Source organism: Pinus tabuliformis, chromosome 6 (assembly GCF_031772625.1).
Source record: "Pinus tabuliformis cultivar Carrire ecotype Pingquan chromosome 6, CPIR1, whole genome shotgun sequence".
Classification (NCBI taxonomy): domain Eukaryota; kingdom Viridiplantae; phylum Streptophyta; class Pinopsida; order Pinales; family Pinaceae; genus Pinus; species Pinus tabuliformis.
In genome coordinates, this window is record NC_142292.1 from 1603103204 (window position 1) to 1603391561 (window position 288358).

The 288358-nt window shown below is 36.9% G+C and overlaps 1 protein-coding gene across 1 annotated transcript; it reads right to left on the reverse strand.

The window, feature by feature from the left end:
- Positions 1-15350: 15350 nt before the first annotated feature.
- LOC149265001 (vignain-like) lies at positions 15351-169865 on the reverse strand. The gene is made up of 3 exons (XM_089401475.1): positions 169515-169865; positions 15585-15725; positions 15351-15464 (listed from the first exon to the last, which is right to left on the reverse strand). Exons 1-3 carry the CDS (start codon positions 169863-169865, stop codon positions 15351-15353), a joined length of 606 nt encoding a protein of 201 aa, XP_089257601.1.
- Positions 169866-288358: the final 118493 nt, after the last annotated feature.

Genomic DNA, 288358 nt, shown 5'->3' on the forward strand with positions numbered 1-288358 from the left:
TTAAAACAGAACTTCTAATGGGTGTACAGTGACACCTAAAATTATAAATTACAGTGAACTGAAGTACAATGTTTGTTTCTAGTCTTTCCCTTTCTGTGGGTTTTATTTGTGTGGTTGTTTAGCATAATTAAATGAATATGTTTTATTTGTGTGGTTGTTTAGCATAATTAAATGCATATGTTGTTTATGTAGGTGAACAATTCTTCCAGCAAAAGCAGAAATAACAACATAGAAATAAAGAAAGAAACATAGTGAACAAGTATTCAAACAGAGATCACACTGACTTTTTAACTGGAGAAAAACCCTCTTAGGAATTGAAAAAATCCAATGTATATTCATAAAATACATGCATTTGCGCACTTGTCACTTGTGGCTTCCATTTTAAGTTGCTACAGCGATATATTGTTAATTCTTGGTTCGACTTGGTCTCATAGCTTTGGGTCTCTACAGGTAAATGTTATGAATGCTCTACTATTTCTCTTTTCTCCTTCTGGAAGATGACTTCTTTTCTTTTCTTCCTTTACTTCTCCCTTAGGCAAAAATCTTGTTGGCCAACTGCCCATTTATTTTTTGTTTGGTGGTTAGGCCCACAAACACTCAATTGGATCGGTTGCATTCCATGGTCTACCTTTGTTTTTTGAAGGAAAACAACAATTTGAAGACTCAGTGGGTCTTGATTACCTTTGCGGCTCCACAAGTGTCATTTCAACTTGCTTGTTTGCATTGAGTAATCCCTTGGCCTGATTAGCCTAAACAATATATATATTTTGGTTACCTTTATAAGTATGAACCACAAATAGCTATCCATCTTTATTCAACATATATTTATGCGGTGTAATGAAGTATGTGGCATCACGAACCCACAAATAACATAATAAGTGCTACCAAAGAACAGATTACAAAAATATAATGGGATTATGATCACATTCTACTTCATCTTCGAAAGGAGTTGAGATGGAAAATTTGACCATGGAAAAGTAGGACTTCCATCATGTGGGCTTACAACTCAATCTACTAGTGAATTTATTCTAAATTTGGTTGCACCAATCCATCTTTCCCCTGGTTGATTTCCATCACAAACAACAGAACTAGTGTTTGCATTGTCAAGTCTAGAGGAAACGTGTTGCTCAGCCCTAGCAATGTTTAGGTCTGTTTTGTCATTGCCTGTCACACGCATCTAATTTATGGAGTCTATCTTGTCAGATTCATCTCTTTTGCTGCCAGATTTAATCACATTAGTTGATTTGATCGATACTATAGATGAAACCACTCTTACAACATTGTTCATTTCTTTCTTAGCATCTGTTGTTGTTTCCGGTATTAATGAATTTATTCTAAGGACAATGACAAGCACTATATCAGGTCTACTTAAGGTTTGAAAATTTGTTATAGGCTGCACTCTTGATGTACTATTTTTCTTTGGAGTCGAGACATATGACAGTGGACCCAAACTTGTAGGAAGATTCTTTGAAGAAAAGGTTATTCCAGCTTTGTTTATGTCTGCTAGAAATACCTTCAAAGGCTACACAGTAGTAGCAAAAGCAAAAAACATAACTTAGTTTCTTCAAATAATACAACCAATAAAATGAAAGCCAAAAATAGAAAAAGGAACCCAATACTATAGTCCAATTATCTTAATTATGCTACAAAATGGAACCATGTAAACCAGGTCATGATATTTGTTCTTTCTACTTTTGATCCAGGTGGATGTTGGTGGCCACCCACCTATCCCATTTGGACCCCCACAATTGTCTCTTTCAGCTTTTTCAATTTCCTAAATTGTAGCACAGTTTACTATTTTTAGTAGTTTTTTGGGTCCTGAACTTCCGGAGCCGTTTTGAGGCCCTAAACGACATTTTTTGGGAAATTTGGGGCAACATGGGTCCATGGACCGATGTTGCCTTCCAAAGTGGTAGTACTCGGATAGATATTTCTAACGAGCTATTGTACGCGTCAAACAGAGATCGTATGCCAAAGTTACGACCTCGGGAAATTGATGTACCAATTTACCCAAACGAGGCCCACAATTTGGTGTTTCATCTTCTAGGGTTAGGTTTTGGAATGTGAAGGGTTTCCATTGTTTCTCAAAAATAAATAGGCCTTCGAGCCTCATTGTAATGCAGTTGAAAAACAGTTTAGAGGCATGTAGCCGACACATCTCTTCTCAGAGATAAGCTACCATCGCCCTAGCTGGTTTATTTCCATTTCTGGTTGTAAGCATATTTCAGTATTTTCCATTAATGAAATGAAGTATTATTTCCGCTGCATCTCTGTATTTATGGTTATCGCATCTCTGTATCTATGGTTATCTTTGTAATCTATTGCGTTCCTGTTTAAATCTGGATCAGTGGTATCAGAGCGGTCTGCTTTTTCTCTGTTTTTCTTTGCATGTCCCCAACGAGGTCGGGATATAAGGAGTTAGGGCTTGAACTGGTCGAACCTTTGCAAGACCAGCCTCACAAATCCCAACGGCCTCCCATGGCGGATGAGAAGAAAGACGAGGGGGCGGGAGATCCTATCAAAATCTTGCTCGAAGAAGCGCTCGAGCGGCAAAGGAACGCGATGATGGATAGCTTTGCGCAGATCCTTCAGCAGCTACCCAGAGGGGATGCATCGGCTTCCAACAACTACTCTGGAAACGCCACACCATTTAAGGTACAAGTTAATTTTGAAATCCCCATCTTTGAGGGTCAAATAGACGCAGATGCCGTAGATAAATGGTTAAATCTGCTAGATGGGTATGTTTTTGTTCACGAATTTTCAAGTCGGGAAAAGATTGTTTTCGCTCTTCTCAAAGCAGCCCCCCACGTCAAGGACTGGTGGGAAACCTACTGTGAGCGGAAGGATGAAAGTACAGGCTCACTATTTTCAGCCGCACCCACTTGGAATGACTTCCGGGATGCCATCTGTTAGTGTCAGTCTTTCTAGCCTTCCTCCAGTGATCAAATATGCTCTTACAAAGTGGTCTCAAAGTGTCCAGGTCAAATTTTGTCATTTCAAAGAGTTTTCAAGCAAAATTTGGTTACTAGGCATTAGGTCTAGGGTTTGCTTTCACTCCTTCTAAAGTTGTCCAAATGTCGATCCATGTCATCATTATGCTGATTCTATCATCATTCATAGGGTTGTCATTATCATTTCAGTGTCTAATGAGTCATTTTACACCTTGTTCATGCTTCAGTTGCGCCTAGGCAAGGTCATTTCCCTCTCCTAGGGTTTTGAAAGCTAATTTCTCTTGGATGGTCAAATCATTAGCAAAACTTGTATCCAGAGGTTCATACACCTTCCCCTATCTTTCATGTACCTTATCAAACACTTCCCATCACTGAGATCCCCCAAATTCCTCATTTTTGCACAAACCCTAGTTTCTTGCCACAACTTGGCAATTTTCTAGGCTAGGCTTGTGTTTTGCTCTTTTGGACCCCTTCCCCTCACTCCATCTCTAAGATTCCACTTTCCCCTACTTCCTAACATCCCTTCCTATTTCCCAAAATTTCCCCAAAAATTTAGAAGCCCCTTATCCCCTTCATTTCGCTTCATTTCCACAAAATTTCTTGTTTCACACATCGGGATAAGTTTCACTCAAAAGATGTTTCAGAGCCATAAAAGATGAATTTTGGAAAACTGAGAGAGGTTTTTGTCCACAACATGCCAAAGAAGAAAACCCTCCCTCACGTTTTACACAGGTGTCATGGTTTTAGAGAAATGTCAAAAATACAATCGCCTCGCGAGAATTGATGCACCTCTGAAGTGACCTTGGGAAAATCAAGTTTTCTCCTAGCTTGGTTGGCCAAATAAATTTCTTGGTGAGTCAAAGGATAACTAGACAAAAATATATTTCCAATGAGCTATCATGAGCTCAATTTGGAGTTGAGGAAGGCATTCAAATGTTGACTGCAACAACACTCTTCCTTGAGGCAACCTCATTTGGCACATTTTGACCAGTCTTGGGAGATTTGATTTTTGACAAGGCAAATGAACTCCAAATTGAAAAATTCTGGTTGTGTTGGAAATTAGACTCAAATACCTTTCCAACGCGCTATCCTGCGCCCAATTTCAACACCAGGAAGGCCTCCAAAAGCCTCCTGCAAAATGCACTATGTAGCTAGGTGCGCGACGCATTGGGTACAGCGTGCGGCGCATCAGGCACAAAAACACAGTGAAAGATTACACGCGTGCGGCGCATCAGAGGCGCGTGGCGTGTTGGGTGAGGCACGCGGCGCACTGGGTATTAAGCCCGAAATTTGCTTGGAAAGGCATCAAATCGCCTCCTCTCCGTACAAATTTGCAGGTAGGCTCACATCCACCACTTGTGCTTGGCTTTTGAAAGATAAATGTAATGGGTTCATGAAAAGTTTGTCGTGGATATCCAAGTTTGAAGCACTCCTTTTGTCAATATAAAAAGTGTTGTAGGGTTTGAAAACAATGTGTTACTAAGGTTGTATTCTTCCTCATTTCCCTTTGGCATATTTGGCACTTGAAGACAAAGACATCAAACCTTCATTCCTCATTTTCAACAAATCTAACATACACTTGGCATAGACTTTCAATACCATGGAGGCGGGCACCAATACATCATATGACCAAGACAACGACTCTACAACAGAATTGCATGCACCGGGAGGGCACTAAAATGTCGAAAAGGGAGGATAGACTCCGAATCTTGGCCGAAGCCTCTTTGGCTGAGCATGTCACTTGATGAGGCACCTTCAGCCCAAATTTCAACAAGTTTGGGGAAAAATTTGTCAATTTTGAAATTTTTGTGTAAAAAACAGGTTTTTTGGCTCAACGCGTAGCGCGCCGCGTGCGACCCATAAGATTGGGAGGTCCAAATCACAAATGGTTTTCATTTTTGGATTTGTCATGATGAAATATACATACTCAGCTATTGCCAAGGCATTTCATCAAGGTTTGGGTCCCCAAAAGGTCAAAAAACATGCAAAAAATGACCTCACTGCCCCTTTTTGGACACACAGGAAGCAGTCTTGGGATAATGCACTTTTGGAGGGGCAAATGGACATCAAATTGGGAAATTCCACTTGGGTTGGAAAGTAGACATCCAGGGTTTTCCAACAAGCCAACCTGAGCTCAATTTGGATGTCGGGAAGTGCCCCAAATGCAGGTGGAAAGGCGCGCGGCGCATCAGGGTTTTTGGCATAATTTTCATCTTCAGCTCAGGAAACGAAGCCAGTTTGACCAGTTTTGACTTGTGATGGGATTTTTCACCCTTCTTGATGTAATTAATGGAACTTTATGTTGACTTGACACTTATTTACTTACTCTAGATGATTCATTCATAAAATAGCAAAAATTTAATAAATGAATTGGTTTCCTAGCTTATAGAGGCAAGTTGTTTTGACTGCCTAGATTGTAGTGCTTTGTTTAGAATTGGTTGAAACAGCTCCTAGGATGATGAGCTCGACCCATAGAGGCAAGGGAAATGTGTTAGCTTGCCTATATTATGTATTTTCTTAGTCATTTTCAGAGTTTGACTCTTGGGAATAGCTTGATACACTATTGTACATATTTTATCTGCAATTTTGGCAAAGGATAGACCAGGGTTTTGCAGCACTATTTGGGATTCATGTGGCCTTATGTGTTGATGGTGTGTTTCTCTCAGTACTTGTAAGTTGTGTATGTGTACCACTTTCCTTATTTAATCTTCTGCAATTAAACAAATGAAGTGTTAAGGAAGAATCCATAAATTTGCTATGCTCTACCTTTAAGTCTGTTTAATTTTCTATGTTTTCTTCAGTTTAAGGAGAATCCTTGAGACTTCCTTGCTCTCCTTAGCTCCTCACCTGTTAGGTCTATTCATTCAATCACTTTAAAGGCATCAAAACAAATTGCCTATCTTGCCCCAAGTAGACCTTTGCAAAAGTTGTGCCTCATCCCTGCACCCAAAATTGCCTTTCCCTTGAATTCAACAAAACTTCAAAAAATAAATTCCATAGTCCTTGTACTTCATACCTAGCCTAAAATTAGTCATCAATTCAGTCATCTTGAGCCTCTTTGATTACCTTTTGCCGAGATTGACCGGAGAGAGCCCTCTCCTGTCCTCGTAGGGCTAGCTACGAGGTTGAGCTTGGTTTGATGTTGCCTCGAGTTTTGCCTTCCTCAGCCTGAGGCAAATTCGAACGCTAACATAGTGGTGACCATACTGGGGAAGAACAAATGGTTTGCTTGTTGATGTCATTTGTTTTATAAGCTACAGACGGAGCCTGAAGATTAGCCAGGTAGCCTTCGAAACGCTTTTGCTTTGCATTAGCGGAAGTAGATAAACGTTGCTTCAGTGAATATCCGGTTTAGCTTGTAATCGTGACATTTAACTTGTTAATTGCCCCAGTACATGTATCAAGTTTAGATCTGATTGTTGATGGTGTACAACGATCAGACACTGGCAAGGCTGAAATCATTCACCTGGCGACTCCTTTCATGAAGAATCCAGCAACCTGTGCTTCATGGTGACTTCACTGCAGAGAGATCAGTAGCTATGAGATTTTCAAGATGGACCGAATCACAAGAAGATATGCTCCCATGAGCCGAGATCACATTCCAGGTTTTCCGAATAAGATGCCCAAGATAGATTGGTCAAGGAATCTGCCTACATTTAATGATGATGGTAAGAAGGATGATGCTTTTCATCTAGTTAGATTTCATATGCATATTCGCAAGTTGAAGGTGGATTTTCCTGAAGATTGCTTGATGAAGATATTCCTGGCCACTCTGGAAGGTGAAGCCCAATCCTAGTATGAAAATTTGCCGCTGGCCTGTATTTACTGTTTAAAGGATTTTCATGCCTTGTTCATTGAAAGATATCAAGCATCTTATCCATCATTAAATTTAGTTCATGACTGTTGCAAACATGCTTCTACTTTTATTGAAAGCCTTGAGAAATATTATGAAGATGATAATTTTATGGATGATGAGATCATGGAGGCTCTGTATGAGAATCCATTTCAGCAGCATAAAGAAAACTTAGAGGATACTTGTCCAGATGATCAGGACATCTTGCAGCAGAATCAAGATCAGCAGGCTGAAGATGGTCATATGGTGGAAGATGATGAAAGAGAGGGTTCTATTTCAGATCTGCCCACAGAAGAAGACAGCGTGCAGGGTAGTCAAGATTCAATTTCAGAATGTGATGCAGTCAAGTCAGCTATTTCAGATCAACATTCAGATCATGATGACCAAGAATACCTTGTGCTGAATCCCATCAAAGAGAGCTCTGCTGTTGAGATCATAGATAGAGTTTTGGATTCAGATGTTCATAAAAAACAGAATGAGATCTTTGTGCAAGTAAGTGATAAATCTCCTTTCAATAACTCAGTAATAAATGATAGTTTGAATGCCCTGTCATATGAAGATAATTACTGTTTAAGCAGAAGAAAACAAAAAGCATTGTCTCCTTTGTCTGAAGATGAGATAGATCTACTTTTGAGAGGTCTTGTTACAGCCCAAGCTACAGCAGATTTGCAGTGCACACATAGTCAGGAAAGTGTTGGTGAAACTTCTTCCTCTTTTGAAAAAGATGACTGTCTTATAATCAGTTTTGTAGACCAGCAAAAAGATAATTTTTTCTTTCACAAAGATGATAAGGTTGACATGTTTGATAATCTCAAATATTGTTTTTTGTTTAAGAATGACCTACAGCACATTCACACCACAAAAGATCAAAACATTCAGGATTTCCATTCAGATTCCTCTTCATATGTTTCATGTGCTGAAATGTTTTTCCAAGAAGAGATCTGCTCATCCATTTGTTTAGAGTTTTTTGAAGCCTATGAGCATACTTTTACTGAAGCACATGATGAAGGCAGATCAGAATTTGAAACAAAGGACACCTTGTTCTTTCAGCAGGAGGTGGCAGTGGCAAATCTTCATGTTTTTCACGATCCTCTAGCAAGTTTGTTGCAGCCAACAGTGAAAATGTTTATTACAGTGTTTTGTTGCAGCCATGGTCAACTATGTTTTTGGATGCCCAGTGATAGGTTTGTACTGTTGACCAGAAGTTCTGATAGGAAGAATCAGTCAAGAAGCCATCTTCTTGATTGGTTGCATTGGCATTTTGATATAGTTTGAGGATATATTGTCTTGTAAGAAACACAGGTGGCCATGTACTGCCACCAAGCTTTTGTTTTAAGTTTCAGGTCTTAGTATTTATGAGTACAGTTTGTCGAGTCAGTTGATTAGTCCTTTCAGTTTTAAAATTGAGTCATCAGTTTTTAGTCACGCATTTTAGTTTGAGTTTTTCACTCCATTGCCCAATGGACGAAGGCACTGTCTGCTCTCCCAAAGATCTGTCGTTCTTGGCACCTCCAAGGAGCTACCATCCCCATTGGAGCCAATGTTAGTGTCAGTCTTTCCAGCCTTCCTCCAGTGATCAAATATGCTCTTACAAAGTGGTCTGAGAGTGTCCAGGTCAAATTTTGTCATTTCAAAGAGTTTTCAAGCAAAATTTGGTCACTAGGCATTAGGTCTAGGGTTTACTTTCACTCCTTCTAAAGTTGTCCAAATTTCGGTCCATGTCATCATTTTGCTGAGTCTATCATCATTCATAGGGTTTTCATTATCATGTCAGTGTCTAATGAGTCATTTTACACCTTGTTCATGCTTCAGTTGTGCCTAGGCAAGGTCATTTCCCTCTCCTAGGGTTTTGAAAGCTAATTTATCTTGGATGGTCAAATCATTAGAAAAACTTGTATCCAGAGGTTCATACACCTTCCCCTATCTTTCATGTACCTTATCAAACACTTCCCATCACTGAGATCCCCCAAATTCCTCATTTTTGCACAAACCCTAGTTTCTTGCCACAACTTGGAAATTTTCTAGGCTAGGCCTATGTTTTGCTCTTTTGGACCCCTTCCCCTCACTCCATCTCTAAGATTCCACTTTCCCCTACTTCCTAACATCCCTCCCTACTTCCCAAAATTTCCCCAAGAATTTAGAAGCCCCTTATCCCCTTCATTTCGCTTCATTTCCACAAAATTCCTTGTTTCACACATCGGGATAAGTTTCACTCAAAAGATGTTTCAGAGCAATAAAAGATGAATTTTGGAAAAATGAGAGAGGTTTTTGTCCAAAACATGCCAAATAAGAAACACCTCCCTCACTTTTTACACAGGTGTCATGGTTTTAGAGAAATGTCAAAAATACAATCTCCTCGGGAGAATTGATGCACCTCTGAAATGACCTTGGGAAAATCAGGTTTTCTCCTAGCTTGGTTGGCCAAATAAATTTCTTGGTGAGTCAAAGGATAACTAGACAAAATTATCTTTCCAATGAGCTATCATGAGCTCAATTTTGAGTTGAGGAAGGCATTCAAAAGTTGACTGCAACAGCACTCTGCCTTGAGGCAGCTTCATTTTGGCACATTTTGACCAATCTTGGGAGATTTGATTTTTTACAAGGAAAATAAACTCCAAATTAAAAAATTCTGGTTGTGTTGGAAAGTAGACTCAAATACCTTTCCAACGAGCTATCCTGCGCCCAATTTTGACACCGGGAAGGCCTCCAAAAGCCTTCTGCAAAATGAACTATGTAGCTGGGTGCGCGCTACGCATTGGGTAAGGCGCGCGGCGCATCAGGCACAAAAACACAGTAAAAGATTACATGCGCGCGACGCATCAGAGGTGCGTGGCGCACTGGGTACTAAGCCTAAAATTTGTTTGGAAAGGCATCAAATCGCCTCCTCTCTGTACAAATTTGCAGGTAGGCTCACATCCACCACTTGTGCTTGGCTTTTGAAAGATAAATGTAATGGGTTCATGAAAAGTTTGCCGTGGATATCCAAGTTTGAAGCACTCCTTTTGTCAATATAAAAAGTGTTGTAGGGTTTGAAAACAATGTGTTACCAAGGTTGTATTCTTCCTCATTTCCCTTTAGCATATTTGGAACTTGAAGACAAAGACATCAAACCTTCATTCCTCATTTTCAACAAATCTAACATACACTTGGCACAGACTTTCAATACCATGGAGGCGGGCACCAATACATCATATGACCAAGAAAACGACTCTACAACAGAATTGCATGCACCGGGAGGGCACTAAAATGTCGAAAAGGGAGGATAGACTCCGAATCTTGGCCGAAGCCTCTTTGGCTGAGCATGTCACTTGATGAGGCACCTTCAGCCCAAATTTCAACAAGTTTGGGGAAAATTTTGTCAATTTTGAAATTTTTGTGTAAAAAACAGGTTTTTTGGCTCAACGCGTAGCGCGCCGCGCGCGACCCATAAGATTGGGAGGTCAAAATCACAAATGGTTTGCATTTTTGGATTTGTCATGATGAAATATACATGCTCAGCTATTGCCAAGGCATTTCATCAAGGTTTGGGTCCCCAAAAGGTCAAAAAACATGCAAAAAATGACCTCACTACCCCTTTTTGGACACACAGGAAGCAGTCTTGGGAGAATGCACTTTTGGAGGGGAAAATGGACATCAAATTGGGAAATTCCACTTGGGTTGGAAAGTAGACATCCAGGGCTTTACAACAAGCCAACCTAAGCTCAATTTGGATGTCGGGAAGTGCCCCAAATGCAGGTGGAAAGGCGCGTGGCGCATAGGGCTCAGGCGCGCGGCGCATCAGGGTTTTTGGCATAATTTTCATCTTCAGCTCAGGAAACGAAGCCAGTTTGACCAATTTTTACTTGTGATGGGATTTTTCACCCTTCTTGATGTAATTAATGGAAATTTATGTTGACTTGACACTTATTTACCTACTCTAGATGATTCATTCATAAAATAGCAAAAATTTAATGAATGAATTGGTTTCCTAGCTTATAGAGGCAAGTTGTTTTGACTGCCTAGATTGTAGTGCTTTGTTTAGAATTGGTTGAAACAGCTCCTAGGATGATGAGCTCGACCCTAGAGGCAAGGGAAATGTGTTAGCTTGCCTATATTATGTATTTTCTTAGTCATTTTCAGAGTTGGACTCTTGGGAATAGCTTGATACACTATTGTACATATTTTATCTGCAATTTTGGCAAAGGATAGACCAGGGTTTTGTAGCACTATTTGGGATTCATGTGGCCTTATGTGTTGATGGTGTGTTTCTCTTAGTACTTGTAAGTTGTGTATGTGTACCACTTTCCTTATTTAATCTTCTGCAATTAAACAAATGAAGTGTTAAGGTAGAATCCATAAATTTGCTATGCTCTGCCTTCAAGTTTGTTTAATTTTCTATGTTTTCTTCAGTTTAAGGAGAATCCTTGAGACTTCCTTGCTCTCCTTAGCTCCTCACCTGTCAGGTCTATTCATTCAATCACTTTAAAGGCATCAAAACAAATCGCCTATCTTGCCCCAAGTAGACCTCTGCAAAAGCTGTGCCTCATCCCTGCACCCAAAATTGCCTTTCCCTTGAATTCAACAAAACTTCAAAAAATAAATTCCATAGTCCTTGTACTTCATACCTAGCCTAAAATTAGTCATCAGTTCAGTCATCTTGAGCATCTTTGATTACCTTTTTCCGAGATTGACCAGAGAGATCCCTCTCCTGTCCTCGTAGGGCTAGCTACGAGGCTGAGCTTGGTTTGATGTTGCCTCGAGTTTTGCCTTCTTCAGCCTGAGGAAAATTCGAACGCTAACACCATCAAGGAGCAGTACTACCCTGTCGGAAGCTATGAGGACAAATACATCAAATGGACCACACTGCGGCAGGGTAGCAAGATGTGCCGGAGTTCACAAACATTTTTCATACCCTTCGCACGTAGTTGGGTATCAAAGACTCTTAGCTGCATCTGGTACTCAAATACCGCTACTGCCTACACAGATACATCCAAGAAGAGATGGGGTTCTTGAACATCTCCTCACTCGGCACAGCATACCGATACGCTGTCAAAATCGAGCAAAAGTTCAAACAGCAGAAGCGAGACTTTGGATCTGCAAATCCGAAGCCCAAAGGACAAAGCCAAGTCGGGGTGACCCAAGACAACCCATCAAAGCCGCAAGAAAAGATCAACACCACGAAGCCGAAGAAGGACACAGGAAACTGGTGTGAGTTCCACAAGAGTCCCACTCATAACACAAGTGAGTGTCGAACCAAGCAGTCGCTGGTGGCTGAGTTGAAGGCTTCCGAATCAGATGCATGTTCTGAACCTGAGCCAGAACCTGACAAGGGGAATGACAAAGGGAAGCAGATCATTGATGCGGATCCCAGCGCCACTATTGCCACTGCCAAGATCCAGAAGAATGACCCTGCAGATCCAGAAGAGGGGGAGCGTCTTTTCCACTCACAGATGTGGGTGAAGGGTTCGCCACTGCAATTCATTATCGACAGTGGCAGCCAAAAGAACCTCATTTCAGCAGAGGTCGTGAAGCGGTTGGGCCTACCGACTACACCACACCCGCAGCCGTACAGTATCGGGTGGCTTCACGAAGGACGAGATCTGAAAGTTTGCCAGCAATTCCGCCTTCCCTATAGCATCAAACCCTTCACAGACGAGGTATTGTGTGATGTTACACCTCTGGATGTTTGTGATGTATTATTAGGCCAGCCATACTTGTGGAGGTGACATGCTGTGTATGAGTCCAGGCCTCGTGCTGTCATTATTTCTTTGAATAATTCATTATACAGGATACCAGAGGTAGCCCCACCTACTGCCACCTCTTTGATCACTACTAATAAAGGCAGCAAGCTCATCTCCCAGACCAGGAAATTCATCTATATGGGGAAGATCGTTGCTACATCCATGGCCCCCGCAAAGGGTTCCTCCACGCAGCAACAGTAGCAAAGGGATACGGTCATGACAGAACACAGGAACAACTTCTCCTCACCCACAGGGGTACCACACAAGCTTCAGGTGGGCAACAAAGTCTGGTTGCATCTGCAAAGAGAACGCCTTACCAGAACCCATCAGAAACTTAGACCACTCCGACATGGTCCTTACACCAGTACCAAGGCTACGAGCAACAATGCTTTGAAGCACATCATTCCTCCATTCCTTCGCTTGCACCGAGTGTTCAATGTGGACCGTCATCGACCATGCTTCCCACCATTTCTGAACACATCAAAGATTGCAGAACAGCTCACCAGGGACCAAGTTCAGTAGATGGAGGAACTCAACGCAATGGGAACCATTGCTTCCTAAGGGGGGAGGAATGATCCAGGTGGATGTTGGTGGCCACTGACCTATCCCATTTGGACCCCCACAACTGTCTCTTTCAGCTTTTTCAGTTTCCTAAATTGTAGCACAGTTTACTATTTTTAGTAGTTTTTCGGGTCCTGAACTTCCAGAGCCGTTTTGAGGCCCTAAACGATGTTTTTGCCTCACAAAGTGGTATTACTCGGATAGATCTTTCTAACGAGCTATTGTACACGTCAAACGAAGATCGTATGCCAAAGTTACGACCCCGGGAAATTGATGTACCAATTTACCCAAACGAGGCCCACAATTTGGGGTTTCATCTTCTAGGGTTAGGTTTTGGAATGTGAAGGGTTTTCCATTGTTTCTCAACAATAAATAGGCCTTCGAGCCTCATTGTAACGCAGTTGAAAAACAGTTCAGAGGCATGTAGCCGAGACATCTCTTCTCAGAGATAAGCTACCATCGCCCTAGCTGGTTTATTTCCATTTCTGGTTGTAAGCATATTTCAGTATTTTCCATTAATGAAATGAAGTATTATTTCCGCTGCATCTTTGTATTTATGGTTATCGCATCTCTATATCTATGGTTATCTCTGTAATCTATTGCGTTCCTGTTTAAATCCGGATCAACTTTAAAATAGGAAAGTGAAAAGAGTGGGGCAGTAGTAAGTACAAAGTAAATCAGATATTAATATTCCATTGCAAATCCATCCCCTGCTGTTTTTTTCTTTTCAAGGTATGCATGTGGTGGTTGCATCAATGACCTTTTTTAATTAAGGCCTTGTACACATTGTTAGTATTAGGAGCAAGGAAGTTTTAATTCAAAACAAGAAATTCTATAAATGAGAAAGTTAGTCTTGAACACATTGTTTTTGGGAAATTATGTTAGAATTTAAGTTCAACACTGCCAATTCATTGGGATACATGTTTTTATTTTTGGAAAATGATCTTTCAATGTAGGTATGTTTTAAAGTTTACATATATATTGCATGTTTACCATGAAAGGTTGTGTGTTTGTATTTCAGATAATTGGAGTTCATGCCATGATTTTCAATCCGGATGGAAGGACTCTGTTAACTGGATTGCATGAAAGTTTGAAGGTGGGGGCCTCTTTTGGTGCAATGCATTTTATCTATGCTAGTATTAAAATGTTTGGGGTGGCAATTCTTTTAATCCTCTTATAAGGGCCATTTGTAAAATATCTTGCATTGGATAGCAAGTGTTTTCCTGGGAACCTTTAATATGTTATGATGCAGTCGATGTTGGTTGGTCTAAATTGGCTGACCTCAACATACATGAAGGAAAGCTTCTTGGTTGTTCATACGATCAAATTTGTGTTGGTGTATGGGTTGTGGACATTTCTGTATGAATAAGTGGTATCCTTTTATCAATCCATGCACTGATTATATGTCTTCATGACTTTTATCTTCCGTTGATTGTATTCTGTGGTGCTAGTATAAACATAATCATGCAATCCGGATCACATAGAGAGGAAACTGTGATCTATTCAGCTTGTTTGGCAGCTATTCTTTCAACTTGAGTTGCAAAATGTGGGTTTGCATGAGTAAGCTTGAGCATATGAAATCAAAATGGATCATTCTTGCTCCGTAAGTACCAATAAATCTTGGATCGGTAACAAAGGTCAACAGATTAACACTCCAAACCTTAAGCCCCTGAAAGGCTTCCTGAAATATGAGTTGTGAGAATTAAAGTAAAACAAATGGAACTTCAACATGTTAATCACACTATAACACAAGTCTTTTACTTGCAAATCCATTCCAAACACCAAAATTTCAGCCTTTTACTTGCAAATCGATTCCTAACACCAAAATTTCAACCTTTTACTTGCAAATCGATTCCCAACACCAAAACTCCACAGGCCGGAGTTGGTGATTTGAAATGCAAAATGTGCACAAAGAAATGATGGATGAATAACCTTAAGACAAGTTCTTGCATTCAAATCACGGAATGGGTAATCGTGTGGGTAGCAGTGGTTGTTATCTCTCCAACAGGTAGCTAATTTATAATAACATCATCCACATTAAAGGCAGAAATTACTGATGCCATAGGCACAACAGTAAGTGCTACCAACAGGGTATGCATAATAGTCATCGCACTTTGTTGGAAGTGTGACTAGAGATGGAGGGGAAGGGCCAGGGTTTGGAGGATTACACCCATTCTTAATCGGATATGAATGGCTACATTGCGATTCGACATTTTCCAAATGAACTGTCATTGTTTCTTTGCAACCTGATGTACCCTTCTCACCCTAGCTTGGTCCCCATGATTTCTTTACAATCCAGTAGTCCACATCAGCTGACCCATAACCCACCAGCGTCACACCATGATCCAAACTAGTTCCACAATTTCCAGTAAATACACCCTGTCACCCCCAAAAAACCAACAAAACCATTGATCAGTTGACTTGCAATGCATGCATGTGCAAAAAATATGTATTGGAATACCATGTAGATAAAATCTATGCAAAGAATTGGACACTTACAGATTTGCAAAACTGAAAGTCCCTTCCACCACCTTCCATGGCCACACTGATTGGCTGATGTGCTACAACATTCTGTAATGACTTCTCATCATTGGTTGGCACATCTTCATAGCCATCAATTGTTACTACATGGGAAATTTTCTGCAAAACACATATTTATGCTTTATACATATATTGATAATATCCAAAATATTCCCTGTGAACCAATAAAGTTATTTCATTGATAGATATTGCAATCCCCTATAGATACCAGTGCAATGAAACTTTACCCATTTAACTCGAAAGGTTTTTCCGACACAAATTATCAGGGAAAAAAATGGTTATTCTGAGGGAAAAAATAAAAATAAAGCAAAGAAAAATTAGGCTAAGAGAGACGAATGAATTTCTGCACACAATGATGTAGTTGCATGTCAGGGTCTTGAGGTTGTATTCATAGAGGCTAGGTGTTATTGTCCTAAGGTTGTATTCATAGAGGCTAGGCCAAAAACCTTGAATATTGCAAGATTTTTTCCTGTTTCATAAGATTGTATTGTATTTATAGAATTTAGATTCATCATAAAACAGAGAAACCAAAACATGCACAAGATTCAGAAAGACAAGCAATGCCAGCACATTCAAACACCTAAAAAACAAAAAATCGGTGGAGGGATTCAACGATTGATGTATTACAAGGGCCTATGCACAGACCTAAAAGACTTGTTCATCATATACACCAGGAGAAGTTTGCAGTGCTGATGAGCCCCAATTTTTGGTACAATTTGGGCTCATTTGGCCTACTTACCTTGCTCAACCATTCATCTTTTATCACTTATGCATTCATTTCTTAGTATATTCGTGTTATTTGTAGGAAGAAGGGCAGGCATTATATCTATGTGGCTAATACATGATGATTTCAGGTTTTTGGCATTAAAGAGAGCAAAAGACCACGCAAATGGAGACAAGGAGACAACAAAGGTGACATTGCGGGTTCATAGGGAGGTTGTCCACAGTCTTGATGACCTTCCTCGTGATTTTCACCTTAACTCCGAGCTCCAACAGCTCTCCCCCACCGAGCTTAAAGCAGCCAACATGTTCTACAGGATCAGCAGTTTACAGCAGTTTGACTTTCAGTTGGACAGCCAAGCTCCACGAATGGAGGAAGCCAGCTTGATCTTCATTGTGTATAAATATGAAGGCCGTAGCCTTTGATAGAAGCTTTTTTGAACTTTTGAACTGATATTGTAATTTCTGAGCACGAGCTACAGCTCGGTGTTTGTTTTTTGTAAGCCAGTTTTGGCATGACATTAGACTCTTGATTATGAATAAAGGCAACCAGATTTGGATCTAATTCTGAGCTTTTAAGGGAGCTATATCTCTCAGGTTAGGGCCCAACCTAAGAGCAATAGACCTCCTCTTCTTGTAGTGTTATTTGCCTTTCTTTCCAGCACTTTGTTTCCTTGTTTGATATGCATTTCAAGAACACAGTCTGTTGATTTGATTTCTTTAATGAGATTGAGTAGGATTAGCTTATGGTTAAATCACTTTCAGTTGCTTAGATTAGAATAGGAGGATTGTAATTCACTGGAGCTCCAAGAAAAGGTTGTTAGTGCCTTCACTGCCATCTCTGTTTAGAGATTGGGGTGCAGTCTGTACCAACCACCAAAAAAACGCAGTCTTTTTCTACTTTTATGCAAGCTACAACACAGTCATTTTAGTTATAGATCCATCCATGCACTCTGATCTCGAGCCATAGTCATTCATTCCACCTCCATGCACGACTTCTCTTCACGATTTACATTGTTGTTCATTGGTTTAATAGCACAGGTAGCACAGGTTAATGGATTCTCGTTGTTGGTGCAAGACATAAGCAATTTGTTTTATTTACACTGCTCAGTATCATTCCACTTCCTTCTTCTTCTTCTTAACCACGCCTCAAGCCACCTACTCGACCTCTGATTCAGCTCGTTTACCTTTCAACCCTTCCATTGCCCACATAGCTCCATTTTCTTGACCTTTCGTTGCTCCCATCCTTCCATCCACCAACCAACACCGTGCACTCTTTCTCCATCTTATTTCTCTACCCCTGAGCCATCACAAGCTCCATCTCCATCTTACCTATCCACCCATACCGCTCCATCACTTCACCATCACCCAAAACTCCCACGGTAGAACATCCTGTAGAAGTTAGCAGACTTCCTGTAGAATTCCTTAGTTTCCTGTAGGATCCCCTGCAGACATCCTGTAGGAGCCTACAAACTCGGTTGTCGAGCACCTGAACGTTGTGGACTTCTGTGGACTGATGCTAGGGATCCCCTGGGACCTCTCCTAGCCCTCCTGACCTTTCCCAAGCTTTCTCTCCCTTCGCACCACCTCTGCACAGCCAAACCCTAATAAGTAACAAAATCATAATCACTCCATCCACTTAAGAAAAAATACAAAAACAATGTTCTTTTTAATGGAAGTAGTTTGAGTTCATGCATTTCACATCACTAGAAGTAATGGCATCATTTTTAGACATTGGCACTCTCACTATTGCATCATAGAGGTTAAACTAGTCAGATTAGGGTTTACTAGGGTTTCCATGTTTTGGTTGGCTTTCAGTTCATTTTTGCAAAGTAGATTACTTTCCGTTGAGATAGCCTTCGTCCATCATTTAGAAAGCTTCTTCTGAGAACATATAGAAGTTGGCTTGAGCCCTAGCAGACTTATGCCAGCTGACCAAGTGACAGCTGCGACAAGAGCTAGTACTTGTGCATACAGCACCGTCGCTTCCAAGTTTGTACGAACTACCAGGTTGATAAAATTAGAGATAGGAAGCCCCAGGAGTTGTAGCATTATTGCTACAATACTGGAGCCCACAAAGTGCCTTGTACTAGCCGTCATTCAAGACCCAAGTTTTGGCAACATTAAGCCCATGAGTTGCAACTTGTTCAAAATCAGAGGTAACCTTATGTGTAGCCGTTCCAAGGGAACAAGTGTGTAGATCCTTCGCTTCCTTGGAAAACATCAAGTGCAAAATTCGTCCCTCTAACCTGACTAACAAAAAAAATAGATAAATTATTACTCTGCATAAAAAAATGATAAAATAAATAAAAGAGATGTGTTACCAATTTGCTTGCAAAAATTTGGAAAGACCTTGTCGAAACAGAGGAGATTACCCTGGAAAGTAGACCCATCTAAACCCTGTTCAGCAGTTTCGAAATAGAGGAGATTACATTGGAAAGTGGACCCATCTAAACCCTGGTCAGCAATATCTAGATGCCAATGTTTCAGGAGAAACTGAGTGCATCGAAAGTAACAGAGATGACGAGGTCTGTTGTGTCGCATTCCTGAAATAAAACAAAGAAGAAAGGGAGTTGAATCCCCTTTCCCACAACAACAACTGCTTTAAGCCTGCATGTCCTCCACCATGCCCGCGGCATCCGACTTTAAGCGTTCGATGCAGAGAGAGTGAATGCAAATACTGCAAATGATCCCTGGAAGTAGCGTTGAGTGAGGGCAAGGGCGAGGTCTCCACTCTAAGAAGCACCTGGAAGTAAAGTCGAGCTAGGGCAAGGGCGAGATCTGCTGCGTCGCATTCTTATAATTTGTAATTAAATTTCTAACTAACTTAATACCTTACCATACCGGTCGAATCAATCGGATGGCTAAAATTATTTTAATCGTCTAACATTTAAATCAAAGGCTCAGAAATGTACATGTAACCTAAGAGGAAAGTTGATTTCAGAGAGGAATGCCTTACAACGTTATTATGTCAAATAACTATCTATATCTATATCTATATATATATATATATATTAGAAACTTTGTTATGTTACATGCTATATATATATATATATATATATATATACATATTAAATAATTTGATGTTATGTTAAATAACAAGTATGTTATATTAAATAGTTATAGAACTATGTTATGTTATAAACAATAGATATAGAACTATAATATATAGTTATATGATGTTATAACTTTATAATAGGTAAATATATATAATTGTATTTATAATTGTATAGTTATATAGTTATGTTATGAACTATAGTTATGGTTATATATATATATATAGCCATTTTTCTTTGCGGGGTTCGGGTGTGCAGGCACTATTCACCTTGACCAATGGTAGATCGTTATTTTAATCCTCCTTCAACAAATTACAATTTGACACGTGGAATGAGTTTTGGGAAGTTTCGCAGAGTTTTTGGCAAGTTTCACTTTACAAACAATCTCAAATTGAGTTTTCACCTGGTATTCGTGTCAGGAAAAGATTCAGCATGACTTGGGCAGTCTCAGTAATCCATCATGAATTATCGATTTGCAGGTTCGACTCTTCTATAACAAGGGGATCCAGCTTTAGGGTTCAAGGTTAAATGAAAATATCATGAATAATCCCCCTAGTAAAAGCATTATCATGTACAACCAAGTATTTGAGATTTCTCAAATCGAGAAGCTTAAAAGTTAGAGACCCAGAGAACAAATTACTGCCCACAGCCAGGGACTACAGGTTTTCACATTCCCCCAATTCGTTAGGAAAAAAATCTCATAACAAAATTTGTTTTAACGTTCACGTGATCCATACAAGGTTGTGTTGGACACCTAATCTACTAAGTGTTGAGGTGTGGAAGTTGGACAGTCAAAGGGAGTCCAAGGGATTTGGGAAGATGAATCCAACAGTCACAAGAATGTATTATAAATGTACATCAATGTTTATAGAAAATGTAGTTCATTGTTTTATCATTCATGTCTCTTCAGATTCCATGTATGTCTAACATGTTATCAGAGTAGGCATACTCCCGCCCTGCTCCACTTTGAGCCACCTATCTTGTGGCCAATTTTGTGGTAAGTCCTACCTCCTTAGGTTATGCGCCTAGGTACTCTTCCATTTTGAATACCTATTAGTCTAATTTTTCTCTTCCTCTGTAATTTGGGTGAGTTCTACCGATTTGTGTGTTGGTCTGGCTTGTCAGATCCCTAACTATAGCAGTCTGTATAACACCAGCTACATTGCAGGTCCGTCATTTTTTCCACCATACTCATTTGTGCTAGGCTCTTAAGGTTAATGAATAATAAAAAACCCTCGAACTTTTCAGCTTCTTTTGTGTTGGTATTATTGTTTGTTTAAGAGTGGAACAATTTCATGATTTCGGAATTGCATTGAGTGTTTTACTTATAGTCCTAAATGTTGTCCTTCTCTCTGTCGGGTAATGCAAACCAATGCCTCCGCATGAATATTATCTCTACTAGAAAACCCAATTCATGACAACTTTGTCTGCTCCATATGTGCCTATTTCATTCTTGCGCATTAGTTGTAGGCTCCTTCCACTCTGCTCTTTTTTAGGTTTTTTCTCATCTTCGTTGCTAAAAATAGTGGAAACCAAATACGCAGAATCTAGTTCTTCGACTGTTGTTTGCAAGGCCACTTCAAAATATTCACATGTCCTTAACGTTTCCCTCGGTAAATGAAAGGCCCAGTTCGAATTGTTTGCATGATCTTGTGGTGGGACGAAATTTAATGATATATAACTGTGTGGTTTCGACCAACCCTACCCTGTATGAGGTCTCTTCTTATCAAGACTGTTTTCAACAACATTGATGTACGAAAGCTCCATCATAACAATTTATTCTTTATGTTTTGTATGAGTCTTGTCTAAATCGTCTAAATTGAGATTTTTATGGGAGACAAACTTCACATGCCCAGAAAAGTGAAGGTGCTCGTGATTCCTCATAACTGGAAGTCAATAATTTCAGCTATCTTGTTAGTAATATATTTTCAGGTGTGCCAATCACACATATTCTACATTTCGAGTTGTTTAGTTTACTTCATTCAATAAGAAAAGGGTCGACCACCTAGACAACGCTACAGGGTTTCTCCTTGTTTTCTACCTTGTGTGACTGGAATTTTTTTTATGAAACCAACTCACAAAAAGATAGAAAAGATATATAAACACTTTCAAAATAAGCCACTTCGAGGGGGAAACCTCCTTTACATTACACAAATGAACAATTCTTGGATGATATAAATGACAAGACCTCCTTTCTATATATAGGATTCCAAGGGGTCATAATATAATCAGAGCCGACATAACAAAAATAATGTAAGGGAAAAACAATAAAAATAGTGGGCTTTTATGGGGCACAATAATAACAATATGAGGACTACATGGGCACAACAATATAATAAGGGGGTTGTACTAATAACAATAAGGGGTTACACTAGTAGTATAGGGACCTAACATGCCCCTCTCCTTCAAAAAATGTTTCCCTCAACACTTGGGTAGTTCTTGATGCTTTTGTATAAAATTCTTGTCCTCCCATGTGGAATCTTCAGCGGGTAAGTTCTTCCACTTGATGAGATACTCTGAAATTGATCAATTTCGTAGTTTTCGGGTTCTTGTTTTTGTGACTTCTCCATGCTCCAATATGATTTTTACTTCCTCGTCAAGCTTTGGCAATATTGTTTGAACTGGGATCTTCTGCAACTTTTGAATGAGGGGCCACACTTCTTCGTCCTTCTTTCATTCATCCCTTGCTTCATTTATCCAAACTAGCTGGATAATAGAAATAGCACAAAAAAATGCTTCCACATCCTTTCTTGAGAGTGCATCTGCATCAACTTTTTGCTTCCCTTTTTTGTAGATGATTTCAAAGTCATAACCCAACATATTTGTGACCCATTTTTTCTGTTCTTCTAAAGATAATCTTTGTTCTAAAAATTATTTAAGAATATCATGATCCATTTTTACCTTGAAGTGTCTTCCCATTAGGTAAGGTCACCATTTCTTAAGTGCATGTAGTATTGCCAACATTTCCTTCTCATAAATAGCTTAATTGAGATGTAGTCATAAAAATACCCAATCGCCTACATCAAAACTTCTTTAACTGCGATGTTGATTTGTCTGTTGTTTCATTCCATTCTGCACCAAAGTGGCGTTATCCTTTAAAAGTTGGAGAACTTTTTGTTGATGCTCGATGTGATCTTTCACTGATTGAATCTTTTTCTTCTTGATATGTCCTTCTATCTTGAGTTTGAGGAGTGGTAATTTCTTCAAATGCATTACAAGATATGGTCGGATTCATTTCTTGATGCTCGATGTGATATTTCACTTCTTGAACATTTTTATTCTTGATATGTCCTTCTATCTTGATAGTTTGAGGAGTGGTAATTACTAATTCCAGTCAATGCATTACAAGATATGGTCGGATTCATTTCTTCTTTCTCGATGTGATCTTTCACTTCTTGAACCTTTTTATTCTTGATATATCCTTCTATCTTGAGAGTTTGAGTGGTAATTCTTGCCAATGCTTTACAAGATATGGTCGGATTCATTTCTTCTTTATCTGTGGTTGGTTCCTAGTGTATATCCTCTTATTTTGACGTTTCTTGATCCTTTTCTTCCTCCTCTTCACAATCAATGTAAAATAATTTCTTCTTAGCACACTTATGACCTTTAATGTATTTGTTATCACAATTGTAGCAAAGCCCTTTTGCTCTTTTTTCTTCCAATTGTTGTGGTGTCAACCTTGTAGGTTCTGGAAGGCTAGGAGAAACAACAATTCCATCTTTATAGTTTTGAGGGGTAGACTTCCTTGTTGCCATAATTTTTCTTTCCACTTTTCTTGCCAACCTGAATGCATTCTCCAATGAATTGGGTTCCTAAAGACGAACCTCATGTTGAATTTTATCCTTTAAAGTCCCTATGGAGACATCAATCCTTTGCTTCTCTAGAATATCATTTTCCCTTATATTCAATTTTTGAAAGTCCTCAATGTGCTATTTCATTGAACCCTTTTGTTTGAGATTTATCAATTGGCTAAAGAAGGTGTTTCTCTTTGTATCCTCATAATGTGTTATCATTTCCTTCGTGAAAATTGACCACGTGACAAGTGGTTTACAAGAACAACACCCTTTATACCATAAAAATTGATTCGGTTCTAAATAATTAGATGCAATACGTACCTTTTGTAACAGTGGTACACCATGTAGATCAAAATATTTCTCCATCTATAGTATCCAATTTACTGGATCCTTGCCATCAAACTTCCTCATCTCGCTTTTTCTTGATTCTAGGAGCTCGGCCTTGAAACGACTGTAACTCTATAATTTCGAATCTTTAAGTATTGAAATTTTGTCCTGTAATATCCCTCTGAGTCCTCTTTCTAACTATGCAAGTCTGATCGCAATTGGATTCCCAAAGAAATATTTATTCTCAATCTCCTGTGATGACCTAATTATAGACTAGTTTAGTAGAGTGAACTTGTACGATGTTCCACGTGTCACTGTTTCAATCTTAGGTTCTGAAAATTATACCCAAACAAACTACATTCCGTTCTATTTCTGTAACTTCTTACTAAATTTCAATCTGATGCTCAGAGAGAAAGTTATGATGATTTTCCCAAGGTCACCTGTTTAGGATGTAATTCAGAAGTCTGCAAAAACTCTAACTTCCTCAGATCATATATCTGAAAATATAGCAAGACAAGATCTACAATTCGGACCGGATATTCATATCGATTTCTTCTCAAATGGTTTTTTTTTAGCTTCTGAAACTTCGTAGCGAAAATTCCACGATGACTTGTTTTAGATGAAATTTTGCATCTTGCAAAAACCCTAACTTCCTCCCATCATATCTCCGAAAATATAGCGCGAAAAGATCTGAAATTCGGACCCAAGGTTTACTGCGATTCCTTCTCAAATGGATTTTTTTCAGCTTCTGAAACTGCACAAAAGAAACATTATAGAAAAAATTCCATGATGACCTGTTTGGAGTAGCGAAACCCTAGAATCCAAAGCTCTAATACCAAATGTTATGAAACCAGCTCACAAAAAGATAGAAAAGATAGATAAATGCTTTCAAAATAAGCCACTTCGAGGGGGAAACCTCCTTTACATTACACAAATGAACAATTCTTGGATGATACAAATGAAAAGACCTCCTTTCTATATATAGGATTCTAAGGGGTCATAATATAATCAAAGACGACATAACAATAATAATGTAAGGGCACAATAATAACAATAGTGGGCTTCTATGGGGAAAAATAATAACAATATGGGGACTACATGGGCATAACAATATAATAAGGGGGTTGTACTAATAACAATAAGGGGTTACACTAGTAGTATAGGGACCTAACAATTTCTTTCGTGACCTTATGTTTCGGATCGAAGACTTCTGTAGTAGAGATACCTAGCAGCTGATAGCCATCAAGCAGGTTCATTTCGGGCCAGTTTCGTTCACAGGACCAAGGACAGTGTGGTTGGTTCCTTATTGAACATCCAGTTTATCAAAGGCGCTGGACAGTCGGAAAGTGGATGGAAAGGACTTTTTAGCATTGCAACTTACAGGCCTTATTTCAACATAGATACATAGATATACATATGTGCACATTATCCCCACCATGGAATTGTATTTCACTCGAGATTGACATAGGCATGGACATGAATAGGCCAAGTGAGGTTCAAGTATTTGAATCTCATGGTGAGGCCGAATAAAGAGACAAAATAGTTCATATGCATAACTTTAAGCAATAATTGAAGGGTTTTTTGATTTCAACAGCAACTACAACTAAAAGTTTGTGGGCCAAGAACTCTGAATGTGTGATGGGAAAGTAATCAATTTTCGATGACATTCTATGAGTGGGGAAAATAAATGTAATACACTAATGATCCTAGAATTTGAAATCACTATTGCAGAGAAGAGTTTGCAATCTAAAAGAAAAATGGTGTATTTTTTGGTAAAAGTTGATTTTCTGGTGACATTGATTTGAAGCCTTTGTTATTTTAGCTGCTCCCCTATTTTTATTCTTGACTTTTTAGTAAAATAGCTATACTTGATGGAATATTAGAGTTGTTGAATACTCTATTACATTCTAGTGTCGATAGGATGGTAAAAACAAAAAAGGATACTATGTCTGATATTAGAATTTGTCTACAAGATACACAAGAACATATTTATTTTTTGCAACTTGAATCTTAGCTACAAGAAGAGGAGTTATAGAAGTGTAGTCATCATTCTGAACTTGTCTTTGTTCAGGACAATTCTTTGTTTGAGACACACTCCCATCAACAACTAGAAATTAATCAAATCTTTGAGCTCCTCTTAGGAGCAGTTTTACATAAAGATGTAGAAGTTTAGATTCCACTTCCCAAGCTCGTCATCAGACCTTGGGAAGAGCTTGCCGATAAAAAAATAGAACCAGTCTTTGATTTGACAAGGATGTGTCCTTTAATATTCCATATTACTCAAAGCCCATCAAATTTTAGAGTGATGGGTTTCTTCATGGCGGTTCACCTTCACCTGTTCCAAAGTTTGCTCCAGCACATTCACAGCCAAAAGGTTTTAAATGCCAACACTATGATCGAGTTGGCCATATGAAAGATCATTGTTTTGATCTTCATCCATGTGAGCATTGTCATAAAACCACTCATAATTCAAACAGATGATTCAGAAACAAGCCTCCTGTAAGAATAAAGATTCATTTTGGATGGATCGCTTCATGGTAATGGGCTTCAACAGCCAAGAAGATATTTCACTCATACAACAGGATTTATTCTCAAATATTGAAAAGTCATGCAATTGATTTTTTTCCATCTTCTCACCTTGTATCTGATAGAGGGGGAAGTGATGGTCATCTACAAGTTTCAAAACCTCATCAAGTGTGCCTGAGCCACAACCTACCATACCAGATTCAAAGTTGTAACCAGAGACAAAGATGCCCCTGAGCATGCCTTTGGTTGGTGGCCAACCTTAAACCATCTATGCAGGTTGAGAGTTCCTTTTTTATGTTGAGGTTCTGCCTTTTTATGTATGGTGAGACCTCCCTTTCCAGGTTGAATGTCTCCCTCTTCAAAACACTAGGATCACTTCCTCTAATAGAAGACTTCAAATTCTTGCCAGTTTTGGAAGAGTTCCAAGAATTGCATTAAGCATTCTAGAGTTGGTGGTCATCCTTAAACCACCACAGGTTATAGACCTCCCTTTTCCAGGTTGAAGGTCTCTCTCTCCAAAGCATTAGGAAAACTTCCTCCAGTAGAAGATTTCAAATTCTTGCCAGACTTGGAAGAGTTCCAGGAACTGCACTAAGCATTCATGTGTTGGTGGTTATCCTTAAACCACCACCTTATACCAACATTTAATAGAGCACATTCAATCTAGTGCTACCATGCATTTTTTCACATTTTCTATTACAACCCTCTTCTTGGACTCACACATACCCCTTTGAATTAAGGGGGGGATGTTGGACACCTAATCCACTAAGGGTTAAAGTGTGGAAGTTGGACAGTCAAAGGGAGTCCAAGAGATGTTGGAATATGAATCCAATAGTCACAAGAATGTATTATAAATGTACATCAATGTTAATAGAAAATGTAGTTCATTGTTTTATCATTCATGTCTCTTTAGATTCCATGTGTGTCTAACAGTGGGAATGCACACTTCACTTGGAAAGTTTCCAATAAGGCTATTGAATGAGACATCGAACCCCACAAGCCTCCCACATTGTGACAATTCAAAGGGATTTGAATCATTGATGGCTTGTAGGCTCTCTCATGGCATTTGCAACCAAGACATTTTAAGGATTTTTTTTTAACTTCCTAGAAGGGCATTTGAGTGATATGGACCTTAGGGGAGGTCCCAAAGATCTAAAAATTTGAAATTCCAGAAGAAAAGAGGACAACACACAGTAAACAAAACCACCAAGAAACATTTTATTAAAATAGAGAATAATTGTAAAAGCTACATTGTGGTGGACAATCTGTCCTTTTACAAAATGTGACTTGTTACTTATATTCTTTTTTAGTTAGAATGCCATGGGTAAATACCATGGGTGAATGAATACCATGGGTGGATGCCACTTACAATACCATGGGTAGATTCAAAGGTGCATAAATACCATGGGTGGATAAATACCATGGGTGAATGAATATCATGGGTAGATGCCACTTTCCATTCAAATCATTCCTCCCTCCTTAAGAAGCAATGGTCCCCATTGCGTGAAGTTCCCTCCTAAGAAGCCTTTGTTGAATATGAAGTGCTACTGAAGAGAAGGGTTTTGTGTGGTTAACCCATAACTATGACGAACGAAGATCTAAGGATAGCGGTACCATGTAATATTTGTGACCAACTGTGATACTGATAGTGTGCAGCCTAGCAAATGAACTTCGATGAAGTGTGGGTTTTTGGATGACCCATAACCATGACAAACGAATATCTGAGGATAGAGATACCCTGTAATGCTTGTGACCAACTGTGATACTAGCAGTGTGTGGCCTGGAAAATGGACTTTGATGACAAGGATTTTGTGCAGTTGAATGATAACCGTGATGTTGAATGTTAATGAAGTAGCAGGTGCTTACATAGCCTAGGGTGGGATGGCATGTCTCCAAAGAACCCAAGTTGGATGCTGCTATGCTGAAACTAATGAATGTGAAGTAGGTGCCTACTAAAGTAGGGTGGGAGGGCACATCTCGAAAGGGAACCCGCTCTGAATGTTGCCCCATATATAAAGAACATGGATTCTAGTTGGGGTACAGAACCAGGCCACACCAGAAATGTACCTAAACTATAAATGTGTTGCAGGCTTGTAACAAAATTGGTCATGGTTGTTTTAGATTATCTTATCCAATTAGATGTTGTAAAGGCTTTTTTCACATTATAGAACTCTTGCTACAACTTTGCTAATAACTTTTGTTACAGGTGATGAAGTCAAATTCCATCAAAGACCCATTTGAGGTATTGAAGAGATATTTCCATTGATATAAGACACTTGAAATTTCATGACCTGTGGAGTTAGAAAATGATTCCAGAAACCCATGGTACGCGCAACCACGCAATGTTCCTTATATGTGTAACTCCAATTTCTCATATCTCTCAAATCGGGAAACGAAATCAAATTCCATAAAAAACCAATTTGAGCTAACAGAAAATGATTTCAAATGAGTTATTTTTAACCTTCTAAAATTATCTATGGAGGTCATATCACTTGCATGAAGTTTATTGAAGATTGCTGCAAAATTTTGGATCTGGAATATGCTTCAAACCCTCATTCCCATGTATTCATAACCGGAACCTAATTGTAGGTTTTAACCCCGTATAGAAATTTCCTGCATATGAATTCTAAAACACAGAAAATAATCAATGCGAGAGCATAACACATAAAACACATATACACAGAGATTTTCCCCTGGATCCCAAAACCAGGACTACTAGCTTGATTTTTCATTATGTTCCTTTCAATGTTATAATACATATTTATACATGCCGAAGCATCCAATACCATGGACTAAAAACCATCACATCCAAAACCATGGACCGAAAACCATCACATCCAAAAACATGTGCGAAAATCATGCACAAAACCATAGGTGGATCCGCCCAACCTAACATAGGTTCCAAAACCAAAATTTTCTGGGTTGTTGCCCCAGACCCCATAGAGTGGGGTTACCTGCACCCGTCAAACCCCTTGTGACCCCCCCACTACGCAATCTGCGCAATGAAGGGGGGGCTCTTCCCCCCCTCTAACCCCTGGTTAACTACGTGGGCTAGTCGTGGAAAGAATATAATGCAACCCAACATTATCCCACTTGTTGTTTTCTTTCCACATAAGGCCACAAGAGAGCTTAGTCATTTATCCAGCCCTGCAACGCCCATTGTTTCTCTACACCAAGAGAACTTCTCAGAGCTCATAGATTTTGTCAATGCATCTGCAGTATTCTTCAAAGTGTCCACCTTTACCAGCAACACCTTTTTGTCTTCTATCATATCCCTCACAAAGTGATACTGAACATCAATGTGATTTGTCTTTGAATGATATGCAGGGTTATTTGCCAAGAAAATTTCACTTTGGCTGTCACAGTCTATCCTTATAGCTCCATGTACTAACCCCATACTTGAACATAATCTCTGCAACCAAACTGCTTCCTTGCTTGCATGAGTGGCTGCCATGTATTCTGCCTCTGTAGTTGATAGTGCCACTACAGATTGTTTCTTAGTCATCCAACTGACTGCACATCCAAATAGGTTAAACACATACCCACTTGTAGATCTTCTCTGATCCATATCTCCAGCCTAGTCTGCATCAACAAAGCCAAATGAATATCCAACACTCTGTCCAAACATGGTCTTCCTTTGTAGCACAAACCATAATCACTAGTTCCACGCAAATACCTGAAAACCCACTTCACTGTTGTCCAATGCTCCTTTCCTGGTTTTGACATAAACCTGCTCAATACTCCCACTGCATGTGCAGTGTCTAGTCTAGTACAGGCCATTGCATACATCAGGCTACCGACTGCAATTGCATATGGAACAAGGGACATGTCCTCTTCCTCTTCTTGTGTCTTGGGACACTGTTCAGCAGATAACTTTACACCTACAGGAATAGGAACCTTCACCAGTTTACTATCCTGCATATTAAATCTCTGCAATATTGTCTCGACATACTTCCTTTGTTTTAACCAGAGCTTCCTCTTTCCTCGATCTCTTTTAATTTCCATGCCCAAAATATAGTTTGCAGCACCAAGATCTTTCATGTCGAATTTGGAGGACAATTTGGTCTCCAAATCCTGGATAATTTCTTTGTCATTTCCAACCAGCAACATATCATCCACATACAATACCAAATAAATAACATGGTCACCAATTAATTTAAAATACACAGTGATCTGCTTTGCTTCTGGTGAAGCCAAGTCCCCATATAAATGTATCAAATTTCTGATACCACATCCTTGGTGACTGTTTTAACCCATACAGAGACTTCTTTAACTTGCATACCAGTTCTTTCTTACCCTTCACCGAAAAGCCTTCAGGTTGCTTCATGTAGATTTCCTCTTCTAGATTCCCATGAAGAAATGTTGTCTTCACATCCGTCTATTTTACCTCAAAATCAAAAGCAATAGCAATAGATAAAAGTAATCTAATAGAAGTTACCTTGGCAATAGGAGAAAAAATATCACCAAAATCAATTCCCGGCACCTAGGAATAACCTTTTGCTACCAACCGAGCTTTTTGTTTCTCCACCTTTCCTTCTGCATTTGTCTTCTTCTTGAACACCCATTTGCTGCCAACGGGTTTCCTTCCAGCCGGCAACTCCACCAAATCCCAAGCCTCATTTTTGTGCAAAAATTCCATTTCATCAACCATGACCTCTTTCCAGAGTTTTCCATCCTCTAAATCTACTACTTCCTTCACAATTCTGGGACCATCATCAGTAATAGATAAAGCAAAATTTGAACAGAAAGCAGATGGACTATACCTTTCTAGCTGCCTTCTTTCTCGAACTAATCTTCTCACACCCGGAGTTTGTGGCTCTTCATTTTCTAATTCCTCCTCTGTTGTAGAGTCTGATTCTTCCTCCTTTAGCTCAAACTATATCTTCTCAAGTTTCGTTGGTTGGACTTCATGTTTAATAACATCTTTCACCTCTCTGAACACCACATCTCAGTTGTACACAACCTTCCTTGTTACTAGGTTCCAAAGCTTATAACCCTTTAAACCATCCTTATACCCAATAAAGATGCACTTTTCAAATTTACTATCCAACTTGGTTCGTTTCTCCTTTGGAACATGTACATATGCATCACATCCAAATACCCTCAGATGTGAAAGAGAGGGTTTCTTACCAGTCCATACCTCTTGTGGAGTTTTATCCTCCAACGCTGATGAAGGTGATCCGTTGACCAGGTAACATGTTGTCTCTACCGCCTCTGCCCGGAATTCCTATCCTAACCCAGGACCACTGAGCATGCTTCTTGCCCTTTTCATCAACGTCTTGTTCATTCTTTCTGCAACTCCATTTTGTTGAGGTGTATATGGAGTAGTCTTCTGCCGTGCCATACCACACTTCTTACAGAATTCTTCAAATTTCTTACTACAAAACTCTCCACTGTTATCTGTCCTCAGTACCTTTATCTTCTTCTCTGTCTGGTTTTCCACTAGAGCCTTAAATTCTTTAAACCTGTCAAAGACTTGAGATTTTTTCTTAAAGAAATATATCCATGTATTCCTTGAGAATTCATATATAAATGATACATAGTACATAGACTTACCCAGTGATGGAACCTTCACAGGTCCAAACACATCACTATGCACAATCTCTAATATATGTTTTGCCCCTTACCACCAGAGGGGAAACTCACCCGATTTTGCTTCCCATATACACAATTTTCACAAAAATCAAAATCCAGAGAGCTATTACTCATACCTTCTACCATACCTTTAACATGAAGTATTCGAAGGCCCTTCTCTCCAATATGTCCAAGCCTTTGATGCCACAGCATGGTCTTCTCTCCAGAGACCACTAGATTTTCTACTCCACTTTCAGGAACCATAGAACTGTTGCACCCATCAACAACCGTGCTACCTTGCAGCTTGTACAGAGTTCCAATCTGAACTCCCCGCATCAATACCAGTGCTCCCTAAACCATCTTGCAGGTATCCTTCTCGAACACTATTTTTACACCTGCATCATCCAACTTGCTTATAGAAATTAGATTTCTGGCTAATGCAGGAATATGCAGAACACCCGGAAGTGTTCTAACCCTTCCACCTTGCAACTTCAACTTTACTTTTCCGCAACCAATGATTCTAGCCTTCCTATCATCCCCTAAGAACACATCACCACCATCATATTTCTCATACTCGCAGAACCACTCTCTATGGGGAGTGAAGTGAAAGGATGCACATGAGTCAATCAACCATGCCTCATGATCTACATGTGTACTTGAAGAAGCCAAGTACATATCCCCACCTTCATCTGAGGTGGTTTTCGCCTCTACAGAAGGAGCATCATCATATCCCTTTCCTTTATCAGGAGCTTTAGATTTACAGTCCCTTTTGTAGTGCCCTTCCTTTCCGCATTTCCACCACACAAACTTTACAGGTTTTCCTAGAGATTTAGATCTCCCTCTAGAATTATATCTCCCACTCGATGACTTATTTTTGTTTTTGTTCTAAGACTGTCCTCGTACAAACAAGGCATCACCATTCTGGCTCTCCATATTTTTTCGTCTCATCTCCTCCGTCAGCAAGGATGAGACTTTCATCAAACTGCAAGGCAGTTGCATTGCTACCTATTGCAATAACTAGACTATCCCATGAATCTGGTAGAGAATACAACAAACTAATACACTTATCTTCATCTGAAATTTTAATATCAACAGATGCTAACTGACTTACCATAGTATTAAATGCGTTTATATGCTCTGTCACCAAGTCTCCATCTTTCATCCTCAGGTTATATAGCTTTTTCCATAGGAACAATTTATTCACCAAAGACTTAGATTGGTACAAAGTCCCTAACTTGTCCCATAAATCCTTCATCGTAGCTTCCGCTGATACATTTAGCAATACTGAATCTGAGACACACAATCATATTGTGCTCTTTGCCTTCCAATCCAACTTCTTCCATTCTTCATCGGACACTCCCATTGGTTTAGTACCCGTATGTACCATGATCCACTAATCTTTATCCACCAATATATCCTCCATATTGAGTTTCCACAGCTCAAAACTCTGACCATTAAACTTCTTGATCTCTATCTTTCCACTACTCGCCATCTTCTTTCACCACCAGAATCGATCTCGCAGATCTCCCACCGAACAGGGTCTACCACAGGCCCAAGCGAAACCCCTCAGCAACAAAGGCGTCCCCTTGAAGCCAAAACACCTCTAATACCAAATGTAGGTTTTAACCCCGTACAGAAATTACCTGCATACGAATTCTAAAACACAGAAAATAAACAATTCGAGAGCATAACACATAAAACACATATACGTAGAGATTTTCCCCTGGATCCCAAAATCTAGACTACCAGCTTGATTTTTCATTATGTTCATTTCAATGTTATAATACATATTTATACATCTTGAAGCATCCAATACCATGGACCAAAAACCATCGCGTCCAAAAACATGTGTGAAAATCATGCACAAAACCATAGTTGGGTCCGCCCAACCTAACATAGGTTCCAAAACCAAAATTTTCTAGGGCGCTGCCCCAGACCCCATAGAGTGGGGTTACCTGCACCCCTCAAACCCCCTGTGACCCCCCCTCTACACAATCGGCGCAACGAAGGGGGGCTCCGCCCCCCCTCTAACCCCCCAGTTAACTACGTGGGCTAGTTGTGGAAAGAATATAACACAACCCAACACTAATACCACTTATCCAGATCTTGGGGTAGATCCCCAAGATCTAAAAATTTGAAATGCCATAAGAAAAGAGGAGAACACAAAGTGAATAAAACCACTAAGAATTTTTTTATTAAAATAGAGAATAATTGTAAAAGCTACATTATGGTGGACAATCTGTCCTTTTACAAAATGTGACTTGTTACTTATAGTTTTTTTTAGTGCCAATACCATGGGTAAATTCCATGGGTGGGTAAATACCATGGATGAATTAATACCATGGGTAGATGAATACCATGGGTGGATGCCACTTACAATACCATGGGTAGATTCCATGGGTGGATGAATACCATGGGTGAATGAATACCATGGGTAGATACCACTTTCCATTCAGATCATTGAGTCAATAAATCATTCTATATGTCTTTCAAAGCTGAGGTTAGAATCTTTTCAGAGGATTTTGTTGTTTGTATCTAGATCTCTTACTCATGGCTTCACATGAATCACAAGGTATGTCAGTGAAACAAACGATGAAATTATTCATGGCCATAGACTGTATTTAAACGAAATACCAACAATCTTGCTTTAAACACTCGCAAATGGAACTCTGTTGTATCAAATATTTAAAATTTAGCAAATTTAGTGTTGATTTCCAACACTTGGTCTTCATGTAATATTTATGGAAATTATTGAATCAAATCCATGCATTGGGTGCATTTAATATGGATATTGGACCCAATGTGTAGCTTCAAAATTACAAATACATATTTCCAGTTTAGCTTCTGAAATCCCAAATGCATATTTCCAGTTTACTTTTAGAGATCCCAAATACATATTTCCAATTTATCCAAATCACATAGCCTAACTCTTATATGTTTTTTCATTTGATCAATTTTACTCGAAATCCAATGAGCTTTGCAGCCTCTAAGTACATATCAGACCCATGTTTACATGTTTCTAGTCCATTTTATAAAAGTGAATTACTGTGTAGATATAAGAGAGGAAGAGGAGAAATTTTCAAGTTGTTTATGGAAGAGGGAAGTAGACACAATACAATTAGAAATGTAAGAGATGACCTATTATTTCAATTCTTTGAGTAAGCATCGATGACTATGAACAAGAATTCATCTTTAGCCAAGGGTTGACCCTGGCTATGGAAAAAGAGTCTCCATCATAGGCATTGAAGCTCGATGGCTACCAGTTTGGGCAGAGACCTAAAGAACAAATTACTACCCACAACCAGGAATTGCAGGTTTTCGTAGTCCCCCAATTCGTCAAGAAAAAATCTCATAAGAAAATTCATTTTAACATTCACGTGAGCCATAGAAGTTGGAATGCATATTTCATTGGGAAAGTTTCCGACAAAGCTATTGAAGGACAAATCGAACCCCACAAGCCTCCCACATTGTGATGATTAAGAGGGATTTGAATCATTGATAGCTCGCAGGCTTTCTCATGGCATTTGCAATCAAGATATTTGAAGGCTTTGTTTGAACTTCCTGGAGAGGCATTTGAGTCTGGAAATGATTTTATATGTCTTTTAGTGCCGAGGTTAGAATATTTTCATAGGATTTTTTTGTCCGTAACTAGATCTCTTACTCATGGCTTCACACAACTCACAAGGTATGTCGGGGAAACAAACAGCGAAATTATTCATGACCATAGACTGTATTTAGACGAAATACAAATGATTCTACTTTAAAAACTCACAAATGGATCTCTGTTGCGTCAAATATTTAAACCTTAGTGAATTTAGTGTCGATTTCCGACACTTGGTCTTCGTATAAGATTGATGGAAGTTATTGAATAAAATCCATGCATTAAGTGCATTTAATATGGATATTGGACACAATGTGTAGCTTCAAAAATCCCAAATACATATTTCCAGTTTAGCTAGAGTCAGCCTACGAAGCACAGAGATAGATTATACTTGTGCAGGAATTGTTCAGGTTGAACAAGCATTGCATTTTCTTCACAAGTCTTATGGTTAATGCAATATAGATAATCAGGGTTTTTATTAGTTTCTTTCACCAGAGAAATATTGTATTATGTGCGATTGATATTCTTATTTTTCTGCTTATTGTTTTCATCGATCAATTTTGGTTTCCACTGAAGAGTAGAGTAGATTCTTATCTTGTGTTTTAGCATATCACATAAATTGTTGAATATATAGTAAAAAACTACATAGGTTTATGAAATTCCTTGATGTATATATGATGAGTGCATATGGAAGGATGAACTCTCTTCATTCCTTTACAATCCTATGCAAATGCATCAACATGTTTTTTCAAGACAGAGAGCGATTGGTCATCTTGATCAACTGAAATAAAGGGGTTGATTTTCAAGGTTTTGGAAGGGTTGATTTCTATGGTTTTCACATCATTTTTCTCAGAACCCGCTGCTTGTCAAATATTCCAAAGAGCTATCTTGAGAATATCTAGGATGTCCTATGGATTCATATTTCAAGCCATTAACATTCATAGCAACAGGGTATTTATTTTGTAGAAAATTTTCAATCAAATTATCTTCAACCATTTTTATGTTTCTAATGGTGGTTTCTAATGTACATATACGGTAGGGTGATGATAGAAAAAATTCTTCTTATTATTTTTCTTCTACCCAAACAAGGAAATCATGCTCAATGAGGGGTTCAATAAGTTGATATAATACATTTTATTTGTTTACTTTCCCATTATTCATGGTCATTATTCCATCCCTATAGCTAATGTAGGCATTGGCAGTGGCCAACTAAGGTCTTCCTAGGATAAGAGGTTATCCATTAAACTTATTCTTGGGCTAAAGGAAAATGAAATCTATGGGATACTCCCAAGAATCAATGGAGACCATAACATCTTTAATGATTTCGTTCGGTGTTACTATAAACTTACCAGCAAGTTGTAGTAGAGTAGTGGTCTTCCTTAGAGATCCTTAGAGATTTATTTTGAGCATAGTCCCCTTAGTCATGAAATTTGCTGCAGCTCTAAAGTAAATTAAAGTGTTAGGAACTACAATATCATTGATGTAGACATATACTACCAAGATCCCAGAATCCAAGTGTTTTGGATGATGAATCTCCCAAGCATAAGATCAACTAGTTTCCCCATGACGTTGATAGTAGGGGCATCTCTTTCTCTCCTCCCTGTCCTTTTGAGGCACTGATCTTTGATGAAATTATTGTATATAGGAACATCCTTGATGACTTGAAGTAGAGGGATATTGACACATAGGTTTTTCAATTCTCCCGGGAATTTTAGCTTCTTCTAGGGTGTGCGCTTTGTGAATGGTCAACCTTTCAAGATAGGGAGGCTTGGTTTGGGTGACTTAAGGTGTAGAATATTCCCTCTTCTTCTATATTTTGTGTTGGAGAAGTGGGTGAGCATTCAAAAGGACATTCCTAGGTCTAAATTTAATCTATGGAATCTTTATAGCATAAGTTGGATACGCAATTTCTCCAATGTAGACTAGTTGAGCCCACTTATTGTTAGGATTTGGGTTAAGTTCTGTAGGCATTTTAGGTTTTTTTTGGAGGATTATTTTGGGGTACTTATGGTTTATGAAGAGGAGGCATCAAGGCGGGTTGTTGGGTTTCCTTAGGTATTTATCCCGAAGATGAATTACCCTATTGAGGAGGATGGTGTGGATATGGATGAAAAGGAGGAATAACATTTTGGGGAGGATAAGGAAATGGAGTTGGCATAAACCAGGGTGAAGTGTTAGGATGACACCAAGGTTCAAAATTTGCACTGTAATTTGTATTGAAATGAAAGGGTTAGTTCATACCTTGTTGAAATTGCATGGGGGCTTATGGCCTCTTTTGATTAACAAAGAAGAGTTGCTCCATACTCCCTTCTCCTCCTTGGTATACAACTTTAAAACTTGGAAAATATGGACATTTGTTAGTGGAGTTAGTTTCTTCATATAGATAACATATTTCTATGACATCTAAAGGACACCCATTTCTAGGATGTCTTTTAGTGCACTTAGAGAAAAATATAGTTAATGCCCTTGTTGCCTCTTCTTTTTTTCTCTTGATTTGTAGTGTGTCCATATACATAAAAAAGGTGTGTAAGATCTTGGTTTCCAAGTCCTCTAGCATACCTCCTATTTAATACTTAGTAATTATGGAGGAGGAAGAGGGACTTACCAAACTTTTTTTTCTATACCTCTTTTCTAGCAGCTTTGGAATGGTTTTTTAATAACATTTTGATATCATCATGGTTGATTTGATATATGTCTCCATTATCTAGAAGGTTGTGTGTTTCCATTAGTTCTTCTTTGACTCCCCGTAGTAATACTAACTTCAAGGAATCTGGATCTACAGTGTAGTTGTGCGCTTTTTTGTAACTCATCTGAAATATTTCCTCAAAATATTCCAAAGACTCATCTACTCCCTGATTCATTCTAAACATATTGTCTCTAATGTCTCTTGCTCTGCAATAATCCTAGTACTTAGTGGTGAGATCTTGTTTCATCTAGTCCCATTAAGCGATTATATCCCCTTCTATTCTCATGAACCAATGAAGGGTTGAAACCTTAAGAGTAGAAGGAAACATTTTAAGCTTCTTCTCATCTGTTGTATAGTCATAAGTTCTACAAACTATAGCAAATTCAAACATGAAAGTGTCAAGATCTTTAGTAGTCAACCCATAGAACTGTGGAAGGACATATGGATTGATGATTTTCATCTTGGATTCCCCATTTGATTCTCTAATAGGAAATATGAATGCTTCAAGTTTCCTATTTTCAACCATGGTATTAGTGGGTTGTGAAGGTCTTGCAAGCTCCTCAAATTCCTTGCTTTCTCACCTAAAAAGGCCTCAATATTCCCTGTGGGTAGGGTAGTAGGATCAAGATCAACAAAGACAAGTTGAATACTAGTGCAAGAAGGGGTTTTAGATAAGAAATTTCATGATTTATCCCTGACTCTTCGAGGCATAAAAGAAAACAATGTGTCTTCTTATTTTTATAAAAAAATGGAATGAAAATGAAATGCAATTTTTCTTTTTTTGAAAATTATGAATGCCTGACGCAAATTTTGTTGTTTTTGTAGAAGGTGAAATGAAATAAAAAGTAGATAAACTAAGGAATAATATAGTACCTAGTTTTACACCTCCCTTGCAACATCGCCAAAAAGTGATGTCTCTCAGTGTTGCAACAATAATACTGCAACTCCCAAGGGTCTCAACATTAATTGTCAACTTGGCGTTCATACAAACTTAAGATGGGTTGGTACTATGTGTGAAATATGCATTTATTCTTTTCCTTTGCTAACTTTTATATGGGTGAGATTACAAATATGAAATTTAATTACTCATATACCATACTAATTGTTCTATGCTACAGGAAAAATTCAAAATTGCAAGAAATGATAAGCAATATGAAAACCTATGCTAACTGCAAGAAAATGAAGCAAACCATCTTAACCATGATGAAATAAAAGCATGCCTATTCTACTATGAACTGAAAGAATACTCACAACTGAAATAAAGTATGTAAATAGTAAACCCTAATTCTAGAGGAAAATGATAATTTCTACAACAAACTAGTTCAAGGAATATACCTGGTCTCTTTGCTTATAAATTCCATCTTTAGGGTTCTAGGGACATTGTAATCTATTAAGGAAAATGAAACATGAGTTGGATGCAATTTTGGATGAGTTTGGGAAGAAAAATGTAAACCGCTACAGGAGACAGTCTAGAGAGCAATGAAATGTGATAAGGACGATGTTTGAAAGTAAAGGGAAGCTAATGAATGCCAAGGAATGATAAAGTACTCATTTCCATATCATCATGACAAAGGTAGAAGGGTTTGTTCAGAAAATGGGTAGTTGTAGAGTATCTTGTAGCTCTACAAAAGTAAGGGATTATAGATTTGTAGAAAACAATAATGATAAACATCAAATAAATATCAACAACTAAAGTGACTTCAAACACAAGAAAGGAGATGTTATATGAACAATGTAATCATTGTTAAATGTATAGCCTAGTGCTAAAATATTATGCAAGAAATGACTATTCACAAAAAAAATTAATTAACCCTGCATAAAACAATACCCATAAATAAATTTTCATAAATGAATAACTGCATAAAGGACAATAATAAAAAAAGGGTCTTGAGCACCTAGGGTGGGCCTTAACCTAGAGAAGTTGAGATCACTGACAAAAAACAGTGTAAGAACCAAAAATGTTTTTCATTAACTTGAAAATTGTGTGTACATCAAAAGTTTCATAACTGAAACTCCCAAAAATTTCTACAACTAATGCTTCCACTAAATTTGACTACTTTCTCACTTCCTAATGGGATACTTGATCATTCTATTTATACAATATGAGTAAGGGTTGGTCACCTTGAAAGGAGGATTGCTTTCCAAAACTCCTAAAAACTAGGATCATGCTCCCTGAGTGACCTCATAGCTATAGGGATGAGTATTTAGTGCTCCAATCCAACCAAGTTTAATCATTTTGTAGCAGGGGACGAGTCCCATAAATCTCTCTAACTGGATATCCTCATGATTTATCCCAAATCTTCTCAATATCCTACATCATAACCACATTAGGCACATAAAGCATGATAAATCTCTTTAACCTTCTGAAGAACTCATTAAAGCTAAGAAAGTGTTATAAAGTTCAAAAGGGAAAGTATAATATAGCATTTATGTGCCTAGAAAATGTTAGATGGGCCTTATGTTTTACCTAATTGGTAGGCCTGTTAGTAGTTCATGTGGTTTCTAACCTTGATAGAATGTTGATATATATTTTTCTTTAGCATGTATAGCTAACATGGGTTTTGAATTTGTGAAAAAATTCATTGAAGCATTATTAGCACTGACAAACCAAAGTGATAAATTAATATATTTATGCAATATTTAACTAAAAACTATGTTCATGTGACAACACATAAGAAGACATAGATTCTAGCAAGAATAAAAGAATGAGTAGTAGAATGGTGTAGTAAACCATGCCCAGATATTAACATAATCAAGAAGAGGACTCAGTGAGGAAGAAGTCATAGCAAAATTCCCCTGAATGGATGGATATACTCAAGAGCTTGAGAGATTAATTAAGAAATTACAAGGGAGATAATGAAAAATATTTTGAGAGCACAATAAAAGAAAATAGAGGTGAATGTGTTAATTTTGCAAAACTTATCAAATATGCAAAGGCAAAATAAACATGATTTTGGTGCCAGTTATCTATGCAAGAAAGTCCCTTCTAAGACCAAGAAGTAGGGATTGGAAACCAATAGGTTAGAATGTAGCAAGTTAAGGAAAATGCATAGGAAAGCAAGTGAAGACATGGTGAGGGAAGTGTAACAGCCCTGGTGAAAATTCCATGTAATAAAAGTTAATAAAGGCAAAATAATAAACACGGTTGATGGGACACTTATTCCAAGTTGAATGTTGGGCAAGACATCCTAGTGTGGGTGTTCATTGGTTTATTATGGCTAAGGAAATTGGAAAAGGCAATGGCTAAGGCTTTGGAAAGGAAAAATGGCATTTTGGCACTTTTATTTATGAAAATAATGGAAATTAGGAGAAAAGGAAGGAGAAAGGTCGCGTGTTGCATGTGAGGAGGAAAATGAAGGAAAATAATGGAAAATGAAAAAAATAAAGGCCTAATTGATAAAATGGCTTCTGAGGATGAGTTGGTACCTTTTTTTAGTTCAGTTTTGGAGCTCTCTCATTATTCTCTCTCTCTCTCTAACTCTTGGAAACTTATAGTTTTCTTGGAGCATGTTGGCATTGGATCAAGAAAGGAAAAGGAGGAAAGAGGAAGGAAGGGGCAAGCAAGGAAGAGTGGGATCAAGTAGCTACAACAATATTCTTTGCAGTTATATATTTTCATGCGGGTTTTGGAATGCATGGTATTGCATGTGATTCTTTATTGTTATGGCATGGGTTTCGCCAAGTGTGACAGTGTTTTAGCCTAGCCTTGCCATTTCTGGATAGCCATGGTGTGATGGGGTTCTCATGTTTTAGTTGAGTTGGATTTCCGAATGGGTTCGAGGTTAACTCAGGTGGATTTCTGAATAATAGAACACATGGCCTAGTAACCCCTGAACCGACCTATGGGTTGTGGTAAAGCCAGATTTTGTGTTGTCCCAGTGGGAGTAGGAATCCTTGACCAGTGAACGGAGGGATATACAGTAAATCCTAGAGGTGGGGGCTCTCCATCAAGCCTACTAATCCCATGATGGGATATGCGGTAAATCCTGGAGAGTGGGTCTCGGTTTAGGGCCTAGTGATCTGGTGTGGATTGCAGTAAAGCCTAAGAGACTAGGAGATAGGAAAATTCCTCACGGTGTAGGTTGAGAAATCTGGTGGCATCCATGCTTGTTTAGACTAGTGATCTGGTGGAGGTCATGGTAAATCGTGTTATTGTATGTTTATTGTTTTGGCCTAGTGGTCCGGTGTGGATTATAGTAAGGCCTAGTTTCTATTGATGAGGGTGAGGTGGTTTAGCCTCAGGATGCCTTGGTTGGTTCTTTTGGTTTGAGTCCCACATCCATGATTGGAATATGGCATGGGGGTGAATGGATGAAGAGATAATTGGCTCAACCATTCTATGGTAGGGTTGAATGTGGTAGTCCCATCCCGGGTTGGCTTTTGCATTCATCAATAAGAGGTTTTATCCTTGGTATCTTATGCGTAAATGTATTGGACCTTATATGTGGATTCTATGGTTGGTTTATCCTTGATATTTATGTTGTTATTATGCTAGTTATAAGCATGTATTATGATAGTGATGATGTATGGCTCTCCTCATGTTTTGATTTGTAAATCAATGGATAATGTGTCTATGACCTAATAGATAATAATGCAGCTAATGATATAAGGGAATAATGCTTCTTAGAGATTCTAAAATAAGTATGAGACCCCTATGCTCAAATTTGTTGTTTAAACCAGTAGATTACATATTTGTGACATGTTTGACGAAATGATTGTCATGACTAGTAGGTGTCCAGTCTAGACCTTGTCATTGATTTTGTAATCAATCATTGTTATGTTGTGTAAAATCATTTCTGGAAGAGTCAATGAGTTCTAGGCAGTGACCTGGACTCTGGGCCTGAAAAAGTTGTACAAATCCCGGATTCGCTACCATAGGTATGAGGAGAAAAGTTCCCAGACGCATGCATACCCATGATGTGGGAGCGTCTGGAGCCTCCTGAATGCATGATTGTCCATTTAAATGGAGCATCTGGGGGTTACCTAAGTGGTTGGGTTTGCTCCTGGGAGTTTTGTTGTTGATGTGGAAGGCTTGTGTGATTGGTTTATTGTGATTTGGTTCAGCTGACATAGTATGCCTTGCTGGAAAGAGATCAAAATGACTAGCAGGATGGTAGACTACAAAGATTCTCCCTATGAATTGAATGAGAAATGTGGTGTTCGACACTCTTCTAATTTAGTAAACACATTGAGAAGCTTGAAGGAAGAAATAAGGAGTTGCAAGGTGGACAATGATAAAATCATGTAGACACAAGAGAAACAAGTAGAAGTTAATGCAATAATCCTTTAGAGTTTGTTAGAATTCCAGCCCAAGGGATCACTTCGAATTAGACATGGACAGGAGGATAGAACTAATGGGGAATATGGTAGTAGGTCTCATGGTGGTCACAGGTTGGATAGAGATGACATGATTAGATATGGCAGGTTGTTAGTGATCTAGGTCCGGGTGTGAAGAAGGACCCTTCCAAGACCTTTTACTTTCCTGATGTGTTAAAATTGCATTTTAAAAGAACATTAATGAATACATTTGCATGTTGTAAAGAAGAGGAACATATCAATCATCAACACATGAAAACATAAGCTGTTGATAACGGAGTTCGTCCAGAAGGGACTACGTCTTCGGACCCCGGTGTCAAGATGGTGTAAGCCACTGCATTATGTGTTGTCAATAAAGATGATGTACACGGAGGTGATGTCTCGATATATAAGGAAGAATGCCCTCACGCAGGAGTGGCTCTAAGAGATGCTCCACAACTAGAACTTTCAATCAAAAGACTCCTATCAGTATGACACAAAAACATGCATGGTGAGCATCCCACCAACATGGCACAAAAGGGATGTCAAAGAAAAAAACATGCATGACGACAACAAGAGTATCCCAGCAACAGACAATAAGGGATCTCAAAACATAACATGATGAGTTATGACAGCAAGTACATCACATAGAATATTCCACATCAAATCAAGTAAGGAATCATGACAACATGTGATAAATAAGATCCTACATCAACATCAATCAAGGATCTGTGCAACATAATGCAGAAAGAAGAAGTACATGAACACATCGTATACCTCACAACCAGGGGCCATCTGAAGATGTGGATGTCACACTGCTGAAGCTGCTTGGACCATCGCTCTCAAGGCATCGATCTCATGAAAATGGCTACTCGCACATGAATGTGGACATTTGCACTGGCACTTAGAAAAGTGACTAGAAGAAGAAAGCAGAGAATAAGAAATCTGAAGCCACCATCAGCTTTGTGATGTCGAGTAGTGCTAAATTGATTGTTCAAAATCCGAATTCTGAGAAGATGAGAATTCTGGGCTCAAGGAATCTTCTAGATTCCCCCGAGATTCCTCAAAGATTATGTTCCATGGATGGATTGTAAATCTGAAACTCAAATGGAGAATCTGGTCTCTCCATTGCAATACCTGTGGAAAACCATGAAAAACAAGTATAAACTTGACTATATTCTGAAATGTCAAAATTTTATCTCCTTGGGAAAATTTCATGGCTCATTGTTCCGCTCCATGTTTTTGTTGAAATCATGGTTCCACGTGCATTCTAGAAATGACTGGAAAATGTAGACCTCTAATCAAGAAATGAACAACACAATTGTGTTCGTGGCGATGAGAGGTGTAAAAACCATATAAAACTTGTTAAATTCTGACAAAGTGAAAATTCTCCCCTCCTGCAAAATTCATGGTCCCTACATTAAAATATTAATTAATTCATTGCCTTGAAATCCATGCCTTCATTCTGCCTCAAAATTCGTGCCTGCAGTCTCTCTCCTCCTCGAACTGTGTGTAGAGGAAAAATTATGGGTTTAAATAAAAACTCATCGACAGATTTCTAATGGAAGTGGTTGGCGCATTGGTAATAATAGGCGGATGGTTGAGGAGAGGTCGGGAGATCAAATCCCGCCTCTTCCATCTATGAACCTTTTATCACCATAAACCCCGAAATCCCTGTGTTGTTGTATTAATAATGGCAATCGGCAGTTGCAATGGGCGTTGGTGCATATATCGGCTCCCGATATAGGGTTTCGTCGATATCCATATCGGCGATTCGCATTCATCAGCGATCGGATCGGCATATATATCGACGCTTCATCGAGGTTTTCACCAATATTTTTATCGACGATATAATCGGCGACATATTTTTCGATTCGGGGCAATATCTGTTACGCGATATATATATGGTTTCGGGGTGTGGGCCGGGTCCATCGCCAATGGTCCGCGCCCGCCCCTTAATACAAAGTTTTGTTATAATATATCTATATATATATATAGATGTATATATAGATGTATATATATATATATGTATATATATATATATATATATATATATATATATATATATATATATATATATATATATATATATATATATATATGGGTGTGGAAGTTGTGGAGGGTTCGGCGGAGGTTGTGGCCGTCGGTCCCATATATATATATATATATATATATATATATATATATATATATATATATATATATATATATATATATATATATATATATATATATATTGTTGCGATTATTGCGAATGGTTGTTTTTAAAAGGGTACGGCGGGGATTGTTGCTGTCGATCCCAAAACCATGTGTTTAATTGTTTTTATATAGTTATTTTAATAACTATATTGAAACATATTTCGTTATATGGTTATTTATTAACCATTTCCCATGATTTTTGTCTCTTATGCCAAGTTTAGGAGACAAATTAAAAAACGCCAAGTGTCAATGGCTGATGGGCTGCCATGTGGGTCCCACCTACTTACTGGGATGCCATGTGGCATACTATGGACCCCACTTTCTCCTGTCATGTCAAACTTTGAAGAGCTCTATCTTTCGCATATGAGCTCGGTTTGACAAACCGCTTGCACCACCATGATCAGGACGACGAGGTCTTCGATCTGGTCCTAGTTCGATCACAATCCAAAAACTTTGATTTTTGAGCCATCTTTGTCCTGTGTCTCTCTTTGGAGCCTCCTGGATCAATCCTCCACACTGAAGAGCTTTTGGTCCTCCAAAAGAATGTTAAATAATCTGCATCTCTATCTGCACCTTTTCCGCATCACAAGCATCCTAAAAAGGTCTCACTCCCATCTCCTTCACCTTTGTTCTTCAAAGCCTTAAGCGATGAGCCGACACCTGCTACTTCTGCAACCTGTAGTACATTATTTTCACAAATTACATGCTTGAATGACAAGACCAACCAAATACCCAAAACATCCCATACTTGCCACGAGTTTATAACCCATACTCAGTGGTCAAGTTTACAACAAGATGGACGTAATACCCCAGCTATGACAATAGGGCCACCCTATCATGGTTGCTTCAAAAAGTGATGGAAAACACTTCATCACTGCAACACATGATTTACATTCATAAGGCCAAATATTATTGTTTTAACAAGCGATGGAAACATAACATCACTTTCAGAGTTTTAACATGCAACTCAAAATACGACTAAAACATGACCAGACATCATTGTTGCTGACCAAGTGATGGAAACACATCATCACTTTCACACTTTAAAATGCAACAAATGATTTACAAAAGAATGACCATGAAATGATATCATGTCAAAAAAACCAGTTTCGCTTATCAATGTGAATGGGTCACCTCCCTAAGGTGGTTTTACTTGTCAAACAACTGCTCTTCCTGCTTCATGCACTGACGCTTTGTCTTTAAGGCATTGTTCTGGATGGAGCCTCCAACAAGTGGCTTTCTGATGACCATGTCTGTCACAATGACTACAATAGGATTTCTTCCTCCATATCTGCTTAACCTGTTTCTTTTCATGATGTTGAGAGGGTCTTTTACGCCTCATGAGTGCTGCCATTCTTTCCCAACACTTAGAAAAGGTATGGTTAGGTAAACCACAAAAGGTGCATGTTTTCCGATGCCTTAATCTTCATTCATTATTAACAACATGATCACAATCAAAATGAACATTCGAAGATCGAAAGTGATTATACCTTCCTTTGTTATCTCTGATGTCAGTATGGCGATGAGAGCTTACCTCAGCTCTCTACCTGCAATGGTAACTGCCATGGGATGATGGGGATGTTTTCCCATCATTCTCTTTCCTCGACAATGTCTCGAACGAATCTGACACCTTTGAGCACTCTCCTTTAGTGTATCTCGATCCTGCAAATCGATGTTCATGCACAACCTCCAAAGGTTGAGTGATGCCTTGGTTATTAACACCAAGTTCTTTTTCCTCGTGGCTCGTCTTTGTAAGGAGCCTCATGTTTGTCCCTGTAATGGGGATCTCCAAATCTCCAATGGACATCATACTATGAGAAGATGAAATCAAAAGGAAATCAACATCTTTTACCTTCTCTTTCGATTTGGAAAGAATTGATGAGAGCTGCTCATCATTCATTGTTGGTGGTTCGCTTGTTGTCTCAGTGCATTCCCCAACTTCTTTCCTGACATACCCAAGTCCTGCCTGACGAGGTAATTCCTATACCTTGATGGGATTGACAATACCTTGGCCATTAACACCGAAGCCTTTTCCTTCATATCCCATTCTCTTCAACATTTTGGAGCCAATTCCTGTGGTATGATTTTCAAACACGGCGAAATCATCATCAGGAAACATACATGAAGATGGAGAACTACTTTTTACCTCACATGAGTCTCACTACAGCTTTTCCAAGGTCTCGTCCTTTACTTGCAGCTGTAGTAGCAAACTTTGTTTCTCCTCTTTCTCTTCATGTAGACACATCTTCAATTCATCATTCTTTGTTTGAAGATTATGTCTGTCTTGCTTCAGTTCCTCCATGGCATCTTCTGTGGCTTTTAATTGAAGCTGTAATCACTCCTTTTCCTCTATTTCTTTCTGTAGAGTTTTATACACAATTTCCACTTTCATGGAAATGTTAAGCATGGTATCGTACATTGCTCTTTCATCCTCTGTCATTGTTCACATTGCAATTCACATCAACGTAAAGACCGCTCTGATACCACTTGATCCAGGTCTGGGTGTGAAGAAGGACCCTTCCAAGACCTTTTACTTTCGTGATGTGTTAAAATTGCATTTTAAAAGAACATTAATGAATACATCTGCATGTTTTAAAGAAGAGGAACATATCAATCATCAACACATAAAAACATAAGTCGTTGATAAGTTACGGAGTTTGTCCAGAAGGGACTACGTCTCCGGGCCTCGGTGTCAAGATGGTGTAGGCCACTGCATTATGTGTTGTTAATAAAGATGATGTACACAGAGATGATGTCTCGATCATACAAGGAAGAATGCCCTCATGCAGGAGTGGCTCTAAGAGATGTTCCACAACTAGAACTCTCAATCAAAAGACTCCTATCAGTATGACACAAAAACATGCATGGTGAGCATCCTGCCAACATGGCACAAAAGGGATGTCAAAGCAAAACACATGCATGATGACAACAAGAGTATCCCAGCAACATACAACAAGGTATCTCAAAACATAACATGATGAGTTATGACAGCAAGTACATCACATAGAATATTCTGCATCAAATCAAGCAAGGAATCATGACAACATGTGATAAATAAGATCCTGCATCAACATCAATCAAGGATCTGTGCAACACAATGCAAAAAGAAGAAGTACATGAACACATCATATACCTCACAACCAAGGGCCATCTGAAGATCTGGATGTCACACTGTTGAAGCTGCTCGGAGCATCGCTCTCAAGGCATCAATCTCATGAAAATGGTTGCTCACACATGAATGTGGACATATGTACTGGCACTTAGAAAAGTGACTAGAAGAAGAAATCAGAGAAGAATAAATCTGAAGCCACCATCAGCTTTGTGACATCGAGTAGTGCTGAATTGACTGTTCAAAATCTGAATTTTGAGAAGTTGAGAATTCTGGGCTCAAGGAATCTTCTAGATTCCCCCAGGATTCCTCAAAGATTATGTTCCAAGGATGAACTGTAAATATGCAACTCAGATGGAAAATTTCATCTCTCCATTGCAATCCCCGCAGAAAAGCATGAAAAACAAGTATAATCTTGACTATATTCTGAAATGTCAAAAATTTACCTCCTTGGGAAAATTTCATGGCTCATGGTTCTGCGCCATGTTTTCGTTGAAATCATGGTTCCACGTGCATTTTGGAAATGAATGTAAAATAAGACCTATGATGAAGAAACGAACAACAACATTGTGTTCGTGGCGATGAGAGGTGTAAAAAACATATAAAACTTGTCAAATTTTGACAAAGTGAAAATTCTGCCCTCCTGCAAAATTCATGGTCCATGCATTAAAATATTAATTAATTCAGTGCCTTGAAATCCGTGCCTTCATTCTGCCTCAAAATCAGTGCCTGCAGTCTCTCTCCTCCTCGAACTATGTGCAAAGGCAAAATTTTGGGTTTAAATAAAAACTCATCAGCAGATTTCCCAATGGAAGTGGTTGGCGTATTGGTAATAATAAGCGGATGGTTGAGGAGAGGTCGGGAGATCAAATCCCGCCTCTTCTATCTATAAACCTTTTATAACCATAAACCCTGAAATCCCCACGATGTTGCATTAATATTGGCAATCGGCAGTTGCAGTGGGCACAGGCGCATATATCGGCGCCTGATATAGGGTTTCGTCGATATCCTTATCGGCGATTCACATTCATTGGCAGTTGGATCGGCATATATATCAGCGCTTCATTCGGATTTTCACCGATATTGTTATCGGCGATATAATCGGCGGCATACTTTTTGGGTTGGGGCGATATCTGTTATGTGATATATATATGGTTTCGGGGTGTGGGCCAGGTCCACCGCCGATGGTATAGATATATATATATATATATATATATATATATATATATATATATATATATAGATAATATGGTTGCGATTATTGTGAATTAAAAGGGTTTGGCGGGGTTTGTTGCTGTTGATCCCAAAACCATGTGCTTAATTGTTTTTATATAGTTATTTTAATAACTATATTGAAACATATTTCATTATATGGTTATTTATTAACCATTTCCCATGAATTTTGTCTCTTATGCCAGGTTTAAGAGACAAATGAAAAACGCCAAGTGTCAATGGCTGATGGACTACCATGTGGGTCCCACCTACTTACTGGGATGCCATGTGGCATATTGTGGGCCCCCACTTCTCATTTCATGTCAAACTTTAAAGAGCTCTATCTTTCGCATACGAGCTCGGTTTGATGAACCGTTCGCACCACCATGATTAAGACGACGAGGTTTTCAATCTGGTCCTAGTTCGAGCATAATCCAAACACTTTGATTTTTGAGCCATCTTTGTCCTATGTGTCTCTCTGGAGCCTCCTGGATTAGTTGGATACTCTGGATAGGAGAGGTGATGGACATAGGTACTACTCTGGTTTTGGTTCTGATAGGCATTACGATCGCCATCATTATCATCCTTATAGGAGTGATAGGGGATACTTTCTAGATGAATTTAAGAAAGAAAATCCACCTAATTTTGATGGACATTTGAAGAAGTCGGATGATGAAGAGGCTTGGATATTTGGGATGAAGAAGTTATTTGAGTTGCATGATTACACAAATAATATGAAGGCCGGAGTAGTTATCTTCAGCCTGAGAGGTAAAGCAAATATCTGGTGGGAAGATGTGACGCAAATCAGAGACATTAGGAGGAAGAAGTACTTGTGAGAAAGGTACTACAACAGTAATGTAAGGCCAAAGAATTCTATGAGCTAAAGATGGGATCAATGACAGATAAAGAGTAAACGACTAAGTTCCTGGAGCTATTGAAGTATGTATTGTATCTTAAATATGAGAAGGCTAAAGTTTAGCGATTTGTCAGTGGTTTTCCATTAGCATTTAGAGATCGGATTGAGTATGATGAGCCTCAATCACTTGAGGAAGTTATTGGGAAACTGAAGATTTTTTATGAGCAGTCGAAAACGTAAGAATGAATCTCAGCAAGGATGGAAAGGGAAAGATAAATTTAAAGGTAAATGATAGCCAAAAAGAACAAGGCCTCAGAATGCAGAAAAGAAAGAAAATGTAGCACCACAAAAGAAGTTCAACGCAGCTAGACAAGGACATGGGTCACAGAAGCATCATAGAAGTGATGGTACTGGATGGTTGGAGTGTTGGACATGCGATAAGGAGCAGCTTGAGAGATATTTTCCATAGAATCAGGGTGGTAGTGCACATGAGACGCAGACTGTTGGGGATGTTGGTCAAAGCTTTCCTCATATCTATGTAGCACTAGATAGCAGACATGTAGATTATCATTGAGATGGACGGTAAGCTTTGTGATCAAGTTGTTTCTATTTTGATTAACCCTAGATCTAATTATAGTTATGTTAGTCCTGACTTGGTGGATAATTGTGGTCTAAATAAAGAAGTGCATGCAAAATCTTGGTTAGTGCAATTGGCTATAGGTACAAAGAAAAGAGTTCATCATTGGGTAAGAGATTGTGCTTTTGAGTTGAATGATATGTCTACATCAGTGCACTTGAACGTATATCCATTGGGATCATATATTATATTATTGGGTGTGGATTGGTGTAACAACCCTGGTGAAAATTCCATGTAATAAAAGTTAATAAATGAAAATAATAACCACGGTTGATGGGACACTTATTCCAAGTTGAATGTTGGGCAAAAGCATAGTGATGGGGATCACTTGTGGTTGATTAATGGCTAAGGAAATTGCTAAGGCTTTGGAAAGGCAAAATAGAATTTTTGGCACATTTATTTATGAAAATAATGGAAATTAGGAGAAAAGGGAGGTGAAAGGTCATAGGTTGCATGTGAGGAAGAAATTAAAGGAAAATAATGGAAAATGAAGAAAATAGAGGCCTCATTAATCAAAAGGCTTCTGAGGATCAGTTCACAGACTTTTGTCAGTTCATTTTTGGAGCTCTCTCTCTATTCTCTCCCTCTCATACTCTTGGACACTGAGTTTTCTTGGAGAACTCTTGGAGGGTGTGGCATACTTGGAGTTTTGGAGAAAGAAGGAAAAGGAAGAGAAGGAAAGCGCCAGGGGACATTCAGATCAGGAGCTACAATGAGTTTTTCTTACAGGTACCAAGTTGCATGTATGTTTTCCTCATTGTTTTTGGCATGCACGGCATATGCATGTGGTTTATTGTTCATGATCTATCACTGGCATGGAGGATTGCCTGGATTGACTATGGATTTTCCTAGCCTTGCCATTTCCTAGATAGTCATGGCGTTGTGGGTTCATTTCTTTATTTTTCTGGTTGGTTCTCATGTTTCCTTTAGCTTGGGTTGAGTTGCTAGTTCCTGGAATCCCTGTAATAGCTTGGGTTGAGTTACTAGTCATGGAAGCCTTGGTTGGAAAAACGCTCTAGAAGCCCTTGGTGAGTTGAGTTACTGTTCTTGGAAGCCTTTGTTGGAACAAACACTATGGAGCCTTGGAAGGCTTGGGTAGAGACCAATCTGATGATGGTTTTATGATGTCTGGCCTTGAGGTGGTTGGCCTCTGGAAGCCCTAAATGGTTTTGGATTGATGTGTTCTATGAGATCCCACATTCATACTTGGAATATGGCATGGGGGTGAATGACTGAAGAGAGATTTGGCTCATCCATTCTACGGTTGGGTGGAACGTGGTAGTCCCATCCTGGGTTTGGAATTTTCATCATTAATATGAGGTTATTTCTCCTTGTATTTCTATGAGTATTATACTAGTTTATATGTGGATCATATGGCTATGATTTCCTTGGTATTTATGTTGCTATTATGTTGGTTATGTATATGTTTTATGACAGTAGCTATGTATGGATATCATTATGTTTTTACTTGTAAATGAATGAACAATGTATCTATGACCTAATGGATGAAACTACGACTAATGTGTTGAGGCATCAATGCTACTTACCGATTCTTAGATGAGTATGATACCCCTACGCTTAGATCTGTTGTTTACACCTCTAGATTACATATTTGTGATATGTTTGACGAAATGTTTGTCATGGCTAGTAGGGATTTAGTCAAGGGCTTGTTCAAGTATTTACATTTGCATCATTATTTCCTTGTTATCTTTATGTTCTAAAAGTGTCATTCAATTCTAGGCAGTGACCTAGTCTCTGGGCCTGAAAAAGTGGCTCAAATATCGGGGATGTTGGCACAACACTGAGAAAAATAGTCCCTAGACGCTAGAAGGCCTTGTCAAGAGAGCGTCCACAGCCTCCTGGAAGTTTCCAGGCCCATAGTATGGGAGCGTCCAGAGGTCAGGTGGTCTAAAACCTCAATGGCACCCAGGGGTTGGTTACCAGAAATGTTGGGATGGTTCTTAGGGGTCATGTAGTTGATGTGGAAGGTTTGCATGATGTGTTTCTGTCAATTCCATTTCCTTAAGGTCACCTAGAAGGTTGAATCCAATCATAGTAGCCTCTTGTCACATGTTTACCCCGGTTGACCAGTTACTTGGATAGATGTGGGAGGAGGGTGTTACACCTGGCTATACCTTTACAGGACCAAGGTGGATTGTTATGAAAAATCCATTGAGTGCTTGGATGATAATGGGGAACAAAGAGTCTTATAGGGAAAGAAGAAATCCTCATCAGTTAGGATGGTGACAACTATGCAGGCCAAGCGTAGTCGCATGAAAGGGTGTGTGTTATTTGTAGTACATATATCTAGTGAAAAAGGTAAAAAATTTGAGGATGCAAATGTTTTGAGTAGGTACCCAGTTCTACAGTAGTTTCAGGATGTGTTTCCCACAGATATTTTAGAGTTGCCACCTCATAGGGAAGTATACTTTTCTATTGAGTTGGTGCCAGGGGCAGCTCCAACATCAAAGGCACCTTACAGGATGAGCACACCTGAGTTGGTAGAGTTAAAGTTGTAGCTGAAAGAGATGCTTGACAAAGGATACATTAGGCCAAGTGTATCGCCATGGGGCACATTGGTATTGTTTGTGAAGAAGAAGGATTGTACTCTCAGAGTATGCATTGACTATAGGTCATTGAACAAAGTAAGAACAGGTATCCGATGTCGAGGATTGATGACATGTTTGATGAGTCGAAGGGAGCATAAATGTTCTTGGAGATTGATCTGAGATCCGGATATCATCGAGTAAAGAGGAGGACATTTATAAGACATCTTGCTTGACTAGGTATGGGCATTATGAGTTTTTTGTAGTTCCATTCGGTTTAACTAATGCTCCAGCTAATTTTATTTGTTTGATGAATAGTGTGTTGCATCCCTATTTGGAGAAGTTTGTTGTTGTGTTCATTCATGACATATTGGTATATTATAAAAATGAGGAAGAACACGTTGAGCATTTGGCAACAGTGTTGCGGTTGTTGACAGAGTATCAGTTGTATGCCAAGCTTATCAAGTGCAGCTTCTTTCAGACAAAGGTGCATTACTTTAAGCATGTTGTTTCCGAGGAGGCCATAGTAGTAGGTCTAGAAACTATAAGGGCCATCATGGAGTGGCTAGTTCCCAGGAATGTGGATGAGGAGAGATCTTTCATGGGATTACCAGGTTATTACAAGAGGTTCATCAAGAACTTTTTGCATATTCTTATCCTATTACATCATTGCAGAGGAAAGGTAAGAGGTTTGAATGGACAGAGGAGTGTGCGGCTAGTTTTGAACAGCTCAAGCAATTGTTGACACATGCACCAGTGTTAAAGATCGTAGATCCGAAAAAAGAATTTGTAGTATATATAGATGTTTGCAAGAGAGGACTTGGTGGAGTCCTTATGCAGGAAGGACAAGTAGTGTGCTATGAGTCATGTAAACTGGATGAGCACGAGAAGAACTATCTAACGCGTGATAAGGAGCTAGCGGCAATCATACATGCATTGAAGATGTGGAGGCACTATCTTCTTGGCAGGAGGTTTGCATTGATGAGTGATCACAATGGATTGAGGTATCTATTTGACCAATCGAATTTGAACACTACAAATCTAGATGGTTGGACAAGATTAGTGAGTTTGATTTTGAGATCAAATACATCAAAGGAAAGGAGAATAGGGTCATAGATGCCCTTAGCAAGCAGATACAGGTAAATCATATAGCAGCTATGAGTTCCTATGGGATATATCTACATGATAGGATCTTGCAGGCAGGTCAGCGGGATGTAAAGTATATGGAGATTGTGCACAAGTTGCAGCAGAGTACAGGTACAAGTATAGTTAGTGGTACAGGTAGAGATAGTAGTACAAGTACAATTACAAGTATAAGTGTAGGTATAGGTGCACAGGATGTGGACTATTGTCTCACGGTAGATGGATTGGTTAGATTTAAGAACAAGATATATATATCAGACAACAGTGAGCTCAAGAATTTTATCTTCAAGGAGTTTCATGTGAAACCATATTCAGGCCACCCAAGCTATCAGAAGAAATTGACTGTATTGAAGAAGTTTTATTATTGGCTGAATCTAAAGAAGGATATAGCAGAGTTTGTGGCTAGATGTTTAGATTGTCAGTAGGTAAAGGTAGAGCATAAGCATCCAAGTGGACTGCTACACCCGATTGCGATTCTGAAATGGAAATGGGAAGTCATTTCCATGGACTTTATCACAGGGTCGTCGAGGAAAGTGAGATAGCATGATTCCATCATGGTTGTTGTGGACAGGTTGAAAAAGTTTGTGCACTTCATTCCAGTGAATTTTACATTCTCGGATAGTGATGTAGCACAGGTGTTCATCAGAGATGTGGTCATATTGCATGGTGTTCCAAAGAATATTATGTCATACTGGGATGCAAAGTTCACATCCAAGTTTTGGAAGGAGTTGTTTGCAGGTTTGGGCATAGAGTTGGATTTCAGTACAACTTATCATCCATAGACAAATGGATAGACTGAGAGGGTCAACAGGATATTGGAGGACATGTTGAGGATGTACAAGACACATCAACAGCAAAAGTGGGAAGAGTATATTCCACTGGTAGAGTTCGCTTAAGACAATGGGTATCAAGAATATTTGAAGATGAGTTTGTTTGAGGCATTGTATGGGTAGAGTTTCAATACTCGCATCATTTGGAGTGATGTGGTTCACAGGGTGTTGATTGGACTAGGCATGTTGGCGGAAATGCAACAAGAAATGTAGGTAATCAAGAAGAATCTGAAAGCAACACAGGATAGGCAGAAGAGCTATGCATATCAGAATAAATTGTTTAAGGAGTTCCAAGTTGGGGAACAAGTGTACTTGCACATCAAACCAAAGAAGAGCTCCTTGCGGATTGGATCATGTGCCAAGATGAGACCCCAGTTTTGTGGAACTTTCTAGATTATTGAGAGGATAGGGCCAATAGCCTATCGAATTTCACTGCCTTTGAAAGTGAAATTCCATGATGTTTTCCATGTGTCATTGCTTAAGAAGTATTTTAAAGATGTTGATCATGTGATTGGCTAGTTTGTATTGCAGGTGGATCCAAATGGTGAATTCCAATCGGAACCTCTATGTATAATGTAGAGAAAGGTTCTCATGCTCCAGAACTGAGTAATCGAGTAGGTTAAAGTGCAGTTGAAGCACTTTGGGCCCGATGAAGCTACATGGGAGATGGAAGATCAGATGTGGGCTATGTATCCTTCATTGTTTGTCGATTGAGGAAAAGTAATTTGGTATAATGTTTGGTATATGTTTTGGCATATGTTTTGGTGATGTTTGGTATATGTACATATGTATGCAAATATAAATACCATCATGAGCTAAGTTATAAATCTCTAATAAGCGGCCTGAGTGTCATGTCATTATAGTTGTCATGTTGTTATGTTGTCATGTTGGTTTGCTTTTCATCAGGGCGATCATTGTAAATATTGCATCGAGCTATGTTATAAAGCTCCATGGGAAGTATGTTTTCTTTTCAATAGTTTTGTTGAGGTATAGGCGTGGTTGAACACCGAGGATGGTGTCCCCCAAGGGGGATGGTTTTGTAACAGCCCTGGTGAAAATTCCATGTAATAAAAGTTAATAGAGGCACAATAATAACCATAGTTGATGTGACACTTTTTCCAAGCTAAATGTTTGGAAAGACATCCTAGTGTGGGTGTTCATTGGTTTATTATGGGTAAGGAAATGGCTAAGGCTTTGGAAAGGAAAAATGGAATTCTTGGCACATTTATTTATGAAAATAATGGAAATTAGGAGAAAAGGAAGGTGAAAGGTCACAGGTTGCATGTGAGGAGGAAAATGAAGAAAATAGAGACCTATTTGATAAAAAGGCTTCTGAGGATAATTTGGTACCTTTTGTTGGTTCAGTTTTGGAGCTCTCTCATTATTCTCTCTCTCTCTCACTCTTGGACACTTAAGAGTTTTCTTGGAGCACATTGGCATTGGATCAAGAAAAGGAAAAGGAGGCAAGAGGAAGCAAGGGGCAAGCAAAGAAGAGCAAGATCAAGCAGCTACAACAAGATTCTTTGCAGGTATCGATTTTCATGTGTGCTTTCCTTTCTAGATTTGGAATGCATGGTATTTCATGTGGTTATTTGTTGTTATGGCATGGGTTTTTCCAGGTGTGACAGTGTTTTCAGCCTAGCCTTGTCATTTCCAAATAGTCATGGTGTGATGGGGTTCTCATGTTTTGGTTGAGTTGGATTTTCGGATGGATTTGAAGCTGAGTGAGGTGAATCTCTTAATAATGGAACACATGGCCTAGTAACTGCTGAACCAGACTATGGGTTGCGGTAAAGCCAGTTTTTTTGTTTCCTCGGTGGGCCTAGGAATCCTCGATTAGTGAATGGCGGGATATATGGTAAATCCTAGAGGTGGGTGTTCTCCATCAGGCCTAGTAATCTTGGGATGGGATATGAGGTAAAGCCTAGAGAGTGAGTCATAATTGAAGTCCTAGTGAGTTGGTGTGGATTACAATAAAGCCTGAGAGACTAAGAGACAGGAAAATTCCTCACAGTGTAGGTGGAGAAATCCGATGGCATCTATGCTTATTTGGCCTAGTGATCTGGTGGAGGTCATGGTAAAGCTTGTTATTACATGTTTATTGTTTTGGCCTAGTGATCCAGTGTGGATTATGGTAAATCTTGGTTTCTATTGATGAGGGTGACATGGTTTAGCCTTGGGATGCCTTGGTTGTTTCTTTAGGTTAGAGTCCCACATTCATGCTTGGAATATGGCATGGGGATGAATGACTAAAGAGAGAATTGACTCAACCATTCTATGGTCGGGTGGAACGCGGTAGTCCCATCCTGGGTTGGATTTTTCATTCATCAATAAGAGGTTCTATCCTTGGTATCTTATGTGTAAATGTACGGGTTTATATGTGGATTCTATGGTTGATGTATACTTGATATTTATGTTGTTATTATGTTGGTTATAAGCATGTATTATGACAGTGATGATGTATGGATCTCCTCATGTTTGATTTGTAAATGAATGGATAATATATCTATGACCTAATAGATGATAATGTAGTTAATGATATAAGGGAACAATGCTTCTTAGCGATTCTCAGATAAGCATGAGACCCCTATGCTTAGATTTCTTGTTTAATCTTGTAGATTACATATTTGTGACATGTTTTCGGACGCATGCTTGTCCATATCAAGGGATTTTTCGGGGGTTTAATAGTCTAAAACTTCAATTGGTCTCAAGGGTTGGTTACCTGAGTTTTGGGTTGGCTCTTGAGAGGTTTGTTGCTGATGTGGAATGTCTGTGTGATGTCTTTCAGTCGATTCCACTTCCTTAAGGTCACCTAGGAGGTTGAATCCCATTATAGTGGTCTCTCATCGCATATTCATCCCGGTTGGATGGTTACTTGGATAGATGTGGGATGAGGGTGTTACAAGGAGGAACCCCACTCAACACACTAGTAATAGATCCAAGAAGTCATGACTAGTTTTCTAGTGCTGCAACAAAAAGGCACCACCAACAAAGGATAAATAAGAAGAGCTCAATGTCGGAAGAGTTCAATAAAGCAAATCCCCCTACCTTTGATGGAGAAATTAAGAATGCTAAGGAGGCAGAAGCCTTATTGGGATTGAAGAAATACTTCAAATTCCATTATTACTTTGAAAACCTAAAAAACGGAGTAGCAATTTTTAGCTTGAAGGGAAAAATTGATATATGGTGGGAATATTTGAGAAATTTTACGGGAATTAGAGAAAAGGAACTATCATGGAGAAATTTGAAAAATTTATATGAGAAGTACCTGTCTCATAGGTACTATGACAACAATATTAAATAGTTCCACAAACATAACCTAGGTCATCTTACCCTATATGGTTATACCAACATATTTTTGAACTTTTTGAGGTACGTGCCATATATCAAGGATGAGAAGGTGAAGATCAATAGAAACCTTAGTGGGTTACCTTAGTCCTACCAAGATAACATCAATTTTGATGAACCAATGGAAATGGAGGACACCATCCCAAAGGCTAAGTATTGCTATGATCAGTCCAAGAAAGGGTCAAATTATGATTAGACTAGAAGAAGAAGGATAAAGGAAATTTTAAAGGAAAAGGGACAAAATCCTCAAGACACAAGCAAGAAGGGGAAATGATAAGTTCACCACTCATTTCAAGAGTGAATTCTAGTGGAATTTCGCTACTACTAGTAAATATCAGCTTTCTAACTCAACAAGAGACGAGGATGAGGAGCCAAAGAGAAAGATGTTATAGTGTTGGGGACGTGGAGAGAACCACAAGAAAATCTATTGTCCTATCCAACGGAAAAATAGCAAGAGGTTGTATAATGTCCAAGAGGCAAAGAGAATGAATGATGTAGGTCAAAGCATCCCTTGGATTTATGCAACTTGGACAATAGGCAAGTAGATAACCAAGCCTCGGTGATTGAAATGGAAGGTATGTTTGCTAACCATCATGTTTAATTTTTAATTGATTCAGGATCATTTTTTATTTATTTTATTCCAAAATTTGTAGAGATGTTCAATTTGAAAAGAAAACCCCATGTGAAGTTGTAGTTGTTCCAACTAGCCACAAGAGTCAAAAAGAAAGTGGTCAATTGGTTGGAATTGTGCCACCTAGTGCTGGGAAACATGCCCACAACAACAACCCTCAATTTGTTGCCATTAGGTTCATATGATGTGCTGGTAGGAATAGAATGGTTGGTAGCCCATCAAACTAAGGTGGATTTCTATAACAAGCCACTAGAATGCCTCAGTGATGAAGATAAATAAATAGTACTTTAAGGAGTGTGGAATCCTATCGTTATTAGGAAAATATCAGTACTACAGGTAAATAAGTGCAGTGGCATAAGATGCGCCATGAATGTGTTCCAAGTGACCAAGGAGGTAGAGAACAACGAGGCCCAGAATCGAGGATCACCCCATCTTGAAATAGTTCAACAATGTGTAGAACTAAAGTTGCATCTGAAATAAATATTGGATAATGGGTATATCTAACCCATTGTGTCACCTTGGAGAGCCTCAAAATCGTTCTTGAATAAGAAGGATAACACATTGTGGTTGTGCATCAACTACCAATGACTAAATAAGGCTATAGAAAGAAAAAGAAAAAATACTCGCTTCCCAAAATTGATGACATATTCAATTAGTTGAGAGGGGTTGCCTCTAAAATAGAGTTGAAATTTGGTTATCATCAAGTCTTAATTAAAGATGAACACATCCAAAAGATAGCATTCAAGACAAGACATGGGCACTACGAATTTGTGTTGGTGCCATTTGTGATCGTAAATTCCCCAACCACATTTATGTGCCTAAAGAGCAATGCCCTTGGCCCATATTTAGACAAGTTTGTATTGGTTTTGTGGATATATCCTAGTTTATCAAAAACCAAAGAAGAACATTAAGAGAATATGAAAGTAGTGTTGTATTTGTTTAGGGAGCACAAGTTGTATGCCAAGATCAACAAATGTGATTTCTTCTAATCACAAGTTCAATACTTGGGATGTGTCATTTAAAGGGAAAGCGTGGTAATGGATATTGAAAATATTAAGGCCATAATGGAGTGGGATACTCCTCAAAATGTCATGGAGGTTAAATGCTTTATGGGATTATCTAGATATTACTGATGGTTCACATGATATTTTTCAAAGGTTGGGAATCCAATCACATCCTTACAGTGGAAATGATTCAAATTTCAATGGACATTAGAATGTACAGCTAGTTTTGAACAACTAAAGAAATTTCTCTCATGTGCACCTATTTTGAGGATAGAATACCTAGAAAGGGACTTTCTAGTTTGCACATGTGCCTATAGGGAAGGACTAGGCAGATTCCTAATGCAAGAAGGACATATAGTCTATTACAAATCAAGGAAACTAAATTATCATGAGAAGAATTATGTCACTCATGACTTGGAGCTAGCAACAATTGTGCATGCACTAAAGATGTGGAGGCACTACTTTCTTGGGAGGAAGTTTGTATTGATGTCAGATCATGGAGGGATGAGATACATGTTAGATCAACCCACATTATATGCAAGAAATACAGATGGTTGGATTTGATCAATGAATTTGATTTTGAGATAAAGCATATTAAAGGTGAGGAAAACAAAGTGGAAAATGCACTGAGTAGGAGCATGCAAGTAGCTCAATTGTAAGCCATGAGAATTTGTGAGATTAAAATTAAAGCAAGGATAAAGGAATCATGGATACATGATGACAATTTCCAACATGTGAAGAATTACTTACAGTAAGAACCATAGGTAACAACAAGAAAGAATTACAAGCTTGATGATGATGGTATGTTGTTGTTCAAGGATAGATGGTATGTGCCTTGTGTAATTGACTTGAAGAAACTCATGATGGATGAGTTTCATAAAAGACCTTATTCAAGTCATATTGTTATTAGAAAATGGTAAAATCCATAAGGAAAATGAAATATTGTCCGAGATTGAAGAAGGAGATTATTGAATACATTGTTAGGTGTCTGTAGTGCCAACAAGTCAAAGTAGAATGAAGGAGCCTAGTGGGATTTTTTAAACCAATCCCAATCCTTGAGTGGAAATGGGAAATCATATCTATGGACTTCATTACAAGATTGTCAAAGAAATCCAAACATCACAATGCCATTTTGGTGGTAGTGGACAAGTTGAGAAAGGTAGCCCACTCTATAGTTGTCAAGTCCACTGACAAATCCATTGAAATAGCTCAGAGCTTCATGAAAGAAATATTTAGATTATATGGTATACCCAAGAAGATCATTTTTTATCAAGATTCTAGGTTCACATGGAATTTTTGGAAGGAATTGTTTGTTGTCTTTGGGGCTCAACTAGATTTTAGTACAACATATCATGCTCAAACAAATGGTCAAACAAAAAGGGTAAATCAAATTTTATAGGACATGTTGAGAATTTATGTCATGCATCAGCCAAAGAGGTGGGAAGAATTCCTACCATTATTCAAGTTTTCATGCAACAAGGGGTATGAAGAGTCATTGAAGATGAGTCCTTTTGAAGCATTGTATGGATGAAAATGTAACAATCCCATTATTTGGGATGACCTAGTGAGCAGGGTGTTTATTAGACCTGACATGATGAAAGAAATGGAGCAAGAAGTGCTCAATATCTAGTAGAAATCAAAGGTTTCCCAGGATAGGAAAAAGAGTTATGCAAATCAGCAGATAATACACAAAGAATTCAAAGTTGGAGAGTATGCATATCTTTGCATCAAACCAAAGAAGAGCTCACTAAAAGTGGGTCTTATGCTTTGGACAGTTTAAGATTTTTGAAAGAGTGGGACCAATGGCTTATATACTAGCCTTACCACCTACCGTGAAAGCACATGATGTATTTCACATTTCTTTGGTTAAAAGGTATGTACCTAACACTGATCATTTTGTTGAATAGTCTATAATATAGGTTGAATCTAAGGGAGAATTCCAACTAGAACCACTATGCATCTTGGACCATAGACCGATAATGAATCGAGCAATAGAGTAGGTCAAAGTGCAATGGAGTCACTTTGGACTAGATGAAGCAAACTAGGAGATGGAATATCAAATGAGGGTACTCTACCCATTTTTATTAATGTATGAAGTAAACATAAATCTAGTATTTATTTATTTTTGAGTTATGGAACACTGAGGATAGTGACCCCTTAAGAGGGTGGGTCCTATAATATCCCTTTTTCCTTCACCCTACATATTTAAATGTAATTATGTATCACTAATGTGAGAGTCGCAACTGGCTGGAATAGAACCTGCAAAAAATCAAGAATTAAATGTAAATTTAATTAACTGACTTGAATGGATTGGCACCACAAATACAAAGCTCTAGGGGGAATACATGTTATGTGTTGTGAACAAGCCCATAACTAGCTACATTGAATTCTTGAATCACTTTCTAATCAATCCACCCACTTGCACTGACATAAGTTATGAGATGGGATTGAGTAGTGTGGGAGGAGGATTACACCCATTCACATCCCCCTTGGAGATTGAGGCCAAGGAATAAGGGGAATCGAGAAGAAATATGAGAGTCAATGGGAAATTAAACAAGCAAAGGAGATTTAGTGAAGAGCGTTGGGAGGGAATAGCAACAATATAAAAAATATTAGTTCTCCTTAGATATGGAAAATTCTCTAGGAAGATAGGAGCAGATCGCAAGGAGTAGTACTGGAGTTTGTGATTAAGCCCTGTGCTCAAAATATTGGGAGGTTGTTCCTTGTATTATTGTGTTAAATCCATTGGACTATGTGTCCAATCCTAATTTGTATATGGGAGGCTTAGTGAATGAATAAATCACTATGGTGCTTACTGCTAGAGGGAAGTTGATAAACCACCAGAATAATGGAGTCCAACACCTGGACTGAGAAATGATCCATCTGATCCTTGGGTGTGATCCCTATGAACTATGTTTAAGACCACTAGATTGTGTGTCTATGCATGTATGGTCAGTGGGAGGCTTAATTGGATGACTGAATCAATGTGGTACTTGTTGTATAATTATTAAGCACCTAGACATGGAAATCTAAATCACAACGGTGCTTATTGGAGAGTTGTTAACCATGTGGATAGTGGAATACAAACCCATATGGTGCTTGCTATGAAAATATAGCTGATAAACCACCTGGATAGTGGATTAAGCCTCTTAGACTAAGAAATACCCCATCGGGGCATTAATTGAATCCTTGTGATTGAACTCAAAGTAAGTGACTCATTATTTTTCTTACTATCATAGGGCCATTGAGGAACCACCTGCATAGTGGAGTCCATCTCTTGAGTGTCTACCAAGCCTTGATGTGAATTTTCCCTAAGTAAGCATCCCCTTAGATTTTGGATTTGGCTTGAGGGTGGTTAGCTACAAGAAAGTTGTAGTGTAGTTGGCCTATGATTGGGTGGAGAGTGAAAGTCCTTCCTTTAGTTGCTAGTCATCTTAACATATTGAGATAATTTTAATGCAACCTTGTGTTGAGTTATGAATTGAATTATTTTATGGATGCACATGTTGCTATGGGCTCCTGAAGATATATGAATGTTATTGATTTCTTGACCGGTATAGGCCCTTATTGTGCTCATACACTTTAAGTTGCCTTATATGCTAAGAAATGGATAAAATGACTGGACAGTGTGACCCAAATTGTGATTATGATGAAAATGTTAGATTGTGTGTAATGTGTTCCTGCATCTTACCTAATAATATTTTTTATGAAGCTATGGATCTGTAACTGTAATTCTCCTTAAGTAATTTGAGTGTCCCTTATTAGCTATTAGGTAAATTAAATACCCTAACTATGTTAACCAGCTTGTAATATGGTCATTTAGCTAGATTAGAGAGCTTCAGATCTTGACATGGATGCCCAAATCTTGCCTATGGTATTTAGCTAATGTTAGAGCTTCAAAACTAGGTGGGGGGGTCTAGTTCCTATTGAGAGAATGGCATCAACTTGATCATATGATAGGGAATTATACTAGGAGACTACCATTGCCTTCCGTCAGAAATATAATCCTTCATACTTTCCACAAATGTTTCAACAAGAATCAGGTGGATCCAACCAAGGTTCCAGCTATGGAATCAAGTGTTCAAGCCACTACCCGCCGGAAAGGCTTTCAAAAAGTCGCGTTATAGACTATTTCTTACATAAATGCTTTGACTTTGAATTAATTAGATTTTGACCAAAAATTAAATAGCATTGTACAAAATTAACTTTACGAAATTAAATTTATTTATTTTTTGAAATATTTTAATTTTATTTATTTAAACTTTTATTGAATTTATTTATTTTTTTGAAATATTTTAATTTTATTTATTTACAATTTTATTGGTTCATTTTATTTTTTTCTTATTCTACAATGATGACAAAGTACAGCTCGTCAGTTCATCTCAACGTGTATATGATTACACTTTTTTTGCCCGATCATTTTTGCTTCCTCTTGAACATCTAGAAAATAAAAAATCATTCCCATTAAATCAGTTAAAGAATGTGATCAAACGAATTACAAAGATTCTCGTTGGTGTTAATCAACATCAATGTTACATATCATGCACTTCTTTTTGGGTCTACAAATTCCAACGAAACGTTTTGCTAAAAATAAACAACTCAGCTTGTAACATATATATTATAATTGTTGTAAGTGTTAGCCTCCTGCTGCAGCAGGTATTCATTTTTCATGATTAACATTTTTACATGCCAAATATGTCATACTTTGCTGGCTGCAATGTTCCATATTTCCATAACAGACCAAGGAAGATGCCATGAAAGTGTCATGGTCCGAATGCCACTGCTGTATTCCATTTTTGGTAAGATTTTCAGTTAAGGGAAGGCCAAACAGCTAAATCTTGGTCTCCCTAGATTTCAATTTCCTGTTGTAGAATATAGAGAATGTATCTGTCCAAACAACTAAATCTTGGCAGATTTGTAGATAAGTAGAGAATCAAAGGGACCCAACTGTTTAATCTGGGCCCTGGCAGTAATAAGTGTAGATTTAGATAGGAAAAATTTGAAAAAAGAAAAAATTGTAAAGCTGGGTCTGCAAGTCTAAATGCACCCACCCATAAAAGAAGAAAAAATGTTAAAAAAAAATAAAATATATATATATATATATATATATATATATATATATATATATATGCTGGGTAGGTAGCTGTGTGGTTGCAGAATGATAATTTGTGATCAGTTTTGTGGTACAAAGTATTTTATCTTTTCAGATCACAGTGCAGGCAGTTTTTATGCAAACGGGCTCAAAGGTGAACATTACTAACTCCCCTTTCTTCTAAATTCCCCAAAGCCACTTACTAACTTCCCAAAGAGGTCAAGATTTGCTTGCCTCTTAGTCTCATCATACTCCATATCAGTTGCCTTGGTGAAGATTTGCTTCACTTAAGGATCTCAGTTCTCTACAAGTTCTTTTTTCCAAATTTAGCCTAAGGTCCCTGACCTTAGCGCTTACTGGTCACCTTCATATTAACTACTAACAGTATTATATAAATCCCTATCAGTTTTCCCATTCCCCTATTAAACTATGCATATAAAACTCCCCTATGTAAATATTCCCTCCCTGGCAATATAGCCATATTTTTATAAGTCCGGGAAAAAATGGTCCATCTGGGGCTGTTTTTAGCCCAGCCGAGTCAAAACAGGGATTAATCTGACACTTGGTCAGACTAATAACCTCTTCCCTAGCCCTAGAACCCTCAAAAACCCTCTTTTTCTGCCCCCAACCCAAAGTTTTGGCATTAAATATTAACCCTGCCGCATATAACTCCCATAACCCACATAAACCATTGTTTTAACCCACCCGCGCGCTATATTTAAATAGGAATATTCCCGCGAATATCCCCGCCCACTAACCCGCTGCCACCTCGCATCTACAACCAACCATTGGATCCCCCGCCCCGCAGATCAATGGCTGGCGGGCCGTCCCATCTCCAAAGCGCCCGAGCTTTAGCATCCGGGAGATGGGTGGTATTGTCGCCGTACCTCCCGCCACGCGTCAAGCGTTGGGCTGTGGCGGAGACCTCTCCCCCGAAACCACCTTTGTCCATAACTGGTGCGCCCAAAACCAGAAACCGCCCCTGCCTGCGTCACCCGCCTGCTCAGTGACGTCACCCCCTACACAGTCACCGCTTACGTCACCCCCCCACCCAGTCACTATGTCAAGTCACCTGCCTGCGTGGCCTCCTGCCACGTCACTGCCATGTATCCCTGCCACCGTACCTGCCACATCACCATTCGTACGTGATGACATCATGCTGATGTCATCTCGCCACGTCGTCCTGCTGACGTCACCCACCGTACAATGTCACATCATGCTGACGTCATTAGCACTTTTTGGGCGCAAAGACGCGAAAATCGCACTTCGGAGCCCCGGAATCTGATTCTGAGGCAGTTTTTGATGAGCCGCAAATTGCTCATCGCTAGATTTTTTGGGCCTGAATGGGGAATCTTCAGGGAATCTTTTCATTCTGTGGCCCCCAGCAAGCCCGAAAGGCGCCAAATGACCCATTTTTCTTCGCGAAGCTTGCCGGAAGGAGCAGAAAACAGTTTTGAAAGAAATAGAGGCCGGACAACGGCCATTTATTTGTGAATAAGACCCACAGCACCTCAGAACAACATCAATTTATTGCCGAAGGGTATCAGAGGAAGAAGGAGAGCCAAAGAGTATCAGTCGAAGATTTTTTAAGGGCTTAAGGCACTTAAACATTGATGAGCCCCCCAGAAAGTCAAATCAAGAGGAGTAAGCCCATCTTAGCTCTCAAATCACATTCAGAGGCATTTAAAACCGCCGAACAGCAAGGGTGCAAAGACCAATGCACAGTTATGACAGATGAAAAGCACAGAGCCACCAGGACAGATATTAACTCATTTTGATACAGCTGCCCCCAGCAAAGCTCAAAGATATTTTCTGGCATTTATTTCTGGATAGAATTAGGTTAAAGTAATCAATTTTCTGTCAGACCTGTTAGGTCGGCTGTAATAGAAAATTTTGAATAAATCTTCCCTATGTATACCACCCTCTGTATTGTTTTAAAGGGTCGGTTGGTTGATAGTTTTTTCAGTGGAGACTCGCACTGTATACCTGATATGTTTTCTATAATCAAAGACTGTTGAAAAGCTTGGAGGGAAGACTGTCTGCTCTGTGTTTAATGGTTTGAAGAAGTGAATTTGGAATTCATGTGCTGCAACATGACTCAATAAGTTTTCCTAACTCTGTTTTTTCCATTAATGTACCGTCTAAATAGCAGAAAGAAAGAATAGTCTAGAATTGGTTTAAACTGCCCTCTATGCTCATTTTCTGCTGTTTCTTTATGTTTTTCCTCTGGATCAGTCATGAATATGAATTCCCTTCGGCTCATATTTACCCTAATCCATTCATCTTTGACAGTTGTCTAGGAATTCTTAACTGCTCCTAGATAGAGTTCATTCACCTTCCCCCTTTAAAGCATAGTGAGAGATTCTTTGTTGCCTCTCACTCTTTATCCCTCATTCCATCCTTTTAAGCTTTAAGTGTTGTTTCATGAGCAGCTACCTTGCTCCTTATTTCTCTTGTGACCAAGAAAACGCACCAGCAGTCCGACTCCTTGACTCCATGCCCAATGGTTTGAAACTTACCAAACTATGTTTTGCCTCTCTACCTGAAAACATCATCCTTCCCACCAAAAAACAAAACAAAACCCTTGGACTCGATAACTAGCCTAAAATCATTTTAAACAAAGCTAAATCATAAAGAGAGAGCCCTCTCTGATTGCAGGTTGGCTAGAACCTGCAGTCCAAATTTGGTATGTGGTTACCTTGGCCGTATCCTTTTCCGGAGCTTAAGGACAACCTGAGTGATAACAGTAAGAACCATGGGATTGTCCAATCAAATCATTCTCATTCTAATTCCACCTGTGTACACACGTGAGTGAGATCTACGCCTCTTTGAAATGAAACGACGCTCAAGATCGAGACTATTTGATTTAGTGCTAATACCTTGTGAGCGTCAGATAATACTATGATAACCTCTGCTAGATCATGGTAGAGGCATTTTTTGCCTATGTCATAACAACAAATTAATTAATAGATATATTCAAACCTACATCAAGAATTCAAGAATTAATAAATAGATATATATTAATTATACCCTACGTCAAGAATTCATAACATAGTATGCATATGAAATCTTTGCTAGACCTATAAATAGGCATTTAATTCGGGGACATAAATGATCAAATATACACAAAATAGCAGGTACTCATGAATCATACATGTAGTTTCTTTCCTTCATGAAAACTTCCTTTGCCCAACACACACACAACAGAAAAATTATCACCATCCTCACTAGCCTTGTTGAAGTTGAAGAGCAATTAAAATCACCAAAATATATTGCATTTGATTTGAAATTTAAATCCATGTCCCAACAACCAATCACTGACATATGTTCCTCTACCCTTGCTTTTTTAAAATAAAGCGTGCATCATGTTGATGGAGACGTCTATCAAACCCCTCACAATTACGTGTGGTTCATAATTAGTTTATTGTTTGGAAAAAAATTTATAGGATATATCAAATTACTTTTAATCATTATTTCTTGAAAAAAATAAAATATTTAAAACATATTCACTTTAAAAAAACTTTGTCCAGAAAAAATTATAAGATATATCAAATTACTTTTAAAACTATTTCTTGAAAAAATTAAAATAGTTAAAGCATATTCTGGTTTAAAAAACTTTGAAGAAGACTTTTTATTTATTATTATACACTGTATTGTATAATAAATATAAGAAAGTTAAACATCAAATTTGGGTATTAGTAAGATACTTATATATTAAAGACTATAAGGAAAAATTGTATTTATCATTATCCCATTTGTATTTTTTGTAATATTTTATTTTTATTTATTTAAAATTTAATTATATAATGATGATAACTTAGAACCATCGTCAGTTCATAAAATCTCTTGGCATGATACGATAAAGGAATGTTGTACAATGGATATCTTATTGATATCTAGTGTACTTTGAATATAACTAGGATCGTGGGAACGGTGTTGATAACCATGTTTGTCACGCCTTCTACTAGTATTTGTCATATGTACATAAGTAAAGAATCCAATGAACATTTAGCCTAAATGATCAAGGTTTTCCTTGTTCATAAAGTCAAATCTTACACTTCAAGTTGTGGGAAAAGTTTGCCTTGATATTCCTTGCTACATGACATTATCTATTACATAAAGCTTTTAGGATGGGTTTTATATGATTTCATTGGACATGAGTTTGAAAAGAGATTTACTAATAAAATTTGTTTAATCATTAAAAAATAACTTTTTTTTTAAGAATTTAGTTTTTGATATATAACATTAATTTGGTCCATTCAAACTCTAAATTAATTAGAAACTTAAATTTAACTTTCTCTATTTTTAATTTATGCATTTAAATTCTTCATGGTAAACACAAACATTAATGTACTTACACAGGGCTATAGTTTATTGACCATTATATTATTTTTTTCTATCCTATCATGTTAAAATTACAATTAATTGTATTAAAGTTCATAAAAAGAACCATCCACAAAAAAATTCTTATTATATTTTCCTAGCGAGAGATAATGCAATCGTGAACTATCTTGCTATAAAGCTTGCAAAAACACATGAACACCACCATACAAAAAGTTGTGAAAAGACAAAAGGCTTACATTGTTGGTACAATTTCCCAATGCCACCCATGAGAAGCACGAAAGTTTTTGACCCAATTGGATCAATAGATGACACATTAAACAAATCAGTGAAATGGTTATATAGCATCTTGGAAAAGAAACAATATGACATCAATAGAACTTTTGACCAATTTTTAGGTGAATTGCATTTAATTGAAACTAATTACATGATCGATTAGTATATAAATTAAACTAAGCAATAGGGAACACTAGCTATGTGGTCTTATTTAAATTGTGATTTTGATGGTTAATTAAAGTTATAAAATTGGTTGTTCACAATGATATTTTAATGATAAAATAAAATTATATAATTAGTTAGATAATTGTATAAGGAAAATAAAGAACTTATAAAATTTCAACCACTGGAAATTTCTAAGTTTAAGTTTCAATTATGTCATAAGGTGTTTCCTTCTTGGATAAACTCCCTTCCAGTTGTCTTTTCAGCCACTTTGCTCTATCAAATTATTTGACAGACAATTCAATTAACCTTCATCATCGGATCATGTGATTATTCTTTTAAGGTAATGTAGGAATCATGTTAGTGACTGATAAAGGAATCAATAATCTGATGTAGGTTCCATGAATAGAGGGGTCGTGGAAAGCATTGGAAAGCATATGAAGGCATGCACAACCATGATACATGTAGAATTTTGACCCTCACGATGTTAGTTTCTCACACGAATTTGATAAGAAAATTACACTCTTACTTAGGGTTGAGCATCTAGTTCCAGGTCGAATCATCCCTTTCTGAGTTTTTATAATAGCTTTGAAATTTTCTCATTAGCATTGATTTTATCAGAGTTAAATCACTATTTCATTCATAGTGGTTTCAAGTCTTCCAACGTGGTATGGGGACACTCTGCCATTTATCATTTCATTTAGGGTTTTCAGAGCCTCCTCGCAAGACAACTCTTTGATTCTTGCTAGTGTTCCACACAAGGTTTTCTTTTGGGTTCTTGCAAAAATAATAATCAACTTCAAGGTTCATTATTAGTAGGGAGATGACAGAATCAGATTTTCTATATCTCTCCCCTTAAAATTCACAGTAAGGGTTTTTCACTAAACTTTGTTCTAGTTTATTCTCTCTTAATTTTTCTTCCAAGTTATGGTTGTTAATTTATTAGGTCAATTGTTTGGGTTTATAGTTTTAATCCAAATTTTCCCCATTTTAGGTATTTAAGAGGATTTCATTAGTTTACTAGTATGGAAACCCTTACCAAATGAGATCCCTCGTCTGTGATGCCTTTCACAAGTAAACCTACAACGCCACTACTCCAAGTACACAACCGCCCAAAGCCATCAATTCAACTACAAATAGTTTCATGACAAGTGAAGTGACACCAGCACTAGAGCATACTTTTGGTCAAATGACAGGTCGCCATCTTGCAAAGAAAATTGATTCATAGATAAAATTTAAATGAAATATATTAAATCCTTTTAAGGGAAGTAAGAAGATTGGAAACTAATATTTTTTTCACTCCAAAAAATGTCATGAGGTTGTTTGTTGCAAATGATGTTGAATCATGTCGTATGCAAATTGTGTATACATTTGAAAAAGTGTTGATCTTTGCTTTATATTTCCCATCAAATTAAATCTCTTGGGAAACTAACTCAATTGCATGTGAATCCATTGTCTAATTGCCTCCATCTTAAATTGATTTAATTAGCCTCCAATATCTTCTTTGGTTCCAGGTTTATTCTCATTCATGACTCGGCATGCCCAGATATATTCAACCATTTCCTTGTTCTTAAAGAAGGATGATGGCGATTCAAGCAAAGAATTTAGAAAGGGATAAGAAATGCACTTTAGTTTCAAGGGGTGAGTGTGAAGGGTTGTTATGGAGAAGATTGGTATTTAAGGTTCTCCTTCACTAAAGATCCACAGAATATGTCCCTGAAAATTTTATTTCCATCGCTTGAAAAGTATTTTATAGCCAATTCTATTATTTTTTTACTTAGAATGTTTGTGTGTCTTGTTATGCTTTGCATTATGATGGAGAGACTAGTACAATGGAGTTATTGTATCTGTTTGGTATTCTTCCAGCCTTCCCATCCCCCTTTAGTTCTTTATGTAGAGAAAATTTACTCTCGCAGAGGAAACTTTAGATGAGATTCATTACATACGTATGGGATATATCTAACAATGTAGTAAAAATTGGATCATTGTTTGTGTTCTTACTTTGGCTTCCTTGCTCATTCTAGTTATAATATTTGGTCCATCACCTTTCTAGGAATTGTTGATTAATCAATTGTTAATACACAGTTCTAATTATTGCAATATTTCCAAATAAATCATTTGTGATGTAATTGAGTTGGTATCAAAGATTTTAAATGTGCAACAAGATATTTTTGTCTATTATTTAATGCATTTTTGGAATTGGTTTGCATATAGGAAGCTTGAGGTTTGGTTTATAATTCCATCAGGTCAATCTCCTATGTGTTCTATTAGCCAACTTCAAATTTCCAATAATCATCACATTAGAATGAATTTGAAACATTGGTTATGTTTGAACCCTTAATGATGAAGCTCTCCAAAGCAGCATGAAGAATATTATTATTAGTTTTTCTTGTTTGATAATGGTAGTGTTAGCAACCAATAATGCATGTGATCTTGGTGTTAACTTTAACATTAATAATCCATCTATATTGATGTTATTGAGATTTGCTTCCTTTAGACTTTATGGATCTCTAAAACTTCTTTGGTTTTGCAGTTCATAGTGTAGGCTTGTTGTTCAATCCCTATAATACTAGTGTAGCCCCCTTATTGTTATTGTTGTGCCCATGTAGCCCCCATATTGTTGTTGTTGTGCCCCATAGAAGCCCATTATTGTCATTGTTATGCCCTTGCATTATTATTGTTATGTAGGCTATGATTATATTGTGACCCCTTAGACTCCTATATATACAAAATGAGGTATTATCATTTGTATCATCCAAGAATTTTTCATTTATGTAATGTAAAGGAGGTTTCCCCCTCGAAGAGGATAATTTTTAAGTCATTGATCTATCTATTTGTGAGTTGGTTGCATAACATTTGGTATCAGAGCTTTAGATTCTAGGGTTTCGTTACTCCAAATAGATCATGATAGCCTTAAGTACTTTTTGGAACAAATATTATCTTCAGAAGAGCAGCAAAAATGGGTCACAAAGATGTTGGGTTATGAATTTGAAATCATATACAAAAAAGGGAAGCAAAATGTTGTTGCAGATGCACTCTCAAGAAAGGATGAGGTTGTGGAAGCATTACTTTGCGCCATTTCTATTATCCAACCTAAGTGGATAACATAAGAAAGGGATGAATGGAAGAATGATGAAAAGGTGTGGACACTATTTCAAAAGTTGCAGCAAGATCCCAGTACATATGATACATTTAGCTGGAAAAATGATTCATTATGGTACAAAGATCACTTATATCTTTGTAAGAATTCCCAACTCAAACAAAAGATTCTTTTGGAATTGCACACCTCTCCCTTAGGAGGGCACTCAAGATTTTTAAAAACTTACCACAGGGTCAAAAAGGAATTTTTTTGGGATGGTCTTAAATCTGATATTTAGAAGTTTGTGGCAGAATGTTTGGTTTTCCAACAAAATAAAGTTGATACAATTAAGACCTCGGGTCTATTACAACCTTTAGCCATTCCAAGTCAGCATTGGGAGGAGGTCTCAATGGATTTTATCACAGGTTTACCCAAGTCTAAAGGAAAGAGTGTCATCATGGTGGTAGTTGATAGACTTACCAAGTATGCACACTTTTGTGCATTATCTAATCCTTTTAAATCCAGTATAGTTGCTACTGCATTTATGGAAACAATTCGAAAGCCTCATGGAAACCCAAAGATTATTGTAAGTGACAGAGATCCCATTTTCACTGGAATTTTTTGGACGAAATTATTTTCTTGTCTTGGTACTTAATTAGCTCATAACTCATCTTATCATCCTCAATTTGATGGGAAAATTTAGATAGTGAACAAATGTTTGGAAGGATATCTTCATTGCTTTGTATTTGATAAACAAACACAATGGGTCCAATGATCGCCTCTAGTTGATTGGTGTTATAACACTTCCTTCCATACTGTAGCAAAAATGACCCCATTTATGGAAATTTATGGATATCATCCACCATCCATCACATCATCTTTAAGATAAAAGTCTAAGGTTCAAGGAGTGGAAGATCACATCGAGCATCAACAATAAGTTCTCCAACCCTTAAAGGATAACCTCACTCTGGTACAGAATCGAATGAACAATAGGCAGATCAGTATCACAGTGAAATAAGTTTTGAGGTAGGTAACTAGGTATTTTTATGGCTACAACCATACAAGCAAATGTCCCTCAAGCAAGATAAGAAGGATAATAAATTATCACCCAAGTACTAAAGTCCTTACAAGGTGTTGCAAAAAAATGGTACTATGGAATGCAAATTGGATTTGTCTACATCTTCCCGAGTACACTCAGTTTTCCATGTTTCATGCTTAAAGAAGGTTATCGGTGACAAGATTCTGGTTCAAACATTGTTTCCAGAACTTGACGAAGAAGGAAAAATCATATTTGAGCCTGAAGCAGGCATGGAAACAAGAACCCGACATCTATGGAATCGATCAATTTCAGAGTATCTCATTAAGTGGAAGAACTTACCCAGTGAAGATAACACATGGGAGGATGAAAATTTTATGCAGAAGCATCCATAACTACTCAAGCGTTGAGGACAACACGTTTTTAAAGGAGAGGGGCATGTTAGGTCTCTATAATACTAGTGTAGCCCCTTATTGTTATTTTTTTGTATCCCCCTTATTGTTATCAGTGTGCCCATGTAGCCCCCATATTGTTATTGTTGTGCCCCAAAGAAGCCCATTATTGTTATTTATGTGCCCTTACATTATTATTGTTATGTAGGCTCTGATTATATTGTGACCCCTTAGACTCCTATATATACAAAGGAGGTATTGTCATTTGTATCATCCAAGAATTGCTCATTTATGTAATGTAAAGGAGGTTTATCCCTCGAAGAGAATAATTTTTAAGTCATTGATCTATCTATTTGTGAGTTGGTTAGTTAAGTTGTTGATCTATCATTGGTTATGTTTGAACCCTTGATGATGAAGCTCTCCAAAGCATCATGAAGAATATTATTATTATTTTTGCTTGTTTGATAGTGGCAGTGTTAGCACCCAATAATGCATGTGATCTTGGTGTTAACTTTAGCATTAATAATCCATCTATATTGACATCATCCTTCAGGGATTTAGTTGACATTAATTGATGTTATTGTGATTGGCTTCCTTTAGACCTTATGGATCTCTAAAACTCCTTTGGTCTTGCAATTTAAAGAGTAGGCTTGTACTCAATTTCTTTCACGTTGAATGGTCTCTTAACCAAATGTAGATAGGTAACAACAAAAAGTTAATAATTCCTATTCTCAACCACTTTTTCAGTGTTGAGATTGATGTGTCCATTTTTATTGACATACATGGAACTACAACATGGCTGACATGTTGATGATTATCATTTGGAAAATTGAATTTTATTTCAACTTGGCCTAATTCTTTTATCACAAGGAGCATCCTAACCACTTTGTTGGGAAGTTCCTTATTATACAATAGGTGGTCGTTTTGGTGGAAGCAAGGCTCTTGTTGATATTCACATGCAGTTTTATAGGCATTTCATGCTCCTTGATGTCAAAACACATAGTTGTTCTCATGTCTCTTTTTTCATAGTAAACCAACAAGAAACATTAATTATACACTTACTTGTTTCTTTGTGATTTCGAGAATTGGTTAGCATGTACCATCATACTTGTTTGCCTTGAACTAAGCATATGTTTTCCTTTATTTTTTATCTTTTTTCTAAAATGGTTATAATAGTCACCTCAAGCATGATTATCCCTTAAACCTAGGGTAGCTTGGTTTTTTTTTGCATGTTTAGTGGAACTTGGACTTACTGACATCTTTTGTGCCTAACTATAACCTTATGTTCATTGGTCATTTTCAGAAGGCCTCTAAGTACAATCATAATCTTTTCCACTTTGCATACATTGTTATGCATATTGTTGTACTTAAGTGGAGGACTTACCCTTTAACCAACATGCCTACAACAGAACCATCCATGGATTTACAGCGGTTATGTTTAAACCCCTAATGATGAAACTCTCCAAAGTAGCGTGAATAATATTATTGTTGGTTTTGCTTGTTTGATAATGGAAATGTTAGCACCCAATAATGCATGTGATCTTGCTACAAATTTTGACATTAGTAATCCATCCATATTGACATTATCCTTTAGGGCTTTAGTTGGCATTAATTAATGTTATTGAGATTAGCTTCCTTTATATTGAATGGATCTCTGAAACTTCTTTGGTCTTGCAATTCAAAGAGTAGGTTTGTAGTCAATTTATTTCACATTGAATAGCCTTTTAACCAAATTTAGAGAGATAACAACAAAAAGATGATAATTCATGTTCTCAGCCACTTTTTTGGCATTGAGATTGACATTTCCATTTTGTATTAACATGCATGGACCTACAAAATGGTTGACATGTTCATGATTATCATTTGGAAAATTGAATTTCTATTTCAACTTGTCCTAATTCTTTTATCACAAGGAGCATCCTAACCGCTTTTCTAGGAAGTTCATTATTGCAAGATAGATGGTCATTTTTGTGGCAGCAAGACTTTTGTTGATATTCACATGCAGTTTTATATGCATTGCATGATTCTTGATGTCAAAAAACATAGTTGGTATCACGTTTCTTTTTCATAGTAAACCAACAGGAAATAGAAGTTATATACTTACTTGTGATTTCAAGAATTGGTCAGCGTGTACCATCATACTTATTTTCCTTGAACTAAGCATTTGTTTTCCTTTATTTTTTATCCTTTTTTCTAAAATGGTTATAATGGTCACCTGGAGCATGATTATCTCTTGAACCCAGGTTAGCTTAGCTTTTGTTTTTTACATGTATAGTGGCACTTAGACTTACTAACATATCTTTTGTCTAACTATGACCTTGCGTTCATTGGCCAATTTTAAAAGGCCTCTACGTACAATCACAATCTTTTCCAATTTGCATACATTGTTATGCATATTGTTGTACTTAAGTGGAGGACTTTCCATTTACTCAACATGCCTAAAACATAACCATCCAGGTATTTATAGGAGATTTTCCTTTCCAAGCTTGTTTTAGCTTTCAACTTCTTTCTCCTCTTGATGTTAATTTCTAACTAGTGTTGGCTTCTCTAGCACCTACACTTGCTCAGGAATAGGAGAAAGCTGAATAATTTGGCTTAGAAGATCCTTGTTAACAATTTTTTCAGTTATAATCTATTCAAGTATCTTAAGAGACCACATATATTAACTGTTATTTTTTGTATTTCGAGAGAGGAAGAGGAGAATTAGTGGAATGGGGTTCCTTGTCTCACTAGTTTGCTCTATTAGTTTTTGTATTTTGAGAGAGGAAGAGGAGAATTAGTGGAATGGATATTTTGATCTCTTTGGTTTGTTGTTATATTTCTTAATTACTTGATGAAAAAAATTTTATCGAGCACCTCTTCTCTCTCAGAAAAAAAAAAAATCGTGTGAAACACATCATACATGTTATGTATCTAACAACATAATAGAATTCAAAGGCCAATTACCATGTACCATACATGCATTAAAATCTATGCTTTATGTTTGTGAAAGAAGAGGGGAATCAAAATTCTCGTCCATGTTGTATTTCACAGGTAAACTCCTTAACAAAAATAACAAAGAAAAGGGGAACATGGTTCAATTCCTATCATTGTGATTGAATGTTTCATAGCAGAGTGACTGTTGAGAAGAGAGGAGAGATAGAAAATCATAGGGGAAATATCATTCTATAGGGAACCGTAGCAGACTTGTGTCTTGCAGCTCTGCATCAAGCTTAATGATCTCTATTTTTTCCTTATATCTGCTACTGATTAAGAAGTAACTTTTAATATACAATCCTTCATGTTGTTGTACATTTTACCAACATCTAGATTCTCTAAGGTAAATGTTGCTTGCATGTTGTTGCATTATGTGGTTTTTCTATTGTCATTCCATATTCATTTCATGGGATTTATGTTGTGTTTTATTATTCTGCTAACACTCGTTGAGTCGAGTATAGCTTCACTATATTAGTAGTAATTTTAATATTTATTCATATGAGCTAACCATTGGAATATACAAGGTTTTTTGTAGATAATCCAGCTCATCAACTCCATGTTGTCACATGTTCAGGTATCATAGCACTTACATTCAATAACAAATCTTTTTTGTTCAACATTGAATTTTGAAGACCTTATTGAATAGAGATATGAAGCAGCAAAAATTGAGTTCCCTCTAATGCCAAGTGGTTCAAGGCAAGGTTTGGAATGGAAACCCAACTGCAAGCACACAACTCCCTCCAGCACAGTGCTTTTCTCACCAACACACCATTCAACTAAATGGCTTAATTTAAATCAAACATAAATTAATGGATATTGGAAACCCAACATCAAGCACATATCTTCCTCCAACACTTGTTTTTGTATTGGTCACCAACACAACATTCAATTTGGTTCAGATTTAGTTCAATACCACATTTTTCACATTCGAGTTAGATGTTGTTGAGCCTAGCATGCTTAAAGGTGAGTCAAATGTTTACAACTAGATAGTATTGAATTTGGATTGAGCACTTGGGAAGAAAGTTGAAAATGCATCTGTTTTGAGTAGATTATTTGATTGTATTGCACTTAACACACTAGATAGCTTGCTTGTATCTTACTTTTATGCATCAACATGTAATGAAAAGTCATGGAAAAAAAAGTATCTTGGTGGCCAACAATGCACCCAAGTAATGTCGCTTGTGGAAATAGTTAGCTATAGCCTATATATACCCTTTTTGTTTAGGAGGTGATTAGGGTAAAGCCTTGTATCTATTTACTTATATCAAACTAATGGAATGATCTTTGGCATCTTTCTAACAACCAAACATATATGTGTTTTGTGCTATTTTTTTTGCCTGTTTTCTTAAAAATTCAGCAGTTAACGAATTAATGAATTGGGTCATTAATATGTCATTTTATTTTAACTCACAAATATAAATAAATGTTTGTTTGCTTAGTGTAAGTAAATTGAGCACACTATTTATGTGCATGTCATTAAACTAGTTTCTATTAATGTAAATTGGCGTGTTGTTATGGCCTGAGATGTTCAGGGCCAACTCTCGAAGATCTAACACACATTTTCAAATATATCAACAAAGGATGCTTTTTAACACACGTTTTCAAATATATTAACAAAGGATGCTTTTTGGATTGGTTGTATGAATTGATTGAGGGTTTCATCAGCCCTTCTTGGACTGATGTGAATAGATTGGTCCTTGGAGCTCCAACCTATTGGAAATAATACTGAGAGGGGGGTGAATCAGTATTATTAAATTAATAATTTTTCATTTCCATAATCAGATTCATATACACTACTTCAGTTAAGGGAACTCGCGTGTAAACACAACTGTGTTTAGTGAAACTAGCATATATCCAGCAAACTTATGATTCAGTTAATTCATCATATATTGATCTTTAATCAGTGCATCATAACCATATAAACAGTAACCAGGTGTAGTAAAATAGAACATATCATCACACATAAGAAACACACATGAACACCAAGATATAAGGTGGAAACCCAATGTGGGTGAAAACCACCTTCTGCAATTGTCTCTCTCTTCTTTTAATAATAAGAGAATTATGTTTACAATTTTGTAGTGGTTCAGTATTATACCAGTATGCAGGCTTCTACCAGCAGAAGGCTACAACCTTCTCTCGTTCTCCAGCTTCTACTAGAAGGGAGCTACAATCCCCTAGCTCTTGTACTAGCTTATATGTTTACGAGTACGTAGGTGCCGGCCTACAGAAGGCTACAACCTTCTCTTTTCTTCCAGGGACCACGTTTCATAAATTTTCAGACTAGATCCATCAACAACATCATCAAATATATTTGCATCAACCAATGTACTTTTGAACCAACCACAACCGAATCAATCAATCACTCCATCAATTTGATCATTTAGAATGTTGTCACTAGAATACAGTAACCAAAACCCAAGCAATAACCCAGAACACTGCAACAACAAATAGAAGTAACTAAAATATATTTTACAAGGTATACGCTACTTCCATGTGTCGAACCTGCATGCATACGTGCTTTCCTCAAGGCGAACCAGTGTACAGATATGCAAATCAAATTTATGATGTATACATTGTTTTGATATGCAGAACCAGCGTGTATACACTTCTTTTCTGAAGTGAACCTACGTACAGATCTGTAAAAGATGATTTAAACACAACTACTATTTAGGACTTAAATCATACCTAGATCATCATTTTTACAGTCTACAACATGCGCCAGTTATTCAGATATATGATCAAACCACATAAAGATATGTTAGATTTTAATCTTCTGTGGTAGTTTTTTGCAGTGGAATGATCCGGATTATCCACAGTTTGGTGTTCATTCTGTCGACGTTTCAAACCCCAAAGGGGGTCCATCATCAGGACAAATTAGATAGAATATGAATGAAAGCTTCTTAAGAGAAGAGTCTTCTGAGCTGGGAATAAATAAACCTAGATCCCTAATTTTTATAAAGAAGCCGACAATTATATATATGATTTCTTATTTATTTTATTTTTATTTATTATTTTATTTTCATATAATAGTTCTATAAAAATTTTTATTAATTAATATATTTATTCTTATTGTTTTACCTAGAACCTAAAAATGTTTTAATTGATAAGTTTAATTCATAAATAGGTTAAATTTAATTATATTTATTTTATTTTATAATTCCTTTTAATTATTTTTATTTTTATTTAATTAATTTGAAATTAATTGATTAATTAATTAATTTAATTTTAATTCTATCCAAATTTATTTATTATTAACTTTATTTATTGTTATTTACCAATTTTTTCTATCTAGCCCTAATTTTCAATTAATTAATTAATTAATTAATTAATTTATAATCTTTTATTTATTTATTAATCAAATGCTAATCATTGGTTATTATTAATTATTTGGTAACATGGACTCAATTAAACTTATCAATTAAAAATGTTTTAATTGATAAGTTTGATTCATAAATAGGTTTAATTTATTTATATTTTATAATTCCTTTTAATTCCTTTTATTTTTATTTTTATTTTATTAATTTGAAATTAATTGATTAATTAATTAATTTAATTTTAATTCTATCCAAATTTCTTTATTATTAGCTTTATTTATTGTTATTTACCAATTTTTCTATCTAGCCCTAATTTTCAATTAATTAATTTATAATCTTTTATTTATTTATTAATCAAATGTTAATCATTGGTTATTATTAATTGATTTAGTTTATAAATTGACTAATTTTATTAATTTTTATTTTAGAATTAATTAAAATCAATATAATTAAATAATTAAATTACTTTATTTAATTTTGATTTAATTAATGTAATTAAATTTAATTTTAAATTAATTAAGTAATAAATTTATAATTATTTTAATTGTTTTATTTTTATTAATTAATTTAAATTTAATTGATTAATTAATAAAATTTTTATTTTATTATTGTTATTTATCATATTTCATTGTTTAGCTTATAAAGCCCTAATTGTCTAATTAATCAATTAATTAATTAATTTATAATCTTCATTTTATTTCAGTTAATTTTCTAGGTTATTATTATTTATTTGAGTAATTTTATTTAATTTCTATTTTTATGTAGAATTAATTAAAATTACTTTAATTAATATAATTAATCAAGTTAAAATTAATTTAATTTTAATTTAATTTAATTTTGATTTAATTAATTTAATTTTAATTTAATTCAATTAATTTTGATTTAATTAATTAAATTAATTCATTAAATTTATTAATATGAAAATCCTTGCTACTCCATGGAGGGGTTTATCTGTTTGATGAGGGGAAGCCAATTTCCACTGATTTCACTCCCATTGTCCCTGTTGAGGTTCTGAGGAAATTTCATGATTTCGATGGCCTCTCTGATTTTTCTTTTATGATAATTATCCTCTCTTGCAATAATTTTAGCGTCTTCCAAACATATATGATGTTTGGTTTTGGACGAGTGTTCTGCAAGGGCTGATGTATGGGACCTCTCATTCTTTATATCAGCTGCGTGCTCTTTTAGTCTTATCTTCAGAGAACGACCTGTTTCCCCAATATAACTCTTGCCACAAGAGAAATCAATCTTGTACACACCCTTGAGTTGTTGACGATCAATGTTATCCTTAACCGACCTCATCATTTTCCTTATAGTTCCACATGTTGTAAATTGAGTGTTTATGTTATTCTTCCTTAAAAATTTTGCAATCTTATCTGTAATCCCTTGGATGAATGGAAGGTAAACTTTCCCATGATTTTCTTTCTTGTCTTCAAGAGGACGCTTGGAGAGGACCTTATCCTGAGCTCTTCTTATAGCTTTCCTGATACTCCACTCCTTGTATCCAAGGCTTTTGAAGACGGAGGTTAAGTGTTCAATCTCTTCTTTTAGGTGATCCGGGTCAGAAATTCTGAAAGCCCTAACAGCTAGAGTGTTTAAGACGCCAGATTTTTGGGAAGGATGATGGTAAGAGTCAGCATGAAGATAGCTATCAATATGAGTTTTCTTTCTATAGACCTGGTGTCCCAAAGTACCATCCTCTTTTCTACTGATCAGAACATCAAGAAAGGGGATCTTACCATTCTCTTCGAGCTCCATAGTAAATTTGATTTCAGAAGATATAGAGTTAAGATGATTGAAAAACCTCTCCAGTTCCGCCTTACCATGAGTCCAATTTAGGTTAGTGTCATCAACAAATCTTTTCCACCAAGCTGGCTTCAAAGGATATGAATCAAGGGCCTTTCTTTCGAAGTACTCCATGTATAAGTTGGCAACAATAGGTGAGAGTGGGGAACCCATGGCGACTCCAGATATTTGTTCATAATAGTGATCTTGAAAACTGAAAAAAGTGGACCGTAAACAAATTTCTGCAAGCTTTGCTATTTCAGGATCGGTGGCCATCTTTATAACATGAACAACTTCATCTAGAGGAATCTTTGTAAACAAAGAAACCACATCAAAACTTACTAGAATATCATCTTTATCCACCTTTTATTCTTAATAAGCTTTACAAAATCATTTGAGTCTTTTATAAAAGAGTCTGTGTTACCAACCAGAGGCTTTAGGATCTTAGCTACATACTTAGCCAATTCATAGGTAGGGGAACCAATGGTGTTAACAATTGGTCTAAGAGGGACCCCTTCCTTATGGATTTTTGGTAATCCATAGATTCTAGGAATAACCTCACAGGAGGGAATCAGCTTCTTTTTTATTTTATCTTCCAGGTTAGTTTCCATGATGGCTTTCTTGACTTGTTTTATCACCTTGGGAATAGGGTTGGAGTTGACTCTTCTATAACTCCCACAATTTAAATGCTCATTCATTTTATGAATGTAATCTTCCTTATTTAACACAACAGTGGCCCCTCCTTTATCAGCTTTAAGAACAACTATCTTATCATTGTTTCGGAGAGATCTAAGAGCCTCTCGCCCCTCTTTATTCAGGTTACTCTTTGGGCACTTAGACCTCAACATAGCTATAGAACATTCCTGTCTTAATATCTCTTTAATGTTTGATGAAAGGCCTTGAGTCCCATTCTCACCTATTGTTGCCAACTTATACATGGAGTACTTCGAAAGAAAGGCCCTTGACTCATATCCTTTGAAGCCAGCTTGGTGGAAAAGATTTGTTGACGACACTAACCTGAATTGGACTCATGGTAAGGCGGAACTGGAGAGGTTTTTCAATCATATTAACTCTATATCTTCTGAAATCAAATTTACTATGGAGCTCGAAGAGACTGGTAAGATCCCCTTTCTTGATGTTCTGATCAGTAGAAAAGAGGATGGTACTTTGGGACACCAGGTCTATAGAAAGAAAACTCATACTGATAGCTATCTTCATGCTGACTCTTACCATCATCCTTCCCAAAAATTTGGCGTCTTAAACACTCTAGCTGTTAGGGCTTTCAGAATTTCTGACCCGGATCACCTAAAAGAAGAGATTGAACACTTAACCTCTGTCTTCAAAAGCCTTGGATACAAGGAGTGGAGTATCAGGAAAGCTATAAGACGAGCTCAGGATAAGGTCCTCTCCAAGGGTCCTCCTGAAGACAAGAAAGAAAATCATGGGAAAGTTTACCTTCCATTCATCCAAGGGATTACAGATAAGATTGCAAAATTTTTAAGGAAGAATAACATAAACACTCAATTTACAACATGTGGAACTATAAGGCAAATGATGAGGTCGGTTAAGGATAACATTGATCGTCAACAACTCAAGGGTGTGTACAAGATTGATTGCTCTTGTGGCAAGAGTTATATTGGGGAAACAGGTCGTTCTCTGAAGATAAGACTAAAAGAGCACGCAGCTGATATAAAGAATGAGAGGTCTCGTACATCAGCCCTTGTAGAACACTCGTCCAAAACCAAACATCATATGTGTTTGGAAGACGCTAAAATTATTGCAAGAGAGGATAATTATCATAAAAGAAAAATCAGAGAGGCCATCGAAATCATGAAATTTCCCCAGAACCTCAACAGGGACAATGGGAGTGAAATCAGTGGAAATTGGCTTCCCCTCATCAAACAGATAAACCCCTCCATGGAGTAGCAAGGATTTTCATATTAATAAATTTAATGAATTAATTTAATTAATTAAATCAAAATTAATTGAATTAAATTAATTAAATCAAAATCAAATTAAATTAAAATTAAATTAATTTTAATTTGATTAATTATATTAATTAAAGTAACTTTAATTAATTCTAAATAAAAATAGAAATTAAATAAAATTACTCAAATAAAAAATAATAACCTAGAAAATTAACTGAAATAAAATGAAGATTATAAATTAATTAATTAATTAATTAATTAATTAATTGATTAATTAGACAATTAGGGCTTTATAAGCTAAACAATGAAATATGATAAATAACAATAATAAAATAAAAAATTTATTAATTAATCAATTAAATTTAAATTAATTAATAAAAATAAAACAATTAAAATAATTATAAATTTATTACTTAATTAATTTAAAATTAAATTTAATTAGATTAATTAAATCAAAATTAAATAAAGTAATTTAATTATTTAATTATATTGATTTTAATTAATTCTAAAATAAAAATTAATAAAATTAGTCAACTTATAAACTAAATCAATTAATAATAACCAATGATTAACATTTGATTAATAAATTAATAAAAGATTATAAATTAATTAATTGAAAATTAGGGCTAGATAGAAAAATTGGTAAATAACAATAAATAAAGTTAATAATAAAGAAATTTGGATAGAATTAAAATTAAATTAATTAATTAATCAATTAATTTCAAATTAATAAAATAAAAATAAAAATAAAAGGAATTAAAAGGAATTATAAAATATAAATAAATTAAACCTATTTATGAATCAAACTTATCAATTAAAACATTTTTAATTGATAAGTTTAATTGAGTCCATGTTACCAAACAATTAATAATAACCAATGATTAGCATTTGATTAATAAATAAATAAAAGATTATAAATTAATTAATTAATTAATTGAAAATTAGGGCTAGATAGAAAAAAATGGTAAATAACAATAAATAAAGTTAATAATAAAGAAATTTGGATAGAATTAAAATTAAATTAATTAATTAATCAATTAATTTCAAATTAATTAAATAAAAATAAAAAGAATTAAAAGGAATTATAAAATAAAATAAATATAAATAAATTTAACCTATTTATGAATTAAACTTATCAATTAAAACATTTTTAGGTTCTAGGTAAAACAATAAGAATAAATATATTAATTAATAAAAAAAAATTATAGAACTATTATATGAAAATAAAATAATAAATAAAAATAAAATAAATAAGAAATCATATATATAATTGTCGGCTTCTTTATAAAAATTAGGGATCTAGGTTTATTTATTCCCAGCTCAGAAGACTCTTCTCTCAATAAGGTTTCATTCATATTCTATTTAATTTGTCCTGATGATGGACCCCCTTTGGGGTTTGAAACGTCGACAGAATGAACACCAAACTGTGGATAATCCGGATCATGCCACTGCACATAAAGATAATTCACTTCAAGCCTTAAGATCTTGATACACCATTAGATCTTATCCTTCATCAAGCGCTAAGGTTCTTCCTCGGTTCAGATCTAGCACGACATCATAAGCCTATAACCTGCATATTAGATCTCACACTATATCAGATCTCACCTATTGTTGCCAACTTATACATGGAGTACTTCGAAAGAAAGGCCCTTGACTCATATCCTTTGAAGCCAACTTGGTGGAAAAGATTTGTTGACGACACTAACCTGAATTGGACTCATGGTAAGGAGGAACTGGAGAGGTTTTTCAATCATCTTAACTCTATATCTTCTGAAATCAAATTTACTATGGAGCTCGAAGAGAATGGTAAGATCCCCTTTCTTGATGTTCTGATCAGTAGAAAATAGGATGGTACTTTGGGACACCAGGTCTATAGAAAGAAAACTCATACTGATAGCTATCTTCATGCTGACTCTTACCATCATCCTTCCCAAAAATCTGGCGTCTTAAACACTCTAGCTGTTAGGGCTTTCAGAATTTCTGACCCGGATCACCTAAAAGAAGAGATTGAACACTTAACCTCTGTCTTCAAAAGCCTTGGATACAAGGAGTGGAGTATCAGGAAAGCTATAAGAAGAGCTCAGGATAAGGTCCTCTCCAAGCGTCCTCCTGAAGACAAGAAAGAAAATCATGGGAAAGTTTACCTTCCATTCATCCAAGGGATTACAGATAAGATAGAAAATTTTTTAAGGAAGAATAACATAAACACTCAATTTACAACATGTGGAACTATAAGGCAAATGATGAGGTCGGTTAAGGATAACATTGATCGTCAACAACTCAAGGGTGTGTACAAGATTGATTGCTCTTGTGGCAAGAGTTATATTGGGGAAACAGGTCGTTCTCTGAAGATAAGACTAAAAGAGCACGCAGCTGATATAAAGAATGAGAGGTCCCGTACATCAGCCCTTGCAAAACACTCGTCCAAAACCAAACATCATATGTGTTTGGAAGACGCTAAAATTATTGCAAGAGAGGATAATTATCATAAAAGAAAAATCAGAGAGGCCATCGAAATCATGAAATTTCCTCAGAACCTCAATAGGGACAATGGGAGTGAAATCAGTGGAAATTGGCTTCCCCTCATCAAACAGATAAACCCCTCCATGGAGTAGCAAGGATTTTCATATTAATAAATTTAATGAATTAATTTAATTAATTAAATCAAAATTAAATTAAATTAAAATTAAATTAATTTTAATTTGATTAATTATATTAATTAAAGTAATTTTAATTAATTCTAAATAAAAATAGAAATTAAATAAAATTACTCAAATAAATAATAATAACCTAGAAAATTAACTGAAATAAAATGAAGATTATAAATTAATTAATTAATTGATTGATTGATTAATTAGACAATTAGGGCTTTATAAGCTAAACAATGAAATATGATAAATAACAATAAAAAAATAAAAAAATTATTAATTAATCAATTAAATTTAAATTAATTAATAAATATAAAACAATTAAAATAATTATAAATTTATTACTTAATTAATTTGAAATTAATTTAATTAGATTAATTAAATCAAAATTAAATAAAGTAATTTAATTATTTAATTATATTGATTTTAATTAATTCTAAAATAAAAATTAATAAAATTAGTCAATTTATAAACTAAATCAATTAATAATAACCAATGATTAACATTTGATTAATAAATAAATAAAAGATTATTAATTAATTAATTTAATTAATTAATTGAAAATTAGGGCTAGATAGAAAAAATGGTAAATAACAATAAATAAAGCTAATAATAAAGAAATTTGGATAGAATTAAAATTAAATTAATTAATTAATCAATTAATTTCAAATTAATAAAATAAAAATAAAAATAAAAGGAATTAAACGGAATTATAAAATATAAATAAATTAAACCTATTTATGAATCAAACTTATCAATTAAAACATTTTTAATTGATAGGTTTAATTGAGTCCGTGTTACCAAACAAATAATAATAACCAATGATTAGCATTTGATTAATAAATAAATAAAAGATTATAAATTAATTAATTTAATTAATTAATTAATTGAAAATTAGGGCTAGATAGAAAAAATTGGTAAATAACAATAAATAATGTTAATAATAAAGAAATTTGGATAGAATTAAAATTAAATCAATTAATTTCAAATTAATTAAATAAAAATAAAAAGAATTAAAAGGAATTATAAAATAAAATAAATATAAATAAATTTAACCTATTTATGAATTAAACTTATCAATTAAAACATAATTAAAACATTTTTAGGTTCTAGGTAAAACAATAAGAATAAATATATTAATTAATAAAAAATTTATAGAACTATTATATGAAAATAAAATAATAAATAAAAATAAAATAAATAAGAAATCATATATATAATTGTCGGCTTCTTTATAAAAATTAGGGATCTAGGTTTATTTATTCCCAGCTCAGAAGACTCTTCTCTCAATAAGGTTTCATTCATATTATATTTAATTTGTCCTGATGATGGACCCCCTTTGGGGTTTGAAACGTCGACAGAATGAACACCAAACTGTGGATAATCCGGATCATGCCACTGCACATAAAGATAATTCACTTCAAGCCTTAAGATCTTGATACACCATTAGATCTTATCCTTCATCAAGCGCTAAGGTTCTTCCTCGGTTCAGATCTAGCACGACATCATAAGCCAATAACCTGCATATTAGATCTCACCTATTGTTGCCAACTTATACATGGAGTACATCGAAAGAAAGGCCCTTGACTCATATCCTTTGAAGCCAGCTTGGTGGAAAAGATTTGTTGACGACACTAACCTGAATTGGACTCATGGTAAGGCGGAACTGGAGAGGTTTTTCAATCATCTTAACTCTATATCTTCTGAAATCAAATTTACTGTGGAGCTCGAAGAGAATGGTAAGATCCCCTTTCTTGATGTTCTTATCAGTAGAAAAGAGGATGGTACTTTGGGACACCAGGTCTATAGAAAGAAAACTCATACTGATAGCTATCTTCATGCTGACTCTTACCATCATCCTTCCCAAAAATATGGCGTCTTAAACACTCTAGCTGTTAGGGCTTTCAGAATTTCTGACCCGGATCACCTGAAAGAAGAGATTGAACACTTAACCTCTGTCTTCAAAAGCCTTGGATACAAGGAGTGGAGTATCAGGAAAGCTATAAGAAGAGCTCAGGATAAGGTCCTCTCCAAGCGTCCTCCTGAAGACAAGAAAGAAAATCATGGGAAAGTTTACCTTCCATTCATCCAAGGGATTACAGATAAGATTGCAAAAATTTTAAGGAAGAATAACATAAACACTCAATTTACAACATGTGGAACTATAAGGCAAATGATGAGGTCGGTTAAGGATAACATTGATCGTCAACAACTAAAGGGTGTGTACAAGATTGATTGCTCTTGTGGCAAGAGTTATATTGGGGAAACAGGTCGTTCTCTGAAGATAAGACTAAAAGAGCACGCAGCTGATATAAAGAATGAGAGGTCCCGTACATCAGCCCTTGCAGAACACTCGTCCAAAACCAAACATCATATGTGTTTGGAAGACGCTAAAATTATTGCAAGAGAGGATGATTATCATAAAAGAAAAATCATAGAGGCCATCGAAATCATGAAATTCCCTCAGAACCTCAATAGGGACAATGGGAGTGAAATCAGTGGAAATTGGCTTCCCCTCATCAAACAGATAAACCCCTCCATGGAGTAGCAACGATTTTCATATTAATAAATTTAATGAGTTAATTTAATTAATTAAATCAAAATTAATTGAATTGAATTAAAATTAAATTAATTAAATTAAATTAATTTTAATTTGATTAATTATATTAATTAAAGTAATTTTAATTAATTCTAAATAAAAATAGAAATTAAATAAAATTACTCAAATAAATAATAATAACCTAGAAAATTAACTGAAATAAAATGAAGATTATAAATTAATTAATTAATTGATTAATTGATTAATTAGACAATTAGGGTTTTATAAGCTAAACAATGAAATATGATAAATAACAATAATAAAATAAAAAAATTATTAATTAATCAATTAAATTTAAATTAATTAATAAAAATAAAACAATTAAAATAATTATAAATTTATTACTTAATTAATTTAAAATTAAATTTAATTAGATTAATTAAATCAAAATTAAATAAAGTAATTTAATTATTTAATTATATTGATTTTAATTAATTCTAAAATAAAAATTAATAAAATTAGTCAATTTATAAACTAAATCAATTAATAATAACCAATGATTAACATTTGATTAATAAATAAATAAAAGATTATAAATTAATTAATTTAATTAATTAATTGAAAATTAGGGCTAGATAGAAAAATTGGTAAATAACAATAAATAAAGTTAATAATAAAGAAATTTGGATAGAATTAAAATTAAATTAATTAAATAATCAATTAATTTCAAATTAATAAAATAAAAATAAAAATAAAAGGAATTAAAAGGAATTATAAAATATAAATAAATTAAACGTATTTATGAATCAAACTTATCAATTAAAACATTTTTAATTGATAAGTTTAATTGAGTCCGTGTTACCAAACAATTAATAATAACCAATGATTAGCATTTGATTAATAAATAAATAAAAGATTATAAATTAGTTAATTAATTAATTGAAAATTAGGGCTAGATAGAAAAAATTGGTAAATAACAATAAATAAAGTTAATAATAAAGAAATTTGGATAGAATTAAAATTTAATTAATTAATTAAGCAATTAATTTCAAATTAATTAAATAAAAATAAAAAGAATTAAAAGGAATTATAAAATAAAATAAATATAAATAAATTTAACCTATTTATGAATTAAACTTATCAATTAAAACATTTTTAGGTTCTAGGTAAAACAATAAGAATAAATATATTAATTAATAAAAAAAAATTATAGAACTATTATATGAAAATAAAATAATAAATAAAAATAAAATAAATAAGAAATCATATATATAATTGTCGGCTTCTTTATAAAAATTAGGGATCTAGGTTTATTTATTCCCAGCTCAGAAGACTCTTCTCTCAATAAGCTTTCATTCATATTCTATTTAATTTGTCCTGATGATGGACCCCCTTTGGGGTTTGAAACGTCGACAGAATGAACACCAAACTGTGGATAATCTGGATCATGCCAATGCACATAAAGATAATTCAATTTAAGCCTTAAGATTGATACACCATTAGATCTTATCCTTCATCAAGCGCTAAGGTTCTTCCTCGGTTCAGATCTAGCACGACATCATAAGCCAATAACATGCATATTAGATCTCACACTATATTAGATCTCACCTATTGTTGCCAACTTATACATGGAGTACTTCGAAAGAAAGGCCCTTGACTCATATCCTTTGAAGCCAGCTTGGTGGAAAAGATTTGTTGACGACACTAACCTGAATTGGACTCATGGTAAGGCAGAACTGGAGAGGTTTTTCAATCATCTTAACTCTATATCTTCTGAAATCAAATTTACTATGGAGCTCGAAGAGAATGGTGAGATCCCCTTTCTTGATGTTCTGATCAGTAGAAGAGAGGATAGTACTTTGGGACACCAGGTCTATAGAAAGAAAACCCATACTGATAGCTATCTTCATGCTGACTCTTACCATCATCCTTCCCAAAAATCTGGCGTCTTAAACACTCTAGCTGTTAGGGCTTTCAGAATTTCTGATGCGGATCACCTAAAAGAAGAGATTGAACACTTAACCTTTGTCTTCAAAAGCCTTGGATACAAGGAGTGGAGTATCAGGAAAGCTATAAGAAGAGCTCAGGATAAGGTCCTCTCCAAGCGTCCTCCTGAAGACAAGAAAGAAAATCATGGGAAAGTTTACCTTCCATTCATCCAAGGGATTACAGATAAGATTGCAAAAATTTTAAGGAAGAATAACATAAACACTCAATTTACAACATGTGGAACTATAAGGCAAATGATGAGGTCGGTTAAGGATAACATTGATCGTCAACAACTCAAGGGTGTGTACAAGATTGATTGCTCTTGTGGCAAGAGTTATATTGGGGAAACAGGTCGTTCTCTGAAGATAAGACTAAAAGAGCACGCAGTTGATATAAAGAATGAGAGGTCCCGTACATCAGCCCTTGCAGAACACTCGTCCAAAACCAAACATCATATGTGTTTGGAAAACGCTAAAATTATTGCAAGAGAGGATAATTATCATAAAAGAAAAATCAGAGAGGCCATCGAAATCATGAAATTTCCTCAGAACCTCAACAGGGACAATGGGAGTGAAATCAATGGAAATTGGCTTCCCCTCATCAAACAGATAAACCCCTCCATGGAGTAGCAAGGATTTTCATATTAATAAATTTAATGAATTAATTTAATTAATTAAATCAAAATTAATTGAATTAAATTAAAATTAAATTAATTAAATCAAAATTAAATTAAATTAAAATTAAATTAATTTTAATTTGATTAATTATATTAATTAAAGTAATTTTAATTAATTCTAAATAAAAATAGAAATTAAATAAAATTACTCAAATAAATAATAATAACCTAGAAAATGAACTGAAATAAAATGAAGATTATAAATTAATTAATTAATTAATTAATTGATTAATTAGACAATTAGGACTTTATAAGCTAAACAATGAAATATGATAAATAATAATAATAAAATAAAAAATTTATTAATTAATCAATTAAATTTAAATTAATTAATAAAAATAAAACAATTAAAATAATTATAAATTTATTACTTAATTAATTTAAAATTAAATTTAATTAGATTAATTAAATCAAAATTAAATAAAGTAATTTAATTATGTAATTATATTGATTTTAATTAATTCTAAAATAAAAATTAATAAAATTAGTCAATTTATAAACTAAATCAATTAATAATAACCAATGATTAACATTTGATTAATAAATAAATAAAAGATTATAAATTAATTAATTTAATTAATTAATTGAAAATTAGGGCTAGATAGAAAAATTGGTAAATAACAATAAATAAAGTTAATAATAAAGAAATTTGGATAGAATTAAAATTAAATTAATTAATTAATCAATTAATTTCAAATTAATAAAATAAAAATAAAAATAAAAGGAATTAAAAGGAATTATAAAATATAAATAAATTAAACCTATTTATGAATCAAACTTATCAATTAAAACATTTTTAATTGATAAGTTTAATTGAGTCCGTGTTACCAAACAATTAATAATAACCAATGATTAGCATTTGATTAATAAATAAATAAAAGATTATAAATTAATTAATTTAATTAATTAATTAATTGAAAATTAGGGCTAGATAGAAAAAATTGGTAAATAACAATAAATAAAGTTAATAATAAATAAATTTGGATAGAATTAAAATTAAATTAATTAATTAATCAATTAATTTCAAATTAATTAAATAAATAAAAAAAAGAATTAAAAGGAAAATTTATAAAATAAAATAAATATAAATAAATTTAACCTATTTATGAATTAAACTTATCAATTAAAACATTTTTAGGTTCTAGGTAAAACAATAAGAATAAATATATTAATTAATAAAAAAATTTATAGAACTATTATATGAAAATAAAATAATAAATAAAAATAAAATAAATAAGAAATCATATATATAATTGTCGGCTTCTTTATAAAAATTAGGGATCTAGGTTTATTTATTCCCAGCTCAGAAGACTCTTCTGTCAATAAGCTTTCATTCATATTCTATCTAATTTGTCCTGATGATGGACCCCCTTTGGGGTTTGAAACGTTGACAGAATGAACACCAAACTGTGGATAATCCGGATCATGCCATTGCACATAAAGATAATTCACTTCAAGCCTTAAGATCTTGATACACCATTAGATCTTATCCTTCATCAAGCGCTAAGGTTCTTCCTCGGTTCAGATCTAGCACGACATCATAAGCCAATAACCTGCATATTAGATCTCACACTATATCAGATATTCGATACTTGCACACCCTGGCCTAATGATCTTCTCCTCCTTTTATAGTTTTAGGCCTTTCTCAGTACCATGGACCAAAACCACTTAGGACCAATACCTTGGATGAAATACCTGGGGTTAATACCTCGGACCTGATACCTTGGACCAATACAATGGACCAAATACTTTGTACCAAACATTTAGTTTTCCAAGGTATACGTGCTTTTCCTTTTGTGAAAGTGCGTGTGTACGTATACGTGACTTGTATATAGTGAAGCTGTTTGTATACACGGCTTGGTCAATGGTGAACCTGCGTATACCTCTCTTTCTTCATTCTGTGTAGTCTGATCTGTAACTCTGTGTTGTTAACCTGTAGTACTGTGATCTATCATCTAAGTGAGTTGCTTTTTGAACTGATTCCTTGAAGCTGCCCTGCATTTCATCATACTTGTAAACACTCTTGTCATGCATTCTGTCACATCTGATATCTCTTATGTAGATTCATCTAGTTACCATATACAAGAGAGTTTTTCTGCTACAAGTGGGATGCCATCAAGTACAACACATACATCATAATGCCAATAATCTCCCCCTTTGGACTTGATGGCAACAACGACACCAAGTCATTCTCCCCCTTTGACATCAAGGGCAAAGGGTCATGCTCCCCCTAAGTGCATGTTGAATTCTCTAATATGCTGAAGTGCTGATTGAGCTCCCATGATCGAGTCCATGCTCCCCCTGAGCATAAGCAAAGTCTGCAAAAAGATGTTCTAAAAGAAGAACATGACTCTATACATACATCACAATTGACCTTCCTATCACCAATGACTCATACATGCATCCATCTCCCAACCAAGTGGGGATATACCAAATTTGACTCATCCACCCAACCAAGTGGGGATATACCAATTGTTTATACATGACTAAAATATTACATCATCCTTCCCATGCATAGTGGGGGTACAAATTACATCATATGACCAAAAGGGACTCATCAAAAGACTACAACAGACAGAGACTAATTATTACATCATGAGTCTTGATATGACCTTTACATTGAATGATATACATGACATTTATAACAGAGACAAAATGTCTTAAACAAGACCATGATAGTCATCAACAACTATCATCAGCAGCATTTGTCAACAACATCCGGACCAGCAACCTGTATATGTCCATCATTAGTTCCCAAAATATCATCAACCATGTTCTCCCCCTGAACCTGTGCCACCTGTTCACTGTCAGATCTGATCATTGCATATGACAGTAAGAGATATCAAAGCATCATCATCAATCAAATATACATCAAGTGATCAACAACATTATGAGGACCAATATTTCAGCAGATTGAAATCATTGTCAAATAGAGCAGATAATTTACAGAACCATAGCAGACCCCCTTTTTCCTGAGTCTGGCCCACTGTTTTTCTTCAAACCAACATATATGCGACTGTGTCCACAGAAACTCGCGTATGTACGTGACTACACTTCATGAAACTTGTGTATAGCCACCTTTCTCTAAAAAATAGGATTTAACAGTAGGATGATGCAGAAACTACTCCCAGCTTTTGACTGAGATATGCAAATGTCTCTCTGGGCACTGATTTAGTGAATATATCAGCAACCTGTTCTTTGGAGGGAACATACTCCAATTTGACTTTTTGTTCAAGCACTTGTTCACGTAGGAAATGATATTTGATGGGTATGTGCTTGGTCTTGGAGTGCATGACTGGATTCTTTGAAATACTGATGACATGTGTATTATCACATAGAATGGAGATGCGTGGAGTACATGTGATCTGAATATCTTGCAAGGTTTGCATCATCCAAAGTAATTGTGTGCAGCAAGATGCAGCAGTCACGTATTCTGCTTCAGCTGTAGATAATGCAATTGAGCTTTATTTCTTGCTGAACCAAGACACTAACCTGGAACCCATAGAGAATGCACCACCACTAGTGCTTTTTCTGTCATCAACACTTCCTTCCCAATCTTCATCTGTATATGCATGAAGTGTAAGATCTGTATCTCTAGGATACCATAAGCCAAGGTTATGTGTTCCTTGAAGATATTTGAAAATTATTTTGACTGTCTGAAGATGTGGTTCCTTTAGATTTTCTTGGAATCTTCCAACTATTCCCACCGCATGCATGATGTCTGGTCGGGCACCTGTTAGATAAAGCAGACTGCCAATCATGGATCTGTAAGTTGGTTGATGTACTGCTGCTAATTCATCATTTGAGCTGAGACTACATCCTGTTACCATTGGAGTACATACTGGTTTAGAATCTTCCATGCTGTACTTTTTCAGGATCTGTTTGAGATATTTGGTTTGTGATAGAAAAATACCATCTTTATGTTGTTGCACTTGTAGACCAAGAAAGTAGGTAAGCTCACCAACCAAGGACATTTCAAATTCTTGTTGCATTACTGAAGCAAAATTCTAACTCATGGATTCTTCATTGCTACCAAAAATGATATCATCAACATACACAACAATTATTAGCAATTTATCAGTGTCCATCTTTGTATATAGATTGCTATCTGCTGACCCCTTTGAAAAACCCTATTGGTGGAGATATTTGTCAATACGGTAATACCATGCCCTTGGAGCCTCTTTTAGACCATAGAGAGATTTTTTGAGTTTGCATACAAGTTTGGCATCATTTCCAAGAATGAATCCTTCTGGTTGTTCAATATAGACTTCTTCTTCTAAGTCTCCATTAAGAAAGGCAGATTTTACATCCATTTGGTATACTTGAATTTTTGAAAACTAGAAAGAACAAGAAACATTCTCATGGCTTCAAGTCTAGCAACAGGTGCAAAAGTTTCTTCAAAATTTATACCTTCTTGTTGAGCATATCCTTTACAAACAAGTCTAGCCTTGTTTCTAATAACTTCTCCATTTTCGTTCGGCTTGTTTTTGAATATCCATTTAGTTCCTATGATATTCTTATCATGAGGTCTAGGAACTAATTCCCAAGTATTGTTCTTTTCAATTTGCTCAAGTTCTTCATTCATGGCCTTGACCCAACATTCATCTCTACATTCTTCATTTACATTTTGAGGTTCAGTGGAAGATAGTAATGCTAGATAGCTTGAAGCTTCGACAATGGTTCTTCTAGTCTGCACACCTGCTCCTTTTTCTCCTAAAATTTGAGCTTCTGGATGATTTTTCTGAACATACCTGGACGAAGTCTTTTCTTCTATCATTATCTCTTCTTCTGGTGCTTCATTGGTTTCCTCTTCAGAACCAGTGTGATTTGATGTGGGAAAATTATCCTCATCTTCTTCATTATCATAATCTTCGGTTTTTATCTGTTTTGGATTTTTGCATGCTTCATCAACCACAACATCAATACTTTCAATAATCTTCCCAAGTCTTTTATTGTAACATTTATATCCTTTACTTCGGGAAGAGTAGCCAAGTAGAATACCTTCATCTGCTCTGGGTTCAAACTTAACAAGTTTTTCATCAGTCCTTTTGATGTAACATTTGCTTCCAAAAACTTTGAAGTATTTTACAGTAGGAGTCTTACCATACCAAAGTTCATGTGGAGTTTGAGTGTTGTTTACCCGAACATTTTCTTGGTTGAGAATAGTGATGGCGGAGAATGCAGCTTCACCCCAGAAGGTTGCAAGAGTTCTAGTTTCATCTAGCATAGCACGAGCCATTTGTTGAATAGTTTTGTTTATCCTTTCTACCACTCCATTTTGTTGAGGAGTCCTTGCGGTGGAGAACTGCCTTTTTATCCCATGTTGTTCAAAAAAGTCAAATAATTCGTCTTATGTAAATTCCCCTCCTCGATCAGATCTGAGGAATTTGATTTTGCGATCTAATTCATTTTCAACCAAAGCTTTGAAGGCTTTGAACTTTTCAAATGCTTCATCTTTATGCTTTAGAAGACCTATCCAACACATTCTGGAAAAATCATTAATGAACAATATAAAGTATTCTTCTCCATGAGGTGACCTTTTCCTTGATGGACCACATAAATCAGTATGAACAAGAGGCTTACTAGCTGCCCCTTCCTTTTCGATGAATTGAGATTTGGTTTGCTTACCGAATTGAAATGATTTGCATATAGTATTTTCAGGAATGTTGATCTTTGGAACATCACAAACAGCCTGGAATCTGCATGTTTTTCTTATTTGAGAAAATCTTAGATGTCCCAATCTTCTGTGCCATAGCCAGTTTTCATCATTTTTGCTTAGATAGCACTGTTGCTTTCCTCCCTTGAGTATGTATAGGTTGTTTGGAGTTCTTGTCCCTTTGATCACGGTTTCTCCTGTATCAATCTCACGAACAACACATCCATTTGATTGAAACACTACTTCATTTCCTTGATCACACATTTGACTCACACTCAACAGATTATGCTTTAAGCCATCAACATACATAACATTCCCAGCTTTAACTTTTTCTTTCAAGAAAACAGAGGCCTTACCTTTTATGACAGTAGGAGTGTTGTTTCCAAATGAGACACTCTTTTCCTTTTCTAAGGCATTATATGAGTGTAGTTTTTCTCTGTCATCTGTCATGTGTTTTGAGCATCCATTGTCGATGTACCACTGGTTTTCTTGTCCTTCTGCATACAAAGATATACCACATCTTTCTGTTTGCAGTTCTCTCTTTCTCCATATTTTGGGATTTAATGGAGTTTTCTCTTTTTGAGCTATTTGCCGAAATTTACTCATGCATTCAGATTCTTCATGGCCAAAGTTGTTACAGATTGAGAATTCTATTTCATTTTCAAGAAGAGAAAGGTTATTATAGGAACTTTTCTTGATCCCTGTCACATTCCTTTGATTTCGTGCTTCTCTAGTCATGATAGTTTTGTAAGCAACACATTGAGCATCTTTGTGTCCAAAATTATGACATGAGAAACATTGACCATTAAAGAAGTTCCTGCGATTATCAAATCTACTGACCTGTTGATTTTAGTTTCTATTGATATTATTTGAAGCATATTGAGTATGATTTACCTAAGTTTGATTGTGACTTATGTTCATCCTTGAAGTAAATTGAGCCTGATTCACCTCGTGATCTGCTTTATGCCTTTGTTGACGATTGTCGAACTGTTCACTACTCTTTGCTGCATCAAAATAGCTTTTAGTGGAGGTTGACGACTTCTGTGATTGAGATGTTTCTTCAGTATATCCAAGACCTGTCTTTATCAGAGGAGAGCGCTGCACTTTGATAATTTCATTTAAGGTTTCTGATCCTTTAGCAAATCTAAGATTGAGAGCTTTTGTTTTCTCAAGATCCTTTCTTAGACCCACAATTTCACATTCTAGCTTTTCATTGTGTTTTTCTCTTTCAGCAAGTTGGTATGTCAAGGTATCTATAATCATATTCTTTTCTTCTAAACAGATTTTGAGTTTAGATATTTCTTCATAAAGGTCATCTTCATCTAAAGCATCCAAAAAATCATCATCTTCATAAGCCATCAAAAGTCTATAGTCATTACTATTTTCATCTTCATCACTATTTGATAAGCTATCTTCATAAGTATAGTAGCTCTTTTTACTTACACTTTGTTTTCTATTCCATTTTGTAGTTTCCTTCCCTTTATCATATTTATCTTTATGAGGACATTTGGCAGCATAATGACTGACTCTACCACAGACAAAACATTTGAAAGGTAGTTTACCTCTGAATCTACCGGAACCCCGTTGAAGATTCTTCACAAAGTTCGTTTCCTCTTCTTCTTCTGAAATATGTCTTGATTCATTAAGTTCTTCTTTTCCTTTTGCTAAAGCTTTAAATGTGGCTTTTGTCATATCTGATGGACCTCATTTTCTCATCTCAAAGGCAATTAAGATTCCGTGAAGTTGTGTCATAGTAATAGTTGGTAGATCCTGCTTTTCTTCTATGGCAGATACTTTTGATTCAAATTTAGCAAATAAGGATCTTAAAACTTTTTCAACTAAGGTAACTTCCTTTATCTCTTCACCTAGATTCTTCATGCAATTAACGATCTCATATATACGTAAGAAGTAACTAGCTACACTTTCATCATTGTGCATCTTGAGAGTTTCATATTGAATTCTGAGAGTTTGTAGTTTAGCACATTTTACCTAAGAGTCTCCTTCGTAGCTTAGAACAATTTTGTCCCATATTTCTTTGGCTGATTTGAGCTGCATAACTTTGACAAAATCTGATTGTGACAGACTTCCCAATAATGTATTGACAGCCTTGGCATTGGTTTCATATTGCTTTTTACCTACTGTATCTGTAGGAATTGCTGATGGAAATGTATATCCTCCTTCCACGATTTCCCAGACATCTATTCCAAGAGATTGAAGATAGGTTGTGGTTCTTACTTTCCAATAAACAAAGTTTCTCCCATCAAAGATTGGTGGTCTGATGGATCCCCCGCTTTCTTGATTACTCATGATGATGGATCTTCCTTCAAGTGATCAAGCTTCTTCTGAAGTACCTACTCTAAAACCAATTGTTGGAAATAATACTGAGAAGGGGGGTGAATCGGTATTATCAAATTAGTAATTTTTCATTTCCATAATCAGATTCATATACGCTACTTCAATTAAGGGAACTCGCGTGTACATGCCACTGTGTTTAGTGCAACTAGCGTATATCCAACAAACTTGTGATTCAGTTAATTCATCATATATTGATCTTTAATCAGTGCATCAGAACCATATAAACAGTAACAAGGTGCAGTAAAGATAGAACAGATCATCACACATACAAAACACACATGAACACCAAGATATAAGGTGGAAACCCAATGTGGATGTAAACCACCTGCTGCAATCGTCTCTCTCTTCTTTTAATCATAAAAGAATTATGTTTACAATTTTGTACTAGTGCATTCTTATACCAGTACGCAGGCTTCTACCTGCAGAACACTGCAACCTTCTCTTGTTCTCCAACTTCTACTGGAAGAGAGCTACAACCCCTAGCTCTTATACTAGTTGATATGTTTACTAGTACGTAGGTGCCGGCCTACAGAAGGCTACAACCTTCTCTTTTCTTCCAGGGACCACGTTTCATAAATTTTCAGACTGGATCCATCAACAACATCATCAAATATATCTACATCAACCAATCTCCTTTTGAACCAACCACAACCGAATCAATCAATCACTCCATCAATCTGATCATTTAGAATGCTGTCACCAGAATACAATAACCAGAACCCAAGCAATAACCTAGAACACTGCAACAGTAAACAGAAGCAACTAAAATATATTTTACAAGGTATACGCTACTTCCATGTGTCGAACCTGCGTGCATACGCGCTTTCCTCAAGGTGAACTAGCGTACAGATCTGCAAATCAAATTTATGATGTATACATTGTTTTGATATGCAGAACCAGCGTGTATACGCTTCTTTTCTGAAGTGAACCTGTGTACAGATCTGTAAAAGATGATTTAAACATAACTACTATTCAGGACTTAAATCATACTCAGATCATCATTTTTACAGACTACAACATGCGCCAGTTATTCAAATATATGATCAAACCACATAAAGATAATTCACTTCAAGCCTTAAGATCCTGATACACCATTAGATCTTATCCTTCATCAAACAATAAGGTTCTTCCTCGGTTCAGATCTAGCACGACATCATAAGCCAATAACCTACATATTAGATCTCACACTATATCAGATATTCGATACTTGCACACCCTGGCCTAATGATCTTCTCCTCCTTTTATATTTTTAGGCCTTTCTCAATACCATGGACCAAAACCACTTAGGACAATACCTTGGACCAAATACCTCGGGTTAATACCTCGGACCCGATACCTTGGACCAATACCGTGGATCAAAATACCATGGACCAAATACTTCATACCAAACATTTAGTTTTCCAAGGTATACATGTTTTTCCTTTTGTGAAAGTGCGTGTGTACGTATACGCGACTTGTATATAGTGAATCCGCGTGTATATGCGGCTTGGTCAATGGTGAACCTGCGTATAGCTCTCTTTCTTCATTCTGTGTAGTCTGATCTATAACTCTGTGTTGTTAACCTGTAGTACTGTGATCTGTCATCTAAGTGAGTTGCTTTCTAAACTGATTCCTTGAAGCTGCCCTGCATTTCATCATACTTGTAAACATTGTTGTCATGCATTCTGTCACAGTTGATATCTCTTCTGTAGATTCATATAGTTACCATATACAAGAGAGTTGTTCTGCTACAAGTGGGTTGCCATCAAGTAAAACATATACATCATAATGCCAACACAACCGGACATAGAATGCTTATGGGAAGATAGCTCACCCTTTCACAATTACTTTATGAATCTCTATGTTTGCTTGAGGTGATGTATCCACCTATATATCCTCAAATTGTCAGTGGGCTCTATAGAGAGGCACACAACACTTGCCAATCACAACATTGGCCAATATGTGGAGTGTTATCATTGAAGCCCTTAGAGGACCATTATGACCATTTTTAGAAAAATTCACTGGCACTAACACATGTTGGAGAGAACTTCCTCTGGAGTAATGGTAAGTCTATTTTGCAACGAGGGGCTCTAAAAGCGATTTTTTTCAGTTGAAAAAAATATATATATTATACAACGTATATATAAAAAATAAATTACCCGCCCTTGACACAAGCTTTGAATGCCATTCCTATCTCCCGAAGTTTTGAATGTCATTCCTAGCTTCCGTCAACTTTATCTTCACCACCAATTCTTTATTTCGACATTTTGTCATCCCCACTCTTGTGACTTGATACCCCATGCAAAATAAACCATTTCTTTATTTCCACACTCCTAAATAAAGTATTAAGCTTTTACCAATTATTAAAAATTTAATTTAAAATTATTTTATCTTTTAAATGAAATTCTTTTATTTCCATTTTTATTTTAAAAAAATAAAAATAATTAATTATAACTATGAAAAAATTATATTTAATATTAATAAAAATAAAATTAATTAATATTATAAAAAAATGTTTAATGGTTTGCATTGACATTAATTATCATCTTCTTTGATATTTGTATTCAAATTTATCTTTAAATTCAAGTTAAGTTGTTTGCTTCACCTCATGGATCCGCAGTTTCCAATGTTCAAACATAGAAATAACTCAGAAATATTGAATTTATTTGACCTTTTGAAATCGATTATTTTCACCATTGATCGGCAAACATCTGCCTTGCGATGTACATTGACTGCATGTTTATTATTTATTGTAACATGTGGAATTCCACTGTATACAAGTTCTAGACAACCGGATAATCCATTTATCAGGGTAGGCGTCCACGATGACCGTAGTCTAACGAGCTGGAAGAATTGCCTAGAAAGTTATCGAAATTCTGGTTATATTTAGAGAATTTGGCAAGGATTTTTCTAAATTCAAGTTATAGTTGTTAAACTTCAAAATTTTAGGTGTCCTAGACATTTTTTATGGTGCTGAATTTATTTCCACCATCAAAAACACGATTCAAACACTGTCTCTACAACATTATTTGAAATATTTTTGCCCAGATTCCAACCACTTTTGGCCATCGGGACAATTCCTCCGACTCAATAGAGGACTCCTCCATGATGTCCCCTTTTTTACCTTATTGTACAAGAAAAAGAAGTACGAAAATGTAGATAGAAAACAGATAACGAAAAATCGAATTTTGCTTCATTTTATGCGTGTAAGAGTTTTTTATTTTATTTTAAATTTTTTAAGTAGCAGATTAGTTTTAGTGGATAGAAATTTCAGAAAGATAAATTAGCTCAGTTTCCTTCGATTTTCGGAATCAAGTCATTTTGATGGAATCTTTTATAGAGGTGGAAGAATTGTCTCAAAAGTGGCTGGGATTTGGGCAAAAAAAATTCAAAAAATCTTGTAAAGACAATGTTTGAATCATGTCTTTGATAGTGGAAATGGATTCAGCACCATCAAAAACTTCTAGACACCTAAAATTATGAAATTTGATAGCTTTTAATTGGATTTAAAAAAAATCTCTACTAGATTTTTTTTAAATATGATCGGAATTTCCATACCTTCTGGGAAAAAAGCAGTCTCGTTAGACAACTGCCATTCAGATCTGTGATTCAAATTATATTTAGATGTGTAATTCGCACACTTATTTTGCAAAACATTTTAATAAAAAAATTTATTTAAGATTCAAATTTAATATTAATAATTTAGATGGTAGAGCAAGTTGAATTCAAGCTTTAAATTTAATATTAATAAATTCAAATTTAATATTAATAAATTAGATTGTAGAAAAAGTTGAATTTAAAATTACTACAATATCTATATAACTTTTTTTTTGTTGGTTAAAAGTGGCATTTAATATCATTAAGATTAACATTTAATAGTATTACATTAATATTTAAAATATTGGAATAAAAGAAAAGGATTAAAACAAATAATATATATAAGTTATATATTTAAAGAAATGTCAGTGAGAAGGTGAGGATTATGTTTGCTTTTTTTTATATATAAAATATAAATAGAAAGAAATATAAACTCACTATTTAATAGCCATTAATATTATAGTTTTTATGGATATTATAGGTTTTTTTTTTTATGTTGCTTTAGTATTGGATTTGTTTGCTTTGTTCAATTGGGGAACAATAAATCAATATAATAAGAATGTAACATTTTCTTTTTCTAGTGATTTAGTATCTACTATTTTGAGTAGGTATCTAAGGTTAAGATGGTTTTTCCATTCAATCACTTTTTAGCATGGTTGGGGTTTTCAATACCTCGAATGTGTTAAGCTCCATTAATTTTTGCACAATTGCTGCCTACAATTATGGAATTTAAACTGCAGTCTTTCCTTAACTTATGGAAACCAACTGCAGTAGTTTCCTTAAGTTAAGGAAATCAACTGCAGTTAATAAATTTATTGTTGGGAGCTACTGAAGTGGTCCATTACTCCATCTGGAATTCTCTGCCTTGATCTGTGGGACATCTGACACATCGCTATCAGAAGCTTGATGGAAGCTTGGCTATAAATTCATCTGTTTGGTCCCCAAGCTTGCATCTCAATCCCCTTCAGTTTTTCACACCATCTAGCTGAGATAGCATAGCTTGGAAGTGCCTTCAGAATTTCTGCATTCTTTTCTTTTTGCTTGGATAGCTGGAGCGTGGTTTTCAGAAAGAAGTTGCATCAAGAGTTTAACCAATGGCTGGAGGTAATTTGTATCCCTGGGCATTAAGTTTCAACGATTCATTGAATTTTTTCCGCATGCAGAATCGTTGTTATAATTATCTAACATTTGGTATCAGAGCATGGGATTGTTGCCCAATACACCATGCCTGGTTCACCCAACCAGAATGGTGTAGCAGAAAGAAGAAATCGAACATTATTGGACATGGTGCGGAGTATGCTTAGCAGCTCCAATCTTCCTAAATCCTTGTGGACTAAAGCACTTAAGACAGCAGTGTATATATTAAACCGAGTTCCAACCAAGGTGATTCCTAAAACGCCATTTGAATTATGGAAAGGTTGGAAACCGAGTTTGCGACATATGCGCGTTTGGGGATGCCCATCTGAAGTGAGAATTTATAATCCACAAGAGAAGAAGCTGGACCCAAGGACCATTAGTCGGTATTTCATTGGATATGCTGAAAGGTCTAAAGGTTACATATTTTATTGTCCATCTCACAACACTAGGATTGTGGAATCAAGAAATGCAAAGTTTCTTGAAAATGACTTGATCAGTGGGAGCGATCAAACCAGAAACATAGTTTCTGAGAAGGATCATTCAGAATCTCAACCTTCCACTTCAAGTGATAGATTGGTTATTGTTTATATCACCCCTCAAGTACAAACTGGTGTTGAACAACCAATTGTTGAAGTTGCACAAGCTGCTGACGATATTCCAGTAGATCAAGGAGTTCAAGAGTTGCCAAGAACTTTTGAACAACAAGTTGAACCACATACTTCTCAGGAAGATGATAGTACAACATTAAGAAGATCTACTAGACCTAAGAGATCAGCAATTCCTAATGATTATATTGTGTATCTACAAGAATCTGACTACAACATTGGAGCCGAAAATGATCCCGAGTCATTTTCACAAGCCATGAGTTGCAAAGAATCAGAACTATGGTACAATGCCATGAAGGAAGAGATGAACTCCATAAAGAGTAACGAAGTCTGAGATCTTGTTGAGTTGCCTAATGGTGCAAAAGCCATTGGATGTAAATGGGTCTTTAAGACAAAGAAAGACTCATTGAGCAACATTGAGAGATACAAGGCAAGACTTGTTGCTAAGGGATTCACTCAGAAAGAAGGAATCGACTACACGGAGACCTTTTCTCCTATATCTAAGAGAGATTCCTTTCGCATTATTATGGCATTAGTAGCCCATTTTGACTTGGAGTTGCAACAAATGGATGTGAAAACGGCCTTTCTTAATGGAGATCTAGAGGAGGAGGTTTACATGAAACAACCTGAAGGATTCCCCTCTAGTGATGGTGAGCAATTGGTTTGCAAGCTCAAGAAGTCATTATATGGTTTAAAACAAGCATCCCGCCCATGGTATTTGAAATTCCATAATGTAATTTCTTCTTTTGGTTTTGTAGAAAACATTATGGATCAATGTATATACCTGAAAGTTAGTGGGAGTAAAATTTGTTTTCTTGTTTTATATGTGGATGACATTTTGCTAGCAACCAATGATAAGGGTTTGCTACATGAGGTGAAACAATTCCTCTCTAAAAATTTTGATATGAAGGATATGGGTGAGGCATCTTATGTCATTGGCATTAAGATCCATAGAGACAGATTTCAAGGCATCTTGGGTCTGTCATAGGAAACCTATATTAATAAAATTTTAGAGAGATTTCGGATGAAGGATTGTTCACCAAGTGTAGCTCCCATTGTGAAGGGTGATAGGTTCAATTTGAACCAATGCCCGAAGAACGACTTTGAAAGGGAACAAATGAAGAACATTCCGTATGCTTCCGTTGTCGGAAGCCTAATGTATACTAAAGTCTGCACAAGACCTGACATTGCATTTGTTGTGGGAATGTTGGGACGATATCAGAGTGATCCAGGTTTAGACCACTGGAGAGCTGCAAAGAAAGTAATGAGGTACCTTCAAGGAACCAAAGACTACATGCTTATGTATAAATGGACGGACAATTTGGAAGTAATTGGCTACTCAGATTCTGACTTTGTTGGATGTGTTGATTCACGTAAATCAACATCAGGTTACATTTTTATGATGGCCAGTGGAGCTGTATCATGGAGGAGTGACAAGCAGACCTTGATTGCCATTTCCACTATGGAAGTCGAGTTCGTCTCCTGTTTTGAGGCTACTTTACATGGTGTATGGCTTAGGAGTTTCATTTCTGGGCTTAGAATTATGGATTCTATCTCTAAGCCATTGAGAATATATTGTGATAATTCAGTTGTTGTTTTTATGGCTAAAAAAAACAAAAGTGGGAGTCGAAATAAACACATCGACATTAAGTATTTAGCTATAAGGGAACATGTTAAAGAAAATAAAGTGGTCATTGAGCAAGTCAGCACTGAGTTGATGATCGCTGATCCTTTGACTAAGGGCATGCCACTGTTTAAATTCAAGGATCATGTATTGAATATGGGACTTGGTCCCATTATGTAGTTTCTCATTGTATGGACAATGTTATTTTAATGAAATTCTTAATTATTGTGATGTTTTTTCTCATATTTATGTGCACTTTAAGTTGATTTGAGAAAATTCATTTAAGAAGAACCAAGAATAAACATAAGGTTTATTCATTAAGAAATTGTTGCCGCATAAATTATAATAAGAATAAATGCATAGTAATACATGGAAGATAATACTCGTCATTAGAGGACTTATCACCATGATTCATGTATCTATTACTTAATACAAATTATCAATGGTTTTTAAGTTGAGACATTAAGTTTGGAAGTATGGACCAAGTGGGAGAATGTTAAGCTCCATTAATTTTTGCACAATTGCTGCCTACAATTATGGAATTTAAACTACAGTCTTTCCTTAACTTATGGAAACCAACTGCAGTAGTTTCCTTAAGTTAAGGAAATCAACTGCAGTTAATAAATTTATTGTTGGGAGCTACTGAAGTGGTCCATTACTCCATCTGGAGTTCTCTGCCTTGATCTGTGGGACATCTGACACATAGCTATCAGAAGCTTGATGGAAGCTTGGCTATAAATTCATCTGTTTGGTCCCCAAGCTTGCATCTCAATCCCCTTCAGTTTTTCACACCATCTAGCTGAGATAGCAGAGCTTGGAAGTGCCTTCAGAATTTCTGCATTCTTTTCTTTTTGCTTGGATAGCTGGAGCGTGGTTTTCAGAAAGAAGTTGCATCAAGAGTTTCACCAATGGCTGGAGGTAATTTGTATCCCTGGGCATTAAGTTTCAATGATTCATTGAATTTTTTCCGCATGCAGAATCGTTGTTATAATTATCTAACAGAATGTCCACATGTGGCTAATTCAACATATGTTATTAATGATAGTTGAGTTGGCATCTGTGTGATACCTTTTTGGTCCACAACATAGCTCAACTAGTGAGAGGCATAATGGAAGGTTTTTTCCTATAGATGGTAGTACACACACCACCTAAGTGAACGTGAAGGATTGCCACAAAAGGTTGCAATGCCAAACATTGCCTCTTGATCAATGAATAGAGTTGTGAAATAATCCATGATAGCTTTGTATGAGGGGGGATGTGTTGACCACATTAGCCAAATGGGTAGACCTAAGGGACTAAAAAATCCTTGGTTGTTGATGTTACCTTCAAGTGCACTTGGGTGTGCTAGGTATGCTTGGGTGCACATGTTTGGTGCACTTGTTAGATGTAGAGAATGGGATGATAAGGCATCAAAGGAATCAAATTTGATGAATGGCACTCAGATCCACCTTAGAGTGAAGGGGATTACAATTACAAGGAAAGTCTCATGTATAACAGAGGACACCTAAGTGTTCTAAGATCTAGAAGAGGAAGCATTAAGCAATCAATATAGTCTAAAAGAGATATACAATTTAGGTTAGGATCATGGTTAGGTAAAGTACAACAAATTGAATTGGTTGAGTGAGAAGAAGAAGAATAAGACAAGACTTCCAATAGGCAAGCTTGTGGTTGCTTTAGGGGTTTAATTGCTACTTTTTTTAGGAATTATGTTTTCTCTAACTATAATTTATAAATGTAATGGGAAATTAGACATGCTCCATTATTATACATTGTAACATTCTTCATAAAAATAATGTCAAGGCATTTTCCTAGGGTGGTTCCTAGCGTATTGCGATTCTTTTACTTCTCCCTTGACTTGCTTAGTGTTGGATAAGTATTGACATATTAGTGAAGTTAAAGTATTGTAGGGATGCTTTAAGTTATAATTGGATATGTGACTATTGTTAGGTGAATATGCATATTATAATTAGACATGCATCTAATGCAATGTGCCTTAAGGAGAAGTTATGTGTAGAGCTTATATAAATATGCATAATATAATTTTACTAAGCATGGGTTGGTCAAGCCACTATGGTTAAGGCAAGGTAGTGCTACATGTCAAAGGTGGAAAGGGGAGAGGACATATAGTTGCTTACTTCGTCCTAGGAGAGGGTAATAAATAAGTTTTTTTCCCTTTGAGGCTAAGGGCCTTTCAAGACCTAACATTTAATCTCTTTAAGGGGACAAATATATCTAGATAAATAAAGGAAGAAATTAATTATGAGAATAATTAGAGAATTTACTCTAATCTTTCAAGGGTATCAAGTATATAAAGTTAGAGGGAGGTTCCCTAAATGGGTGTAATGGGCACAAGCACATCAAAGAGAGTAATATTCTCTCTCAACGCATGCTCTTTTAAGATGATATGCCTTCCTAAGCTTACTAGAATAAATTAATTGCTAAAATATTAAGTCCTTATAATTATAATTAGTGGTTAATGAGGAGGAATTATAAGCTAAGAGTGGGATGTATGAGGAAGGGAACAATAGCTATTAAAGAATACAGGGTTAAAAACATGATTAAAAGGAAGAAAATATAGTGAAAACCAGGTTTGGAATAGGGATTTTCAATAGATATATGACAGCCACGGTTCACTAATTAGAAAAATGTTTTTTTTAGCTACTTTATCATCTAAATTTTATTCATACGTATTCATATTTAAACAATAACCAAAGTCTAGTCAATGAAAATATTTAAAAATATTATTGCTATACAACTTAAATAATAATTATAAATTATGTTAATTAGCTAATTATTATAATAATAATAAAACTTGGTAAAGGTTCGCTAAAAAAATTAGAAGAATAATATTTAAATATTTTTTTAAATATATTTTAAATTTATTATAATATAAAACTTAAATTTTATGATGAAAATCAGAAGACAAAAAAAAAAGAGAGAATGAACAGGGTACACTATTTTGCATAAAATAAAATAATTTATAACACCACCAAACAACAACTTTATTTTATTAAGCCCTAAGGGTTAGCTCAACTAGTCGAGCCCCCGTTGTTAAGTACCTCGCTGATCGGGAGGTCACAGGGTCAATTCTCCGCAACGCCCTTAGGGTTAGGCCCTGCTAGTCTGGCCGACGGGCTTTAAAAGATTCCCAAGATTCCCTTTGGAGTTGATCTGCCCAGATTTTCCTATCAGAAAAAAACAATTTTATTTTATTATGAAGAAAAATAAGAATGCTAACATATGCCCAAATATCTCCTACGCATGCCATGGTTATTTTAGATCTCTCCCAAAACTTACATGGGAAACTATTGTTTATGAGATTTCAAAAAAAAAGTTACTTTTATATAAGTTAAATTATGCCTCCTAGGTTGTTGTACATCCAGAAATATTATTCCAAAATCCATTTAATATTTTGTTCAGATCCATATTTATTAGAGAACTTGTTATTAAGAATGTATCAACGTATATTTGGAACAAATGACAGCTTAGCCTTTCATGTTGTGAATTGATCAATAAATAAGATATTGTTTATAATGTTCAACATGTTGTGGAATTAGTAATATATAATCAAATTAAGTGTTATTAAGGATATATCAATTCTATGTGGAAAAAATGACATATTAGCATTTCATGATGTGAATTGAACAATAAAATAGGATATTGCTTATAATCTTCAATATGTCGTGGAATTAGTAATATATAATCCAATTAAGTGGATTACATGAGAGTGAAAATTGAATTAAAAAGTTTTCATTCTCAATTTAATCCATGATTTCATGACCTGTATGTTTCCATGATTTCATGACCTGTATGTTTTCGGTTTGGTGTCTAGAATTTCATAATTTCCCTTTCTTCCTTTTCATAATTTTAATATTTTATAATTTTTTATTTTTTTATTATTCTTAAATATATTCTTTTAAATATTTATTAATAATATATTAAAGTTTTTGAATATTTTTAATTTTTTTTCAAATTATTAGACTTTATTAAAACGTAATTATAGTAATAATTTATTTGCAATTTGAAATTATTTAATTTCGAAAAGAGAAATATATATTTGTTGATATAATAAAAAAATTGTGGGGAAAGACTCATTATAGATATGTAATTTCTTTCATACTAAATATGGAGTTAACAAGCCCTAAGGGTTAGTTCAATTGGTCAAGGTCACATTACTAAATCTTTTCATAATTGGGAGGTCATGGGATCAGTTCTCTTTGACGCTCTCAGGGTTAGGCTTTGATTAGTTCTGATTCTAATCAACCAACTAGTTAAATTATTTTCTTACTTGCTTCCTACCCAGCTCTAAGAGAGCATGTGTTTTTATACATGATGATCTCTATCTAAATTAATCAAAGAAGGTGAGAGCATGTGTTTTTATACATGATGATCTCTATCTAAATTAATCAAAGAAGGTGATAGACAACCATGAGAATCATGTTATTCCATCACATTACATCAACTTTCCAAAATATAGGAAAATTTGGATACATGCTTACTTAATCATTTGTATGAAAAGTGGTAGTTGAGTCATTGATTCTTTTCTAATCACCTATTCTCCTTTGTCATTTTCCTGCGTGAGGAGATTGGTTGTTTGACTTCCTAGTAAATCCATAGATGATAGTTGTTTGGTTGAGTAATGCATTGTTACAGTTGGAGCAGAGTCACAACACCCTTCCTCAAAGTTGTAATAATGGTCTTGAATGAGTTGCAACAACAACCATGTGGTGCAAGTTGTAGTGGTGGTGAGAGTAACAACAAGCAAGAGTTGTAACATCGAAGAGTTAAGAGTCACAACAATGAGGACTTGAGAATTGCAGCAATGAGCTATTGAGAGTTAAAGCAATGGGGAGTTGCAGAAATGCTAATTGCAACATGAGTGGCAACAACTCAGAGTTGCAATAGCTATACTTAAATAGAGAGTTGCAACAACTCATAGTTGGGAGTTGCAACATATGTGTCTTGCAAAGAGTTGCAGTAACTATTGAGAAAAATGTAGCACCTATGCTAGAAAGGTATCTATGCAGCCTTGTTCCTGTATACTATTGTTAGCACAAAAAGGTAGTAATCTCCTGAAAATGCATAAGAATAAGTATTGAAATGGAATATTAAGGGGATAATCATATCTTGACCAAAAATGCATCATTATGGATGAAAAAAAAATATTAGAATGAGATACAAATAGAAAAAATGTATGCAGACCGAGAAGGGTTTCGATGAGGGATCCTTTACTGGTTTCAATGTTGGGTCTTGAAATCCAAAGAAGGAAGTTTAACAGTTTGGGGTTTGACTGCTCTCAGATGGTGGCAACGCTTTGTTTTCCCTTGTAACCCTCTGCGGGCGGTTCCTCCTTCAAGCTCATTGTGGTGAGGAGTTATTGTTTTGGACAAAGCACGCTAGCTTATAACCTTTTGTTCTAGTATTCCACGTCGTTCAAGTCTGACTCCAGTTTTACATTGATATTCGAAAGGTGTAGCCATCTGCAGTCACAATAATCTTGTCGAGCGGATATGGGTCTGTGGGTCAGGTCTAGTAGCCTCATTAAAATATAACCCTTTATCTTCGTCCAGCCTGCATCTGTTTCAAGGGTTAGTAGTAGTTTTCAAGGAGGGAACGACAAAATTTCTCGGGGGTCTCGGGCGTTAGCTACATTCACATGAAGCCTCTTACCGCAACAAAAGTTTGGGTTACGGAACGAAGTCTCCTTCATTATTTTCTTTCCCAGTTTTTATCCATCATTTGTCAACAGGGGTCCTCCTTCCTCGGTTCCTTGGAACGGTGCACTGTTCTCCCGAGCAGCTGGCTTTTGGATGGACGAGTAGCTCCTAGACTATTCTACTAACTCCCTAACCGCGGAAGACATCTGGGTCAATTTCTCCTGACCAGTTCCTGCTTTTTCTAAGCCGGTGGCAGCCAGTTTATCGGTCACAAGGGTTTAGGCAGTTATTGTGCAAATGGAGGACATGGATATTACAACTCAAACCCTAGACTCACAACCGTTTCTGGTAGTTTCGAAGGGTATATTTACCACAAAAGTGAGCTCGGAGGCACCCTTCCTACCCATCCCGTCTCCTTCGGAACTGAACAAATGGTCTCAAGCCCTTCTGGTAGACACAAATGCACAAGGAGGCGTGGGCTCTTCAGGAGAAGGAATGAGTGGTCTTTGACCTTCTACACAAGGGTTGTTGCTTGAATAGCTTGGCATCCTAGGGTCTGCCCCTTTCTATACATCCTTCCAACCGGTTGGCTTTGCCCCTCCTTCAGGCTGCTTCATAGGCATACCTGGACAAGAGCAAGATACAGAGGATAATTTCTCTCTAGACTCTGAATACATTGGCCTTGCAGAAGGTGAAGATCTCACTAAGACGCCGCCAAAGCGACCAAAAAAATCAAGAAATTCGAAAATCAGAGAAAGGTATAGGCGTTTAATTTTTGGCGAAGGCATCACTATGGCACAAGCTGCCCTAACTAAGAACACTGCATTAGTTGGAAGGGTAAGAGGCAGGAGCTACACCCTGATGCACCTACAGAAGTGGACGAGGGAGATTTGGGGAAACCTTCTGATTTAGCTTCCAGGTATTCTCTCGCTTTCTCGGAGCTGGTTTACTCTGATATTTACCCACCCGGATCAAGTTGACTAGGTTATTACTCAGTATTTTCACATTGAGATGACCCCAGTGTTGTTGAAAATATGGTAACCGATGTTCGACCCGGAAAAGGAAAACCATGGAGCTGGACCAATTTGGGTTCGTCTGCCTGCTCTCCCGTTATAGTTTTGGGGGGAGGAGATCTTTAAGGTTATAGGGGATGACTTAGGTGTCTACTTGGATCACGATAGAACTTATCAAGACATATCCTGTCTGGCGATGGCTCATATCCTAGTGCACCTAGACACCAGAGAAGGATTGGTCGAGAGCTACTTGCTCTAGATGGGTGACATTACTTGTCGCCAAATATTGGATTACGAAGGCATTCCCATTCATTGTCGAAAATGTCATGAAGTGGGGCATCTCTATAAAGACTTCCCTAGAATTTCAGGGTAGATTCAAATTCCGGTTAAATTGTTGGTTTCATCCTCCACTCAAACACTGGAATCAGAATTTCCTTCTCCAATGGACATCCAAGAGAATACTCCGCCCTCTACTCAGGAGTTGCATCAGGCAGCATCTCATCAGTCTGCTAGAGCAACAGATCCTTCTCCAGTCAAATCTCGATCCCGGGATTCGGCATTTGTGGGTATTCACTTCTCCTCTCTTCCTCATTTATATCAAGCTATAATGGGTTCTGTTAATTTAACTACTTCTATGAGTTTTGTTGGTTCTCTAGCAGAGGTTAATATGTTGTGCTCTCTAGTTTTCTTGGTTCCCTCTGCACCTCCTTCCTTACCATACCCCATCCCTTATCCCTCTATGGACCAGACCTCTTGCTCGCATGATGACTGCCCACTCTCAAGTGGGCTACACCGATACTTCCTTCGGTCCCTACCCAATGCACCCCCATCGACCCTCGGCCTAGATATTGACCCCCCCTACCATTACCCCGAAACCTTCGACCGCTAATCAAAAATCTCCAAGGCAATCAAAAGGGCTAGTGTCGAAGTGGCTTCCGGGGTCCAATCCCCAATTGACTGGGTTCTTATTGCAAAGAGCAACCCCCTAATCGGCCCCCCATGATTTGTCTCTCCTTCATTTGTAGGGGACTAGCCAACCCAGACAAAAAACTGGCTCTAAAGAGACTCTGCCTGTCTGAAAAACTAGATGCATTACTCCTACAAGAAACTCTGGGAGAAGGTCTTCAGGTCAATAAGCTCCTATTAAGTTTTCTTCCATAATGGGATTTCCACTTCCTGGATGTGAAGGGCCACTCTGGCAGTTGTGCTTTGGGATTTTATAAACGTTTCACAAAAATCCTCAATGTCTGGGGAGGTGAAGGTTTTCTTGGGGCTGACATTATATCTATGGAGTTCAACAAACCTTTTAATATTATCAATATTTATGGGCCTTGCCAGAATATATAAGTTTATTGGAATCGGATTATGGAGGCTGACTTCATGAATCAATAGAATATAATCATTGGCGGAGATCTTAATTTCTCTCTTGGTTTAGCTAAATCCTGGGGCTCCTGGGGTCAAAGCGATCATCTCACGGCCTTTTTTGAAAATTTACTGGACTCCCATGACTTTCTAAATATTGACCTTGCAAAGCTTAAACCAACTTGGAGGAATCGCAAAATGGGGGCTGAAGCTCTTGTTAGAAGGCTGGATCGTTTTTTGATCAAATCCCCTCTCTTGGCAAGTTTAAATCTATTTCGTCTATGGGTGGGGAGCGGTGGGATTTCTGATCACTCTCCCATCTTTTTGGAGCTCAAGGGTAACTCCTCAAAACCCCCATTACCTTTCAAATTCAACTCCTCTTTGTTGTTGGAGCCGAGTTTTCGGAATTTGGTCTCGGCTTCTTGGATCCATTGCTCTCAGGAAGAGCTCTCCTCTCATGGGGAGATTTTTGCAAAGAATTTAGTAGCCTTAAAAGCCAAAACAATAATCAGGGCTAGAGAAAAACATAGGAAAGATGATGAAGACCTCCAAAGGATTGAATTGGCTCTCTTAGCATTTGAAGAATCAGCCTCCAATGGCATGTCCTTGGCTAAACATAAGGCCCAGTTGGTTCAGCTTGAAACTGAAAGAATTAAACTACTTCGCTCCAAAGAAGAAAGCTGGAGACTTAATAGCAGAGAAATCTGGCTTCAAGCTGGCGATGAAAACTAAAAAAAAAATCAACAATATGCTAGGGGTCGGAAAGCCATCAACACAACCTAGGAATTACAAGATATGAATGGAAGGAAAGTGGGCTCTTTCGAGCAGTTGGCTGACATGCGGATTAGACATTTCTTTGAAATTTACAAAGCCCCCATTGGCATAACTCTTCCAAGCATCATCCACACAGCTGAAGCTCTGCCCGAATTTATCGAACTGAATGAAATTGAAGATTTGAACTCCCAGATTTCCAGAGAAGAGCTAGAAGCGGTGTTGAAGTTCTTTAAAAAGGATAATAGCCCGGGACCTGATGGGTGGCTGGCTGAATTCTACAGCTCTTTTTTTGAGCTAATCGGAGAAGAACTCCTCAAGACCATAGAAGAATGTCGAAGAACTGGCAGAATTTTGGAGGCATTCAATTTGACTTTCCTCGCCCTTATCCCCAAAACTAACAACCCTTCCTCATTTGATGACTACAAGCCCATTTCCCTCTGCAATAGCATTTACAAAAGCATCTCCAAAAAAATTTCTCTTCGTATTAAGCCCTTTCTCTCCCGAATGATATCTAAGGAACAATTCACCTTTCTCAACCATTGCCAGATTCATGAAGCCATTGGTACCACTCAGAAAGCCCTACACTCGATCAAAAAGCTCCATAAAAAGGTAGTCATCCTAAAAATTGATCTTTCCAAAGCCTTTGATCGTTTCTATTGGTCCTACCTCCAGATTACACTCACCCACATTGCCTTTGTTATGAAACCAGCTCACATAAAGATAGAAAAGATAGATCAACACCTTAGAATTTAGCCTCTTCGAGGGGGCAACCTCCTTTACATTACACAAATGAACGATTCTTTGATGATTCAAATGACAAAACCTCCTTTCTATAAATAGGAGTCTAAGGAGCCACAATATAACCCATCTAACCTAACAATAATAATATAAAGGCACAAAAATAACAATAGAGGGATTCTATGGGGCACAGTAATAACAATATGGGGACAATAGGGGCACAACAATATTAATAAGGGATACAACTACAATAGTAATGGGGTAATCACTAGTATTATAGGGACCTAACATGCCCCTCTCCTTAAAAAAAGTGTTGTCCTCAATGCTTGAGTAGTTCTGGATGCTTCTGTATAAAATTATCATCCTCCCATGTGGAATCTTCAGTGGATAAGTTCTTCCACTTGATGAGATACTCCGCAATTGATCGATTCCGTAGCTATCGGGTTCTTGTTCCTATGACTGCTTCCGGTTCCAATATAATTTTTCCTTCCTCGTCAAGTTCTAGCAATATTGTTTGAATTGGGAGCTTGTCGCCTATAACCTTCTTTAAACATGAAACATGGAAAATTGGGTGCACTCGAGAAGCTGCACGAAGCTCCAATTTGTATGCCATAGTACCAATCTTTTGCAACACCTTGTATGGACCATAATACTTTGGTGATAATTTATTATCCTTCTTAGCTTGCTTGAGGGACATTTGTTTATATGGTTGTAGTCATAGGAATGCCCAATCACCTACCTCAAAACTTCTTTCGCTGCGATGTTGATCTGCCTGTTGTTTCATTCTATTCTATGCCAACACGAGGTTATCCTTTAAGAGTTGGAGGACTTGTTGTTGATGCTCGATGTGATGTTCCACTGCTTGAACCTTAGAATTTTCTCTTAAATATGATGTGATGGATGGTGGCTGATATCCATAAAGTGCCATAAATGGGGTCATTTTTGTTGTTGTATGGAAGGAAGTGTTATACCACCATTCAGCCAGAGGCAACCATTGGATCCACTGTGTCTATTTATTAGATACAAAGCAACGAAGATATCCTTCCAAACATTTGTTTACTATCTCAGTTTGCCCATCATATTGAGGATGATAAGATGAGCTATGAGCTAACTAAGTACCAAGACAAGAAAATAACTATGTCCAAAAATTTCCAGTGAAAATGGAATCTCTATCATTTACAATAATCTTTGGGTTTCCATGTAGCTTTTGAATTGTTTCCATAAATGCAGTAAAAACTGCACTGGCTTTAAATGGATGTGATAATGCACAAAAGTGTGCATACTTGGTAAGTCTATCAAGTACCACCATGATGACACTCTTTCCCTCAGACTTCGGTAAACCTAAGCTAAAATCCATTGAAACCTCCTCCCAACGTTGGCTTGGAATGGATAAAGGTTGTAATAGACCCAGGGTCTTAATTGTTTCAACTTTATTTTGTTGGCAAACCAAACATTCCACCACAAACTTTTGAATATCCGATTTAAGGCCATCCCAAAAAAATTCCTTCTTAACCCTGTGGTAAGTTTTTAAAAATCCTGAGTGCCCTCCTAAGGGAGAAGTGTGCAATTCCATAAGAATCTTTTGTTTGAGTTGGGAATTCTTACAGAGGTATAAGCGATCTTTGTACCATAACGAATCATTTTGCCAGTTAAATGTATCAGATGTACTGGAATCTTGTTGTAACTTTCGAATAAGTTCCCACACTTCTTTATCATTCTTGCATTCCTCCCTTGCTTCATTTATCCAATCTGGTTGGATAATAGAAATGGCACACAACAATGCTTCCACATCCTCATCCTTTCTTGAGAGTGCATCTGCCACCACATTTTGCTTCCCTTTGTTGTATATGATTTCAAAGTCATAATCTAACATCTTTGTGACCCACTTTTGTTGCTCTTCAGAGGATAATATTTGTTCTAAAGAGTATTTAAGGCTATCATGATCTGTTTTTACCTTGAAGTGTCTTCCCATTAGGTAGGGTCGTCATTTCTTAAGTGCATGTAGTATTGCCAACATTTCGTTCTCATAAATAGCTTTGTGTAAAAACTTTCCCTTGATTGGATGACTTTCAAAAGCAATGGGTCTTTCATCTTGCATTAAAACAACACCAATTCCATTTCCTGAAGTATCAAATTCCACAATAAAGGTTTTTGTGAAATCTGGTGTAGCTGAGACCGGTGCTTGGCACATTAACTCTTTAACATGTTCGAAGGCCTTTGTTGCTTCTGGAGTCCATGAAAATGCATCTTTCTTCAATAATGTTGTTAGAGGTGCTGCTATTCTCCCATAATTCTTAACAAACTTGCGATAATACCCTGTCGGCCTGAGAAATCCTCACAGATGCTTTATGGATGTTGGGATTTTCCATTCCTTAATGGCTTTAATTTTTCTAGGGTCTACCTTAACTCCTTAATGAGATACAATATGACCCAGATATTCCACCTCTTGTACTCCAAAGAAACATTTGGATCTTTTTGCATATAATTGTTTCTCTTCCAATAGTTGTAGCACCCTGTCAACATGTTCAACATGATCCTTCCAAGACTTGCTGTAGATTAGTATATCATCAAAAAATACTAACACAAATTTTCTAAGGAAGGGTTTGAAAATGGAATTCATCAAACCTTGAAATGTAGAAGGTGCATTGGTAAGGCCAAAGGGCATGACCAAAAATTCATAATGACCCTCATGAGTTCTAAATGTTGTTTTTAGAATGTCTTCCGTCTTCATTCTAATTTGATGATATCCTGAATGAAGATCCAACTTGGTGAAGTAAATTGATCCATGCAATTCATCCAGTAATTCATCAATGGCTGGAATGGGAAACTTATCTTTAATAGTGAGCTTGTTGAGCTCCCTATAATATGGAAACATGTGCCATGATCCATCATTCTTGTGCACCAATACTGTCATGCGGAAAGAGTCGATTTTGCAGACAAAACCAACCTCCCTAGAAGCTTAAGGCTTTCTAGTGACAAACAAGACAATTAAGAGCAATCCTTCTCTAAATATGCATTTATCATACAAGAAATCAAGTGTTTAGATCCTACCTGTAACCCAACGCTGTTGTAGTAGTCCAGCCTCGTCGATCCGGATGAGCTCCTCCTTCTCTTCGAAACCTGCATTCACTAACAATCAAACGATTAAATAGCACCTGAATATCTCATAAAACAAAACATATTTAACATACAGACCAAGGAGTATGAAACAACTCATAAATAACAAATTGTTGAGAAGAATGGACTTATTTGTATTAACAGGAAACAAAAGAAACCATTACAACCTGAGCCTTGGTGTTGTGCAGGTCCTTCCCAGGGTCCAGTAAGAGTTTTCCTTTACTTTGATAAGCTCACCCACTTCCAAATGAAACAAGAAAGGATGGGAATCTCTCCTCACAAGCTTCTACAAGGAAGTCCTAATTCCAGCAGCATCTACCCTTAGGAATGTTCAGCTTTCAACCTCCCCTCCCTCTGGCCCGATGCCTGTATTTATAGTGCTCTAGAGGAAGTTATTCAGGTCCACCATCAATGGGATAAACCCCTCTTTGGATGGGTTAGCTCCCCTCTTGATGGGATAAGTTCCTCTTTCATAGGGATACATGAACCATCTGGAGGCGCTCAATACACGTCAAACAAGCTTCTAGAATGCTCTAGAAATGACCACAAGTAACTTTTTTAAGATGAAACTCGCGCCTTTTGACCTTTACAGGGGTACGCACCCACCCCTTTACATACAGAGCGTACAAGTACGCAGGTATTGTGAACTTGGGTTGCGTACACGCAGGTAAGGCTGAGAGAAACTGCGTACCCAGAGATAAATGACTTTAAATGACTTTTCTCTCTTTCTTGGAGTTTGACATGAGAAGCAGAGGCATGAGACTTGCCAAGGAGGATAGTATGACAGTTGATGGAGCCATACTAACTGCAAATAGTCATGGTGACAAATTTTTAGTGTAACAGATTGCCCCCTAAAGTGCGAAGCCTGTAGTAGATTAGGGTTTTATATCATCTAGGAAGGGTGAAGTACTTTATCATTTCAAGGATTATCTTGTGGAGAGCCCGGTCAGAACCTGCAAATATTCAACACAAAATACATATATAAGATCATATCATCGCTGAGGTAGGCATTCCCATACTCAGATTGAAAACTTTAACTAACAATCTAACTACTGTTCTGATACAGGAATGATTTTGCAGTACATCACAATCATAGACTCATGTAGACACAGTATGGACGCAGCCATCTGTTTATGATCAGTCTACTATATAATGAATACAAAACTCCTCGCAGCCTGGATGGTGGAAACTAGATCCAGGGTCTTCATTTCTACTTCCCGAATTGGTACGATTCTATCCATGCGAATAAATGAGTTGATGTCGAACATGGTAGAAACCACTTGATTACCAGTCGATGATGTAAACTGTTAACAAGCGTGAGAGAGACCACCAGTAATGTCAATGGTTCTCAAAGTACCCAGTACAATCCATGAGATGCGAATGAATGGGCTGATGTCGAACACGTCACGGAATCCTTTGATCGAAAGTCAATGATGTAAATTGTCGTCAAAGGCGAGAAACCTGCCATTGATGCATGCAGACTTCAAGGTACTGACGATTTCTAAGTCATCTTTCTAGATAATGTGCTGATGTCGATAGAAAGCGACCCGTTGCAGGCAAGCCCACAACACAAAATCATAGTTCAAGTTGAAGAAATGTTGTTGTAAGGACTGACTCAAGGATGGTCAAAATGGATGACAAGTATTTTGCATATGAATGGTTTATTTGCATAGACCTCTTGAACACATAACGACACGACAGATGGCTTGGCGACGATTGACCCAAAGTTAATACCCAGAAATGGTTGAAGACTTTCAAAGCGGTTTAATCAACTTTAAGGCAAAGGATTTCCCAACCCAGGTGAATGAAAAGTGTCGTGTTCAAGAGTGGTAATAAGGTTTTTTCTGTGACAAAGGATAACAAATAGGCTCATTCTTCTCTCTTTTCCCCCACCATTTCTGGCAAGTACCTCTTTATTTTTTACAAGCTTGAGGAGGATAACATCTGCTTGATTGTAAGCTCATCCTTCGGATGAGTCCAACTTAGTTTAGATTCGGACCCTAAGAAGGAGTGGTCTGTTCCTATTTGTAATCGAACAGGTCCTTTACTATGAAATTTTAACGAGTCCAGTATAGGAGAAACTCAGCGTTTTTCAATTTTAGAGAGCCTGAAAAAACTAAAGAAGACTCCAAGTTGAACTTTTTCGTAAATTTGTGTCTCCCAAGCCCAAAAAAGTATAAAATAATACCTGAGAGAACTGCTTGATCTTGCGACCAAGGAGTACTTTCATGATTAGTGCCTCTGACCTGAAAAGTAAAAAGCGATCAAGGACACGTCGTTTTATTTCCAGTATCGAGTTTGAAACGACAAAAACCCGGCAATCTTTTCCTGTTTTTACGGTCAGAAAAGGGCTATAAGGGGACCGTCTTTTAATTCCGTTTTAACGAGTGTAAAAGAAACGCTCAGCAATCTTTTCATGTTTTAGGAGTCAGAAAAGGGCTTAAAAGATGACTCTGATGTTTTGGTTCGTGAAAAATGATAATTTTCCCTGAAAGTCCTTTGGTCCTGCACAAAAACAACACATTACTCATACCTATTTAAGATAGGCAAAAATACATTGAAAAATCTCCTTCCATGGTGAAAAATAAACAAACTTAGCATTCATTTATCCAAAAAACCTATAAAAAAGACCTTTTACCATGTCTTTTTTACCATTTTACTGTTGAAGGAGAGAAAAGGGCTTTGGGCAAGAAACTTCCCGTGGACTTTGCGGAGAATCCGACCGTCGGAATCGAGCGCCGTCTCTTTCAGGTATTTCACAACATCCTCCTCTTTGTTTTCATCCGTTTAGAATTTCATTTTAAGCCCTAGTTTGATTTTTTGGGGGCTTTGGGGTTTCAAGATCCGCTTTTCGGGGTACGCAGGTGCCCCATGGGTGACCTGCGTACCCCGACATTTTCGTTAATGGGAAAATGGCAGGAGTACACAGCCTACCTTCAGAACAACTGCGTACCCACACTCTATTTTCTGAAAGCGGGGTGCGTACTCCGCGCAAAGTAAATTTAAAACCCCAAATCTCAAAACTAAACCATTAATTTTTTATTTAATGAATTCTAATGAATGTTTTCTGGTGTGTAGATTGCCCACCATGCTTGATTGGCGCAAAAGAGAACACGAAGATGTCGATTTGGCCGCAATAGGTCATCAACCTTCCATTGATGCTTTGAAGGCATGCGGTCTCTACAAATACTGGGCCATACCTGGCATGAGGGCCCAGGTGCCATTCTTAGAGTGGCTGGTTGAAAGGTGGAACGTTCAGGATCAATGCTTTTACATCGGAGGGCACCAGCTTGAGATAGAACCCTCAGACATATATTTTCTCACTAGTTTGCCGAATAGGGGTGAGCAACTATCTCTGTTCGGGACTAGGCCGGGTGGCCAATCCCTTGCTAGTCTCCGGCTAGAGTGGTGCAATAATCAAAACCAGGAGAAGGGGATAGAAATCGAATACATATCCCGACCTGAACTTATGGTAATTGCCTTTACAGTTACCAGACTCTGCGGCGCAGCCGCTTTGCACATAGCCACTGGATCCCAAATGCGGATGGCTATTGATTGCTTCTGAGGCACCATTTTCAACTGGTGCGATGCTGTGTCGGCCAATATGAAGGGCCAACTGACTAGGGCAAAGAACAGGCAATTAAAGACCTTTGGGTATGGGCCTTTAGTTGTGAGCTTTGCCCTAGAGAGGGTTCTAATTCTGATCCCGCAGCATCTCACTCTTGCAGTTGGGCCTCCTCGGGAGCCTAAGTTAATGTGCTGGGTTGCGGTGATGGCCCGGCATCCTGATGAGGGAGCGGGAGTTGTCCAATTTCCTGAGGGTTACTTTCACTGGTTGGAGAACTAGGTCTTTGCGATCCAGGATTTTCCTTATGCCGGAGTGGATTTTCGCGGTGATCCGGACATGGTTCTTCCACAGGGAGAACAATGGGACGATAGAGGTACTTCATTTTTCACAAGTTTTTAAATTATCTATTTTTTTTGTTTTTATATCGTCTCAAAACTGACAGTGACAATTTTCAAAATGCAAATGTAGGCCCACAGCGTCCGGCCAATCTCCGGCCTTTCGAGAGGAGATTACCAGTTGCACCAGCACCAGCCCCACAGGATGTGGCCGCAGAGACCTTAGTTGAGTTGGAACCGGACCTAGAGCGTCTTACGGCAGACATACCAGAGACGACTATAGACGATATTCCTATCAGACTTCAGCGCTATGTGGTTGCAGTCCCAGGACCTTTCAGGAGGTTCTTGTGTAGGGTAGCGCGTGCAGTGGTGTCGTATAGGGAGCACCACCAGTGATTGGATGGTCACTTTGTAGACACATGTGACATTTTGGTTTTTTGTACTTATCATTTTTGCCAATCATAAGGTGTTTTTCAACCTATGATCGAAGACGATGTATATTTTTTGACACACTCCTATCTATATATATCATTATTACCGGCTTATCTTGTTAAACATGTGTGATGAAATGTTTTTAAATTTACATGTATGATTATCGCAAATGTCTGGCTAACATTCGAGAAGCAATTGCATCTGCTAATGTATTTAATGACCTTGGAATATGCTGATATTCAATGTAATCAAATTCACGTTCCAAGAGACGCACCCTCAAAAACAATCTTAATAACACTGGATTTCTAATGGCATAGACTCTATTAAGCTATAACACAACAAGTTCAGAATCTAACCTCACTATCAAACTCCGAATCCCAAATGAAATAGATTCAGATAATAACTCAATCACTGCACTGTATTCTGCAATGTTGTTTGTTGTTTGACCGAGGCTCACCCCATGCATAGAAACTAACTCGTCAGAGGGCGAATAGATAACCCAGGCTGCGGAAGAGATATTCTGTGTACTACGACAAGCACCATCAGCGAATCCAATGTACGTTTGGAGAGGCGTCGACATCTGCAATATCAAGAGTAAAACCAAGATAAGCCAGAATAACGATGAAAACACACTTTCTAAGCTAAGCACACTGTCTAAACTAACAAACACACCAGCTAGAAAGAAAAATTAACCTAACTAACCTAACTAAAATCTCCACACCCATCATTTAAGCATAATACCTCTTTAGGTAAAGTCCATTTCTGGGTTTACCCAAAGAGTCCCCATCAAAGTCAACCAGCTCATAGGCCCCTTTTGCTAGCTTTCGCTTAACAATGTAGGGTCCATGCCACATAGGAACGAATTTTCCAGCACCTAATTTATCGTTAGCTTGATCATACAATAGCACTAGATCTCCTTCCGAAAAATTTCGAGGGGTCACATTTCGATCATACTGAGCTTTCATTCGTTTTGCATGAGTCTCGATTGCCAGTGCAGCATCGCGTCGAGTCTCATCTAATTGAGCTAAGTATAATAAACGCTTCTCCTCTTCGGAAGTAGCTGGAAGTAATTCGACAGCCATTTGAAGTGATGGGATTTCGCATTCAATAGGCAGCACAGCTTCCAAACCATAAACTAGTTGGAAAGGAGTGAACCCTGTTGATGTTGTCACTGAGGTTCGGTACGCCCAAAGCGATGAAAATAACATGTTGTGCCAATTCGACCGATGAATACCAATGATTCGTCGGATCATGATAACTAGAACTTTGTTGATGGCCTCAACCAGACCGTTTGCTTGGGGATAATAAGGAGTAGAACTATCATGACGTAAACCAAGCTGGCCTGTAAGTTCTGCCATCATAATGTTTCGAAAATGGCGCCCATGGTCAGTGATTATCGCTTGCGGGACACCAAACCTAGCAATAATGTAATTGAATACGAAAATTGCAGTTGTCTTGCCGTCAGCCTCGAATGTAGGCATCGCCTCGGCCCACTTAGTAAAATAATCAACAGCAAGGATGATATACGCATGCCCCACGGCCGAGTGAGGGTTACATGTAATAAAGTCAATGCCCCATTTGGCAAAAGGACCAACGGCAATTATAGGGTGGAGAGGAGCAGGTGGTGCGCGCATCTTACGATCAAACACTTGACAGTTGTGGCATTTTCGGACCGCAATGATACAATCTTTAAACATGGACGGCCAGAAGTAGCCAGCACGCAACACCTTCTGAGCTGTGGCATACCCAGACATATGACCGCCACACGCCCTAGAGTGACAGTCATTCAAAACCCTTTCTGCCTCTTCGTGAGTTAAGCAACGTCGGAAAACCAAGTCTACCCCACGGCGATAAAGAGTATCTCAAATAATTTTGTACTGTTGGGACTGGAATCGAATTTTCCGACGTTCCGACTTTGAAGCTTCGGGCCGAAAGGATTGGGTTTGGAGATAGACGATTATATCCCCATACCACGAATCTAAAGTGCTGATGAGAAACAAAGATTCGTCCGCAATGGGTTCCTCTGCCACAGTTTCCGTGTCAGCACGCGGGAAGTCACACATCAACTCTGCAAAAACTAAAGATTTCTTAGACTTAGATTTTTCAAACTCCAAGTCAAACTCTTGCAAGATAACAATCCATTTAGAGTACTTGCCCCCTAGCAATTGTTTAGTCAAAATGTAGATCATAGGGTTGCAATCCGAAATGACTGTAGTTTTACGGAGAAGAATGTAACGACGAAAACGTTGGATAGCCTGAACGGCTGCCAGGGCCAATTTCTCCACATGCGAATATTTTAGCTCAGTGGGATTTAACGTCCTACTAAGATAATATATCACATGTTCCGTTCCAACTTCGTCTTCCTGAACTAACACCATTCCAATAGTGGAATGAGAGGCGGCGAGGTACAAAAAGTAATCTTGGTTGTAGTTGGGAGGATGCAACAACGGTGCATGGGTCAACGCGTGTTTAAGTGCATCGAAAGATTGCTGAGCTATCTCATCCCAAGAAAATTGAGCGTTCTGTTTCAACAACCGCGTAAAACCTTTTGTCACCTCGGCGTAGTTAGGAATGAACCGGCGTAAAAAGTTTTCTTTCCCCTGCAAACTCTGGAGTTGGCGAAGACTCGAAGGAGGAGGCAATTTGATGATAGCTTCTACCTTCGAGGGATCGACGCGAATGCCGGCTTTTGAAACTACAAACCCCAGCAATCGTCCCACTTCTATACAGAAGACACATTTGTGTGGGTTCAAACGTATACGATAATGCCTACACCTCATGAAGATTGCTCGTAAATGGACAAGGTGATCAGCTCGATGTAAACAATGAGCAGGCAAATCATCGAGATACGGTTGTACAATGTGTTTGATGTCATGAAACGCATAAGACATTGCCCTTTGAAAAGTGGCTCCGGCATTCTTAAGCCCAAAAGGTAATTTGCAATAAGCAAATGTCCCCCAAGGACAAATGAAAGTCGTTTTTGGTTGATCGGCAGGTAGAATATTGATTTGATTGTAACCGGAGAAACTGTCCATGAAGGAAAATATTTCACTGCCGGCACAATCATCAATTATTTGATCGATATAGGGCATGGGATAGTTGTCTTTTGGACAAGCACGATTAATATCCCTATAGTCGATGCATATTCTTATTGTTCCCTGTTTCTTGTTAACCAGAACAATATTCGATACCCAATCCGTTAACAGGATCGGATAAATGAAACCTGCTTTCAACAGCTTCTCAACTTCTGCTTTAATTGCAGCCGCTTTCCGAGGGTGTATCTGACGCAGACGTTGCCGAACGGGTTTAGCGTCCGGGTAATTCTTGATTTCATGAACAACAATGGAGGGATCAATTCCTAGCATTTCCTCATAGGACCAGGCAAACACGTCGCGAAATTCTTGAAATAAGGCCTTGTATGTTTGAATTTCGTCATCTGTACACGAGGTGCCTATATGAATGTTCTCAACAATTCCAGTTTTGACTGAAATGTCAATGGCAATAGTTTGGGAAATGTTTCCCAAATTCAACTCTGAATCAGGATGTTTCATGGGATTCTAAGCGTCCTTAACATATTCAGCCGTAAAGATTGATGAAAAATCATTTTCAAAGCCATCACCCTCAGGTAAAAACGAAGATCTATGATGGAGATCTTCCCATGGTAGATCGTCTACACTTAGGATTTCGCGAAGTTTCTCGTCAGATGACACGACTTCGGGAAACGCTATCCATTCTGAGGTTGATGTGAAAAGTGATTCTTCACCGACCACATTCATTTGGTCGATTTAGGTTGAACGCGGGTCGGTAAAAGACTGCACGGCTTCATAAGCAATTTCATATGGACTCAAAGGCATAGCATCACTGAATGAGTCTATCTCAGATTCAGATGGGACAATCCAAGGATCATCGTAAATAATAGTATCTGACGTAATCATATGAATGAATGTGAATGAAGGGTCTGCGTTGATTGGAGGAAAAGGAAAAGTTCCCAGTAAACCAGAATCTTTAACTAATCCTACGCCAACATCCTTATAAGGGATAGTCATTTTACCGACATGCTGGATACTCTCTGAAGAGGCTGGGTCGGATGAAAAGAAAGCCAGCTGGTCTATTGTCACGATCTTGCCATTATGTGGAAACTTTATAACTCTGAAGACCGATGAGACGACCGATGTCATAGCGTAAGACCAACTTCGACCCAAGAGAAGGTTGTAGTCTAGAAGGGCATCAACCACCTCCACATCCAGACTAACGGTTTTTCCTTCAACCCCTATAGGCAAATCCTGTAAAATGCCAAACGGATGGAACCCACGGCCATCAAAGGCCTTAAGAATTGTCGGGGATTGGTTCAGCGAAGGAGAACCAAGCGATCTCCAACACTGAATCGACATAATACACGTGGAAGCTCCCTCATCAATTACAGTCCGATGAATAGGCCTGTTTTTTACTATCACTGGAATCTGGAAAGCCATCTGATGAGGGAGACGCGGTGTACTATTTTCTAGATCAAAGATTATCAGGTTCGGGTCATGAACATCAATAGCTCCTATAGCTGACAAAAGTAATTTTCGTTGTGCTGGGCATGATTGCAGCACTTCTAAAGCCGACATTGCTGAGGGTGAAACAGCTAAATCCTCAACAATGTTGTAATTCTGGGCCGCTCTCGCATGTGGATTGAAAGCAGACCTTCGAAGTACACCCTTGGCGAGCGGTTTGATTACTAAGTCAGGGTTAGGTTTCTCGATCTGTAATGGATCAGAACCGGGAGCTGAGGTTGATGGATTTGAATGAGAAGATTCTGCTTCTTTCGATCCATCAACAGGACTTTTACTACCATAATCGTGTGATCGAGTCGCAATCCGTACATGAGACATCATCAATATGGGTTCTTCACTGGCACTCGAGGAAGAACCTATTATCTTACTCTCCTGCTTTGGAAATGGATCTTTCAAAACAGCAGGAGTTGGGGAACCCTTGACGATTTTCACAACCTCGGCCCGATGAGGGCAATCTCTTGTAAAATGATCCTCTTCACAAATAAGACAAGGATATCGAGGTTTGCGCTTTTCGTCATTGGTTTCTGACTTTTCTTTTTTCTCCTTTGGAGCCTTGTCTGCTTTATCCTTCTTCTTGCCTTTCTTTTTCCCATCGTTTTTTTGATTTAGCCGTAGATGACTCTACAGCGTGAATATCAGCGGAAATTTCAGGAGAAGATTCTCCTGTCGGGGAGTCTAGTAAGGTTATAATGGGCGAAGAATTCTTTGAAGACTTCTTCTTGCTTTTAGTATTTACCGTACCAATCATGCCATCAGCAGCATGAGACCCCGAAGGAGTAGCAGCAATTTGATTTGACTTTGGAAGATCTGGGATCTTTTCGTGTAACGTACCCGACTGAGTATAAACTAAGTCAAGGTACTGCGCTTGAGCAATCACTTGCTCTTCAGTAACTACTCCGGCTTTAGCTACGTCTTCAGTAATCTTCGGTAATAATGATTTAACAAACCATTCAGCTAAGATTTGGTCCGGGATAAAAACTTTCACTAATCGCCTTCGACGTCTCCATTCATGAATATGATCGGAAATATAAGTGGACGTCGACTGTTTTAATGAAGTTAATAACTCGGTGCCATTATCATACCTGACCGACAACTGAAAATGTGTTAAGAACGAGGTAGCTAACTGACTAAAATTATAAAAAGAGGCCCGTGGTAACTCAATGTACCACTTGGCCGCGAGACCAATGAGCGTATGCTGAAAAAGACGTAAACGGATCGAATCATCCGAGATAGAATTTGAAGCACACTAGAGGTGGTAAGTCATCACGTGATTTGATGGATCCTCTCCAGACTTACCTTCGAACTTGGGTATGTCACTGGGTAACTTATTTGGCATTGGTGGCCAGAACGGAAGATAATTTATTGGATCGTTCGTTAGGCGCGTCAAGTCTGGTAAATCCAAAGTTGCGATAAACGGCAATTGCCGATTAGGATCCCTAAAACTTTGGGTCACAAGACCAGTCCCAGGAGGAGGATATCCAGGATAACTTGGAACATGAATCACATTCGGGATATTGTATCCTCCTGGAAAACCAGGATTAACAGGACCGTACTGGGGTTGTTGTGGTTGTTGATAAGTGTACCCAGGATACGATTGATACTAGTAAACCGGTTGTTGGACAGCAGGCCCGTATTGGTACTGTCCCTGGTACGGTTGATAAACAAATTGTGGTTGACTAGTGACAACCATACTTAAACCAGGCTGCCCCACAGGCATCTGAACCGTAGTTTGAATCGTGGATCTAGACAATGGTAAAGATGTCTGCGGAGTAGTGGCAGAGACAGTAGAAACCGGAGCTGTTGATACTCCAGAAGTAAGTGCGGTGGAAGAAACAGATGTTGCGGTAGTTGCAGCAGTCGTTTGAGATGGAGTACTAGGTGCAATTGGCGACTGAGTAACTACCGAAGGTACAGAAGTTTGAACATTAGACTGGACTGGTTGCTAGGGTGGACCAGAAACCACAGGTTGTCCAGTTTGAGATGACAACTGTATGCTTGGCTGCAACACTTGTTGAACTTGCGATGGATCCCACACTATGTTCATTCCGGGGTATTGACCCATGACAGGTTGAGGATATTGAGATCCATAACCGGATTGAGGGTAGGATTGATAATTGAAAGGTACATTTCCCGTACCTTGAACATAAGATTGACCTTGGGGTGGTTGATAACCTTGACTCGAGTACTGACCTTGGGGTAGATACCCTTGAGGTAAGTACTGATACTGGGGTTGACCTTGAGGCATAAATTGATACTGAGGTTGACCCTGGGGTACATATTGAGGCTGGGGTTGACCTTGAGGAATATACTGTACCATAGGTACATATTGTCCTTGAGGCTGCCCCCCAGACGCAAGTTGTGTACCTTGAGGTTGCCCCCCAGGCGGTAATTGGCCACCTTGAGGTTGAGAACCGGGAATTGAACCTGACATCATATAAATGTCTCCTACGCCCAACGGTTTATTACCATTGTTTCCAGTTAATGACCCATGTCCAACGGGTTGAGGAGATGCTCCTGCAAAGGTACCAGAAAGTGATTGATACCCAGCAGGAACAGAAGGACCACCATACAAGAAAGATTCAGGAGATTGAGTGAACACGGACGACTGACTAGACATATTTACAGGATTATAAATACCTCCGGATGGATAAGGAGTACGAGGTGGAGAAAAACTTATCCCTGAGTTGTCTAAATAATTAGTTAACGAAAGGTACCAAGTAGTACTTCTAGGTGGACTGTAAAAAATGGATTCACGCTCCCTTAGATCAATAGTAGGTTGATCTTCAAGAATAGGGCCGCCTACGTCTTCTTCTGGAGCAAGTTCTTCAATAGCTATCAAACCAGAAGGAATATTTTCGGTGATGACTCTTTCTACCCTAGGTGAATCAGGAACACTAGAAGTTGGAGTAACAGGTTCAGATATTTCAGGTTCTTCGCCTATATCACTAGTAGATGAAAAACTACTAGCAAGCTCAGAAACTGCAACAGCTTCAGGATTATAACCTGTTTCTAGACTTTGGTAATCTGGATGGACTACCAACGAAGACTCTCCTTCTTCAGGTGAACCTACTTTACTACCACTAGGAGGAGTTACAAGGACTTTCAAACCTTTTTAATGACCCGGGACGTCTTCAGGAGGTTCGCCCCGAAGTCTACGGGACTTCCTCAACAAATCGGCCACGGTAACAATCTCAAGAGACTTGCCCCGAAGTCTACGGGACTATCTCGGTAATTTCGCCACAGTTAAAACTTTTAACTACTGCACACGCAAACAAAGTAAAATCTCAAAGCAAACCACCTAAAGTCTCTAAAGAACCAAACAAATTTGAATCATACGCCTAAAGAATCTAGGGCGTCAAACCATACACAAACAGTAGCCTTCCGGACCGAAAACACTAGTTGGTGATGAAGCCCAACATCGCCGAATTCAGTACAGAAGTGGTGGGTGGAACAGTTACCCCGGCAACCTGCTTAATGAATAGACCGGCACAAGTTCCTCCACTTTAACCGTCTCGAGTGAAGTGAACCCCCCGGAAAATCCAAGTGAGTCTAGCCGACGTCTGCTCCAGGTACAGTGGGATCTTCCCTCCACCGTCACCTCAGGTAGAATCCTAAAGATAATGGTCACTAAGGTTACCAACAGCAACAATTATACCTGGGGGAACAGTCTACGACCCGATAGCACGCAAGGGCAGAGTAACAAGCTCAATCCCCTTGCCGGCTCCTTGACAATAATCCAAGGTTTACCGACAAGTGACCCCAGGCTCCTCAACAATAATCCGAGGTTTACCGTTTGTAATACGTGCGTATCTGGCGTCTTTCCCAATGAAGGAGGATTGATCCCCTCACTGGTTCGGACACGGTCTCGTGCTTCTCCTTTAAGAGGAGCTTTCCCAGAGTACAAATGAAACAGTTGGATTTATCCTACCACAAGATAAGCTACTTGTTTGGTTTTGCTGTCTTGGAGAGTTAATTACTCTCCTACTCCAAGACACTAGCCTGATCTATATTGGTGTTTCAGAGCCCTAGTAAATAAAAGTTACTAAGTTGATTTTACTTTAAGCGTTAATTTTATGGCTTTTCTTTAAGACAAAAGGTAGCGGAGATGAAACTGATGGTGAGTAGACTCAACTCAAATCCACTAAAAAGATGCACTTAGGATGACTTATACTAATTTTCTTTTTCAATGAATTCCCCAGCTAAGAGAGTTGGAGAATGCAAAATTTATAAAAGACAACTTTCTTGGCAAAGACAATCAAAGAAACAATCTCTTTATCTTTTCCAAAACATGCAACACATGACCACTAATTATTCTACGAAAATTCCTTTTCCTTTCAAAGACTCAAATGCTACCAAGCAAACTTTTCTTTCAAAAGAGATTTTTGGATTTTTTTCCTACTTAACAAAGCATTTAAAAATCAAGAATCAAACCTTTAAAAATCTATGACAATCAAATCAAAGCTACTCAAAAGCAAATCAAAATGAAATTTACCTAATAAGCAAATCTAATGAGGCCAAAACCTACAAAGTATGATCCCAGGATGTTTTACTCAGTCGTGATCTAACTAAGGACTAGTCAATGCAGAATCAAAAACTAGCCAAAAACAAACATCAAAATCTTTTGTTCTTTTTCGTAAAATGAAATTCACAGTTCAATCAACAAACTTTTTCGAGATTTGGCAAAGAGACAAAACAAAGGTAGGTGTCTCACAAGGGTGGATTCTATGAAAGGTCCGACTCTTAAGAAGACTGCAAAGACCAGGGAGATCCAAGGTTTTACGACTTCTTAAGCCAAAGTCACTACAGGACCAATGTAAAAATCAAACCCTAAGGCTAGAACCTCTACGAATTCCACTAAAACTCTTGACACTGGTGAAACAAGTTCAGATGAAGATCTCTGGCAGGTAACTAGTGGATCTGGGTGGTAAAAACAAATTAAAAACAAAAACTAAGAGGCAAAAAGGAGAAAATTGAAATTTTCTCAATTTTGACAGGGTACGTAGGCGACCCGTTTGCACAGGTGCGTATACGCTCTGTGCACAAAGTTGCAGTGCATACAAGTACGCACTGTGCTTAACGCAGAGGCTGCGTACTTCTAGCAAAACCAAGAAAAACTAAAATCTAATTTAACCCTAAGCTAAGCCACCCAAACACACAGTCAGACAACCAAAAACCAGAAAGAAAATGACTTATCTCAAATCAAAGTTTCACACAAAGGAAAAATCATTCACATCAATGGAGTTCCCCAGCGAAGTCGCCATTTTTTCATGCGGAAAGAGTCGATTTTGCGGACAAAACCAACCTCCCTAGAAGCTTAAGGCTTTCTAGTGACAAACAAGACAATTAAGAGCAATCCTTCTCTAAATATGCATTTATCATACAAGAAATCAAGTGTTTAGATCCTACCTGTAACCCAACGCTGTTGTAGTAGTCCAGCCTCGTCGATCCGGATGAGCTCCTCCTTCTCTTCGAAACCTGCATTCACTAACAATCAAACGATTAAATAGCACCTGAATATCTCATAAAACAAAACATATTTAACATACAGACCGAGGAGTATATGAAACAACTCATAAATAACAAATTGTTGAGAAGAATGGACTTATTTGTATTAACAGGAAACAAAAGAAACCATTACAACCTGAGCCTTGGTGTTGTGCAGGTCCCTCCCAGGGTCTAGTAAGAGTTTTCCTTTACTTTGATAAGCTCACCCACTTCCAAATGAAACAAGAAAGGATGGGAATCTCTCCTCACAAGCTTCTACAAGGAAGTCCTAATTCCAGCAGCATCTACCCTTAGGAATGTTCAGCTTTCAACCTCCCCTCCCTCTGGCCCAATGCCTGTATTTATAGTGCTCTAGAGGAAGTTATTCAGGTCCACCATCAATGGGATAAACCCCTCTTTGGATGGGTTAGCTCCCCTCTTGATGGGATAAGTTCCTCTTTCATAGGGATACATGAACCATCTGGAGGCGCTAAATACACGTCAAACAAGCTTCTAGAATGCTCTAGAAATGACCACAAGTAACTTTTTTAAGATGAAACTCGCGCCTTTTGACCTTTACAGGGGTATGCACCCACCCCTTTACATACAGAGCGTACAAGTACGCAGGTATTGTGAACTTGGGTTGCGTACACACAGGTAAGGCTGAGAGAAACTGCGTACCCAGAGATAAATGACTTTAAATGACTTTTCTCTCTTTCTTGGAGTTTGAGATGAGAAGCAGAGGCATGAGACTTGCCAAGGAGGATAGTATGACAGTTGATGGAGCCATACTAACTGCAAATAGTCATGGTGACAAATTTTTAGTGTAACAAATACTACTGGAGTAGAGAAAGAACTTTGACTAGGTTGAATTATACCCGCCTCTAGCATTTCTGCAACCATATGTTCAATTTCACTCTTTTGGGCATAGGGATATCTATACAGCCTGATGTTTGGAGGAACACTTCTTGGAATCAGATGAATAGCATGATCATGATCACAAATAGGTGGGAGACCTTTGGGAGTCTCAAATACCTTGGAATGGTTGTCCAAGACTTTTTGGAGATCTTGAGAAATAGATTATTTCGATGTGGAAACATATAGCGAACATAATTGTGAAATTACACCTCTTTGTTCCTTTTTTAGAAGCTTTGTCATACCGTTAGAGCTGATTATCTTTCCCGGTTTCCTTGCAATACCCCTTAATTCAACTTCCTTTCCTTCTGTAGAAAATTTCATGAAAAGTTCTTGAAAATTAAAAGCTATTGTACCCAAGGATTGTAGCCATTGGACTCCTAGTACAACATCAACACCTCCCATTGGAATGGAAATTATTGGGCTAGTCAATACATATTATCCCATGGATAGCTTGATATTATGGCACTTTATAGAGCAATTTATCGTTCCTCCATTTGCAACCATCACTTGACACTCTGGTGCTGGATATAGGAAGCAATTCAATTCTTTTTCTATCTTACAATGAATAAAGTTGTGGGTACTTCCTGAATCAATCAACACTATTACCTTTTTCTTCTTGATTTGTCCTTCTATCTTGATGGTTTGAGGAGTGGTAATTCCAGCCAATGCATTACAAGATATGGTCGGATTCATTTCTTCTTTATCTAGGCTTTGTTCCTGGAGTATATCCTCTTCTTTTGACCTTTCTTGCTCCTTTTCTTCTTCCTCTTCACAATCTATGTAGAATCATTTCTTCTCAGCACACTTATGACCTTTAGTGTATTTGCTATCACAACTGTAACAAAGCCCTTTTGCTCTTTTTTCTTCCAATTGTTGTGGTGTCAACCTTATAGGTTGTGGAAGGCTAGGGGCAACAACACTTCCATCTTTATAGTTGTGAGTGGTATGCTTTCTAGTTGCCATAATTTTTCTTTCCATTTTTCTTGCTAACCTGAATGCCTTCTCTAATGAATCAAGTTCCCAAAGGTGAACATCATGTTGGATATTATCCTTTAAAGTCCCCATGAACACATCAATCCTATGCTCCTCTGGATATTTTTTACCCTTATGTTCAATTTTTGGAACTCCTCAATGTGCTCCATTATTGAACCCTTTTGTTTGAGACTTATCAATTATCATAGTCACCTGCCAGCCGAATGAAGCAAGACTTGCCTGCTAACTCTTCGCTTATGCGAGACAAGACCTGGAGGCTGGCCTAAAATACTTGGGTTTCATATTGAAACCAAATGATTATCGAATAGCAAACTAGGCTTGGCTTATTGCTAAGATTGAAAGCAGAATCAACATCTGGAAACAACGTTGGCTCTCTAGAGCAGGCAAGCTCACTCTGCTCAAATCAGTTCTAGAAGTTATTCCTGTTTATTGGATGTTGCTGGCTTGGATCCCTAAATGCAAATAAAAAATAATTCAACAACTATGTTGTCGTTTCCTTTGGCAAGGTCAAAGCTCTGGTAGATTATTTGCCTGGGTTCATTGGGATTGCATTGACAAGTCAAAAAAACTGGGAGGCTGGGGCATAAAAAAACTTGCAGTTCTTTGTAGAAGCCTTGGTAGAAAAATTGGGTTAGTAGCTTATAAACTCCAGAAGTCTTTGGCAGGAAATTACATTTTATAAATATATCTATCCGCTCACAGTATTGGATTGGATCCCCAGCCACTCAGTTCATTCAACTAGCTCCTCCATAATTTGGAAAGCAATAACACAGTCTCTTCCCCTCCTCAAGCGAGGTATGGCTTGGAAAATTGGTAATGGAGAGAAAGTGCGAATCAGACTGGATGCTTGGAGCGGCTGCGAGAATGCCCATATTCTCCGCCGACCTCTTTGCAACTTCCTACAGGCCTCTGGCATCACTCACTTAGAGCACATAACAATTGCTAATCAAGACATTTGGCAAAGCCAGACCTGGATGGATCACAGAATGCTCATCATTCCTGATGTTTGGGTTTAAGATTGGCAGAGTTTCATCAGTTCCCTAGAGGAGGCCAATGTGCGGATCGTTGATGAACATGATGTTCTTATTTGGGTGATTGACCCCCATGGCAGTTATTCCCCCAAAGCAAGTTATGTGTCCTCAATGGCTGCTCAACACTCTAGTGATTTTTCTCGGTGGTGGCACCATCTTTGGAAATTAAAAGCCCCCCCTAAATCCAAGCTTTTCATGTGATGCATTCTAATGGATAAAGTACCTACCGAACTCATGATTATGTGTGGTGCTATCTCCTGTCCCTCCAGATGTTGCCTGTGTATGCAACAAGAGGAAGATACTACTCACTTATTCCTTACTTGTCCTGTCTCGAAATAATTTTGGTTAAGGATCCTCACTTCACTGAATTATCATATTTCCTGGTTAAGGCAAGACATTGAATAGGCTTGGCATAGTTGGTGGCTAAAAGCCAACTCACAGAAAGCTAGAAACCTTTCTTTGATTATTTATTCGGGAATCTGGCTAAACAGGAACAGATCCATCTTTATGTATGCCAATGTCGATTGGGAATCCTCCAGTACTACGTTGCTGGCCATCTACAACTTGCTCCTAAAGGACCTGGATTATAATCCCCTTCAGGTCATTACCCCAGAAATCATTGATACAAATTCCCCCTGGGGTTATTTTGACGGTCCGACAAAAGCCAATGGTTGTGGGGGTGGGGCGATTTTGCATATTGATAACATTGTGAACTATAGAATCAAAGTTTGTCTAGGTAGAGGCACCAACAATTTTGCTAAATTGAGAAGCCTAAAATACCTCCTCCTTTTTGCAAGAGAACTAAACTGCCAAAAGATTCAAATCTTTGGAGACTCACAGCTCACTATAAACTGGAAAAATGAAGTTAACCATTGTCACTTGCACACACTTAGAGATATTCTAACTGATATCATTTCTCTAAAGTCTTAATTTGATTCCTTTGCACGCCTACATATATATAGGGAAAGTAATGAGATCGTTGATCATCTTTCCAGAGAGGCAACTCAGCTGAACAGAGGTCAATGGTAGATACAGGAATTTAGGGAAGGCACTTTCTACAGCTATTATCATCAACCATTCATGCACATGAATGGTCACCCACTGAATGATCTCTAGATCATCCAGTAGTTTTTTCTCTCCTCTCTTTTTTCTATGTACATATTTTTCTTTCTACAGTTTTTTGGAACAGATCTCTGGTTTTATACTTTTCCTGATGCTTACTGGACTTCTCAAAAGTCTATTATCAGTTTACATCATGATGGTTTTTTTAAAAGCTTATAATATCTTTGAACTGATCCTTTCTTGTGACAACATCTCATACATGCAGTGTTATACAACATGTAATTTTCTTATCTTATTAATCAAAATTACGCTTTTTCCAAGAAAAAAAGAAAAAATGTATGCAAAAAGTATTAGATGCGTGTTGAAAATATGTTAATTAGAACACTCGTCACTACTTTATAGTGATTCACATTTATAACCCAAGTGAACTACACATTAAAGTTATGAGACAACTCAAGGTGGCATGAACTTTTTCAAAAGGTAACTTACAAAAAGAAAGGCTTGAATTCAATACCTTTAAATAAACAAACTAACTTTAACCAAGTGAGTTAAGAAAAAATATATATGCCTTTTGATTAAGGAGGAAGGCCCTTTTTTTTTCTTAAGCATGTTTAACACAAAAAGCGTTATTTTTGCTTTTAAAAAATCAACACTATTATATGCAAAAAACAAAGAATATTCCAAAACCATTTTTTTTGAATCTCAACAATAATGGGGTTATATCTTGGTTAGCTTACCTAGAAAATGCAAGTTATCTTTCTATTTTTGTTTAGTTAAGATTGCATGAAGCATGTGACAAATATTTTATCCGATAAAGAAAAATCTTTCTGCTCTATTTCTATTTTTCCAAAATTGCACAAAACGCATGGCAAAGAGAATACATAAACAAAAAGAGTAGCAAACTAGAAATAGAAAATAGAAAACTAAAATATGAACTCTATAAAATAAATAAGTAAATAATCCCTCAAGGAGGGTGCCTAGGAGCGGGCATCCCCCCCCCCCCTAAACTGCTTCGTTATGATGTCAGCTCACACGAAAGGGGGTTGCATTTCCCATTATACTTGCACATTCATGCAATCCCATCACTTCATCGATCATGGCATTAAGCCAATGCAAGATTAAACGTCATTTAAATATTGTAGGCTGCATAGGGAGGTATAGGACGACTCAGTGGGAGAATTCTATCATATTGGCAGAACTGGAGGAAAAAATTGACAGTATAGGCTGCTTTCTGACCATTCTATCCAAGAGATCAGCCAACATCTCCCTCTCCTTGGATGAGGGTAGTTACCATCTAACATGGATGCATGGAGATTTTGCCCAATAGTTTTTATGACTCATTGGTTTTTTGCTTGAAGCACTAGTATTATTTTTTGTCTTCTCATGTCCATGTATGTGAAGATCTGGCATAGCCCACCCATTTTTATAAGTTTATATTTACAATATGCTATAGTTGGACAATGTCTTAACAATCTGAAGACTTTGAACTTATGTTATTGGTATAGTTTCTCTTTAGGTAGACCAGAAGCAGAAAATTTTAGGTCTATGTAATCCTCATTTGACATAATGAAAAGTGCCTAACTTCCAAATGTGTGTGTGTGTGTGTGTGTGTGTGAGAGAGAGAGAGAGAGAGATAATGTTGTATTCAAATTGTATACCTCTAAATCTAACAAAAAAAGTCACATCTTAGGCAAACGAAAATATTTTCGAGTGGCAAAAAAAATCATTTCTAACTAAAATCAGTGGTTTAGACATAATGGAACACTCACCTTAGAAATGCATGATAATAATAGATCTAAAAAATGTGGCAACGTGCGCTAAAGATCTTGATCAATAACATGAGTAGCTCTTCAAATGGGCTATGATACCATGTGCAGGAAAACAAGGTATTCCATGCAAGATGGATACCTTAAGTAACTACTCACACAACTAGATCAAATATCATAACACTAGTTTTTTATGTGGTTAAAACCCACTAAGAGGGAAACAATACACAACCCAACCAATGTGGCTACTTGAGACAATTTTATTAATGCAAAGGAAGATTTATACATAAGAGAGTTTTTCGCAATTGATCAATCAGCAAATGACCCTTCATGCTCTTTAAATAGCGATCATGGACCAATCAAGTGTTCAACCATGTATCAATAGCCATTAGTATCGAGGAGAATATAAGTTATCATATCACTCTATCTCTAGAACATATTGTGACCATCATATTACAATGGGACTATGATATACTAAAGAAACACAATTTTACCTAAAGACACATTACACCAAGTTTATCTTAACTAACTACTCAATGTCTAAATACCCTAACATGAGGAGCTCAATGTAGAGTGTGATTTGTTGTTTGATCATTATTACACCAAGTTTATCTTAACTAACTACTCAATGTCTAAATACCCTAACATGAGGAGCTCATTGTAGAGTGTGATTTGTTGTTTGATCATTATGGAAAAACCCAGTCACAGCAACCACTCAATTGTAAGATATCTCTCTAAGTGGTTTCCAATTGATTCAATCTGAGATCGTTTATCCCATTTACGAAAGGCCCACTCTCAAAACTTTTCATGATAGTGTGGTACCAACAATAGATTCGTCCTCTTTACAAGTGGATGAACTTCATGAGGAAAAAGCTGACAAATCTAGGAAAATATTTCGAGGAATGGGAGATTTTCCAAGGTGGTCAACCATGGAATATCAAACACCCTCATTGAACACCTATAGGCTATCGAAAAGTGGTTCTTTGATCTCCTATAAGAGGCAAAGGAGGGTAAACCATCTAAATTAAATACTAATGTGTGGAAATATTGATAGGAATAGTAACTCACCCACATTTGCATTTCACGTGACAAATTATAATAAGTGTTTCTTCTTTTTGTGATAAGTTTCAAGAGAAGAACACCAAAGTTATTGGTATTAACTTTTATAAATAATTTCCCTACATTGCATACTTTGGTGCCATATACCTATCACATATTCAAATAACAATTCCAAACATTAGCTAATGAGGGAAAATTAAGAATTGAGGTGAAAGTGACCATTCTTGACATGTGGATCATGGATAAACTCACAGATAAAATGAAAAATAGAGTGGTACTTCTTCTACAAATATGGATGGTGGATATACCACATAGAGTCATCTAACAAGATCAATGTTGATGTTGTAGAAACATTCCCATGAGAGCTCGTAGATTCCACAATATAACATTACATGTAATTATAAGGCAAAACTACTAGTATATAAAGTTCAATGTAGAACATATATGCAAGGGTCATCATTTTATTGTAATTATTGTTTTCATTTTCTCCTCGTTATCAATTATGTCTATTTCATGAGATAACCATAAAAAATCAATTTGGAATGAATAAACTTAACACTGGGTTATGTTGTCTCTAGAATTTCATTAATAGATTTAATTAGGAATAATTCTTAAAGATATTTTATATTCCTAGTAGTTAATCTAAGGTGGTGTAATATGTGTGTATGATTTTTATTACACAATGTGTCCCATAAAATAGAAGGGGGAGGCCAAGCAAGCAAGTATACTCACCCTACAATGAATTGATCATTATATTAATATGAGACACCATTCCCTTACAATTATCTCCATTGGACATGAGCTTTTCTCAACGTGTGAAAATTCATGGATATGATTATACCATTTAATTTATTACTTTGGATTCTGATGGGGTAGTTTAGAAATAAAATGGTTGCTAATTAGTTAATGGTTTTAATAATGACCAAAGGAAAGATCATAAATAGATCCATAGTAGAGACCATTCTAATGATTGAATTTCAATGTTTAGTATATTTTTCAAACTACAAAATGTTGACAATTATGCCACAATGAATGTCTACAGAAACATCCTAAGTAGCATAAGATAATATCCACATTAATGTCATCATATAGTCATAATTCTTAGTGACTAAGGTAGCCAAAAAATGTCCTTAAGTGTGTCCTGCTTAATACCTAAAATAATGTCTAAGAAAATATCACAATGCATCCAATTTTTGTAGAAATTTCTCTATAGATCAGCTAGCTCTTATACCATGCAGAAATTCCACTGTAGATCACCTGATAATGTAATGTACTAAAGCAATATACTAGATCTACTTCTACAAACAAACTTGCGGAAGCTTAATCAATTTGAGCACGATTAATTTAGAACACATATAATTGAGAATGAGAAATCAATCACACATTAACATAGAAGAATAATATGGGGAAAGCCTTAGCTAAAAACCCCGCTATCTGTATTATCAAACAAGTGGAAATATATCAGAGATTACACAAAGCTTTAGCTCAAAAGCTATCCAGCTCTCAGTACAATCCCTCAACACTGCTCATAGACTGAATAGACACAACATATGCCTTCCTTCAATCCTCCAAGCCTCCTATTTCCTTGCGCAGTTTCTCTTGGGGTCCAAAAGCTGCCACCTATGTGAAATTACCTCACACACACTCTCTAACCTCTGATCTAACTGCGCAATCCTCAAGGAATGAATTCCTTCTGCATGCAAGAGATATCCTCATGGGAATATTCCTGCAACTGATAGTACACTGTCCCATCATCTGATCTCAACTGGGTCTCTGACTGAACTGACATGCATGAGTTATTTATGAGAGAATATTCAGTTATCTAGAGAACACTAGTTGCATGCATGCATGCATGCATTAACTGACTGAACTCACAATTAGTTCCTCCAATTGTTGGAACTAAACTAACTGGACTTAACTCAGTTAACTGAGCTAACTAATTACAACTCAACCTTATCTCCTTAATTTAGGGATAACTTCCTAAATCAAAGGGATAATTGTTTCATGTCTTCACATAGACTTCATGTTTGATTTTCTCCAACTAATTAACTCAAGATGAATTAATTAATTATTTTTCAAACAGCTGCTAAGATCAAATTCGAATTTTAATTCTCAATTTTAGTTCAGGGACTAACTAAAATTGGAATGTATCCCGAAATTCTATTTATAGCAATGCTAATTTTAGCACTTCTATATTTATCATTTCTTGTTGCTATTTTCAACAATTTTATGTCAATTTGGGTATCTATTTGTGACTTAATTACCTATATGTTTGCTTCTTAGAAGTGATTTAGCTTTATTTAAGGGGCACAAGGAGTGGGGTGAATCATTTATGATCTCAAGGGACAAAATAAGGCACAATTTACATGGGGATTGAGAATCACTAGCCACAATGAAGCTAAAGAAATTTGAGTCTAATAAGGTCTTAGAATGTTGAAATCCAAAAACATTGAGAATGTGACAGTCATAGGAGACTCCTTGATAATCATATCAACTCTTGCCATATATATTATGACAAAATACATTAAGCTAGAAAGATTGATTTAAAGTTCATTGAATTTGGCCTCAAAACAAATAAATATTACCTGCTTCCAATTGCTAAGAAATCAAAACGAAAATGTAGACATTTAGGCCAATCAAGATGTCTTCTTGAATGAGGGCACCATAGACTTTGGTGATGCATCTATTTGAACTATTAGTATGCCATGAATAATTATATTCAAAGGGAAATGTCATGTGTGGTTTACAAATGGCATAGCATGCAAAGCATGGGTATAATGGGATTTAATCCCACACAAAATATGTATTTAGTATTGGTAATGATCTCTCCTTTAAACATGGAATTTGTATTTCTGATGACCAAATGTTATAACATGATTTTTTTAATCCCCAAATTTTGTAATATGTAATTAAGATTGGTAATGCTAAGATGAACAACATGGATATTTTTCCATACTTCAATTGATGTAAATTTTCATTATACTAAATTTGAAGAAGAAAGAACCCAAAACATCTCAATGTGGAAGAGGGAAGCCTACTTGAGAGAAGTTGTAACAAGGATTTGGGGAAGCTTCATGTCTTACCTTGAATTAATTGTCCAAATTTATAATTTGGTAGTTGAACTACCTAACTGCCAACATTTATGAGAAGAATGGGGGGGTAGTGGTACTAACGTGATCTAGAGGTATGGATTCAATATCTATTATAGAGACTTTTGGTTAACCATGTATCCCAAGAGAGGGACCCTAAGTTCTCATGTTGGATGGTGCACATGAGGGAGAACAAACAAAGAGAGAAGCAAGAACAAAGGAGAGAAATAAGCACTCATGGGAGTGCAAGAGTAGAGATACAGATGGACGAAATGATAAGAATTTGTAGAATCTATGGGGGTGAACAAAGAGATCAGAGAGCAACAAAGGATGATTGCAAACAGTGAAATGTGATCGTGCATGAACCTAGGTACCGTGGAGTAAACCAAAATTGCATAAGGATTCTAATTCTATGGCTCTACATAGAAGGTGAGGGGAAAATTCTTTTGAGATGCGGCAACCCATGTAGAGTTCTAGATTAGCAAATTGGATAGGGAAGTCAATGTTGAATCCTTTATCTTGAGCTAAATTTCCACCTAGAATTATTGAAAAGGATTGAGGAATATATGCAAGATACTATTGGCTTGGATAAGGGCTCCCTTTGTGCTATGCAGGCCCAGTGTGGCCATACTTTGAAAAAATAACAAGCCTTGACTCAATGGCTAAAATGTAGCATACTAAATCTTTGTGTATGAAGGAGGGTAGCCTTCATGTTATCTACCTTGATATGAATCTTGTTGAACCTTGATCCAAGGGATCAGTAAAGTTATCAAAATTAAAAGTGTTCAAAAATGCTCAAAATTTGTGCCAACGCATAGAGCTCACCAACCTGAATCCAACGCAACTTGAATCGCTCAAAACCGATATAGTATGCTCTGGTTATTGCGTTCTGATCGTTTTCCCAAACAAGTAATTTTTTTGCAGGTTGGGTGCAAGACTACTAATAGGGTAGTCTGTATGATGACTCAACAGGCTAACTGGGTAGGATGACTGACAAGCTGACTGTACCTCGGGCCAATGGCAAGCTACCAAGTTGCCTCACATTATTGGTTGAATTATGGGCACATTTTATTGGTTGTGGCATATTTTATGTGGACCAATGATGGGTCGCCAAATGGCCTAGTCATGGGTCTACATGTGGCACCCCGAGGGTCCACAAAATTTTTGTATGGGTCGGCCGAAGGCCCGATCGGATTCAAACGCAGGACCTCAAGATTTGTAGCATAATGCATTACCAATAAACTGGAGGATGTTACTTAATACTAATAACAACAAACATCTATTTAATTTTTTTGCAGTTTGAAGTTTGGGGAAGGGGTCGGGGCTAAGACCCTGGCCCCTGGTCACTACACTCCCAACGAGACCACGGGAAAAGCGACGAAGGGCTTGGGACTTAGCCCCAGCCCACTGTCTAAACCTTATGTCATGTAACCAGAGGAGGATCACAACAAGGAGCTATGCGGACAGGTGCAAAGTTATGGGAACAGCCCCGGGTTGTATGGTGCGCGGAACCGTATGCCGAAATATTGGGGGTTATGCGGATGGGGGAGGGCGGTTAGCCCCAACCCCCGGGCGCATGGCCCCATATGGCTCAAATTTGTCGTCGAAAGGTGTCATTAGGAATTTAAATGACCCAACAAAATGCACCCGAACCAACGGGAATCTCACTAGCATTGGGAGAAAATGGTGCTTAGTGGTCCCTAGAATGGCAGAATTCATAGAACAATTAGCAGAGCAGTCTAGTTTGTAGAGAAAATAGTATAAAAACTTCTCTAGAGCATAACTTCTTTAGTTTTTGGCCAAATTGAGCCCAACAAGAGCCCCAGCTTGGGGTTTACGACTGTTCTAGAGACATTGGAGACATAATTTTCACATTCTAAGAATTGTAAATCCATGTAAAAAAACCAATTTGAGAACTTAATGAAAGGGGCCCAACATTCGAAGTTGGACCAAGAGATGTAACCCAGGAGAGAGGTGAACTCCTTTATCATTTTGTTGTCTTGTGTTTTTGTATATGGTATATTTGTCTATGTTTTTATGTCGTTAAATAAGTTTTAAAACCATTATTTTATGTGTTTATGCAAAGTGATACAATGCCTAAAAGACATAAAAATTTACTTGCAAATTTTTCCATCACCGTCAAGTTTGCATTTCAGATTAGTTTGGTCTCAGAGCTCTAGGTTATTTTGAAGGTTTGATTTTGGTTTGCAAGTTTTTTCTGATGCTTACAAGGTTGAAGCTCAAAAGAGGAGAAGGGGGTCATGAAGGGATGTCTGAAGATGAGAGAACTTTTAGAAATATTTCTTTGAAATGTTTGAAATGGTGAGAGTTCTTTATGAGGAGAGGATCTCAAGGTTGCAAGGAGAGAGCTCAAAACCTCTAAACGGAAATGAAGGAAATGGAGACAAACCTCCAAAAGGGAATGGAGGGGATGGTGACAAGACACCACCTTCACCTCCATCCTCATCCTCACCTTCATCTTCTTCTACTTCTACCCCTTCACAAACACCTCCAAATTTTCCAAAGGGACATGGTAAAACTCCTTTGATAAATCATGAAATAAAGTTTGAAATGCCTAAGTATGCTAGAGAGGTAAATGCTGAGAAAATAGATAATTGGGTTCGTCAGATTGAAGTGTATTGCAGGATAAAAAGAATCAAGGATGATTCAACCAAAATTCAGCTTGCTTCTCTTAGGTTGGAAAGTGCGGCACTCATTTGGTGGGAGGAAGAAACTCAAGAGCACATGAAGAAAAGTGGTAAGGTTTTATCCTCTTGGAATGATTTTGTTGTTGCAATAAGAATAAAATTGTATCCATTAGCATAAATACAAAGGCTATAATGGATTGGAAAGACTTTAGACAAGCTAAGGGTCAAAGAGTGCAAATATATACTCAAGAATTTAGGAAAAGAGCTTTGATTTTGGGTATAGACTTATCCTCTCAAGATACTTTACTGAAATACATTGGATGTTTACGTAGTTATTTGAGACACACAATTCGCATGTTTAACCCTAAAAAACTAGATGAAGTTTGTGTACAGGAAAATCATTTAGAAGCAAGAGGGAAGAATTTTTTTGAAGAAACTAATGAGAAGTCATTTAAGTATCAAGACAAAGGAAAGGGGAAGTTCAAAGGCAAGGATAAAAAGAATGCTTCAGTCAAGAAGGAGGGAGAAAAAATTGCATGTAAACATTGTTCAAAAGAAGGCCATGATGAAGACCACAGTTGGAAACTTCATCATGAAATGAGACCCAAAAACAATTAAAACAAGGAGAAAGAAAAGACTGTTGCAACAACTCAACAAGATCTAGGATCTGATTCCAGAGATGAAACAAAAATCATAGCCATGGGATTGAAAGGTAAGGATTCTATTGCAAGTACTAGTTCTTCTAGAAAGCCCATTGAAACTCAAAATGAAAGAGAAAGAATAGATATTTTCCATATTAGAGTCATCACAAAACATAACAAAGTAGATACTTTGTTTGATAGTGGATCACAAGCAAACCTTATTTCAGAAGACATTGTCAAGAAACTAAATTTGGAAACCATTCCTCATCCTAAACCTTATCCTTTGGGTTGGGTATGTGACAATGCCAAATTGCAAGTGACAAGAAAATGCATACTTAAATTTTCCATCACTACAAATTTTATTGATGAGGTAGAACTTGATGTAGTACCACTTGACATATGCAGGATTGTTTTGGGAAGCCCATACTTATATGATAGGAAAGCCATATTTCATCTCCATGAGAACAAGTATCATTTGTTTAAAAATGGGATTGAGTATATTGTTAGAGCACATCACAAGAAGTTGAATTTGTCTCTTGTGAATGCTGGACAAATGAAGAGGTTTGTAAATGCTAGTCAAAATTTTGCATTGTTAATGATTAAACACAAATATGTTGAGGAATCTAAATCTTTCTGAGGATGTAATGTAAAACTCAAAAATAATTTAGTTAAGGTTATTAACACATGTGATATATGTTTCAAGAGTTTGACATGTTGCCTTCTAAAAGAGGAAACAACATGAAGTTCAATTGCAATAGGATGCATCACTTGTGAGCATTGGTATGATCAAGATGCCAGTGTTAGAGAATGCAGGGATCAAGAAGCAGATGCAAGAGCTACTTAACAAAGGGAACATTATTTCTAGTACATCTTCTTGTGGATCTCCTAATGTTTTGGCTTTGAATAAGGATGGTGCATGGTGATGGCAATCACATTTGGTGAAGATTCAAGCCAAGTACAAGGCTAAAGATGATAAGCATCGTGTTGACCATGCTTTTCATATTAGAGATGAAGTAAGGCTTTGCATCAACAAATAAGAGCTTCAAGATGAAGAGAAATTGAAATTGGGTGAGCCTCCTTTGATTGAAGATCAAGGAGAGAATGTTCAGATTCTTTCAACAGAAGTTTTCCCTCCTGGATATCTTGAGGAATTGTAGCAAGATCCTATCCTTGATAGAAAAATAATAACTTCAAGAAGAAGGAATGGGAAGTACCTTCGTGTAGGGATCAAAGGTACAAATACAAGAAAATCCAAATGGATTGAGATTGGAAGGGTCAAGGAACTATACCCTCATATGTTTGTTGATTGAAAATAGTCTTTTGGAGGTCCAAAAGTTTCCGATTAGGAGTGATCTAGGGGATCAATAAAGTGCTCAAAAGTTAAACTATTCAAAAATGTCCAAAACTAGTTCCAAAGTGTAGAGCTCGTTGTCCTGAATCCAACGCAACTTGAATCGCTCAAAACCAATATCGTATGCTCTCGATATCATATTCTGATCATTTTCCCAAACATGTAACTTTTTTTCAAATTGGGTGTAGGATTGTTGACTGGAAATCCATACGATGACTTAGCAAGTTGAATGGACAAGATGAATGTACCTCGGTCCAATGGCAGGATTCCAAGTACCCTCATGTGATTGGTTGAAATATGGGTGCATTTGATTGGTTGTGCCATATTTTATGTGGACCAATGATGGGTCGCCACATATCCCAGTCATGGGCTACCATGTGGTACTCCAGGGGTCAACAAAATTTTGGTATGGGTCGGTCGGAGTCCCGACCAGATTCAAATGCAGGACCTCAAGCTTTGCAGCATAGCGCATTACCAATAGACTGCAGGGTGTTACTTAATACTCATAGCAGCAAACATCTATTTAAATTTTCAGTGGTTTGAAGTTTGGAGAAGGGTCTAGGGCTAAACCCCTGGCCCGTGGTCACTACACTACCCACGAGACCATGGGCGGAGTGACCAGGGGATCGGGGCTTAGCCCCATCCCACAGTCTAAACCTTATGGCATGTAACCAAAGTCGGATCGTAGTAGGGAGCTATGCAGATGAGTGTGGAGTTTTGGGAATAGCCCCAAGTTGTATGGTGTGCAGAACTATATGCCGATGGGGGTGGGTGGTTAGCCCCAAACCCCGAGCACATGGCCTCATGCGGCCTAAAATTTCGCTGAAAGGTGTCAATGGTCATTTAAACGACCCAACAAAATTGACTCGAACCGGCGGGAATCTTACTGGGGCCGGGTGAAACTGGTGCTCGGCAGTCCCTAGAATATCGGAATTCATAGAAAAATTAGCAAAGTAGTCCAATTTGTAGAGCAGTTATCAGAAAAAATTCTCTAGAGCATAACTTCTTCAAGTTTTAGCCAAATTGAGCCCAACAAGAGCCCAGTTTGGGGTTTTTGACTATTCTAGAGCCATTGGAGACATAATTTTTACATTCTGAGCACTATAAATCCATGTAAAAACAATTTGAGCACTTAATGAAAGGGGCCCAACGTTGGAAGCTAGACCAGGAGATGTAGCCCAGGAGTGGGGTGAACTCCTTTATCATTTTGTTATCTTGTTTTTTTGTATATGGTATATTTGTCTATGTTTTTATGTTGTTAGCTGAATTTTAAAACCATTATTTTATATGCTTTTGCAAAGTGATCCATTTCCTAAAAGACATAAAATTTTACTTGCAAATTTTCTCATCTCCTTCAAGTTTGGATTTCAAATTAGTTTGGTATCAGAGCTCTAGGTTATTTTCAAGGTTTGATTTTGGTTTGCAAGTGTTTTCTAATGCTTACAAGGTTGAAGCTCAAAAGAGGAGAAGGAGAGCTTGTGGAGACAAGGTCTCAACTTATTTCAAGGAGAACACACATATCTCAAGCTTCACCAGTCATAGCACATTAGGAAGGTCATGAAGGGATGTCTGAAGATGAGAGAAATTTCACAAAATCTTTCTTTGAAATGTCTGAAATGGTGAAACTTCTTTATGAGGAGTGGAACTCAAGGTTACAAGGAGAGAGAGCTCAAAACCTCCAAAAGGAAATGGAGGAAATGGAGACAAACCACCAAAAGGAAATGGAGGGGATGGTGACAAGCCACCACCTTCACCCCCATCCTCATACTCACCCTCATCTTCTTCCACTTCTACCCCTTCAGAAACACCTCCAAATTCTCCAAATGGACATGGTAAAACTCCTTTGTTAAAACTTGACATAAATTTTGAATTTCCTATGTATGATGGAGAGGTAAATTCAAGGAAATTAGATAATTGGGTTCGTCAGATTGAAGTGTATTGCAAGATACAAATAATCAAGCATGATGCAACCAAAATTCAGCTTACTTCTCTTAGGTTGGAAAGTGCGGAACTCATTTGGTGGGAGGCCAAAACTCAAGAGGAAATGAAGAAAAGTAGTAAGGTTTTATCCTCTTGGAATGATTTTATTGTTTCAATAAGAATAAAATTTTATCCATCAGCATGCATGCAAAAGGCTATAATGGATTGGAAAAACTTTAGACAAGCTAAGGGTCAAAGTGTGCAAAGCTATGCTCAAGAATTTAGGAAAAGAGCTTTTATTTTGGGTATAGACTTATCCTCTCAAGAAACTCTACTGAAATACAATGGAGGTTTACATAGTTATTTGAGACACACAATTCTCATGTTTAACCCTACAAAACTAGATGAAGTTTGTGTACAATCAACTCATTTATAAGCAAGAGGGAAGAATGTTTCTAAAGAAACTAGTAAGAAGCCATTTAAGTCTGGACACAAAGGAAAGGGGAAGTTCAAAGGAAAGGATATAAAGAATGCTTTAGTCAAGAAGGAGGGAGAAAAACTCACATGTAAACATTATTCAAAAGAAGGCCTTGTTGAAGACCAATGTTGGAAAATTCATCCTAAGATGAGACCCAAAAAATTTAACAACAAGGAGAAAGAAAAGAATGTTGCAACAACTCAACAATATCTAAGATCTGATTCCGGAGATGAAAAAAAAATCATAGCCATGAGATTAAAAGGTAAGGATTCTATTGCAAGTACTAGTTCTTCTATCAAACCCATTGAAACTCAAAATGAAAGAGAAAGAATAGAGATTTTCCATATTAGAGTCATCACAAAACATAACAAAGTAGATACTTTGTTTGATAGTGGATCACAAGCAAACCTTATTTCAGAAGACATTGTTAAGAAACTAAATTTGGAAACCATTCCTCATCCTAAACCTTATCCTTTGGGTTGGGTATGTGACAATGCCAAATTGCAAGTGACAAGAAAATGCATACTTAAATTTGCCATCACTGCAAATTTTATTGATGAGGTAGAACTTGATGTAGTACCACTTGACATATGCGGGATTGTTTTGGGAAGCCCATACTTATATGATAGGAAAGCCATCTTTCATCGCCATGAGAACACGTATAATTTGTTTAAAAATGGGATTGAGTATATTGTTAGAGAACATCGCAAGAAATTGAATTTGTCTCTTGTGAATGTTGGACAAATGAAGAGGTTTGTAAATGCTAGTAAAAATTTTGCATTGTTAATGATTAAACACAAAGATGTTGAGGAATTTGAAGGTTTCCAAGGATGTAATGTAAAACTCAAACATGATTTAGTTGAGGTTGTTAACACATGTGATAAGATGTTTTAGGACTCTTACATGTTGCCTTCTAAAAGAGGAAAACAACATGAAGTTTAATTACAGCAGGATGCATCACTTTTGAACATTGGTATGATCAAAATGCCAGTGTTAGAGAATGTAGAGATCAAGAAGCAAATGCAAGAGCTACTTGACAAAGGGAACATTAGTTATAGTACATCTTCTTGTTGGTCTCCTAATTTTTTGGCTTTGAAGAAGGATGGTGCATGGTGATGGCGATCACATTTGGTGAAGAGTGAAGCCAAGTACAAAGCTGAACATGATAAGCATCGTGTTGACCATATTTTTTAGATTGGAGATGAAGTAAAGCTTTGCATAAGAAAATAAAAGCTTTAAGATGAAGAGAAATTGAAAATGTGTGAGCCACCTTTTATTGAATATCAAGGAAAGAATGTTCAGATTCTTTCAATAGAATTTTCCCCTCCTGAATATCTTGAAGAATTGCAGGAATATCATATCCTTGATAGAAAAACAAGAACTTCAAGAAGGAATGGGAAGTACCTTTGTGTGAGACTCAAAGGTACAAATCCAAGCAAAGCCAAATGGATTGAGATTGGAAGGGTAAGGAAACTATACCCTCATATGTTTGTTGACTTAAAATAGGCTTTTGGAGGTCCAAAAGCTTCCAATTAGGAGGAGTGATCTAGGGGATCAGTAAAGTGATCAAAATTCAAAGTGTTAAAATATGCTCGAAATTGGTTCCAAAGCATAGAGCTTGTCGACCTAAATCCAACAAAACTTTAATTACTCAAAATCGATATCATATGCTCCCAATATCATGTTTTGATCATTTTCCCAAACAAGTAAACTTTTTGCAGGTTGGGTGTAGGACCACTGATTGGGTATTCTGTACGATGACTCAGCGGGCTGATTGGGTAGGCTAACTAGACAAGATGACTATACCTCAGGCCAATGGCATGATGCCAAGTGGCCTCACATGATTGGTTGAAATATGGGTGCATTTGATTGGTTATGGCATATTTTATGTGGACTAATGATGGGTCGCCACATGGCCCAGTCATGGGTTGCCACGTGGCACCTCGGGGGTCAACAAAATTTGGTATGGGTCGGCTAGAGGTCCGCCCAGATTCGAACATAGGACCTCAAGCTTTGTAGCACAATGCATTACCAATAGACCATAGGGTACTACTTAATACTCATAGCAGCAAACATCTATTTAAATTTTTGGATGCTTTTAAGTTTGGGGAAGGGGTCACGGTTAAGCCCCTAGCCCCTGGTCACTACACTACCCACAAGACCATAGGCGAAGTGACCAAGGGCTTGGGGCTCAGCCCCAGCCCATGGTCTAAACATTATACCATGTAACTAGAGGCAGATCGCAGTGGGGATCTATGCAAACAGGTGCAGATTTTTGGAAATAGCCCTAGGTTATATGGTGCACAGAACCGTATTCCAAAATATTGGGGACTATGCCGACGGGGGTGGGTGGTTAGCCCTAGCCCCAGGGCGCATGGCCCCATGTGACCCTAATTTTCCTGCCGAAAGGTGTCATTGGGCATTTAAACAACCCAACAAAATGCACCCAAACCGGTGGGAATCTCGTCGACGCCGGCAAAAATGCCGCTCGATGGTCCCTAGAATGGAAAAATTCATAGAACAATTAGCATAGCAGCCCAGTTTGTAGTGCAGTTAGCAGAAAAACTTCTCTAGAGCATAACTTCTTCAGTTTTTGGCCAAATTGAGCCCAACAAGATACCAACTTGGGGTTTTTTACTATTCTGGATCCATTGGAGACATAATTTTTACATTTTGATCACTTTAAATCCATTAAACATAATTTGAGCACTTAATGAAAGGGGTCCAACATTGGAAGCTAGACCAGGAGATGTAGCCCAAGAGAGGGGTGAACTCCTTTATCATTTTTCTGTCTTATTTTTCTATAGATGGTATATTTGTCTCTATTTTTATGTTGTTAACTAATTTTTAAAACCATTATTTTATGTGATTTTGCAAAGTGATCCATTGCCTAAAAGACATAAAATTTTACTTGCAAATTTTCCCATCACCTTCAAGTTTGCATTTTAGATCAATTTGGTATCAAAGCTCTAGGTTATTTTGAAGGCTTGATTTTGGTTTACAAGTGTTTTCTGATTCTTACAAGGTTGAAGCTCAGAAGAGGATAAGAAGATCTTGTGGACCCAAGGTCTCAAATTTTTTCAAGGAGAACACACATATCTCAAGCTTCACCAATCATGGCACATGAAGAAGATCATGAAAGGATGTCTAAAGATGAGAGAACTTTCATAAAACCTTTCTTTGAAATGTCTGAAATTGTGAAAGTTCTTTATGAGGAGAGGAACTCAAGGGTTCGGAGAGAGAGCTCAAAACCTCCAAACGGAAATGGAAGAAATGGAGACAAACATCCAAAAGGGAATGGAGGGGATGGTGACAAGCCACTACCTTCACCTCCATCCTCATCCTCACCCTCATCTTCTTCTACTTCTACCCTTTCACAAACACCTCCATACACTGCAAAGGGACATGGTAAAACTCCTTTGTTAAAGCTTGACATAAAGTTCGAATTGCCTATGAATGATGGAGAGGTAAATGTTGAGAAATTATATAATTGGGTTCTTTATGTTGAAGTGTATTGCATGATACAAAGACTCAAGGATGATGCAATCAAAATTCAACTTGCTTGTCTTAGGTTGGAAAGTGCAGCACTCATTTGGTAGGAGGCCAAAACTCAAGAGGAAATGAAGAAAAGTGGTAAGTTTTTATCCTCTTTGAATGATTTTGTTGTTGCAATAAGAAGACAATTTTTTCATTAGCATACATGCAAAAGGCTATAATGGATTGGAAAAACTTTAGAAAATCTAAGGGTCAACGCGTGCAAAGCCATACTCAAGAATTTAGGAAAAGAGCTTTGATTTTGGGTATAGACTTATCCTCTCAATACACTCTAATGAAATACATTGGAGGTTTACATAGTTATTTGAGACACACAATTCTCATGTTTAACCCTACAAAATTAGATGAAGTTTTTGTATAGGCAACTCATTTATAAGAAAGAGGGAAGAATGTTTCTGAAGAAACTAATGAGAATCCATTTAAGTCTAGAGACAAAGGAAAGGGGAATTTCAAAGGAAAGGATAAAAATAATGCTTCAATCAAGAAGAAAGGATAAAAACTCACATTTAAACATTGTTTAAAAGAAGGCCATGGTGAATACCACTGTTGGAAACTTCATCTTGAGATGATAACCAAAAAGTTTAATAACAAGGAGAAAGAAAAGACTGTTGCAACAACTCAACAAGATCTAGGATCTGATTTCAGAGATGAAACAAAAATCATAGCCATGGGATTGAAAGGTAAGGATTCTATTGCAAGTACTAGTTCTTCTATAAATCCCATTGAAACTCAAAATGAAATAGAAAGAATAGATTTTCCATATTAGAGTGCTCACAAAACATAAAAAAGTAGATACTTTGTTTGATAGTGGATCACAAGCAAACGTTATTTCATAAGACATTGTCAAGAAACTAAATTTGGAAACCATTCCTCATCCTAAACCTTGTCCTTTGGGTTGGGTATGTGACAATGCCAAATTGTAGTGACAAGAAAATGCATACTTGAATTTTCCATCACTGCAAATTTTATTGATGAGGTAGAACTTGATGTAGTACCATTTGACATATGCGGGATTGTTTTGGGAAGCCCATACTTATATGATAGGAAAGCCATCTTTCAACATCATGAGAACAAGTATAATTTGTTTAAAAATGGGATTGAGTATATTGTTAGAGCACATTGCAAGAAGATGAATTTGTCTCTTGTGAATGTTGGACAAATGAAGAGGTTTGTAAAAGCTAGTCAAAATTTTGCATTGTTAATGATTAAACACAAAGATGTTAGGTTGTTAGCACATGTGATAAGATGTTTCAGGAGTCTGACATGTTTCTTTCTAAAAGAGGAAAACAACAAGAAGTTCAATTACAACAGGATGCGTCACTTTTGAACATTGGTATGATCAAGATGCCAGTGTTAGAGCATGCAGGGATCAAGAAGAAGATGCAAGAGCTACTTGACAAAGGGAACATTAGTTATAGTACATATTCTTGTCGGTCTCCTAATGTTTTGGCTTTAAATAAGAATGGTGCATGGCGATGGAGATCACATTCAGTGAAGAGTCAAGCCAGGTATAAGGCTAAACATGATAAGCATCGTGTTAACCATACTTTTGATATTGGAGATAAGGTAAGGCTTTGCATCAATAAAGAAAAGCCTCAATATGAAGAGAACTTGAACTTGGGTGAGCCTCCTTTGATTGAAGATCAAGGAGAGAATGTTTAGATTCTTTCAATAGAAGTTTTCCCTCCCAAATATCTTGAAGAATTGTTGCAAGATCCTATCCTTGACAGAAAAACAAGAACTCCAAGAAGAAGGAATGGGAAGTACCTTCATGTTGTCTCAAAGGTACAAATCCAAGAAAAGCCAAATGGATTGAGATTGGAAGGGTGAGGGAACTGTACCCTCAACTGTTTGTTGACTTAAAATAGTCTTTTGGAAGTCCAAAAGCTTCTAGTTGGGATGAGTAATCTAGGGGATCAATAAAGTGCTCAAAAATTATCTAAACTAGTTCCAAAGCGTAGAACTCACTAACCTGAATCCAACACAACTTGAATCACTCAAAACCAATATCGTATGCTCCCAATATCGCATTCTGGTTGTTTTCCTAAATAGGTAATTTTTTTGCAGGTTGGGTGCAGGACTGCTTATTGGGCAGTCCATACGATGACTCAGTTGGATGATTAGACAAGCTAACTGCAACTCGGGCCAATGGAAGGCTTCCAAGTGGCCGCACATGATTGGTTGAATTATGGGAGCATTTGATTGGTTGTGGCATATTTTGTGTGGACCAATGATGGGTTGCCACATGGCCCAGTCATGGGCTGCCACATGGCCCAGTCATGGGCTGTCACATGGAACCCCGAGGGTCAACAAAATTTTGGTATGTGTTAGATGAAGGCCCAACCGGATTCGAATGCAGGACCTCAGCTTTGCAGCATAGTGCATTACCAATAGACCACAAGGTGTTACTTAATACTCATAGCATCAAACATCTATTTAAATTTTCGGCGATTTAGAGTTTGGGGAAGGGGTTAGGGCTAAGCCCCTAGTCACTACACTATAAATGAGACTGCAGGAGGAGTGACCAAGGTCTCAAGGCTTAGCACCAACCCATAGTTTAAACCTTATGCCATGTAACCGAAGGCGGATCGTAGCAGGGAGTTATGCAGACGGGTGCAGAGTTTTTGGAACATCCTCGATTTTTATGGTGCGCGGAACTGTATACCGAAATATTGGGGGCTATGCCGACAGGGGTGGGCAGTTAGCCGTAGCCCTCGAGCGCATGGTCCCATGTGGCCCAAATTTTCCACTGAAAGGTGTCATTGGGCATTTAAATGACCCAAAAAATGCACTCGATCCGACGATAATCTCCCTAGCGTCAGGTGAAAATGGTGCTTGACAGTCCCTGGAATGGCAGAATTCGTAGAACAGTTAGCAGAGCAGTCCAGTTTGTAGGGCAATTAGTATAAAAAATTATCTAGAGCATAACTTCTTCATTTTTTGGCCAAATTGAGCCGAATGAGAGTTCAGCTTGGGGTATTTTACTTCTAGATCCATTGGAGACATAGTTTTTACATTCTAAGCACTGTAAATCCATGTAAACACAAATTTGAGCACTTAATGAAAGGATGGTAAAAATGGTGCCTTGGGGAAGGATGGTATTAGGATTCTACCTCTTATGGATAACGCTGATTTGGAAGTTATTAAGTATGATTAAAGAGGAATAGTGAAGTAGATGCATTTCCATGTATGTGGATGTGTATATTTTGGACACATGTCCTGGATGGCAAGGCCTTAAGACTTAAAGTGAACAAATGTGGTTAATGAAAAGAGAGGAATGTTGTAATGACTTGTCAATTTTAGAACTTAGGCTATCTTATATTTATTACTAATGAGAATACTAACACAATTGTGAGAGTGAATTGCAGTTATAGTAGAAATTGATTTATTGGCCAATGCATATGTGGTCAAAGCAATTAAATATGTTGAAAAATATCTTTCATTTTCTTAAACTAACATTTGTGTGTCGTTTCAACACATAAGAAGATTTACAAAGTAGAGAAGGAGGGAATGTTCAAAAGGATGGTGTAGTAAAGTGTGGGAAAGGTTTCACTCATTAGAGAAGATGATTATGGTGAGGGAGGGAGGGTCCAAAACCATCCTAATTTGGTAGAAGTATTGAGAAACCCAAAGGTTGAACTTGATTGTTGCAAGAACAGTCATGAAAATCTCATCAAAGAACAAGAAGAGTAAAATAAGGTCAATGCAATGCTACTAAAAAGTATATGAGATATACAAATATCATTGTAGCATGGACAAACTGCTAGCAGTGTGAAGAAGCATTAAGTCAAGAAAGGTTTCTAACCCATTTGAAATCCAAACACATGGACCAACAACTAGAAATATAGAAAGAAGTGGATCAAAGAAAATGTCATTGAAATGTTGGGGGTTAGAGAGGATCACTTGCTTTATGATTTCCCTCACAAATGAGATAATGATAGGAAAATTTTAAATGTTCAGGAGGCCACTACAATGGATGGAATAGTCAAAAGGGTGTCAAATATTTATGTAGAAATGGAGAATCACCAAACATGCCACCAAGCCACAGTGGTGGAAATGGAAGGAAAAGAAGCATGCAAGGGCTTAGCTAGTGCAACTAGCTACAAGGAGACAATTAGGGAATTTTAAAAGGAAATGTCACCCACCATTGGTGGTGTGGTTAATAAGAATGAGGAATTTATGGAAAAACCTTCTAAGATTATTAGTAATTTAAAAGAAAGCTCATGACTAGGCAATGAAACTTGATGTTAATATATAGGAGAACAGGGGCATGTTAGAGTTGTTTTGCATTGTATATTTGGACAACTTTTATGCACAAGAGTGCAAGGGGGATGGTTCCCCTATACTATTCAAAAAAATTTGGGTTTATCAGCTTGATGAATACTTTAAGAAAACTTATTAATTTTGAGCATATGCTTGATGTGAAAACTTCTCAGGAGGAACTTTCCAAATGCCCTTGTTTTGAGTAAACAAAGAGGGCATATTTTGAATATTTAAAGATCAATCAAAGAAGACTTGGCTGGGCTATAAACCAAATTATGAAATAGATTGAACCTAAGAATGTTGGTTGACTAATGAAAGATATTGAAAATAAATGAATGAGTAAAACGAATTGGTTGTTGAATTAGAAAACGTTGGGGTATGTGTTTTGATTGATTTGATTAATAGCTAATGTGTGAAGGAAATTGTGGAGCAAGAAAAAGCGTAAGATGTTCTTGGGAATTTGATATTAAGATGATCCCTTATGAAGTGAAAATTAAAATACAAGGAAGAAAAGTGCCTTCAATCATTGGAAAAACCCTGAGGACAATGACAAGAGAATGTGCATCAAAGAAGGGCAAAGAAGAAGCTAGATGAACTTCTTGAAAAATCATAAACTAAGAATAAAGTATAATGGTAACCATGTAGGTATGAAATCAACCTGGATTTAATAATTGGTAAGTTGGAATTGGGTATGAAATCCCTTTTGAAAAAATTTCAACAAAATGTATTTGTTGAATAACTCAAAGGAGTATGGCTAAGGAAAAAAACTACCAGTACATCAAATTTGGTAGAATCTTAGAATATCTATGCATGTGTGAGTTGTCATGATGAACACAAATTAGAGAAGTGAGCGATACACTCAAGGGTAAAGAAAAATTGTGTTTGGTAATGCATGAGGGAATGAATGGAATATGAAATCGGTATTTTTACATATGACATGATCCTAATTTCTGAAAATTTAGTAATCTATATGTTTGATGCGTTGAATGCATGAATGCTTGTGTAAGACAAGAATTAATGTGAATATGTCGTGAAAAGAATGATTGTTAATATTTTTATAGAATTGTTGATTACTGAAGTGAGTGGTGTGAATCCCTCACTCCCATAGAAAGTAAAGTAGGAAAAAATATTTGTTAATGAATTTAGATAGACATCTTAGAAAAAAGTGGAAATTAAATTCTTCGTCCTAAGCTAATTTGTTTTGATGGCATGAAAAGTTTGTTTTCCATATGATTTTTTCTCGAATAACTGAGATTATATCGAACAAATATGTAGTGCAATGATGTTCTCCTTTTGATTGGTATAGATTGTAGTTTAAATAATTCAATGATTGACTATGTGAATGGTCTTGAGGACCTATTTAGTGTTTGTTGTGATGTTATGTTGAAAGGATTATATGCATGAGAAGCTAAAATTGTTTGGTTGAGTAGAAATGTATATTATAGGAAGAAACCTTGGGTATGGCGTGGAATGTAATCCCATGATTATGGATAGAAATATTAACACCTGCAAGGATCCAAACATTATGAGAAGGGCGTCATGATTATGAGACCTAAATTTTGTTTGAAGGAAGTTTGGAAATTAAATTTTCTAATTGAAAATTTTATGATTAATCTCACAAGAACTATATGCATGTGATACTGGTGAGATTATGAATCTATCCAAGAAGGAATAGATAAGGGTTTTGAAGTAGAAATCCCAGGAACAAGGTCGCTATAGTAACATTCAAGCTACATGACATCCCTTCATTACCATAAGTAATGACAAGTAAACTCTATCATACCAAGCCAAATGGATGCCTTGGCTATAAGACTCCATGAGTAATCACATGTAAACTATGGTAGAGAAAGCCAAAGGGATAGATAACCCAAAAGGAATCAGAGTAATCTGAACTTACTTGGGTGAAGTTGAGAAGAGTTGGCTATTTTCCATTTCAAGTCTTTCTATCATGGATATATCTTACTGAATATAGTGTTTGGGATGCCTTCATAAGCTGGGTGAAGTTGAGAAGAGTTGGCTATTTTCCATTTCAAGTCTTTCTATCATGGAGATATCTTACTGAATATAGTGTTTGGGATGCCTTCATAAGCTGGCAAAGACATTTGAGCCTTCATAAGTTGGAGAAGACTTTTGAGCCTTCAAAAGTATTTGGGAAAGTTTTCTACCCTTTTAGAGTCAGTTTTAGTCCTCCAAAACCAGCATTTGAGCTTAGCGAGAGTTTCATAATTTTAGGGATGATCCTTGGAATTTTGAGGATTCCTTAGAGGAATATTTGTAAATTTGGTGATCATAGGCTTTAGCCCAATCCCCTATTCATATGGTTCAATAGGAAAATATGACCAAGAACATAGTTATAAAGGAGCTTGATTTCAACGGGTGGGGTATCAAGCTATCGAAGTATTGGGAGTCATATCTCAGGATTAAACATCAAATAACATCCATGGAAATATTTGATACTAACTAAGCCTAAACAATTTTTTGCTAACGGGGATTACTCCTAGTAGTTGTAAATCCATTATCAAAGGTGAGATTATCAAGATATTTGAGTATCAGGTGTCAAGAGTTGGCGATACAATGAATAACCTCTATCATGTACCCACAACACTGACAGATCCTAATACACGCGTCGTTTAACAAATTTTAATCCCTGTAGTTGATAGTTCATTATCAAATCAAGTGAGAGTCATGAGTGGGGTTTTGTTGTTCCTTAGTGGAAAAAATGTTAGTTGATGGAGAAGTGGACTTGCAGCAGTTGATGGTTAGGTTGGCAGGGTATTCGGTATCAGGCGTCAACAATACAATGAATAACCTTCCTTGTGAAACCCCTATATTGACAAATATTGATATGCTTGTCATTTAACGAGGATTTTTTTTGTCATATGATCATGTATTGAGTATTTGGATATTAGCTATCAACTTATTCGAACTTTGTAGGGGATTTCAGAGAGATTGACACTTAATCTATTCTTACCTAGAAATCCTATGTTATTTTGAACATGTGTGGAAATAAGGTATGAAAACACTAGCAAAACATACAGGAAACACAATTTATGTCAAGAAATAGAGCTAGAATACTCCAATTACGATTTATATAATAAAATATTTACAAAGTGAGAGGGTTTTGGCATCAAAATCCAACCATTTTACATTACAAATGAAATGATATATAGAATAAATCTCTCCTAAACTGTTACAATATTTCTGGAATAAAATCCTAAAGAATAACTAAACATAAAATAATATCTCTAATTTATCTATTGGAAACTTTGAATTTTTTGCAAGTCTTCTACCTTGAACTCTTGAATTGCTTAACTGTTTGCTGGAAAACTACACTTTGATCCCAGCTTGTTGATCTTTTGCTGCTAGGTGTCCTTTGAATGCTGATATCTCTACCTCTAAATCTAAATAAGAATGACTGTTGATCTTCCTCCTTCTTCAAATGCTAAAATCATATCTATAATCTGGTTGACTGATATGTTTTTCTAGGTGCCCTTTGAATTTCCAATGCTTCAATTAACCAATGATTTTATGTCACTTTTTAAAAATGCTTCACCATTGTCATAAAATATTTTGGAAGAAAATATTTTGATAAATGTTTTTTCAAATATTCTGTAAATGAATTTCATATTTCTCTATTTTCATGAATTTCATAAATGAAATTCTCAAAATATCTCCTCAAATAATTGTATTCTATAAATCCATCCATTGTTTGAAATCCATGTCTTATTTTGAAATCTATGGCTTGTTTTTCCGTGAATTTACATATTTATGAATAAATAAAATTCATAAACATATTTCATAAAACCATCAATTAATTCCCTTCCCATGGTTTTGAAAACCATGTGTTGTTTTGCCTAAATTAATATATTGATGAATAAATGGATTCATAAACATATTTATAAAAACCATTGACTGATTTCCTCCCCGTGGACTTTTTTGAAAACGGTGTCTTGTTTTGCCATGGTTGGTAAAGTATTTTTTTTTTTTTACTTTCCCCTTTCACACCTGTAAAATATTTGGATAGCTATTTATCCAAATCTCATTTTCCATGCATTTATCCTCTTTATACCATAGCAAAAAATATGTCTTTATTCTCTGTAAAAAAATGTTTTTATTGGCCTCCTTTTGCTTTCACCTGTAACCTCATTTCATAAGTATATCACTTGTAACTTTCACCAATAAATTCATTTACTCATTTCATAAATATATCACTTGTAACTTTCACCTGTAAATTCATTTACTTAAATGTATGACCTGTAAAAATCTCCTTTCACCTCAGTCGCATTTTACTCAGCCTCCCATCCGTATAAAATTTATTTCATAAACATATGAAATTTCCCTCCCACCACATTTTATAAAATTTGAATCAATATGGATAATGGTTTTTGGGGGTAGGTAGTAAGTGGTTTAGGAGGGGGGTTTGAAATTCATGAGAGCCTGATCCGAGTTGACTCAACTCCCGGATTTAACAAAGATCTGTTACTTTCGTGATGTGATTTGAATTGCATTTAAAATAGCATAAAGGAACATATATGCATGTTGTAAAGAAGAAGGAACATGACACGAATTAGCAACATAAAACACAAGACGTTGAGAACGAAGTTTGTCCCGGAGAGACTACGTCTCTGGCCCCGGTGTCAAGATGGTGTACGCCAATGCATTAAGTGTTGGAAAGAGTGATGATGTACATGCATGTGTTTTCTCTCTCATACAAGGAATATGCCCTCACACAGGAGTGGCTCCAAGATATGTTCCACTGCAGGAACTCTCATTCAAAAAAAAAGACTCCTATCAGCATGACATAATTTCACGTATGTTAATAATGAGCATCCTGCCAACATGGCATCAAAGGGATCTCAACTCAAACAACATGCGACACATGAGTATCCCGTCAACATGGAAACAAAGGGATCTCAATAAAATCATGACAATAAGTATATCTCACATCAAGAACAAAACAAGATCCCACCAAACATCAAACAAGGATCTATACAACAAAATGCATCTCAAGTAAAGAGACAAAGAAATACATGATCACACTGCATATACCTCACATCAAGAAGTTATCTAAAGAAGAGGATGATAAAATACTAGATCTGGCTGCACCATCAATCTCGTGGTGTCGAATCTCATGGAAATGACTGCTCACACATTGAATGTTGACACCTGCACTCCACTTTGAAAAGTGGCCAAAAAATGGAATGATCAAATGGAAAATCTGATTGCACCATCAGATTTTTGGCATCAAATAGTGTAAAATCGACTGTCAAATTTCTGAATTATGAGAAAGTGAAAATATGGGGCTACAGGAATCTTTTAGATTCCTCAAAGATTCCCTCCTTCGAGTCATCTGAAGATCTACTGCTCAGATCAAAATTTTGTCTATGCCATCAGGTTCGTGTCACTGAGAGGTGTAGGATCGACATAAAGTTTATCCAATTTGGACACTGGAAAAAATTTTCCCTCCTGAAAATTTGGCTCAATCATGGTTCTGCCACTCTTTTCCAAGATCATAGTTCCACCTGCAAAAATAATTAAAAAATACATCTTCCTCGGACTATGTACCGCATTCTGCCTCCCTCTCTACGCACTGAGAAAATGAGGTTTTATATAAACTTCGTGGGTGGATATATCAATGAAGTGCCCACGGCGCGTTAGTTAGGGTGGAGGTAATAAGGCGGACAGGTCGAGGGATCAAATCCCGCCTGCACTATATATATACATAACAAAAAAATTTAATTACAAAATGGACGCGGACTTTTTGGTGACCATTGAAATTTGGAGCGCGGTTTGGGTTGTTGTAACCGCCATGTTATATGGCACTGTTTGTTGTATTACATAGGTGGAGGTTGTTTGGTTTTGGCATAGTGCCACATGGGGCCATCAGGTGGGGACTGGCCCATGTGGGCCGAGCGGGTTCAATCCCCGTTGGCTCCATATGGTATAACATATATGGCATGTTTGTTATATAGAGGGTGGGGGCGTGGGCCGGGCCCACTGGAGGTGGCCCGCCCACAACCCATATATAAATGGTTTGTTATATATGTGGTACATGGAGTTTGGGCCGGTGACGTTCATGGCCTGTCGGCCACTTTTGAATTAAAATTTTGTTATATGTTGGTCGTTGGGGGGGTGGAGGGGTTGGTGGCCCACCACCCCATAAAATACATTTTTTTTTTTTTGTAACAATAAAGTTCATTTTTTGATTTTGTCTAATATAAGGTTATTAGAAAAATTAAAGAGGCAACTATTTCACCCACTCTCGGGAGCTAGGTTTCATGTCCTGGGGTCGGTCAAATTGTGCGACACTTAAACCTGGCCCACAACCCAACTTTGACCAAACTTTGACTAGCTCTTTCTCCCTCATACGAGCTCGGATTTGAGTGTCGTTCACACCATTGGAATCAGGGCGACGAGCACTTCGATCTAGTTCTAGTTCGAGAGCAATCTGACCACTTGAAATTTTGACCCTTTCTGAGTCCTCTTGGACTTCTGCCTATGCCTGGAGCCACCTAGATTAATCCTCCCCACTGAGGAGCTTTTGGTCCTCCAAAAGCATGAAAAAATAATCTGCAACTTCTTTGTACCTTGTCTGCACTTACAAGTATCTGATATGTCACCCTTCCTTCTCCTTCACCTTTGTCCTTCGGAGCCATAAGCAATGAGCCGACACCTGCAACCTCTGCAAACCTATAGTACATTGTTTTGAAAATTACATGCTTGATTTACAAGACCAACTAATGACCCAAGCATCCCATACTTGCCATGAGTTTATAACACATACTCGGTGGTCAAGTTTACATCAAAATGGAAACAATACCCCAGCTATGAAAACAAGGCCAACATATCATTATTGTGTCAACAAGTGATGGAAAACTCATCATCACTGCAACACATGATTTACAAAAATAAGGCCAAACACTATTTTTGCTTTGACAAGTGATGGAAACACAACATCACTTTCAGAGTGTAAAATGCAACACAAAATAAGACCAAACATCATTGTTGCTTAACAAGTGATGGAAAACACGTCATCACTTTTACATTTTAAAATGCAACACATGGTTGGAAAAAAAATAATACCATGACATTCTATCACACCTAGAAGAACCATTTCTCACTTATCAATGTGAATGGGTTGTTTCCTCACGACGCATTCGTTGGTTGAACAACTGTTTCATCTGGTTCATGCACCGACACTTTGTCTTTAAGGTGCTGCTTTGGATGGAGCCTCCAACAAGTGCCTCTTTGATGGCCACCTCTGTTGCAATGACTGTAGTACATCTTCTTCCTCTGGATCTGCTTAACATGTTTCTTTACCTGTTGTTGAGAGGGTCTTTCATGCCTCCTCCTTTTGTGTGTTGTTATTCTTTTCCAACACTCAACACATGTATGGTTATGTAATCCACAAAAAGTACATGTTTTTCGATGCCTTGATTTATGCCCATCATTAACAACATGATTGTAATCAAAATGAACATTCAAATGTTGCGATTCATTATACCTTTCCTTGTTGTCTCTGGTGTAAGTATGGCGATGAGAGCTTGCCTCCACTCTTTCCCCGCAATGGACACTGCCATGGAATAATGGTGATGTGTTCCCATCATTCTCTTTCTTCAACGATTTCGACAATGTCTCAGCAGAATCAGACACCTTCGAGCATTCTTTCGGTGTATCCCAAGCCTGCAAATCGAGGTCTCTGCACAACCTCCAACGGTTGAGTTATGCCTTGGTTATTAACACCAAGTTCTTTTTCCTCCTTGTACCTCATCCTAGTAAGGAGCCTCATGTTTGTCCCTATGATTGGGATCTCCACATTTCCAATAGAAATCATACTATGTGAAGATGAAACTGAAGGTAAATCATCATCTTTTACCTCCACTGTCAAGTTGGAAAGAACTGATGAGGGCTTCTCATCATCTATTGTTGGTGGTTCGCTGGCTGTCTTGGCGCATTCCCAACTTCCTTTCCGACATACCCAAGTCCTGCCTGACGAGGTAATTCCTCTACTTTGATGGGGTTGATAATGTCTTGGACATTAATGCCCAAGCCTTTTCCTTGATACCCCATTTTCTTCAATAGTTTGGAGCCAATTCCTGTGGTATGATTTTCAAAAACAGCGAAATCATCATCAGGAAACATACATGAATTCAGAGCAGTACCTTTTACCTCACATGGGTCACATTGTAGCTTTTCCAAGGCCTTGTCCTTAGCTTGCAATTGTTGTAACAAACTCTGTTTCTCCTCTTTCTCTTCATGTAGAAGCATCTTCATTTCAGTTTTTTTTGTTTGAAGACTTTGGTTATTGTGCTTCAATTCTTCCAGGGCCTCTTCCGTGGCTTTCAACTGAAGCTTCACTTGTTGCTTTTCCTCTGTCTCTTTTGGTAGAGCTTCATACATTATTTCCACCTCTTGGGAAATTCTGAGCATGGTCTCGTACATCTCTTTGTCATCCTCCATCGTTGCACGTTCCATTGTTCACGCTCGTAATTCACATCCACGCAAAGACCGCTCTGATACCATACTTGATCCGAGTTGGTTGAACTCTCGGATTTAACCAAGATCTTTTACTTTCATGATGTGGTTTGAATTGCATTTAAAATAGCATAAAGGAACATATATGCATGATATATAAATGAGATCTTAGACAACTATTAAGGTATTACAAACTCATGTGCATGGATTTTCCTATGTTACTTTGTGCAATGGATCGATAAGATTGCGAAATACATAGACAATGAAGTAGTTAAAGAACATAATAGCAAAACACATATAAACACAACAATTTTAATATGGATTTCACCCAAAAATCCTGGGTTGCATCTCCTAGTCCAGCCTTCAGTGGTGGCCTCTCTATTATGTCATCAGAAGAAGAGTTTTACAACAGTATGAGCTCAATTTGAGTCTCAACACACAACAGATACAATAGCAAGAGTTTTTCTTGAACCTCTCAAGCCTCTCTAAGTACACAGACTCACTCTATCACTCTCTGTCTCTATCTTTACTCTGTCTCAGCACTGCCTATCTTTGTTTCTGTTAGTCTGTGGCTTTAAAGCCAATCTACGTAGTCTGCTCATTTCACCTTCTCGGGCTTGCTAGCTTCCCGACCTCTGTCCGCTCAGATCCCCCTTTGAACGTTAGAAATCATTGCTAAACGCTTCCAAGGATGGTGGCCACCTGTTCTGTAACGGAATGGATCATCGGGCCTTTGAAATCCTTGAAATAACCATTCTCTTTTTACACATAGAAATACAGTCAAAACTGTGAAACTCTGCCAAATTTCCATTTATCAGACTTGAAATATTATGAATCCGCCTTATAACTTCTATCGAATCTGCCTATATTTCTACATCGCATCTCCATTGTTGATCTGGGAGATCCAGATCCAACGGCTATGGTTCATTTCAGGTGGCTCTTTCGTACGGGAGTTAACTGCCCGATGAGGGTGGTTTTCTCTCTCCTCAGCTTGGACATGTGGCAGCCAGTGTATGGACTCGGGCGAAACCCGACCCAAACCACTTACCGCCTTCGGTCCTCCCGAAATCCCGCCTGTTTTGTGATTTCCCTTTATATTGGAAAATACATTAAAATATGGAAATCCCACTTATATCGGACTTGAAATAGTGTTCAAAAGCATTAATAAACCCTTTCGGGTCCATGACATCGCATCGGCGCTTTATCCCTTGTATTTCGTTTAATAAACGAAATACACGAAAATACATTAAAAATGTCATATGACGAATTTGAATTTATATAGAATATCATTTATAGTTCCATCGGGTCCGGCTATCGCACACGCATATATATATGCCCGCTCCTTTGTATGGCTCTGATGCGACTTGTCGCAGTCGCATGTCGCATGAGCCCCAATTCATGGGTAAGTTCTCCCACTATAGTCTGCTGATGCGATATGGCGATGCAACGTGGGTCGTCGATATGCACGCTTGATCGACAATCCTCGTTGACCCCGCTGATTGCTATCGCAACGTTTATGTGACCGCCTCTGATAGCCTCCAATCGCCTCCGCCGATTTGCGATTTGCTGATCAGATCTGGACCGTTGATTGGCCAGATCCAACGGCCCCATATGTTGCTCCTTTGACTGCCGAAAAGCCTGTTTTCCATTGTTTTCTGAAGGTTTTCTCATGCGATTGTTTTGATCTTTTAAGCAATTTTGAAGACTTAGAGAGTTCTTGGATCCATTTTGGATCATGCCTTCCCACTGAAAAAGCTTTTGGACCACCAAAAGTTGGTTTTCAAGCATCGATCAAGTGAGGATACAGCTTCCTCACTTGTCCAATTTCCATCCATCGTGCACTGCTTGGTTTTGAACCTTTGAGTCCAATTCTAAGGTACTCAACATCCCCTCTGCGCGTAGTTCTCACCTTCCTGTCCAAAACTGTATCTTCCTGCAACTCATTGAGATATTCAGGCAACAGATCATCAATAGAAGGAAACTGACTTTGCTCTTTAGGATCTTCAATTAATGAAAGTTCAAACAGTCTCAAATTTTCTACATTAACCACTGAATAAATGTGCATATAAGCTAGCAAATCAAGGCAAAAAGCATTCTCACCAATTTTCTCAATTATCCTGAAAGGCCCATACCTTATTGGCTTTAGCTTCTTCCCTTCACCTTGCATTTTGTCTTTGTTGATATACAGCCAGACTTGATCACCAACTTTGAAGCTATGCTCAATTCGATGCTTATCATGCCTTGCCTTATACTTGGCCTGGCTGTGTTCCAGCTATTCCTACACTGCCTGGTGAATTTCCTAATCTATTCAATGAACTTGGTTGCTTTGTCCACATCACTGTGTCCATCAACTGCTATGTCTTTACTAAAGACAAAATCCAATGGAGACTTTGGTGTAAAACCAAAACAAGTCTCAAAAGGAGATCTTTGTGTAGAAGAATGCTTGGCACGGTTGTAAGCATGTTGCACATAACATAAATGTTCATCCCAAAGCTTGGGATGTTTGTTACAATAACCCCTGAGCAACTGGATCACTATCCTGTTGACCACCTATGTTTGGCCATCTATTTGTGGATGAAAGGTTGTGCTCTTCTTCAGTCTGGTGTCCATCAATTCCCACAAACTTGACCAAAACTTCCCAACAAATTAGGAATCTCGATCAGATACAATGGAAGTGGATAACCCAAAATGCACCCAGACATGCTGAAAGAACAATTTCGTTGTTTGTTCAGCTGTAATCTGCTTGTTACAAGGTATTAAAATATACATTTTGTTGAACCTGTCCACAATAACATATAAATAGTCATGACCTTTTCTAGATTTTGGCAATCCCCCAACAAAGTCCATGGAAACACTTTCCCAAGGACGAGAAGGAACTAGAAGTGGAGTGTAAAAGCCTAATTTTCTATTGTTGGGCTTGCTTTTAGCACACATGGTACACCCTTTAATATATCTAGAAATTGTTTCATTTATTCTTGGCCAATAGCAAAATCTTTGCAGTTGTGCAACTGTTTTACTTACACCAAAATGACCCGATATTAGAGAAGTATGTGCTTCTCAGATTATGTTAACTCTTTCAGTTTGAGGAATGCATAACTTTCCCAAATGATATAAGAGTTGTTCTTTAACATGATAATCCAATTCTTCTACTTGTTTGCCATGACTTAAAGTTGCATATACATATTTAAAATCTACATCTTGAGCATATTGTTCAATGTAGATTTCATGCAATACTGAATTATGCTTAAGTATAGTAGATGCATTTATGATTGGTCTAGATAACATATCTACAACCTTATTATGTATGCCTTTCTTATATCTGATGACAAGATGAAACTGTTGTAGAAAACCCATCCACCTATAGTGTCTTGATTGTTGCAATTTAGTTTGAGTGCAAATATTGAATTGGTTGATGATCACTATGTATAACTGTTTCTTTGCCCATTAAGTAATGTTTCCACTTTTTCACACTCTGTACTAATGCATACAATTCTTTATCATATGTGGGATAATTAACTACTACAAAATTAAATGTCTCAGAATGATAGCATATGGGTTTACCATGTTGCATCAACACTGCTCCCATGGCATAGTCACTGGCATCTGCTTCAATCTTGAATGGTCTTTGAAGATCTAGCAATGTTAGTACTGGTGCTGTACTAATTTTTTATTTCAAAGTGTCAAAGGCTTTCTGTTATTTGCCTCCCCATTGAAACACTTTGTTCAATCTTGTCAAAGCATTTAAGGGAGCTACAATCAAGGAAAAGTTAGCAATAAACTTTCTCCAATATTGTGCTACTCCTAGGAAGCTTCTAACTTTTGTAGCAGATTTTGGTTTAGGCCAGTTTACAATGATTTTGACCTTAGAGGGATCTATCTTCAGTTCACCACCCCCTACAATATGACCCAAATAATTTAAATATGTTTTGCCAAATTCACATTTTGATAGCTTAACATAGAGATTGTCTCTTTTCAAAACATCTAGAGTCTGCTTTACATGCTTTAAATGTTCTTCCCACGTTTTACTGAAAACAAGAATGTCATCTAAATATACAATTACAAAATCATCAATAAAAGGCCTGAGTACATCATTCATAACTCTCATGAAAGGGGTAGGAGCATTAGTTAAGCCAAAAGGCATAACTAGCCATTCATACAGCCCTTGCTTCGTTTTGAAAGCAGTCTTCCATGCATCTTGTTCTGCTACTCTGACCTGATGGTAGCCACTACACAAGTCCAACTTGGAAAATTAAACAGCTTCTTTCAACTGATCCAATAGATCATCAATGCGAGGAAGGGGATAACTATTCTTGATCGTTATTTTATTCAGCGCTCTGTAATCAATGCACAGCCTCCACGAACCATCTTTCTTTCTCACCAACACGATCGGAGATCCGCATGGTGATGTGCTTGGTCTTATGAACCCTTTCTTGAGCAGCTCTTGTACCTTATTCTTGATCTCTGCATTCTCTAAAGCAAATAACCTGTACATTCTGATGCTAGGCAATGGAGCATCTTGCTGCAAATGAATGTCATGTACAATTTCCCTTTTGGGTGGTAGACCTTTAGGTTCTTAAAAGAGAATATCATATTCTGAAACAACTTTTTCTAAATAAGCTTTCTGTTTAGCATCATAGCCTTCAAATATATTGGTTTTATCAGGGTTCTTTTCCTTTACAACCATTAGTAAAAATTGCTTGCATGAATTTACAATTCTTTTCATCTGCCCTGATTTTATGAGAGTGTAATTATTTTTGAGTTTATGAGCTCTTACAATATATTCTATTCCATCTTTGGTGAGTTGATACTTATTTTCAGCTCTATAGAAAATGGCTTTTCTATCATACAAGTAAGGACTTCCTAAAACAATTCCACATATATCCAAGGGAACAATATCTAACTCAACCTCATCCACAAATGTTGACCCAAAAGAAAACCTAAGTTTACATTGTCTAGTCACTTTAGCTTTGCTTTATCACATACCCAACCTAATGGATATGGCTTCTTATGAGGTGTGGTTAGTAATCCCAACTTCTTTACAATTGCTTTAGAAATCAAATTTACTTGTGAGCCACTATCAAATAAAGTATCAATCTTTTGATGCTTGGAAATAACTCTAATATGAAAAATCTCATGTCTTTTCCTCTCATTTTCTTCATTATCAATAGTTTGTGCAGAGTTACTAGTATATGCTTCAGAATTTTTACCTTTTATACTTGTAGTTGTGATTGTTGTTCCATCACTTGAGTCTGACCCCAAATATTTTTGTATAGCAGCAGCAGTCTTCTTCTTCTTGCCATCGAACTTCTTGGGTTTCAACTCCGAATGTAAAGACTAGCAATGTTCATCATTGTAGAATTTTGTAGAATTTTTCTACAAATCAGTCAACTCTGATACCATGTAGAAATTTCCCACCTGTAGATCAACCTGGTAATGCAATGTACTAAAGCAAAACACTTGATCTACTTCTACAAACAATTTAGCGGAAGCTTAATCAACCATGAGCAACATCAATAAGAACACATATAACTGATAAGAAGGAATCAATCACACATAACACAGAAGAATTTATTGGGGAAAGCACCTGCCTAAAACCCCATCTCTGTATTATCATACAAGTGGAAATATAGTCCGGATTACAAAAAGCCTTAGCTCGGAAGCTATCCAGCTCTCAATACAATCCCTTTGCTGCTCATAGACAGTCAAAGGCTTCTCACAAACCTTCTCCTCTGCCCTCCAAGCCTCCTATTTCTTTGTGTAGCTTTCCTTGGGGTCCAGTGCTGCCACCTGTGTGAATTGGCCTCTTCACACACTCACTAACCTTTGATCTAACTGCACAAACCTGAAGGAGATAAATCCTCATCATGGATGAGCTTCCTTTATAGGAAAAATATTCATCCAACTAATAGTACACTGTCCCTTCTCTAATCTCAACTGGGTCTCTAACAGAACTGACATGCATCAGTTATCCATGAGTGAATACATAGTTATCTGAAAATAATAGTTGTCACATGCATGCAGGCATCAACAAACTATATCTCATTAATTTAACAACTTGTTAAATTAATCTAACTGAACTTGACTAAGTTAAACTAAGTCAACTGATCCTCTCAATATAGAACTCATCCTTAATTCCTCAATCAATGGAGTAAATCAAGGACACATTCCCCAATTAGTGGGACAACTAATTGCATGTTCTCACAAAGACTTCAAGTTTAATTTTCTATAACTAATTAACTCATGGAGATTAATTAATTAATATTTTAAACTGCTGGTAAGACCAAATTCGTTTTTACTTCCTATAGTTAGACCAGGGATTGCTAAAAATAGGAAGGGACCCAGAAATGTTATTTTTAGAAGATTCTATTTTTAGCAGTTTCACCTCTCACCCAAGGTGGCCAAAATGCTTATTGGCCAAACTACTATTTTTAGAAGTTCTATTTTTAGCACTTTCTAAATTTAGCATTTCTTGTTGCAAACTTTTCAACAATCATTGTGTCCATCCTTCTTGCAGTGAGTGCATGAAGGTTTGTCTTTCTGTACAATGTTTACCTTCCTCTCTTTCCATTTTTGCTTCCTCTTTTCCTTGTTCTTGTTTGTAGTGGGTTTTGATGATCCCCCAATCTCTGGGTTCACATTCTTGCCTCTAGCCTCTAGATGTGTAGCCTGAAAAGATACCTCATTTATGCTAGTGGGGTTAAACATGAGAATGGTGTGCCTCAAATAGCTATGTAGACCACCTATATACTTCAGCAAAGTTTCAGGTGAGTCTAGAGAAATGTGTAGAATCAAAGCTCTTTTCCTAAATTCTTGAGTATAGCTTTGTACACTTTGCCCCTTTAACTGGCAAAGAGTTTGCCAACTCATCATGGCTTGCTGCATATAAGCTAGTGGATAGAATTGTTTTTTAATGGAAAAAACAAATTCACTCCAGGTAGAAAGAATTTTACCATGCTTCTTCAAATCAGCTTGTGTCCTACCTTCCCACCACACTAGGGTAGTTCCTCCAAGGCGAAGGCTGGCCAGCTGAATCTTTCTCCTTTCTGAATCGATGTTCTACACCCTGCAATATACATCAATCTGTCTAATCCAGTTATCTAGCTTTTCTACATTTAATTCTCCATCATATATTGGCAAATCAAATTTTACATCTAATTTAACCACAAAAGTCTTCTTCTTTTTATTTTCAAGGGCAGAAAGAGGTATTGATGGAGAAGGTTCTTTTCCTTTCCCCTTGCCTTCAGAATGGCCATCTAGAAGAGGTTCTTCTATTCCTTTGTCTTGTTTGGAGGTTGCAATATCTTCACCTCGACCTTTCTTAAATTCTCGATACATCTCTTCTACCATGGCTCTCATGGTCATGAAACTGTCCATGAACTAAGAGTCTGATTCCAAGGGAATTTCTTCTGTCATTTTCCTCCTAGGATAGACTCTACCAATTTTTGGTTAGCCTCAATCAGTTCTCCTTCTCCTAATTTGAGCTTTGACCTAGTTAGCATTCAACAATCCAGCACAAGCTTGTCTAACCTTAGCAACCTAGCGCTCTGATACCACTTGATCCGTAAATGAGATCTTAGATAATTATTAAGGTATTACAGACTCATGTGCATGGATTTGCCTATGTTACTTTGTGCAATGGATCGATAAGATTGCGAAATACATAGACAATGAAGCAGTTAAAGAACATAATAGACAAACACATATTAGCACAAGTTTAATATGGAGTTCACCCAAAACTCCTGGGCTACATCTCCTGGTCCAACCTTCAGTGGTGGCCTCTCTATTATGTCTTCAGAAGTAGAGTTTTACAACAGTATGAGCTCAATTTGAGTCTCAACACACAACAAATACAACAACAAGAGTTTTGCTTGAACCCCTCAAGCCTCTCTAAGTACACAAACTCACTCTATCACTCTTTGTCTATGTCTTTGCTCTGTCTCAGCACTGCCTCCAATACTGCTTGTCTTTGTTTCTGTCAGTCTGTGGCTTTAAAGCCAATCTGCGTTGTCTGCTCGTTTCACCTTCTTGGGCTCTCTAGATTCTCGGCCTCTGTCCACTCAGATCCCCCTCTGAGCGTTAGCAATCATTTCTAAACACTTCCAGGGATGGTGGCCACCTGTTCTGTAACGGAATGGGTCATCGGACCTTTGAAATCCTTGAAATAACCATTCTCTGTTTACACAAAGAAATACATTCAAAAATGTGAAACTCCGCCAAATTTCCATTTATCGAACTTGAAACATTATGAATTTCCTTATAACTTCTATCAAATCCGCCTGTATTTCTACATTGCATCTCCACCATTGATCTGGGAGATCCAGATCCAACGGTTGTGGTTCATTTCGGGCAGCTCTTTCGTATGGGAGTTAACTACCTGATGAGGGTAGTTTTCTCTCTCCTCAGCTTGGACACGTGGCAGCCAGTGTATGGACTCGGGCGGAGCTCGACTCAAACCACTTACCGCCTTCGGTCCTCCCGAAATCCCGCTTGTTTTGTGATTTCCCTTTATATTGGAAAATACATTAAAATATGGAAATCCCGCTTATATCGGACTTGAAATAGTGTTCAACAATGTTAATAAACCCTTTCAGGTCCGTGACATCGCATCGGCACTTTATCCCTTGTATTTTGTTTAATAAAAGAAATACACGAAAATACATTAAAAATGCCATTTGTCGAATTTCAATTTATATAGAATATTGTTTATAGTTCCATTGGGTCCGGCTATCGCACGCGCATATATATATGCCCACTCCTCTGTGTGGCTCCGATACGACTTTGCGATGCGACTTTTCGTAGTCACATGTCACATGAGCCACGGTTCGTGGGTAAGTGCTCCTGCTATAGTCTGTCGATGCGATATGGTGGTGCAACGTGGGCCATCGATCTCCACGCTTGATCGATGGTCCTCGTTGACCCCACCAATCGCTATCGCAATCTTTATGCGATTGCCTCTGATAGCCTCCAATCGCCTCCATCGATTTGCAATTTGCCAATTGTATCTGGACCGTTGATCGGCCAGATCCAACGGCCCCTGTACGTTGCTCCTTTGACCGCCAATAAGCCTATTTTCCATTGTTTTCTGAAGGTTTTCTCATGTGATTGTTTTGATCTTTTAATCGATTTTGAACACTTAGAGAGTTCTTGGATCCATTTTGGATCAATGCATGTTGTAAAGAAGAAGGAACATGACAAGAATCAACAACATAAAACACAAGACATTGATAACAGATTTCATCCAAGAGGGACTACGTCTCCAGGCCCTAGTGTCAAGATGGTGTAGGTTGTTACATTAAGTGTTGGAAAGAGTGATGATGTACATTCATGTGTTTTCTATATCATACAAGCAATATGCCCTCACGCAAGAGTGGCTCCAAGATATGTTCTGCTGCAGGAACTTTCATTAAAAAAAAGGACTCCTATCAGCATGACATAATTTCGCGTATGTTAATAATGAGCATCCCACCAACATGGCATCAAAGGGATCTCAACTCAAACATACATTGTGACACATGGGTATCTCGTTAACATGGCAACAAAGGGATTTCAATAAAAACATGAAAATAAGTACATCTCACATCAAGAACAAAACAAGATCCCATCAAACATCAAACAGGTATCTATACAGCACAATGCATCTCAAGCAAAGAGACAAAGAAGTACATGATCACACTGCATATACCTCACATCAAGAAGTAATCTAAAGAAGAGGATGATAAAATGTTGGATCTAGCTGCACCATCAATCTCGTGGCGTCGAATCTCATGGAAATGACTGCTCACACATTGAATGTTGACACCTGCAATCCACTTTGAAAAGTGGCCGAAAATGGAATGATCAAATGGAAAATCTGATTGCACCATCATATTTGTGGCTTTGAATGGTGTAAAATCGACTGTCAAATTTATGAATTCTGAGAAAGTGAAAATATGGGGCTACAAGAATCTTTGAGATTCCCCTTAGATTCTTGAAAGATTCCCTCCTTCGGTTCATCTGAAGATCTGCTGCTCAGATCAAAATTATGCCTATGCCATCAGGTTCGTGTCACTAAGAGGTGTAGGATCGACATAAATTTTGTCCAATTTGGACACTGGCAAAATTTTGCCCCCCTGAAAATTTGGCTCAATCATGGTTTTGTCTGCTCTTTTCCAGGATCAGGGTTCCACCTGCAAAAATTAATTAAAAAGTGCATCTGCCTTGGACTCTGTACTGCGTTTTTCCTCCCTCTCCACTCACTGAGAAAATGAGGGTTTAGATAAACTTCATGGGCGGATAAATCAATAAAGCGCCCACGGCGCGTTGGTTAGGGCGGAGGTAATAAGGTGGATAGGTAGAGGGATCAAATCTCGCCTGCGCCATATATATACATAAAAAAGGAAATTTAATTACAAAACGGGCGAGGACTTTTTTGTGACTGTTGAAATTTGGAGAGCGGTTTGGGTTGTTGTAACCGTCATGTTATATGGCACTGTTTGTTGTATTAAATAGGCGGAGGTTGTTTGGTTTTGGCACGGTGCCGCATGGGGCCGACCCACGTGGATCGAGATGGTTCAGTCCTCACCGGCTCTGTATGTTATAACATATATGGCATGTTTGTTATATAGAGAATGGGGGCATGGGTCGGGTCCACCAGAGGTGGCCCGCCCACAACCCATATATAAATGGTTTGTTATATATGTGGTACGTGGAGTTGGGGCCGGTGGGGTTCATGGCTCGTCATCCACTTTTGAATTAAAAATTTGTTATATGTTGGTTGTTGGGGGGGTGGCGTGGTTGGTGGCCCGCCACCCCTATATATATATATATATATATATATATATATATATATATATATATATATATATATATATATATATATATATATATATATATATATATATTGTAACAATAAAGGTCATTTTTTTATTTTGTCTAATATAAGGGTTATTAGACAAATTAAAGAGGAAAAAATTTCACCTGCTATGGGGAGCTAGGTTTCGTGTCTCGGGGTCGGTCAAATTGTAGGACACTTAAACCTGGCCCACAGCCCAACTTTGACCAAACTTTGACTAGCTCTTTCTCCCTCATACGAGCTCGGATTTGAGCGTCATTAGTACCGTTGGAATCAGGGTGACAAGCACTTCGATTTGGTGCTAGTTCGGGAGAAATCTGACCACTTGGAATTTTGACCCTTTCTAAGTCCTCTTAGACTTCTGCCTGTGTCTGGAGCCCCCTGGATCTCAGCCTGACAACTATAAAAAGTAATAAATTTAAAAAAAACTTTTTAGAGGGGGCCCCAAAATTCATCGATAACCATTCATTAATTATTCACACATATTGAGGCATGAAATATTAGGGTGATTTAGTATTTAAGTGCGGGGTGGGGGCATACATTTAATTTTGACTTTTTATTATGTTTGTTATTTTTTAAAACTAAGTTTTAATATTTTAAATAAATAATTTTATAAATATATACGTTTTATCAAATTGAATTTTATTTAAAATAAAAACCTTTAAGAATAACTCGCAGACATTTATAAAAAAAATCATAAACTTCATGGTTTAGCAATGGAAAGGGTTAGATGAAATGATATTAAAATGAAGGAATTTATGAAGGTAAGGATAAAATTATTGGAAGGGGACAAATTCTTTTTAAATAATTTTGTAACTTACAAGGTGTCAAAGTAAGTTACAACATAGGCTCCAACTGGGGACTGCTTCCCCTTGTGGGACGCAAAGAACCTGGTAGACCAGCTGCCTTGAACTCATTGGGCACGGAGTCATGTCATAAGAAAATTAATCATCTGCACACTTAAAGCCGCAATCTATGGCCTGAAACCTGTTCTGCTCAAACTGAAACAATCGATGCTACAATCTACAACTCCAATCTAAAACATGTAACCAACAATTTGTACCACTCCTATGCTAAAATACCTCCATCAATGAAACAACTACATAGTAAGGACCAATATATTTGAGAAATCAACAGTATGCCAAATCCATTGGGCTAGTGGAGTTAATAGTCAACAATTGTCCTTCTTCCCATCTCCTGCAACTTATTGCACTCAACCAAACGAAACTTCATACGGAAAACTTGAAACACAAGCTGAAAAAATTGTTGATATACTACATTAATCAATAAACTGCAAACTCACTGATCTACTGCACACACTCCTACTTTATTGAACTGAAACTTTACAGTGTTAGGTAAATCTATTTTCCAATGTAACCAAGTGAGGAGTGGATTTACTGACAAACCACTTTTCCAGCAGCTGAAAACTTGAAACATATTTATAATATAAAACTCACACTCCACAGGCAACAGATACTTACATGTGAACTTGGAAAATTGCATCCTCTGTAAGCTTCTGAATTTTATGATCACAGTAGAGAAGAATATAAATACAATATTGAATGCTACCATTGCTATGAAAAAGAAAAACATGCAAATGCATGCTGGATATGCACTTATCATTTTGAACCAGCTGAATCTGGAAACCAGTGGAATCACCATATGACAAAGTGGAGTTGCTAGGTCAAAGCAATCCAACCAATATCAATTGTCTAGTCTTTGTTCACTAGCAAAGAGTAGATCTAATTGTGATCGTGGTCCACGGAAAAATTTATTCATCACTTTGTTCCTCGATAATGGCGCCAAATGTTGTACTTGTTTCTCGTAGGTATTTCTTGGCTGCAAAAACTATGTCGAGAAACCAACTCGACCAGTCTTTAGGTTCAAATTGGCCCTTGAACCAGAGGGGGCTCCCTCAATTGTTACGAGGCTTTGTTTAACATTGTTCATTGTCACTGGACAACAACCTATGAAGCACAATGACCAGATTTATGATTTATTTTGGGTGGTTGCTAATGATTGTCCAATCTCTATTTATGAATAAATCCCTCTCTTGCAGAGTCCTTGGTCAAAGTGCCAGCATCCAATTTGACATAATAACATGATTTTTAAAGGATTTGACAGAAGAATATAAGGGAATTCATGATAATTAAGCAGTCATACTGAATACTTAATCAACCAGATAGAATGGATATGTGTAGAAGATTTCTACAGCTAAACAAAACACATTTTAGTGATGACAGAAGACAATAGTTAACAAATGTAGAGGAATTAACCAAGACAAACAGTCTAGTTAATTAATCTATTTAAGTGGTTATAACTTTGTAGGAGATTTCAAAGAGATTGACACACGATATATTATTACCCAAATCTCTTATGTTACTTTGAACATGTGCAGAAATAAGGTACGAAAACACTAGAAAAACATACAAGAAACACAATTTATGTCAAGAACTAGAGCTAGAATACTTCAATTAGGATTTCTGTAATAAAATCTTTACAAAGTGACAGGGTTTTGGCATCAAAATCCAACCCTTTTACATTACAAATGAAACAATATATATAATAAATCTCTCCTAAACTGTTACAATATTTCTGGAATAAAATCCTGAACAATAACTAAAAATAAAATAATATCTCTAATTTATCTGCTAGAAACTTTGAACTGTTTGCAAGTCTTCTGCCTTGAACTCTTAAGTTGCTTAAACAGTTTGCTGGAAAACTGCACTTTGATCCCAGTTTGTTGATCTTTTGTTGCTACGTTTCTTTTGAATGCTAATATCTCTGCTTCTAAATATGAATAAGAATGATCATTGATCTTCCTCCTTCTTCAAATGCTAAAATTATGTCTATAGTCTAGTTCATTGGTTTGTTTTGCTAGGTGCCCTTTGAATTTCCAATGCTTGAATTAACCAATGATTTTATGTCTTTTTAAAAATGCTTCACCATTGTCGTAAAATATTTTGGAAGAAAATATTTTGATAAATGTTTTTTCAAATATTTTGTAAATGAATTTCATATTTCTCTATTTTCATGAATTTCATAAATGAAATTCTTAAAATATCTCCTCAAATAATTGTGTTTTGTAAATCCATCCATTGTTTGAAATCCATGTCTTATTTTGAAATCTATGTCTTGTTTTCCATGAACTTATGTATTTATGAATAAATAAAATTCATAAACATATTTCATAAGACCATCAACCGATTCCCTTCCCATGGTTTTGAAAAACATGTGTTGTTTTTCCTGGATTAATATATTGATGAATAAATGGATTCATAAACGTATTTATAAAAACCATTGACTAATTTCCTCCCCATGGATTTTTTTTAAAAACCATGTCTTGTTTTGCCATGGTTGGTAAAGTGTTTATTTTTTACTTTCCTCTTTTACTCCTGTAAAATATTTGGATAAGTATTTATCCAAATCTCATTTTCCGTGCATTTCTCCTCTTTATACCATAGCAAAAAATATGTCTTTATTCTTTGTTTTTACTAGCCTCCTTTTTCTTTCACGTGTAACCTCATCAACCAATTCCCTTCCCATGGTTTTGAAAAACATGTGTTGTTTTTCCTGGATTAATATATTGATGAATAAATGGATTCATAAACGTATTTATAAAAACCATTGACTAATTTCCTCCCCATGGATTTTTTTAAAAAACCATGTCTTGTTTTGCTATGGTTGGTAAAGTGTTTATTTTTTACTTTCCCCTTTTTACTCCTGTAAAATATTTGGATAAGTATTTATCCAAATCTCATTTTCCGTGCATTTCTCCTCTTTATACCATAGCAAAAAATATGTCTTTATTCTTTGTTTTTACTAGCCTCCTTTTTCTTTCATGTGTAACCTCATTTCATATATCACTTGTAAATTTAAAAAAAAAAACTTTTCAAAGGGGGGTAGGTTAAAAGTCGAATAGGCACCCCTACGCCCCCCAAATTGAATTTTATTTAAAATAAAAACCTTTAAAAATAACTCGGAGACATTTATAAATACTTCATAAAGTTCTTGGTTTAGCAATGGAAAGGGTTAGATGAAATGATATTTAAAGGAAGGAATTTATTAAGGTAAGGATAAAATTGGAGGAAGGTGACATTCTTTTTAAATAATTTGTAACTTACAGGGTGTCAAAGTAAGTTACAATACCCATCTCTATAAAGTACCCTTAGAGTTCAGGTCTAGATACCCTACATCTCGAACTAGGAATTAAGGGGCTATGCATGTTAGAAATGTGGGTATGTAGTTAAGCTTGACGATGGTAACAATGAGAGGGGAGGCAATCAACCCTCCTACTACACGTGTCATCGATTCTCTAAGATGTATGAGTTTGAGAATTGAAACATCTTGTTTTTCTATATATTGAGAAATTTGTAGGTTAGAAGCATAGTGATTTGGATTTCTTGGAAAGGTTACTCTTGGAGGAGAGTGCAAATGGATTCAATAGCTCATAAAGGTGTCACTTTTATTCATGAATCTTTTAGCCAAATGGCGCATCCTTAATGATTTTGCATTCTTCATGAATTAGCCCACTTTTAGGAAGGTGTCAAGTAGTGTGACAGAAAGATAAAGGAGGCACAAGGGGAAATTTAGTTTTTGTCAATTAAAAAGTATCAAATAGAAGAGGATTGGAATGAGATATGGACAACAAAGAACATGGAAAAAGATAAGGATATGGTGGAAATTAGGATCTTCATGCATTCAATTCAACAAAAACATTATGAGCTAGAGTAATCCCTTCAATCATTGGGCTCCAAAGTTGACAAAATTATGGAATATCTAAATTTTCTTGTAGATAATGATGGATTTGGGTATTAGAAGGTGGAAAAAGGCACAACAATGAGAATACAAAAAGAAACCAATATCCCTCCTTGAAAAAAACTAAAGTGGAAGTTGGCAATAAAGAGTTGATCTCCATTGAGAAGAAACCAATAAAAGCTACCCTTCAAGGTTTGAATTTTTAAATTCTCATTTAAAGGTAGCATGGATCTTGTCATTTTTCTATACTTTTGCAATAGTTTGTTAGGAAATATCCATGCCAATTTAGAAATGGTAAGCATAATATAGGATGGGACTCAAGGAAAAATGGAAATTGGCTGTCATTTTTGCAGTGGCTTCAACCAAAGTTTCCTAAGTTTTATATTACATCGTTGCATGTTATGTTTCAATGATTTTTTTAATACAAGTGTAACCATTTCTATTTAAAATAGAAAGTGATTTAACTTTATTCCATTAATTAAAACATGATATAATGTTTTCTAGTGACTACATTGGTTGATATGGTTAATGCCATTATGATTATTAACATTTAAAATAATCATGTATTGTGTAACACCCCTATTTGGCCCATGGATTGTAAATAAAATGTACATGTGAAACTTATGCTAGTGAGTCGGAACATTTTAACTAGGTTGGTGGGCTGGGATATTCTTTTTGGGTTGGTGTGCTCATGTGCACGTGTATGCTTATGTTTTGGGGCCAGTATGTCTATCTATATTTCTTTTATATATTTTGATACTAGAAAGCTTGGTATTGTGATATGTTATCTTATGCATGTTAATAAACACATTACAATGACAGACTGGGCAGATGAAAAGAGTATGGGGACTAAAAATCCATGGGAATATAAAAAGAGTCTCATGTGATTTAATACTCATTAAAAAGAGAACATGCATATAACCAAAATACATTAAGTGACTTTATAGAGTTCCAAGTTTCAGAAAAAGATCATGCACATAAAAGAAAAGAGGATGGTACTATGAGACAGTTTGTTAGAGTGGATACCCATGACGGCAACAAGAACTCCTATATCCCCAGTCTTAAGAACATCCCTTTCTAGTTAAGTTGGACACCTTAGAGGTAGTGGCATGGCCCAAGGGACTGCAGGTGCAAAATAGGGTGTGCATCACTTGGGTGTGTGTTGATGGGGGATGTAAGCCTAGACATTGGAGGCTGCTAGGTTTGATATGAGGGCTTGGGGGGTACCCGGAGACCTGGGAATGGTATTATAAACTCCTAGTCCACGAGAATTTGACAATATCTTTTTTTGGCTGAACAAGATTCCCTCGAGGGGGTGACACAATCATAGGGACTACAAGTACATCGAAGGCTCTACATTGCTTGAGTGCAAGTTGATGGGGGATGCGAGCTTGTAGGTTGGAGGTTGTTGGGGTTTGGTAGCTTGGTCGATTGATGGCATTAGACATGTACCAAGAATTTGGAAAGTTGTTGCCCCATGGAGTCGAAGCCCCAACTCTGGGTTGACCCGCTATTGAGAGGAAATGAACAATGTGCTCTATGGCTAGGAGGAACGTCAAGCTCTGCAGCCAGTTGGTAGAAACAAACAGATAAGTGTTATATCTTCTATGTTTATTTATTCTTTGGCTAAAATAATTCATATACTTTTGTAAATGTATATGAATCATAATTTAAGAATGATATACGTGCTCAAATACATTTGTGCATAAGTATTGCATTTAGCATGCATCTAGACATACATTTCACCACACCATAATTTCTCAGAAAAAGGGAACTTTACAAAATATAGTTTACTAGTGATAAGAGACACATAATTAGGCCTTAGTTGGTGGCTAGAATTAAGGTGAATGGGAAAAATATTATAAAAACCTAGATTTTGGAGTCCACATGTCTACAGGTGTTCCCTAGAGTCAGTTGGAATGCACCAATAAATGGCTTGAATATGTCAGTAGTGGGCTAGGGACGTTATAGATGGTATCAGAACCATGATTGCAACATCGAGTTTGTGTGCACCAAGCACATAATACATAGGTGAAAATGTTTGTTTATTCTAAATTGGGGAAACTAAAGTTTTCTTATGAAGTGCTTGACAAAATGTTAGTATGAGGATGTCTACCAAGTATTTGTCAAAATTTCCCAAGTGGTATTAGGGAAATTTCTTAGAAATTTGAGGAAATTGATTCCCAAGTGTTTAAAATTTATAATTTTAACCTTTTTCTAAATGACTTCAGGCTTGGAATTGGGTGAATTTAGGAAATGTAGAGCATCCATGGAAGGAACTAAGTGAGACCCCAATATTCAGAGTCAATTAGGGTTGAATTCATGCCCAAATTGTTGAGGGAAAAATTAATTGGAGTTAACTTGGTGAATTTGGAAGAAATTCAGCATGGGAAATTGTAATTCATCAAATTCATGGAGTTACAAAGATGGCCATGGAGAAATTGGGGAAAATTTTGGAAAATCCCCAAATTAATAAGAATTTCATATCAAAGTTTGCTCAAAATCAATTGTGAGGTCAAGTAATGGCAGCAATTAGGAAATTGTGGATTCAAAATAAAACCAAGAAAGCATAATAAAATACTTCATGGCAACCACACTACAAAATTTTGAAAATAAGCTTTTTTGGAAATTTTATCTAATTTTGGTAAAGGGTTCAAAAGCACCAGACGAAGCGGCATATAGTTGTCGATCCATAATAGTGTTAGATCTGCTATGTATTTAAATTGCAAGGCCCCTTTGTGGTTGATGTTTAGCGGGTGGGGGGGGCATGGTTGGGATTAGCGCCAACCTACCCGTCTCTAATCAATGATCAAGATCAATTGTGAGGACCCCTTCCCCAAATTTGAAACCACTGCTTGGGGGGGGCTCCATGCTACCAGTGGTTTTGTCAAGGTCGTTTCATATGATAGTGTAGACGCACAACAAGGCACGCAACTTGGTGGATAGGTAAGTAGCCAAGTAGGCATGGGTGAATGGGGGACACTGACATGGAAGCTTATGTGGACAACTGATGTGCATTCCATGTTAGCATGATTTTTTTATGAAATCATTAGTGACATCATCAAGGAAAAGAATTGAAGGGGATTTTTTAAATTTGTGCCGAAAAAGAAACAACGGACCTTAGTAAAGGAAAAGTGGGAAGGTTACACGCATGTCAGGTAATTAGTAAAGTTATGCAAGCTAGTTTGAGCCCAAGGGGAACTAAAATCCCCAAATATGTACAGGAAATTATTTTTCCAATGAAAGAAGGGGTGCACATAGGGGGTTTGTATGTCTGAATACAGTTACAAAATACAGTTACAAGTGAATTTTACAAGTCCAGGGGAGAAAATCAACGAAAATTTTAGCAAATTTATCTGAATTTTTGCTATTTTTCAGGTCATCCACTTGCAGGGCATTTTTTAGTGTCCAAATGATGTTTTCAAGTAGGGAAAATCTATGACATGCTATAATCGCGAAACATAGTTAATATGAAGGAGTTGAAACAAGATGAAGGAAAAATAAGGCATACAATAACTTCAAAGGTTGTAACTCGACAACTAAAGCTCATATTAGGGTTCCGAAGTAGTCAATGGAAAGGTGAGGGGCCTTAGAATCCATCCATGGAGTTATATTTGAAAATTTGAATGCATTATTGTTTAAGAAATTGGAAATAGTGTATTGTGACAAAAAATGGTAAATTAGGGTAAATAGGCCAAAAGTTTCAGAGGTCATAATTCTAGATCAGGACTTGGATTTGGGAAAATAGATAGCTAATAGTAAGTTATAGAGAAGAAGAAAAATGCCTACCAACCCAAATTTTTGAATCAAGGTAGTAAATTTCCTAAAAAATTCAAAAGAAGGTTAGGTGGCTTATAAGGCATGACTAGAATGAGGACCAAGAGAATGGGGGATGCTCAGGGATCCTACAGTCATGAAGAAGAGATCAGAGCCATGAAAACTAACATGGGTGATGATGAAACATAGTCAAATGAACATGGGATGGATAGGCCAAAGGATAGAGACCTAGAGTAAAGTTTGAGGAGCCTAAAAAAGGAGGTGTTCATATACGAAGATGAGAATGAGAGACTGATAAGAGAACAACAACAAATCAATACTTAGATTTTATAGAGCCTAAATAAATTATAGATGAGAATGGACCAGGGATCTAATTCTCTGCAAGCAGGTGAACACAACTCTCAAGTTAGGGGGGAAGATGTTGGGGGTTCAAGGAAATCTAGGAATGCAGTGGGGCAGCATCATCATGCATCAAGGAGGTCAACTAAGAGAGTGTATATTTCCTCAAAATAAGGAAGTAGTCCAAGCATAACACTAGTAAGACAACCAAGAAGAAGATCTGAATTGGATATTCTGCAAAGGGATTTTAGGAAAATCAAGCCTCCCACATTTAATGGTAAGCACAAGAATGTTGGAAATAGTGTTGTCATTGATGTCAAAGGGTAAGTCAAAATAAGAATATTGTTGAGTATGATAGTTTGGTGACTTGAAAGTTTGCATTAACTGATGACAAAAAGACTCGAAGTTCATTGAGTTTTTATTGAATATATGATGCTTAAATGAATCCATAAATGGTATAGTTGGATATTCCTCTTCAATACCTTTCCAACGATATATCACACTTGGCCAAACTCTTCCTAGATGAGAAGATATGTTAGTTTGAAAGATCACATTAGAGGAAAGGGTGAAAAGGGGTCAAACCCTAAATTCGTTAAAGGTTTCGTAAGTTTTGAAGTGAATCTATGTTTCCTTGGGAAACCAATGGTGGTTAGTGTATAAATTGCGTGATTTTAATAGGTTAGAGTTCGTGAAACTTGGGAAGATCCAGCGGTCATAGATGATCATTAGTTTGACATGCAGTAGATCATATGCATATGTGCACGATTTTTAACAGAGTTCAAAACACCCCTCACCATGTGGACATGTCATGTAGTAATTTAGGTGGACCAACAACACAGTGACACATGGTAGCATACGAGACTGGATCTCGATAATGACATGGACATGTTGAGATGGCAGAATGACATAGTGACATTGGCATGCTTATTTGGTAGATCTGGTTGGCCAATAGGGTGGAATTTGGACGACACTTGGGTAGTGACATGTGGCCATGGTGAGATCATGTTGACATCAACATCAATATGACTATTGACCCCTGGGTCTAAGTCATATGGTATGGTCACATGGGGATTTAAGCGCCAAAATTAAATCTGTGTTTTCTTGAATTTTCAAATTAGTGTTAGCCCATGGAGGCACACACACTCACACACATTTGTGTGTGTGTGTGTATGTGGTGCAAAATGGAGTGTATGATCTTTGATACATCTACAGGAAGTAGAGAAGCCCAAAGGTAGCTTTAGTTGGTGGAAACAGAAAGGTTGCTTGAAAGCTCTATTTGGAATACTTATTTGAAGGTTCGAAGGTTCTATGGCATTATGTGATCTTTGTGTTGCATGTTGTGTTGTGTTATATTCTTTCCACGAATACCCCACGTGTAGGGGGGGTCACAGGGGGGATGGTAGCCCCCCCTATATTCTATGCGGGGTGTTTGTAGGGGGTCATGGGGGGGTGGTAGCACCCCCTGTACATTATGCGGGGTGCTACTGGGGGTCACAAGGGGTATGCAGGGGGGGGCGGTAGCCCCCCTGCACAGGGTTTGGGGAAGCACCCCGGGGAAATTGTTTGGACCCTATATTAGGTGGGCGGACCTACCTATGGTTTTGTGCATGGATTTTTCACATGGTTTTAGGCATGATGGTTTTCTGCCCATGGTATTTTGTAGATCTGGTCAAGAGAACTACGGTTATGTTTTAATCTAGGGTTAATGGATTAGGGTTTATGGATGCTTCGGCATGTATATATATGTATTATAACATTGAAAGGAATATAATGAAAAATCAATCTAGTAGTCCTGATTTTGGGATCCGGGGGAAAATATCTGTGTATATATGTTTTATGTTTTCTGCTCTCGCCATTGTTTATTTTCTGTTTTTTAGAATTCGTATGCAGGTAATTTATGTACAGGATTGAAAGCTACATTTGGTATCAGAGTTGTTTTGGCTTCAAGGGGACGCCTTTGCTGCTGAGGGGTTTTTTGCTCGAGCCTATGGTAGACCGTGTTCCATGGGAGATTTGCGGGATCAATTCTTGTGGTGAAAGAAGATGGCAAGCAGTGGAAAGATAGAGATCGAGAAATTTAATGGTCTGAGTTTTTGGTTGTGGAAACTCAAGATGGAGGATCTGCTAGTGAATAAATTTCAGTGGATCGCAGTAGATCCAGGTACTAAACCAATAGCAATGTTAGTTGAAGACTAGGTGAAGTTGGATCGGAAGGCAAAAAGCACAATATGAGTGTGTGTCTCAAATTCAGTATTGTTGAATGTATCAAGGGAAGCTTTGGTGAAGGCTTTGTGGGACAAGTTAGGGACTTTGTACCAATCTAAGTCTTTGGTGAATAAATTGTTCCTACTGAAAAGGTTGTATAACCTGAGGATGAAACATGGAGACTCGGTGACAGAGCATCTGAATGCATTTAATATTGTGGTAATCCAGTTATTATCTATTGATATTAAAATTTCATGTGAAGATAAGTGCATCAATTTGTTGTGTTTTCTACTAGATTCGTGGGATAGTCTGGTTATTTCAATATGTAGCAATGCAACTGCCTTGCAGTTCAATGAAATAGTCTCATCCTTGTTGTCGGAGGATATGAGACGAAAAAATATGGAGGGCTAGAATGGTGATGCCTTGTTTGTACAAGGACGGTCCCAGAACATAAACAAAAATAAGTCCTCGAGTGGGAAATCTAAATCTCCAGGAAAACCTGTAAAGGTGTGCTAGAAATGGAAAAAGGAAGGGCACTTCCAAAGGGACTGTAAATCTAAATCTCCTGAGAAAATAAATGGATCTTATGATGTTCCTTCTGTAAAGGTGAAAACCACCACAGGTGAAGGTGGGGATGTGTACTTGGCTTCTTCTTCAAGTACACATGTAGATCATGAGGCATGGTTGATTGAATCAGGTGCATCCTTTCACTTCACTCCCCATAGAGAGTGGTTCTGTAAGTATGAGAAATATGATGGTGGTGATGTCTTCTTAGGGGATGACAGAAAGGCTAGAATCGTTGGTCACAGAAAAGTCAAGTTGAAGTTGTAAGGTGGAAGGATTAGAACACTTTTGGGTGTTCTGCATATTCTTACATTGGCCAGAAATCTGATTTCTATAAGCAAGCTGGATGATGCAGGTGTAAAAACAGTGTTCCATAAAGATACCTACGAGATGGTTCGGGGAGCACTATTATTGATGTGGGGAGTTCGGATTAGAACTCTATACAAGCTTCAAGGTAGCATTGTTATTGATGGGTGCAACAGTTCTGCGGTTCCTGAAAGTGGAGCAGAAAATCTAGTGGTCTCTGGAGGAAAGACCATGCTATGGCATCAAATGCTTGGATATATTGGAGAAAATGGACTTCAAATACTTCACAGTAATGGTATGGTAGAAGGTATGTATAAAAGCTCTTTAGATTTTGATTTCTGTGAAAATTGTGTATATGGGAAGCAAAATCGGGTGAGTTTCCCCTCTGGTGGGAAGAGGGCGAAACATATATTAAAGCTTGTGCATAGTGATGTGTTTGGGCCTCTGTCGGTTCCATCATTGGGAAAGTTTGTGTGCTATGTATCATTTATAGATGACTTCTCAAGGAATACATGGATATATTTCCTCAGGAAGAAATTTGAAGTCTTTGACAGGTTTAAAGAATCTAAGGTTGTGGTGGAAAACCAGACAGAGAAGAAGATAAAGGTGTTGAGGATAGATAATGGTGGAGAGTTTTGCAAGAAGGAATTTGAAGAGTTATGTAAGAAGTTTGGTATAGCACGGCAAAAGACTACTCCATACACACCTTAGCAAAATGGAGTTATAAAAAGAATGAAAAAGATGTTGATGGAAAGGGCAAGAAGCATGCTCAGTGGTGTCGGGTTAGGATAGGAATTTTGGGTAGAGGCGATGGAGATTGCATGTTACCTGGTCAACAGATCACTTTCATCAGCATTGGAGGATAAGACTCCACAAGTGGTATGGACTGGTAATAAACCTTCTCTTTCACATCTAAGGTTATTTGGATGTGATGCATATGTACATGTTCCAAAGAAGAAAAGAACAAAGTTGGATAGTAAATCTGAAAAGTGCATCTTTATTGGGTCTAATAATGGTTTAAAATATTATAACATTTGGAACCCAAAAACAAGGAAGGTTGTGTACAACTGAGATGTGTTTAGAGAGGTGAAAGATGTTATTAAACATGAAGTCCTACCAAAGGAACCTGAGAAGATAGAGTTTTAACTAAAGGAGGAAGAATCAGACTCTACAGCAGAAGAGAAATCAAAAGATGAAGAGCCACAAACTTCGGCTATGAGAAGATCAGTTCGAGAAAGAACGTAGCCACAAAGGTATAGTCCATCTGCTTTTTGTTCAAATTTTGCTATTTATTACTAATGATTATCCCAACACTGTGAGAGAAGCAATAGATTCAGAGGATGGAAAACTCAAAAAAGAGGACATGGTTGATGAAATGGCATCTTTGCACTAAAATGTGGCTTGGGATATGGTGGAGTTTCCGGCTAGGAGGAAACCCATTGGAAGCAAATGGGTGTTTAAGAAGAAGATGAATGCAGAAGGAAAGGTGGAGAAATACAAAGCTCGGTTGGTAGAAAAGCGTTATTTCTAGGTGCCAAGAATTGATTTTGGTGATATTTTTCTCATGTTGCCAAGGTAGCTTCTATTAGATTGCTTTTATATGTTGATGTTTCTTTTGATTTTGAGGTAGAACAAATGGATGTGAAGACATCATTTATTCACGGGGATCTAGAAGAAGAGATCTACATGAAGCAACCTGAAGGCTTTGCGGTGAAGGGTAAGAAAGAATTGGTATGCAAGTTAAAAAAGTCTTTGTATGCGTTAAAAAAGTCACCAAGGATGTGGTATCAAAAATTTTATAAATTTAGACTAGGACTTGGCTTCACCAGAAGCAAAGAAGATCACTGTGTGTATTTAAAATTATATGGTGACCGTTTTATTTATCTAGTCTTGTACGTGGATGATATGTTGTTGGTTGGAAATGACAAAGAAATTATCCAGGATTTGAAGACCCAATTATCCTCCAAATTCGACATGAAAGATATTGGTGCTACAAAATATATTTTGGGCATGGAAATTAAACGAGATCGGGAAAAGAGGAAGATCTGGTTAAACCAGAGGAAGTATTTCAAGACAATACTGCAGAGGTTCAATATGCAGGATAGTAAACCAATGAAGGTTCCTATTTCTGTAGGTGTAAAGTTATCTATTGAACAGTGTCCCAAGGCACAAGAAGAGGAAGAGGACATGTCTCGTGTTCCATATGCAAGTGTAGTCGGTAGCCTGATGTATGCAATGGTTTGTATTATACCAAACATTGCACATGCAGTGGGATTATTGAGTAGGTTTATGTCAAATCCAGGGAAGGAGCATTGAAGTGGGTTTTCAAGTATTTGTGTGGCACTAGTGATTATGGTTTGTGCTACCAAGGAAGACTAGGATTGGACAAAGTTTTGGACATCCGTGGATTTGTTGATGCAAACTGGGCTGGAGATCTGGATCAGAGAAGATCTACAAGTGGGTATGTGTTTAACCTATTTTGTGGTGCAGTCAGTTGGATGAGTAAGAGACAGTCTGTAGTGGCACTTTCAACAAGAGAGGTAGAATACATTGCAGACACTCATGCAAGCAAGGAAGCAGTTTGGTTGCAGAGATTGTGTTAAAGTATGGGGTTAGTACAGAGAGATATAAGGATAGACTGTGACAGCCAAAGTGCAATTTTCCTGGCAAAGAACCCTTCTTGTCATTCAAAGACAAAGCACATTGATATTCAGTATTACTTTGTGAGGGATATGGTTGAGGATAAAAAGGTGTTGCTAGAAAAGGTAGACACTTTCAAGAATACTACAGATGCATTGACAAGGTATGTCAGCACTGAGAGGTTCTCTTGGTGTAGAGAAACAATGGGCTTTGCAGGGTTGGATCAATGATTGAGCCCTCCTATGGCCCCCTATGGAAAGAAAAAAACAAGTGGGAGAATGTTGGCTTTCCACAACTACCCCATGTGTGGGGGGATCATAGGGTGGATGGTAGTTCCCCCTTTACATTACGCTAGGCGTCACAAGCGGGGTGGTTTCCCCCCCCCCCTACGTCGAGGCGTCAACCCCCTGCACGGGGTTTGGGGTAGCGCCCCAGGAAAAAAAATGGACCATATATTAGGTTGTCGGACCTACCTATCATTTTGTGCATGGATTTCACACATAGTTTTGGGCATGATGGTTTTCTGTCCATGGTATTTTGTAGATCCAGTCAAGGGAACTACAGTTATTTTTTAATCCAAGGTTAATGGATTGGGGTTTATGGATGCTTTGGCATGTATATATATGTATTGTAACATTGGAAGGAATATAATGAAAAATCAATCTGGTAGTCCCGGTTTTGGGATCCATGGGAAAATCTCTATGTATATCTATTTTATGTTTTATGCTCTCACCATTGTTTATTTTCTGTTTTTTAGAATTTGTATGCAAGTAATTTATATACAAGGTTAAAACTTGCATTTCCCAAAGGAACTGTTGGCTCACATGGATCGATTTCACTATTGGTTCGTGAAGGCCAGAGGCATTATTGGTTCACATAGTTCAATTGCATGGTTGGTTCATGAAGTATGAAGTCACTTAGGCCTGGAAGGGCCTATTGGAATATTCGTTCCATGGCTTGATTGAAGGCTGAAGGTACTGAGGCATTGTTTCGAATATCCATTACATTCCCCCCATTTTATCCATTACAGTGTTGGTTCATGAAGTCCAAAGGAAATGAGACCTATAAGGTGTTATTAGTATATTTGTTTTGTGGCTCGATTGAAGGTTGAAGGCACTAAGGCTTGGAAGGCGTTAGTGGCATATTTGTTTCATGGCATGATTGAAGGCCAAAGGCATTTAAGGTATCATTTGGCATATCCATTATACTATTGGTTTATGAAGATCAAAAGCACATTCGTTACGTTGGCTCGAAGGCACTATCGTTATATTAGTTACGTCGAAGGCTCAATGGCACAATAGTTATATTGGTTACATAGAAGGCCCAAAGGCACGATCATTATATTGATTATGTTGGAAGCCTGAAGGAACAGTCATTACATTAGAGGCTCGAAGGAATATTCATTACGTTGGCCTGAAGGAATTGTCATTATATTGGTTAATTTGTTTACATCGAAGGCCCGAAGGTACACTTTTTATATTGTTTACGTTGGTTATGTCGAAGACCCAAAGGTATGGTTGTTATATTGGTTATGTTGAAGGCCCAAAGGCATTATTGAAATATTGGTTGTGAGGTTGAGTTTGTCCCAAGGCAATCCTAATTAAGTCTGAAGGCTTATTCTTTTTAACATTATCGGCATGGCATAGTTGATAAAACAACATTGAGTTTGTTGATTGTCATGACAGATCATATTGGCAGATTGGTGGTTTAATTCTATTAGCACTACAAAGGTCACAAGGTCAAACCCTGTTGGATTGACCAAAATTTGTTTCTTTTTGGGGTCAAAGGTGTGTCGGATTGTGAAATTTGTAGAATGTGCCCTGAAAAGTGCATTTTGTCACATGATTAATTTTTATTATTCTTTGGAGTGTTTTTAATGTCCAAATTTAATTGTGGAAAAAGGGAAATGGATAGAGTGATTTTATAATCTAACAAGATTATCATAATGAGAATTAAATAAATTATTGTTGTTCTATATTTGTGAACAAAAAATGATGGTACTCATATGAACAAATTTATGACAAAATATTTTTGTTGATGCTTATGGATCCAGTTTGAAATATTGTGAAAAGTGGTCCACTATAGATTGAAGAAGGAGGTGAGTGCCTCCATAGAGGTTGGAGCCTACTTCAAGTCGATGCTTGCATACTTTTCGAGGTTGGTGCCTCAATTAGGTTGCAACCTATAACAAGTCAATGCTTGCTCATTTGGGGGGTTGGTGCCTCCAACAAGTTGGTGACTGCAAACTCATTTTGGGGGCCATTTCCTCCAACAAGTTGGTGCCTACAATCTCATTTTGGAGGTTTGTACCTCCAACAGGTTGGTGCCTACAAATTTATTTTTGGGGTTGGTGCCTATAAGGAAACCTTTTGGTGGGAATATTGCAAGGGCGGGATGGCTAGGGCTCTGAAGCTCCGCAGCATTGTGAGGGCTAGCGACATTCTAGAGCTTGGTTAGGGTCTGCAGAATCTCATTCTTGCGAACAACGCTGCACGTGAAGGGGAAAGAAAAAAACCTTTCGAGGAAGGTGAAGGACGAGGCATCATTTCAAGGCAGTGAGGCTGATGGTAGGCGACAACTACACACTCAATAGAACTCTACTATGACCATTTTCGGCAAATCCGTTGATATGGAAAAGGAACTCGTTGACTACTCCACATACTCAATGGATAATGCGTTGATCTAGACTAAGGATCCACCTCAACATCTCTCTTTGCATTCACTGGCGATCTCTCGGGTACCAGCTAACCAAGGCGAACCCTATATTATTGATATGGAAGATGGTGTGACCTCTCTCAATGCCCTAGGAATATCCCAACATACTTCTGCAATCTATGTAGGTATCGACCTCATTTTATCAGATTATCAACCCTAGTCGGCACTTACAATCCTGTCTCCATCAGAGCTACAAATATGGGAGCTTGAGCAGCTCTCCAAGTTGCCATCTGGACCAGGTGAGACATCTATGGCAATAGTAGGGTTTCCTAGATCCGAAGCGAGAACCATACGTTTTGAGCGGTTGGGGCTTAATATTTCAGGGGATGCAAATCCTGAAACTTGGATCCCTCGATCGTCGCATACTATAAAAACCTCGGGTTACTTTGAAAGCATCCCCCAACAGATCTCAGATCATTAAGAAGTTAGGGTTGCTGACTCTAATGAAACTCACCCATAAGAGATAGGGATAACATGAGAAGAACAATCCAAAAAATTGGGGGGGTGGGGAATCTAAGTGCACAAAGGTCAGGGAACGTGGACGATTACTAGTTTTTCGCAAAGGCATTAGTATGGCAGAGGTTGCAGAAACAGAGAGTTCGGTGTTGTTTGGGATGATCAAAGGACATAACTACTCCATGGCAAGACTCAAGAGATGGTGATGGAAATATGGGGCCATACCGTTAACCAATTATTGGCGGTCCTCATTATGACAAGAGGGTGGTTTTCCCTCATCTTCGCTCACCCTGACCAGGCGAATTAGGTCCTCTCCAAATTCTTGCATATTGAGATGACTTCAGTTCTTATAAATCTTTGGATGCCTCTTTTTGACCCAGACAAAGAAAAATTAGGGGCCGGTCCTATATGGATCAGAATTCTAGGCTTACCACACCAATTTTGGTCTGAGAATGTGTTTAGATACATTGGGGACGATCTGGGAGTCTACTTAGACCATGAAAAGTCTTTCATTGAAACGGGGAATGTAGTTATAACTAGAATTATGGTTCACTTGGACACTAGAGAAGGTCCTGTGGAGAATATTCGTCTCCAGTACCATGGTCACATCAGATGGCAAATTTTGGACTATGAAGGGGTCCCTTGTCACTGCATAAGGTGCCATGAAGTTGGACATCTCTATAAGGATTTCTCGTTGATCAATTTTGTGAACAAGGAGTCATCAAAAAGGCAAGAATCGACTGGAATACAAATGCAAGTTGATGAAGAAGCGGCTACTCAAACAAAAGCGACCACCAATCCACTGAGGCGACAGAAGGACACTGGAAATACCCCACAACATCTGGCAACTTGGCCACCTTCAGCAAGGGTTACTCGATCACACTCTTTTGGATCTGGTCCGCTTTTGGGTATTGTACTCTCTTCTTCTCCCCCTATTACATCTCATTAATTTATTTCAGAATGTGCCAATATATCATTATCTTTATCCAGTTCTATTTTGTCTACATGAAATTTGAACCTGATCCCCTATCTTGTGGCCATGACTCCCCCTTTTCACTCTACCCCTAACTCAACTACCCTGGAAGGGGTCTCCATGATGCATCCTCTTGTAGGCGCGGATTCATTAGACAATAGCTCTAGCCATAGGTACAATCTCAGAGCCCATGCTCAACAAAGCATTTCCCACCCTATGGCATTGGTGAACACTCTCCCCTGAAATCTATGAGAACATCCAAAGGAAGGAACTCCAACATATCAAAAGCTATCCATCAGGCTAGAATTAAGGTGGCATCTGGGAAACAAATCTCCATTGACCGGGTTCTTAGAGCAAAAGGATAAATTGACATGGTTACCTCATGAAGTGTCTATCTTTCAATTGTAGGGGTCTGGCCAACCCTAATAAAAAATTGGCCCTCGGGCAGCTATTTGAAGTGGAGAGGTTAGATGTTATGTATCTTTAAGAGACCCTGGGATATGGAGAAAATATCAGCAATTTGTTGAACTCTATCCTACCAGGTTGGACCTCTCATTCCCTAGATATGAGAGGGTGGTCTGGTGGCTGTGCTATTTGATTCAACAACAGATCTATGAAGCTCAAAAATTTCTGGGGCAGGGAAGGAGTCCTAGGAGCAGATGTCATATTTGTAGATCTAGGAATCCCTCTTCATTTGATCAATATATACAGGCCTTTCCATAACTGCGAAGAATTTTGGGATGACCTAATGTCAACTTCCATTATGAATAATGATAATATTATTATTGGTGGAGACCTGAATTTCTCCCTGGGTCATGCAGAATCTTGGGGAAATCATGCTCAGACTGACCCTCTCACAGAATACTTTGAGAATCTATTGGATCATCACAACTTCTTCAATATTGACATGTCCAAAATACAACCTTCTTGGCATAATCGGAGGATTGGGGAAGATTCACTAGCTACAAGACTGGATCTCTTTGTCATAAAGGCACAGCTGGTGGATCGCTTGGAAAAAATTAGACAATGGGTAGGTTCTGTAGGTATATCAAACCACTCCCCCATATTTTTAGAAATTCATAACTCCTCATGTAAGCCAAAATCCCCATTTAAATTCAACTCTGCCTCGCTTAAGGAGGATGACTTCCACAAAATTGTTAAAGAGTCATGGATACACTATTGTCAGGAAAGCAACTCCCCACCTGCCATTGCCATTGAAAATAATTTGTCTCGCCTTAAAAACAGAACGATGGAGTGGGCCAAGGAAAAGAAGAAAAGGGATGAAGCCACATTGTTGAATATTGAAGCTGAACTCGTTGTGTTGATGAACTCGTTGTATCACATTTTCTTCCTGTAGCATTCTCATCAATGGGGATGCTTCTAATTTCTTTCATGCTGAGAGGGGTCTAAGACAAGGTTGCCCATTATCTCCCCTACTCTTTCTTCTGATCATGGAAGGATTAAGTAGGCTCATTCCACTGCTATATCGTCTGGGGATTTACATGGGTTTAAAATCACTGATGTTATTTATCTTACGCATATATTATTTGATGACGATGTCCTCATATTCCTAGATGGATCCATTAGAGATTCCACAAATTTCATGCAAATACTATCCCTTTTCTGTAAAGCTTCTGGAATGACTCTGAATCACAGCAAGTCTACCATTATGACAGTAAAATGATCTCTCAATGAACGAAGATATGCTCTGCATCATTTTCAATATAAACATATGGACCTTGAGGAGGGAATCAAGTATCTGTGTTATAGACTAAATCCAAATAATTATCGTATTGTGGATTGGACTTGGATGATAGAAAAAATTGAGTGTCGTATCAACATATGGCAGTAGTGATGGCTATCACGAGCAGGTAGATTAGTGCTCATTAAATCATTGTTAGAAGCCATACCAGTATACTAGATGGAACTAGCTTGGATCCCTAAAGGTATCACCTGCAAAATACAACAAATATGTCGCAGATTCTTATGGAGAGGAAATCATGATGGCAGGACTTTCGCTTGGGTCAAATGGGAGCATATAGAAAAACCCAAAAAATGGGGCGGTTGGGGATTTAAGGATCTAAACTGTTTTGCAAAATCACTTGAAGAAAAAATGGGCTGGAAAATACTCTCATCCACCAGTTTATGGAAAGACGTAGTATATCACAAATACATTTATCCCCAATCGATATTTGAATGGATTAGTAGCCCAATCAGGAACATACCTTGAGTCTCCACCATATGGAGAGAAATCACACACTCCATACTAGTTATCAAAAACTGTTTGGCTTGGCGAATCGGATCAGGTGAACAAGTATGTATTGGCAAAGATGCTTGGTTGAGTTGTGGGAATGCCCACCTCCTTCTGCTTGACCTCAGGAAGTTCCTCAAATCAGCTGGCATAAAATATCTATCCTAGATTACAGATGAAGGAAATACAACTTGGCTTTCATGGGCTTGGAAATCAGCACACAACCTCATGATCCCTGACAACTGGAGAAATGATTGGAACAGATATATTGGTGCTCTTGAAGAATCCCATGTCAGAATTACAGAACATGAGGATGAATTAATATGTGTTGTTTCTCCCCGTGGACAATACACCCCTAAGGAAGGATACTCTTTCATAGTATCTTAGTGTGAACATGAGGTAGTCGAGTGGTGGTGGTGACCCCTCTAGAAATTAGAGGCGCCTCCCAAATCAAGATTGTTCATGTGGTGCTTATTAACCAACAAAGCACCTACTGATGACAACCTACACAACAGATCTATCCATGGCCCTTCTCGTTGTTATCTCTGTAAGGAACAATCTGAATTCACAAACCAACTATTCTTGTTGTGTCTAGTGACCCAGCAGGTATGGCAACAGCTTTACAGATCCCTTGACATTACTAGCAGATGTTAGGGGGGATTTCCTATCTGCATGGAAATATTTGTGGCGCTTTGCATAGTCACAGAAAATTGGCAACCTCCCTCTCTTAGTCTGCTAGGGCATATGGCTAGCAAGGAATATAATTATTTTTCAAGATTCCCTCATCCTTTGGAACAGCATATGCACCAATATAAAGGCCCTTTTCCATCTCATCCCTAAAGAGGAACCCAAGAACCGGACCCGGAACATTGCACTTGAAGTCATAGACAAATCCTTCCCATGGGCATATTTTGACGGATCAAATTATGAAATTGGTTGTGGGGGAGGAGAAATATTATATCTCACTGACAATCATTATTACAAACTAAAGATGGGGTTTGGCCGTGGCACAAACAATTATGCAGAACTAAACAACCTCAAATTACTCCTCATTTTTGCACTTGAGAAGAATTGTAACTAGATTCAGATCTTTGGAGACTCAAAAATTGTCATCGATTGGTTCAACTCACTTACTCATTGTCACGTGCACACACTCAGAGGTTTATTGGAAGAAATTACAGCATTAAAGTCACAATTTGATTTTATTGTTTGCACCCACATTTACAGGGAAAGGAACCAGATTTCTGACAGTCTTTCCAAGGAAGCCGTGCAGCAGCCCAGCGGCCAATGGTTAATACTGGAACAAATGGAATAGGAAAGCTACCAGTATTACCACAGGCCTTTCATCGAGCATACATGGGAAGCAAAGCTGACTGATCAATCTCCATGATCCTCGACAAATCTTACTAGACACTTTTTGTTGTTATTTTTGCATCAGACAGTTACTTTACATTGCTCATACTACATGTATATACTTTTGTCATTTTTGCTAAATATTTATGAACTATGAACTGATATACTGGGATAGATGGCTTGGTCCATCTCTGCTACATGCATAATACTTTATGCAGCTGATACAACATGTAATTTTCAATATTAATATAATGGAAATTACGATTTTTTCCTTAGGGAAAATAGATATATATATATATATATATAGATAGGTGCCTACAAATCTATGTAATCAAAACTGAAGAAGATAAAAATAATTTGTGGTTTTCTCCTGCGAGGATTTCCACGTACTTCGAATGTTCTCTTGTGATGATGTATCATGTGATGATGTTCTTTAATGATGCATGATTATATTTCCAATTTTGATTGATTACTAAATTGTTTAAATTGATGAAAATTGGCCATTACACTGATTCACCCCCACCCCTATCAGTGTAATCCTTAGTCTTATAAAGAAAGGAGAAGAGGTTGAAGCATGGCTATAGAAGTAAGAAAGTACCTTCAACTACATGATCACTCATCCAATTTAGAAGCATGAATTTCCATATATCACTTGAACGGGAAGACAAATTTGTGGTGAGAACAACTCAAAGAAGTGAAACATTTGCACGAAAAGAAGATTTCACATAGGAAATTTAAAAAGTACTTCTAAAGGAAGTAATTATCTGAGTATTAGTATGAGGCAATGTGATTCCATCATGGTTGTGGTGGATAAGCTCACCAAGGCTTCCCACTTTGTTCCAATGAAGTGAACACACAAGGAAACCAATGTTGTTGAGATTTACATAAAGGAAACTTCCCAACTATATGGTGTGCCCAAGGCAATTATTTCAAACATGGATTCCAAATTTACATCCAAATTTTGGACAAGCTTATTCAAGGGATTTGGAACTGATTTAAATTTTAGCACAACGTACCATCCAAATTCAGATGGTCAAACATAAATAAACAACCAAGTCATTGAAGACATGTCAAGGATGTATGTGATGGACAAACCATCGAAATGAGAGAAATATTTACAGTTGGTGGTGTTTTCTTATAATAATGGGTACCGAGCATATATGAATATGAGCCCATTTGAAACCTTATATATCAGAAAATGAAACACACCTGTGAGTTGAGACAATCTATTTAATAAGCCCATTCTTGGTCTAGACTTGCTCAGGGGAATGGAAGACCAAGTAATAAAAATTAAATAGAATTTTAAGGTTATCAGTGATAAACAAAAAACATATGTTGATAAGAACAGGTTAAACATGGAATTTAAAATTGGTGATTGTGTCTTCTCGAAGGTGAAGGCAAGGAAAAGTTCCCTAAAATTGGCCATTTGAAATCCTGGAAAGGATTAGAATGGTTTCATATAGGATTGCATTGTCAACATTCATGCATATTCATAATGTCTTTCATATTTCATTGCTTTAAAAGTGTGTTCCTAATGATATCCATGTAATCAATTGGAATATGGTTTAAGTGTAGCTTGATGAAAACTTTCAGGTCTAACCAGTGTGAATTTTGGGCAAGAAGGTCAAGGTACTTTGGAATCGAGTCATTGCCTTGGTAAAGGTGTAGTGGACCCATTTCAATCCTGAAGATGCTACATGGGAACATGAGATGTAATGAGGGAAGGGTGCCCTCATATTTTTGGATAAGCTCTTATACACACACACACACAATGCATTGAGGATAGTGCATAAATAATAGGGAGGATAATGTAACACCCTACTTGACCCCTAGATTGTAAATAACATGTACATGCAAAACTTAGGATGGTGAGTTGAAATATATTAACTAGGTTGGTGAGCTGAGATCTTCTTTTGGGGCCAATGTGCTTGTGTGCATGTGAATTCTTATGTTTTGGGGAAAGTATGCATGTATATATGTCTTTTATATATTTTGAGGCTAGAAAGCATGGTATTGTAAATATGTTATATTATGCATGTTAATAAACACATAATGGGAATATACTGAGTCAAACAAAAAGAGTATTGGGGGTTAATACTCCATGGTAATATAAAAAGGGGATCATGTGATTTAATAATCATTAAAAAGATAACATGCATATAACCAAAGTCCATTAAGTGACTTTATAAAGTGCCAAGTGTCAGAAAAAAGTTCATGCACATAAAAGAAAAAAAGTATGGTAATGTGAGGCAGTCTGTTAGAGTGGATACCCAGGATGTCAACATGAACTCCTAGAGCTTTGGTGCTAAGAACATTGTTGTCTGGAAAAGTTGGGCATCTTGGAGGTGGTGGTGCAGCAAAAGATACTGCAGGTGCAAATAAGGGTGTGCATTACTTGGGTGCAGGCTAATGGGTGATGTGAGCTTAGATGTTGGAGGATGTTGGTGTTTCATATGAGGGTCTAGAGGGTACCTGGAGACCCCAGGAAGTGCAACAAGAACTGCTAGAGCCACAAGACTCTAAGAACATATTTGTTTGGTTGAGTAAGATTCCTTGGAGGTCGTGGCATGACCCTAGAGATTGCAAGTGTAGTGAAGGGTGTGCACTGCTTGGGTGCAGGTCGATGGGGGATGTGAGCCTGTAGGTTGGAGGTTGTTAGGGTTTGGTATTGCGGTCAGTTGATGGTACTAGTGATTGTACCAGGAATTGGGGGTTGTCGCCCCATGGAGTGGAAGCCCAAGCTCAGGAGTGACCTATTGTTGAGAGGATTTTAGGTTTTAACCCCGTACAGAAATTACCTGCATACGAATTCTAAAATACATAAAATAATGCGAGAGCATCACACACAAAACACATATACACAGAGATTTTCCCCTAGATCCCAAAACTGGGACTACCAGCTTGATTTTTCATTATGTTCCTTTCAATCTTACAATACATATTTATACATGCCAAAGCATCTAATAACATGGACCGAAAGCGATCTCGTCCAAAACCATGGACCGAAAATCATCATGTCCGAAACCATGTGCGAAAAATCATGCACAAAACCATAGGTAGGTCTGCCCAACCTAATATAGGATCCAAAAACAAAAAAATTCGGGGCACTGCCCTGGACCCCATAGAGTGGGGTTACCTGCACCCCTCAAACCCCCTATGACTCCCCCCCGCTAGATAATCGACGCAACGAAGGGGGAGCTCTTCCCCCCTTCTAACCCCCTGGCTAACTACGTGGGCTAGTCGTGGAAAGAATATAACACAACCCAACAAGGATATGAATAGTGTAGTCTACGGCTGAGAGGAACGTTGAAGGTCTATAAACATTTAGCAGAAAACAAAAAGATAAGTGTTATATATTCTATATGCATTTATTCTTCCTTGACAATAATTCATATACTTTTTTGAATGTATATGAATCATAATTTAAGAATGATATTCATGCTAAAATGAATTTGTGCATAAGTATAGCATTTAGCATGCATCTAGACATGCATTTCACTATGCCATAATTTCCTTAAAAAAGGGAATTTTCTGAAATACAAGTAATTGGTGGTAAAAGACATAGAATTAGGCCTCGGTTGGTGGCTAGAATTAAAGTGAATGGGAAAATTGTTAGAAAAACCCAGATTGCAGAGTGCCACGGGTCTACAAGTATACCCTAGATTCAAGTGGAATGCACCAACAGATGATTAGAATAAGCTAATAGTGAGTTGTGGATGTTGCATATTTAATATATATATACATGTAATAAATCATCATTAATAATTAATTAATCAATAAATATTATTATTATGACAAAAAACATAACAATAAAAATGTTGACTTAAAGATAACATAAGCCACAAGACATGATGACATAGGATAGGGGATTACAAGTTTCCAACTTGAGACACAAAAACTTATTGAACAAGAAACATGGGACATGGTTTATATATATATATATATATATATATATATAGAGAGAGAGAGAGAGAGAGAGAGAGAGAGAGAGAAATTACGCATAAAAAACACATTCAATCATATTTACATGATATAATCAATCATACAACTAGTTACTAATTAGTACTTACCAATATGATGATCAAATGACAAACAAACAAGAAATTAGAACCATAAATTGTAGTTTTCTCATTAAGTCATCAAAATCAAAATATATTACATAGATATTGAGTCACTACTAGTATAGGTGGGAATGACAATGGTAAATTCAAAATATGGTACATATTATAACCGTAAATGGAAGATTATCATATTTCATGCTTATCATAGTCGTCCTCTGTGTTAGAATCATTAAAATCAACATGTCCAAAGAACATTCCCTCCCCACTTTAACTTGGCCCCAATTATTTGATGTCTTGTGACATACTTCCACAATGGATTTTTTGCTCTTGAGCCTACTTTCTTGCTACAAAAATGTTTTTTAGCATTTGAAGTTGCACTTGTAGCTCCACTTCGAACAAATGGAACACTAGTAGAGTCAGATGAAATTGAAGGGGGGGTTCAACATCAATAGGGGCATTTTCCCATTTCCGTTGGCCTTTTCTAATCGTCCTTGTTGATTGAGCCATGATTTATTTGAAATAAGGAAGAAAACATATTGATGTATAAAATACTTGAAGTTTGGTGGAAGAATGCACCTGCCCAACACTTGCAAGCCCTTGAAAGCCGCAACAGAGCCCTCAATTTCAAACCAAGACACCTTAGAGCTCTAACCTTTTTTTGAATATAAAATTGAGAGTAGCTAATACCTTACAACTCCAACATACTAAATAAAATAAGAAAAAAAACATGACAAGTCTCCTTTTTAGAGCTCATGGGTCACTTTTTTAGAGGATATGTGTCCTAATCTCAAGACATGTTTAGGGCATGTGTCATACATGATATTGCCACATGTCCTATGGATATTACATGTGCCAAACTTGTTTCCAACACGTCCCGTCAAACCCATGTCTGACACATGGGACACGAAATAGGTAACCCCCTAGGGGCATGTCCTATAACTTACTAATAAGTATATATTAACAAAACTAATCACATTAGCAAAATCTTAAAATGAAATATAGTAAAATGTGTGATTTTTTATGTAATAAATCTATATATACTCTTATTATTCCTTGCAAGTGAGAACTCTAGCCATCATTTTATCGTTGACTTTGCATTAGTTATGATTTGACTCTGTGTGTGTGTGTGTGACTCTGCCCATCATTTCATCGTTGACTTTGCATTAGTTATGTGTGTGTGTGTGTGTGTGTGTGTGTGTGTGTGTCTGAAAATCATGGAAATTCCAGCAAGATTTTGATAAAATCCGACAAGGATTTTTGTAAATCCAGGTTATAGTTGTCAAACTTCGAGATTTTGGGTGTCCTATAGGTTTTTGATGGCGTTGAATCCATTTCCACCATCAAAAACATGATTCAAACATGCTACTGCGATATTTTTTGAAATATTTTTGGCCCGATTCCGACCACTTTTGACTGTTCGTGCAATTCCTCTGCCTTAATAGATGACACCTATATATATATATATATATATATATATATATATATATATATATATAGTGGCTAATGTAAAACATTAAGCGAATATTTTTATATTTTTGATATATTAAAAGTTTTTTTTGTATCGTTCTATTAGTCGAGATAATTTAAGTCATAAAAAAAAAAAGGAAAAATCCAAAAAAAAATATAAAGGTCCAAATTAAAAGGTAGGAAACTAAAATAGAAAAAATCACAATAAAAAACCTATAACCAATGGAAAATGTTTTTCAATTGTTTTTTTTTTCTGGATTTAAGACCTCTATGGTTTATTACTTTCGACTTAGTTACCAGAGAATCCACAGTAAGAACCATTTTCTGCCAACGTTTCAAATCCCAACCGAGATCCATCATCAGGACAACTTGAATGCTTGATAGAAAAAGAGCTTAATTGAGAGATTAAATAGTAATGAGAGTAAAATGAGATGAATGTCGGCTCTCAATTTTTGAATAATAATTTTTTATGAGATGTCAGATGTCTCTGATTAATTAATTATTATTATTATTATTATTTTAATTTTTTTTAATGGAAGAGTTAATTAATTTATTTAAATTAATATAAATTAATATTATGTTTGATCATTATCATAATTAAAAATTAATATTAATTTTAATTTTAATTAATTAATTATAATCTTTTAATAATTAGTTACTTTTAATTTAATATTATTATTATTATTATTATTATTATTATTATTATTATTAATATAATAATTAATAATAATTAGTATTATAATAACTAATAATAATTAGTATTAATGATATTATATTGATCATAATTAATGTTAAAAATATTAATCCTAGTATATTGTATTAATATTTAATATTTATTATAAAATATGTTAGTACAATTTTTATTAATATATATATATTTTTTTAAAGAATAGGTTACTATTTAGTTTAATAAAGAAATTATTATTAATTGTAAATATTATTGTTATTAATAATTATTATTTATTAATATAATAATTAATAATAATAATTAGTATTAATAATATTAATATTGATCATAATTAGTATTGATAATATTAATCCTAGAATATTGTATTAATATTTAATATTAATAATATTAATCCTAGAATATTGTATTTAATATTTAATATTTAATATTAATTATATATAAAATATGTTAGTACAATGTTATTTTTAAATAGAATTATTATCAATATATTTTGATATTTTGTAGAAGAATTATTAGTGTAATGGGTTAATATTAGAATCAGTTAAAATTATTTAAAATGTATAGATATTAATAATTATTATTATTATATTAAAATTGATATTTTAATAGTAAGAATCAATATAATTAATATTGATAATTAAAATAGTAAATTTTTCAATTTTATAAATAGTTTTAAAAATAGTTTAATTAATTAATGATAATGGTCATTATCATAATTAATATTGTAAATGTTTAATTGTGTACTAATTATTATTATTATTATTATTATTATACTTAAATTATTAAAGCGAGGTTACTAACTTCCTAAGATTAGAAAGAAAAAAAAGGTGGGGGGCGGGGGGGGGACGAGCGGAAGGGGCGGGAGGAAGAGGAAATTCCACCACAGAATGCTAAACTTGAAAAGTATTGGTGACCTTAATTTCTCTTATTAGGGGAAGCCAGCTTCCACTAATCTCCATACCATTGTCTCTCTTGAGATTATGCGGGTGTTTGATAATTTCAAGAGCTTCTCTGATCTTTCGCCTATGGTGTTGCTCTTCCCTAGCGATAATTGAGGCGCTTTCCAAGTAGACATGGTGCTTAGTTTTTGAGGAGTGTTCTGCCGGGGCGGAAGTACGAGACCTTTCATTCTTAATATCAGCTCCATGTTCCTTGAGTCTGGTCTGCAGGGAGCGACTTGTTTCACCAATGTAGCTTTTTCCACATGAGCAATCAATTTTATAGACCCCTTTAAGTTGATGTCTATCAATATTATCCTTGACAGATCTCATACCTTGCCTATTAATTCCAGGTGCTGAGAATTGCGTGCTTATGTTTTTCCTTCTTAGGATTTTCACAATCTTATCTGTAACTCCATGAATGTAAGGTAGAAAAACCCTACCACCCTCAGGTTGAGAGCCGGCATTCATCTCATTTTACTCTCCTCATTACTATTTAATCTCTCAATTAAGCTCTTCTTCAATCAAGCATTCAAGTTGTCCTAATGATGGATCCCGATTGGGATTTGAAACGTTGGCAGAAAATGGTTCTTACTGTGGATTCTCCGGTAACTAAGTCGAATGTTTTTTTTTCTACTTGAAATTCATGATCTTGTAAAGAGTATTTTTGAAATTAATGTATATAATATAAGTACAATATTATTTAATAATATTAGTAATAATAATGATCCAATATTGAGGTCATAACTAAGCTAGACAACAAATTTGTGTATGAGAAGCCCTTGTTTGTGGAACAAGGACCCACCTCTGCACAATGATGTTACTATGAAACTTTACGAGTTGCACAATATCAATATATAATACATATATGATGGTATGAATATATTCTGTTAAGATGATGTCAATACCTAATTTACAATTGATAACTACTTGTATGAACTTGTTCTTCAGAATTTTTAAATCTCCTTTTGCTTTTAGGATAAATTATTCAATCCTCCTTTACAGGTTTTACGACTACATAATGTTTTTCTTATTTTAGTTATCTTTTGAAAAGAACATTGCTTACTTGTGTACATGTTCATATTAAGTTTGACTAATTATTATGTGTTTTTTAACTTCTATGACAAAGGCTAATATGTCATGTGTCACTTGTTTAAATAAATAATATTTCTCATTATTATTAGAAATTGATTAATAGAAAAATAATCATACAACCCATCTTATAGTTTTATCTAATTTCAATTTAAATGATTCTCTCTCTCTCTCTCTCTCTCTCTCTCTCTCTCTCTCTCTCTCTCTATATATATATATATATATATATATATATATATATATTCAATGTGATGGTTGAGTTTGTTTTTTTCTAGATGTGAGCTAACCTCGGAAGTATATTACTTTCACGAAAAAATGACAATGTTGTAGCTATTGGATTTCCACTGGGGAAACTAGACCAGTAGCACAGGGATAATGCTTTTGTCAATATGACCAAATTGACATAGGTAGAAATATTATATAAATAAAGTTTGTAATTGTCATTGAACCTACAAATACTCCTATTACTAGTGCTAATAGGGAGGCTAGACAACCTACTATGACGTATAAAAACAAAATAAATAATCTAAACATTAGGTTGGGGGAGAATTTACCCATTGGATCGAAGGTTCATCCTCTTCTTCCTCGATGGCTAAGAATTCCAAATTTTCTACCTTTTAAGCGAGGGTATTCATCTTGCGGTCCAACTTTGTCATTTGTAGTTTCAGTGCATCTATACAAAGCAATATCTTCTATTGTGCTTCACTTATTTCAACTAAAACCTTGCCCAATATGGTCTTTATCTTCCAACATTGGTAAATTTTCTGCAAGTATGTTTCTACCTCGACCGATTTTTACCCAAATCTTGAATCCATTGCCCAATGTCTTCCTCCACTTCTATGTTTTAGAGGAAACACCTTTCCACTTGTGCTTAATTTTCAGCGATTTTAATTTCCTCTCTTACAAGTCTAAAAGTGTGATTCCAATAGTGTACAGCAAAGGTCTCTGCATTGGTTTGAGCTCTAGATCAAGGGGGGATCTCACAACCACGTCTTCCATGATATACATGCAAGGAGATAGGGCATGGCATGGTATGAAGTAGAGCGGGGGTTAGGTGGAAGGGAACACTAGGTACGGGGAGAGTAAACCATAGGGAATTCAAGCACAATAGTGACCATCAAGGAGAAGAAATGAGAAGGATGGTTGTGGGTATCCAATCCAAGCCATGTTTTAGTAATCCCAAAGGCAGGATGATGGAGCTTGAGCTATAGGAGGTTGAGATAGGGGAGAACAAAAGGGGAAGATTTCTAGCAATCCTAGCAGAAAACTAAATTAAACTAAGTGCATGAAATAGTTGGAGGTCTAATACATATAATGGAAACTTACTCATTATAGTAGAAAATATTGGTACTGTAGCTAGCGTGTGGTGCTTTTGAATTTTTCCTCCAACGATATGTGACCATCATCATCATAACAAGGAGAAGCCTATTTAGAAAATCACAATGATGGATGCATGCATAAGCTAACAATGTTGAATGTTGTTTTAGTCTAAGGTGATGGACTACAACTTGCTGCATGATATAAGCATCTCCATGGTTTGTATGAGCTCCCAAGTGGTCCAAACTCATCATGGCAGGAGGTAGTGGTGCAGCGAAAGGTCTCATTATTACATTGGTGAACCAAGATTGACACTCTTAGTGAGGATATAATGTGATGGTTTAGTTATAGTGGTTGAGTACTTGAATTTTATGAAAAGGTTTGGAAATTTGTAGTATATTTTATTTAATATTTTTATTAAGTAAAGTGTCGTAATTAATTATTATTATTATAAACACACACAAAAAAAACATTTTCATTAATAAAAATATACATGGTGGACATAGTAGTTGTATAAAAATGGGCAATTCCCTTAGCTAGTTTACATTCATGTTCATCTTTGGAATGCCCATTATATCAAAAAATTTAAGATGTTTTAAATCAAAACTCTTATTCCTAAATGTGTATACATGCCAAAAAATATACAAAATTTGATAACATTTGCAAATTAACATTCTAATTATTTAGAGGAGGAAAGATATCAGTAGGGCTTGTTCCCCACTTTTTAAAGGACATTGTTACATTTAGATCAAGAACATTGCTGACGACATTGCAAGAAAAAGAAGATTATGAGGACCTCTTGTTAGTAATAGTATGAATCTCTTTAATTGTTGATGTAAACTAGAGAGCTCGTCCTCATTCTTACGTATCAAAGTCTAATGCTCACCTAACAACTCCATGATAGTGGTCATACTGTTGGGTCTTGAAAATTTCATTCATTTCCATTACACATTCACTATTATGTCCATTATATCACCTCCATTTCACTACTATGTCACCACATTCATCCCACTTTCATTATCATTGGGCCACATTTATGTTTTTCCAAGCTTTATAAATTCTTAGCCTTTTTAAGTGAATTTGTGGTTAAAAATTAGAAAATAATGTGCATATGCTTATACCTAACAAATGGGTTGAGATTGTTGACATGTGTAAGTCAAAAGGAGGGTTCTAGAAGACCTTTATGTGGCACTATAAGGCCAAATTCGAATTTGAGTGGAAAGAATCATGGAATCATGAAGATATGTGTCACACCTCCTAATTGTATTGAAACTCTAAGAAGACATATGTCTTATTAATTCCTATTTTGATTAGGATTCTAGAGGTAGAGGGAGAGATTCATGGACTCTCATTAATGAGATGGCTTCTCATCTTTTTGTATAAATAGGAGATCTCTTTCCTTCATTTGTTAACTTGTTAGCTTGTTAGTCTTAGCTTAGCTTGGAGTTTATAGTTCTTCCTTGATGGCTTTGGAAAGCTTTGAAGAGCTTTGTTGTACTTTGTAATTTTGAAGAATTTGAATAAATCTTTGATGATCTCAACATGGAAGGAGATGTGAAGTAGATGTCATGGAGCATATTAGAATGTAAGGTAGAGTAGATTTTATTTTGTAATTTTGTTTTTATTTCATTTATGTATGTCATTTTATTGCATTCAAGTTTGATAGTTTAGATTTTCCATTCATGCAATTTTAATTCATGCAAGTGTGTTCAACGGGTGATTGTAGATTAGTTTTTCTTTACATGTTTTTGCATCAAATAGTGACATGAGATTTGCCTCTCTGTTGAACTTTTTCTTAAGCTTTTCAATTTCAGACTTCAGTTATGCTTTGATTTCAGTCTTATTTATTTTTTGTTGTTAGTTAGTTTAGATATCAAATTCTTCATGTCATTTGACGTTATCTCCAGAGCCATGGCTTAACCCCGAAATGCTACTTGGCGAGCTATCGGATTATAAGTGAAGTGATTTGATTTTACTTTCATCTCTGCAATTAGATATCAAGTTCTTCATGTTATTGACGTTATCTCTAGAGCCATGGCTTAACCCCAAAAAGCTACTTGGAGAGCTATCGGATTATAAGTGAAGTGACTTGATTTTACTTTCATTTGCAAGTAGGTAATTTAGATATCGGGTTCTTCATGTTATTGACATTATCTCCAGAGCCATGGCTTAACCCCGAAAAGCTACTTGGCGAGCTATCGGATTATAAGTGAAGTGACTTGATTTTACTTTCATTTGCAAGTAGGTAATTTACATATCAATTCTTCATGCTATTGACGTTATCTCCGGAGCCATGGCTTAACCCGGAAAAGCTACTTGGCGAGCTATCGGATTATAAGTGAAGTAAATTGATCTTGCTTTCATTAGTCTGCAATTTTTGGTTTGTTTGAGTGCAATAGTTTAGATTTTATTTCTGTAATTAGATGGGCAGCAGAGACAGTGATTTCATGATCAGTATTTCATCTTTTGTTTAATTTAAGTAGCTGCATATTTACATTCCTGTTCAAGTATTAATTTTATCAATAGCATGTTTTGAGATCTTTTGAAGTGCTAAGTTTTGGAAGTTACTATAAGGGACATAAACCTTGTCTTGAAATCTACATCCATACTTGACCTTTAAAAGTATTCTTAAGACCTTAGAATAGGATTTCCATTTGCATTAAACACTTTAGGAAACCAACAAGAACAAAACCCCAAAAACAACATAAACTATAAAACAACGAAGTAAGAAAAAGGTTAACTAAGCACATATGGTGCACCACACTTCATCAGTTTACGATACCCGGATTGATAATTTATGTAGAGCAATTTAAGACGTTAAATTGACTAGACATTTTGGCGTCGTTGCGAGCGAAGTGTAATTAGGAGACCTTATTTCTTACATCTAAAAAAAAAAATTAATAATTCTTGAGTATTCTCTCCTCCTGCACTTTGTGTGATCTAGAGGATCAGAAAAAGAATTGTTATGTAAAAAAAAAAGGGAGACAAAATAAACTTCATCATTTCAATTGATTCAATAATAATAATAATAATAATAAATAAACAAAAAATGAAACCCAACCGCTTTGATAGGTTCAATTGTCCAAGATTGACTGGTTATGGTTTGTAGTGGTCATCAAAATACTGTGTCCTGTTTTAATAAGATTCTGCAAATTAGCTGCGGAATGCAGCCTGATTCCGCAGCCAATTTCAAGGTTTAGCAGTTACAGGCGTCTAATGAAGAAACTGACCACATGGGCATCTCCGGAATTGTCCTGACATGGATCCTATCCTGGTCACCCAGCCCAAATTGATAAGAAATCAGCTTAAGACCTTAGTCAAAGTCCTATTTTCAATACATTTACCTTGAAGTCGTTCCTGCTTTCCAAAATGGACTTAAGCTCATCCTTCGTTTCCTAGGCTTCACTGGATAAGCTTGAGCATCTCCTAAATAGAGCATCTAGTTGGTTCTTTCAAAAAAAAATTGTTACAAATACAATGAATTCTCCCAGCCTTCGCGTTTTCTTTGAAAGACTTGACTAAAATACCCTCCTAATTGACAACTTTCCAGATTATGTTCAGATTCATTCAATACGTAGCAAACGTGTGAAAATATATTGTATTGTTGTCAGCTTTAGCGATCCAGATTTAAGCGCCACATCGCCTCTTCCTTTGTCAAAAATTATTGTCTTTGAACCATCAGAGACTTCAGAGTAACAGTGTCTTGCACAAAGAATATGCCAAGGACATTCTACTTGTATTCAGATCTGATTTTAAAATCCATTTCCTTGAGAATAGCTTGCGATGTCTGGTTGAATCATTATCATAATAAAAATGGGTCCAGGCTGAAGAAACCAAGGATCTATAGTTTTCTTTCAACAATTTTTGTTCTCGTAGGATGATCGACACTTTACTCGCTAAAATATGAGCGGCACAGGAATTGGCACAACCTGTCCAATCCATGGAGGCTATATCACCGAAATTCACCGGGTCGTATGCTGTGATTACATCTGAAAACAATTTTCCCCCCTCTGAAATCGATCTTATAGCCGAATGCAACAATTCATAAAAATGCAGAACAGTGAAAACGTTAATTCACAAAAACGCAGAACAGTAAAAACGTCAAACTTTAAATGCACGATTCGGCCAAATGAAAAAGAATTTGGAAAAAATAAAGCATGGGTTTTTTCGGCAGTAGGGTCAATTAAATAACCCAGAAATCGTTTTAAGAAATTCGTGGCGGTTTGAGAGAATTTCTCGATTCTCTGAAGCCTCTTTTTGCCTTCCGCGTGAAGAAAAACGAAATTTGAATTAATAAACTGGTTGTTTGATTTAATTTGATTGTCTAGGGAAGGGAATTCCAATTTGGAGACCTAGTATGCGCTGACAATTTAACATGATTACATGTCTCCCACCTTTTAAATTCCACCCGTCTGTAAACAGCAATCCTAATTGGATACGGCTCTTCACAGCCAACTGATAGATGTAACACCTGTTAACAACAATCCTAATTGGATACGGCTCTTCGCAGCCAACCGATAGACGTGGCATGGAGCTTCTTGGAATTCAATGCAAAGGCCATTCGAAAACCCACTCACATTCTGTTCATGTTTATTTCTCGTGAGTTAAACCCAAAGTTGCCTCTAATTAAATTGGTTGCCTGGAACTGCCAGAGAGGAAGAAGTATCAAAGTGGAATGAATTCAATGTGAGTAGTTGTGTTGTTTGTTTTTAGAATCATAGCTTGGATATTCTTGGGAGTTGTCTTAAAACATGAGTTATGGCTCAATATATGCATGACTGAACTAAAAACAGCTAAACTCTATCAAAGGAAATGTAAAAGACCATGGTTGTCTCATTCAGCAACTATGGAATTTTGGGAAATGGTTTCTTCAAAATTGTCAAATCCAAAACAAGTTCGAGTGTTGCAGTAGTTGGTCTGCAGAATAATCCTCTCTACATACAAAAAAAAATGGTTGGTTGTCTTTTAGCTATAGAATGCAACCTGATTCCGCAGCTAACTGGCAATTCCGCAGCCATTTTCATACTTCTATAGGTTATAGGTGTCAAGAGACGAAACAAACCACATGGGTAGCTCGGAAAATGTCAGTACATGGATGGTGTCTTATTCATTTGATCCAAGTCGATGAAAAATACCCCGGTCAAAGGGAAGTCAAGGTGTGTGTTATCACTAAGTCGTCACACTAAGTCGCCGCATGTCAAGAAAAAAATTAATAATTTTGAATCAATGAAATGAATAAGTTATTTGCTCACTTTTCTGAATGTATTGATTAATTTTGGACTAATGATGAAAGATGAATGCCTAAATTTTTATTCAAGATTTTTAGCTACAGAAATTGTGCACATTCCGCAGCTAAAGTCCAATTCCGCAGTTGTTCTCCAGCTAAAAAAACCTCATTGTTCAAATCAGCCTAACTTTCTCATACAAAATCCGATTTTGATGATTCAAGTACCATTGGAAAGATCTCAACAAAATCTACACAATGAGAAATTCATCATTAAATTTTGAAATGGCAAATAATGAAATAAATTGCTGAAAAGAAACAACATTCAACTTGGGGCACCAATTCCAAAGCAGGTATAAATTCTTTTGATTTTTCCTTTAAGAACTTGTTTCATTAATACAAATTCTTAGTTTTGTGTGTAAATATCATAACTAGAGAGATTGATCACCTCCCTCCTTTAATAATCTTACATTCCATTGCAGAAGAAGTATTAATTTTTTTTGCAGGTTCCAGGAGGAAGGACAAATGACTACAAGAGAATGGTGTCTCTCTGAGAGACCAATTTGTTTTATAAGAAGATGATCAACAACAAAGAAGAAATATGTTGATGCAAAATCAGATCCAAACACTTGAAAAACTTTCAGATACTATTGTCTCCATCACATCCATACCTCATAATAAACCATTCACCTAATTTCACTCCATATTTTCCATTTACATTCACATACACTTTCCATCTCTTTTTGTCCATTTATAACCCACAAATAAAAGCAAGAGGCTCATTCACATGCTTATTGCCCATTGTCATTTCTGCTCTCCATTTTCATCTTTCATTTTCTGTCATTTTCATTTTGCAAATAAGCCCTGCATTAATGCAAATTATTGAGTCCATAGTCCTTTGAGTCTAAGTTCTTTGTAAAGACACCTTGAGGCTTGCATGCCTTAATGGCAAGTTCTCATGCTGACAAACAATGGGAATACATTAATGTCCCTTGTTCATCAGATCTTCTAGGTGACTCAACATCGGCAAAACTATTCGTACCTAGCAAGATGTGTTTGGGCATCTTGACTCTCATTGTCATCAATGGTGAGAGTTCTCATGTTGACTAGTGGCACCCATTAATGGTCACTAAGTCAACAATTTCCTGCTATGTTCGACATCAGAACATCTTTTCACATAGTAGGAATTGTGCCAATGAGTTTTGAAGACATGAAAACTATTATTTTCAGCATTTTGGAGCAGATTTAGCAAGTTTTAGTAAAAGCAATAAAGAGTCATCTTAACTCTTTATCCATGACTCCTCTTGTTCAGCGACTTGAAGAAGAATATGATCGGAATTTTGCAGCCACCACACATACAACTCATCCATTCCAAAGGGTAAGTTAAGGTACGTCATTTTCTAACTTTTGACCATAGAATTCCATAAAAAGCTAGAATGATAATTGTTGGAAAAACATTTCTCTTTCTCATTTCATAAAATTGCCAATACCATCAGTTGTGGGGGGGATACATTCATCTTCATATTTTTCCATGTCCATATCATATTTAGAAGCCCACATACTTTCAACATATATTAACTATTACATTGTTATTATGAGCATACAATGGCTTTTGAAAAAGTGCTTAAAGGATAAATTGGATACAAACAAAATCATGGTTGTCACACAAGAACCAACAATCATGCAATCCAATAAAGATATACTTTGCAACAATAATCAAAATATCATTATGCAAAGTTCAAAGATCAAAATAGAATGCAACAAAAAAAAATGGTTGTAACACAAGAACCAACCATGTTGTAATTCAAGTAAAACACTTTGCAGAAATATGAAGTTATCAAATGATATCATGCATAGTTAAGCCAAAGCTCAAGGATCAAAAGAGTTAATGTAATATATATTGCATGAGCACATGCAATAACTTCAGCTGGGGGTATGTTGGGTCTTGAAAATGTCATTCATTTCCATTACACGTTCGCTATTATGTCCATTAGATCACCTCCATTTCACTACTATGTCACCACATTCATCCCACTTTCATTATCATTGGGCCACATTTCTGTTTTTCCAAGCTTTATTAATTCTTAGCTTTTTTAAGTGAATTTTTGGTTAAAAATTAGAAAATAATGTGCATATTCTTATACCTAACAAGTGGGTTGAGATTGTTGACATGTGTAGATCAAAAGGAGGCTTCTAGAAGACCTTTATGTGGCACTCTAAGGCCAAATTCGAATTTGAGTGGAAAGAATCATGGGATCATGAGGATATGTGTCACACCTCCTAATTGTATTGAAACTCTAAGAAGACATGTGTCTTATCAGTTCCTATTTTGATTAGGACTCTAGAGGTAGAGGGAGAGATTCATGGACTCTCATTAATGAGATGGCTTCTCATCTTTTTGTATAAATAGGAGATCTCTCTCCTTCATTTGTTAACTTGTTAGCTTGTTAGTCTTAGCTTAGCTTGGAGTTTATATTTCTTCTTTGATGGATTTGGAAAGCTTTGAAGAGCTTTGTTGTACTTTGTAATTTTGAAGAATTTGAATAAAGCTTTGATGTTCTCAACATGGAAGGAGATATGAAGTAGATGTCATGGAGCATATTAGAATGTAAGGTAAAGTAGATTTTATTTTGTAATTTTTCTTTTATTTCATTTATGTATGTCATTTTATTGCTTTCAAGTTTGATAGTTTAGATTTTCCATTCATGCAAGTGTGTTCAACCAGTTGATTGTAGATTAGTTTTTCTTTACATGTTTTTGCATCAAATAGTGACATGAGATTTGCTTCTCTGTTGAACTTTTTCTTAAGTTTTTCAATTTCAGTTATGCTTTGATTTCAGTCTTATTTATTTGTTGTTGTTAGTTAGATTAGATATCAAATTATTCATGTCATTTGACGTTATCTCTAGAGCCATGGCTTAACCCCAAAAAGCTACTTGGTGAGCTATCGGATTATGAGTGAAGTGATTTGATTTTACTTTCATCTCTGCAATTAGATATCAGGTTCTTCATGTTATTGACGTTATCTCCAAATCCATGGCTTAACCCCAAAAAACTACTTGGCGAGCTATCAGATTATAAGTGAAGTGGCTTGATTTTACTTTCATTTGCAAGTAGGTAATTTAGATATCGAGTTCTTCATGTTATTGACTTTATCTCCAGAGCCATGGCTTAACCCCGAAAAGCTACTTGGCGAGCTATCAGATTATAAGTGAAGTGACTTGATTTTACTTTCATTTGCAAGTAGGTAATTTACATATCAATTCTTCATGTTATTGACATTATCTCCAGAGCCATGGCTTAACCCGGAAAAGTTAGTTGGCGAGCTATCGGATTATAAGTGAAGTAAATTGATCTTGCTTTCGTTAGTCTGCAACTTTTTGTTTGTTTGAGTGCAATAGTTTAAATTTTATTTCTGTAATTAAATGGGCAGCAGAGACAGTGATTTCATGATCAGTTTTTCATCTTTTGTTTGATTTAAGTAGCTGCATATTTACATTCATGTTCAAGTATTAATTTTATCAATAGCATGTTTTGAGATCTTTTGAAGTGCTAAGTTTTGGAAGTTACTATAAGGAACATAAACCTTGTCTTAAATTCTACATCCATACTTGACCTTTAAAAGTATTCTTAAGACCTTAGAATAGGATTTCCATTTTCATTAAACACCTTAGGAAACCAACAAGAACAAAACCCCAAAAACAACATAAACTATAAAACAACGAAGTAAGAAAAAGGTTAACTAAGCACATATGGTGCACCACATTTCATCAGTTTACGATACCCGGATTGATAATTTATGTAGAGCAATTTAAGACGTTAAATTGACTAGACACATACTAGAGATCAATTGGTTATGGTGGAGTTCAAAAGGAAGGGCACTTCAAAAGGGACTATAAATCTAAAGATCCTGAAAAAGGAAAGGGATCTTTTGATGCTCCTTCTGCAGAGGTGAAAATCACCACAGATGAAGGTGGGGATGTGTACTTGGCTTCTTTTTCACGTACACATGTAGATCATGAGGCATGGTTGTTTGACTCAGGTGCATCCTTTCACTTCACTCCCCATAGAGAGTGGTTCTGCGAGTATGAGAAATATGATGCTGGTGATGTCTTCCTAGGGGATGACAGGAAGGCTAGAATCATTGGTCGCAGAAAATTCAATATGAATTTGTAAGGTGGAAGGATTAGAACACTTCCGGGTGTTCTGCATATTCCTACATTGGCCAGAAATCTGATTTTTGTAAGCAAGTTGGATGATACAAGTGTAAAAACAGTGTTCGAGAAAGATACCTACAAGATGGTTCGGGGAGCACTAGTATTGATGCGGGGAGTTCGGATTGGAACTCTATACAAGCTTCAAGGTAACATTGTTATTGATGGGTGCAACAGTTTTGTGGTTCCTCAAAGTGGAGTAGAAAATCTAGGGTCTTTGGTAAAAAGACCATGCTATAGCATCAAAGGCTTGGACATATTGGAGAAAAGGGCCTTTGAATACTTCATGGTAATGGTATGGTAGAAGGTATGTATAATAGCTCTTTGGATTTTGATTTCTATGAAAATTATGTATATGAGAAGCAGAATATGGTGAGTTTCCCCTTTGTTGGTAAGAGGGTGAAACATATATTAGAGCTTGTGCATAGTGATGTGTTTGGACCTGTGTTGTTTCCATCACTGGGAAAGTCTATGTACTATGTATCATTTATAGATGACTTCTCAAGGAATAAATGGATATATTTCCTCAGGAATAAATCCGAAGTCTTTGACAAATTGAAAGAATTTAAGGTTGTGGTGGGAAACCAGACAAAGAAGAAGATAAAGGTGTTGACGATAGATAACGGTGGAGAGTTTTGCAAGAAGGAATTTGAAGAGTTATGTAAGAAGTGTGGTATAGCACGGCAGAAGACTACTCCATACACACCTGAGAAAAATGAAGTTGAAAAAAGAATGAACAAGATGTTGATGGAAAGGGAAAGAAGCATGCTCAGTGGTGTCAGGTTAGGATAGGAATTATGGGTAGAGGCGGTGGAGACTGCATGTTACCTGGTCAATAAATCACCTTCATCAGCATTGGAGGATAAGGCTCCAGAAGAGGTATGGATTGGTAATAAACCTTGTTTTTCACATCTGAGGGTATTTGGATGTGATGCATATGTACATGTTCCAAAGAAGAAAAGAACAAAATTGGATAGTAAATCTGAAAAGTGTATCTTTATTGGGTCTAAAGATGGTTTAAAAGGTTATAAGCTTTGGAAACCATAAACAATGAAGGTTGTGTACAACCGAGATGTGTTTACAGAGGTGAAATATGTTATTAAACATGAAGTCCTGACAAAGGTACCTGAGGAGATAGAGTTTGAGCTAAATGAGGAAGAATCAGAATCTACAGCAAAAGAGGAATTAGAAGATGAAGAGCCACAAACTCCGACTATGAGAAGATCAGTTCGATAAAGAAGGAAGCCAGAAAGGTATAGTCCATCTGTTTTTTGTTCAAATTTTGCTATCTATAACTGATGATGATCCCAACACTGTGAGAGAAGTAGTAGATTCAGAGGATGGAAAACTCTAGAAAGAGGCCATGGTTGATGAAATGGCATCTTTGCATTAAAATGTGGCTTGGGATCTGGTGGAGTTGCTGGCTGGAAGGAAACCCATTGGAAGAAAATGGGTGTTTAAAAAGAAGATGAATGTAGAAGGAAAGGTGGAGAAATACAAAGCTCGGTTGGTAGCAAAAGGTTATTCCCAGGTGCCAAGAATTGATTTTGGTGATATTTTTTATCTTGTTTCCAAGGTAGCTTCTATTAGATTACTTTTATTTGTTGCTTCTACTTTTGATTTTGAGGTAGAACAGATGGATGTGAAGGCATCATTTCTTCACGGGGATCTGGAAGAAGAGATCTACATGAAGCAACCTGAAGGCTTTGCGGTGAAGGGTAAGAAAGAGTTGGTATGCAAGTTAAAAAAGTCTTTGTATGGGTTAAAATAGTCACCAAGGATGTGGTATCAAAAATTTGATACATTTATATGGGGACTTGGCTTCACCAGAAGCAAATCAGATCACTATGTGTATTTTAAATTACTTGCTGACTGTGTTATTTATCTGGTCTTATATGTGGATGATATGTTGCTGGTTGGAAATGAAAAAGAAATTATCCAAGATTTAAAGACCCAATTGTCCTCCAAATTCGACATGAAAGACATTGGTGTTGCAAACTATATTTTTGGCATGGAAATTAAACGAGATCAGGCAAAGAGGAAGAGCTAGTTAAACCAGAGGAAGTATGTCAAGACAATACTGCAGAGGTTTAATATGCAGGATAGTAAATCGATGAAGGTTCCTATTCCTGTAGGTCTAAAGTTATCTGTTGAATAGTGTCCCAAGACAGAAGAAGAGGAAGAGGACATGTCCTGTGTTCCATATGAAAGTGCAGTTGGTAGCCTGATGTATGCAATGGTTTGTGCTAGACCAAACATTGCACATGCAGTGGGAGTATTGAGCAGGTTTATGTCAAATCCTGGGAAGGAGCATTGGAAAGCAATGAAGCGGGTTTTCAGGTATTTGCGTGGCACTAGTGATTATGGTTCGTGCTACCAAGGAAGACCAGGATTAGACAAAGTTTTTGACATCCATGGCTTTGTTGATTAAGACTGGGTTGGAGATCTGGATCAGAGAAGATCTACAAGTGGGTATGTGTTTAACCTATTTTGAGGTGCAATCAGTTAGATGAGTAAGAGACAGTTTGTAGTGACACTTTCAACAACAGAGGCAGAATACATTGCAGCCACTCATGCAAGCAAGGAAGCAGTTTGGTTGCAAATATTGTGTTCAAGTATGGGGCTAGTACAGAGAGCTATAAAGATAGACTGTGATAGCCAAAGTGTAATTTTCCTATCAAAGAACCCTGCTTATCATTCAAAGACAAAGCACATTGATGTTGAGTATCACTTTGTGAGGGATATGGTTGAGGACAAAAAGGTGTTGCTAGAAAAGGTGGAAACTTTGAAGAATACTGCAGATGCATTGACAAAGAATGCGAGCACTAAGAGGTTCTCTTGGTGTAGAGAAACAATGGGCATTGTGGGGTTGGATCAATTACTAAGCCCTCCTATGATCCCCCGTGGAAAGAAAACAACAAGTGGGAGAATGTTGGGTTGTGTTATATTCTTTCCATGACTACCCCATCCGTGGGGGGATCACAAGGGGGGTGGTAGTTCCCCCTGTACATTGCGTTGGGCGTCACAAGGGGAGCAATTGCCCCCCCCCCCCCCCCTTGGTCTGGGCATCGCCCCCCTGCACGGGGTTTGGGGCAACGCCCCGGGAAAAAAAAAATTGGAACCTATATTAGGTGGGCAGACCTACCTATGGTTTTGTGCACGTATTTCGCACATGGTTTTGGGCATGATGGTTTTCTGTCCATGGTATTTTGTAGATACGGTCAAGAGAACTACATTTATGTTCTAATCCATGGTTAATGGATTGGGGTTTATGGATGCTTCAGCATGTATATATATATGTATTGTAACATTCAAAGGAATATAATGAAAAATCAATCTGGTAGTCCCAGTTTTGGGATCCAGGAGAAAATCTCTGTGTATATCTATTTTATGTTTTATGCTCTCGCCATTGTTTATTTTCTGGCTTTTTTTTATTCGTATGCAAGTAATTTATGTACAAGGTTAAAACCTACATTGCCCAAAGGAATTGTTGGCTCACATGGCTTGATTTCACTATTGGTTCGTGAAGGCCAAAGGCATTATTCAATTGCATTGTTGGTTCATGAAGTATGAAGTCACTTAGGCCTGGAAGGGGCTATTGGCATATTTGTTCCATGGCTTGATTGAAGGCTGAAGGTACTGAGGCATTGTTTCGAATATCCATTACAATGTTGGTTCATGAAGTCCAAAGGAAATGAGACCTGTAAGGTGTTATTAGTATATTTGTTTTGTGGCTTTATTGAAGGTCGAAGGCACTAAGGCTTGGAAGGCATTATTGGCATATTTTTTCCATGGCCCGATTGAAGGCCTAAGGCATTAAGGTAATATTTGGCATATCCATTACATTATTGGTTTATGACAATCAAAGGCACATTCGTTACGTTGGCTCGAAGGCACTATCGTTATATTAGTTACGTCAAAGGCTCAAAGGCACAATAGTTATATTGGTTACATAGAAGGCCCAAAGGCACGGTCATTATATTGATTATGTTGGAACCCTGAAGGAACAGTGATTAAATTAGAGGCCCGAAGGCATAGTCATTACATTGGCCCGAAGGAATTGTCATTATATTGGTTAATTTGTTTACGTCGAAGACTCGAAGGCACACTTGTTATATTGTTTACGTTGGTTATGTCGAAGGCCCAAAGGTATGGTTGTTATATTGGTTATGTTGAAGGTCCAATGGCATTGTTGGCATATTGGTTCATATGAGGCCCAAAGGCATTATTGGCATATTGGTTGTGAGGTCGAGTTTGTCCCAAGACAATCCTAATTAAGCCCGAAGGATTATTCTTTTTAACATTATCGGTATGGCATAGTTGATAAAACAACATTGAGTTTGTTGATTGTCATGACAAATCATATTGGCAGATTGGTGGTTAAAGGTGTGTTGGATTTTGAAATTTGTAGAATGTGCTCTGAAAAGTGAATTTTGTCACATGATTAATTTTTATTATGATTTGGAGTTTTTTTAATGTCCAAATTTAATTGTGGAAAAGGGGAAATGGATAGAGTGCTTTTATAATATAACAAGATTATCATAATGAGAATTGAAGAAATTGGTGTTGTTCTATATTGGTGAACAGAAAATGATGGTACTCATATGAACAAATTTATGACAAAATATTGTTGTTGATGCTTATGGATCTAGTTTGAAATATTGTGAAAAGTGGTCCACTATAGGTTGAAGAAGGAGGTGAGTGCCTCCAAAGAGGTTCATGCCTCAATGAGGTTGGAGCCTATTGCAATTCGATGCTTGCATACTTTCGAGGTTGGTGCCTCTATTAGGTTGCAACCTACAACAAGTCAGTGCTTGCTCATTTTGGGGGTTGGTGCCTCCAACAAGTTGGTGATTGCAAACTCATTTTGGGGGCCAGTGCCTCTAGCAAGTTGGTGCCTACAATCTCATTTTGGAGGTTTGTACCTCCAACAGGTTGGTGCCTACAAATTTATTTTTGGGGTTAGTGCCTACAAAGAAACCTTTTGGTGGGAAGATTGGAAGGGTGAGATGGCTAGGGCTTTGAAGCTCCACATCATTACGAGGGCTAGCAACAATCTAGATCTCAGTTAGGGTTTGCGGAATCTGATTCTTGCGGACAAAGGCTGCACGCAGCGGGGAAAGAAAAAAAACCTTTCGGGGAAGGTGAAGGATGAGGCATAATTTCAAGGTAGTGACACTAACAGTAGGTGATAGCTATGCACTCAACGGAACTCTACTACAACTGTTTTCGGCAACTCCGTTGATATGGAAGAGGAACTCGTTGACTACTCCACATACTCAATGGATAATGCATCAATCTAGACTGAGGATCCACCTCAACATCTCTCTTTGCATTCATCGGCGATCTCTTGGGTACCGGCTGACCAAGTCAAGCCCTATATTACTGATATGGAAGATGCCATGAGCTCTCTCAATACCCTAGTATTTTTCCAATCTAATTTTGCAGTTCGTGCAGGTATCAACCTCATTTTGTCAAACTATCAACCCCAATTGGCACTTATGATCCTGTCTCCATCAAAGCTACAAATATGGGAGCTTGAGAAACTCTCCAATTTTCCATCTAGACCAGGTGAGACATCTGCAGCGGCAGTAGGGTTTCCTAGATCTGAAACGGGAACCATACGTTTTGAGCTATTGGGGCTTAATATTTCAGGGGATGCAAATCCTGAAACTCGGATCCCTCAGCCATCACCTACTATAAAAACCTTAGGTTGCTTTGAAGGCATCCCCCAACAGATCTCGGATCATGAAGAAGTTAGGGTTTCTAACTCTGATGAAGCTCACCCAGAGGAGATAGGGAAAACATGAGAAGAACAATCCAAAAAATTGAAGGGAAAAAATCTAAGTGGACAAAGGTTAGGGAACATGGACGATTACTAGTTTTTCATGAAGGTATTAGTATGGTAGAGGTTGCAAAAACAAAGAGTTCGGTGTTAGTCGACAGGATCAGGGGACGTAACTACTCCATGGCAAGACTCAAGAGATGGGTGATGGAAATATGGGGCCATACCCTTGACCAATTACTGACGGTCCTCACTATGATAAGAGGGTGGTTTTCCCTCATCTTCACTCACCCTAACTAAGCAAATTGGGTCCTCTCCAAATTCTTGCATATTGAGATGACTTCAGTTCTTCTAAAGCTCTGGTCACCTCTTTTTGACCCAAACAAAGAAAAATTGGGGGCAGGTCCTATATGGGTCAAAATTCTAGGCTTACCACTCCAATTTTGGTCTAAGGATGTGTTCAGATGCATCGAGGACGATCTGGGGGTCTACTTAGACCATGAAAAGTCCTTCATTTAAAAGGGGAATGTAGTTATAGCTAGAATTCTGGTTCACTTGGACACCAGGGAAGGTCTCGTGGAGAGTCTTCATCTCCAATACCATGGTCACATCAGATGGCAGATTCTGGACTATGAAGGGGTCCCTTTCCACTGCAAAAGATGCCATGAAGTTGGACATCTCTATAAGGATTGCCCGTTGATCAATTTTGTGAACAAGGAGTCATCAAAAAGGCAAGAATTGACTGGAATGAAAATGCAAGTTGATGAAGAAATGTCTACTCAAAAAAAAGCGAACACCAATCTGCCGAGGCAACAGAAGGACACTGGAAAGACGACCCCACAACATCCAGCAGCTCATCCACCTCCAGCAAGGGTTACTCAATCACACTCTTCTGGATCTGGTCCGCTTTTGGGTACTGTACTCTCTTCTTCTCCCCCTATTACATCTCATTAATTTATTTCAGAATGTGCCAATATATCATTATCTTTATCAAGTTCTATTTTGTCTACATGCAATTTTAACCTGATCCCTTGTCTTATGGCCATGACTCCCCCTTGCAACTCTGCCCCTGACTCGACTACCCGGGAAGGGGTCTCCATACCACATCCTCTTGTAGGTGCGGATTCATCAAACAATATCTCTAGCCATAGGTAAAATCTTTGATCCCATGCTCACCTGAATCATTTCCCCCCCTATGGCATTGGTGAAATCTCTCCCCTAAAACCTCTGAGAACATCTAGAGGAAGAAACTCCATTATATCAAAAGCTATCTCATGAAGTGCCTATCTTGCAATTGTAGGGGTCTGACTAACCCTAATAAAAAGTTGGCCCTCAGGTAGCTATTTGAAGTGGAGAGGTTGGATGTTATATATCTTCAAGAGACCCTGGGAGATGGAGAAACTATCAACAATTTCCTGAAATCTATCCTACCAAGTTGGACCTTTCATTCCCTGGATGTGAGAGGGCAGTGTGGAGGTTGTGTTATTGGATTCAACAACAGATCTATGAAGCTCAAAAATTTCTGGGGGAGGGAAGGAGTCCTGGGAGCAGATGTCATATCTGTAGATCTAGGTATCCCTCTTCATTTGATCAATATATATGGGCCTTTCCATAACCGCGAAGCATTTTGGGATGACCTGATGTCAACTTCCATTATGAATAATGATAATATTATCATTGGTGGAGACCTAAATTTCTCCCTAGGTCATGCAGAATCTTGGGGAAATCACGCTCAAACTGACCCTCTCACGAAATACTTTGAGCATCTATTGGATCATCACAACTTCTTGAATATTGACATGTCCAGAATACAACCTACTTGGCATAATCGGAGGATTGGGGAAGATTCACTAGCCAGAAGACTGGATCGCTTTCTCATAAAGGCATAGCTGGTGGATCTCTTGGACAAAATTAGACAATGGATAGGTTCTGGGGGTATATTGGACCACTCCCCCATATTCTTATAAATTCTGAACTCCTCCTGTAAGCCAAAATCCCCATTTAAATTCAACTCTGCATGGCTTAAGGAGGATGACTTCCACAAAATTGTTAAGGAGTCATGGATACACTGTTGTCAGGAAAGCAACTCCCCACCTCCCATTGTCATTGCAAATAATTTGTCTCGCCTTAAACACAGAATGATAGAGTGGGCCAAGGAAAAGAAGAAAAGGGATGAAGCCACATTGTTGAAGATTGAAGCTGAACTCACTATGCTGATGGACTTGGGCAACTCTGGATTTTGATCCTTGGAACAAAAATATCACCTAACAAGGCTAGAAGCATAAAATATTATACTATTAAGACAAAAAGAGGAAGCATGGAGATTAAAAAGTAGAGCCATATGGCTCCAAGCAGGGGATGACAATACAATGTTTTTTCAACAATGTGCAAGGGGGAGGAAGATAACCAATACCATATGGACATTAAGAGATCAAGTTGGAAGGGAGGCCACTACTTTCAATCATCTAGCAGACATGGGTATCAAACACTTTAGTCATTTATTCAGAGCCCCTCGAGAATAAACCATATCATAGGTACTCCACATTGCCAGAATAATGCCTCGATTTGTGGATGATGATGACTTGGAGAACTTGAACAAACATGTCACTATGGGGGAAATAGAAGCAGTCCTGAAATGGTTCAAAAAATACAAAAGTCTAGGACCGGATGGTTGGCCCATTGAATTCTATCTTACCTTCTTTGAATTAATTGGCAAGGACCTTCTCCTAGAAATCGAAGACTGCAGACTATCTGGAAATATGTACAAGGGTTTCAATTCTACTTTTATTTCTCTCATTCCCAAATCGAACTACCCCTTGACTTTTAATGACTATCGACCTATCTCCTTATGCAATTGTATCCACAAAATCATCACCAATCGTATCAAACCTATCTTATCCCATCATATCTCCAAAGAACAATTTTCTTTCCTTAACACAGACAGATACATGAATTCATAGGCACTGCACAAGAAGGCCTACACTCCATCAAAATCAAGAGCCTCAAAAGCATCATTCTCCAAATTGACCTATCCAAATATTTTTATTGTGCCAGCTGGACATACCTCCACCTTATCCTAACCCACATTGGTTTTCCTCACTCATTCATTAATTGGATCATGTGTTGTATCACATTTTCTTCCTGTAGCATTTTCATCAATGGGGTTGCTTCCAATTTCTTTCATGCTGAGAGGGGTCTCAGACAAGGTTTCCCATTATCTCCCCTACTCTTCCTTTTGATCATGGAAGGATTAAGTAGGCTCATTTCCACTGCTAGATCGTCCAGGGATTTACATGGGGTTAAAATGACTGATGTTATTTATCTTACGCATATATTATTTGTTGACGATGTCCTCATATTCCTTGATGGATCCATTAGAGATTCCACAAATTTCATGCAAATACTATCCCTTTTCTACAAAGCTACCGGAATGACTCTGAATCACAGCAAGTCTACCATTATGATAGTAAACTTCTCTCTCAATGAACGAAGATATGCTCTACATCAATTTCAATATAGACATCTGGACCTTGAGGAGGGAATCAAGTATCTGGGTTACAGACTAAAGCCAAACAATTATCGTATTGCGGATTGGACTTGGCTGATAGCAAAAAATGAGTGTCGTATCAACATATGGCAACAGCGATGGCTATCACGAGCAGGCAGATTAGTGCTCATTAAATCAGTGTTAGAAGCCATACCAGTATATTGGATGGCACTGGCTTGGATCCCTAAAGGTATCACCTACAGAATACAACAAATATGTTATAGATTCTTATGGAGAGGAAATCATGATGGCAAGACTTTCGCTTGGGTCAAATGGGAGCGTATAGAAAAACCTAAAAAATGGGGCGGTTGGGGATTAAAGGATCTAAACTGTTTTGCAAAAGCACTTGCAGAAAAAATGGGCTGGTAGATACTCTCATCCACCAGTTTATGGAAAGAGGTGGTATATCACAAATACATTTATCCCCAATCGATACTTGAATGGATTCGTAGCTCGATCAGGAACAGACCTGGAGTCTCCACCATATGGAGATAAATCACACACTCCATACCAGTTATCAAAAAAGGTTTGGCTTGGCGAATCGGATCAGGTGAACAAGTATGTATTGGCAAAGATGCTTGGTCGGGTTGTGGGAATGCCCACCTCCTTCCACTTGACCTCAGGCAGTTCCTCGAATCAGCTAGCATAAAATATCTATCCCAAATTGCAGATGAAGGAAATACAACTTGGCTTTCATAGGCTTGGAAATCGGCACACGACCTCATGATCCTTGACAACTGGAGAAATGATTGGAACATATATATTGGTGCTCTTGAAGAATCTCGTGTTAGAATTACAGAACGTGTGGATGAATTAATATGGGTTGTTTCTCCCCAAGGAAGAATACTTTTTCATAGTATCTTAGCGTGAACCTGCGGTAGTTGAGTAGTGGTGGTGACCGCTCTGGAAATTAGAGGCGCCTCCTAAATCAAGATTATTCATGTGGTTATTATTAACCAACAAAGCACCTACTAATGACAACCTACACAACAGATCTATCCATGGCCCTTCTCATTGTTGTATTTGTAAGGAACAATCTGAATTCACAGACCAACTATTCTTGTCCTTTCTATTGACCCAACAGTTATGTCAACAACTTTACCTTTCCCTTGAAATTACTAGCAGATAGAAGGGGGGATTTCCTATCTGCACGGCAATCTTGGTGGCGCTACACACGGTCACAGAAAATCCACAACCTCCCTCTCTTAGTCTGTTGGGGCATATGGCTAGCGTAGAATTAATTATTTTTAAATATTCCATCATCCTTTAGAACAACATATGCACCAATATAAAGGCCCTTTTCCATCTGATCCCTGAAGAGGAACCCAAGAACTGGACCCGGAACATTGTACCTGAAGTCATAGACAAATCCTTCCCATGGGCATACTTTGACGGATCTGCTCAAGAAATTGGTTGTGGGGGAGGAGCAATATTATATCTCATTGACAATCATTATTACAAACTAAAGATGGGGTTTGGTTGTGGCACATATAATCATGCATAACTAAGCAACCTCAAATTACTCCTCATTTTTGCAATTGAGAAGAATTGTAACCGAATTCAAATCTTTGGAGACCCAAAAATTGTCATTGATTAGTTCAACTCACTTATTGTCACGTGCACACACTCAGAGGTTTATTGGAAGAAATTACAGCATTAAAGTCACAATTTTGATTTTATTGTTTTCAACCACATTTACATGGAAAGGAACCAGATTTCTAACAGTCTTTCCAAGGAACCCGCGCAACAGCCTAGCAGCCAATGGTTAATACTGGAACAAAAGGTATAGGAAAGTTATCAGTATTACCACAAGCCTTTCATTGAGCATACAGGGGAAGCAAAGCTGACTGATCAATCTCCATGATCCTTGGCAGATCTTACTAGACACATTTTGTTGTTATTATTGCATCTAACTGTTACTTTACACTATTCATACTACATGTATATACTTTTGCTATTTTTGTTAAATGTTTATGAACTATGAACTGATATACTAGGACAGATGGTTCGATCCATCTTTTCTACATGCATAATACTTTATGCAGTTGATACAACATGTAATTTTCAATGTTAATATAATGGAAATTACGATTTTTTCCTTGGGGCAAAAAAAAAAAATTATATATATATATATAGATATAGATATTTGGTGCCTACAAATCTATGTAATCAAAACTAAAGAAGATAAAAAGAATTTGTGGTTTTCTCCTGCAAGGCTTTCCATGTACTTCGAGTGTTCGCTTTTGATGATGTGATGATGTTCTTTAATGATGGATCCCAGTTGGGATTTGAAACGTTGGAATAAAAATGTTCATACTGTGGATTCTCCGGTAACTGAGTCAACAAGATTATATTTGCAATTTTGATTGATTACTAAATTGTTTAAATTGATGAAAATTGGCCATTACACTGATTCACCCCCACCGCGATCAGTGTAATCCTTAGTCTAATAAAGAAAGGAGAAGAGGTTGAAGCATGGCTATAGAAGTAAGAAAGTACCTTTAACTACATGATCACTCATCCAATTTAGAAGCACGAATTTCCATGTACCACTTGAAGGGGAAGACAAATCTGTGGTGGTAGCAACTCAAAGAAGTAAAACATTTGCACGAAAAGAAGATTTCACATAAGAAATTTAAAAGGTACTTATAAAGGAAGTAATCATTTGAGCATTATTATGAAAGGAAAATGAAAGATTTTTTCGAACTCAATCTAGGGTACATTACAATGGAAGAATATGGCCATAAATTCATTGAATTGTTGAGGTATGTAGATTTTATCAGGGACGGAAAGCTAAATATACCTAAATATGTGAGTGGTTTACCATCATTCTATGGTGACAAAATTAAATTTGATGAATTGAAGACTTTGGATGAAGCTATGAGGAAGGAATAATACCTCTATCAGTAGGGTAGAAATAAATATGTTTTCCAAAGGACTTGGAATGATAAGAAAAGAATAAACACTGAGCAAAGGAAGAAGGGGCTCAAATCCTCATTCTTTAAGAACAATTCTATAGAAAATCAACAAACTCAACCAACCAATAGTGAACCAAACAGGGTTAATTCCTTGAGTAAAATACCAATAATTTAGCCCATTAGATGTTGGGGTTGTGGGGGAGAGCATCTCTATAGGGATTTCCCTCACGAGGAAGGAAAAAACGATGATTGTACACCACATCGAAGGAGTTGCTAGAGTGGAGGATGCAGGTAGAAGCATGCACAGGATCTATGTAGCATTGGATAACATGCAAGTTGAGCAATAATAACACATGATCAAAGTGGAAGGTAAGTTAAATAATAGGCCCATGCCATTTTAATTGATTCTAGAGCTAGTCATAGTTATCTTGATCCTAAGTTGGTTGAAAATTTTAACTTGAAGAAAACCAAGCATCACAAGTTTGGGTTAGTTTAGTTAGCCTACATGAGCTAAAAAGAAGAATAATTGAATTGATGAAGGAATTTCCTATCAATATGAATGGGTTAGATCCAAATGTAGATTTAAACATAATACCATTAGGATCATATGATAGCCTAATTGGTATGGATTGATTGGAAAAACATCATGGAATATTAGAATGTTACAGTAAAATATTTACTTGCCTTGATGAAGGAGGGTAGTGAAGACAGGAGCATGGAATTCTAAGGCCAATCTTTGTTAGGGAAATATCTACTATGCAACTGAAGAATTTTTTTAGAAAATGGTTTTAAATTTAAGCAGCCCACGTGGGGGAGATAGATCAGGATTAGGAACCAAGCCTTGAGGACCACCTAGTACTTAAGGAATTTGAATATGTGCTTGCCAAAATTATAGGGTTACCGCCTAAAAGAGGTATTGACTTCTCTATAGACTAGGTACCTAGAACTGCTCCAGTGTCCAAAACATGATATAGGATGAGCACACCAGAACTTAAAGAATTACAAATGCAACTAAAGGAGCTCTTAAAGAAAGGGTACATACTCCCAAGTTTATCGCCTTGGCGTGTCCCGGTCCTTTTTGTTAAAATAAGGATGGTACAGTAAGACTATGAATTGATTTCAGGCATTTGAACAAACTCATAGTGAAGAAAAAAATACCCCTTGCCAAGAATAGATTATTTATTTGACCAACTCAGGGAAGCTAAGGTAATTTCCAAAACCGAATTGAGATCGAGGTATCATCAAGTAAGAATTATGGAAGATAACATATATGAGACTGCATTTCGAGCTTGATATGGGTATTATGAGTTTGTATTAGTACCATTTGCACTATTAATGCACCAAGTGTTTTCATGTGCCTCGTGAATGGGATTTTCCATAATTATTTGAACAATTTTGTTGTTGTATTCTTGGATAACATCATATTTTATTCTAAATCTGAGGAAAAGCATGAACAACACTTGAGTATGGTTTTACATGGACTTAAAGAGCATCAGTTGTATTATGAGTTGAGTAAGTGCACATTTTATTAAAGACAAATTCATTATTTGGTTCATATCATTTCACAGAAAGGGATAGTGGTGGACCTAGAAAAGATTAAATAAATCAACGAGTGGCTAGCACCTAGGAATGTGACAAAGGGAAGATATTTCATGGGTTTAGCATGCTATTATAGAATATTTATTAAGGGATTCTAAAAAATATATCATCCTATTACTTCCTTGCAAAAGAAAGACATGAAATTTGAATGGTCCCATAAATGTGAAGATGCCTTTCAGCATTCAAAGAGGTTGTTAACTAGTGTACCTATATTGAAGATGGTTAATCCAAATGAAGACTTTCTTGTGTGCACAAATGCATGTAAAGAAATACTTAGAGGATTTCTCATGCAAAATAGGCATGTGATATGTTATGAATCCAGGAAGCTAAAAGAGCATGAAAAGAACTATGCCACTCATGATTTGGAGTTGGTAACCATTATACATGCCTTTGTGGAGACACTACCTAAAGGGAAAGAGATTTGAATTATGAACTGACCACAATACATTGTAGCATTTGTTTGGATAACCAAATTTAAATGCCAGACAAATTAGATGGCTTGAGTTTTTGGTTGATTATGACTTTGCAATTAAGTACATAGCGGTTAAGGAAAATTAGTGGTTCAGGCACTCAACAGAAGAGTGCATACAATGTATGCTACAACCATAAACTTATATAAATCTTATTTAAAAATCATAATTTTATAGATTGGAAATTTTGATAAGCAATACAGGGAAAACCTACAACAAGATAAATTGTTGCCCAAGTATAGGGATTACAAAATAGGAGAAGATACAATATTTTTGTATAAAGGCAGGATTTATGTGCCAAACTCCCATGGGTTAAGAAAATTAGTTTTAAATGAGATGCATAGAGTTATTATGTTGTGCATCTAGGGTACCAAAAGACAATCTTAGCAATCAAGAAACAATACAATACTTTTGGCTAGGTATGAAGAAACAAGTAGATGATTATAGCTAAGTGCTTGGAATGTCAAAAAGTTAAAAATGGACATAGATACCCAGCTGGATTTCTCAAGCCAATACCCATTCCTGTGTCGAAATGGGAAATTGTATCTATCGATTTCATCTCAAATTTGTCTAGAATTGTGAGGCAACGTGATTCCATCATGGTTGTGGTGGATAAGCTCACCAAGGCTTCCCACTTTGTTCCAATGAAGTTAACACACAAGGAAACCAATGTTGTTGAGATTTACATAAAAGAAATTTCCCAACTATATGGTGTGCCCAAGGCAATTATTTCAAACATGGATTCCAAATTTACATCCAACTTTTGGACAAGCTTATTCAAGGAATTTGGAACTGATTTAAATTTTATCACAACATACCATCCAACTTCAGATGGTCAAACATAAATAATCAACCAGGTCATTGAAGACATTTCAAGGATGTATGTGATGGACAAACCTTTGAAATGGGAGAAATATTTACAGTTAATGGAGTTTTCTTATAATAATGGGTACCTAGAATATTTGAATATGAGCCCATTTGAAACCTTATATAGAAGAAAATGCAACACACTTGTGAGTTGGGACAATCTATTTAATAAGCCCTTTCTCGGTCTAGACTTGCTCGCGGGAATGGAAGACCAAGTAATAAAAATTAAATAGAATTTGAAGGTTATCAGGGATAAACAAAAAATATATTTTGATAAGAACAGTTTAAACATGGAATTTAAAATTGGTGATTGTGTCTTCTCGAAGGTCAAGGCAAGGAAACATTCCCTAAAATTGGCCATTTGAAGTCCTGGAATGGATTAGACTGGTTTCATATAGGATTGCATTGTCAACATCCATTCATATTCATAATGTCTTTCATATTTCATTGCTTTAAAAGTGTGTTCCTAATGATATCCGTGTAATTGATTGGAATATGGTTTAAGTGTAGCTTGAGGTAAACTTTCAGGTCCAACCAGTGTGAATTTTGGGCAAGAAGGTCAAGGTACTTTGGAATCAAGTCATTGCCTTGGTAAAGGTGTAGTGGACTGATTTCAGTCCTGAAGATGCTACATGGGAACATGAAGATGTAAGTGGGAAGGGTGCCCTCATATTTTTGGATAATCTCTCTTATATACACACACACACAATGCATTGAGGATAGTGCATAAATAATAGGGAGGATAATGTAACACCCCTACTTGACCCCTAGATTGTAAATAACATGTACATCCAAAACTTAGGATGGTGAGTTGAAATATATTAACTAGGTTGGTGAGCTGAGACCTTCTTTTGGGGTCGATGTGCTCGTGTGCATGTGTATTCTTATGTTTTGGGGAAAGGATGCATGTGTATATGTATTTTATATATTTTGAGGCTAGAAAGCATGGTATTGTAAATATGTTATCTTATGCATGTTAATAAACACATTATGGATGCATATTGAGTCACACAAAAAGAGTATTGGGGGCTAATACTCCATGGTAATATAAAAAGGGGATCGTGTGATTTAATAATCATTAAAAAGATAACACGCATATAACCAAAGTGTATTAAGTGACTTTATAAAGTGTCAAGTGTGAGAAAAAGTTCATGCACAAAAAAGAAAAAAGTATGGTAATTTGAGGCAGTCTGTTAGAGTGGATACCAAGGATGTCAACATGAACTCCTAGAGCTTCGGTGCTAAGAACATCGGTGTCTGGTAAAGTTTGACATCTTGGAGGTGGTGGTGCAGTACAAGATACTACAAGTGCAAATAAGGGTGTGCATTACTTGGGTGCAAGCTGATGGGGGATGTGAGCCTAGAGGTTGGAGGATGTTAGTGTTTCATATGAGGTTCTAGAGGGTACCTGGAGACCCCATGAAGTGCAACAAGAACTCCTAGAGCCACAAGACTCTAAGAACATCTCTATTTGGTTGAGAAAGATTCCTTGGAGGTGGTGGCATGGCCCTAGAGACTACAAGTGTAGTGAAGGGTGTGCATTGCTTGGGTGTAGGTCGATGGGGGATGTGAACTCGTAGTTTGGAGGTTGTGAGGGTTTGGTATTGTGATCAGTTTATGGTACTAGTGATTGTTCCGGGAATTGGGGGTTGTCGCCCCATGGAGTGGAAACCCAAGCTCAGGGGTGACCTATTGTTGAGAGGATATGAATAGTGTGGTCTATGGCTAAAATGAATTTGTGCATAAGTATAGCATTTAGCATGCATCTAGACATGCATTTCACCATGCCATAATTTCCTAAAAAGGGGGATTTTATGAAATACAAGTAATTGGTGGTAAAAGACATAGAATTAGGCCTCGGTTGGTGGATAGAATTAAAGTGAATGGGAAAATTGTTAGAAAAACCCAAATTGCAAAGTGCCATGGGTCTATAAGTATGTCATAGATTCAGTTGGAATGCACCAACATATGACCAGAATAAGCCAACAGTGAGTTGTGGATGTTGCATAGATATATATATATACATGTAATAAAGCATCATTAATAATTAATTAATCAATATAAACATTATTATTATGAAAAAAAACATAACAATCAAAATGATGAGTTAAAGATAACATAATCCACAAGACATGATGACATAGGATAGGGGATTACAAGTTTCCAACTTGAGACACAACTTATTGAACAAGAAACATGGGACATGGTTTATATATATATATATATATATATAGAGAGAGAGAGAGAGAGAGAGAGAGATAAATTACACATAAAAAATGCATTCAATCATATTTACATGATATAATGAATCATACAATTAGTTACTAATTAGTACTTACCAATACGATGATCAAATGACAAACAAACAAGAAATTAGAACCATAAATTGTAGTTTTCTCATTAAGTCATCAAAATCAAAATGTATTACATAGATATTGAGTCACTACTACTATAGGTGGGAATGACAATGATAAACTCAAAATAGGGTATATATTATAACAGTAAATGGAAGATTATCTTAATTCATGCATATCATAGTCATCATCCATGTTAGAATCATTAAAATCCACATGTCCAAAGAACATTCCCTCCCCACTTTAACCTGGCCCCAATTATTTGATGTCTTGTGACATACTTCCACAATGGTTTTTTTGCTTTTGAGCCTACTTTCTTGCTACAAAAAAATTTTAGCATTTGAAGTTGCACTTGTAGCTCCACTTCGAACAAATGGAACACTAGTAGAGTTTGGTGAAATTGAAGGGGGGGTTCAACATCAATAGGGGCATTTTCCCCTTTCTGTTGGCCTTTTCTAACCATCCTTGTTGATTGAGCTATGATTTTTTTGAAATAAAGAAGAAAACATATTGATGTATGAAAAACTTGAAGTTTGGTGGAAAATTGCACTTGCCCAACACTTGGAAGCCCTTGAAAGCTGCAACAGCGCCCTCGGTTGCACACCAAGACACCTTAGAGCTCTAACCTTTTTTTGAATCTAAAATTGGGTGTAGCTAGTACCTTACAACTCCAACGTGCTAAATAAAATAAGAAAAAAACTGCGACAAGTCTCCTTTTTAGAGCTCATGGGTCACTTTTTTAGAGGACATGTGTCCTAAAATCAAGACATGTTTAGGGCATGTGTCATACATGATATTGCCACGTGTCCTCTGGATATTGAATGTGCCAAACTTGTTTCCAACATATGTCCCATCAAACTCGTGTTTGACACATGGGACACGGAATAGGTAACCCCCTAGGGGCATGTCCTATAACTTAGTAAATAAGTATATATTAACAAAACTAATCACACTAGCAAAATCTTAAAATGAAATATGGTAAAATTTGTGATTTTGTATGTAATAAATCTATATATACTCCTATTATTCCTTGCAAGTGAGGACTCTGGCCATCATTTTATTGTTGACTTTGCATTAGTTATGATTTGACTCTGTGTGTGTGTGTGTGTGTGTTTTATATAGACGTATTCTAACCAGCCTGCAAATTTTCCCTGAAAATCATGGAAATTCCGGCAAGATTTTGATAAAATTCAGTAAGGATTTTTGTAAATCCAAGTTATAGTTGTCAAACTTCAAGATTTTGGGGGTCCTAGAGGTTTTTGATGGTGTTGAATCTATTTCCACCATCAAAAACATGATTCCAACATTACTACTACGAAATTTTTTGAAATATTTTTGGCCTGATTCCGACCACTTTTGGTTGTCCGTGCAATTCCTCTACCTCAGTAGACAACACCTTATATATATATATATATATAGTTGCTAATGTAAAACATTAAGCAAATATTTTTATACTTGTGATATATTAAAAGTTTGTTTTTGTATCATTCTATTAGTGGAGAGAATTGAAGTCATAGAGAAAAACAAAGGAAAAAGCCAAAAATAAATATAAAGGTCCAAATTAAAAGGTAGGAAACTAAAATAGAAAAAGTCACAATAAAAAACCTATAACCAATGGAAAATGTTTTTCAATTGTTTTTTTTTTTTTCTCTACTTGAAATTCATGATCTTGTAAAGTGTATTTTTGACATTAATGTAATTAATATAAGTACAATATTACTTAATTATAATAGTAATAACAATGATCCAATATTGAGGTCATAACTAAGCTAGACAACAAATTTGTGTATGAGAAGCACTTGTTTGTGGAATAAGGACCCACCTCTGCACAATGATGTTACTATGAAATTTTACGAGTTGCACAAAATCAATATATAATACATATACGATGGTATGAATATATTCTGTTAAGATGGTGTCAATACCTAATTTACAATTGATAACTACTTGTATGAACTTGTTCTTCAGAATTTTTAAATCTCCTTTTGCTTTTAGGATAAACGATTCAATCCTCCTTTACAGGTTTTAGGACTAAATAATGTTTTTCTTATTTTAGTTATCTTTTGACAAAGAACATCGGTTACTTGTGTACTTGTTCATATTAAGTTTGACTATTTATTATGTGTTTTCTAACTTCTATGACAAAGGCTAATCTGTCATGTGTCACTTGTTTAAATAAATAATATTTCTCATATTTATTATTAGAAATTGATTAATAGCAAAATAATCATACAACCCATCTTATAGTTTTATCTAATTTCAATTTAAATGTCTCTCTCTCTCTCTCTCTCTCTCTCTCTATATATATATATATATATATATATATGTGTGTGTGTGTGTGTGTGTGTGTGTGTGTGTGTGTGTATGTGTGTGTGTGTGTGTGTGTATATATATACACATATATATATATACACACACATATATATACATATATATAGATAGATAGATAGATATACATATATAGATAGATAGATAGATATACATATATCTATCTATCTATCTATATGTGTGTGTGTGTGTGTGTGTGTGTGTGTGTGTGTGTGTGTGTGTGTGTGTGTGTGTGTGTATTGCAATGTGATGGTTGAGTTTGTTTTTTTCTAGTTGTGAGCTAACCTCAGAAGTATATTACTTCCAATAAAAAATGATAATGTTGTAGCTATTGGACTGCCAGTGGGGAAGCTAGACCAGTAGCACACGCATAATGCTTTTGTCAATATGACCAAATTGACATAGGTAGATATATTATATAAATAAAGTTTGTAATTGTCATTGAACCTACTAATATTCCTATTACTAGTGCTAATAGGGAGGCTAGACAACCTACTATGAAGTATAAAAACAAAATAAATAATCTAAACATTAGGTTGGAGGAGAATTTTCCCATTGGGTCGAAGGTTCATCCTTTTCTTCCTCAATGGCTAAGAATTCCTAATTTTCTACCTTTTAAGCGAGGGTATTCATCTTGCAATCCAACTTTGTCATTTGTAGTTTCAATGCATCTATACAAAGCAATATCTCCTATTGTGCTTCACTTATTTCAACTATAACCTTGCCCAATATGGTCTTTATCTGCCAACATAGGTCAATTTTCTACATGTACGTTTCTACCTCGACCAAGTTTACCCAAATCTTGAATCCATTGCCCAATGTCTTCCTCCACTTCTATGTTTTAGAGGAAACACCTTTCCACTTGTGCTTAATTTTCGGCGATGTTAATTTCCTCTCTTACAAGTCTAAAAGTGTGATTCCAATAGTGCACAACAAAGGTCTCTGCATTGGTTTGAACTCTAGATCAAGGGGGGATCTCACAACCACGTCTTCCATGATATACATGCAAGGAGATAGGGCATGGCATGGTATGCAGTAGAGTGGGGGTTAGGTGGAAGGGAACACTAGGTACGTGGAGAGTAAACCATAGGGAATTCAAGCACAATATCGACCATCAAGAAGAAGAAGTGAGAAATATGGTTGTGGGTATCCAATCCAAGCCATGTTTTAGTAATCCCAAACACAGGATGATGGAGGTTGAGCTATAGGAGGTTGATATATGGGAGCACAAAAGGGGAAGCTTGCTAGCAATCCTAACAGAAAACTAAATTAAACTAAGTGCATGAAATAGTTGGAGATCTAATACATATAATGGAAACTTACTCATTATAGTATAAAATCCTAGTATTGTAGCTAGCGTGTGTTGCTTCTGAAGTTTTTCCTCCAACAATATGTGACCATCATCATAATAACAAGGAGAAACCTATGTAGAAAATCACAATGATGGTTGTCTGCATAAGTTAACAACCTTGAATGTTGTTTTAGTCTAAGGTGATGGACTACAACTCGTTGCATGATATAAGCATCTCCATGGTTTGTATGAGCTCCCAAGTGGTCCAAACTCATCATGACAGGAGGTAATGGTGCAGTGAGAGGTCTCATTATTACATTGGTGAACCAAGATTGACACTGTTAGTGAGGATATAATGTGATGGTTTAGTTACAGTGGTTGAGTACTTGAATTTTATGAAAAGATTTGGAAATTTGTAGTATATTTTATTTAATTTTTTTATTGAGTAAGACATGGTAATTAATTATAATTATTATTATTATTATTATTATTTTAAACATAGCAAGAACATTTTCATTAATAAAAATATGCATTGTGGGCATAGTAGTTATATAAAAATGGGCAATTCCCTTAGCTAGTTTACATTCATGTTCATCTTTGGAATGCCCACTATATCGAAAAATTTAAGATCTTTTAAATCAAAACTCTTATTCCTAAATGTATATACATGCCAAAAATATACAAAATTTGGTAACATTTGCAAATTAACATTCTAATTATTTAGAGGAGGAAAGATATCACTAGGGCTTGTTCCCCACTTTTTAATGGACATTGTTACATTTAGATCAAGAACATTGCTGACGACATTGCTAGAAAAAGAAGATTATGAGGACCTCTTGTTAGTAATAGTACGAATCTCTTTAATTTGTTGATGTAAACTAGAGAGCTCGTCCTCGTTTCTACGTATCAAAGTCTAATGCTCACCCAACAACTCCATAATAGTGGTCATACTAAAGATTAATTGGTTATGGTGGAGTTGCAAATTAAGAATTTCAAGTTGAAGACGATTAATTTGCTCCATTATCTATATATAGTCCTCACTAAGGAGTCATAAAATAGTTTTATATTTGTTCTTTTTCTCTCTGCAACCATTGTTCACACTGGATAAATTTGATAAGAACTAATTGAGTCACGCATCAAAGAAGGCCAACCTCCCCCATTACTCATAAACACTACATTAACCAATTGAGGGCTTTTAACTTACAAGCCACTGAGATGCCCTGTTTCTAATGTACGAGGTGTTAGGCCCCCGAATTGTCTCGATCTTACCATTCATTTTCACACCATACCACTTACCCGTTAGTAGCAATTTTACCATTTTTTTTCTAGAAATACACCAAAACCCCCTCATACATGTTTGCATAGTATGTTATTATTATTTCCTTTTTTTTAATGAATTAAGAAGAATTGTGTTTAGTTTTACTAATGGTAGTTTGCTAGATCAATTTCTATAGCTCAGTTCAAGTTTTCGTAGTTATCTCTCTGATCGAGGTAGTAGCACCATTCTAGAAGGAAATTTGGCACATGTATTTTGTTTCTAAAGCTCCAATATGGATTTGTGTTGGTTAAAGCTCACCCAGCTCGCACATGTGAACCTCGAGAAAGAGATCAAAGGCAATATGCATCATTTTTGACAATTCAACTTCCGATGCATTTTTTTAGAAAATGAAAACGAATTTGTAAAAACGAAAACATGGGTTTTATTCAAAATGAGCCCATTTAGGCTCCTTATTGGATGCTTCCTCAAATTAATTATGGTTTGGGATATTTTATTGGTTATTTCAACCCATATTTTTAAGATTTTATGGACAAATGGGTTGTTAACAGTGTCATTCAACACCCAATCACCAAAAAGAATGACACAAGTTGTTCTATGGCAGATTCATGGCAAGGAGGTGTCATCTTAGTTTTGATTCTTGGCCATAAGGCTCTCAATGTAGTTACAATGTGAACTCGATAAAATGCTTCACCGGATAGCGAATAGATAGTTCTTTGAAGCTTGATTTATCACTGCAAGTTATTGTATTGAACTATGTTTTTACACCAGTAATACAAATGATGTTATAATTTCTTTATAATTCTTTGATGGTTGGATCATGCTCGTGATTTGAATTTTAAATTACTCACACATCAATAGGAGGGCCCCCTGTGATAGTGTGAGTTAGATTAACTTAGCTCTCATTTAGGGTTTGTTTGAATTCACATGTTATGTTTTGCCTAAAGTTTTAAACTATGTTTCTTCACAACCTTCATACTCTATTTTTTCAAGCCTCAATACAATTTTACTCATTCATTTTTGTTTCCTTTGCACTGTCAAGCACTTGAGTAAATTTGAAAATAACCAAAAAGATTTAAACTTGTTTCTTGGTTTTCTTAGTCTCATATTTACAGATAGTTTTTTTTTTTAAGAATGAGTACTTCTTCATTAAATTTGCGCCCGGTCGTAACCCTAAATAGTTTTCGGCTTAATTAGAAACATATCAAACCATGCAAATGATGAATGTTTGTTTGTTTTAACAGCCTGTGACCTAGACAACGCCGCCACAGAGACCTCTTCACAGGTTTGCAGCTCTAATGGAGGCCGACGGGGGTGCCGACCCCTCCCCTCCCCTGCTCGAACTCCTCGCATTCAAGAAGCTCATCGTCGAATCTCTCAAGAGACCACTGTCCAAGACTCAGCAGAAAATCGTCAAAAAGTTGGACTGCATCCCAATCGTGGAATTGCCAATTGCAGAAACATGCAAATCAGCAGTCAATCTTGCAAACAGAGGGCTCATAGGACAGTTTACCAGGCTTTGGCCTTCTCCCAAATCCGTTGAAGCTTGGGTGCAGAGGAATTGGACGCCACTCATATCAAAAGGAATCAAGAGCCACTTTGTAGGAAAATGATTCTATGTATTCATGTTCGAAAGCTCTAAGGATAAAAATCTCATCTTCAGAAACGGCCCATACTTCATGGAGCCTCAGGGTTTATACCTGAACAAATGGACCCCTGATTTCGACCCAAACCAAGATGTGTCGTCTGTCGTTCCAGTTTGGGTCTGCCTACCTCATCTTCCTTTACATTGCTGGAATCAAAAATCAATGCAAGCTATCAGCAATTCGCTTGGAAGGTATATTGATCAAGCAGTGCGAAAGGATCAGTACTCATGCGCATGTATCTGCGTGGAGGTTGATCTAGAAGTAGGGCTACTAGAGGCAATTAAACTTACTGCAGCAAACTAGACGCACATCCAGGAGCTAGACTACGAGAAATTACCCTTCAAATGCTGGCACTGTCATGGCTACAGCCATTTCGCAAGACATTGCAAAAAAAGGAAGCAGCAGAGAGCGAGAAAGCAGAACAATGGACCACAGTGCAAAAAGCAGGGACAGAAAAACCTAGAAGCAAAGGAATAACAGAGGAAAACAACCCTGGGCCAATGGGGCAGGAACAAAAATATGGGAACTCCAACCCCATGTCGAAATCAGGATCTCAAAATATAGAGCCCAGTAAGGCCACGGAAGAGCTGGAAGTAAATAAGGACTGCAGTGAACAACCCAAATCCCCTCCCAACAGGAAAGAGACAGAGGAGCAAGGGAAAAATGCGGGAACCCCCGAAGTAGTCCCCTCCCCCTCTTATGTTGACATAGCAAGAAAGAAAGTACATGAATCACCAAGCTCATCGGAGGATGAGATCTCAAAAAGGCCTGCCAAAAGAGCAGGAAGAAAGTCCCGCAGAGAAGCAAGCGAGGAAGAAGCTGAAAGGCAAAAGACTCAAGGAAGTCAACCCACTATAGAAATGTCAATCGGCAGAAGTACAAGGACAAGGCTACCAAAAGGAGGAGGCCCAACCACCCCTAACAGTAAGTAATGAAAATCGTCTCTTGGAACTGCAAGGGCTGGGGAACCCGATGAAAATTGAAGTGGTCAAAGATCTATTGAAAGCGGAACCAGCAGCCATCCTAATGCTCCAAGAGACAAAGATAGAAGGCAAGGTCCTTCTAGAGATCAGCAAAAAGAAATGGCAGAAGAACGCAAGAAAAGCAATAAGCGCAAGAAGCTCTTCTAGTGGAATAGCAACCCTGTGGAAGGGAGACCAGTTCAGGCTTGTCAACTCCCACAACACACAACACTGGAGCTTCACAGAGCTGAAGCACATAGCAAGTAAGTTAACCATTGCATTATTCAATCTATATGTACCAGTATTGTATTCTGAAAAGAAATAATATTGGAAAACATTAACTGAGTTTTTGGAACTGAATACCCCAAACAACATAATCATAACTGGAGATCTAAATCTAGTGATGAATGAAAAAGAAAAGAGAGGGGGCAGGACCAACAAGGATCAGATGATCTATGTAGTAGAAGACATGATACAACAATGGGACCTACTGGATTTTAAACCAAGAAAAGGGCTTTACACCTAGACCAATAACAGGACATGGGAAGACCAAATATCCGCCAGATTGGACAGGTTCTTGGTTCAAAGCACAATGTTGATGGAAAGGAGGCTAATCTCATTAGCCATTCTTCCCAAGCTTACCTCAGATCACAAACCCATCCAGCTAATGTTAGAGGAGGAAGAAAATCTGGGCCCAATCCCTTTTAGATTCAACCCATTGTGGAATGGAAAGAGTGGCTTTGCAGAAATTGTCTGACTAGCATGGTCCACCTTAGTCAATGGCTCCCCCAATTATGTATGGAAACAAAAATTAAAAATAACAAAAAAGGCCCTCAAGGAATGGAGTAAACTCCCATCAAATACTCCCAAAGATCAAAGAATGGAGTCAGTGCAGCACCTAGAAAAGCTGCAAAGTGAAATGGATACAATAGATATAACTAAAACAGAGCTAGAAAAGGAGCAAGAAGCCCAATGCAAAACATTTTTCTCCTTCAGAAATGAAGAATAATATTGGAGATTAAAGTCCCAGAGCCTTTGGCTGGAAGCCGGAGATAGAAACATAGCATATTTCCATCGACAATGTAGAGCCTGTCTCTCCAGGAATCACATCACAGAGATCACCACCTCCGATGGGAGGTCATGCAAAGGAATATATCAAATAAAATCTGATGATGCATTACATTTCCACCATCTTTACAATAAAGAGAATGATCACTGTGAAGAAGACAACAAAGAATTCCTAAAGAACATTCCGGTGTTGGTCACTAAAGAGGACAATGCAGCATTGTTGAAGCAAACCAATGAAGAAGAAATCAAAAAAATTATCTGGTCCATGAATCCAGATAAAGCCCCTGGGCTAGATGGGTTCACCATTCACTTCTACAAGATATGTTGGGACATAATCAAAACAGATCTTATTCGAATGATAAAAGGATTCCTTCAGAAAGAAAAACTGGATGGCAACACCAACTCAACATTCCTTGCTTTAATACCGAAAGTGTCAAACCCTGCTTCCCTTAACAGTTTTAGGCCAGTCTCTTTATGCTATGCTTCATACAAAATAATTGCAAAACTCCTTGCAAATAGAATAAATCCACTGCTAAACAAACTCATATCAGATTCACAAGGAGGCTTCGTCAATGGGAGACACATTCTGGATAACATAATTCAAGTTCAAGAAGCCATGCACTCCAGCAAACTTAGAAATGAGAAAGGCATGCTAATCAAGTTAGGCATGGCCAATGCATTCGATAGAGTAAAGTTGTCCTTCCTCTATCAAGTTCTACTTTCCTTCGGATTCGACCAAGAATTTTTCAAACTGATCCAATCTTGTACCATAAGTCCTTGGATTGCGCCTTTGGTAAATGGGAGGCCAGCTGATTTCTTCCAAGCCACGAGGGGGCTGAGGCAAGGATGCCCTCTTTCTCCATTTCTTTACATTTTAATGGTGGATATGTTGAGAAGAAAGTTGGAGTAGGACATGACAGCAAGAGTTGCCCCAGGTTTGAAAATAACTAAGGATCTCAAAGCAATAAATCATGCCCTGTTCGCGGATGATTCCCTCATGCTGGGCGGAGCTTCAAACAAAATAGCCTCTACATTCAAAAATACTCTCCAAGCCTACTACAAAGCAACTGGAGCACTAATCAGTGAAAGAAAAAGTGCAGTCTATAGTTGGAATGCAGAAGAGGAAGAAACTCAAAGCATTGCTCGCAATTTGGGGTTCAACGGATACTCAAAATGGGACAAAATCAATTAGCTTGGACTGCCATTAACACTGGGCACAAACAGAGTCAATCTGTGGGAAGGAGTAATAACAAAAATCAAAGGCAAAATTGTTGCATGGGGAGGTCAATGGCTAACTCGTGGTGGCAAATTAACTATGATAAAATCCATTCTTTCATCTCTGCCAATATATCAAGCGTCCTACCTCATGGCACCAAAGTCAATTTCAGGGCAAATTAATAAAATCATGAGAGATTTTATGTGGCATGGAGGCAAAGGAAATCAAAACAAATTCCATTTGGTAAAATAGGATATAGCAAAGAGAACCATGAGAGAAGATTACCTTCAAATTCGCGATTCGGACCTCGCCAATACAGCTCTGGGATGCAAGATACTATGGAATCTCCACAGCGACCCCAATCACCCTGTCAGCAAAACATTGAGGCATAAATATATACCAAATGCAAAACTCAGAAACCTGCAAAACGCAAACAACAAAAGGAGCACGCTGCTATGGCAACTGTGTATCAAAGGATTGCGATTCTTCTCCCAAAATCTGTATTGTATCCCTGGGAATGGTAAGCGTGTCAAGTTGAGAACAGATTGCATAATGGGGCAGTCACCCTTAGCATCAAATGATAGCCTGCAAGAAATTTGCGAGCTTCTTGAAAGCAGAGGAGATAAGACAATATATGATATCTCAAAATGGGACAAATCCAGGTTCTGGATTGATTGGAACTTTTGTAACATACCAAATCATTTATCATAGCAAACAGAAACGCTAAAAGGAGAACTTCATGAAGCAGCTCTGGTGCACAAGATAGAAAAAGATAAATGGGGTGGGGGACCTACAGGAGTATACTCCTCAACCAAAGGTTACGAGTTGTTGCAATCACACAGAGATAGATCTCTCCCTGCAAGGTTTTGGATGGAGGTATGGAATCCATTGGCGCTGCCCAAGGTTAACTTCTTCTTCTAGATATTAATGCACAAAAAGATTTTGACTAGTGAAAACTTACTAAAAAGGAAAATAGCAGGTCCGCATAGATGCTCACTATGCAAAGAGGCCATGGAAATCATGGATCACCTGTTTGTAGACTGCTCATTTGCAAACAAAGTTTGGATACTCATACTCCAAGGATTGAAGGTGGCAATCCCCACTAAAATTTCAGTAGTGGACTTATTTTTATCATGGAAAGATCGATATCCTTTGTCCTCCCTCAACTCCTCATGGGCCGGAATCCGGATCACCATTCCCAAATTTGTGTGTTGGAAGCTATGGTTAGCTAGAAATGAGCAAATATTCAACAATGTAGTTTGGACACCCAACACGATAGCAGCAAAAGCAAAATTCCTTCTCCTGGAAACTTTGAACTCCCAAAAACTCAAAGATGACTCTTCAGTGCAGCAGGAGGAAAAGAGCTGGCTTGGAACCCTTGCATTAACCCAACAAATCCACAGTATTGGAAAACCCCAACTCAATCCTGAGTGGAGGCTAAGAGATAAGGACGAAATATTTCAGAGTTGGTGGAGGCAGCAAGGAATAACTACAGTCTTCTTTGATGGTGCCTCAAAAGGGAACCCTGGGATAGTGGGAGCTGGAGGACTCATATACTCTTCTAATGGAAGCACCAAAGAAACCTTTTGTTGGGGACTAGGACAGCGATCCAACAACCAAGAAGAAATCCTGAGCTTAATAAAAGCATGTCAAATAGCTAAAGAAAGAGGACACTGGGAGCTGCAAGAATTTGGCGATTCAGAAATCCTGATACAAATGATATATTCGAAAGGTCAATTTAATGATGCTAGCTTAAATAAGAATCTACAAAGGCTGAGATATATCCTACAAGACTTCACTTCCTTTAAATGCTACCATATTCTTAGATAATCAAATAAAGAAGCGGACTATTACACCAATAAAGGATGTCTTTTGAGCCAAGGAGACCTTAGCATAAACAAGGGAGAACCAAAAAAAATTTGCATCCCATGAAAATTACATCAACTTGTAATATGAAAATGTAAAAGTCCTACACTGAAGATTGTAAGGCTTCAGCCATTTGGAGCTCTTTATTAATAAAAATCCATACCCGTTTCAGTTATTAAAAAAAAAAAAAAAAAAATTGTGCCCGGTCGTGACAAAAACCTGGGAGATTTACATTATAGGAGAGTTTTGAACATCATAACTAAAGTGAGTTGGTTGTAGCAATGTCCAGATTACATACAAAACCATAAGACTTACAAGTACTCTTATTCTAGTATTAGTATATATCCGACAAAATTTAGACAGAAATACTAAACATTTAAAACCAGTCATCTATCATCAAGCTTAAGCATGAGGGTCAGCAGGACGGTTCAGATCAATTTCCATGCTCTCTTCTTCCTTTGGGTTGTTCAATTCATTCTTCTGGAGCTGAAGATTCACTATGATGCTACAAATTTCCTCCATTTTGTCTTCTAGGTTAGCAATCCTCTGGCGCCAGTTCTCCACAGTGTCTAGAGTGTTGTTCTGAGAGGTGCCTTGCTAATTGAGCAACACTTGAAGGTCTAAAATCTTTGCATGTATCTCTATAAGCTCCATGATGCATTGTTCCTAGGCCCAGGGGCTACCCAACGAATTGGAAGTTTTACGCTCCTTACCCTTACCCCAACCTGTACACAGCAGTCATCGTCCCCATGGAAATGAAGCCATGACAACCAACGCCATGTGCAAAAGAAAACCAATCACACGTAAGAGAAGACAGGGCTCTCTAATTCGACCAATGAAAAAATTTACTAACTAAGAGAAAGAAACTTGATACCACATACTTGACCTTGAATTGAGAGAAGGAAATACAAATGTTGCCAGAGAGTCGAAGCCCAATAAGCCCCACCAAGTAACGTTCTTGTAGAGAGTAATTATGCAGCAATATCGTTGCTTCCCAAAGGAATTTGTTGCTTTGAGCCTGAAAACCCACCACCAAACTACCTAGATATTGGGCCCCAACTAAGTTTTAACCATCAAAATGAAACATACTAAGACTCTCGACATCCATGTATTCCAATCAACCATCAGTGAGAGCATGTGGGGTTGGCTTGGATCTGCAATTTTAATATTGTTCCCATGCATCTTCATCATCAATCCTCTGTGTGAAATGACTCCAAGTCCACGCGAACGAACCTTCATATTAACAACCTGTCTAATCCTCGCCTGGGTGAATGAATGTTGTACCTTGGATAAGATGCTACACACAGGAGTCCACCAAATTCACCTTAAGTGAATCCAAAGTAGAGGTGTCTTGCCTTGAAGTAATCCACCTACATATTTCCAAGACCTTAGGTTCGCCACGTTGTGTTTGGCGATGGCTTCCCATGCCATCAAGCATAGGATATCCATCATGGAACAATTAATACATTTTATGGTGAAATGATTATGCAATGGGAGACTTTGCGAAGGGAGAGGTAGGTATGAGGGGAACGACGATGGAGAGGAGGGATTAATCAATAATTTCCAATTTATATGGGTATGAATAAGAATGAAGAGAATTGTAGGGCTAAGCATATATATCATTAGTGGATAGGGAGATTGTCTACCATGTTGTTGATATCAGTCATGCCTTCCTCCAACAAACATGTTTTATTGGCCATTTGATCTGCCTCTGCAATAAGGGACCTTACAATATGAAAGGATTGCAAAGAGAAATGGGATATAATACCTTTTATTTGGCGAATTAACATATTGAGCCCATTATATCTAGGAAAGGAGTATGTTCTCAATAGGTGGATTACAAAAAGAGAGTCTCCCAATAAGAAAATGTCCTTAATTCCTCTTTTCTTGGCTAAGAGAATTCCCAAATAGAGTCCATAAGCTTCGGCCTAATTGTTGGTTTTCCTTCCCAATTCCCAAGCATACTTATCGACAATTATTCCTTCGGGATTAAAGATAATCCCTCCCCCTCCTGCCACCCAACTCAGATTTATAGATAGTTGATAGTTATGATTGGCTCTATTTTAGTATGCCCACTTTAGTAATCTCAATAAGCTTTATGCATTTCAATTTCGGTTATTTACTTCTCGCTTTAGAGTAAAGTTTCACTGCTTTCCTAATTATTGCTTTATATATTAATTGGATTTCTTATAGAATATATTTACTTTAAAAAGTCTAATAGATTAGATCTACTTTTGAGGTCCATAAATTAAATTTGTTTTCAAGTCCAATATATTAGAATTTTTTACAAGTTCAATAGATTAGGTTTATTTCCAAAGCTCAATAAAATAGATTCAATTTTAAGTCTAGTATAATAGGCTTTTCTTTCATGTTCAATAGAATAGAATTTCAAAGTTTTCATTGTATAGAATTAAAATAGTCTTGCTCTAAATTACTTTACTTTTCAAGTTCTAAATTTGATGCTTTATTAGTTATAGTCTTTAAGAACAAACATGTGTTTGTTCTCATTAAATAGGTTTCATTTTGTCTTGCAATCATTTCCATAAGATAGTTGTTTTAATTGAAAGTTCACTGCCTAGCATATATAGTGCAAGTATGCTTCACAAGAATATGAACCCTAGATTGATAACTTAATGCTAAGTAATTTAACTCACAATTAAATTACCCAACATTTAGCATCGTTATCGGGGAAGTATACATAGGCATTAGGTTCCAATTTCAAATATATTTTTATCTATACAACTCTGGCTAGGAAGAGCGGCAAGACGAGAGGTAAGAATATATGCATCACGGTTGTGGGGATCTTCCTAACTGAAGCTATTGAATTCCATCTCATTTTTAGTTTCATTCATTCTTAGATGCATAAAAGCGAAATTTCATTCATTTTAGAGTGGATTCTAGAGGTAGATTCATTAGAGGAAAAAATCCAAAAACACTTCAGTCGCCTACCACCCCCACTAAATCAGGTGTTGCAGTAAGAGCCACACTTCGACATGATGAATTCCTATTTTTTCGGGTAGAAAAAGAGGTGAAAAAGGAGGTAGAATAAATGGATGGAGATGATGACAATGAGGAATATCCTTTTTTATTTCCCATTCAGGATATTGATATAAACATTCATATGAAGAACATCCCTCCATCTGTACTTCCCAACTTCCATGGTATGAGATCAAAACACCCGAAAACCTTTCTTTTCAAATTTGAAATACTTTGTAGATCTTATGGTTACTTATTAGACACTCGAAAATTGAATTGGTGTCTAGCAACATTGAAGGATAGAGCTCTTAAATGGTTAATGGGTTTCGGAACTACTTCTATAAGGACATGGGATGACATGAAAAGATTATTCTTAGAGAAGTATAAGGATTATTGCATACATCATGACCTTAGAGAATAAATTTTTTAAATGACTCAAAAAGAAGATGAGAGCCTTGAGGATCTAGTAGAGAGATTTATGTATAATGTTAAGAGGGGAAAATTGCACAGTTTAGGACTTGATACATTAAAAACCATTTTACTTAGAGCTATAACGCATGAATGGATTGATCTTCTCAACCTCATGGGTAATGGAGATGTTTCTCAATTATCATTTGAAAATATTTTTGAACTGTGTAAGCACATATCAAGAGGAAAAGTAAAGTATGGCATATCCCCTCAAGATCTAGTTATGGCAAGAGTAATTAAGTTGGCATCAGGGTTGGTAAGTCAAGTTGAACTTGGCAATTTGCTAAACATTCTTGGAAATTTAAGTGAACAATTTGATATGCTAAGAATGCAAAATAAGAAAAAGTTGAGAATGTTGCTTCGTTTATATTTTACCCTTAATGTAAAAAGAAACATGTTTGACATGAATGTCCACTTGATAACATTGAAGTTTGTGTTTTCTATGTAGAATCACATGCTATTAAATATTTCCCATCATTACTAGGGTTGAAGGCAATTTACCAAGGAGCAAATCAAACACTAGGACAACCCTGTTATGTAGCTCTAAAAATACCATGGAAACCTAATCAACCTGGTATGATGCAAGATCATAATTTGCAATCTCAAAGTAATTGGAACACATCCTTTCCCTGGAAATCTTGGCCATCTCAATCCCAACATCAAAACTAATCTTGGCAACAAGGTTGGCAAGGGTCTAACGGAATAAATACATCATATCCTCAATCTTTTCCTTGCTATCCTCAATACCAATCTCAATGATATCAATGTCATTCACCTCCACCACAACCTCATTTTCACCCTCAATGGACCTAAATTCAACCTTTCCCATTACCACCTACACAAGAACCCCATAAACCCATTCCCACTCAACTACCACACAACCATTTTGGATCCCCAACAATAAAATACCTCAGTCCACTTACAATGTCGAGGTACAAAATCATCAAACAACTCCTCTTGATCTAAATGATATTCATCTTCGATCAAGAAGAGTATTACAAAAAAAATATTCTTCAGTTGTCTTTGAGGAACTACATCCAGAAGAAGAAGATCTAGAGAAGACTAAACAATCTTCGACCACATATGATGGAGAATACTCGTTGGAACATGAGATCGAGGAATTTCTACTATGCCTATCATCAGATCCTTTATGCATCCAAGAGATCAACCATTCCATAGTAGAATATCTGAGTAACATGGCAAAAGAATACATACATAATGACCTAGATGAGCAAGTGAACTAATTAACTGGCGCAATAGGACATGAGCTTTGCTTGAAAACCAGGAAACTACCAAGAAAAGTTCACAATAAGTTTTGCAATTTCATGGTGGTTTCAATCTTTTATTATGGTTCTAAAAACCACTTTTGGTTTTATGCTCAAGTTGGTTAATGTGGGATGTCTTAAGGCCCACCTTTCAACAGATCTTGTCCCATCAACTTCAATACCTTATCTAGGACCAAGATTAGAGATATTTTGAGGGCCTTGGAACTTGCATAAATTGATGGAAATCCTCCTTGTTGACAACAATGTCTCTTGATTGTTAGATCTTGTAGGTGACTCAACTTCAACATATTCATTCATCCCTGTCGAGATGCACTCAAGTACCTTGAAATTCATTTACATTATATGTGAGTTGTCTCACATTGGTTAATGATTGTCCTTAATGATTGGTAATCTAATGATTTCTTTCCATGTTCAACTTTGACACATTCATTCACATGCAAATCAATAAAATTAGATCAATTTTAGTCAAAAAAATTCATATTTCATGATCTCTACTTCAACACTCAGCACCGATCCAAATCAATAGTTTAGACTCAGAAAAAGACAACTTTCTAAAGAAAAACAAAAACATCTATGAAAATGTGTTCATTCGGAAGCTACGAATAGTTTTTGTAGCTATGGGTGTAGCAGCTTGTTCCAAGGCAATTTTTATATAGAGATTACAAGAAACTGGAGATGAAAAAAAAATATATTGAAATGCGGGGTTTTCTCAGAGTATGATAAATTGAGTAAGACACGGGCGAAATTCCCAAAAATGCATTCTTGAAGGACATTTCGAAGGGTTTTTAAGGCAGATTCTTACTTTTCATCATTATACACAAATTAGAACAGAATTTGGTGTTTTTGCACAACAACATCTTTTCTTCGTCAAAATGGAATTATGAAGGTGTGTTGTGGTGAAGAAGGTATAAAAATAAATGTCCCTTTTGAAGCACTCAATTTGCCATTAAAATGAGTTTGTGGCATATGTTTTTGTGCAGCATTGGATCTCATAAAAATTGGCAGTTGTTCAAAGATCCACCTTCAGCAGATCAAATTAGCATACACTATTTCATCTTCAATTTCAGCTAGCATGTACCATGTTCCATAAAGCTTCCATATCAACCTGCAACACATCACAATTCAAAGTAAAGGTAAACTTGAGGTAAAACTACCTTTAAACTTTTTAATTTGTTAAAAAAACTGGAAATTTTGATTATAAAGCTATTGTAAATATGTAGTTCCAATTTCTCTCCCATTATGCTTTGTCATGCACTTTAACAACCAATTCCACATGCTATGTTTCATTCCTCGTCAGCAAGGTCTTCCCCCCCACAAGATCTTATGGTACAAAGAACACATTATTCCTCTAAAGTTCTCACCACTCTCTTGTTTAACTTCCTCTTGTTGCAGCAATATAAATTGACTCAAACTTCCTTGAAGAATAATTCGACCTTTTGGCCTTCATAAGAGATTAGTTCAAAATATGGAGGTGCTTTCCTTAATGGTCCATCAACATGATGTTCTTGAGAAAAAGATTTATTTTACACATAAGTATAGCTTGACTTCATGGGACATGTTAATAGCACATTATCAAAAAGTACATAGGGCAATGCTTAAATTTTGTCTCATAAAGCAATTGTTCATCTTTAGATTATTGATGGAAGCCAAGAAATAACAAGTACAAGGCTACAAGAAGAAAAAGGTTGCAACAAGTATTGTTCACACATTCTTGGAATAGTTTGGAAGTGTATTTGTTCTCTTTGGTAAATTGTGTACAACCCATACCAACAACTCTTATTTTATGTTACATGTAATTCATATTGTCAAAATTTCACAAGTGGCGGTTTGCTTGTATATAACATTCATGTTGCACATGAATACCATTCATTTCTTTATGTAAGAATGCTAAAAAGGCGAGTATTTCCAATCATGCTTATGGTTTTTTTCATAAGTATACATTTGTTCAAGCTTGGCTGAAAAACTCATTTCACGGCACTAGAAAGCACATGGATGTAGTAAGAGTCTTATTGATGCATTCTTCACAATATGGCATGTTGGATAATTTTTTCACAATTAAGTAATGACATGAATCTCATAAGTTGTTTCCAAGTTATTGAAAGAGCTATATTTTAAAAAACATGAATTTTCAAAGGCTTTGACAATAGTGACAAGTACTTGGATGTGCTACTCTGTGGGCACCCTTGCCTTTCACACAAGTTGTATATGATAATATGCAGGGGGCTAATAAATAATGCAGGGATGTTTGTTTTATTGGAGAAGAACAAATCAACATGCATCATGTCATTCATGAGTATCATAGTATGGCATGAATTTCAACAAGAGGATGGATAGTTCTTCTTTCTCATTTTACAACAATAATTTTGTATATGATAAAACAAGAAAGTGTGGAAACAAAGAGGTGGGTTATCAAATGTGTAATATTGAAAAACAAAGAGAGAAAAGCACATCTTACTAAGATAGATGGTCAACACCAATCTCTTGGAGCTTTTGTCAAGGATTAAGTTGAAATGCCATAATAAAGTAATACCAAGAACCAATTGGATTATGAAACTTTGCAAAGCTTTGTTTGCATGAGGACATACAAAAACTCAAGTGTGGGGGAGATGTTAGGCCTCTTAATTGTCTTGATCTTACTATTCATTCTCACACCATACCACTTACCCAATAGTACCATTTTTACCATTTTTTTCCATAAATACAACAAAACTGCCTCATACATGTTTACATAGCATATTATTATTATTTCCTTTATTTTTAATGAATTAAGAATATTTTGTTTTGGTTTTACTAATGATAGTTTGCCATATTAATTTTTGTAGCTTAGTTCAAGTTTCCATAGCTATCTCTGTGATTGAGGTAGTAGCACCATTCTAGAAGGAAATCGGGCACATGGATTTTGATTCTAAAAGCTCCAATATGTATTTGTGTTAGTCAAAGCACACCCAGCTTGCACGTGTGAACCTCTAGCAAGAGATCAAAGGCAATACACAACAATTTTGACCAGTCAACTTCGACGCATTTTCTGAAAAATGAAAACGAATTGGAAAAAATGAAAACATGAGTTTTCTTCAGAATGAGCCCCATTATACTCCATCTGAAAATTTTCCTCAAATTCGTTACAGTTTGGGATATTTTCTTGGTTCTTTCAACCCATATTTTTCAAATTGCGTGGACAAATGGGTTGCTAATATGTCATTCAACGCTCAGTCACCAAAAATATTAGCATTCTGTGGAATATTCACGGTAAGGAGGTGTCATCCTAGTTTTGATTCTTAGCCATAAGGCTCTCAATGTAGTTACAATGTGAACTCTATAAAATGTTTCACCTAAAAAAATAGGTAGTTCTTTGAAGTCTGATTTATCACTGCAATCTATTGTATTGAACTCAATTTTTACACCAGTAATACAAATTATGTTATAATGCCTTTATAATTCTTTGGTAGTTGGTTGAAGCTCATGATTTGAAGTTTAAAGTACTCACAAATCAATAGGAGGACCCATTTGATAGTGCAAATTAGTTTAACTTAGCTCTCGTACAGAGTTTGTTTGAATTCATATGCTTTATTTTTCTTAAAGTTTTAAACTATTTTTCTTCGCAATCTTCATACTTTGTTTCACATTATAGCTTCCATATCCTTAGTATAATTTTACTCATTCATTTTTGTTTCCTTCACATAGGTCAAGCACTTGAGTAAACTTGAAAATAGCCAAAAAGATTTGAAGTTATTTCTTGGTTTGCTTAGTCTCATATTTTTAGATACTTGATAGTTATGATTGGCTCTAATTTAGTATGCCCAAATCTGATCTGAATGGGAAAATTAATTTTGTTGTGCGAAATTCCTTTTTAGAATATGTTAAAAGTTCTTAAGAATTCACGAGGTTAATTTCAAGTTTAAACATGAGATTTGGAGTGTTTTTATGTAAATTTCATGTACAAATTAACACAAACAAATGTTTGAACAACAGCATATAACAGACATGAACATCACCAAAACAATATCACAATAGCACATGATGAAGGAGTTCACCCCGCCTGGGCTACGTCTCCTTGGTCCAACTTCCAATGGCTTGGCCCTCTCTATTATGGTCAAAAGTGTGAATACACCAGTTTACAATGCTCAAATAGCTCTAAAACATGTTCTAGTGGCTTCAGAATGCCTAAAAATGCTTGTCTAGCCTCTTTATGCTCCTGATTTGGTCAAAAACTGAAGAAGTTATGGCTTCCCCAAGTCTTTTTGCTATTTGCTCTACAAACTCCCCAAATTTTGGCACCATCCTACAATTTCGCCTGGATTTCTGCTAACCATGCGCTATTTCCGGTGATTTCAGGGCAAAATTGTCAGACACTTTAAATGTCCTCTAATGCCTAAAATCTGTAAAATTATGGGCCACATGGGGGCCATGTGCCCGGGCCTAAGGCCAACAGCCTGCCCCCGCCGGTCGAGCCCCCCACTTCGCTCCACTGCTGGACATGTGGGTGGCGCGTATAAGGGTTGGCCCTTTCCCCGAAATTTGCACGACATCAAATTTAAATATATGTCGCATCCATAGTCTATTAAGACTCATTCGAAGGGCGTGTTGGTAAGAGGCTTGGCTTGTCGCTTGGAGGTCTCAAGTTCGACCCCTGCTGCTACTGCCAGGACCTTAAACAAACATTTTGTGGCCCCCGGGCTGTCACATGGCGGTCTCTGGCTGGGCCACATGTCAGCCTTTGGTTGGCCATCTTCCATCCAATAGAATTCATCCAAAACTGAACCAATAACAAATTGCCACTTCGCACCATGTCATTCGCCAAAGGATGTTGACTAGTCAACCCTACCATGTTAGCCTACACAGTCAACGCCACGTCAGCAGTATGGACTGGTGACTGGACTGTCACATTTTGCAAAACTTCGCATGTTTGGGAAAGCGAACAGAACATGTTTTTGGGAGCATACGGTGTCCATTTCGCGCGAAATGAGTTGCATCGAATTCAGGATGATGAGCACTACATTGTCATTCAAGTTCCACACCGATCTGACAACTTTGGATTTTGAGCTATTTTTTTAGCCCCTGATCATTCCTCCCCACTGGAAGCCTTTTGGACCCCAAAATATCACTTTAAGTTGTCCAGAAGGTAAGGGTACAGTTCCCTCACCTTTCCAATCTCGATCCATTTGGCCTTGGAAGGATTTGTTCCTTTGAGCCCCACTCGAAGGTAGTCCACACTTCCTCTGTTTGAAGACCTTGTTCTTTTGTCAAGAATGGTGTCTTGTTGTACTTCATCAAGGTATTCAGGAGAAAAATCCTCAATGGAAGGAATTTTGACATTTTCTCCTTGACCTTCAATCAAAGGAGGCTCATACAACCTTAAGTTCTCAACATTAAAAACATCATACATTTGCATATATGAAGGTAAATCTAACATGAAGGCATTGTCACCAATATTTTCTAGAATTATGAATGGACCATATCTAATTGGTTTCAGCTTTTTACCTTCTCCTTGGAGCCTCTCTTTGCTAATGTGAAGTCAAACTTCATCACTGACTTGGAACTTGTGATCTGCATTATGCTTGTTGTGCCTTGCTTTATACTTTCCTTTGCTCTTTTCTAGTTGTTCTTGAACTCTTTGGTGTTCCAATTGGATTTGTTCAATGAGCCTTCTTGATTTGTCTATGTCACTATGATCATCAATAGAAACATCCTTTCCAAAAATGAAATCTAAAGGAGAGTTAGGCAAGTATCCCAAACAGGCTTCAAATGGAAATGTTTGATTTGAAGAGTGCTTGGCTCGATTGTAAGCATGTTGAATGTAGTGAAAATGTTCATCCCACAGCTTAGGATGTTTGCTGAAATACCCACGAAGAAGATGTATCATTGTCCTGTTCACCACCTCGGTTTGACCATCTGTTTGCGGATGAAATGTTTTACTCTTTTTCAATTTGATGTCCATGAATCCCCAGAAGCTTGACCAAAAGTTCCCAACAAAGCGAGAATCTCAATCACTAACAATGGATGTGGGAAATCCAAAATGCACCCATACATTCTGAAAGAATAACTGAGTAATTTGTTCAGTTGTAATTTGCTTTTTACATGGCATCAAAATACACATTTTGTTGAACCTATCCACAACTACATACAAATAATCATGACCTATTTTGACAATGGAAGACGTCCTACAAAATCCATAGAAACACTCTCCCACTGTCTTGAAGGTACCAGAAGTGGTGTGTATAATCCTAACTTCTTATTTCTAGGCTTACTGACTGCAAAAAATGAACATCCTTTAATAAAACATGACACACTTTCAAGCATACAAGACCAATCACAATACCTTTGTAGATGTGCCACTGTCTTACTTACATCGAAATGACCAACAATAAGAGAAGTATGTGCCTCTCTTATGATGTTGACTCTTTCTCCCTATGGAATACAAAGCTTACCAAGATGGTACAACAAATTATCATGCAAATGATAATCCAATTCCTCTACTTGGTTGCCTTGACTCAAGCTTGCATAAACATCCTGAAAGTCATTGTCTAATGCATACTGCTCAATATAAATTTCATGCAAAATAGAATTATGCTTGAGTAAAGTAGCATCACTAATAATAGGCCTAGAAAGCATATCAACAACTTTATTATAGATACCTTTCTTATACCTTATTACCAATTCCTTACCAAGCGGAATTGTTGAAGAAAACCCATCCATCAGAAGTGCCTTGATTGCTACAACTTAGATTGAGATTGCAAGTATTGCAATGACTGATGATCAGTGTGAATGATTGTTTCCTTACCCATCAAGTAGTGTTTCCACTTTTTCACACTTTGCACCAATGCATACAATTCCTTGTCATATGTAGGATAATTAATCATTGCACCACTGCAAGTTTCTGAATAGGTTTACCATCTTGCATGAGGATTGCACCCATGGCGTAGTCATTAGCATCAATATGGATCTCAAATGACTGTCTCAAGTATGGAAGTGCAAGTACTGGAGCTGAATTGATCTTTTCCTTCAATGCATCAAAGGCCTTTTGTTGTTTGCCTCCCCACTGAAAATCCTTTTTCACACTAGTCAATGCATGCAAAGGAGCTGCTATAGAAGAAAAGTTAGCAATGAATTTCCTCCAATATTGGGTTGCTCCCAAAAAAATTCTTACCTCAATAACTGTCTTGGGCCTTGGCCAATTCAAAATGACATCAACCTTGGAGGGATCTATTTTCAACTCACCTCCTCCAACAATATGACCCAAGTAAACTAAAGAAGGTTTTCCAAACTCACACGTTGACATCTTTAAATGCGATTATTCTTTCTTTAAGACATCAAGTACGTTTCTCACATGCATGACATGTTCATCACGAGATATACTGAAAATTAAGATGTCATCTAAGTAGACTAGAACAAACTCATCAAGAAATGGCCTCAACACATCATTCATCACACGCATGAAGGTAGCGAGAGCATTACATAAACCAAAAGGCATAACTATTTCATTCAAACAAACCTTGTTTTGTCTTGAATTTTGTCTTCCAAATATCTCCTTCAGAAATTCTAATTTGATGATAGCCACTCCTTAAGTCCAACTTAGTAAAATAATTTTCATCTTTCAATTGATCAAGTAAATCATCTATTCTAGGTAGTGGGTAACAGTTCTTTACCGTAATCTTGTTCAATGCACAGAAGTCCACACACATGCGCCATGTTCCATCCTTATTTGGCACCAAAACAATAGGTGACCCACATGGTGAAGAACTTGACCTGATGATCCCTTTATCCAATAACTCTTGAATTTTCTTTTTAATTTCTACACTTTCCATCACTGACATCCTATACATGCCAATGTTAGGAAGAGGACTATCTTGCTGCAATTGTATCTCATGTTGGATTCCTCTCTTGGGAGGCAATCCTTTTGGTTCCTAAAACATCTCATCATATTGGTTAACAACATCAACCAATTCAGATTTCAATCTTGAGTCACAACCTTGAAAAGCTTCATTATCAACATAATTCTTAGGTTTGATCATTAGAAGCACAAAATTCTTGCTAGAATTTACCAGTCTTTTCATCTGCCTTGCATTTACAAGTGAAAGATTTAGTTTCTTTCTATGGGCTCTTACAGTGTATTCTACTCCATCTTTGAACAAATGGTATTTTTTTTCATGTATATGGAAGATAGATTTTCTGTCATAGAGATACAGGCTGCCCAAAACTATACCACATATGTCTAATGGCACAACATCAAGTTCCACTTCATCTATGAAATTTGCAGTAATGGCGAATTTCAGTTTACACTTTCTAGTTACTTACAATTGTGCATTGTCACACACCCATCCTAATGGATATGGTTTATGATGTGGAATGGTTTCCAAGTTTAAACTTTTGACAATATTTTCAAAGATGAGATTGGCTTGAGAGCCACTATCAAAAAGAGTATCAATTTTGCTATGTTTTTAGATTACCCTCATGTGAAAAAGTTCTATCCTCTTCTTTTCATTTGGAGTTTCATTGTGTAAATTTGAAGTACTAGTGCTAGCAATGGATTATTTTCCTTTCATGCCCATGGTTTTAATTTTAGTTTCATCACCCGAATCAGCTCCCAAATCTTGTTGAGTGGTTGCAGTTGTCTTTTGTTTTACCTTGTTGTTGAATTTCCTTGGTTTCATCTCGGGATGAAGCTTCCAATAATGAGCTTCATCGTGACCATATTTGGAACAATGTTTGCATGTTAACTTCTCTCCTTCCTTCTTAATGGATGAATTTTCATTCCTTTCCCTTTGAAACCCTTTTCTTTTCCTTTACCTTTAAATGGATTTTTACTACCCTCTTCTGGAGTATTTTTCCCTCTTGACTCAAGATGAGTGGCTTGAACACACACCTCATCTGGATTATTGGGATTAAACATAAGGATAGTATGCCTAAGGTAACTGTGTAAGCCCCCTATAACTTCAGCAACATGTCTTTTGATTGCAAATCTACAACTAACATTAGAGACCTTCTTCTAAATTCTTGGGAGTAATCTTGCACATTTTGACCTTTAAGCTGTCGGAAGTTCTGTGAATTCATGATGGCTTTATGCATATATGATAGAGGGTAAAACTATATTTTAATTGCAACAATGAAATCAGACCAAGAAATTTAGATCTTACCTTGTTTTTTTATCTCTTCTTGTGTCTTGGATTCCCACCATACTAGTGTTGCACCATCGACCCTCAAGGAAGCTAGCTGAATCTTTATGTCATCATATTGAAGGTTTTGAATTCTGCAATAGACCTCCAATTGACAAACCCAATTTTCAAGCTTCTATGCATTCACTTCACCATTATACATGGGCAGTTCAAATTTAACATCAAGTTTTAACATTGGTGTTTTTCCAGTTCCTTTTGAGGTATGTTGATGAGTATGAGTAAGGGTTGTATTAGTGGAAGAGGGTGAAGATGCATGTGAATATGAACATAAGATGGTGGAGAGGGTGGAGGTCTACCTCCATTTCCATTACCTCCTCCACCTAAATAACCTTCTCCTTTTGGAGGCTTGGAGCTTTCACCCTGCAGTCTAGTATTCCTCTCTTCATAGAAGACCTTCACCATCTCTGTCATGTCAAAGAAATCCTTCCTAAAGACCTTCTCATCCTCTATCAAATTTTTAGGCTCTCCTTCATGTGACATGCTCAGTGAAGCTTCAACTACAACTTGAGGAAGAACTAGTGGTGGAGATTGTGGCAACCTTGTACTCCTTATCCTTTGCCCAACTTCCCTTCTCCTCTCCTGAGCTTCAACCTTGTAAGCATGGCATTCACTTGCAAACAGTTAAATCCTTCTTGTGCAAATAAAACCAAGGGCTCTGATACCAAACTTGATCTGAATGGGAAAATTAGTTTTGTTGTGCTAAATTCCTTTTCAAAATGTGTTAAAAGTGATTAAAGATTCATAAGGTTACTTGCAAGTTTAAACATGAGTTTTTGAATGTTTTTATGTAAATTTCATGTACAAATTAACATAAACAAATGACCAAACAACAGCGTATAACAAACATGAACATCACAAAAACAATATCACAGCAGCACATGATGAAGGAGTTCACCCCGCCTGGGCTACGTCTCCTTGGTCCAGATTCCAGTGGCTTGGCCCTCTCTATTATTCTCAAAAGTGTGAATACTTAAATTTACAATGCTCAGATAGCTCTGAAACTTGTTCCAATGGCTCCAGAATACCCAAAAATTCTTGTTTAGCCTCTTTTTGCTCTTGATTTGGTCAAAAACTGAAGAATGCATGGCTTCCCCAAGTCTTTCTGCTATTCACTCTACAAACTCCCCAAATTACAGCACCATCCTACAATTTCGCCTAGATTTCCGCTAACCGGATGCCATTTCCAACAATTTCAAGGTGAAATTGTCGGACACTTTAAATGTCCTCTAATGCATAAAATCCGCAAATTATGGGCCACGTGCCCGAGGCTAAGGCCAATGGCCCGCCCTTGCCAATCGGACCCCCCGGTCCGCTCCGCTGGTGGACATGTGGGTGGCGCGTCCAAGGGCTGGCCCCTGTGGGCTAGCCCTTTCCCCGCAATGTGCACGACATCAAATTTAAATATATGTCGCATCCATAGTCTATTAAGACTCATTCAGATGGCGTGTTGGTAGGAGGCTTGGCTTGTCGCTCGGAGGTCGTGGGTTCGACCCCCGCTGCTGCTGCCTGGACCTTAAAAAAACTTTTTGTGGCCCCTGGGCTGCCACATGGCACCCTCTGTCTCGGCCATGAGTCAACCTGTGGTTGGCCACCTTCCAACCAATAGAATTCTTCCAAAACCGAACCAATAACAAATTTCCACTTGGCACCACGCCATTCGCCGAAGGATATTGACTAGTCAACACTGCCACATTAGCCTACACAATCAGCGCCACATTAGCAGTACGGACTGCTAACTGCACTGTCACATTTTGCAAAACTTCGCCTCTTTAGGAAAGAGAACAGAACATGTTTCTAGGAGCATTCGGTGTCCATTTTGCGCAAAACTAGTTGTGCCAGATTCAGGATGACGAGCACTACAAGGTCGTTTAAATTCCACACCAATTCGACAACTTTGAATTTTGAGTTATTTTTTGAGCACCTGATCAACATCAGTAATCTCTATAAGCTTTATACACTTCAATTTCAGTTATTTTCTTCTCACTTTAGAGTAGAGTTTCACTACTTTCCGAATTATTGCTTTGTAGATTAATCAGATTTCTTATAGGATAGATTTCCTTTCAAAAGTCTAATAAATTAGATCTACTTTTTGAGATTCGTAGATTAATTTTGTTTTCAAGTCCAATAGATTAAAATCATTTCCAATTTCAATAGATCAGATTTATTTCCAAAGCTTGATAGAATAGATTTAATTTTAAGAACATTAGAATAGGCTTTACTTTCATGTTCAATAGAATATAATTTCAAAGTTTGCATAGTACAGAATTAGAATAGTCTTGTTCTGAATTACTTTATTTTTTGACTTCGAAATTTGATACTTTATTAGATATAGTCTTTGAGCAATCATGTGTGTGCTCATTAAATAGGTGTCGTTTCCGTCTTGCAGTCATTTCAATAGGATAGTTTTTTTTAATTGAAGTTTAACTGCCTAGCATATATAGTGCAAGTATGCTTCACAAGAATATGAACCCTGGATTGATAATTTAATGATAATTAATTTAACTCATAATTAAATTACCCAACATGGGGCTATCCACTCCAATTGAGTCTGTAGTTGGCATTGAAGTGGATCAAAAACTATATAATTCAACTAGACAAGAGTGAGCTCACACAAATTTTTTGTTCCCCCTCAGATTCCACCAATATCGAGTTAAAATGTTAAATGTGAAGTAGAGTAATTCACAAACCCAGAGAGATAGGAATGAGAGAGTGCTCAAATCAATTGTTAAGTTTCCCACAAATTTCCACCATGTTCGAGTTAACATGTCAATTGCTCAATAGAGTAACCCAAAAACCTAGAGAGACATAAATAAGAATATGCCCAAACCAATTCTCATCCCCCCCCCCCCCCAAATTTCCACCAAGTTCAAATATAACATGTCATTTGTGTAGTAGAGAATCCAACAAACCTAGAGAGACAAGAATTCCTTTTGAAGCCTGCTTTACCAACTTTTCCTTCCACTCAGACACTATGGACCTAGCAATTGTAATCATCGAGTTCCTAATCAGCATAAATTCCTTAGTTCTAAGGAACATGACCAATTGAAGCTATTGATTATATTGTAGCCAACATGCATACTATATGATTCAATTGAACACTAGTATACCCAAAATTCACACTAATAGAACAACTATGCACCCAACCATTTAAAGTCAACACGGAAGACAATGAAAACCCAATACTTCTGACTAACTCAACAAAGCAAGAATAGGACCAGATCATGATAGGAGACAGGGATAGAGCCAAACTCTACCCAATTTTTTTGAACTATTCCTTCAAAGCACAAATCAATCCATACAACATGCACCACTATAGTTTAAATTGGGAAAAAATAGAAAGTTACCAAAGATAAAAGGCCAATATAACCACGCTTACCCACCAACCGCCATTCAAATTGCTAATTTTTGGATTAGACCTTGTGAACCACCTCCTTTCCTTCCAAAATTTAACAAGCACTTTCCTTGTCCATGGATTTCGCTCATGATTGCAATGGCATCACTTTTACATAACCAACTACATTTCCACATTAGGATTTACATCAGCATAACATCCTTCACTCGAATGCAAGCGACAAACAATGTACCAGAGGACTGGGATTGCATAAAAATTATTGCCCATAACCGAATTCTAGCCGAGAAAGGACCTTTGTACCTTTACTACCTTATGTGAGATGGGATATAGCATGCTTACTCTCCATACTTGTGCTTAAAAGGACTAGAGATGCTCCATACAAAGAGCAGTATCACATGCCCCACACCCTTAGTGTAATAACAACATAGACATGAGTTTGACAACCCCATTCATTCCACCTTGATTTGCAATGCCTCTTGCATGACATGATTTCCACCCTAGGGCAACATGACCCTCACCATTAATTTTTAATTTCTTAATCATTATATTATGGGATGGGTTTAAGCATTTTTTGTCATTAATCTTGATCTTTCTTTGGGCTAAGAAGGTTCCTGATTTAGCCAAGGAATCAATTAATTTGTTATCTTGTCTCAAAATGTGAATAAGTTTTGAACTTCCTTTGTATCCTTTCGGCCTTCTTGAGGATTGCCTTTAAAGTTGGTTCTTTTGGCAGAGTCTCCTTAATCAGGCTTTAGATGATAAGGTGTGAATCTCTAATGAACAAAAGACTAAGGACATGTCTTTCTTGAGCTAGAAATAGACCCTAAAAGAGAGCATATGCCTCAACATGATTGTTGGTTCGATGTCCCAAACCCCACAAATATGTTATTTCAATTGTTTCATCAGGGGAAAGAATAGACCCTCCCACTCCTACTACCCCTCTCATAATTAATTATTATAATCAATGTAATGAGTTTATATTAAATGTTATATTTGAATATAAGTAATCGTTTAATTTTTATCTTTTTTATTTGAAAAATATATATATATATTTTTAAAAAGAATAAAGAAATGAATTTCCTTTATTCCTTTGAAAGTGGAATAAATGAATTTGATTTAAGCGGATATGTTATTGTGGCATTTGATTTTAATTATAATGTTGGTTAGTTAACTTTTAATATTTTTGAAGGGGGTAGTTTAACTAATAGAAGTTTTGGTTGTTTTCATTGAAATGACAATACAATTTTGGGGGAGATTGTGATTTCTTGTTATTTAAGATGCTTCTTTTAATACATAAATGGAATTAGTGCCTTTAAAAACCCCTCGGGCCCTTGGATTCTAAAAATTACACAACTCAAATTTATGATTCTAAAATTCTATACTGGATTTTAGGAAAAATTACTGGGGAAAATTACTAAAAAAGGGCCAAAACATCTATTACCTAGACTATGTTTTTTTCTAAGTGATAAAACAATTTGGCATGTTAGATTTTTAGCTAATTTTTAATATTTAACTTTAAATACAAATATTGCAATTTTTGTTTTCTTTAACGAAGTGTTATTTTTATTTTTATATAAGTTAAATTTTCATTAATAAACGACATAGTTACTTAGACTATAGGTGGATGTTCATTGTTGGCCTACCACATGGAAACTAGATAAGTGGTAAAATAATAATACATAAACACAATGCAATTTCAAAATCAACAGGAAATAAAGCCTACTATAGTGTTTACAAGCTATTTTGGGCCTATGAGAATTATCCCAACACCAAAAATTATCATAGAGGCCAAGTCTTTACCTGACAAATATATCTAGAAAAAGCATAAATTACAAACTAAGAGGAAGGTGAGGCTTTCACATCAATTGGCTTGGTTGTTGACTTGACGTTGGTAATGAGGGCCAACCCATAAGTCAAAATTTCTTCAACAAGCGATCCCTCTGAGTCAGTGAACTGAAGCTAAATTTCCTTGAGCAACATCAGAATTTTATCCATTGTAGAAAGTTGACCTAGTAAGACTCTACTGATTAGTGTCGTAAGTTGCAAATATAAATCAATTGTGTGGAAATTTTGATTTTGTCTACCATGCGATTGCCTAGTGTTCAACACCTAGGTGGCGAATTCCTCCAACAACTATGAATTTGAATGATGTTGATATTCAAGCCGCGCATCTTCCTCTAATTCTGCAAGCTCTAGTTATGCTTTTGGTGGTGTTTGGTTGTGGTAGAGTCGAGCAAAAGATTTGACACATAAATGAACCTGCATGCCTTTCGAAGAGCCTCGAATCCCACCACCCTTCCTACATATTGCATGTTATCATGGCATGGGAGATAAAGGGAAGGAGAAAAACATTGGACCAAGAGCTAAGATTGTTGAGGGGTTGAGGAAGTGTAGCTAGGAAAATATTTTAAAGCCCCTGTTGCAAACCAATAAGCCCAATATTTCATTACCATGACCAAGACCCCATGTAATAAACTACAAAGAGAATTTCGAGAAGGAACATAAATCCTCAACAGAGAAGACCATAAAGAAAGCATTGTTGCTAACAAAGTCCATTGCAAAAAGGGGAAAAATCCAAGCAAGGAGTAGAGTGAGTGGAAGTAACAGAGCTTGAAGAACAATGAGTGATTCAAAGCGACTGAGGTGAATGGTGAAAATTCCTTCCCATCCTATGGAGTAATGGGAGGCATTGGTTTTCATTAAATGCTAAATCATACAAATATATAAAGATATTAATTATCCATGTTGACCAATTGGCCACATCCACCAAGGGCATTGTTTGTGGTGACGATAATCGAACCCCTTGCCACCTCCATCACATCATTGGTCACCCTCATCAAGATTTTTTATTTTATTTTATTTTATATAAATATAAAATTAATTAAATAAATTATATATAATTTATTGACAATTAACATATTAAAAAAAATTGTTTGAAAAATAATAAAACTATATTTTACTTTCTAAATTCTTTAAAAAAAAACTGTGCATTATATTTCAATGTTATCTTTCTTCGCAAATATTTATTTCAAATGCACAATACACTATTGATAATTCTTAACCAAACATTCATAAGTGGCATGCCTTCACTTTTTTAGAACTCGGGCATCTCTTCTCTTACAACACCCTAACTTAAATGCATATTAAAAGTATTTAAAAATAAATTTCTTATTTATATGATCATATACGAAAGTTACAAAGTGATCTAGATTCGATAATTATATTGTTTGTCATCCATCTTGATGCATTCATAGTGGGAAAAGTGGAGGAATCAGCTCAGGAGACAATTTTTTACCTGCAGAGCCCAGTTTGGAAAAATAGGGTCTAAAACCTTATGGGAGTATTTTGAGGTATCAAATGATGTTTTTTGGAGGGTAAAATTTTTCCACTTTCATGTCGCATCTTTACTTGTTATTCTACACATAGAGATCTTTCCAGCGGTGGAAGAAGTGAGTCAATCGGAGTCTGTATGCAAAAGTTATGCCACTTAGAAGTTGACCTCCCTGTTTTCACACCCATAATTCAGGAGGATGTCGCATCAGCCCCCATTATTCATGGAAAAGGGGATAGCCACATGATTATGATGTAAAATATTTTAGAAGAGTCTATATTGTAACTCTGGTTAAGAGTTGAGGTAGTCAAACTTAACCACTAGTAGGCTATCGAGTTGTGTTATAACCGGGCCACTAAGAGGAAGAGGCATTCCATTCTGTTGAGTGAATTTGTTCCATAATTGAGCAAAAATACCAAGAGGGATAGTAGGTAGAGCACATAGAGAGGATTTGTGCACTGTAATAGCCCAGGGGCCATATGACATACTTCTTTTACTTGCATCCATATTCCCAAACAGAGAAAGAGAGCGGAGCGACCTCACCTTTTAGTTGGGTTCTCTCCCGAAAGGGTTTTCTAGAGAAAATCTTGTGTCTTATGTGTGTGAGAGCTTTTATTTTGTCGTTCTTTATTTTTCTGCATAATTTCATTCGCATACTTATACTATTAATAGTGAATCTACATGTCCAAAAATCTAATAAAACTATAATAGTGTAGAATTTCATATTTTAAATATAATATTAGATCTGTTATGACGAACTGTCCAGTGGAATATCCATGACAGTTTACGGATCATATTGGTATCAGAGTAGGTTTCTATGTGTATTTTGTGGATATTTGCAAGGGATCTAGATCAGCGGGTCCGAAAATTGTAAAACCCTAATCATGGCCGACAAATCTGTGAATCACCCTCGTGGTCCTACAGAGGCGAGGTTTTGGTGGCTGGAACAACAAGTCACATATATAAATCACAATGTAAACCTCCTCATGGAAGCCCTGAGTAATAAGATTGAGATATTTGGAGAAGATCGATGCTCATATGAAGAGGACAAATAAGAAGGGGGATCGGGAGATCGGGAAGAAACGGACAACTAGCCACAGAAAGAATCTGAAAAAGATCAACCTAATTCAATTGTCATGAACCAATCACAGTCCCTATTTAAAATGGAAGAAACTTTTGATATTAAGTCATACCATGGTGAGATTAATGCTCTGATTCAGCTAAATCACTAGTTGCAGCAACTAGAAGTTTATTTCAGCATCCATCAAATTGAGGAAGGACAGAAGATTTCATTTGCACAACTAAAATTAAAGCGCCATGCACTGACTTGGTGGGAGAGCCACACGAAGACCCTAATATTGGAGGGAGAGCCTCCAATGACTAAGTGGGAGGACTTAAAAACCCTCATTAAGTCACAATTTTACCCTATTGGATACATAGAGGACCAGTGGATCCAATGGCACTACTTCAGGGAAAAGTCGGGCCAAAGCGTCAAGAGTACACCACAGAGTTCATAAAGATGGCTATCATGTTGGGTATCTCCCCAAAGAACCCAAATGTACTCCTTAAGTATTTGGGGGTCTACACCACCATTTGCGTGAGCAAGTGATGTTGTTCAAGCCCAAATCGGTGGACAAGGCTTATGTGCAGCCACAATACCTATATAACATAGGCTTGAAGAGAGCGCAATCAAGTGGATCGAAGTAAAAGGAGCAACAAGACGCTTCTAAGGAGGGGAAGAAGAAGCAAAAAGGAGGAAAAGATAAAAATACAGCAACCACAACACACCAGTGTAAAGATCCCAGCAACCATTATAACATTGACGACCATATAGAGGAGAAGTGTTGGAAGTTACAACTGGAACTAAACTCAAAGAACAAAAAGAAAGATAATAAGAAGAAGAATATTATGGCCATAAATTTGAGCAACCAAGTTGAAAGTATCTTGGACATGGATGAGAAGATCATTTGTACATCAGTGGAGAAAGAGGTGAATCTGAGTAGCCTTCAACAACAAGAAGAGAAAGAAATTACCGAACTCTTCCATATAAAGATATAGGTCAAGAAGACAAAGATTAATGCTTTATTTGACTCAGGATCACCAGTGAATCTCATTGCAACAGAGTTGGTCAAGAAGTTGGGGCTAGAATTTTGTGATCATCCAAACCCATATCCACTAGGATGGGTAAATAAGGATGCAAATTTCAAGGTAATGAAACAATGTAAAATTAGATTTGCTATCAATGTTGATTTTATTGATGAAGTATAACTAGATGTGGTTCTCCTTGATGTATGTGGAGTTATGTTTGGTAATCCATACATGTACATAAGAGATGTAATATTCATGTGGAGAGATAACCAGTACTGGCTCATCAATGATGGAAAATCATTCATCATCAATTCGCACAAAGGAAAGTCAAAAATTTAGTTGGTAAGTGCCAACCAAGCCAAAAAAATTGATCAATTCCAACAAGAAGTATGTTTTATTGTTTTTAAGAGAAAAATAGTCTATAGATGAGTTAGTAAGAGGTAAGGCATCCCTAGAGGGGTGTACTAAGAAACAAAAACAACAATTGGAAGAGTTGTTACAGGTATACAAGGATGTGTTCTGAGAACCTAAAGGGTTACCACCTAAGAGGGAAGTGGAGCACAAGATCCAACTATTGTTAGACTCCCCATTACCAAACATTGGGTTGTACATGTAGTCTATTATAGAAGAGAGATGAAGAAATAGTTGTAGCAGCTGCAGGAACAGGGTGTCATTTGACCAAGTACATCATCATGTGGGACACCCATCATCATTGTGCCAAAAAATGATGAGACTTGGCAAATGTGTATATATTACTGGTTGTTGAATAAAAGCAGGCTCAAGAATAGATACCCCTTGTCCGAGATAGATGATTTGTTGGATTAGTTGCAGCAAGCAAAGTACTTCACCAAGTTGGAATTAAAGTTTGGATATCACCAAGTTCGAGTCAAAGAAGAAGATACATGGAAGACTGCCTTCAAAACCAGGCAAGATTTGCATGAGTGGTTAGTTATGCCATTTGGCTTATGTAATGCACCAACTAAGTTTATGAGATTAATGAATGTTGTACTATGCCCTTTAATAGATTCATTTGTTATTGTCTATTTGAACGATATATTGGTATACAGTATTGCATGGGAGGAGCACATCACACATTTGACGCAAGTGCTAGAAACGTCAAAGAAGCACCAACTGCTAGAAAATCTCAAGAAGTGTGATTTTGTGCAACAGTCTTTGGTGTATCTGGGATATGTGATAAGTGAAGGAGAGCTAAAGATAGATCCTGCCAAGATGGAGGCCACCAAGAAATGGTTGGTGCCTACTAATTTTTTTGAGGTTATAAGTTTCATTGGGGCAGCAAAGTACTTTAGGAAATTCAAAGCCTCATTTTTTAGCAGTAGTAGCATCGCTCCACGCCATAACAACAAGTGGTAAGCATTTCGGGGGGAAAGGGTCAACAAAGGGATTTGGAGGAGATAAAGAAGAAGATCAATCAAGCACCAATTATGGCATTACAAAACTTGTAAAGTCCCTTTGAAGTGGAGACAAATGTGAGTGGGTATGTTATGGTAGTTGTCTTGATGTAGGGAGGAAGGCCTATATGCTACCATTCTGAAGTATTTCAAGGGGCGGTTCTTAACTACCCTACCTACGACAAGGAGCTTTATTCCATGGTGTAAGTTGTGAAGAAGCAGAAGAACTATCTGATGGGAAAGAAGACAATAATCGACACATATCACCAGCCACTACAGTTGTTGCAGGCTCAGAATAAGCTACAACAGACTAGGATTACAAGTGAATGGGGTTTCTACAACATTTTCATTTGGTAATCAAGTACAAGAAGGGAAACACAAACAAATTGGCTAACATGCTTTCAAGGCCACCCATATCAAATATCGTAACTTTGGGGACTCTTATGCACATGGATCGATTCACCCATGATGCATATAGAGAGGCATATTCAGAGGATGAGGACTTCAAGGAGGTGTTTCAGTAGTTACAAAGTCAGATTCATGTGCATGATGGTCACAACACTATTGACTACCATCTCCAGGATGGGTTACTCTACAAGATGGATAAGTTATGTGTTCCTAAAGGTGAGTGATTGTAGTTTATTAGAGAGGCTCGCACCTCCAAGGTTGCAGGGAACTTTGGTGTAGGAAGACTATGACCAACTTGCAGAGGTATGTGTATTGGCCCAAGATGTTGGAGAAAGTCGCTAGGTTCATAATAGGGTGCACGCTTTGTTGTACCAGTAAGCATAGAAACAGGAAACAAGGTCTATATCATCCCTTACATGTACCCACTTATCCTTGGGAAAGCATTTCCATGGAATTTCTAGGAGGTTTACCAACAACCAAGAAGGGATGTGACTACTTGTTCGTGGTAATTAACAGATTTAGCAAGACGTGTGTTCTGATGCCCTATAAAAATACCATCAATGGGAAAGAAGAAACGAACTTATTCTTTGGAGGTCTGGGTGTACTTTGGGATACCAAGGAGCATCTTTTAGACAGGGATATAATATTTCTCAATGCATTATGGACTACATTGTGGGAGAAGATGGACATGAAGTTGAAGAGATCTACAACATTCCATCCACAGACAGATTGGTAGACATAAGTAGCCAACAATACTATGGTGCAACTTTTAAGAGGATACAACCAGAAACATCCAAAGTCCTGGGATGAAAATATGGTATATATACAACATTATTACAACATAGCAATCCATACTTCTATAGGAAGGTCCCCATTTGAAGCTTGTTTTGGGTATTTGACACCTTCACTATTGCACATTGCATATGGGTAGCAAGGAGGAGTGAGGGAAGATCTTATAGGAGATGTTGAGGGCTGAAAAATTTATAGAGAAGATCAGGCATATCCATTTACATGTACAAGAGACACTGCAAAAGTCACAGAGGAAGTATAAGGCCAAGTATGATCAACATAAAATAGAGAAATTGTTCAAGGTGGGAGACATAATATGGCTTTAGTTGAATAAGGAGAGGTTGCAGGGGGCTGGTAATATAATCAAGGCTCTGAGGTATGGTCCCTTTAAGATACTGGAAAAGGTGAGTGATAATCCCTATCGACTTAGTTTACCACCATATATGTGCATTTACTCAATTGTGAATGTAGAGAATTTGAAACTCTATGAGCCTTCCATGTTAGATCAAGGAGAGGAACAAGTCTACCTTCTGTGGAGGATTGGGAACCAGATGCTCAGGTAGAGTTTACAAAAGATACAGTTTTTCAAAATAGGTTTAGAACTACAAGACAGGGGTAACATGACCTTTGGCAGATTGGTTTGTAAGGACAACTTCCAGGCAAAGCTAAATGGTACATGAGAGAGAAGGTGGAGGAAAAATTTCCTCACCTCATTCAGTGAAATCTTTTGGGGACCAAAAGCCTCCCATATGGGGAGGTGTGATCTATATTAGATAATTATATTGTTTATCATCCATCTCAATGCATTCAAAGTGGAAAAAGTGGAGGAATAAGCTCATGGGACCATTTTTACAGGTGGGACCCAGTTTGGCAGAACAGGGTCTAAAACCTTATGGGAGCGTTTTGAGACATCAAATGACATTTTTTGGGGTTAAAACTTTACCACTCTATCACACATTTTCATGTTATTCTACACACAGATATCTTTCCATTGGTGCAAGAAGCGTGTCAATCAGAGTTCGTATACAAAAGTTATGCCACTCAGAAGTTGACCTTCCTATTTTCACGCCCATAATTATGAAGGATGTCGTGTCAGCCCCCATTGTTCATGGAAAAGGGGCTAGCCACGTTATTACAATGTAAAAGACTATAGAAGATTTTATATTATAACTTTGGTTAAGAGTTGAAGTAGTCAAGCTTAACCACTAGTAGGCTATTGGGTTGTGTTATAAACAGACCACACCTAGGAGGAAGAGGCCTTCATTCTTTCAAGTGCATTTGTTTCATAGTTGAGTAAAAACAACTAAGAGGGATAGAAGGTAGAGCACACACAGAGGATTTTTGCATTGTATCAGCCCACAAGCCATGTGCCATACTTCTTTGTACTTGCAGCCATATTCCTAAACAAATAAAGAGAGCAGAGTGACCTCACCTTCTAGCTAGGTTTTCTCCCAAAAGGGTTTCCCAAAAAAAATCTTGTGTCTTATGTGTGTGTGTGAGATTTTATTTTGTTTTTATCTATTTTTCTGCATAATTTTGATTCGCATGCGTGCACTATTAACAACAAATCTACAAATCCATAAATCTAATAAAACTATAATAGTGTAGAGTTTCATATTTTAAATATAATTTTATCAGATTTGTTGTGACGAATTGTCCAGTGGAATATCCATGACAGTTTACAAATCACAAAGTTGTGTGTATCTTTTAAAACAAATTGTGTTCTCTAAGAAATAACTAACATACTCCCAAAGCAGGGAAGGAATGTCAAAATGAATCTAAATAGTTGTGTTGCTTAAAGAGGAGGTCTTTTTTGGATGGTTCTTGAATATTAATAGATGATCTATTTACTAAGAATAGGAAAAAGAAAGATAAAAAATCAATAGTGACAACAAAAGCAACAAGAGGTAGAGGTTACAGGTAGGTAAGAATGCATTGCTTACAATCCACCATTTTTCTTATAATCTCAAACTAATAAAAAATATGAGGGATAATCTATATTGTTCCTCCTATAGCATATCGATTCACTGGTACTCAAAATATATTCAAAATAGAATTAATGGAACTTGGACTATCGTATAAATATAAAACTATAAGGAATTAATTTTCTCTTTATATTGAATCTAGATGGAATATCCACCACAAATTTTGTTTTAGGGGCAATGATCCTACACCACACTTAAGTGCCATGAATTGTAATTGATTTTTTAGGGGTATTTATGCTACAATTAATTTCTCCTTTGACAAAGCTAATGGATGCTCTTAGTGGTCAAATGACCTCTAATCTAGTGTTTATTGCATCTCCTAGATGAATTGCTTGATACAGTGTTGGTTGTAGATTGGCGAGATTAAATATATGTTAGTGTTTCAAGGCTTCACAAACTTCAACAAAAAATCATGATAGATTTCAATGGATTATAGACCAATGGATATTGATCCTTCCATGTAGCTTCCTTTAATCCTCTTTTAAATGCTAGCTATGGTCACCCCTACAATAACCTTTTTTAGGCCTAGAGAATCCCTCTTGTCATTGCCTTATTATGGACTCTATGGTGGATCTATCGTCAATTCATGTTGTGGGTAATTTTCTTGGTTGTCATGATATATAACATGCACACAATGATGAGTGGATTTATCTCTACTCGATGATAATTTTCAATCCTATAAGTAAGCTAGGAAAATGTCCTCAAAAGACAAAGGAAGAGACATGTAGGAAGAATCTAGAAATATATCCCCATAGGAAAGTATCAAGTGAAACATATCCCCTATAGGGAAGTATCAAGTGTTGAATTGTAACATTAAGCCATTTTTCGAACCTCACACTAATTACTTCATCAAGTTCATGCCTCTATTCAATTAATATCCACTAGTTTCCAGTCAAAAAGATGGGATGTAATGACAATGTACATAATATAATTTTGTTTTACTTCATCTACATGCCTTGACATGACTCATGTTATGAACTATTTTGATTTTTGCACTGAGAGTAGTGAACTGCTTTATAGCCCAATATGGAAGAGATGTTGCCATGAACAAACATAACATTACATTAAAAAATTAAATAACTACATACATACACATGTATGTGACAATAGATAATAATATTAAGCCAACCTAGATTCATCTTGAACATGGATCTTTCAAACACAAAGGGATTTAATATATAATTTTTTTATCATTTAATATGAAATAAATACTACATGATATGGAATTAAATGGATACAAAAAATAATACATTAAGAAATTTGATCCTTCTTTTTGCTTGATAAATCTAGATTTAGGATGGATTTAGGCATGTGTATTAAAAATATAAACTACTATTTTAAAAATACATCATAAGATTGTGTTCATTGAGAGAATACTATGTGTTTGTCATCTTCGAGTATTTGTATTGAATTTTTCATAGAATTCTTCCATCAATTAGAGTCAGATTAAAATAATTAACATGGAATTATTTAGCTAAATGAAATGTTATTAAAATAATTAGATAAGACAATTTATTGATTTTATATATTTTTTAAATACTCCCACGAAAAGTCGTTTTCTAACATAACATTCACTTTCCGTAATATAAAGTGGTTTCAAAATTTTATTGTAAACTAAATTAATATTTCATTTAAAATGAAAAAAACTTGTAGATGTTTATCCCAAGTCAATTTTAAAGAGGGAATGTTGGTTTAATCATGACTTGATGTAGAGTAGTTAAAAAATTTGAATCCATATGGGTTTATTATTGATGGTTTGTGGTTTATAGGTCCATGGTATTGGATTACCCATGGTATTTATATTGGCTTTAATAGTGAGTAGCAAACTTATACAAACAAATAAGAAGCAAGGGATAGTAAAAGTTTACACTCATGAAACTCTCAAAGGGTAAATTATCTTAATAAACTATTATTGTCTCTTATGTGATGAATTCAAATCTTCATAGTAAGAATTCTAACTTTTATATTAATAAAAAATTCATGCATTTTATGTGATGAAGTAGAAACTTTTTAGTGACACTTCTAACTTAGATTATTTAAGAATATAAAACTAGCAATTGCACTAGATGTTGCAAAGGAAACGTCGTAAGGCAGTAGCATAGGAAAGAGTAGCATTACATTGTTACTCTTCCATGATAGCAATGAAAGTGCCACCGGATGTTGCCAAAGGGTGTAAGTATAATTTTGGATCTTATTTAAAGAGGGGGGTATTCGAAATCGCATCATTGGCATGACAGGAGTATACGTAGTATCAGGTTCTCTCTTTTTGGTTATTTAGTGTAGTTGCCAAAGAATGCACTGTAGAGATAACATCGATATGTATTTGCACTTGAAACACTTGCGTTTGAAGTATTTGCCTACTTGAATGGTTGTAATTTATCCACACCCTATTTGTATATGCCAACTTTTTTCAAGATTTATTGCAATTGATATAACTCTTTTGGGTTCCATTCAGATCCATTTACATTGTTCCCCCAATTCAAACTCTAAATAACGTTTGTATCATTCTATTTTTTATCAGTTTGTGGACCGAGTCATAGTGACCTGCATTGAATGATTTTGGATAAATTATAAGAAGATCAAGTTGAAGCCAAAATATGAATCTTTTGAACTCAAGGATGTTGAAAATATCAAATTACCATACTCTACCACAAGTATGGTAAATTTGAATAACGAAGATCGACACATTTGGTCTTTGAATCCTAGAAAGGACTATGAGCCTAGACTAGGATACCAAAGCCCTTTTAATTGATGATATCAACAACCCACGAACAAGTGATTAAAGTTTCTTTGGAAATTCAAATGCCTGTCCAAATAAAAATCTTCATGAGTTCATTTTTAACTAATAAAGTTTTAACACAAAACATCCTCCAAAAAAGATACTAATTAGTTAGCTCATGCTCCTTGGTTCTAATTTTCTTTTCAAAGCACTCCATGTAAAAATAAAGGTTCCTTCAAAATTGTTGAATGAATTTAAAGAGAAACACTTCTTTGAAAATTTTGATGAGATTTGTAAAGGCAGACTTTAATACTTTCTCAACCTCTACCTTTTTTGAAAACTATTTATATTACTTTAAACTTTTCAGTATTTGATGAAATTGAATTTAAAGTTTATAATAAAACTAAAGTTATAATTAAATTTGAAATTTGAAATTCAAATAAACATAAATCAATTATATATATTGTATTTAGATAAAACTTTATTTCAAAAATAATTATAATTCCAAATTGAACCAAATAAATTTGAAATGATAAAATTGAAAGTATTCAAATTTAATTTGTTCTTAATGAATATAGATGACACTCGAAATACAAATTCTAAGAGAAAGACAAATCAATATTCATATAAAAATTACAAAAGCTCTTGTGTGGTGTGAATTCATGTCTCTTATTGTTATTTGCATTTATTATTCTATCTATAATTGGAAGATTAAATTATTTTAAAATATTGATAATAAAATATAAGAATTAAGGTAAAAGTGATTGTAAAAACATATAGCAGTGGTAAATTAACAACATCAATGTACCATTCAATTTATTACCACAACTGTAATCAATCACATAACAAATCAAACACAATATTTATAATGAAAAGCAAGTAGAATATTAGGAGGGAAACCCACTATTAAAAAGGCACAATAAGTGCTTAGATCATCAAACAATGTGTAATTACAGCTTCATATGACTATTTGTCTATTTATAGTCCAAAGTCATTCGACAATATTAACTTTGATCAATTTGTTTGGTAAAATCAAAATTGATTATACATTATATGCATCGTTACTTTACACAATAGATATGAACATTTGTTTGAAAAATCTAATACAATCATATTAAAATGAATAAATGAAATTCACATATTAAACTCACATTAAAGTATGAAAACACATTATTACCTATTTAAATAAAAAAAATACATAAAAATAATTTTATAAAATTAACAATATTTTATGATATATACAATAATGTCTCCAATAAACTAATATATTTAAATATTATGCACCGTTGTCATAATAATAATAAATGCATTTACCATCATAATCACTTTACAACATTTCATCTATTCTTATTTTTATTTTATTTTTGTAATTAGGCTAAGCTTAGACCGAGGCCAACCATCCATATATAATAAAATTAACGATTTTCATTTTCCAAAATATCAAGCAATATCCCATTTCCATCTTGGGTGCAATTCTCTATGTGGAAGAAGGTTATAAATGTAAAATCATGCGATTGAAATATTCATTTTCATATTGGGTGTAACTATCTCTTGATTGATTGGCATTTATAATGAAATTCAGGAAAAAAAGGTACAACAATTGTTTCGTAGGCATGAAGGCTAAGCTCATTGATTTGGATTTAATTCTACGGGATTTGGCATCATTCCACTCTCCCAATACCGTTGTAACAACTGAAGTCCACTAGAGATATTCCAATTCTTGTTTCCAATCCTAGTAAGGTCTCAAGGGCTAATTGCCTATCTTTTGAGATTGGCACTCCCTAAAGCATTGACCTACGATAGGCTTGGACTGCTTCCAATAGCTTTAGTTTCTCCTCAGCTCCATAAATTTCGAGGAGATGCCGCACCTTTATCTCATTCTCTAAAGACAATATTCTTCTGGTTAAATATCATAACCGCTTTATGGATTACGAGGAGGAAGAGAATGGAATTACCTGGATCACACACGGTAGCGTGGAAAGTGTAGACCTTGTGGAGTAAGAGCTTGATAAGCGAGGAGGCTAAGAAACTTGTCGCTCTTTTCACGCACATAGTGGTTTCCTTGTACCTCTTTCCAATAACAGTTGTAGTGGCCATTTTCATCGATTAGGTGGGTCCTTATATCTTACAAGTGCAGAGGACGGTAGATTAATAAGTTGAACGGTTACACAAATCAACATTCGGTTGACAATTAAAAAAATGGCATCTAATGGTAGAAGAACTTTTAATCATCTAACAATAGATTTGACGTGCAAAAGAGTGCAAAGTGGCAACTAGGGTAGTTCTTCTCAAAGAGAAATGCCTTACGACATAATTACAAAATCACATTGTGATAAGATAGACAAATAAGACTTTAAACTTGTTAGCCAATAATATAGGTAATTGATGACATTAGTGATTAGAATGCTATAATCCTAACCTTTCACAAAAACTAATAAATGAATCCATGTTATTATTCAATTTTTATTTTAATCTGTAATTTCAAATAAGGGAATATATGTATTTATTTATTTATGTATAGCCTAACTCTTTTAAGTTTTGGTCTTTTTCTCGCATATTTTATAGTCTAGCAAAGATTTCTTGAAACTACAACTTTGAGTTGTTAAATGTGCATAATTGGAGTGATCTAGTGGTTTTTCATGATGTTAAATCCATTTATGCATTTAAAAATACATTTAAATAATAAAAAATAGTAATGTCACCATGAAATATAGAATAGTGAAGCTAAACCATTGTTACGTGAGAAAGAAATATAATCAATTCAATTTTATAGGCAATTTGTTAAGGTATTGAGTTTTGGTGATAAAGAAATTTAGATTTTTCATTGATTTTAGTTCTTAATTGAATTTTTTATAATCTAATTTTATTTAGTGTTGGGCAAAACTCTAAAACATTTTTTTACGATGTACTTTGAATCATAGTAAAAGTTTTTGTGTGAAATTTTTATCAAACTTTGATTAAATTTATATCTCTAAAAGATTATCGACATTTCTAACTTTCTATTCATCAAAATTGCGATCATCTTGGAAAAAATTTCTTCATGCTTTTTTGAATAAATGAATAAGGTTTTAAATGAATTTAAGTAATTTTTACCTTTTTTATTGTTCATTATATCAATTATGATCTTAATGGATATTAATCATCATCATCATTATTTTTTTTCACAGTAACTGATACCCAGGATCACTATTCACCTCAATATCACTTGCTCCTTCAGGCTTATAGGAATTACTCATTAAGATTTTCAACTTGCAAATTTTTGCCACACATGCTAACATGTCCCGGGAGAAGATTTTCAACTTGTTCAATTTTTTGCCACACAAGTTAACATGTCTCCGGATAATACAACCTAGGTGGAGGGTGAATTAAACCCACTAGTTACCACTCGAGCTATTGTCTTTTAACCTTAATCATTAATTTTAATTTAACACTAAATCACAATAAGAACACTTAATAAATTTTAAAATACTTATGAATAAATAAAATAACATAACATAATTTTTAATAAAAATTAATTTACAAATTTTTAAGCTTTACATAAAAATAAATAAATATATATATATATATATATATATATATATATATATACATTGAAAAATATTATAAAAACAAAATTAATTAAAAAATAGATAAATAATAAAAAAAGTAATTCCCCTGATTGGGTTGATGAGCAAAGTGGCAACGAAAGTTGTGGGGCAGAGTGGGGAGGGCACCACCCTACCGCCTCCCACAACATTTAAGAGGGGGTTGTTGTGGCTGCCCTGGCCCATGCATAACAATGCGAACTTTATTCTCATTTTATACGATGGATAGTCTCCCTCCAATAATTGGTCCTATGAAACAAGGCTTTGTTATTTGGCATTTATGTTGGGTGTGGCCTCCCCCACCTCACCGCTAGTGGAATTAATATTTTGGCAATCTGACAATGTTGGTTTGATGCTCGAAGGAAATTCTGCAATTCAATGGTGTGACCCTCGATTTTTTTCTGAGACTGGGTCGCCTACCTCTGGAATTAATGTGATAGGAACTTGGGCTTGCATGCAAATTATTTCGACCTGTTTCTCGCGTGAGAAGTGGGAGACACAATCAAAACGAGAACTAGGATGTGCGGAGATTTAATGCCATGAGACACAATGAAATTCTCTGGGGTTGAAGGAAGTGGTTGCTAGCGGCTCCACCCTGTACTCAGGATTTGCAAACTTGTTGGCTCCGGTGAAGTAGGATAATGGTAGCAGGTTACCAACTTATTTCTCTCCCCTTATGGTATATAGTTATGGCTTTGATTTCTCTGGTTTATGTCTAGTGGTAGCTTTCTAAATCCTCTTGGGGTGCACTAGGTCTGGTTCTCTGATGTTCTCTAGCTCAAAGGGGGTATTTATTTGGAGGTGGTTGTCTATGTTTATGGTGTACAGGACATCTTGTTCTTGTTAGCTTGAGTCACCCCGTATTATTTGTACCTTCGGGCCTCTCTTCTGTTTAAATCAGTTTCATTTCATCCTTCTCAACCTAGGTCTAGTGTGGGTCCATTGTCTAGCTTGATTTTTTTTTCTGGTATACTATGTCACTACAACACATGCATAGTCGTAGGGGTGTTAGGGGCAAAGGCCATCAAAGTCGATCATATGCTTAGGCCTAAGCTCAAGAAGTCATGACCACTTTGTTACTCTTCTTAATATATGTGAGGAAATTTTCGAACTCGAAACCCTCACTACAAGTGACCTCCAGGCATACTCAAACTCTAAGATTATGGAGGAAGTAGCTAATCGGGTTCCTGACCTTGGTCATATCAGGGGAAGATGAAATCAGAATTTGAACTTTATCACCCTTGATTAGTAGTTGAAAACTCTTTTAGACAGAGTCTTGAAAGAGAAACATAAAGACCAAAACGATATCATCTCTTCAATGAACAAGATTAAGCGAGTGCAACGACATCAATACTCATGTTTGGAAAGATTTGATACTTGACTAGCTCGTGTGGAAAGCCATCTTCAATGTAAGTTGTGTTAGAGCCTAGATTTGCCTCAGGCTGAAAAGACAAGGTTCTAGGTCCACATCAAACCATGCTCAGCCTCGTAGCTAGCCCTACGAGGATAGGAGAGGGCTCTCTCCGGGTCGATCTCGGAAAAAGACAAGCGATGGGGCTCGAGATGATTGAAATAAAAGCTAATTTTAGGCTAGGTATGAAGTACAAGGGTTTGCTTTGATTTTTTAGGGGTTTTGTGTTGGAAACAAGGAAAGGCAAATTGGGCTCGGGGATGAGGCACAATTTCTGCAGAGTTCTGATTGGGGCAAGGAAGGTAATCGTTTTGATGCTTTAAATTGAGTGAATGAATAGATTGGACTGGTGAGGAGCTAAGGAGAGCAAGATAGTCTCAAGAATTCTCCTTAAACAGATGAAAACATGGAAATTTAAACAAATTCAAAGGCAGAGCATAACAGTTAATGGATTCCACCTTAATCACTCATTTGTTCAAATTCAGAAGAAAAGAGAGGAAAATTATACACATAACACTAATGAACTTACAATTACTTAGAGAAGCACACCATCAAAACATAAAGCCACATGGATCCCAAACAGTGCTGCAAAACCCTGGTCTTTCCTTAGCCAAAAATGCAGAGATAGAATGTACAATGATATGCCAAAGCAATCCCTAGTGTCCAACCCTGAAAATGACTTAGGAATTACATGATATAGACTAGCCCAACCCATTCCCTTGCCTCTAGGGGTAGAGCTCATCATTCTAGGAGTTGTTTGAACCAATTCTAAACAAAGCACTAAAATCTAGGCAATCAAAACAACTTGCCTCTATAAGGTACGAAACTGATTCATTCATTAAATTTTCACTTTTTAGTGAATGAATCCTCTAGAACAAGTAAATAAGTGCCAAAATTACATCATGTTTATCCAATTACATCAAGATAGATCAAAAATTACATCAAAAAGCAAAACTAGTCAAACTGGCTGAATTTCTGAGCTAGAAGGTGAAAAATTGACCAAAAATCCTCTATGCGCCGCGCTAAAATCTGTATGCATCGCGCCACTTTGGAGCTGATTTTGAGGCACTTCCTAAAGTCCAAATTGAGCCCAAGTGTGCTTGTTGGAAAGCCCTACCTGTCTACTTTCCAACCCAAGTGGAATTTCTAAATTTGGATGTCATTTTCCCCTCCAAAACTTCAATCTCCCAAGACTGCTTCCTGTGTGTCAAAATACGGGCAATGAGGTCATTTTTTTACTGTTTTTTACCTCCTGGGGACTCAAAACTTGCCCAAACTTCTTGGCCATGCACCAGAAGTCATGATTTTTCATGCAAAATCCAAAAATATAAACTTTTTTCAATTTGGAGCTCTCTATAAAATGCACGCGCCAGGTGGCGCAACGCACAGGGAGAAAAACCCTGTCTTTTGTACCAAAATTTGCCAAAATGCCAAAAATGCCCCAAATTTCTTGAAATTTGGGCTAGAGTTTCTTCATTAAGTGTTATGTTGGGCTAAAGAGGTTTCAGCCAATATCTGAAGACGATCAAGCTCCCTTTGCCTCTTTTGCTTCCTTATTGCCTTCCTCAATTTTGCCTTTAAATTCCTGATTCGTGCCTTGCATACCTTGTTCTGTGCCATGTAGTGGAAAGCCATGTGTCTCAGCAATGCATGGTCATTGTTGGCCTTGTCCAAAATCCTCTCTAAGTGCATGTTAACTCTCCCGAGTCTAGCCTCCCGATCCTCATTAATCTCTTGCTCTAATGACATGAGCTCAATTCTTCTCCTTTGTGCAACCTGGCGATTCTCGCGGATGTTCTGTAGCTCCATGATTGCTTGCTAATCTTCAAGTTGTTGGTTCCTCTGCTCCAAGTATTTCATGGTCCACTTAGCTCTCTCCAAGTCAAGGGATAAGGCTTGGATCTCTGTTTGCTGCTCCTAGATGATCTCCCTAAGTTTGGCACTTTGTGGGCCCGTATCTGTATCATCATCATGAATGAGAATGAAGTCAGTCTCTCTTTCACCTGAAGGCTCACCTGAAAGCCCCTCATCCTGCATCGGCCTCTTGCCTTTGTCCTGTACCTGTGATGTTGATGGAGGAAACGAGGCCCCTTCCACCCCGGGTGGAGATAACACTCGCTTTGCCGCTACAAACAAATGTCTGGTACCTCTCTGATATGTGATGAATACCAGCACACTAGCAGTCTCATGGTGCTCATACTGATGAGAAGGTCCACCTTCATGCCTAACCTCTGATAATCCCTGTGAAGCACTGAAGAAGTCATGAGAGATGAAATCATCCCAAGTGATGCCCTGTAATTCAAGCTGTTGAACCACCAAAATCTTAATAAGAGCAAAATGATAGACACTATTAAGTTGTTGCTAAGGGGTTTTATGTTGCACAAGTGTGGTCATCCTCTCTATGTTTCGGCAAATGAAATATGGAATGTTCATCATCCGTACCCTGGTGAAATGCATGAGCAACTTGATGTGATAAGCATAGAGACGAGAGAATCGTCCCTCACAGCTGAAATATTTCATGATCAATTTCATTAGTGGAGCATATTCATCTTTCAGATATTGAAATGGGAACACTCTCTTGAGCTGCCTCAAGAAACCAGTTTTAATGTATGGCTCATAATGCTACTGGTCAATCTTCTGCTTCTTGTTCCATGGTTCTCCAATGTTCGGTATGTCGGTTGCTAATGAGATAGATTCTAGTGTAAGTGTGAAGGTGACACCGGCTAAGATAGCTTGATCTCCATGTAAGTGCAGCACGAATAGACGAGCCAGCTCATGATGAAATTGAACACTAGCCACCTTTTGACAAAACTCATAGCATGACTGATGCTGAAAACAAAACATGGCAAGAGGGCAGGCCTACAATTCTATAAGGGTGGTCGGTTCTTCTCTAACATGTCTGCCACTTTTATGAGGCCTTCGGGGTGCCTGTTCTTCCAAGGGTGAGTCACTTTGGGTTTCCACTTCATAGTCTGATGAATGCTCAGATGCCATGACTGTTATTTTTCAAACTGCCTTGAAGATGAAGATGCTGATGTATGAAAACTATTTAGACTGCTCTTTTAGTAATGTGTGCCAACTCTGCCACCAAAGGGGAAAACCAATAAAACAGGGACTGTTAGGAAGGGGAAATAATATCAAGAGATTAGGAATTATTGGGAGAGATTTGTTTGGGAAATATGGGAGGGGTTTTAGGATTTAGGTGTGGGAATAGGGTTTTAGGGTTTTTCACATTTGACAGTTTTGGGAAAGGGAATTTAGGATAGGGGTTTAGGATTTAGGGGATGGGGAACAATGGAGTCAAGGAACAAAGGGAATTAAGGACAAGAGAAATAATGGCAAAGGGTAACCTTGATGGCAAACAAGTTTTGAAACCCTAGCGAATACACACAAATAAATGGAAATTTGGAGAGATTTAAAGCAAATTCGAGCTTTCAGGTGTATGCGCCGTGCCGCTCGCCCAATGAGTCGTGCCGTGCCAGTGCGCTGCGCCCGTTCAGATTTACACTGGAAATTTTCTCACAGTGCGCCGCGCCACCTGCTCTGTGCGCCGCGCCGGCCAAATTTCCTCTAACTTTCCCCAAATCGAACACCAACTCAACCAATTTGCTTTGAGTGGCTTTCTCCTTGGTCTTGGCATGAAAATAACATTGATCTTCATGAAAATGTCTTTATAAAGGCATGGATTTAATTTTTGACTCTCCAAGACCCATCTTTGTAATGTTTTGGCATTGGCACTTTTTCTATTTTAATACAACTCTGTTTTTGAATTTCCTTTTTGATTTTTTGACTAAAACAATGAAATTCTTGGCAAATTTTTGCA

Coding starts and splice junctions, on each gene's coding strand:
- LOC149265001 (XM_089401475.1), bottom strand. CDS start 169,865: ATGAGAAAACCTTCAGAAAACAATGGAAAACAGGCTTTTCGGCAGTCA. Junction 15,726..169,514: donor GCGGGCATATATATATGCGT/GTGCGATAGCCG, acceptor TGTGTTTTGCAG/AAAATTTCCCATGTAGTAAC. Junction 15,465..15,584: donor ACTTTCAGTTTTGCAAATCT/GTAAGTGTCCAA, acceptor TGGGGGTGACAG/GGTGTATTTACTGGAAATTG.